The sequence below is a fragment of the Trachypithecus francoisi genome, unplaced genomic scaffold, assembly GCF_009764315.1.
Source record: "Trachypithecus francoisi isolate TF-2019V2 unplaced genomic scaffold, Tfra_2.0 Lachesis_group14, whole genome shotgun sequence".
NCBI lineage: Eukaryota > Metazoa > Chordata > Mammalia > Primates > Cercopithecidae > Trachypithecus > Trachypithecus francoisi.
Window position 1 is genome coordinate 24,223,714 of NW_022681459.1, and position 244,295 is coordinate 24,468,008.

Sequence of the window (244,295 nt, forward strand, 5' to 3'; positions counted from 1 at the left end):
AGTGTGGTGACATGCTCTCACCATAATATAACAGGAACTGAGATGAACTAGGGAACAGGAAAAGCAGATTCATGTTATCTATCTCATGCTTACTGGCTAAGGATATGGTTATTGTCCCCTTCCCAGCTCCTCCTCTGAATCTATTCGCCATTCACTAGTCAGAATGACTTAAAAAACAGAAATCAGGCCATGTCACTCCTTTCCTTCAAGACTCCCAACAGCTTGATCCCAAAGTGCCTCAAACTCATCACACTTACACTTAAATCCACACTTCCTACACTGATCTACAAAGCCCTTCACAATCTGAGCCTGGTCTCTCCAGGCTAACCTGGGACCACATTCTCTTGTTTGGTATGCTCTAAGGACAATGCCAGTCTTCTCTCTGTTCTTAGGACACACCAAGCTCCTTCCCACCTTATGGTCTTTGCCTCACCTGCTTTATACTTAGATCCCAACAGCCTCTCTCTGAGAGGCCTTCCTTGACCACCTAATGTGAACTAGTCATCCCTTTGCATTCTAGAATACATTATCTTAATTCTCTGCATAGCACTCATCAAATTATATTTCCTTGTTTATTTGCTTAGTCACCTCACCCTGCCTCTAAAAATGTAAGCTCTTTGAGAGAGAATCTTACCATTACTTCATCCCCAGTGCCTAGAAAAATACCTGGTACACACTGAGTACTCAACAAATATTTGTGTCTTAGACAAGAATCTGATGGCACAAGTTCTAAATGTACCATCCCCCAAAAATAAGGATTTGAATTCTGGGCCCCTCAGGATAAACAGGAGGAAAGACACCATTGCCCTTTGCAAATTACAATATAAAAGCCTCTCTGGAGGAACTTCTTGATTATACTGACACTGATTTTTTTTTTAAAAATCTGCTATATGGTAATGCAATATTGGATTTATTCTGTTCATTAACAATTAATACTTGAGAACATTTACAATATTCATTGAATATAATCTAAGAGAAGGTCAACTGACATTTTTTACTTCTCTATTAATAAGAGAGATGGTCAAATTAATTTATGGCCAAAATTATAATGGCAAAAACTTATAAATAAATACGTGCTTGGTGTTAGTATGGTTACATACAGTTCAGTTTTTGGTGTAAAGTTCTTTGGCTGCAAGAAAGAACACCTGGTTTACTTCACTAATAGAAATATCTCTTAATGCTGGAATGGCTTCCTCTTGGTATTTCTTCTGCTGTTGATTTTTAGCATAGTTATCTGTAAGAAAAGACCAAAAAGTTCTGTTTACCCAAGCAATTTCTTCTACAGTCTCTGTGTCTGATGGAGACCCACCACATAGTTTACTAGGCCGATGTTTGGATAGTGACAAACATCGTGTTTAACATAATTAAATGATTACTTAAATCTTCTCTTTAGAAGAAATGTCCCTATTAAAATAAAAACATAACTGGTAAAGTATTTTTTTCATCTCTAATTTGGAAAGAAATTAGTATTTTAATCAACCGTACAATGATGATTAAAGTCTCATTTGCACATTTCTCATGGGAACAGAATTATATCCAGGCCTTGAAAATGTATTTAAATAAACACCACAAAACTATTAAATCATTTGGTATAAATATTCGTGCAAACTTAACAATTTTCCCTCTTTGCACAAATTATCTATTTGCTGCCAATTCCAGTCAAGAATGCATGGAATGCAGTATATTAGACAGACATTTAAAAATAATAGAATTGATTTTCGAAATAAATTGTAGAGGCTAATAAAGGTTTTGAAAAGTTGAAAAATCATGCCAGGGAACTTAAAAAATACCTTACTTTCTAGAATTTAACCAAGCTCAGGAGTCTGATTTATTTTCATCTTTAGACTTGAAAGAACTTAAAAAAAAATAAAACCAGACGAATGTGTTGTGGCTCTTTTATCCACTTAATTGGAATAAGGAGTACACAATGATCCTGAAGAGGATATACACCCCCAAAGTCCTTTTTCTGAACAACGTCTGCATGTACTATTTGCTATCTCTTGATCAACAGTGTCTGTTCAGGATAAAAGAAATTTCTCTCAGGCAAAGTTAATGGGAACATATTATAGACACATATAGTATATACTTGTCATTTTATGGGAACATACACCTGCTAACCAGTGTTATAATTCATTATAATTTATTTCCTCCATGAATATAGCTAGTGCATATTCATCAGAACTTAATTCCTCCATGCAAATATTTCCTTTTGTATAAGTTTGTATTTATTTCTCCTAGTAGCTTCTTTTTACCGTCCTAATGTGTGTGTATGTGTGTTTTCTTTTAGGATGACATTTCATTCTTGTCGCCCAAGCTGGAGTGCAGTGGCACGATCTTGGCTCACTGCAACCTCTGCCTCCTGGGTTCAAGTGATTCTCCTGCCTCAGCCTCCCAGGTAGCTGGGATTACAGGCATGCACCACCACCGTGTGTTTTACAGCCTGTTCTTTGTTGCTTTTCTGGGTAAAAGTGCTAATACTGTACTCTTTCATTGCCCCAGCACTTTCCTTTTATATAAAGTTACCTGTGATTGTATGAATGGAGTCGAGTGGAGAGGTACTCATCATGTTAATCCCAAACAAGAGCACGTAGCCAATTACTATAGTAATAAGGAGGTAGACAGGTAATGCAACTGCCCAATATCTGCCAAAAAGAATATTAAAGTACATAATAGACACTTTAAAAAAGTTGTAATTCTCAAGAGTCAGTCACAAAGCCAACACGTTTTTTAAATTTAAATTTTATAAAGTAATACGTGTACATAGAGACAAATAGTTCCACAAGGCTTATAATGAAAAACTGCAGTTCTCTATCCCACCATCCCAACCTTGGGGTCTCACTCTCCAAAAAGAAATGCTTTGAGCACTTGAGCTGTCTTCTGGTACTTACCTCCTCATTGTTACAAAACATGCTCATAGTACTATTTCTTCATTTTTTTCCATTACAGACATTTTCTCTAGACTTGCTAATATGGAGATGATGAATTAACCTCCTCCTATCCTCTTCTATACTTACATCACAATTTCTCATTATAGCAGCAGGTTTTAGAAATAATTGTAACTATATAAACAAGTTTGTAATGAGGATCTTAGTGCACTATTATTATATATTTTCTTGTACAACATTTTGGGTTTTTTCTGGAATAATTACATCTTTTTGTCCGTTCACTTGGTTTTCCACGTGTCCACCAATACCAGAGCCTCAAATTCTCTGACAGGACTCTATTATGCCTCTCAGTATCATTCTGTACATGGAGTGCTATTTATTTATTTTTTTTGAGAGAGCATTTCCCTCTGTCACCCAGGCTGGAGTGCTATGGCACAATCACGGCTCACTAGCCTCAACCTCCTGAGCTCACTTCAGCCCTGCAAGTAGCGGGACTATAGGCACACAACACCACGCCTGGCTAATTTTTAATTTTTTTTGTAGAAATGCGGTCTTAAGATGTTGGCTAGGCTTTTTTTTTTTTTTTTTTATGATTTATTCTCTATTATTTTCTCTTTCTGGAACTTCTAATAGTTAGATTTTTAACCATTATACTTTCTTCTATTTTCAATTTTTTGTTCTAATTTCTAGAGATTACCTTTATTTTCCAATCTTTCAATTAAAATTTTAATTTTGATTATCATGTCTGCAATTTCCAAATACAATAATTTCCTGAACATTCCTTTTCCATAGCATTCTCTTCTTGTTTCATAGTTATAATTGTTTCTTACCTCTTTGAGAATTTTATGTTATTTAAAAATTTTTTTCTGTTTTCTGCATTATCTCTATTTCCTTCAAATTCCCTTTACTTTTCTGCTTTTTCATTTCATGCTAGAGGCTTTATTTTAATGTCTGGTAACTTAGAGTAGTCCATTCATATTTAAAAATGAAGTGCTAACAAGTGAGTTGGAGCACTATGTGTATGTGGGCAGGGATGGTCAACTGGTGAGCCTCACTCTAAGAGACTTGGCCACTTCACTGGGGTCCTCTAAATGTCAGAAATTATAGATCCTTTCTCTTGGGCTGGTCAGCTTCCTCAGGAAATAACTATCTATCTTTTTCTGTAAGGAGTAGGGTCTATAAGCCTGGAAGCCCCAAGAGGAAAACGTAGGAGGAGGTAAACCTTCTCATTAAGCCATGCAGATTTTCACTTACTTCCCTGTTTTCAGTAAGACGCCTCATTCCCACACTCAGACTAAGAAGCCCCAAAGCCAGAGACTCTTACTCAACCTTGCCAGAGAGTAAAACTCCTGTTTTCTGCAGGGGAGGGCAGGGCGGGTCTCTCAGCTTTGAGGGATGAGAGAGGGAGATTTGAAGGCTGAAGCCTTTAAACATGTTTTCAGTCCAACCTAGAATTAAAGAGCTACCTGGTACCCCAATGTCTGAGCTATTCGGGAGTTCTAAGGCACAAATATTCTTGCTGGCTTCCCTACTTCAGCAATGTGAAAATCACAGAAACAAAGGCAGTTACTTCTCACCTATCACAATCCACTTTCCAAAATGTGGTTGATAACTCTTTTCTGCTATCCTATTGTTTCTGTGGTTTATATCTTAAGTCGTTTTTTTTTTTCCTGTAGGGTCATTTTAACAAGATTTTTGGAGGAAATGGATGGAGATAAACATGCATGTTCATGCTACCATCTTTAATTAGAGAGGTATCAATAGCGATCTTTAAAAAGCTTTCAATTTCTATATGGCTATTGATGAATTTTAGGAAAATAAATATTTAAGATTTGGATAGGTTTAAGAAAGGATATGATTCCTTAAAATAGCATTAATTATATCCTCATTTAAGAAATATATTAAACTTACTTTTGAGGCCAATAGGTTAAACCTAAAGAGTTTAGCCAAGATTCAGGAATAAAGGCCCACACGAGGTAAAGTACTGTAGAAAAGAAAAGGAAAAAAAAAGAAAAAAAAGAGGAAGAGAAGTCAGTAAGACATACATCTAATCTATAAATCTATTAAGATTCAGATAAAACTGAAAGCTCTTTTGAAGTGTCCCTGATTCACTTAGAAATGATTTTTTCCTCCTTTCAGTTCTTCTAGCTCCTTGTTTGTACAATTCTTATGATACTTATAATTACTGTATTAGTCATTTTTTTAACATCTTAACTTTCACACTATATTTTAAGCAATTCAAGGACACAAATCACGGCCTAGCAATTGTTGTAATGCTTATTACCTAGCAATTTCCTTTATGTACAGTAAGTGTTCAATACTTCATCCCCACAAGGTTGAAGTATTACAGACATTTAGTTGCTCAAAGGGAAATTTACCTATCCTAGTTCTCATCCACCACATGTTGAGCTTCTGCCTTATCTCCCAGAGTACAAAGTTATTTTCCTCAATCCCAAATCTCTGCAGCACTCTTCACTGTTATTCCACCATAACAACAACAATGGCTAAGTTCTGAGCACTCACTGTGGGTTAAGCACAGTTCCAAGCATTCTGTATCCATTATTTAAGATAATCTTCTACGACAATCCTCTGAGGCAAGTACGCAATTTTAACTGATGAGGAAATGGAAGCTTAGAAAGGATTCATCACCTACCCAAGGTAAGCGGCAGAGACAAATCTTAACTACCTACTACATCAGTGATGATGCATTCTTTTCTTAACAAATATGTATTACAGAATTCTGTATGTCAGGAGTGTGAGACACAATATTGAATCCAAAAGAGATGGCTTCTGCCCTCCCTAAACTTAATATCTAGGGGTGAATAGAGAAAATTGGTATTTCCACTACATTGTGATAAGTGTTCATGAATGACTAATAAAAGATGACGGTGGCTCACGCCTGTAAGCCCAGCACTTTGGGAGGTTGAAGCAGGTGGATCACGAGGTCAGGAGATCGAGACCATCCTGGCTAACATGGTGAAACCCCGTCTCTACTAAAAAAAAATACAAAAAATTAGCCGGGCGTGGTGGCAGGCACCTGTAGTCCCAGTTAGTCGGGAGGCTGAGACAGGAGAATGGTGTGAACCCGCGAGGCGGAGCTTGCAGGGAGCCGAGATCGCGCCACTGCACCTCCAGCCTAGGCCGCAGAGCGAGACTCCGTCTCAAAAAAAAAAAAAATAAATAAATAAATAAATGACATAGAAGCACATTAAAAGGCCCTCCTTCCACTCTGTATCCTCCTTCCCCTTGCTTAATTTCTCCCCATGGTACTTTATCACCTGATACTATATACATTTTTCTTATTTAATTTGTCCATTGACTATCTCCCCCCAGCGTTAGAATAAAAACTCTATGAAAACAGGGCATTTTTGGCTGTTTTGGTCCTTCCTAGCCTGTAACAGTGCCTGGCACATGGTAAGCACCAACAAATACTTGAATTACTTTTTGGTTGTGGGTATCATGGAATTTAATTTTTTTTTTTTTTTTTTTTGAGACAGAGTTTCGCTCTTGTTGCCCAGGCTGGAGTGCAATGGTGCGATCACCGCAACCTCCGCCTCCCGGGTTCAAGCGATTCTCCTGCCTCAGCCTCCCGAGTAGATGGGATTACAGGCATGTGCCACCATGCCCGGCTAATTTTGTATTTTTAGTAGAGACGGGGTTTTTCCATGTTGGTCAGGCTGGTCTCAAACTCCCGACCTCAGATGATATGCCTGCCTCGGCCACCCAAAGTGCTGGGATTACAGGAGTGAGCCACTGCGCTGGCCAGAATTTAAGTCTTAAAGTGATTGCTTTTATTTATTCATATAGCTTCTAATCCTTGATACACTCTTTGAACAAGGATTTACGAACAGGAGTTCATAAATTAGTGCTAACTACGTTAGTTAGTGCTAACAATAACATCAGTAGCGAACACTTATTAAGTCCTTAACCGTTCCTAGGCATTATTTTACGTGCTTTACATAAATTACCCTGGTTAATCCTCACAACAGTCAGAAGAGGCAGCAGAGTGAAGTCAGTCAGTGTATTTGGGTTCAAATTTAGAGGCCTATCATTTAGTAGCTTTGCAATCTTGAGCAAGTTACTGAAACCACAGGATGCTCATCTTTAAAGTAAGGACAATAATAACAGAACCTACCCCATAGAACTGTTTCATGTGTCACAAGCATTTAACAACCATCATTATCACTAACCTTTTACAGATAAGGAACCTGAGGTTCAAAAAATTTGCTGAGGGTCCCAGCTCACATGGCTAATCTGTGGAGGAGTCAGAATTTGAACTCAGTTGTAACTTCTTCACTTCTTTTCAGTTGTAACAGCCTGGCCATTATATTCATCTGCAAGCAGTACTGATGGTGCAGGCTGATATATTTTAGTTAGGGTTCAGAAGTACTACCACTCCTCCACTTTCCTAGTTTCCAAAGAGTTGCAGAACGTTGGATCGGGGGCACTCAATTTTCTCCCTCTTGTGTGCCTCAAAATTCCCAAATCCTTTTGGGGAGAGACTTGGGGCTTGCTGAGTGACTGGGCATACTAGTGTCTCAGTGAGCGTCAGTCTCCGTATCTGTAAAACGGAATGTTATGGGGATTAAGGGAGATCCAGGATGAAAAGGACACACCTTTCAACCTGACTTCCCTGGGCTACTTCTTTTGTTCCCCAGATCCCCGCAGGGCACACTGGTGCCACACCAAGCTCCTCGGTTTTCACGGCCTTTCCATGTCTTCCCTCTCTCCTACTCTTTTCTTATCAGCATCAGTGCCGGGGGAAAGGCCTCTGTAAAAGCCTTGACTTTCCAGTCTGGTTTCAATGTCTCTCCACCGTGCTCCCCTGACACTCGTCACACTGAGCACTAACTGTAGATTTACTCATCTGTCTCCTCCACAAGACCACGACCTCCTTAAGGGCAGGGACCAGGCTCTATTCACTTTGCCATTGCGTCTGGTGCTGTATAAATATTTGTAAAGACTAAAACCTCCTAGGCTAGTGCTGGCACACAGAACACTCAACAAACACGAGTTCCCTTCAGATTTTCTTAAAAAGAGACATAGGGAGAAAGAATCAACAGTTCATGTGTGCACAGTCTAACCAATGGATTCTTCCCTTGTCACTGAACGCCAGAAAAAGCCCCTGGCCATCCATCAGGAAAGTACTTACTGAAGCCAAACTGGGAGCTTAAGAAAAGAACAAAGCCATAAATCGCTCTTTCTGGCAATGGCGACGGTGAATTTTCCACCATTTTTCCTGGGGCTTTAGACAATCTGTGGAAAAGGAACACAATCAGTCGTCAGCGAGGTGCTTTCAGGCACCATTGGTCCATTCCCGCCCCATCCCTCCGCCGCGGGCACGGCCCCCGCCGCGCAGAATTGCCTCCCGCGCCCCGGTCCGCAACCCGCGCCCCCGCCTCGCGCGCACACACAAGCACCCAGGCTGGCGCGCGCCCCGCAACAGAAGGGGTGGCGGGGGATAGGGCAGCGAGAGGGGGTCCGGGGGACAGAGGCGCGCTCCAGCTCTGCGAGCATGGCCTCCCTGTGGAAGGGGGGGCAGGGAACAAGGCTCGCGCGGCGCCCACCAGCACGCGGGCCTACTGGGTCGCGGCGCCGAGGCCCCGGGCCCTGCCCACTCGTGGAGATTTACATTTCTCATTCGAGGCAGGGTATGGGGGGGCGGCCCTCGACCTCGGGTCCTTCATACGCCCACCCGGGCCCCTCTCGACACTTGGACGCCTCAGTGCTGAGTTCTCTGCGCAAGCGCCGACCAGGCAGCCGCAGTGGGGGAGAAAAGAGGAAAACCTGAGGGAAAGGCCTAGGCGCAACGGCAACCCCCACCTTGGCGCAGGCGCACGACGACCCTCCCTGGGTGGGAGCTGGGGAGCCCGAGGCCCGCGTGATCCCGCTAATCGCGACGGCAAAGGAGGGGGCGGTGGGGTGCGACTGCGCAGGCGCGCTGCCCGCCCACGTGATGCACCTCCGTTTAGCTCAGCCGCCCGCTCCCTCCCGCGGTCGGCTGACGTGGAGGGCCGGAGGTGGCGGCGGCGGCTGCTGCTGCCTGCGCCGAGGCTCGCGGGCGGCGGGCCCGGGTGAGTGCACACCCGGCGCGCGGCCGGGCTCCAGGATGTGTCACCTTGTCCCGCTGCAGCCGAGATGCCGGGGGAGCGGGGCATTCCACACCCCCTCCGTGGGTGTGTGGTGAGTGTGGGTGTGTGCGCGTCGCCCCGCGTCCCTCGCTGCGGTGCCTGCTGTGTGTCTGCATGGGTCGGGGCCCCGCGCGATGAGGGGGTGTGGCCGCTATTGCCTGCCCTAGTGGGTTTCTCCGCTTAGTCGGGTGCCCTTTTGCGAGCGAAGCCCTGGGATGCCGGTGCGAGGGTGGGAGTAGTCCCTTTGTGCGCATTCCCCCGCTGCCCGTGCCTCGGCCGGTGCGTGGCTGACACCCCCCCTCTGGGTGGAGGGGCCCGCGCTCGCGTGTCGCCTCGTGGCCCCCTTTGTGTCGGTGTCCGCGCTCCCTGGCGGCTGCGGGGGCGCTTTCGGCCTCGCGGGTGGCCCCCCCTTTGTGTCACTGCCCATGTCTGTGGGCTGCGCGTCCCCCAGCGCGCGTGGCCGCGCCTCCTGTACTCGCGACCCCCGCCTAGAGCCTTGCTCGCGCAAGTGTGCGTCCTCGCGTGTCTCCGAGTGTTCCCAGAGAGTCTGCGCATGGGTCCTGTCGAGTGCGTGATCTCATGTGTGCGGGTTTAATTTTGTCGAGTGGGTATCTCTTGTGTGCGGGTTTCGTTGGTGCGTGTTCGTGAACGTTCGTGCACACCCCTTGCTGTGTGTGCGTGTGTTCACGACTCTTGTCACCTGTTTTCGTGTGAACTGGCAGTCCAGTCCAGGGCCTGTCCCTACGGAACGGACCCAGGAGGGGGGTAACCTCGCCTCTCCCCTCGCCCCCGCGCCTCTTTCTGAGCATCCTCCCCCACAGACTCTAAAGGGAAGGGGGGTGGACAGGATGGAGTCTGGCCAGTTGCTCCGCAGTGTTGACGCTGCCAGTGTGGCCTCTTCAGCCAGCCTGTTCAGGGCACAGAATAGAGGGATCAAAGATAAAAAATGGAGCCGAGACAGGTGAATTTGGGCTGGTACCAGTTCGCAGTGTCTTTTCAAGCAGAGGCGCCCTGGACGTCAAAACCCCCTCGGTTGCAGAGACCTTTCAAAATGTATGCACACGCCTGCTGGGCGATGCCGTCCTTAGCCGTTCGTGATGATATTTAATGGTTTATAGGATATTTTATGGCATTCACCTAAATCTCTTTCCATTTTGCCCAACATCCTGGCGAGGGAAACAAGGTAAAAATCTTACAGATTTTACTCCTCCGGAGGGAGCCTTTTCCTTATAACTACGACTCTAGTTAGGACATTTTTTTGTTGCAAGAAATTTGCGATTTAATCTAAGAAAAATGGGATATATTATAAGGACACCTAGGGTAAGAAACTTCAAACCCATTAGAGAACCAGCTACTGCTCCGTTTGCTGAACGTTTCATGCTCTGCGCGCAAGGGCTGCGTTTTGGTGTCTTTGTTCTGCCTGATTTTCTTATTGTCTAATTTTCGTTTTTTAAAATTTTTTTTTGGAATATTTCAAATATCAGATACAGAGGGGGGAGCTAACCAATCCGTGATTCAGATTTTACAGACGTGATTATTTAATATTTTGCCAAATTTACTTCAGATTTTTTTTTAAAGAAATAAAATTGCTCTCAGTTCCTTCACCTCCTTTTCTAGAGATAGCCACTGCGTTGAGATTTGTGTATATCTTTACTTTGCATATTTTATACTTTGATCATGGTGACTCCACACACAATATATTCTATTGTTTTTAAACTTTAATGGTATTAAAATATACATGCCTTTTTGCAACTTGCTTTTTTTTTTTTTGCTCAGCATCATATTTTGAGGTTGAAATATGAACAAATTGAATAACTGTGATATCTTTGGTTCATTCATTTTACTTGCTGGTATAGAATTGCATTGTATGAATATACCGTATTTATTTATACATTCCCCTGTTGATAGACTTTGAACTTGTTTCGGTTTTTGACTCTTAAAAACAGTCCTGCAATAAATATCTTTGTACTTGTCTGCTTGTGCACACATTTGGAAGTTTTCTGTAGGAAATACAACTAAGTAGTAGATTTGCTGGATTGTAGGCTATGTGCATCTTCAACTTAACCAAATATCACAGAAGCTCTCGAAGTGGTTGTACCAATTTTCACTGTCACTGGTGTTGAGTGAGAACACCATTTCCTCACAACCCTGCTAACACTTTATATATTATTAGACTTTACATTTTTGCTGTCTCTTTACTGACCAGCTTCCTTACGACTTTTGGTTGCTGCTAAATTTGCTTGTAGCCACCTTGGCCTCTCTTGTAGCCCTGTGTCAGCCTATGGATTTATCTCTTGCAGCTAATTGGCTTAGTCTTTTTCTCCTTTGGTTCTCTTAAGAGTAATTCCAATGAACATTTATTGTATCCCTAATGCATGTCAGTTCCTATGGTTGATGTATAGATAGAATTTTCATGATATGTTAAATATGTACCTCTTTAGTGGCAGGTGAGGTGATTTAATTAAAAGTATTTTTTTCATACGATGAATGTTTAAAAAAATTTTTCTTTCCTCTCCATTTTATTGTAGTATTTGATAAATTCAAAATATATGTAAAACATATGCAAGCTGTATAGCAAAACAATAAAATGAACATCTATGAATTCACCACTCAATCCAATAATCAAAATGACCAATATTGAATGTGCTTACTTCCAGAGGTGACTACTATCCTAAATTGTGTATATTATGCCTTGTTTTTAAAAATAATTTTATCAGATATGTATACATCCCTCAAAAAATGTATTGTATGGTTTCTGTTGTTTTTGAGTGGAAAAAAATCATATTGGGTATAGTTTTCTGGGACTTGCTTATTTCACTTGATGTTATGTTTCCGAGTTACTAATATTGGGTATAGATGTAAGTCATTGATTTTCACTGCTGTGTAATATTCCATGTGTGAATATAACACAGTGTGTGCATTCTTCTGTTGATGGGTATTTTGGTTGTTTCTAGGTTTTGCTGTTATGAAGATGCTTGTACATACTTTTTGGTTCACAGTTGTAAGAATTTCTCTAATTTTCACACCGGGGTATATGAGCCCCAGAGTAGTAATGAAGATTTGCTAAGGAGTGTGTGGGTACAAATAATGTTAATGAATCAGTTTCAAGATCATTACATTCCATAGGTACACTTTCCTAAAATTGGTAATACCTGAGGCTTCCTGCTAGTGCTACTTTCTCACCTTATGTTTCTAACGTTGCACTTTACATAAGAAAGGCAAACCACAGGTTCTTGTGGAATCTTACTATGGCACTGCCCTAAGTAGGAAAACTCCCTTGGGGAAAACAATGGGATAATTTTTTTTTTTTTTTGAGTGGAGTTTTGCTCTTTTTGCCCAGGCTAGAGTTTAATGGCACGATCTCAGCTCACTGCAACCTCTGCCACCCAAGTTCAAGTGATTCTCTTGCCTCAGCCTCCCGAGTAGCTGGGATTACAGGCGCACACCACCACACCTAGCTAATTTTGTATTTTTAGTAGAGACGGGATTTCACCGTGTTAGCTAGGCAGGTGTTGAACTCCTGACCTCAGGTGATCTACCCAACTTGGCCTCCCAAAGTGCTGGGATTACAGGCTTAAGCCACCGTGCCCGGCCTACAAAATGATACTTTAGAATATCACTATAGTGTTAGGGAAAGCCTCTTAATCCTGGCACTTCCCCATCCATTTCCTTAAGAGATACATTTCCAATAAAGTTTCATTTTTTATGTTATCAGGGTATATTTTTTGGCCAACTATATGCTGGTAATAATTATACATTTAAAAGAATGAGATACCAGTTTTACTGTAAAATGTTACTGTGATATTCTAGAAATTCAAATTCACCCTTTGCAATTATTTAATCTTATGGTGATATTTTTTAAATGTCATCTTAATGGGTAAAGGGTATGTAATTTTAAAAAGCACTTTTAGTGGTTGGTGAGCAAAAAAAAAGGGGGGGGAGGGGTTGGAATACCACCATGTTAATTTGTTCAGCAGCAAAAGCAAAAGAAAAGAGAAAGAAATACTGCCATACCACTATAGTAAGCTGTTTGCTAGAAATGGGATTGCTAGATCAAGGGGTATGAATGATCAGCTTTACAAAATAATGTCAGATTGCTTTCTGAAGGGGTGGTATCAGTTTGTACTTTGGTCAGCAGTTTTGTCTGTTTATATACTTTGATCAACAGTGTGTAAGAGTTACAGTTGATCTACAACCTCTCCCACACTTGTTATTGTCAGACTTAATATTTGCCAATAGAATGGGTATGAAATGATGCATTGTGGTTTTAATTTGCATTTTTTTGTTATTAATGAGATTGAGCATCTTTTGTATGTTTATGAACTTTGTTTCCTTTTTATGAAATATCTAGTCATATATTTTATCCTTTGTTCTGATGAGTTGTCTTTTAAAATGGATAAACTGGTAACATTGATTATGTGCATTGTAAATATGTTCTGGTTTGTGGCCTGTCCTTCTACTCTTTATGGTATATTTTGGTGAACAGAAGTTCTTAATCTTATCATAATCTACTTGGAACCTTTCTTGCCCTGGGCTTATAAAGACATTCCTCTATTTCTTTTTAGAGGTTTTAAAATGATGTCTTTCGCAATTAAGTTCGTAATTCATCTGGAATTGATTTTTGTGTGTGTTGTGAGATAGTGATCCACATTCATTTTTCCTGTGTGGTTCTAATTATCCCTGTACCATGTATTGAATTGGCCCTCTGTTCAGTGATCTGCTGTGCCATCCTTTTACATGTTTAGTTACTACCTGCATGGGTCTGTTTTTGGCTTGCCTTTCTTGTGTCACTGGTCACCTTGTCTCTCTCTGTGTTCATACCACACTGTTTTAATCATTAATACTATAGTTTTACTTGAAATCTTGGTATCTGGGAAGGACTTGAATCTCACCTATTTTTGGTCATTTGTTCTTAATAATTAACTTGTTACATGACATGAATAACCCTTTGGGTATTAATTGGAATTAATTGAATCAGTTTGGGGGAGAATCAAAGTCTTTAAGATTTTGATCCTTTTTATCTAAGAATATGGTATGTATCTCTATTTATGTAAGGTTTTAGTGTAGTTTTATGATTTTCTCCATAGAGATTTTCTACTTTTTATATGTTGATTCTGATGTTATTGTTTTTGTTGCTATTATAAATGGTGGTATTCTTAAAGATTCTATTTTAACTTATTTATTGTTAGTAAATATTTTAACTTATTTATTGTTAAATAGAAATTTAATGAATTTTTAAAAATATTGACCCTTTAGTCATCCACTTGATAAACTTACTACTAATTTTTTTTCTGAAATTCCTTTGGGTTTTCTGTGTGGATAATTATATCACTTGCAAATAGTGACAGTTTTGGTTCTTTAATTCTAGTTATTTTTGCTTTTAATTTGTTCTTTTTTTTGGTCTTAAATGTGCTGGCATACTTTATACTTATGTTCTATGGAAGTGATTAGGGTTGTTCATTAGAAGCGATTATAGTGGGCATAGAGGTCTTGTTCTCATTTTTAAAGAGAATATTTATCCGCTGAGAATAACATTTGCTGTGAATTTTTGTAGATACCTTTGATTAAGTTAGGGAAGTCTTTGCAGTTGTCACTTGCTTTTCTGCACTTGCTGAGAATATCTTGTGTCTTTTCTCCTTTAATCTGTTAAATGTAATGAATTCCATTTTATAGATTTAAAACTTCATTTTCTTTTATATTCTTTCTTGACATAAACCCAAATTGGTCTTTATAGATTGTATTTTTATGAACTACTACTTTGAGTTTGCTCATATTTTATTTAGATTTTTGTGTCTGTTTGTGACTAGAATCACCTCTCATTTTTCTTTATTGGCTGTCTTATCTGACTTTGGTATTAAAGTTACACTAACTTTATACCATGAGTTAGAGAGTAGTTCCTCTTTTTCTGTTCCCTGGGAGAGATTGGATTGGAGTGATTTGTTTCTTAAAAGCTTGGTGGAACTTAACTATAAGGTCATTTGGATCTAATGTTTTCTTCATAGAGTTTTAGTAGTAATTAGTTGAATAGTCATAGGACTGTTCAGGTATTCTATTTCTTTTAGTCAGTTTTGGTAAGTTTTAGAAGTTTGTCCTTTTATCATAAGTTTTAAGTTCTTCACATGAAGTTTATGGTTTTTTTTTTTTTTTTTTTTTTTTGAGGTGGAGTCTGTCTGTTGCCCAGGCTGGAGTAGTGCAATGGTGCCATCTCATTGCAACCTTCGCCTCCCGGGTTCAAGAGATTCTCCTGCCTCAGCCTCCCGAGTAGCTGGGATTACAGGAGTGCGCCACCATGCCTGGCTGATTTTTTTCTATTTTTAGTGGAGACGGAGTTTCACCATGTTGGCCAGGCTGCTCACAAACTCCTGACCTCAAGTGGTCTGCCCACCTCAGCCTCCCAAAGTGCTAGGATTATAGGCGTGAGCTACTGTTCACGGTATGGCATTAACTCTGTTTTTAATCTCTGTTTTATTTGTGTATGTGTTCCCCTTTTCTCATTTTGAATGTTATTTATGTCTGACTTCTCTTTCTTGATCAGTCTTACTAAAAGTTTGTCCATTTTTAAAATCTTGGCAAAGGATTAACTTTTGGCCTAATTTGTTCTGTTATTTGTTTTTTATTTCATTGATCTTTTTTCTCTTTTATTATTTCATTTTACTTTCAGTTTGTTATTTAACTATTTTTCTCACTTAAATTACACACTTAGCATTAATTTTCAACATTCTTATTTCCTAGTATAAGCATTGCAAGGCTATAAACTTCCTCAAAGTTCATTTTCGCTTTATCTAACAGTTTAATTTATAGTGTTTTCATTAACTTTCAAATCAAGTATTTTTAAAATTTCTATTTTGATTTTTTCTTTGACTTATGAGTTACTTAGACATTTAAAAATTTTCAAATGTGTCTGTATTAAGTTGTTTTCCTTTAATTATTGATTTATTAATTGTGTTGCCAGAGAATGTTTTATCTTTTTAATATCTTTTTTTTTTTTTGCCCTTGCTTTATGGCCTTGTACATAGTGAATTATTAGAACTGTTCTGTGTATACTTGTGAAGAGTATATATTCTATAATTGTTAAGTGTCTATTAGGTAAAACTTGTTATTTGTGTTGTTCTGGTAGTCTTTATCCTTATTAATTTTGGTTTATCGTATCTTAACTGAGGGAAATGTGTTGCAATATCCTACCATTACTAGTTTCTAACAGATTTCCTGTAGTTCTAACAATTTTTGTTCTTCTGTATTTTGAGACTTTTATTAGTTACGTGCAAGCTTAACATTATTTTCCTAGTGGCTCGAACCTTCACTATATTGTGATCTTCTCTAAGTTTGCTTCTTTGTCTTGGAGGCCTTTTGTCTGATCCCATCTTTCTTTTGGTGCTAATTTACCTGGAATGTTCTTTTCTTTCATTTTACTTTGATTTTTTTAAGTGTCCTTACATTTTAAGCGTCTCTTATAAGAGACATAGCACTGGATTTTTCTTTTAATCTCACCAGACAACCTCTGTCTTTTAATTGGTAAGTTCCAAGTGTCTTGGTTGGTGGTTGACTCAGTTTTAGATATTAAAAAAATCTAAAAGTATTTTTATTTTACCTTTGTTCTTGACAGATCATAATGGATGTACAGTTGTAGGTTAGTGTTTCTTTTCTGTCAGTAGGATAGGAATACTAGTCTACTGTTGCTTATACAAAGTGTGCTGCCAGTTTTATTTATGCTTTTTCCTTTTTCTTTTTTTTTGGAGATGGAGTCTTTCTCTGTTGCCAGGCTGGAGTGCAGGGGCACGATCTCGGCTCACTGCATCCTCCGCCTCCCAGGTTCAAGTGATTGTCCTGCCTCAGACTCCTGAGTAAGTGGGACTACCGGCGCCTGCCACTACGCCTGGCCAATTTTTGTATTTTTAGTAGAGATGGAGTTTCACCATGTTGGCCAGGATGGTCTTGATCTCTTGACTTCATGATCTGCCCGCCTCAGCCTCCTGAAGTGCTGGGATTACAGGCGTGAGCCACTGTGCCCAGCCTATTTATGCATCTTTGAAGAAAATATCCTTTTTTTTTTAGTTACGTTGGATTTTCTGTCTTTGGTGTTACATCATTTCACTTCTAAGTCTACATAGAGATTATATTTATCCTATTTTGGATGCATGTGTTTCATGATTCTGCATTTTGTGTTTCATGAGATCTAGAAGTTTCTGAGCCCTGTATTCTTTAAATATTATGTCTCATTAATCTCTTCTCTCCTGCTGGAACTTTAACTGGATATATATACACACTAAACTGTTTCCAGATCACTTATTCTTTATCTTTCATATTTTTTATCTCTTTGTTTCTCTTTACCAGAATTTACAGTGCTAGGTAATTTCATAAGGCATATATTTTAGTTCACCAATTTTCTCTTCAACTGTGCCTCTGTTAGGATATCCTCTGTTAGGAACTTTTTGGGATGGGTTAGAACCCATCCCATCTTTTTTTTTCTTTTAATGATTACATTTTTAATTTCTAAAAGCTCTGCTTGGTTCTTTTTTGGTATGCTCAGTCGTTCTTCACGCTCTCATGTTGTATGCTGATTTCTGTGGCCCTGTAGCTGTTCTGTAGACTATATCAGACATTCCCAATGTCTGATATCCTTGGGGAGGGGATGTCTAAACTTAAGTGCTTTTTTTTTTTTTCTGTTGTCTCTCCCTCAGTGTAGCTGTCACGTCATGTGTTTGGTGATCATTGATTACGAACTTCTGTTTCATCTTTGTGGGAATCTTGAGAGTCTAATTTGGGGATGCTTTCTTTCTGAAAGCATTTCTGTCAGCTTTGTCTGGGAGCTAGGAAGTTTAGGTGGCATCACTTTTAAGTTCCTACGTTTTGCTTCTAGCCCAGGGCTCAGTGTCCTGATCCTACTACTGCTCTTGGTACCACCACTTGTAGCACTAAACTGTAGCCAAGTTTAATTTCTAGCTCAAGGTTTGTTGCTTTTGCATGGAGAGGGTGGCTTCAGATGTTCCCCTATTTCTATGGTCTCAGCAAAATCATCCAAAAAGTGTTGTTTTTTTTTTTAAATCTAGGATCTACCTTTTTCCTCCCAATAGTACGTTCCCCCAGAGTGTCTAGTTCACCATAACTGATGGGGTCAGAAGCTCTTTATTTTAGTATTTAATTTTAGTAGTATATTTTTGTTTGTATTAGAAAAAATTTTATGGTACCAAACAAGCTTTCTTGGTGATATCAGCATTTCTATTGAAACTAGTTTACACCTAAGTTAAGATTTGAGTTATCCTAAAGAAAACCATTAAGTAAATAGCAGTACAGATGACAAGTGGATTGCACAGTATATCCTCTAGATCTATAGTGACCCTACAGAGATAAACCTGTGATAGTCAAACAGTGTGAAAACTGCTGTCAGACATGGATAGGGTGCTCTTGTTTATAGAGAAGAGGTGCAAAAATCAACTTGATGGTAGTGGGAAGATCAGGAAATGCTTCCTGGAATTGGGTATTAAGAACTGATAGCGGCCGGGCGCGGTGGCTCAAGCCTGTAATCCCAGCACTTTGGGAGGCCGAGACGGGCGGATCACGAGGTCAGGAGTTCGAGACCATCCTGGCTAACACGGTGAAACCCCGTCTCTACTAAAAAATACAAAAAAGGCTAGCCGGGCGAGGTGGCTGGTGCCTGTAGTCCCAGCTACTTGGGAGGCTGAGGCAGGAGAATGGTGTAAACCCGGGACGCGGAGCTTGCCGTGAGCTGAGATCTGGCCACTGCACTCCAGCCTGGGCAGCAGAGCGAGACTCCGTCTCAAAAAAAAAAAAAAAAAAAAAAAAAAACTGATAGCATTAGGTGGTTACAGAATAAGTTTTGTTTGGGAAGGACTGGGGTATGACTGGCTTCTAGGTTGTGTGTCGTAGAGTGACTGGGGATAAAAGCAAGATCACAAAAGGCCTTCTATGCTTATATTAGGGAAGTTAGACTTTATTTTCAAGCTGAAGGGAAGCTGTTGCATGGTTTTAAGCAGTATAGTGACATGATCAGAGTTTTAGAGGGTGCCAAGATTGAAGGCAAGCCTGACCAGTTAGGAGACTGCTTGTTAAATTATTTCAGAGGAGAAACAGTGAAGGCAGTGGCACTGGGCATGAAGAAGTATATGTGTGCTAATTTTAGATTTCTTAGGGAAGCAGAAATGACAACAGTTTGCGGTCAGTTGGACAGAAATGTTGAAGGAGACTGAGGAGACTAGGTTGACTCCCAGGGTTTAGGTTTGGGTAGTAAAATGGCATGTAGAACAATTAACTGATAAACAGCATACAGAAAGAGGAAAGAACTTAGTTTCATATGTTTGTTTTTGAGGAAAAGATGTTTGTTTTTGAACTTACTGATTCAGAGGGGCTTGTGGGACATCTTGGTTAAGATCTTGTTGTAGTTCTAGTAGGGTCTAGAAGTCAAGAGATACAAACTCGCCTGGAAGGATTTGGGAGTCTTCAGCATTTGGAAGTTTGGAAGCCATTGTTTATTGTAGTGCATATGAGATAATTTAAACTGGTACATAGATAAACACTTGAAAAAATTTTAATAGATAGGAATTTAATGTGTATGAGAAACGTAACTTGCACATCTAACCTTTGATAATCATGGACATCATCACTTAGGCCAAGCAAGCTCAATAAAAGGGAAATATTAACTAAAAATATATGTGATACATGGAAATGGCAAAAATCATGGTGAAGCTATGCAAATGATGCAAGTTCAGAAAGTGCTGTGTTAAGTCATGGGTGTGGTGGATAAATTCACCCAAGGAGAGAGTAAGAGTGAGAAGAAAAGAGAGTTGACATTGGGTGGCGGGGAATGGAGAAGAAGAGCCCATGAAGGAAACTGAGGAAGAGCAGCCAGACGAATAGGAGGAAAACCAGGAGAAGATGGTCTTTGGACTCCAAATGAAGAGTTCTGAGGAGGAAGTGGTCCACAGTGTCAAGTAAGTTGTAAGCTGAAAAGTGCTCTTTGGATTTAGCAATTAAGGTAGACTATTTAGCTGGAAGCATCCAAACCGTGGATTTTAAAAATACTCATCTAACGTTAATGTTAATGATAGCTGGTATTTAGAGCATTTCCCATATACCTGGTACTCTTCTAAGCACTTGACATGTATTAACTGGTTGATCAGGTAGGTAATATCGTTATCCCCATTTGATATGCGAGGAAACACAGAAGAAGCACAGAGAGGTTAAGTAACTTGCCCAAGATCACACACCCAAGGAAACGAGAGCCAGGATTCAAGCCGAGAGTCTTGGCTACAGAGTCCATGTTCTTAACCACTTTGTCACATTGCCTCTCTAGTTAAAATACAAGGCCGGGTGCGGTGGCTCAACGCCTGTAATCCCAGCACTTTGGGAGGCCGAGGCGGGTGGATCACAAGGTCAGGAGTTCAAGACCAGCCTGGCCAATATGGTGAAATCCCGTCTCTACTAAAAATACAAAAATTAGCCGGGCGTGGTGGTGGGCGCCTGTAATCCCAGCTACTTGGGAGACTGAGGCAGGAAAATCGCTTGAACCTGGGAAGTGGAGGTTGCAGTGAGCCGAGATCGTGCCAGTGCACTCCAGCCTGGGTGACAGAGTGAGACTCCGTCTCAAACAAACAAACAAACAAACAAAAAATAGAAAATAAAATTTACCCCAGTGTCGTAATTACAATACAATTGGTGCTGTGTGTGTGTTATCAGTGAGATTTGCCAGACTTGAATGACCAGTATCAGTCTGCCAGGTATGAGCACATTAATTGTATTGTAATTGACGCCATGATGTGTGGGCTGTGACAGTTCTTGGCTCTTTCTGTATTTTATGCCAAAACAATTTGTAAGACGAGTGAGTTTAGCACATACGTCATATCATGTGCTATAGTTTGGGTGCTCCAGTATCTTATGTTTTCTGGTCATGGTTCACTCTTAGAGTTAAATTTTTTTAAACTCTGGAAATATTCATGCCAAATAGGTCAGGTTCTAGACATTATAGATAAGCAGTCTTTTGTGAAAGGTCATTAGTGATCTTCATGAAAGCAGTTTCCCTTGAACGGTCAAAGTGGAAACCAATTCGTAGGAGACCGAAAGTGAATGAGAAGGAGGATTCAGATGGGTGAAAAACGAAGAGTTCTTGATGAAGTTGAAGAATGGCTCTGGTAGGAAATCAGGAAGACATGAGCCATAATGACTCTTGGCTATGATCAGAGAGGAGTTAATAAAAAGTTTTACAACTGGTTTTGACCCAGGTAGTGTTCTGAGGTGTCACCCTGGGGTGGGAGAGCCTAGTGAGGTAGGCAGTGAAGTTCATGTTAGTTGAGGAGGCTGTTAAACTACAAGGCTAGAGTATTGTGTGCATGGACCTCGATGTGGCTGGGATGATGACAGAATTTGGAGGAAAGAGAAAAACACTGTGAACTAGTTGCCAGTGATCTTGAAACGTGACAGTAACCAAGAGATAAATAGGTGACAATGACAGGAAAAGTAGATGTAGTAAAAGAGAGTGTTTGAGAACAGAAGCTATGGCAACTAAAGACTGGATTTGAATCCTTCCTAGCTTGGTGACATGAGCAAATTACTTGATTTAAGTGAGCATTTTCCCATCTTTACAGTGGAGATGACGATAATTGTGCCTGCTAAGAAGAACTGCTTGAGGATTAGTGAAATAATGCATGTAAAACATTTGGTACAGTATGTGACACATAGTACAAATAATTTGCTAGGAAGATTGTTATTATTCTTCACTTGTGAGATTGTGAAGTTTTCATACAGCAATTTGGACATCATGAGATGGATTGATTAAATAAATAGATTTGTATTTCAAGGACTGGTGGTGGTCTTGCTTTGGAAAGAAGAAACTTGGTTTATCCTAACAATAGTAGGATAATAATGGTGAAGTGAGAGGTACAAGGAATAGTGTTAATGATGTGCTGGTGATGATAGGAAAAGAAAGCCATTATATGGGCAAGAGCTAGAAGTAATAAAATGGTGCATTTTTCAGTGATGTTTAGCCTATGTAGCTATTCTCTGATAACTATAAAAATCCTTATTATTAAAGTTTCTTCAGGAAAAAAAACCCTTAGTCTGAAACTTTAGCACTAACCCCCTTGGTCCCCCATTGAAATAAGTATTTTTAAAACATGGCTTTTGATAATGTGAGGGTTTTTTCCTTTATGCAATTTAGCAGTGCTGATTGTGTATTGCAGTAGTTGTGAGAGCGTTAGAAGCAGCAGTCCATAGGAGGATGGAAGGTCTGGATGCTGCCTTGAGGAGTTAGGAGATTGGCAGACTTCCCCTGCACCACTCTAGCCCTACTCCTTTGCCCAAGATAGAAACACACTGAGAGATGAGTAGGAAAATATGAGCAGTTGATAGGAAAGTTCTCAGCGGAGTCAGGATTTAGGTCAGGCCAGGAGGTTGAGAATATAACAGTTTGTGTATGATGAAATGGCGCATTTCACAGAATGCAGTAAAAGTAGGTAGGGTACAAGTGCAGCAACGGGAAGATGTCTTTTCTTCATTCAGCAAACACTTACTTTGAGAGCTTACCATGTGCTAGGCACATACAAAGATAAATAAGATGCCCTTAGTGATCCTCCATTTAAAGGAGACATGTAAACAGATTAACTTAGAGTAGAGATGGTGAATATGTGAACCTAAGGAAAGGAAGAAATAGATTAAATTATTTGGAGAGTGTCAGGGGAAAAGTCAGCAGAATGGGGACAAGAGTCTTTCGGAGCTCAGTGTTCTGATAGAAGTTATTTCCTTGGGACATAGGTTCCAAGTATTTTTCTAATATACCATAGAAGCCAGGAAAACTTTCTTCTATCATCTCAAATGATTTAATTACTGACTTGAGTTTGTGTTGTCTCCTTAGACTTGTGCATCATGGACAATTTTGCTGAGGGAGATTTCACTGTGACAGATTATGCCTTGTTAGAAGATTGCCCTTACATGGACGATTGTGTCTTTGCTGCTGAATTTATGAGCAATGATTATGTTCGTGTGACTCAGCTTTACTGTGATGGGGTGGTAAGTAGGTTTGCTAATTTTTCATTTTTGACATTGTGTACTGAAGGTTTTCTGGTTTAGGGCTCTCTGAGTAAAGATGTTTTTGTGTTACGTGCATTTTGACAGGGAGGTACACATGCTGTTGAAAAGTTGATTTGAGAAGGGAAAGTAAGCACTGGCTCAAAAATAAGATTGTGGAATGCCAGAAGACAAGTGGTGGCAAAAGGTGGTTTTCTGACAGGGAATTAGAAAAGCTCTTGGGGAGAGCCATAGAAGCAAACTCAGGAAATACTGTAAAAAGGGTCTCAAATTAAGACTCATTGGCTGAAGATGTGTTTGAAGCATATAAATAAATGTCCACTGAAAGTTCTTTGGTTAGTTCTGGTAATCCTTAGATCAAAAATCAAGAACTGTACTTTTCCATTTTATTAGACACAAATCAAAATAATTTTCTTCTTTTTAGGGTATGCAATATAAAGATTATATCCAAAGTGAGAGGAATTTAGGTGAGTACACTGGTATTTTTAATGTTAATATATGGAAATACTATAAAGGGAGGTCCATCCATGCTGTCATAACAATACAACAGATTTATATGCCTTTTAAAAATGTATTCCTACTAGTTTTTCACTAGAAATCAGAACTTTTCTTTGTTAAAATAGAGTTTTAGCCAGCACTTAAATATTCTTAACATTTAACAGGCTAAAATACTTCATTCATTTCTTCCCTCTCCATATCCATTTTTGCCTTTTTACTATTAACAGTGTTGATTTATTAAAAAATGAGGCACAAACATTAATTTTAAACTTTTTTTTAAATTAAGAATTTGACATCTGCAGTATATGGTGTAGTAAACCAATTTCTGTCCTGCAAGATTATTGTGATGCCATTAAAATAAACATCTTCTGGCCACTTCTGTTTCAACATCAAAACAGTTCTGTAATATCACGATTGCATCCCTGTGTGGACGCCAAGTAAGTTACTATATGTTACTCATTTTGTATGGACAGTGATAAGCATGTTACCCAATACCAAGGAATGCAAGTTCACTGGAAGGCTTATGTCTTATTCTTGTGTGCTGCTCAACTTTTGTCTAATAGGGTGGAAAAAACAAAGCTTGAGATTTGGATATGAATAAATAATTGTAACATAATCAGTGAAATTCTGAATAGAATAGTACTAGATGGTAGACTAGAAGCTGAGTCGGGAAGAATTAACATGTTTGTTTATAAATATCAGTGTTATAGTACAGAAGAGAGTATTTTGTTCACTGAATAAATAGCTTAGTTATTGTTACCTAGAGTGAAGAAAAAGAGAACTTATTTTTTTAATGGTTTGAGATACATAGCTAAGCATAAAGTTCAATGAATTTGTATATATGATAATCTAATCTTTTAAAAAATAAATTTGTCTTTAAGCAATTCACGTGCTTCTGAGATAAGTTTGAAGAAATTACAACATCTTGAGTTGATGGAAGATATTGTGGATTTGGCAAAGAAAGTTGCTGTAAGTGGTAGAATGTAGGTTCCCCCTAAGCCCTTGGTTTAAATAATATAAACATTTATATAGTGTTAGGCTCATATGACTAATTTATAGCAATTAACAGGTAATGGTTTTAGTTTTGGTTAACGTGAGATGAATCTGCTATCCATCAGTGCGTGCTCAGTATTTGAGAGATCAGGGAGATGACTGCTGTCATGGTTCTATGCTGGGGACCAGGACTGCATCTTGTCATTAAAGGATAGAAATTGGAACTTGTCGCAGAAAGTGGGGCATGGATTCATAGAAACCTTTGCCACAGGTTCTGAAAGTGATGTGCTCTATCTGTTGATATAAAAACACATCACCATCAACAAATATTTTGTCTTTGGGTAGGTAGACTTTATCAGGGCAGATTTGAGGAGGTGTCCTTCCTTACACTATTGAGATAAGTTGAGAGTTTTTGTGGTTTTAAAATTTTTTTTGAAAGCTGTTGGATAAGCTTTTTAAATTTCAGTTGGTTGTGGAGTCAAGTGTTGTTCTTGGTACTATTAAATTTAGAAAGGACATTCTGATGTTTATATTCTGCAGTAGTTATTTGCAGTAACATACAAATGTTAGCCACCATGCCTGGCCTAGTGTAAGCCACCGCGCCTGGCCTAGTGCAATGAACTTTGAAAATTCATGTTGGCTGGTCATGGTGGCTCATGTCTGTAATCCCAGCACTTTGGGAGGCTGAGGCAGGTGGATCATTTGAGGTCAGGAGTTTGAGACCAGCCTGGCCAACATGTTGAAACCTCGCCTCTACTAAAAATACAGAAATAATGGCACGTGCCTGTAATCCCAGCTACTTGGGAGACTGAGGCAGGAGAATCGCTTGATCCTGGGAGGCGGAGGTTGTGGTGAGCTAAGATTGTGCCACTGCACTCCAGCCTGGGTGATAGAGTGAGACCCTGTCTGAAAAAAAAAAAAAAAAAAAACTCACATGTCTAAAGATTACACTAAGTTATTTTACTACTAGAACCCAATGGGAGACTATTTTGGAATTTCTTGTCTTAGGGTCTTAAGGGGTAACTTGGTCATGTAAATGCTTGTTGGAAGTGTATTATTGTGTACGTATAGTAGTGTTCCTAAAATGTAGGCCATTTTTCCATTAGAAAATTCAAGTAGAATTGACTGAATAAGGAAAAAATATGTCCTTTTTTTATTTTTCAGAATGATTCATTCCTCATTGGAGGCTTATTGAGAATTGGTTGTAAAATAGAAAATGTAAGTGTTAAACACAGAACCTGACACAGCCACTGTGGATGAGTGGCAGTTACCTCACTGCTCATTTCCTCTTGTATTGAGTCCATACGCTCAATGTTCTATATGTGGGGTTTGGTAGTATTGACTTCTATATTTTCTTTAAGCAGACTCCTCATTTTGGGGGTTTGGATCTTTTTTTAACCCATGTACATAGTGTAATTTTGAGCTTATTTTACAAGTTGATTCTTTTTCTTAGATTATTTACCTGGCTTATGTTTCCCCAAATGAAATTATTAGGCCTCTGGTATGAGTATTTTTTGATATGTAATTACTAGGTAATCTCCAGATTCAATGTTAAACCAATTTTGAATTATACTGATGCCATAAACATCTATGTTTACCTTAAGCCCATTGTTAACTTTAATTTTTGAAGTTACTTTAGACACTAGAAGTACAAATAACGTTTCTGTGAATTCTTGATCCTTCATGGAGATCACTGTACTGAGTGCCCATTTGCCCAGACACATCTTCCCCTTGTTCTTTATCTCCTTATTCTTCTATTTGTCACAGACCACATAAAATAATGTAGTTCCTCTGGAGAACTTTAATCTATAAATTTAACCTTGGGATAAGGATGGAGGTCTTTGTGTAGATGAGATCTGAGAACCCTCATCCACCTTGTTATATTGCACTCGCCTGCTACCCCAGGCAGTCTGGCCAGGTTGTAGACCTCAAATTCCAGGTCTGTAATAATTGCAGAAGCATCTTGAGCTCTGAGAGTGGTCTGAGGTCTCCTGAAGAGGTAACATATGTGAGTCCATGGTGTCTGTTAATTTACATGTCAGAGTCTGTCTACTCTAGGTTATGTGCCGGAGTAGCAAAAAATAATTGGTTGTACCAGTTTTGTATTAAAGATCTGACATACTTGCATAAGATGAATTTATAATACCACATGCAAATTTAGAATTAATAACCAAGTCCCCATTCTTCATTTCTCTTTTGAAACAGAAAATCTTGGCAATGGAAGAAGCTCTGAATTGGATAAAATATGCAGGCGATGTAACAATTCTAACTAAATTAGGATCAATTGACAATTGTTGGCCTATGTTAAGTATTTTCTTTACTGAATGTAAGTATAAATGCTTTAAATTGTTACTTGACTCGGTTTTTAAAGTTATTTGGGAAAATGAGATGTATAGTTATGTGATTTCTGATTTATCTTAGAAGTTTAAACTGATAAGAATAGATACTACACTTGATCTTAGCCAGAAGGCCGAGAAGCGATGTCTTCTTAGAATTTTTAAAAAATGTTTTTTATGTATGCCTGAAAAAGAGAATTTCAAACCAGTAGTTAATTTTATTCTGTATTTTTTGTCTTAATGATTTTTGTGACATTGTATTTTAAAAATTTTTGCTGAATGGATATCGTAAGTTATTATATGTAATACTCAAAGAGACCACAACTGGGCCGGGCATGGTGGCTCATGCCTGTAATCCCAGCACTTTGGGAGGCTGAGGTGGGCAGATCACGAGGTCAGGAGATCGAGACCATCTTGGCTAACACGGTGAAATCCCATCTCTACTAAAAATACAAAAGAATTAGCCGGGCATGGTGGCAGGCACCTGTAGTCCCAGCTACTCGGGAGGCTGAAGCAGGAGAATGGTGTGAACCCGGGAGGCGGAGCTTGCAGTGAGCCGAGATGGCGCCACTGCACTCCAACCTGGGCGGCAGAGCGAGACTCCGTCTCAAAAAAAAAAAAAAAATGGAGAGAGACCACAACTGGGTAGTCTCCTTCGTAAGAAAAAGTAACCGAAGCTAAGCTTATGATTTTTATTTTCTTCATGAGTCTGTTATTGTTTTATGTATGAGGTAACTGCCTTACATACTTCTTTTACTGTGTGAAATATTTTTCTTTAAAGCATTTGAATGTTAGCAGTGTTTTTATAGTGTAGTTATAGGAATCTTGAAACAGGAAAGATTTGGGTTTTCAGTAGATGATGACCAATAATTTACCATCTCTGCTGAGATAAAGGCAAATTTTGCACTATTGACTTAAGTGCTAGAAAGGAATTAAATGCCACATCTTTCTCATAGATTTATTAGACACTGGGGTGTATTACACTGATAGAGGTTGTTCTCTTCATTGTTTTGGAGGCCCTTAATTATAAGCTAGATATTATGGTGGAAATGGAGAAGCAGTATCTTTTATTGGGTACACCTCTTTAGGCTGATAGCTGATTTTTTACATTCTATTTTCTTTATAATAACTCTGCAAGGTGGCTGTTATTATGTTTATTTTAGCAGTGAGCACACTGACTTTGAGAGGTTAAGTGTTGTTTCTGCAGTCTAGTAAGTAGTAGGTAGGACTAGATAAGTCAGATCTCTCTGATCTCAAAGCCCAGGTTTTCCTCCATGTAATCTTACTCTGTTCCTTAGAATTTATTTATTTGGTGACTTTCCTAGGTCCTTTATTGAATCTTAAATTTTAGGTACTCTTTTCACTTTAGAAATGAATATGTTTGGCTAGAGGCTTAACTATAGTTTTGTTGCAGTACATTTTTTTTTTGCCACTTTAAAACATCCTTTTTATGTAATAGCTTACAATGTAGAAAATGAGGCCTGATAAACTTTGGTTACTTACTGCATCTTAGTTTATTAAATTGTTGTAATAATAGTGTTCCAACTTCTCATTGTAACATTTTACTCATGAGAGTCAAAATACTGAATAAAAACATTTGAAAGTATTTATTTAAAATAGGTTGAGCATCAAAAATCCAAAATCTGAAATGCTCCAAAATTTGAAACTTTTTGAGCTTCGCTATGACACTCGAAGGAAATGCTCATTGGAGCATTTTGAATTTTTGGATTTGGGATACTCACCCAGTATAATGCAAATATTCCAAAATCCAAAATTATCCCAAATCCAAAACACTTCTGATCCTAAGCATTTTGAATAAGAGATACTCCATCTTTATATTAAATATATTGTAGAAAGTAGTTTTCCAGGTTTTTGTTTTCATACATTTTTATTGAATATCGTGCATAGTACACCATACATGCTTGACAGTGTTTATTGAAGTAAGTGATTATGTGGCCTATTTAGAATATTTTATGACAGTGCATTTATTAGAAATACAATTGCAACTAATATAATAATAAATAAAGGTTTTTTATTGCTAGAAGTAAAAAGTGAGATTAGATTCATAGCAAGCAATAACTGATGTTTTCTGCAACATTTTATCAGTTTATTTTTTACTATGTTATCTAATACACATAAAAGGTTACAAGAAACGTGCTATTTAGAAAGAATAATAATATAGGACCTTTGTGGACTCACCTAACTTAAGATTTAAAGTATTATCAATACCAATTTTTTTTTAACAAATATTCTCTCTTGCTCTCTCCTAAAAATAAAATTTAGACAAGTACCACATAACTAAAATTGTAATGGAAGACTGCAATTCACTTGAAGAACTTAAAACTCAAAGTTGTATGGATTGTATAGAGGTGAGAATGAATATAATAAATATATTTTAAGATTTGCCCGTTAGAACTTTTAACACTCAGAGGAAGTTAATAAAACTGCTGACAATATACAGTTCATAAAATTGAATGACATATTTGAGGGAAGCTATATTTAAAAGTGGGTCTACCAAATACAGCACAAAAATTTTAGTAATTATTCATAATGTGATGGTTTTGTTTACTTTTAATATTCTCTAACCAAGTTAGTGTTGAGTCATTCAAGATAGGTTTATTTAAATATATATACTGAGACTGCGCATGATGGCTCACGCCTGTAGTCCCAGCACTTTGGAAGGTCGAGGTGGGAGGATTGCTTGAGGTCAGAAGTTCAAGACCAGCTTGGGCAACATAGCAAGACCTGGTCTCTACAAAAAATTTTTAAAAATTAGCTTGGCATGGTGGGGTGCACTTGTAGTCCTAGCTACTTGGGAGACTGAGATGGGAGGATCCCTTCGGCCTGGGAGATCGAGGCTGTTGTGAGCTGTGATTGCACCACTGCCCTCCAGCCTGGGTGACAGAGTGAGACCCTGTCTCTAAAAGTATATATGTGTGTGTGTGTGTGTGTGTGTGTAGTGTGTGTCTATATATATATATATATATGTAACAAAATATTGGGTATTGTAATCTCATTTTCTACATAAATAATCCCCTAGTTATTTCTGATATCCAAGATAGAAACCCAGATCCATTTTTCCTAGGTATTGGGTTCTTGATTATCTTTGGAGCTAATTGATGGGTCTTCTTTCACCTTGGTTTCTCAGCAAGGAGAACTAATGAAAATGAAAGGAAATGAAGAGTTTTCCAAAGAAAGATTTGATATAGCTATTATCTATTACACCAGAGCCATTGAATATAGGTAAGAGCAAATAGAACCAAAGAAATCCTGTTTCTGTGTCAGATCAAGTTAGAATGGTAGTCAGAAGAAATAAAAACAAGATGGGGAATTGGAAAGTATCTTCCAACTTGTTACGCAGAATAGATTTTCTCATCCTTGGGCATTCGAAGCACTGAAGATGGCCTGGGTATATGAAGCTAACGTAGTAGCATAACTCAAGCAAGTCAGGCAAAATTGTGAATTTGGTTCTGTCCTCTTCCATTTTCTTTAAAACTTTCCAGTACAGTTATCTCTTTTGCCTTGTTCTCATTTTGCTATCAACCAAGTCCTCCCAAATTATTAACTGGTCAAAAAGGATTAAAGGATTAGTTCTTAATACTGAAGATGCCACCCATTCAGGGTTTTTTGCTTTCTAAGAGGGAACTTTTACAGGATAATTGAGAGAATACATGCATGCTCTCTACCTTGTCTTCTCTTTGCTCAGCTGCTAGAATTTTGTAGCTTTCCTCCAGATGTGCCTCATAACTGTGCCCCTGTTGTCTCAGTTGGGCCACGTAACATTGTAGCAGCCTTTGAAGGGTGCTCTGTAGCCACTGCTCTTTTTCCTCCCTTGCGCATCTCCACAGGGAATGAGGGAATCCAGTTAGTGTGTCACCTCTGAAAGGCTGCTGCCCTATTCTTTTGAGGAAGAAGTGGAGGAAAGGGAGATACGTTTTACCACACATAGTCAAATAAAACTAAAAAACAAAAGTTCAAATGAAGCTATTTTAATTTGCAATTACTGTAGGCTTCCTTTCTCAGTTGTTTGTCAAAACGACGTAGTCGTAGTCCTGACTTACTGTATAAGTAATGCTATCCTCTAGAGTTACTCTGTAGTTTGCTAGCTCTTTAATATGTCTCATTTGATCCTCACAACAGCCCTATGAGTTAGAGCAACTAGAGTTATCTTCATTTTGAATATAGGGAAGTTTAGGTTGGTTCAAACAAAGTTATTTATGTAGGAAGTGAAGGAACTGGGACTTAGCCAGTTAAGACTCCAGGTCCTATATTCTTTTTGCTCTGCCACACAGATGTAAAGTTGAAAAAAAGTTTTCTTGTGCCTTATGTTTTCTGCGTGATTTTTATTTGTTTCATACGTAATGTGCTTTACTGACTAAACATTGTGTCTTTTTAAGACCTGAAAACCACCTTCTTTATGGTAACCGAGCTCTTTGTTTTCTTCGTACTGGACAGTTTAGGTAAGTTGGTTAAAATATCTCAACCACTGACTTATTGTGCTAAATACCCATTTTTGGGAAACTTTTCTGTTTTGCAGGTATACAAGAAAATCCTTGACTAGTTCTTTGGCAGAAATACTTAAGTGGTTAAAATAATACACTTAGGCTTTATATATAACAACAGTGACAGCAGCAGCTATTCTGATTGAGTGCAGACATATGTTAAGCATTATTTTAAGTGCTTTGCGTATGTTATTTAGTTCTCACAGCACCTGTAATAGGTAGGTAATGTTATAGTTCACATTTTACGTGACCAACGTGTACTACTAGTGATACCAAGATTTGAACACAGATTTTATCTGATAATGTCAAAGTCTGTGTTTATGACATCTATATTACCTCTTTATGCTCTGTTAATTAATCCATATAGTATAAAAGAAGCATTTTCATTTTTTCTCTGTTTATCCTGGTATAAAAAATTAAGTAAATATCCTTCGTAAGTGAAAGAAAGCAAATAAATTTAATAGTATAGGAGTGGAATCATAATTCATTCCTAGTTCCTTATATTGAATTTAAGCTGAGTTTTTATTTATTAGCTAAAAAAGACTGAGAAAAATACTGCACTATGATTTTATTGTTCCCCCAGTATAAAATTTTTAGAACATAAATTATAAGCATTAATATTGAGCAGATAGACTATTATATTTAATTTTGTCCTGCTTTACTGTAAGAAGGGTGTAGGGTGGAGTCAAGAATACATCCACACAGTAGAAGAATATTCAAAAGAAAACAAACCAGAAAACGAAGTTGGAATCTGGGATTCTCAGAACCGAGCTTCACAGGCATAAGGTCCTGCATAGGTATTAGTTAGAATTCATATTTGCCTCTGACCTTCAGCTGTCCAAAATGAAATGGGAAAACTTGACAAGTTACTTAATTCTCATTGTCCATAAAGAAACAGGACACCAATTTGTCAGGTGAAACAGTTTTCCTAGTGTTTAGTTTTGAAGGAAGGTGGGCTGTAATATTAATTGAGTGATGGAGTAGAGAATAATCTCAGCAGTATTCTTATGCATAGCAAAAAACTCCCTGAAAGCACAGTTTTGAGTTTCACAAATACGTTTTTTGTGAAGTTTTCTCATGAAAGCTGAGAATCTGCTGTCAGTTGTTTTTCAGTGAAAGCACTTGTATGGGAGGGTGGGAGTGGGGAAGGTAGTATATTCTAAGCATGTAGCTTTAAAAATAACATTTATTGTGTTTTTCTTTTATTGTAAACAGAACACATTCTCATGGTAGAAAATTTGGAAAATACAAGAGTTTAAAAAGAAGAAAATAAAAATCACCAGTAATCCAACCACCTTGGAGAATACCGCTGTATTAACGTTATGCAGCTTTTAGATGGCTTAAGCCGTGGATAAACCGAGGCTATCTAGACTAGAGGAATGGATGGGCTTGACACAGTCTTCCATCAATACCACTGTCCTCAACGGGTTCTGACAAGAAATGAGCTGCAAGTGTCTTTAGGTTATTGCTTCTGGCTAGGTCCAGAATTGCATTTATTTTGTGCTGTTTAAAGGTGAATTTGTATGCTTTCAAGATCAGATGAATAGGTTGGTAACTTGGCTAGCCTCTTGTGAAAATTGAGGTGCCTATCTGAAATATTGCTTGGCAGAAGGTATCCACTTTCCACCTCTGAGAGCTGAGAGGCAAACCAGGGTGTTTCTGCTCTCTTTCATGAGTGTTGAATGCTAGACACACAAGGAAGATCCTTCTAATATCTTGCTGCAACAGGAGGTGAATCAAAGTAGAAGTACAGAAGCTAGGTAGCTTGGTGAGGTAAAGGCCAAGAGCAGCTTGTGGATCTATCCTTGTACCTCCTTGCTGATGGTCTAGCTTGTGGTTTAATACCATCTACATTTCACTAGAGCCAGGTGAGCAGCATTGAGAACCCTTTGTTTCTTACTAGGCAATCACCAATATGTATTGGATGCCTGTTTTATGCATGAAGTGTTTTACCACACTGGTTTTGCTGGTGTTTCCTACCTCCTCACATATTGTCTATATGATTTGCTCAATAATGTAGGGATGTTTTCAGAGTCCATAGTATATGTAACTCATAGTATATATGTAAGTCCATAGTATAGTATATATATATCAGGTGACTAGATGGTGTGACTTAAGGAAAGAACACGTTGCCAGTAATTCGGATGTGCCATTGACACAGGAGGACCCATGCCTGAGAAAGACTTTTATCTGAGTTACTGAGGTTGAGATGTTTTGAAGCTCTCAAGCAGAGGGGTGCTGGATCTGCTGTGGGAATCTGGCTGAGCAGCTGCAGGGACAGCTGGGGGTAAAGCACCCACCCTTCCCCAGTTTGGTGAGGATGCACTCCTTAGCTGTTCTGCAAGGCCAGACTGCTTATCTCCTGTCATTGAAGCAAGAATTGAGATGTCCAAAGAGGACAGAAATGGGACAATTTAATACTAGAAAAGGAATAAAAGGGTTAAAGTCTTGAATGCTAAAACTTCTGAAATACTTAATCCTAAAAGATTAGAAAATATAAGTTGAAACTTCAAATGAAAAAGAGATTCAATTTAAAAAAGAGAACTTTGGTAAGATTAATCTCTCAAAGGGTAAAAATAATAATACTGTATCTTACAACATGGTTATCACTGTTCTGAGCACTTAATGTGTATTAACTCATAAAACCCTCACAACTGTGTGAGGTAAGTGCTACTGCCTCTTTACAGATGATGAAACTGAGGTATAGGGAGGCCAAGCAAAGTGTCTGAGGACACTAGGTGGATGTGATGGAGCCAGAATTTGAACGCAGGCAGCCTGGATATAGAGTCTCTACTATTAATCACTATGGGAAAGTGGTGATAGAATAAAAGGGAATGTGAAAGTTGGAAAAATTAAAAAATAAATGGTCTAAATAGTCAGTACACGTTTATGAGGAAATGATTATCCTTCCAGGACATGTAGATTAAAAACTATGTTTCTTGTTTATACCCATCAAATGGACAAAAGTTTAAAAATCTCATAATACCAAGTGTTTGAGAGGATGTGGAACAAAGGAGACTCTCATATTCAGCTGGAGAAAGTGTAAATTGGTACAATCACTTTGGAGAGCAATTTGACAAGGTGAAGATGTGCATACTCCGCAATCCACTTCTAGGCTCATATCCTCTGAACTCTCAGATGTGTACCCAAGAAGATATGTATACGCCTTCATGATAGCATTGTTTGTAAGAGTAAAGAAATGGAAACGACCTAAATGGCCATCAATAGGGGAATGGATAAATATGGTATATTCATACAATGGAATTCTATATGGCAGTTAAAATGAACGCAATGCTGAGTGAAAAAGCAAGTTGCAGAATGATTTGTACACTGTGATGCCATTTATTAATGTTTAAAAACATGCAAAACAATAAGCATATATTACAGACTGTGTATTAACAATGTTTAAAAATGCATGGGTGTGTTAAACACCCAGGGAGTGGCTGGGGAGAGAAGGAGGGAAAAGGGATTGGAGTTGGGAGGGATGGTACACAGTGGATGTCAACTGTAACAAACTACTACAAAAAGAGCTGAAGTAAATATGGCAAAATGTTAATTTCTTGCTAAGGTGGTATGCCATTGGTACATGGGTGTTCGTTTTGTTAATGATGTTCTCTGTACTTCTATGTATACTTGAAATATTTGATAAAAAGTGAAACAAAATATGATTAAAAATGCACATGAGAAAAGGAACAGAAAACAAGAACAGTGACCACTAAACATCAAGGATAAAATAGTGAACAGTGACCTTGAAAAGAGAAATATAAGTATTGTAAGGCCAGTTGCAGAAGTGTGAAGTGTGTGTGGGGAACCCTGAGGTGAGGTACATATGGGGAAACAGATGCTTCATTCAAACATGGTGGCAGTGGCAGTGATGATTTTAATGCCAAAATAGTCATGCCGTTTGTAAATCCAACCACTTTTGGGTGAATGTAAGTTAGGCCAAGCGCCTTTCAAAACCCTTCTGGTCCTGCGAATGTTGCGCTTGGAAAACACAGGAGATGGGGTTGGCGTGAGGCAGGGGTTGGGGAACTGTGCTGCCTCCTGCGCCCCCACTCCTGCCGCAGCCTCTCCCCTTCAAATCTTCACATTGAGGATTGTGTTTATCCCGACACCTGGCTTAGAAGATGAGATGTCCATTTTATTCTGCTCCTTCTCAAAGTGTACTTTTCAAATACGAGTTGGTAACTATAGTGCATTTGAGAGCGATCATTGTAATTGAAGTAATCAGAACTTTTCAGTTTAGACAAGAATCTAGAGAAAGGAATTAGGCATGTCTGTACCTTCTGCAGTTCCAACAGCTTATGTAATATATGTGATTAGGCTTTGCCCACTTACTATTCAATTCATTCTTGAGGGACTCATGGAAAATTCAGATTCTTTGGTGGGATGTGATGAACTGTGTAAGGGAAAATGTTAATTGGAGAAAGGGAATGCTTAGCTTAAATGGTTTTTGTGTTGCTTTGGAAAATCATGTATTTTTAAACTTGGTGTTTACTTCAACTGTTGGTATTCATTTAAGTACCCATCACATGATACTGCCTTCCATCAGATCTCAACTGTGATTGGTAGCAGACAGATAGATATTAACTGACTCCTCTCTTGTTGCTTCTTTTCCCCCTAAATTTCTCTAAGACTAGAGATATAAAGCACTGTATGTTTCTGTGAGAATTTCACAAATTCTTGTGTGTGTGTGTGGGTTTGGTGAATTATTCCTCACTCTGCCCTCTGGTGTGTTTTCTTTATTTTTACTTAGAAGCCACTGAATTTGCTTTTGAAGAAAACATTTACTTTTTTCAGTCTTATTTGGGGTGTACCCCCTTTAAAAAAAAACAATAACAAATGCACATGGTAAGCAACAGAGTAGGAAAAGGTACACTTGCCCACTCTGACCCATCCTCTGATTCATCTCTTCATATCTTTGTGTATTCCCATAATATTTTATGCCTTTACAAGTGCTTATGTTGAACCAAATGAAGTGGCCATTTTTGTAAGTCAGAATATAGGCAGTTTTATTTGGTTTAATGTAATGTATATGTCTTTTTCTTTAAATGGGTAGGAACATACTACATACGCTGTTGTACGTTGTGGTTTTTTTTTATATTTAAGTCTTGGAGCTTGTTGTGGATCTGTATATAGAGACCTACCTTGTTCTTCATGTCTGCACAGTGTTTTCCTGAATGGACTTCCCATGTAATCCATTAGTTCATATTATATCAGTATATAGTTTATATGTATGCTTAGTTTATATTAGTATGTAGATTATTTTATTTACAGTGTTAAATTATAGATTTATTAGTATGTAGATTATTTCCCTTTTAAAGATTATATATACCTATGCAATGATTATCTTTTTACTTATGTTTTACACTCAGGTTCAAATATATCTGTAGGACACATTTCTGATAAATTTATTTTACTCAGTTGAATGAAAGAACATATCATTTTAATTATAGACACTAACTTTTTATTTAAAATATATGTTTATTCAGTCCATGGTTATTATTCACTGCATGTTTGTCAGTGACTGACCTTTATACCTGAATCTTGCTTTTGTTCCTTAGTTGGAAGATCTGGAAACTTGGGGAATAGTTGTTATTTCTTTATTGATCTGGTCAGGTCCTGAAAATAATTATAATTGAGGAAAAAAGCAATATCCCTTATATGGCTTGCAAAATTCTTGCATACTTTTTATGGTATGGTTTGAGAGAGTCAATAAATAGCATCTCCTTTCCCTTCCAAGTGCAGAATCGGTTAAAAGATGGATGGAAAAGACAGGCAACTGGTGATCAGATATTGCCTTTATTACAGATGCAATTGGAGAACAGGCCTTAAGTCTGATAGTCAAGGGGCTGGTTACTACTAGGTTGGTGCAAAAGTAAATGTGGTTTTTAGAAGTAATGGCAAAACCCCTAATTACTTTTGCACCAACCAATAATTCACCCACAGTCAGAACAGGGCTCTTGGGAACTTTAAGCCTGAAAGAAAAGGGAATCTGGTGTTTCAGTTTCCAAAGAGTAAGGCCAGGTACAGTGGCTCATGCCTGTAATCCCAGCACTTTGAGAGGCTGAGGCGGATGGATCACTTGAGGTCAGGAGTTTGAGACCATCCTGGCCAACATGGTGAAACCCCGTCTCTACTAAAAATACAAAAATTAGCTGGGCATGGTGTTACATGCCTATAATCCCAGCTACTCGGGAGGCTGAGGCAGGAGAATCGCTTGAACCCAGGAGGCAGAGGTTTCAGTGAGCTGAGATTGCACCACTGCTGTCCAGCCTGGGCGATAGAGCGATACCATGTCTAAAAAAAAATAAAAAATAAAAAGGATTCCAAAGAGTGAGAAAAAGAAGAGGCAAAGCCACATATGATTAGTGTCCCTCCCTTGCCAATAGATAATTATTATTCATCATCTGGGGATGTTAGCCAAGGGTGGGGAGAGGAAAGAGTTCAGGAGTAATTAGCAAATCCACATGGAAACTAGGGGAGAGGGAATAAGTGTTCTTTACAAACATCGTCTTTTAGGGCAGAATGTAGCATATTTTATATGGAGTAATGAGGAGGGGCTGGAAAAATAAAAACACTTCCCCATGTAAGAGCAGTAAGTTGGAGCACCTGTACTGGAACTCTGTTTCTTACTCTGTTTAATACTCTTACCGTGTCACACAGTCTTCAGGAGTAAATAACTGTTTGCATCTTGAGTCTTGTCCCATTTTGATACATCTCTTGTGCAGGGAATTGCTGCTACCAAAAGTCAAACCTGATTATTTAGACCCTGGGCTGCAGTGGTCTGGATAAGCAATAGCATCATGTAATTGACTATGCCCACTTTGCCTTAGTTGTAGGATGTGGTCATATGCCAGTAAATATGAAATTTTATTAGCATTAATTGCATTCATATACTAATATTGTGTTATTTATAATATATGCTATTATAACAATGCTGTTTGTAGTGCCATTATTATAATAAGTAACATTCAGCATTGATTCAACAAATATTGGGGTTCTGTTGATGGATAATGTCAGAAATGAGCAAAAACAGCCTCTGTGTTTCAGACAGTGGGCTGGCATTGTGAGGGCCTGTATTGGGAGGAATTTGTTGCATTTGTGGTACTGATAGTTGCTAGATGGCCTGAATACAGAGGAGAGGGTAGTATGGCCATAGGCTAAGCCAAGCAGGGCCTTGTAGGCTGTGTTAAGGCTTTTGGCCTTTAAGAGCAATAAGAAAGTAAAGGATTTTAAACTGAGGAGAGAGCATGATTAGTAAATAAAATTGAGCACAGTGAAAATGGATCTGAAGGGGATGTAGTAGGAGGCTGTTACACTAGCCCAGGCCAGAGATGATGGCTTCCAGCAGAATATTGACAGTGGAAATGGAAAAGTGGAAGGATTCAAGAGTTTAGAGGTGAAGTTGACAGAAGTTGCTTGTGGTTGGTGTTGGAACGTGAGAGTGAAGGCGGTTGGAACTGTTCTGACGTTTCTGCCTTAAGCAGCATTATGGATTATGGGCCTACTCACTCACATTGGGATTGCTGGAAGAGGAATAAATTTGTAGGAGGTAGAACTGCACTTCACTCTCAGACGCTGAATCGAAGTACCTTTGAAGGCCAGGCGTGGTGACTCACAGCTGTAATCCCAGCACTTTGGGAGGCCGAGGTGGGAGGATCACCAAAGTTCAGGAGTTTGAGACCAGCCTGGCCAACATGGCGAAACCCCGTCTCTACTACAGCTACAAAAATTAGCTGGGCGTGGTGAGGGGAGTGCGTCTAATCTCAGTTACTCGGGAGGTTGAGGCAGGAGAACTGCTTGAACCTGAGAGGCGGAGGATGCAGTGAGCCAAAATTGCGCCATTGCACTCCAGCCTGGGCAACAAGAGCAAAACTCTGTCTCAAAAAAAAAAAAAAAAGTGCCTTTGAAGCATCCAAATTGCAATGTTGTATAGATAGTGAGTTATATGGGTCTGGAACTCAAGGGAGAGTTTGGACGGGAGACATGTTTGGGATAGTTAGCCTCCATGATTTGAAGTTGTGGGTGAGACTGCTTACAGAAGTGTTTCTCAACCTGGACTGCACTTTGGAATCACTGAACTTTGACAAATACCACCCACCCTAGAGATTCTGATTCAATTAATCTAGAGTAAAGCTTGGGCATTGGGCTTATAGGACCTCCCCAGATGGTACTAATGTGCAGTCAAGGTTGAGACCCACTGGCCTAGAGAGAACCTAGGCTGAGACTAGGAGAGGAATCAGGATTGAGCCTTGAACACATATGACCAGTTGGAGAAGGATGAGCCTGCCCAGGGGAGTATTAAAAGGTGATCAGAGAGATGGAACAAAGACTAAGTGTGGTGTCAGAAGTAAGTAAAAGAATGGTCAGCAGTGTCTGTTGGCTACTGAGAAGCCAGTTACAGTGGAACTTAGATTTGGCAACATAGGTGTCATTCAGTAACCATAGGGAAAGCTGTCAGTTCTTGGAACAGATGCCAATTAGATGGGGTTGAGAAATGCGAGGAAATGGAGACAGCTAGCATAGGCAGCTTTTAAAGGTATTTGGGGAGAGAGACCCAGTGTGTCTCTTTAAATGGTAAAGAAAACTTACCTTATTCAGGAGTTCCAGAAGAAGGTGGCGCTAGGGTTGTATATTCAGTGGCTCAGCAATGTCATCAGAGACTTAGATTTTTCCAGCCTCAGTGTGTGACTTGGTCCTCAGACTGTCCCCTCAGAATGTAGGATGGCTGCTGTAATTCATACGTCTTCAGCAGAAGAAGGACAACTTTGTCTTATGTCCTTTAAAAAAAAATCTTAATACACATGCTGAAAAGTATACAAGTGTTAAGTGTAGATGGAATTTTCAGAAGTCAAACAACTGTAACCAGCGCACAGATGACAACCCCAGTACCCCAGAAGTTCCTCTTGTTCCTCCTCCTAGTCATGACCCACCTCCTCCCCCAGGATAACTACCAGCCTGGCTTCCGGTGGTTAATTGCCTGTTTTAGTGCAATGTAATGAAATAATATACTATGTATTCTTTTATGTTTGGTTTTCAGCATAGTTTTTGAGATCCATATTGTTGCATGTAGTAAAGTGTTCATCGATTGCATGAATATACCACATTTTATCCATTCTATTGTTGATGGGCATTTGGGTAGCTTCTTGTATTTGGCTTTTACAGATAGTATTGTTGTGAACATACGTATTCATTTCTGTTGAGTGTATAATCAGGGAGTGGAATTGCTGTGGACAGAGGGTATGCTTATATGCATTTAGCTTTCCTGTGTGATTGTATCATTTTGTACTCTTACAGCAGCATATGAGAGTTTCAGTTCTGTGCCCTCACCAACACTTACTATTTTTCATCTTTTATTGTAGACATTCTGGTGGGTGATGGTGGTATACCACTGTGATTATAATTTACATTTTCATAAATTGATTAAGGATGTTTCAGATTTTCATAAGGTTATTGACCATTTGGATATTCTCTTTTGTGAAGTGCCTGTTTAAGTCTTTTGCTATTTTTTTCTCTTGAGTAGAATGCCTTATTCATTTTTAGGAGTTTTTCTCTTGTATTCTGAATACGAGTCATTGGTCAGATATATGTATTGCAAATATCTTCTCACACTCAGTGGCTTGCCTTTTCACTGTCGATGTTTTCTTTTCACAAACAAGTTACTAATTTTAATGTAGTACAGTTTATCGGTTTTTCTCTCTGTGATAAGCTCTTTTTGTGTTCTGTTTATCGTCTTTACCCATTCAAAGGTCACCAGATTCTCTGTGTTTCGTCTAAAGGTTTGATTGTTCAACTTTGATGTACAACTTTGTATTTAGTGTGAGGTAGTGTTCAAGATTCATATGGGCCTGAAGCGGTGGCTAACGCCTGTAATCCCAGCACTTTGGGAGGACAAGGCAGGAACTTTGACAAATACCACCCACTTGACAAATACCATTGCTTGAGCCCAGGAGTTTGAGACCATCCTGGGCAACATAGTGGGACCCTGTCTCTCCAAAAAATTCAGAAATTAGCCAGAAATTAGCTAGGCGTGATGGCACGTGCCTGTAGTACCAGCTACTCAGGAGGCTTAGGTGGGAGGAGTGCTTGAGCCTGTGATGTCAAGGCTGTGGTGAGAGGGACTGGCACTGCACTCCAGCCTGGGTGACAGAGTGAGACCTTGTTTCAAAAAAAAAAAGAAAAAAGAAAAAAAAGATTCATATGGATGTCCAATTGACCCAGCACCATTTATTAAGAGAGTATATTTTCTCCATGTACTGCATTATTACCTTTGTCATGAATCAGGTGATTATGTGTAAGAATCCATTTCTAGTTTCTTTAGTCTATTTTGTTGGTCAGGTTATCTATCCTCATCTAGTTGGGTTTTTTTTTTTTTAATGTAAACTTTTAGTAAGTATTGATATCTGGTAGTATAAGTTATCTAGTTCTTCCTTGAAAGCTCTTTAATAGTGATGAATTAGCATAAATATGAATGTGAAATGATGAACCAGCAAATCTTAATCTATGTTGAAAAAAGTAGGTGAATAAATCAGTGAGCTGGGTACCCCAAGGAGATAGGAACAGTTGAACAAGTTAAATGGGATAACCTAGGTTATAGTGGGAGTTGGATACCTGAATTAGTGATTGAACAGTTTGAAGTTTGAACAGTTTTGAGTGATGCTAAGTTCCAGGGGTGCACTGATGGGTGGCTGAGTTGGGCTAGAGGTGGAAGTCGTTGAAGATAAGGAAGCCAGGAAACTGATAGACTGTGGTCTGGATCTGTTAGTACTTGATAGGTTATGAAAGTACATTTAATAATGTAGTGTCTAATTTAATATCTACCTCAGAACAGGTAGAACAGAATTATTCACATTTTACAGATGAGAAAAATGGGCCCAGAGATGTTAATAACTCCCTAATAGCCCCAAGAAAATTAGTGATTAAATTAGACCTAACCTGGGTCTTATGGTCTAGCTTCCATGCTCTGTTCAGTGTAGCTTAACTGATGTTGTGTGAGAGACCTGTTAGTGATACATCTGGAAAGTCTTACTGACATGCAGAAATAGTATAGAAAAACATACAAATAAGAATGTTATAGGCTGGGCATGGTGGCTCACACCTTTAATTCCAACACTTTTGGAGGCTGAGGCAGGTGGAGGCCGAGGCAGGTGGATCACAAGGTCAGGAGATCAAGACCATCGTGGCTAACATGGTGAAACCCTGTCCCTACTAAATATTCAGAAAATTAGCCGGGTGTGGTGGCATGCACCTGTAATCCCAGCTACTCTGGAGGCTGAGACAGGAGAATCACTTGAACCCGGGAGGTGGAGGTTGCAGTGAGCCAAGATCACGCCGCTGCACTCCACCCTGGGCAACAGAGCGAGACTCCATCTCAGAAAAAAAAAAAAAAAAAAAGAAGAATGCTGTGCGTAGATATGATGTTGATATGTGCAAGAAATACTTCAGAAATATTAAAAGTAGTTATTCCTGGGTAGTTGTGATTGTGACTATGGGTGACTTTTTCCCTTTGTTTTATTTTTCTGTATTTTCCAAATTTCCTATAATGGACGTATATTTTATGGATTTTTTAAAATTAAAATTATCTTTTGACTAGATAATATACTTGGAAAATTCACAAAGTATACATATGCAAGATACAATACTTTTACTAAAAAAGTGAAAAATTTTAAATACTTAATTGTTTTTCTTTTTAGAAATGCACTCGGTGATGGAAAGAGAGCCACTATTCTGAAGAACACTTGGCCAAAGGTAGGTTTCTTCTTTATTTTACTTTGAGCAAATAATGCCAGACAACATTGTGAAAAATCTGTTTACTGGGTGTGTTTGTTCATAAAAATGCTATATGAAATTACGTAGAGCTCCAGAATGTGAAAGGGCAGTCATGAGATCCATAATCAGCATGGGGACCCAGCCACAGCAGTGACAGGCTGTGTGTGAGGACAGGCGGCCTGTGGGCATCTTGAGCCTTCAGGGTGCCTTAGTGATTGAGAGGTCATCTCTGCATATTCTGGGTGGGTGTGCCTGAGTGTGAAAAACCACTTAAAACTGGGAAGGAACTATAGGAGGCTGTCTTTATAGGAGGCAGGAAAAGGTTTCTTAACACACAGTGCACAAATCAGCAGTGAAAAAACCCATCTTGATACATTTGGCTATATCAAACTTAAAAACTTGTGTATGTCAAAAGACGCCGTAGATGAAATAGTAGTTTGAGAGGAGCTAATTTGCCACATATATAACTGGTAGGATTTATAGCCGGAATATGCACATAATTCCTAAAGTAAATAAGAAACCCAGTAGAAAATGGGCCAGTAAAACAAGTAAGCATTTCACAGAAGAGTAATCCTGAATGGCCGATAGAAATAAGAAACTATTTCTATTTCCTAGTAATTAAAATTGTAAGGATTTGGTACACAGAAAAATGAAACCAATAGTGCAGAATAGAGGGCCTCCACACAGAACCCACTATGTGAGTAAATTTTACAGTGTCATAATGTTTGAGTCCTTCAGATTGGCAGAAATTAAAGAGGCTGATTGTCCTGAGTGTTGGTGGGAAGCCCCAGTAAACTGGTGGGAGTGTGATTGCTTACAACCAACTCAGGGAGCAGTATGATAGACAGACTCCACAGTTAGTTGGTTCTGAGTGTGTGTACCCTAGAAAATTTCTAGCAAATATGCACATGGTGAGATATACAAGGTTGGTCATTGCAGCGTTGTTTTAATGGCATACTACTGCAAATACCTGCATGTCTGTTGATGAAGCAGCAGGTAAATGTGGTATTTTCACTTGATCAAAGTTGTTACTCTGACCTGTGTGATCTGTCCCCGTCTTGAACACTTGTTATTTCTCCAACCTCACTCCTCCTGTTCTGTCCCTGGTTCACTTTATGTTGGCGCTTGGCATCCTCACTGTTCCTCAGACATGCCAGGCCCACTTCCACTTTGTACTTGCCCTTCCCTCTGCCTGGAATGCTTTTCCCTGCAGCGTCGGCCAGCCGCCTTATCTCCTTTCAGTCGGTATTGAAAGGACTCTTCTCAGTGAAACATTCCCTGGCCACATTACTAAAATGCCAAACACCTCACTTCCTATGCATTTCTTACCTTCTTTCCCTGCTTTACTTTTTTCCTCTTTGGAGTTACCATTATTGAATACATTATACCTACTGTTTGAGTTATATTGGCTATTGTGTGTGTCTTCCAGTATAATATGAGCTCCCCAAGGAAAGATTTTTTTGGTGTTTGGTTCACTTCACTCTTGAATCCAGACTGTCTGACTAGCTGCCTGACACTTAGCAGGCATGCGTTAGTAAATAATTGTTTTTTTTTTTTTTTTTGAGACGGAGTCTCGCTCTGCCACCCAGGCTGGAGTGCAGTGGCCGGATCTCAGCTCACTGCAAGCTCCGCCTCCCGGGTTTACGCCATTCTCCTGCCTCAGCCTCCCGAGTAGCTGGGACTACAGGCGCCCGCCTCGTCGCCCGGCTAGTTTTTTGTATTTTTAAGTAGAGACGGGGTTTCACCGTATTAGCCAGGATGGTCTCCATCTCCTGACCTCGTGATCCGCCCGTCTCGGCCTCCCAAAGTGCTGGGATTACAGGCTTGAGCCACCGCGCCCGGCCAGTAAATAATTGTTGACTTAGGGATTGAATGAATCAAATAGTAGATTGCCGTTGAATTAACTGGCTTATCAACATTTACGGATTTTTAAAAGTGTTAAATGAAAAAGTCAGTAAAACATAGGCTGGAAAAATATCTATCAAGTTCATGATAGTGTTTGCTTCTGGGCAGTAAGAGAGGGAAAGGAGATTGGAGAGGGTGCAAAGGAGATTTCAGCCACATCTGTATCATCAGAAATAGTTTTATTTCTTTCATTAAAAAATCAGAAGCAAATATAACAAAATGTCAACAGTTAATTCTGGGTATCTGTGTATTAGTCTATTTTCCTAAACTGTAAAAATCTCCATTTTTTTTTTTTAAGTGAAGCTTTAGATGCCAGGCGTGATGGCTCACACCTATAATCCTAGCACTTTAGGAGGCCGAGGCAGGCAGATCACTTGAGGTCAGGAGTTCGAGACCAGCCTGGCTAACATGTGAAACCCTGTCTTTACAAAAAAACACAAAAAAATTAGCTGGATGTGGTGATGCATGCCTGTAGTTCTAGCTACTCAGGAGGCTGAGGCAGGAGAATCATTTGAACTCAGGAGGTTCAGAGGTATCGGAAAACCACAGCACAGGCCGATGGTTTCATCCAGCTCTAAAAACTTCTCCATTTCCAGGTGTAAGAAAGACGATGACTTGGAGACTGTTTTTGCCTTCAAATATTTTAAAAACATGAAGTTATTTATAATGAATGACATTTTTTACTTTATCTGGCAGAAATTATTATATTATCTGTTAGCAAAATATAACAAAAGTTGAACTGTTTTCTGTGAATACAGAAATTTCTTAAGCAAAAATATTGATCCTTAATTATTGTAATTATTTGTCTATTTATAACTTTTCATTTAGCTCATTAGGTAATTTTATTTCCTGAGGTATTAACATTTTAAATTTATTTTTCATTGGTAGGGACCTAATCTAATATTTTAAGTAATGAATCCGTTTTCAAGCAAGATAGTGTTTCTTACCTGTTTTCTTTAACTTAAGCATATTTTTGAGAAAAAATTAAATTTATCTTTTTGGAACAGGGTCATTATCGTTATTGTGATGCTCTTTCTATGCTGGGGGAATATGACTGGGCCCTGCAAGCAAACATAAAAGCTCAAAAACTCTGTAAAAATGACCCTGAGGGAATCAAGGATCTAATTCAGCAACATGTAAAGTTACAAAAACAAATAGAAGACCTACAAGGTATTTCACCTAAGATTCTTTTGGTTACAGTCTAATTCCCTTTCAGACTTTGGAAGGTGGGTTTCTTGGATTGACAGAGGACCACAAATCAATCCTCAGATGATTTATCCTTATTTTAGCATGTTATCTTGGTCATGGCACTTGAGTTTTTCATTTCTGTGTAGAGTTACATGTTATCCATTAGGTAATTATAAATGATTTGTACTTTTTATTTGAAACAGACAGCAGCTAAATTGTTATTATTTGTTCTTCTGTAGAAAAAAAAATCCCTTTCAGAAATTTTGAATACAATAAAAGCTTTTTGAAACAAAATTATTTAAAAATACTTCCTTCATTACTAAAGTTATTTCCTAAAGAAAAGACCCTTCAGTAGAGCTGCTTGATGTTTCTGCACCGTTTGTGCTAATTCTATAGTGTGCTGAACATATGTATATGTAGTGTTTTTTATATATATAGCAGAAATTGGCTGTGCAGGCTAGGAGTTGTAGATTTTCATTCTGCCCTTGTTTTCTCTACTACGTCTTTTTGCTTTCTCCAATGCCTGAAAGTCCCTTAATCTACATTTTTAGTGTATGAGTCTTTCCTGCTTTTTCTTCTTCGGGTCGTACAATGCTGAGCTGAACAGCTCTGTTTGACTGGCAGATGTTGTTATCCATCATAACATGATTATATAATAAGATTGTGAGTTCCTTGAAGACAGGTGCCACCTCTGATTCAGATTTACATGTTGCTGTCAACTTGTCAATGATCACATGTGATGGAATGTCAGACAAAGTTTATGTAACATTTTGTTGACACCATCCTAAAACTAAAGACATCTAGAAATGAAAAATTGCTTAGGTTTACTTTTCAGTTTTCTAAATTTGATGTTCCTTATTATCAGCTTAAAGTAAATTTGAAAATCTTTTAAAGTCTTATGTTGCCAATCCATTGATTACTATGTATATGTGTGTGTGATTGACTTTTATAGGTCGAACAGCAAATAAGGATCCAATTAAAGCCTTTTATGAAAACAGGTAAGTTAATAGCAGGTCAGTAGCTGCTGCTAGGAATGGCTTTGCTCCATGAATTTAAGAATCACTTATGTTTGACACTTTAGGAGCTAATAGCAACCACAGTAAAGTTGGAGATGGAAGGAAGAGAGGTAGTTTTTTAAGTGCCTGTGTTATCAGGTGACCTGTAAGTTGTCAGATTTATTTCGCTGTTTTTCTGAACCATATAGATATAAGTAGCCTAATCCTATGGGAAAAGAGGGGTGAAATGTTAATTGGACCTTACTATGCTTGAATGGGACCAGTTTGGCCATGAAGCTCCTGGCAGCAGAGAGCTGGGACATAGCCTGTGCCCTCTGCCCTTCACCTCTGTCTTGGAAACATCTATGGCAAAAACCACAAGTACTCTTGGACCAACCTAATACTTCCAGCTTCCTGATGTCTTTCAAAGGCTAAGATACTTCCTATTAGAAATAGGCAACAGACAGACTTGAGTATGCTCACAAGAAAACAATAGCAACCAGGGTTCTACCTTTGCGTATTTGGCAGTTAAAACAGATGAAATGTTTTTCTGCATGCTTGTTCAGATGTCTGGGATATTGAAGCTGCTCATTCTGTAGCATGCTGAACATGTAGACATAAAGAAATTGGCTGCGGAGTCTTTAAATTTAATTTTAGTATCCTAATTTAACTTAAATTAGGATATTTAAATTTAACACAAGGACATAGGTTTTTTTGTTCGTTTGTTTTTTAAATTTTTTTGAGACGGAGTTTCACTCTGTCACCCAGGCTGGAGTGCAGTGATGTGATCTTGGCTCACTGCAACCTCTGCCTCTAGGTTCAAGCGATTCTCCTGCCTCAGCCTCTCGAGTAACTGGGACCACAGGCAGCTGCCACCATGCCTGACTAATTTTTGTATTTTTGGTAGAGATGGGGTTTCACCATGTTGGCCAGGCTGGTCTCGAACTCCTGACCTCAAGTGATCTGCTTGCCTTGGCCTCCAAAGTGCTGAGATTACAAGAGTGAGCCACTGTGCCCAGCCTGAGCCACTGCATCTGGTTAGAACCCAGAATGCTTTTTTTTGAAGTTTTTTTTTTTTTTTTTTTTTTTTTTTTGAGACAGTCTCCTGTCTCACCTAGGCTGGAGTGCAGTGGCACAATCTTAGGTCACTGCAACCTCCGTCTACTGGGTTCAAGCAGTTCTTCTGCCTCAGCCTCCCCAGTCGCTGGGATTACAGGCACATGCCACCACACCTGGCTGATTTTTGTATTTTTAGTAGAGACGGGGTCTCACGATGTTGGCCAGGCTGATCTCGAACTCCTGACCTTAGCTGATCCACCTGCCCTGGACTCCCAAAGTGCTGGAATTACAGGTGTGAGCCACCGCACCCGGCCCTTGAACTGTTCTTTATTTTGAGTTTAATACCAAATTTAAAATAATGTTTATTTATAAAGCCCCATCTCACAGGTAGAAAATCTTTTTAAAACAATAATACCTTGCTTTCAAGGAAAAAAGGCTGTGATTGCTGCAACATGTTCATTCAAAGGATAACTTTTTAAAAATGTATAATAATTCATTTCTTTTTTCCCCCCACTTAGGGCCTACACACCTAGGAATTTATCAACACCTGTATTTGCAACTTCACTTAACTTTGTGGAGAAGGAAAGAGATTTCAGAAAAATTAATCACGAAATGGCCAACGGTGGTAATCAGAATCTAAAGGTAAGCTCCATTGAAAACTACAGTTTTTTTCAAGTATAGATAGTCTCATATTTTTACAGTAATATTTTGGTAGTAATAGAAACCAAATTTTTGGCGATTTGAACCCTTTTTGCCTATTGTTACCAAAAGAATGATTCTTTTTATAATAAATAATCTGAGTATCTCATACAACTACATAAATATAATATTTGAAAGTCACAGAATTTTAAAATAACCATTTTGGGCTGGGCGCGGTGGCTCACGCCTGTAATCCCAGCACTCTGGGAGGCCAAGGCGGGCGGATCACAAGGTCAGGAGATCGAGACCATTCTGGCTAACACGGTGAAACCCCCGTCTCTATAAAAATACAAAAAATTAGCCGGGCGTGGTGGCAGGCTCCTGTAGTCCCAGCTACTCGGGAGGTTGAGGCAGGAGAATGGCGTGCACCTGGGAGGCGGAGCTTGCAGTGAGCTGAGATCCGGCCACTGCACTCCAGCCTGGGCGATGAGCAAGACTCCGTCTCAAAAAAAAAATAAAATTAAATTTAAAAATAACCATTTTGTCACTTACTTCTCTTTGTATCTTCTTCCTTCGGTTGTTGGAAAAGTCCTCTTGTTGATAACATTGAAAATTTCTAAGAGACTGTGTTCAGTTAGGGAGAGGAGTTTATACTGAGCATTTCCAGCTGGATCTGGAATTGTTTTGAGCATTTCCAGCTGGATCTGAAGCTAAGGGTCTGTAAACACTCACCCCAGCCTACCTTAGCAGCCCTTTTCCAGCCTTCCACCCTTTTTGAGGTCTTGAAATCAGACAGGTTTACTTGGTGCTTCTAAATGAACTCTACTTTTGGGTTCAGGCCATTCTATCCAGATCGTACTTCTTCCTCAAAACCAAACACAAATGCTATATCCTCACTAACATTTTTCTTAACCACTCCAGCTTAAGTGATTTTTCCCTTTTGTGAGCTGTGAGAGATATTACTATGTAATTAACATGTCAATAACAACACAGTACTTTCTTTTCTTCATAAGGATGATTGTTGTTTAACTACTGAAGTGATGTGTCTTTTCACCCCATCTGATTGTAAGCTGTCTGAGAACAGGAGTTACCTCCTGTATCTCTCTGTATCTATGGTAGACCTAAATCATAATAATGATCACTATTATAATTGATCTTTAATAATTGATTATATTTAATAATTTATTATATATAGAAAAATATCATCAGTAGCTTCTTTTTCGGCTTACCCTTTTGTAGTTATACTCACGAGTACCATATTGCCGCTTCTCTCTCTTTTTTTTTTTTTTTTTTTTTTTGAGTTGAAGTCTTGCTCTGTTGCCCAGGCTTGAGTGCAGTGGTGCGATCTCAGCTCACTGCAAGCTCCACCTCCCGGGTTCACACCATTCTCCTGCCTCAGCCTTCCGAGTAGCTGGGACTGCAGGTGCCCACCACCACGCCTGGTTAATTTTTTTGTAGTTTTAGTAGAGACAGGGTTTCATCATGTTAGCCAGGATGGTCTCAATCTCCTGACCTCATGATCCGCCTGCCTCGGCCTCCCAAAGTGCTGGGATTACAGGCGTGAGCCACCGCACCCGGCTGCTGTTTCTGTTTTCTTCCTGCAATTTATATTTTTAAAATAATTTTACTCTCAGGCTTGTAGATTTTTATGTACAGATGTGATAGTGTTAATTCAGGTATTACTGAACAGTTGTCATGTCAGGCATTGTGCTAGGCAACAGAAATAGAACTGTCATTCAAGAATTTGTCGTTGTGTATCATGATCCTTATCATTAGTCATCATTTTGTTTGCTTGTTTATACATTTAGGCTTAATAACCAGCTGCATATTTTAGTTGCTTGGGTGAATTCTATCCTATTCTATTCTAAATTTTTTTATATGGCTATTGAATTCTTCATGGCTGGGTTTTTGTTTTTGTTTTTAGAGTCTCACTAATTTTCATTGGCAGGTAGTGAATGAGGTGTTGAAGGTAGATGATTGTGACTGTCATCCTGAATTTTCACCACCATCAAGTGAGTATTGTTTTTATATCAATTGTTGCCAAGTTAATATAATGTCTCCTAAACTTGGGATGCCCTACAATTTGCACAAGCCTTGCTTATATCCACTCTTGTTCTCCTTTACTTTATAATGCTTCTATGTTAAGAAATTGTTGAATATTTATTTGAAATCAATGCTCAGTCTTTTCATATTATTTAGTAAATGTAATTTTGGAAATTCAAATGAAAGGAAAAGATGAAGTACATAGCTCTTTTTGACCTGCTTCTTAATTTTTTTTAGGCTGTTGTTTCTCCTTATTGAAAGTTTATTATTGCCTCCCTTCCTCCCACCTGCTGGGAGCCTGTTTAGACCTTTTTAAATCTAATTGTTCTCCCCCATAAAATTTTAATAGCTGTTTATGTACCGTATGTGCATCTGTGCTTTATGTGTAAAAAGAATTGATATTGTCTCCCAATAACTAATTTTCACCCTATTGGGGGTGATATCACCCATGTTGAGAACGGATGCTGCTATAACAAAAATACCATAAACTGGATAGCTTATAAGCAACAAGCATTTATTTCTCACATTTCCAGAAGCTGGGAAATTCATCATCATGATGTCAACAGATTTGATGTCTGCTGAGGGTCCTCTTCCTGGTTCATAGATGGCCATCTTTTTGCCACGTCCTCATGTAGTAGAAGGGAGCAAGACAGCCCTCTGGGGTCTCTTTTCGTTTTCTTTTTTTTGAGACAGAGTCTTGCTCTGTTGCCCAGGCTGGAGTGCAGTGGCATGATCTGGGCTAACTGCAACCTCCGCCTCATGGGTTTAAGCAATTCTCCTGCCTCAGCCTCCCAAGTAGCTGGGATTACAGGCATACACCACCACGCCAGGCTAATTTTTGTATTTTTAGTAGAGACAGGGTTTTGCCATGCTGACCAGGCTGATGTCAAAATCTTGGCTTCAAGCGGTCCTCCCACCTTAGCCTCCCAAAGTGCTGGGATTGCAGGCGTGTGCCACCACGACCAGCCTGGGGTGTCTTCTTATAAGGGCACTAATCCCATGCATGAGGGGACAGCCTCATGACCTTCCTCCCAAAGGTTCCACCTCCTATTACCATTGCCTTGAGGATTTGGATTTCAACATGTGAATCTTGTGAGGGACACACGTGTCCAGACCATAACAGTGCTGTAGGCTAAGTCTCATTTGTTTTAAGTTGTGTGTGCTCAGTGCATGTATTTATTTACATATCTAGTAAACACAGATACCGCAGAACCTCATTACTTGGCATCATTTGGAGATGAAGGTTCTGGAGAAGTGAATATTTTTGTGCTTCATTCATTTCTGAATCTTAACACCACCAGAGTTTGAAGAAAATCTTTCTAAAGTATATTACATGCTTCCCTGCCTTTCAACACGAGATTTAGGAAAATACAGTTTTTCTTGATGGCTTAAGGTTGTGGTCACACACAACAGTGACTGACCTCAAGCCTGGAAGTGTTCCTCCCAGGATTCTTGAGGTGAGATTGTTGGTTTTTTAGTTAACGATCCTCTCTTTTCCCTTCTCTTGTTTGTTGGGTGGTTGGTTTTTCTTTCCATGGTTTTGCTTCTAGCAGCCATTTCTATTTTTTGCGAACTGCAGCTTCATGTTCCCTCAGGCTCAGTTAATTCCATAGATATAGATACTTAGTATCGAGCATTTCCATTTGGTTAGCACATTGGCGTCATGACACGGAGGGAAAACTCAGGCAGTTGTCCTACCTGATGCAATTCCAACAGCATATGAAACATCTTTGAGGATAAAACTTTTTTTGTGGAAGATAGCTTTTAATTTCTTGATATTTCTCAGGCCATTATTATCATTTAATTAAATAAATTCTGTCTACCCTTCAGCATTTACATACAGGTGAAGAAATTGAGGTTCCAGGGTTAAGGTTAAGTAGTTTTGTTCAAGGTCACAGAATGGAAATCAAACTAGAATTCTTCTGCCTTTCCAAAAGCTGCTTTTGTTTTCTGAGGCCACCAAAGCCCAGGCTCTCATTCCGTCTTTGTTACATTGGCTCTGACTTGTCTCTGTGCCCTCCCCTTAAACCTTCATCAGATGCACCCTGCTCCTCCTGCCATACCAGTTCTTCTACACAGCTCTGAGCATGTCTCTCCCTGCCCAAAAATATGCAATGGTTTCCTACTCCTGCCAGCAGAATAAAGCTGGGCTCACAGAGCTGCATGAAAAGCGAAGGGTCTGTAAACACTCACCCCAGCCTGCCTTAGCAGCCCTTTTCCAGTCTTCCACCCTTTTTGAGGTCTTGAAATCACACAGGTTTACTTAGTGCTTCTGAAATGAACTCTGCTCTTGGGTTCAGGCCATTCTATCCAGATCGTACTTCTTCCTCAAAACCAAACACAAATGCTATATCCTCACTAACATTTTTCTTAACCACTCCAGCTTAAGTGATTTTTCCCTTTTGTGAGCTGTGAGAGATATTACTATGTAATTAACATGTCAATAACAACACAGTACTTTCTTTTCTTCATAAGGATGATTGTTGTTTAACTACTGAAGTGATGTGTCTTTTCACCCCATCTGATTGTAAGCTGTCTGAGAACAGGAGTTACCTCCTGTATCTCTCTGTATCTATGGTAGACCTAAATCATAATAATGATCACTATTATAATTGATCTTTAATAATTGATTATATTTAATAATTTATTATATATAGAAAAATATAATCAGTAGCTTCTTTTTCGGCTTACCCTTTTGTAGTTATACTCACGTACCATATTGCCGCTTCTGTTTTCTTACTCCAGTTTATATTTTAAAAATAGTTTTACTCTCAGGCTTGTAGATTTTTATGTACAGATTTCAGGAACAAATACTTTTATGTTCACAGGTCAGCCTCCAAAACATAAAGGAAAACAAAAATCTCGAAACAATGAATCAGAGAAGTTCAGGTATGTTTTTTCTCTTAGGTGTGTTTTTTTTCCCCTAGCGTACTCTTCCCAAGTAAAAGGAAAAAAAAGATTGTTTTTTGAGTATTAGCTACTTTAATGTATGTATTATGATGAGTACCAAAATCCCTTTCAAATATCAAAAGCATATCTTTAGGAAATGATAATTTTTGGCTAAAGGATTATTAATCCTGGATATTAGTATGTTGACTTCTGAAAGTCATATAATATTTAATATGTCCATATTAATTTTTTAAATTCCAGAATATGTACGCTAAAAGGAAAAAGCATTGAGAGAGATATAAGATGCACATGAAACCTCCTTCCTTGCTCACTTCATTTGACCCCTCCTGCAGTCCCTTCTCTAGGGCCTCCAGGAATGCACTGTTAACAGTTTCATGACTATTGGGAAAATTACTCTGCATACACACATAGGTATGCATATTTCAGATACCCTTTTGAGTAATTTTTGTTAGAGGAAAATATTTCCTAATGAATTCTGACTACTTATAAAATGAATTCTATCAAACATCCCCATGAAAATTAACAGTAATTAATTGCCTGCTCTCTTTTTTTTTTTTTTTTTTTTTTTTGAGATAGGGTCTTGCTCTATCACTTACGCTGTGGTGCAGTAGTGTGACCCTAGCTCACTGCAGCCTTGAACTCCTGGGCTCAAGTGATTCTTCTGCCTCAGCTCCCAAGTAGCCGGGACTACTACTGCTACTATGGTGCATGTCACCATGCCTGGGTAATTAAAACTAAATTTTTTTTAGAGACAGGATCTTGCTTTGTTGCCCAGGCTGGTCTTGAACTCCTGGCCTCAAGTGATCCTTCTGCCTTGGCCTCCCAGAGTGCTGGGATTCCAGGCGTGTGCCTGGCCTTGCCTCCTATCTTTATAGTTAATACCCCATTGACAACAAGATATAAATTGATTACAATGTGAAATTGTAAATATTTTAATACAGAAGTTTTTGAAGTGAATGAAAGTGATGTTGGAGAAACAGCAAAGCCATATCTGCCACAATACACTGGTTTTCAATTTCTTCTCCATTTCTTAATCTGAATCCATAATAGATGCTTCAGGGAGAATTATTTGAATATCAGAACACTAAAAAAAATCAGTGAAATCTCATTTCTTTTCAAAAATGACCATTTTTGGATACTGCTACAAAAATTAAATACAAAGCAAGGATATAGCATATTATTATGTTTTTCTATTATTTGATAGAAAAATCATGAGTCTTCTTCCCTGCCCTCCCCTGTACCCCTAAAGAAACCAGAGCTTAATATATGGTCATTTTTTAAATGCAGGATTGTAATTTTAACCTGTTTTATTTTAAAAAATTTTATTTTTGGCCGGGCGCGGTGGCTCAAGTCTGTAATCCCAGCACTTTGGGAGGCCGAGACGGGCGGATCACGAGGTCAGGAGATCGAGACCATCCTGGCTAACACGGTGAAACCCCGTCTCTACTAAAAAATACAAAAAAAAACTGGCCGTGCGAGGTGGCGGGCGCCTGTAGTCCCAGTTGCTCAGGAGGGTGAGGCAGGAGAATGGCGTGAACCCTGGAGGCGGAGCTTGCAGTGAGCAGAGATCGCACCACTGCACTCCAGCCCGGGCGACAGAGCGAGACTCCGTCTCAAAAAAAAAAAAAAAAAAAAAAATTTATTTTTCTGATATTTTGTTTCACTTTTCAAACTGAACACTCCTTATTCAATAATATCTACCATATGGGACTATTTCATCATTAAATGGGATAACCACATAAAACACTTAGAGCCCTGGAACGTCGTAAATCTTCAGTGTACTTCAGCTGTCATCATTGCTATCACCATCATTTTCATTGTTATTAGAATGACTCTGACTCTGACCTACAGCTTGCTTTTTTGTCTTTCACAAAGTATCTTGTGTTTCTTCCCGTGTTCAGAACACAGAGCTCTTCCATTCTTCATTTGCTGCACAGTATTTTGTAATATAGCCATATCCCCCATTTTTGTGCATTAGGCTCTTCCTTCCTCTTTTCCTCCCTCACTTTCTTTCCCTCTCTCCATCTCTCTCTTTTTCTTATTTCTTTCCTTTGAGAGGGATAAATCATACGGTACTTCAAACATCCTTGCACATGCACCTTTGTGCACCTGTTGATGTATATTTACAATAAATACTTTGTAAATAATGTATAGAAGTTGTTTCTATAGTGGAATTGCTGTATGAAAGGGGACGTGTACTTTTGACTTTGACAGATATTGCCAAATTGTTCTCTCAGAAAATGGGCACTGTTCACACTCCTGCTAATGTACAAGAGGGTGCGGTGTAATAAAAAATACGTGTGTTTGGTATTTGTCCCAGTTCCTGGTACCGAGCTCCCAAAACCCATGGAATTTCCTGAATGATATGAGTATATTTTGTTACACATCATGAGCCCCGTTCCATGTATTTGAGTTTATGCTAATGGGGTGACTCAAAGTAGTGCCTCAGATAGTTCAGGAGGAGGTCTAGTTACCGGAAAGACCAAGCACCTGATTAGAGGGCTAAGACTTTCAGCCTCATACCTGACCTCCAAGGAGGGGAGGGGGGCTGGAAATTGAGGTTAGGCACCAGTGGCCAGTGGTTAATTGTACCTACATACCTACATAATGAAACCTTAGTAAAATCCTTAAAAGAGGGCTTGAGGAGCTTCTAGATTGACGAACACATTGATGTGCTGGGAAAGTGGCATGCCCAAGGGGAGCACGAAGCTCCTCGTGCCCCCCAACCTTCCTATGCATCTCTTCCCCTAGGCTGTTTGTGAGTTGTATCCTTTATAATAAATTGGTAATAGCAAGCACTTCCTTGAGTTCCATGTGTTTTTCTAGTGAGCTTGAAGAGGTAATCATGGGAACCCTCTTGTAGTCAGCAGGGCAGGAGTGTGGGTAACCTGTGTACCCCACTTGCAGCTGAAGTGAGGGCAGTCAGGTGGGACTGATTCTTTACCCTGTGAGCTCTGTGCTAACTCTGGGAGTTAGTATCAGAACTGAATTGCATTATTGCACACTCATTTTGTGTTGGACAGTTGAATTGATTTGGAAAAATGACAATATTTGGTGTTGGAAAAAATCTATACATTTGATGTCAGAAGTGCTTTCAGAAAACTCCACATCGAGTGCCTCAGATTTTCTTACTCTCACCAACTTAGGGAGTCAGACTTTCTGAAATGCTTATATCTTATTATTAGATTTTCCCATCACATTGAACATCTTTGCACTGTCTATTGGGCACATTTATTGTTTTAGGACAATGTTGTTACTAGTGACTGCAGATCAAGGCAAATACCCCTTAATTTTTCTCTTTTTTCAAAAGCTGCTTTTCCATATTTTCTTTATAATCAATTCATCTGGTTTCCCTCCACCTCTGATTTTATAGGAATGTTTATTGAGATTGCATTGGATATAGAAATTTCTAATAGAAATACTGCCAAAATGCCAATTCCCCCCGAAAGAATAGCCAACTTGTATGGCTTACCATTTACTCAGTGTTTTACATGGCCTTCAGTACATATATTTTTTTCTTCTGTCTGTCACATTGGAGGGATGAGAGTGAACTAATATTCAGATTCTATATTTTTTTCTTTCTTTCTTTCTTTCTTTTTTTTATATATGATTGAGTCTTGCTCTGTCGCTCAGGCTGGAGTGCAGTGGTGTGATCTCGGCTCACTGCAACCTCCACCTCCTGGGCTCAAGCAGTTCTCCTGCCTCAGCCTCCCAAGTAGCTGGGATTACAGGCGTGTACCACCACACCAGGCTAATTCTTGTATTTTTGGTAGAGACAGGATTTCACCATGTTGGTCAGGCTGGTCTCGAACACCTAACCTCAGGTGATCCACCTGCCTCGGCCTCCCAAAATGCTGGGATTACAGGTGTGAGTCACTGTGCCTGGCTCTATTTTTTCTTTATATGAGTAGAACTGTTTTATTTTTAAATGATTTAAAAAAATTTTTTTTTCTTTTAGTTGTAGTTCACCATTGACTTTACCAGCAGATTTGAAGAACATCTTGGAGAAACAGTTTTCTAAATCTTCCAGAGCTGCACACCAGGTAATGGAGAAGCTTTTCCAATGGAAAAAGCAAAACTTTTTGAATAAAACATTGTTCACGTGAATAAAGTTCTAATCATGTACATCTCTAAGATTTTTAAAATATAATTATTGTATTATATTGTAGTTTTGTAGAGGTGGGGCCTCACTATGTTGTCCAGGTTGGTTTCAAACTCCTGGCCTCAAGCAATCCTTCTAAAGTGTTGGGATTACAGACAGGCATGAGCTATCGCACCCAGCTGTTACAGACATATAATTTAATATATATGACTGCTAAGAATCCAATCTATCACTAATTTAAATATTAACTTGATAATTATATTAGCTAGAGGTTTAACTAATGATTAACACTGGAGTTATTTGCTTCTCAAAGAGTTAACAGTAATATTTATTTTAAAAATATTTAAACACAGTTTCATTATACTTACTCTAAAGTCATTAAAGAGCAAACTTTTATTCTTTAAATGATTTAACTTAATTAGATAATGTTGTATGTAAAATTCTTTTTATGTTACTTCGTGATGGAAAATATACATTAACATGGAATAGAATGCTTGTTTCAAAACATGTGGATCTTTTTTTAAGTATACATAACAGATATTTTATAAAGAACTAAAATAGATTCCTAGTAATTTGAGGCCAGGCGCGGTGGCTCAAGCCTGTAATCCCAGCACTTTGGGAGGCCGAGACGGGCGGATCACGAGGTCAGGAGATTGAGACCATCCTGGCTAACACGGTGAAACCCCGTCTCTACTAAAAATACAAAAACTAGCCGGGCGAGGTGGCGGGCGCCTGTAGTCCCAGCTACTCGGGAGGCTGAGGCAGGAGAATGGCGTAAACCGGGAGGCGGAGCTTGCAGTGAGCTGAGATCTGGCCACTGCACTCCAGTCCAGGCGACAGAGCGAGACTCCGCCTCAAAAAAAAAAAAAAAAAAAAGCATTTTTGAGAATTTCTTACAGTTGGAGATTTTAAATTTTATCTTTTTACATTGATTTTTACTGACTCAAAAAACCATGAAATACTTAAATAGATGATAGCCTGTGAAGATGAAAAGACTATTTAAATAAATATGATTGGTATCTTTGAGCCTCTGTTCATTCAACACAGTTTGATTGTCTCTCTCTCCATATGCTAAAGAGTGAGAGAGACTGGGTGTGCAGTGATGTGATTTCGGCCTGCTCTGCTGGAGCTTTCAGGACAGATCATTTATGCTATATTGAGGGAAGTGACTTCCAATGAAAGCATGAGGCTGTATGGATCTGATTTCTAGACTGATAAAGAAAGCTGGGCATAATGGCACGTGTCTGTAGTCCCAGATCCTCAGGAGGCTGAGGTGAGGATTAGCCACTGCTCTCCAGCCTGGGCAGCATAGTAAGGCCCTGAATTATTTATTTATTTATTTGTTTGTTTATTATTTTCTTCTGTTTTCTTTTTTTAAGCCTCTCACTAGTTTGGGAGCCCTGTCTCTTTCAAAGAAGAAAGGAAAAGAATGAGAACAAGATTAAAATTGAATGAGTTTATAAAAGGCTAATAACTGGTATTTGTAGGGCTAGCACATCATCATTTGCAACTTCAAGTTCATATCTTAAAACAAATATGGCTGTCTTTGAGCTTTTAAGTTTTTGTGAGAGCTGCTCTTTTCCATGCATATTCTGGGGAGCGGTCTGCCAAACTTTGATTCATTGATTCAAAAGCCAGCAGAGGCTAGGTGCAGGGGCTCACGCCTGTAATCCCAGCACTTTGGGAGGCCAAGGCTGGCGGATCACGAGGTCAAGAGATCGAAACCATCCTGGCTAACATGGCAAAACCCCGTCTCTACTAAAAATACAAAAAATTAGCTGGGTGTGGTGGCGCGTGCCTGTAGTCCTAGCTACCCAGGAGGCTGAGGCAGGAGAATTGCCTAAATTCCAGAGGCGGAGGTTGTAGTGAGCCGAGATCGTGCCACTGCACTGCAGCCTGGCGACCGAGCAAGACTCCATCTCAAAAATAAATAAATTAATTAATTAAATAAAATGGCCGGCAGAAGGCTTTTTTTTTTTTTTTTTTTTTTTTTTTTTGAGACGGAGTCTTGCTCTGTCGCCCAGGCTGGAGTGCAGTGGCCGGATCTCAGCTCACTGCAAGCTCCGCCTCCCGGGTTCCCGCCATTCTCCTGCCTCAGCCTCCCGAGTAGCTGGGACTACAGGCGCCTGCCACTGCGCCCGGCTAGTTTTTTGTATTTTTTTAGTGGAGACGGGGTTTCACCGTGTTAGCCAGGATGGTCTCGATCTCCTAACCTCGTGATCCGCCCGTCTCGGCCTCCCAAAGTGCTGGGATTACAGGCTTGAGCCACCACGCCCGGCCAGGCTTTTGTTAATCGGTAACCAAACTGCTTTTTCCGCTGTGATTTGTGCAGTGGGGTCGCCTTTTGGATCTTCCTTTTTAGGAACGGTGAGGAATACAGCATACATATTTGCATTCGCTGCCCTTTTGAATGGCACACACGTGTATAGCAAGGAGCGAGGAGATTTTAGGCTTAATGTCTAGCCTTGCCTCTCCAATCTTTATGGAACTTTGGTGACTTACAGCTATTCCCATGTCACTAAAATATGAATTCAAATTATAATGCGTATTCAAATTACAAAGTTTTTCTTAGTTTAAGGGTACATGATAGCAATTTTGTTTTAACTTTTTATTCCTTATGTTATTCCTTTTGCATTTAACCTATTGTTATCTCTCCCAGTAATTTTATCTAGTTATATTCAAATATATGTTAGGCAGGAGTACAGTTAACAATTGAAATATTTATTTCTTGCTTAGAATTAAGGTTTGGTTCAGAGCAGGATGGCAGTTGTTAAAATCTGGTAGTGATCAGAATATTGATTGTATGTTCTTAAGTGTCTAATTGTTCTACTCCCAAACAATTTATTTTAAATGATGGCTAGTGTTTTTCATATATATTGTTAAAACTTAAAAATGCTATCTGTCTAGTCTGGAGAGCAAGTGAGGCTTAGTGCCATGTAGTGTAAAATGAGCCACCTTTGTCACAGGCAACAGAAGAGGTGTTGCAATTAAGATGGTAAAGCAGTACCTTTTCATTTTTCACTTTAAAAGTGTGCTGCTGAGAAAGGCATATGATGAATAAGGGTAGTTTGGGTATTGATTTAAACATTTGATCATTAGTTATAAAATATTACTATGAACTTGGCATCTTAAGTTTTAAATTAAAAATGTGTAGATTTGGGTTACTGAAATAGAATTTCTTTTTTCCAGGATTTTGCTAATATAATGAAAATGCTGAGAAGCTTAATTCAAGATGGCTATATGGCCTTATTGGAGCAGCGTTGCCGCAGTGCCGCACAGGCCTTTACAGAGTTGCTGAACGGTTTAGATCCTCAAAAAATAAAGGTAAATTTGCCATATCATAACTTGTTTATCAATGCTAATGCACCTCAGATGAATGCAGAAGAGAACCAAGGCCTTAACTCTTTGTAGTCATATACCTAAGACCTTGCTGAGATTGGCTGAATCTACTTCAGGCTATGGGAAGCAGGTAGTGCTCCAATTCAGACTTCACGAGTATGCTCAATAGGTGATCCATGTTTATACTCTCTCCTTGACTGTAGTTAGGGTCATTAGAACTGACTTTTTCTCTAAATCAAGGATTTCAACTCACTTTAGTCACACCTTTTCACCCAGGAAGAAAGTATAGGCATACCTCGTTTCATTATGCTTTGCTTTATTGCACTTTGCAGACAATGCATTTTTTACAAATTGAAGATTTGTGGCAATCCTGTGTCAAGCAAGTCTGTTGGTGCCAGTCTTCCGAAAGCATGTGCTCACCTTGTGTCTCTGTGGCACATTTTGGTAATTCTCACAATATGCCAAACTTTTTCATTATCATTATCACTATATCTGTGATCAGTGATCTTTGATGTTACTATTGTAATTATTTTGGGACACTACAACCTGTGCCTATATAAGAAAGGGAACTTAATAAATTGTGTGTGTGTGTTCTGAGTGCTCTGCCAACCAGCTGTTATCTCCACCCACTTCTTTAAGTCTCCCTGTTCCCTGAGACATGATATTGAAATTAGGCCAATTAATGACCCTACAGTGGCCTCTAAGTATTCAAGGGAAAGGAAGAGTTGCACGTCTCTCACTTTAAATAAAAAACTAGAATGATTACACTTCGTGAGGAAGGCATGTTGAAAGCCAAGACAGGCAGAAAGTTAGTCCTCTTGTGCCAAATAGCCAAACTGTGAATGCAAAGAAAAAGTTTTTGAAGGAAATTAAAAGTGCTACTTTAATGAACACATGAATGACAAGAAAGTGAAACAGCTTTCTTGCCGACGTGGAGAGTCTTAGTGGTCTGGGTGGAAGATCAAACCAGCCATAACATTCTCTTAAGCCAGAGCCTAATCCAGAGCAAGACTGTAACTCTTCTATTCTGTGAAGGCTGAGAGAGGTGAGGAAGTTGCAGAAGAATAGTTTGAAACTAGCAGAAGTTGGTTCATGAGATTTAAGGAAAGAAACCAATTTCATAATGTAAAAGTGCAAGGTGAAGCAGCAAGTGCTGATGGAGAAGCTGCAGCAAGTTATCAAGAAGATCTAGTGAAGATCATTGATGAAGGTGGCTGTGCTAAACAACAGATTGTCAGTGGAGACAAAACAATCTTCTGTTGGAAGAAGATGCCGTCTAGGACTTTCATAGCTAGAGAGAAGTCAATGTCTGGTTTCAAAGCTTCAAAAACGATGGGCTCATTACTCATTAGGGGCTGATGTAGCTGGTGACCTAAGTTGAAGCCAGTGCTCATTTACTTTCCAAAAATCTGCAGGCCCTTGAGAATTATGCTACTTCACTCTGCCTGGAGCCCTAGAAATGGAACAACAAAGCATGAATGACAGCACATCTGTTGACAGCAAGGTTTACTAAGTACTTTAAGCCCACTGTTGAGACCTACTGCTAGAATAAAAGATTCCTTGCCAAATACTACTGCTCATTGACAATGCACCTGCCCAAGAGATCTGGTACGTGCACAAGGAGATGAATGTTGTTTTCATGCCTGGTAGCACATGGATCAAGGAGTCATTTTGACTTTCAAGTCTTATTATTTAAGAAACATACTTTATAAGGCTATAGCTGCCATATTCCTCTATGAGTCCTCTGTTGGATCTGGACAAAGTAAATTGAAAACCTTCTGGAAAGGATCACCACTCTAGATACCATAAAGAACGTTCATGATGCATGTGAGAGATCAAAATATCAACATCAACAGGAGTTTGGAAGAAGTGAATTCCAGCCCTCATGGATGACTTTGGGGGGTTCAGGACATTAGTGGAGGAAGTCACTACAGATGTGGTGGAACAAGCAACAGAATTAGAAGTGGAGCCTGAAGATGTGACTGAATTGCTGCAACCTCAGGATAAAACTTGTAGGGATACGGAGTTGCTTCTTACACATGAACAAAAAAGGTCATTTCTTGAAATAGAACCTACTCCTTGTGAAGATGCAGTGAATATTGTTGAAATGAGAAACTTAGTTGATCAAGCAGTAGCAGGATTTGAGAGGATTCACTCCAATTTTGAAAGAAGTTCTAGTGTGGGTAAAATGCTGTCAAAAAGCATCACATGTTACAGAGAAACCTTTTCTGAAAGTCAGAGTCAATCAGTACGATGGACTTCATTGTTGTCTTATTTTAAGAAATTGCAGTAGCACCTTAATTTTCAGGAACTGCCACCCTGAACAGTTAGCAGTCATCAATATCAAGGCAAAACCATCCACCAACAAAAATATGTAGATGACAGGTTGATGGGTGCAGCAAACCACCACGACACGTGTATACCTATGTAACAAACCTGCATGTTCTGCACATGTATCCCAGAACTTAAATTATAATTTTTTAAAAAGTTCAAAAAAAGATTATGACTCAGTAAAGCCTCAGATGATCATTAGCATTTGTAGCAATAAAATCTTAAATTAAGGTGTATGCATTGTTTAATAGACATAGTGCTAGTACACACTTAATAAACTACAGTATCACTTAAACATAACTTTTATATGCACTGGGTAACCCACAGGTTTGTGAGACTCACTTGATTGTGATATTTGCTTTATTGTAATGCTCCAGAGCCGAACCCACAGTATCTCTGAGGTAGCCTATAATAGCTAAGTAAATACCTTAATCTGTCACTAGTACCCCTTATATGAAAAATAATATGACTTTAATTAGAAATTAATCTATTATGAACCATGCCTTAAGGAACTCTGAGACAGTGATTCTGTGTTTTAAATAGCAGGATAACTGCTTTATTGGGGTAAAAATCTCTTTTCTAATTCGATTTGGCCAGTCATACTGATTAGTGAGATTTTATGACAATCATTGATTAGTAAGATTGATTAGCGAGATTCTGTTACACTTCTTTTTCTGTTGTGACTAGATGCAGATTGGGCAGAATTATGTTCAGATTTTTAACTGAGGCATTTTTATTGACAGCAATTGAACCTGGCCATGATTAACTATGTCTTGGTTGTCTATGGACTTGCCATTTCTCTCCTTGGAATAGGACAGCCTGAGGTAAGATTTGTAACAGTGGTAATAAACAATTAAAATGATAGTGACATACCTTATAATAGTTGTTTTCTCATTTTGACCCATTTTCTTCTCTGTACCTTCTGATAATTTTGTCTGAAATATATCAGTTTAATTTAGTTTGTGTTTTTAAAGAATATTTAGTTTGTTCCTATTAGAAAAAGGCTTTGCCAGGCAATCAGTGGGAATCTACTTTTTATTTGTATAAAAATTAGGATATAATGTATCATGATAGATAGATTTCAGAAACATAATCTTGGGGGAAAAGCAAGTTGGAGGACATAACATTGTGATCCCACTTATATACAATTTGGAAAATATACATAATAGTATTACATACTGTTTAAGAATTCTGTGCATCTTGTAAAAAAGTGGAAAAAATATGGATTATGTTTATATAGAATTGAAGATAATGGCTGCCTTTAGTGATGGCAGGAGGGAATGAACCTGGGGATGTTTCATGTTATGCTGTTTTCCTAGAAAAACACAGGTAACAATGATAATGTTAATATCTTTTATTTCTAGGTAGAAAGTACTTAGGTATTGTATTTCTAGATTGCAGGCTTCCTATAACTGCATGTAGTCAGTGTATAGACATGAGCTTCCAGGATTTCCCTTAGTCATGCTCCTGCCTTGCTCTCCTGGAATGTTTACCTACCTATACTGTTTGACATTATAACTTTGCTTTCTGAGGTTTTGAGTTTGCTATAAATGTTGAAATGCTCTAGAATGACCTCAAATATAATATATAATTTGGACTCTGTTTTTCCCTGTCTAGATGAAGGTTTAACCCTAACTTGCCACCTAGCGAGGATCTAAGTAGTCTTTTACGTTCTGTTCTCTCCCAGAAGTCGACAGTGCCCAAGGTTCATTTTCCTTGATCTCGGTGTCACAGATTAATAATGTCTCCCATGAATGCTGTCTAATTCTATTTTCCAAGAGACAGCTGGAGACAGAACTTCATGATTTTAATTTTATTCCTGACAGAATAATAATAAATACCATATTTTACCTTATTAGAATTGAAGAAAATCATTTATTACATTTGTGATTTAATGTAAAATAGAATGATTTGGGGGGAAAAAAGACATGTTATAGTAGAACTTACATGTTTGGAAGAATTTCATCAGAGGACAGCCCTTGCTTCAAACATTTTTAGAATGCCTCCGTTGGAACTGGCCTCAAAGCTCTATTTTGTAGTGACATTTCTTTTTTTCACTCACAGTAGGGTTACCAGTATTTCTTAGAACTGAGTGTCTTTTGGATGTTTTCCAAAAACAAAATTCATTCAACTTAGTGGTTTTTCACTGTTGAGAATATTAAAAAAAGAATGTACTCTAAGTTATGTTAAGTTTTTCCTAAAGAGCTGTTTTTAAGACAGCTTTCATCCATCTTATGCCACAAAAGACTGTGATAACATCATTGGAATGGCATTCCTTTCAAGGGATTAGCACTTAATAGGATCTATGTTATGGTGTGTTTACACCATAATTAGCCTTTTTTAAAAAAACAAAAACAAAAACACGATTTGACTCTTTTTAGTATTAGCCAGCACCTGCCAGGCCCTTAGTGTGTACTGGTAAATGCTTGTAGGTTGATTGTCTGATGTGTTCAGCTGGATTGGTTTGGTTGTGTCTCTGACTATCTATATGATCAGAAATTTATGTAATTCCTAAGAAAGTGAAACACAGAGGTATAATTTTGCCACAGGAATTTGGGGATATGCAGTTGTTATTTTAATATTATTTTAAAAAATCAACCTTTAGGTAAAATTTATTTCAGTATTTCTGTTTGTATGTAAGTGATCATTGTTTTCACTGCTATTGAAGGAATTATCTGAAGCTGAAAACCAGTTTAAGAGGATTATTGAACACTACCCCAATGAGGGACTTGATTGCTTGGCCTACTGTGGAATTGGAAAAGTATATTTGAAAAAAAACAGGTTAGTAGAAATGACACTACTTTAAGCTCTAGGCTGGTAACTCATTTAAAATCCAATGGGATAATGATCCATTTTCTGGAATTATTTTGATATCTCCTCTGTAGCACAGTATCATAATTGTGATTTACTTTGAGGACCTGAAATTTCACTATCAATATATATATATATTTTTATTATACTTTAAGTTCTAGGGTACATGTGCACAACGTGCAGGTTTGTTACATATATATACATGTGCCATGTTGGTGTGCTGCACCCATTAACTCGTCATTTACATTAGGTATATCTCCTAATGCTATCACTCTCCCTCTCCCTCCCCACAATAGGACCTGGTGTGTGATGTTCCCCTTCCTGTGTCCAAGTGATCTCATTGTTCAGTTCCCACCAATGAGTGAGAACATGTGGTATTTGGTTTTCTGTTCTTGCGATAGTTTGCTGAGAATGATGGTTTCCAGCTGCATCCATGTCCCTACAAAGACATGAACTCATCCTTTTTTATGGCTGCATAGTATTTCATGGTGTATATGTGCCACATTTTCTTAATCCAGTCTGTCACTGATGGACATTTGGGTTGATTCCAAGTCTTTGCTATTGTGAATAGTGCCGCAGTAAACATCCGTGTGCATGTGTCTTTATAGCAGCATGACTTATAATCCTTTGGGTATATCCCCAGTAATGGTATGGCTGGGTCAAATGGTATTTCTAGTTCTAGATCTTGAGGAATCACCACACTGTTTTCTACAATGGTTGAACTAGTTTACAGTCCCACCAACAGTGTAAAAGTGTTCCTATTTCTCCACATCCTCTCCGGGACCTGTTGTTTCCTGATTTTTTAATGATTGCCATTTTAACTGGTGTGAGATGGTATCTCATTGTGGTTTTGATTTGCATTTCTCTGATGGCGAGGAATGATGAGCATTTTTTCATGTGTCTGTTGGCTGAATGAATGTCGTCTTTTGAGAAGTGTCTGTTCATATCCTTTGCCCACTTTTTGATGGGGTTGTTTGTTTTTTTCTTGAAAATTTGATTGAGTTCTTTATAGGTTCTGGATATTAGCCCTTTGTCAGATGAGTAGATTGCAAAAATTTTCTCCCATTCTGTAGGTTGCCTGTTCACTCTGATGGTAGTTTCTTTTGCTGTGCAGAAGCTCTTTAGTTTAATTAGATCCCATTTGTCAATTTTGGCTTTTGTTGCCATTGCTTTTAGTGTTTTAGACATGAAGTCCTTGCCCATGCCTATGTCCTGAATGGTATTGCCTAGGTTTTCTTCTAGGGTTTTTATGGTTTTAGGTCTAACATTTAAGTCTCTAATTCATCTTGAATTAATTTTCGTATAAGGAGTAAGGAAAGGATCCAGTTTCAGCTTTGTACTTATGGCTAGCCAATTTTCCTAGCACCATTTATTAAATACACTATCAATATTAATTGTTAAAGCAAGGCCAGTCATTGCAGTTCTTGGTACTTCCTGATTTTAAATCTAATAAGTCAGCAATATAGTAATTTGACATTAAAGATTGAATAGTCTAGTGTATAATCATCTATAGTGAGTGAATTGATATAAACGAATGTTTTTAAAATCTGATTGTTTAATTTTTTTGATTTAATTATTTTTTAAAAATCTGTATAAAGATGGTTTTAAATAAGAGATATGTATTCAAAGACATAATGAGTTAGGAATAAAAGTCTCTCCTCTGAACTCTATTGTAGTTGTAATCCTTACTCACAGTTTAATATTGAAGCTGTTCTCTAAATGCCTCATGTCTCTTAGTCTTGTCTCCCTGAATGTCAGTATGTCCCCAAGGGGACAGGATTATGTCTTGAGCTTTAAAAAAAGAAAATCTGTTCTGCCACTTGTACCCAGTATAGAGGTAGGTATTTTAGATTACTGTATAAAGAAATAATTGTTGACCGATTGAATATTATTTATAATTTCTAACTATCTTTCAATTTTCATTTAACTTGTTAGGGGAAATTTTGTGAGATTTTGGGGGAACCCCCCACCCCAGGCTTAGAATGTGCCTAGAACCTCCTTTATAGATTTTTTTAAATTAAAGAAAGTTTTTTTTTTGGCCAGGCACAGTGGCCCACACCTGGAATCCCAGCACTTTGGGAGGCCGAGGTGGGTGAATCACCTGAGGTCAGGAGTTCGAGACCAGCCTGACCAATATGGTGAAACCCCGTCTCTACTAAAAATACAAAAATTAGCTGAGTGTGGTGGTGTGCGCCTGTAGTCCCAGCTACCAGGAGACTGAGGCAGGAGAATTGCTTGAACCCAGGAGGCAGAGGTTGCAGTGAGTCGAGATTGTGCCACTGCACTCTAGCCTGGGTGACAGAGTGACACTCCGTCTCAAAAAAACAAAATTTTTTTTTACTTCGTGAAATTACTGTCTTAGCTGAGCTATATTAAGGATCAAGCAGATGCAGGGAAAGTGAGGACTTAGCAAGCACCTTTATAGGATTAGCAAATGAAACTAGTTTAAAAGTTTAGTATAAATTGTTTAGGTTATACCCGTTTGATGCAGCAGTCACATGCAAATTCACAAGGTCTAGAAAAATTACTTAAATGTTTAGAATCATGAAGACTGTGCAAAACTAGAAAGTCTTTTCCATATTGAAAAGCATTTACATTTTAATTTCTGAATATTACAGTGTGGGACTGAATAGCAAATACACTGTTTTTTGGTGTTGCAATGTGCAGTTTCTGCTTTGAAATCCTGTGATGTATGACTGTCTTACAGTGGATGGTGGTCTAGCTTTTCTGCACGTGAATCTTACTGTAGCTGTAGGCAAAAATAAGTTTTTAAATTGGGAAGTCATTTCAGGATTAGAGAAGGCAGGAAAGTCTTCTCTAGTGTGAAGTGATGAATAAAGACTTGGTTAACTTTTTTTTTTTGTTGAGGCAGAGTTTCGCTCTTGTTGCCCAGGGTGGGGTGCAATGGCGCAGTCTCAGCTCACTGCAACCTCTGCCTCCTGGAGGCAATTCTCTTGCCTCAACCTCCCAAGTAGCTGGGATTACAGGCATGTACCACCACACCCAGCTAATTTTGTATTTTTAGTAGAGACGGGGTTTCACTATGTTGATCAGGCTGGTTTCGAACTCCTGACCTCAGGTGATCCACCTGCCATGGCCTCCCAAAGTGTTGAAATTACCGGCATGAGCCACTGCGCCCAGCCTTGGTTAACTTTATAATTAAGTACTTCAGTATTCTTTTGTTGAATGGACTGTGGGAATCTATTGACATTATTTCTTCAAATCATGAATCAAATCAGAACTAAAACATTTCATATTTATAGTTAAAGCAATTTAAATACACATTTAAATATTTGTTAAAATAATTTACTGTTTTATGGTTGAGAGAAAACGTCCAGAATACATGATGCCTTAAAAAAATTTTTTAGCAGAGAAATTTTTACTACCGTTGTCCTAATAGAGTCAAATAAAATAAAAATTCCCCTATTTATGAATTATTAGTTGTAGTGGAAGTTTGCTGTTTCTGTATAAGAATCTACTTTAGTTTAGTTAATGAAACAAAGATTGAACAGATTATTCAATTTTCTGTTTCAATTGTTGGAAACTTTAAAAAGTAAGTACGAACTTTAAAAGAACTAGTGTACATTGGCCGGGCGTGGTGGCTCACGCCTGTACCAGCACTTTGGGAGGCCTAGGCGGGCGAATCATGAGGTCAGGAGTTCGGCACCAGCCTGGCCAATATGGTGAAACCCTTTCTCTACTAAAAAAATACAAAAATTAGCCGGGCGTGGTGGTGCGTGCCTGTAGTTACAGCTACTCGGGAGACTGAGGCAGAAAGAATCGCTGAACCCAGGGGATGGAGGTTGCAGTGAGCTGAGATCTCACCACTGCACTCCAGCCTGGGCAACAGAGTGAGACTCCATCTCAAAAACAGCAACAAAAACAACAACAACAACAAAAAACTAGTGTACACCTAGCACAATAAAGCCAGTGTCCAAGACGAGTTGTGTTTAATGCGTATTACTTTTATAGCAAAACAGCAATAGTGACTTTGTTTTTTTAAAGAAAATTTAGTTACATTGAATATTGCTGTTCAGTGATTCAGCAAATGTATTTGTCCCAGTAAGCTTGAGATCTTTGGTGACTTTTGTTGAGGGGAATGAAAATACCATTTTACATATTTAATACCTTTTTCATAATTTTGACTTTAGATTTCTAGAAGCTCTCAATCACTTTGAGAAAGCAAGAACCTTGATTTATCGTCTTCCTGGAGTGTTAACTTGGCCCACAAGTAATGTGATTATTGAAGAGTCTCAGCCACAAAAAATAAAGGTAACCATTAATTTTTGCAGAGTGTTTCTTACTGTGAATGCTTATCTGCATTGACTGACTCAGGTAGCAGGAGGCAGAGAGGTAGGAGCATTCCATCCCCACTTCCTTTACATGCATTTCCCCTCTACAGTCTATTGAGAATCTCTGACATTTATTGAATGTTTTCTATGTGCCAGTCCTGTACCTTCCATTTATCATTATGCTTAATCCTTACAGCAGGCCTGTGCAGGGGGCACTGTGGTCATTCCCATTTTACAGATGAGGAAGGTTAAGTTTAGAGAGGTGAAATGATGCACTCAAGGTGAAACAGCAAGCAAATCGTAGTCCTGGGACTTGAGTCCAGGCATTCTGACTTCTGAGTGTACGTGATCCTGCAGTATGCTGGACTTGGTTGTACTTAGAGGAAGGTATAATATTGTTGTTTCATCATAAAGTTACCACAGTTACTGAGATGGTACTTAAAGATTCAGAAAAATATTAGTCTCACATCCAGAAGCATAAAGATGCTTTGCTTGTTCTAGAAAGACGTATGTGTGAAATGACTGAGATAGGCTTTTACTTGTAGTGAACTCTCACATGTACTCAGAACTTGATTTTGGCTAAAGTCAACTTTTACAACTCAATAATAAAAAGACAAATAATCTAATTTAAGAAGTAGACAAAGGATCTGAATAGACATTTCTGCAAAGAAGATATACAAATGGCCAATTAGCACATGAAAAGATATTCAGCATCATTAGCTATCAGAGAAATACAAATCAAAACCACAGTGAGATACCACTTCACACTCAGTAGGATGTGGGTAGACAATAAATATTGGCAAGGGTATAGAAAAATGGGAACATTCAGACACTGCTGGTGGTAATGTATAATGATGCAGCTGCTTTGGAAAATAGTCTGGCAGTTGCTCAGACAGTTAAACATAGAGTTACCATGTCTCAGTCCATTTATGTTGCTATAAAGGACTGCCTGAGACTGGGTGATTTATGAAGAAAAGTAGGCTTGTGGTTTTGCAGGCTGTATAAGAAGCATGGTGTCAGCATCTGCTGGTGAGGGCCTTCAGCAGCTCCTACTCATGTGGCGTAGGAGAGCCAGTCTGTAGAGATCATATGGTGAGAGACAGGGAAGTGCCAGACTCTTTTTAACAACCAACTCTTTAGGGAACTAATGGAGTGAGAACTCACTCACCCCAGGGAGGGAATTAGTCTATTCATGAGAGATTCCTCACCATGACTCAAAACACCTCCCACTGTGTCTCACCTCCAACACCAGGGATCAGATTTCAACATGTGGTTTGGAGGGTCAAACATTCAAACTATAGCATACCATATGACCCAGCAGTTTCACTCCTAGGTGTGTACAGAGAAAGGAAAACATGTTCTCACAAAAACTTGTACGTGAATGTTCATAGCAGCGTTAGTCATAATAGCCCAAAATGGGAAATAGCCCAAGTATTCATCAGCTGATAAATGGGTGAATAAGTATTGGAACCTGGGAGGTTGAGGCTGCAGTAAGCCTTGATTGTGCCACTGCAGTGCAGCCTGGGCAACAGAGTGAGAGTCTGCCTCAAAAACAAATGGCCAGGTGTGGTGGCTCACTCCTGTAATCCCACCACTTTCGGAGGCCAAGGCAGGAAGCTTGCTTGAGCTCAGGAGTTCCAGACCAGCCTGGGCAACATGGCGAAACCGGTCAATACAAAAATTAGCCAAACATGGTGGCACACACCTATAGTCCCAGTGACTCAGGAGGCTGAGGTGGGAGGATCAGTTGAACCTAGGAGGCAGAGGTTTCAGTGAGCTGAGATTATGCCACTGCACTCCAGCCTGAGTGACAGAGTGAGACCCTGTCTCAAAAAAAAAAAAACAAAAAAGTACTTGATAACATGCTACAGCATGTATGAACCTTGACAACATTATGCTAAATAAAAGAAGCCAAACACAAAGGGCTTGTGTGAGTCCATTCGTATGAAATCTCCAGAATAGGCAAATCTGTATATAGGACAGAAAGCAGACTAGTGATTGCTGGGCCTGGGAGGTTAGGGGAAAATGAGGAGGGACTGCTAATGCCTATGGAGTTTCTTGTTGAAAATGTTCTAAATTTAGATTGTGGTGATGTCGGTACATCCTTGAATATGCTAAAAACCACTGAACTACACTTTACTTGAGTTGTATAGTGTGTTAATTATATCTCAACAAAGCTGTTATAAAAAATAAAACACAGGGATTCTTGGATTTTCCTCTCTTCATACAAGATTGGGATGGAGGCACAGGAGCTATTGATAACAAAAAGCCAGCACTGGAGGCATGGCATGAGTCTCTTGGGGGCTTCATTAGCCATGGAATAATTCGCCGGGAGTCCACAAACAACAGTGGCAGAGCTGCAAGGAGGAAGATCATGGGAGTGTTAGGATCCTGGATGAGGTGATGTCGGGCAAGAGGAGCCAGTAAAGTCCTCAGGATTCCCCTAAGGGTTATTCTGCCTTGCTTGACTTCCTCTTAATGCTTATGGGAGATTTCTGAGAGTTGTAAATTATGAAATGAGATTTGATGATTGTAACAGGACAAAATTTTGATTCTTTCGAAATTCTGTAAAAAAATTTTGTTCAGTCCTCTTTTTAAATCTCTTATGTCTTTGTATCAGCCTTCCTTTTAAAAGGAAAAACTTTCAAAGTTGTATGTAGTTTGTTGTTGGTGAAAAAAATTTAGTCATTCTTATGCTGAAAATATTTTGATGGCAAGAGGTTATTGAAATCACAGACATTTTTATTGACAGCTTAGTATTGTAATGGTATCATTTTTGTTTATTTTGTTTTAGATGCTGCTAGAGAAATTTGTTGAAGAATGCAAGTTCCCTCCAGTGCCAGATGCCATTTGTTGCTATCAGAAGTGCCATGGATATTCTAAGATCCAGATATACATAACTGATCCAGACTTTAAGGTAAATAATGAGTGTACAGTGGGACATTAATTGCAAAATCATTCCTTAAAATGGGCTCAAAACAATCTCTAATTGGAAGCACCCAAGTTCTCTGGCTAGTTAGCAGTTGTCCACCCCTTTCCCTGGACTTTTTTTTTTGAGACGGAGTCTCACTCTGTCACCCAGGCTGGAGCGCAGTGGCACAATCTTGGCTCACTGCACCCACTGCCTCCTGGGTTCAAGCAGTTTTCCTGCCTCAGCCTCCCGAGTAGCTGGGATTACAGGCATGTCCCAGCACACCCAGCTAATTTTTGTATTTTTAGTAGAGACGGAGTTTCATCCTATTGATCAGGATGGTCTCGATCTCTTGACTTCGTAATCTGCCCCCCTCAGCCTCCCAAAGTGCTGGGATTACAGGTATGAACCACCACGCCCAGCCTTCCTGTACTTAGGTCTACATCATCTCACATGGGAACCAGAGCCACTGATGTATAAACACTGTGGGCTGGGGTAGTGACCTGAGAAGGCAGGCTGGCTCATTCCTTTTCCTCTTCCAGCTACCTTAGGAGGATAGGAAACAAAGTGAGATTGTTACCTCTGATTTGTTGCAATTCTCATGTCTCATAAAATTTGAGTCCCGAATCTAAAGGTCATTGTGATCACTGAATTAGCTGCTAAAGACCAAAATTTGAGATAAGTCTGGCACTTAATTAAGTTATACTGGTTTATTCAAGAAGATAGTAGCTGCCCTTGTCCTACTGTTCCAATGTCCATGGTTAGTAAATCAGATGAAATAATGTTTATAAAATATTTGATATAAAGAATAATGTGACTTTTTGCTGTGGACATAAACATGTTAGTCAAGCTCTCTCTCTTTGTCTTTATGTGTGTTGTAGTGAGTGTGTGTGCAGAGACATCTTTGAAATGTTAATTACAAATTTTTTTGTAACCCTAGGGTTTTATACGCATCAGCTGTTGCCAGTACTGTAAAATAGAATTTCACATGAATTGCTGGAAGAAGTTAAAAAGTACAACCTTTAATGATAAAATTGACAAGGTAAAGCATAACAAGATTGTCTGAATTTTTCAGTATACTTATTGTATGTCAATTTTTTTCCCCCAAGAATTCCTTCCTGAACATTCTGCACATAATTAGAAAGTTTTAAATTATAACTTTAATAATAAAGTGGAAAATCAGGTTTTGTTTTTATTTATACAATTATGAAGGCATTAACCATAGAGGCTTTGTTTTTTTAAAGAGACAGATCTCACTGTGTTGCCCAGGCTAGAGGCAGTGGTGCAGTCGTAGCTCACTGCAGCCTCAGACTCCTTGACCCAAGTGATCCTGCTTCAGCCTCCCAAAGTGCTGGGATTATAGGTATGAGCCACTGTGCCAGACCCCACTTGAAAGTTTTGATGTGGAATTAGAGGTTTCAAAACCAAAATTTGATGCGGTAATTTGTACTAAGAAATCAACTCAAAACAATTTTTTTAATGTTGGGAAGAAGGATCAACTTCAATTTTAAACTGCCATTTCTCACCAGGGATTTTCTTATTATCAAGATAATGACGTTAATTACCATGAAGTAGACATACTTTGAGGGAAGACATAATATTATGATCTTATTTGTATTCATAGAATTTGTTTCTGATCTGTAGAAACTATGGACCTTTTCCTACACTTCTTAGGCTTATGCAGACCGCTGTTCTTATTTGGGAAAGAGTAAGGCAGTTGTACTAGGTATCTGTTAACAATAGCAATTATTAAAGTTTGGTAGAAGTAAATTCTCACATTTTGTACATTTTCACATAATGAATTAACAATATAATGATGTGAGTAAATAACTGTCACCTTTGAGTCACTTCTGCTATGTCTTTGTCTTACCTAAATTGAGTTTCTCTAGTGATATACCATCTTTTAGTGGTCTTAACCATTCCCATGGTTTTAAATATGCTCTTTAGATTAGTTAGCTTTCACTAGGATATGCTGAAGTAATATACAACCCAAATATCTTGTGGCATACATTCAGAGAAGTTTGTTTTTTGCTTACATGACTTGTCCTACAGTTCTGCAGTTGTTGGCTGGGACTGGGCTGTAGCAGCTTTATTCTGTCTGGCTCTATTCCTTGTTTCTCAATCTAAGTTGAAGAATGACCCTTTTCTGGAACATCTTCCTGTGTCAGAGGAAAAAGAACAATGTCCAGTCTATAAAGTGTTTGTTAAACCTTTTGCTTAGACATGTGTACATCATGTCTGGTCACTTTGCATTGATGAAAGCAGGTCACATGGTCAGACCCACACCTGAAAGTATGTTTTTCCTACATGGAAGCCTTAGAATTCACATGGCAGTGAGTAAGGATTTTCACCACTTCCCTGAAGATGGTTTTAGTCCATATTTTGACTGTTCCTACTGGTAAAAGTAGTATACATGTATAGATTTATCCCCCCTAGACGTAACATTTTTCTTGTTTTTCTTTTTTTTTTAAATCAAATAGGATTTTCTACAAGGAATGTGTCTTACCCCTGACTGTGAAGGTGTCATTTCTAAGATTATCATCTTCAGCAGTGGTGGTCAAGTTAAATGTGAAGTAAGTAATAAAGGGGTTAAATAGATAACCAAAATGTTTACACCTTTTGAAACATGATTTGAATTTGTAGATGTCATGTAATTTGGATATTTTCCAGGAAAGAAGCAATTACTTCATTTAAGAAAATATAGGAAATACTTGGATGTGAGAATCCTTCATTGTAATGAAAGCATTTGTATATTCTTTTATTTTTTAATAGGAAAAGGAGGCTTTTTATATCTTAGTTTTACTGTTTTTACTCTTTTTGATAACTTCATTTTCTTAATCCTGGTAAACTTTTGGGCATTAGTGGGTGTGCAGGTTTTTAGGGAAGGGGAAGAGCATCTTGAGGGATTACCTTTAACTTCTTGACATGGGAGTGGCAGGAGTGGGTAGTCGTAATAATATTTACACTTTATTAGATCATCTGCTTACTCTTAATTTTTAAAAATATTTTTCCTCAAGTGTGTCTACCCTCTTGTTCCTCTTCAGTAAATTATTTTGCTAAAGCTTTCTGGGCTTTTGTCTGGGTCAGAACATCATCACTGTTCTCTATCAAACTGAACATTATGTGTGCTTCTGAAATACTTGTCACTTGTGGTTTTGTGTTTTATGTCATGGGAGTATGAGACAAATTTTGGATGTCTTTGTTTTATTTAAAGTTTGAACACAAGGTCATAAAAGAAAAGGTTCCTCCAAGACCTATTCTGAAACAGAAATGTTCTAGGTAAGATTTTTAACAATCAGTGGTTTGATGATGTCTCTTAGAATATAATTCAGTTAAATGCAGATTTCTAAATTATGCCTTTTAAAAAATTGGCTGTGTATACATATATCCAAATAAGTGTTTTTTAGAAATGATTTTTATGGAAATTTAAAACTTAAAGAGAACTAGCCTAGAATGACTAAATACTAAAAACTTGATTCAGAATTATTTATCTAGTGGCTGAATTTACAAGTAAAATTAGAACATTTGATGCTGTGAAGTTACATGTTTGATTAATAGATTTGGCATTTATATAAAAACTATATAGTTTGCTGTCTGTTGTTGAAACTTTAATTCCAAAAGCGTATTTTTCTTTTTATCTCTCTTCAATAAACATTTTGAACCTATGACTATTTTTTACCCTGAAATACTCAATGTACTGTCTAAATTATTACTTCTCTATAGCTTTTTGTTTAGATCAAATAATTCAGATTCTTTTTTCTTTTCTTTTTGGTCCTGCTTCTTGTTTTTCTTTCTAAGAAGTGATTATTTTTTAATATTTGTGACCAAGTAAAAGCAAAAGAAAAGATGAACAGAATTATTTGTTGGAGAGAATTCATTGTAACCAGATCAACCAAATTATAGTGTTGTGGGTTATTATTGGGATGTGAAAACTATATTTTACTATGGGACCTTTCTTAGAAATGAGAGTTTACATGAATTATTTTGCAGAGTAATTTGTACTGTTTCTGTTTACCTTATGAAGTAACTTACATACATGGAAGTGACATCTACACAATCTGTAGACTGCATCCTTAGACATCACCTAATCATTGAGGTTCTTGTTTTCATGAAACAAGTACCCTTATTTTGACAATACTGACAGTTTCTTATATTGAATGGAAGATGTAGGCTGGGCTCTAATTAAAAAGAACTTCTAATGTATTGCTTGGAAGATGGTTTCTACGATAGTCAAAGGAAAGCAGTTCATCGAGTTATCACTAATTGTAATTGTTTATCAGCCTAGAGAAACTAAGACTGAAAGAAGACAAAAAATTGAAGAGAAAGATCCAAAAAAAAGAAGCAAAAAAATTAGCACAAGAAAGAATGGAGGAGGACTTAAGAGAAAGTAATCCACCTAAAAACGAAGAGCAGAAAGGTATGCAGAAGCCAAAGCCATGATATGAATATTATACTTTCATTTAAAAGTATAAATAGAAGCATCTTTTGGGCCTTATGTTCATTGATATTGAAATGAAGATTTCAGTTACTAATTTAATATTATCACTGTCTTCTGTTACTCGAAGACAGAATTGGGTTGGTGTAAAGAGCACTGAAAAACCTTTCAGAGATTGTATTTTAACTTTCCTTGCTTAATGACTAAACATATTTATTGTATGTAAAGTTAAGGTAGTTGATGAAGCTGAGTTAGGATTGTTGAAGGAAGTGGCCATATTTTAGAGGAACTAAGTTTTAAATGCTACATGAATGGTTCAGAATGAAGGGTATAAAATGCTTGCTTTTGATATGTTTATTTTAACGTGCACTTCATGTCTTTTCAAAAGTATTGTTAAATGTTTATATTTCTAATTAAAGTTTCTTGAGTTGTTTAGTAAAACAATATAATCAATCTGAATCATTTTATATTATGTAATTTTACATTATTTCTAAGTTTATATCATTGTGAATTAGTCCTATTTATCACTTTAACCATTGTTATTTATCCTTAGAAACTGTAGACAATGTTCAGCATTGTCAGTTCCTTGATGACAGAATTCTACAGTGTATAAAGCAGTATGCTGACAAAATCAAATCTGGCATACAGAATACAGCCACGCTTCTCAAAGAATTGCTTTCTTGGAAAGTTTTGAGCACAGAAGACTATACAACCTGTTTTTCTAGCAGAAATTTTCTAAATGAAGCAGTGGACTATGTTATTCGTCACTTGATTCAAGAAAAGAACAGAGTAAAAACAAGAATATTTCTGCATGTTTTGAGTGAGCTTAAAGAAGTGGAGCCCAAATTAGCCGCCTGGATCCAAAAACTTAATAGCTTTGGTATGTCCCTTTATATTCCAGAGCAATATACTTTAATAGGAAGGGGAAGTGTAGGTCTCTGAGTCATTTTCATTTTCTTGTCATATAATTTATAACTTTAAATGCAGGACTATACATTTCTATGGTTAAGAATACTTTTCCAGTCCCAGCTACTTGGGAGGCTGAGGCAGGATGATTGCTTAAGCTCAGGAATTTGAGACCAACCTGGCAATGTTGCAAGACCTGTCTCTAAAAGAATTTTTTTAAAAAAGAACTAAATATATGAAGGCCTTTAAAAAATAAAAAAACTATTACATACACACACATACACCACAATTTTTAGGTTATTTTATAGGTAGGTTACAGTATACTTTTTCAAAAGGTGCAATCTAAGGAAAGACCAGTCAGTAAAGAAATCCAGACCTATATTAGACTAAACTATTTGTAAATGTGTAGATGTGTGAATACTAGGCACAACCATGGTAAATAACGCATCCTGGAGTCTGCCCCTGCTCCGGAGCTGTGTTGAGAAGACAAATATATAATTCAGATTCTTTGAAGAAAAATTTAGAGGGAAGAGTGGATGAGACTTAATTGCTCAGGGTCACCGAGGGCAAATCTGTATCTAGAGATTAAGAGAAACATATCCTGGGGTTGGACTAAGCTGTGGTAAATCACAGGATTATAGGACTCTGTACTGTGTTCTGACTTTAGTAACTTGGCTGGGAGAAGGGAAGAGTGAGCAAGCCCCCTGACTTCCCCCAAAGCAGGCGCTTTGCCTAAGGCCATGTAGGACTGAAGAAGGCAGCTGCAGATGCAGTTGTTGTGTGACACGAGGTAGGGATGCTTTGGGCACCTACCAGGGCACTATTTATCTTAGTGACTGGATAGCTCCTGGCCTAGCACAATAGTTTATTCAGTTGGCAGCTATTAGATAAAAGGCTAAAGGAAGCCACAGGAAACAGGCAGGGCCTTTAGCAGCAGACCACAGAGTGGGGCCTGCCAAGCCTCTGCCAGCCGTCCCCAATGTTTAGAAACATGGGGCTATTAGAATTCTAGGGTTTCAGAGAAGATATTGGTCAGTTTCTGCCAGAAGAGACAATGTAAGATGGCAGCAAGCTTGGCATAGTTAGACAGCTGAACATGCCTGCTTTGAGCATAGATCCTCATGGATTTGTGATCCCGGAAAGTTATTTTTAAGTGACAAGATTGTCACTAGTGAATATCAAGTAAGCACATTATAAAGTTATTGCTTGCTTTAACATGCTTTAGGAGATACTTAGGATTGGAGAAGTAGGTTTGCCTGGGTTATGCTACACGGTCAAGACTGCCAGCCATTGTTCATTCAGGTAAATGCAGCACTTGAGCCCTCCAGCTCACTGGCAGGAAAGGGTGAACATGTCTTTTGATATAAACTATGTTTATTCTGAAGATTAAAGGTATCATTTTAATAAGGATATATGTATACTATTTAAAGTAGCAATTTTTATTTGAAGTTGTGAAATGAGTTCAAGCATGTTAATTAGTAAGGCTGTTACTGCAGTCCTGAGGTAAAATGCACACTTACTTAAATAAGAAGTAAAGCAGTTTTCATATCCTGGAATTTTACTTCTCATAAAACGTCTGTTGGGTGGACTTATATCGTGCACATATTTAACATAAGAGAGGTCAGTGTTTATGTTCAGCAAAAGATGAAGAGAGGAAAAGAGAGAGGAAAGGAGGGAGGGAGAGAGAAGTAATAGAACACTAGTGAGATAAATTTAACATTTCAATAGTGAACACTGCCTGCCTGCATTCCCCTCACTGAGCACAAGCTCTTGACGTGGATGGGGAATGGGCGAGTGCTGTTTCTTCACTGGGCTCTCATAAATCTTTTACTGTGTGAGTATTCTACATGGTCCCTGATTCTGGTGTTCAAAGATCCTAATTTTCCTGCAATATGATCTCTGCAAGCTAACTCTTTAATCCGGAAGCAAGCAGTCTAGGGTAATTTTGACTCTGAGCAATCTCTGCTTCATTTATTGACTTCATTTGTTGACTGAGGCCCTTGGAAGAAGTGACCGTTTTGTATTAGAGGCACGATGGAGAAATTGGACAGAGCTCCTTTTTTCTTTTTGGTAGCCGTTCATCAGGAGTGGGGCTTCACTGTCGTTTCAGTAGGAGTGTGTATGAGATTGCAGTCACCCTGTTTTCTACTTTGGAGAGTGGAGAATAAAAGTAGGCAAACTGACCAGCTTGATTTTTTGTAGAGGAGGGTGAGGACCCACATTTTGGGGAATAAGGAGCAGTTATTTTAGGTGTTGGGGAATGGGTTTACCCATTTCCTCTTTTAGACACATTTGGGAAGATTTTGCATATTGTTGATGTTTTGTTACTATGGAATCCATATAAAGAAACATAAAATCTTGCTAGTTTATACTAATTGGAATGAAAGTCATTATGAATTCGTGAAAACATTGTTTGGGTTTTTTTTTTTTTTTAGAGATAGGATCTTGCCCCATCACCCAGGCTGGAGTACAGTGGCGCCATCATAGCTCACTGTAGCCTTGAAGTCCTGGGCTCAAGCAATCCCCCCACCTCAGCCTCCCAAGTAGCTGGGACTACAGGCATTTGCCACCATGCCTGGCTAATTTTTTTTTTTTTTTTTTTTTTAGAGATAGGGGTCTTGCTATGTTGCCAGGGCTGGTATTGAACTCCTGGCCTCAAGTGATCTTTCAGCCTTGGCCTCCCAAAGTGCTGGGGTTACAGGCCTAAACCACCATACCTGGCCTCATTGTTATATTTTTAAAGAAATTTAATGCCATACTTTCATCTCCTAGGTCTAATAAATGTAACTATGATAGTAGAAGGCTTTGGTCCACATTATTCAAATCTAATAGACAAGAATTATTATAATTAGTCTAACAATGTTAAATGGTGTTTCTAAAATGCCTAATAGCTTGAACGAATCTGTTCTCAACTATTTAAATGTTTTTGCTGAGAATTTAAGCAAACTATAGTCAGCTGCTTTCAGAGATGTGCGACTGAATGTGATTTTACAGTAAATAATTTCCCTCCTCTTCTGATTTGGGTTTTGTTTTTATTACAGGCTTAGATGCCACAGGACCTTTCTTTTCTCGTTATGGAGCATCTCTTAAACAGCTTGATTTTAGTATCTTGACTTTCCTCTGGCATGAGAAATATGGTCACAAACTAGCCTCTATAGAAGGAAAGCAACTTGATTATTTCTCTGAGCCAACATCATTGAAGGAAGCCCGTTGTTTAATATGGCTGCTAGAAGAACACAGAGACAAGTTCCCAGCATTGCATAGTGCTTTAGATGAATTCTTTGATATAATGGGTATGTGGACTGAATTTAGATTTATATTACATTTAACCTTAAGGGGAAAAAAATCTGGGAAGGACCTAGCTTGTTTAAATACATAACAAAGAAAATAGTGAAAATTATTATGGTACAACCAGTTTATGTGGGGAAGTTAGTGATTAACAGTAGCAATTTTTTTATATCATAAAGCTTTTTTACTTTATCAGTTAAAGAGATACTCAGATGTGGGTATGTTATGCTAACAATACACAATATTCTGCCCGTCTTAGATATTTTCACAGCATCATGGGAAAGATTGCATGTTATATTGACAGAATCTATTAGCAAGTGGTTTGATTTGTAGCATTTTAGAAAACATCGGCCTGCAGAAGTAGGCGATGTTTGCAAAATCTAGAATGGATGCCCCATGTTTTAATGGGAAGAGCCTAGAACTAGGGGTCAGGAAAAGTAGGTTATGGCACAGCTTCTTCCTTAGTTTAGTTCATTAAAAACCTTGTGGGCCCAGTGATGGGTGTTAAGAAGGAATTCAGAAATGCTTACACTTGTCTCTGCCCTTGAGGACCTTGTGTTCTAGAAAAGAGAATAAGAAACATGCACCAATAACAGTAACATGGTAGTAAGCTCAATACAGGAGAGCCAGAGAAAGTGCCAAGGGCATCAAAGGAAGGACCCAACACTTTCTTTCTCCCTGGGAGAGAGGAAAGCTGTGGTGCAGGGGTAGAGTCTCAGATGGGCTGTGAATGTGAAAGTGGAGTTAGAAAGCTGGGTGTCAGGGCTTATTTGGAATTGGGGGGCCTATTTGGGTAACGGCATGGAGTCCAGCTTGAACTAACTAGCTAGCTAACAGCTAATTCCTTCTCTTCTCTTAGATCTTAATTTCCTCATATTAAAATGAGATGATTTGGAGGCAGTGACTTGTGTGGTCCTGTTGTACTTAAAAATTCTCATATTCCTAGATTCTAAATAATAATTTCTTACCTTTCATGCTACATAAACATGTTATGATAATCCCCAAATCCCTCAGAATCAGAAGTCTCCTCTATGTATTGTTAGGAGTTAGACTTTTAAATGTCATGCTGTTTGTTTTAAAGAGTACATTAAAAGGTCCGGCCTTGTACGATGGTGTCACAGATGATAAAGTTCCAATGCAGTATAAGGAAGTGGAAAGCTTACTTTTGACAACAAAAGTTCTTAGAAAAGAGCACACTCAAATACAGATGGCTTTATCTTTTCAGGATACTGCTTCATGACTGAAGGTGACATGCTACTTGATAGCCTGAATTTATTACCATCAGTTTGCTGCTGCTGGTAATAAAATGCTGTCCCAGGACTGAGCTTACAAAATCTGATGCATGTTTGGATCACAAAACAAGACAACTAAAAAGGACACAGTTCCCTCTCAGCATACAGTCGTCCTTTAACTTGTGTTCTCTACACATAAAACACAGCACTTCCAGCTGCTACTGTTTCTCTGTTTCTAGTCATGAGGTCAGAAGCCACTAACCAAATTATTGGCAATCTCAATGGATTCTCAAGTCCAGTAGCTCTGCCTTCCACCTTCACCCCAAACATTTTCAGTTTTATCTCCTCATTTAAAGGAATGCTTATATTTCTTAAAACTTTTCAAAATCCACTGATTTTGTAGATTAGAGTGTTCGACAGTGTCACTAGTACTGTGATAACTGAGAGCCCCGACTTTTCCCCGACCTCTTCATGCATGATTCCCTAGGGTATTTCTGTGAGACAGCCAAAGAACCCCTTGAAGCAGTATGACTGAACCCACCTGTCACATCTTCAAAGATCTGTTTTTCCTCAATTTATCTCAGTCATTAACATTGTATATCTAGTTTTTAAACGGGAAACTCTGTAATTAGTCTCAATTCTTTGTTTTCGGTATTAAGAGTATAACTTGTTTGTCATCAATCCAAATGAGCTTTGTCCTTGATCTATCCTTTGCTGTCCACCCCACTTCTTCCCAAGGCCAGGACCTTAGTTGTCTTCCATAGTTAGACTACTATAGTAGCCTCCAAACTGGACTCCATGCCTCTAGACTCTCCCACTCTTCCATCTTCCTCTTATATTGCAGGTAGTGACTCTTCTAGAACATCTCTCTGATTCTTTTAACTCTTCAATTTGGGAAACATTTGTTTAGTTTTACTTACAAATTAAGTTCACATCATCTGGGGTCTGGGTTCATCATCATCCTCTGTCTCTGAGCACACACCCCACTTCTGACTGTGCCCAAACCTGCCTTGTGCTTTCCTGACTCCTGTCTTTGTTCATGTAGTTCCCCCAGCTATGCCCCACCCCTTTGCTTGTTCATTTCCAAAGTAACTTAAATGTCCCCTCTTCCTCAGAGTCCTCCTTGCCCCTCCTGTGGGCCTCTCCCATGCAGACTGCAGACTTGAGTCCTTCGTGAGCTTTGTTGCCTTGTGTTTCATGTGGTACTTAGCATGCTGGGTTACAGGTGTTTGTCTGTTTGTCTTTCTGGCAGTGGAGCAGGAGTTCATCAATGGCAGGGACTGTCTTGTGCATCTCTATTCCCAGCACCAGCATAGATGGCACCTAGAAGGCACTCACATTATGCTGAATCCGATTGAAGTTCTATGGTTCTTTGTAGTTGGTTTCCTGTTTAGTCAGCCATTTTGCCCTTGGTTTCTAAACCACACTTGTGTCAAAGCCTATTAAAGAATAGAACATGGCCTGTGCCAGTAGTCTCAGGAGTTGTTTGAAGGCTTTAGTGTATTATATGGAAATGTAAATATTTAGTTTCCTCACAAAACCATCTGTATATTCCTGCAGATAGCCGCTGTACTGTGTTAAGGAAACAAGACAGTGGTGACGCACTGGTAAGTTACTTGATCACTTGAAATCTTATGTTCTAATCTGTGTTAAACCGAGGATGAGAGGGGGACCCAGGCCAGTGTTTATTGGCATCACAGCCAGTATTCAAGAACCACATTAAAAGGACGTCTGGGTAGTACGTACTGTTTCATTAGAAAGTCACTGCCAGTCTTCCCAGAATTGGAGCAATAATCAGCAAACTATGAGGCTTAAATTAGACAATTTCCCTGAAGTTTCAGAGCTGATAAACATTAATATTCTAATTAAGAAAGGAAGAGTTCTTCATCTCCTGGCATAAAAATGAAAAGTTATCTTTAATAACTAAAGTTTTAATTTTTGCTCTAGAAGGAAAACAAAGGGACTTTGTTTTGAGTCGCTCTAAATTGAGTTTAAGTTAAAACAGTTCCAGAGTTGTCTTCCTTAGTAGTTTGCAGTTGCCTTTTATTCATTCTTCAGAAATTCTTCAGTTTAGGAAAGTGAGTAAATAGAGAAAAGCACAGCATTGTGGCAGTTTTCAAAGAGAAAGATGCCCGTTTACTGATTTTCAGGAGCAAATCATCTATCTATATGAAATTTTATCTTAATCTGCTCCATCAAATATTGCCCGACTAAGCAGGGAAACACAGCTGATATACCCCATAAGGAGCTGAAGGCTTCGTTATTCACTGTTTGTGCCCCAGTGTGTGGTCAGGTGCAGAATGTCTAGTGTGGCTTAGTGAAAGAAATACATTAATAATAAAAATACTATTATAGCGTATAACTGGAATTACTTAAAAGTCTGATTAATTACTTGAAACAACATTCCAACCCTGTGGAAAATAAGATAAAAATGTTGGAACAATTTAATTTTAGTTATAACATTAGGTATTATTAAATTTTGCTTGTTTTCTATTATAAATCATAGCACTTTGGCTGATACACTGTAGTGTTATTTTTGTTAAACATTTTATGTACATTTAACTTATGGCTAGTCTGAGAAAACCAATATGGTTTCTTTATGTTGAGATTCATAATGCTGTTGTTTGAGTGTTCACTGATTTTCCCCCCATTTTTTAGTTTAGTTCTACCAAGGTGAAAAACAAAGGCAAGAAAAAGAAGCCAAAGGATTCAAAGGTACGGAGTATTTTCTGTATTAATTCTTGTCTAAACTCTCCAAAATAGTTAGTTGGACATATAAATTAGAATTGAGCAATTCTTCGGATATTTTGATACATTTGTAGAGAAAGACTTTCTAGGAATTAAAGATGTTTTGGCAGTCTTCTACATTTTGAAGAAATTCCAGGTTCATATTGTGTAATAGCAAGTCTTGAGACTCATATTCTTTATTGACCTTTTTATTTTTTTAGATGTTTCTGAGTAAAAAAAAAATTGCCATAATGTCCCTAAAAATAAATAAGTCTCAAAAAATAGATAACATATTTAAACTAAAAATGATGAATACTAATCATTATGACTGTCCCAGGATTGATAGAATCCCTTCCTTCCTCTCACCAAAGGCTCTCCTCCAAGCCCGTGAGATAAGTAGGGCATTTTTATTTTTATTTTTGAGACAGGATCTCCTTCTCTCGCCCAGGCTGGAGAGCAGTGGTGCAGTGACAGCTCACTGCAGCCTCAAACTCCCAGGCTCAAGTGATCCTCCCACCTCAGCCTCCTGAGTAGCTGGAATGACAGGTGCATGCCACCATGCCCAGCTAATTTTTTGTAGAGATGGGGTTTTGCTGTATTACCCAGGCTGGTTTAGAACTCCTGGGTTCAGGCGATCTGCCCACCTTGGCCTTACAGGTGTGAACTACTGTGCCAGAGTAGAGCACAATTTTTAAGTCTTTGGTGGATTCTTCATGGCTCTTGTGTATGTGGGGAGCAGAAAGGGGGATGGAGTGAGAGAGAGCAAGTCTTCAAAAGATGAGAAGAGCTAAGGAGTTCCAATACAACTTTTATTTTTATCTTTGACTATATGTATTTAGTTTAGGTAAAATGGGAGTTTAAACTGAGTAACATTTAAATTTTTTTGGAGCATTGGAAACTATCCTAAATGTTAATTTGAGCTTATTTTTGGCTGTTGAAACTTTTATTACTATGTATTCCTGTTTGTAAGAAAATTTGGATAGATCTTATATATTAGCAATTTGTATGTGTGTTTATATAAGCATTCATCAATTTTAATGATTTTTTTTTTTCTTTAATGGAATTTTAAGGTAGAAAATCATTGTCATTTTTCTGTCTTTTAAACCAGCCTATGTTAGTTGGGTCTGGAACAACTTCAGTAACTCCAAATAATGATGTCATCACTTCAAGTGAAGACCATACGTAAGTATAATTTTTAAATGTTTGCTTCATTTTAACTCAAATGTCTTTACTTAATAAGTTGTGTTAATTTAATGTATATAAACTTGTGTTTTATTTCCCTAACTTTCCTTTCTAAAGCTGTGCATCTGACAGCCTGATGTAATTATATCTTGATTACATTTACATAGCATGGCTAGAAGGCATTAAGAATTCATTCAAACTGTGTCACAATACTGGTAACGTTCATTCACTAAGTACATACTAAGTACATACTAAGTACATACATTCACTAACACAATACTGGTAACGTTCATTCACTAAGTACATACTAAGTACATACTAAGTACATACATTCACTAACACAATACTGGTAACGTTCATTCACTAAGTACATATTGAGAACCTACCAAGTGCAAGGCTCTGTGGGAAAATCATGGAAAAATGTCTAGAAATTACTCTTTAAAATAGTTCATAAAGAGAATGTCCTGTTAATACTTACTAGCATTTTTGCTGTAATAAAGAGGAAGCTGTTTTGGGAGCTGTGTGTGATGTTATGGTTTCACCTTATATATTAGTGATTTTCAATGCCATCTTGTTGTTGAAACTGAGTTTTCAAGAAACAAATATTTAAGAAATAAAACTAGTGAGTAGCAGTAACCCATATTCCTTTATGAACCAAAAATGTACAACATGGTTTTTTTTCACATTTCTTAAAGGAGTTATCAGAACAGTTAAAAATTTACGTGGTCGTTTTCATGGATTCCTTAAGTAGGGTAATTGTTTTAAGTTAAAATAATAGCCTGTCTTAGTCAGTTTGCGCTGCTATAACAATATACCATAAACTGGGAGGCTTACACACGGAAATTTATTCCTCACAGTTCTGGAGGCTGGGAAGTCCAACATCAAGGTACTGGCAGATTCAGTGTGTGGTGAGGGCCTGCTTTCTGGTTCATAGATGGTGCCTTCTCACTGTGTTTTCTCATAGTGGAAGGGACAAGGCAACTCTCTGGGGCCTCTTTTATAAGGGCACTAAGTCCATTCATGGGGGCAGAGCCTAATTACCTCCCAAAGAGTCCACATCCTAACACCATCACATTGGTGATTAGGTTTCAACATACGAATTTTGCAGGAACACAAACATTTAGACCATAGCATAGCCTTTACTGAGATTAATTCTTATGTATCAGACATTGTTTTAGGGGGTTGACATACATAAACTCTTTCAATCCACTTATCCCGCCTAGGAGGTAAGTGCTATTATATTTTGTCCAGTGTACAGATAAGGAAACTCTGAGGCACAGTGCAGAACGACTTGCCCAAGAACACAAAGCTTATAAATAGCAGAGCTGGGATTTAAGTCATGCAGCCTGGTTTTAGAGTCCACACTCAAACTACTACATCTTTTTAGAGTGCTAACATCTTATATTTAAAAAAAACTTTTGTTTAGATGGAGTTTCACTCTTGTTGCCCAGACTGGAGTGCAATGGCGTGATCTCAGCTCACCACAACCTCCACCTCCCGGGTTCAAGCAATTCTCCTGCCTCAGCCTCCTGAGTAGTTGGGATTACAGCCATGCGCCACGATACCTGGCTAATTTTGTGTTTTTATTAGGGACAGGGTTTCTCCATGTTGGTCAGGCTGATCTTGAACTCCTGACCTCAAGTGATCCGCCCACCATGGCCTCCCACAGTGCTGGGATTACAGGCGTGAGCCACCGCACCCGGCCTAAAAAAACCTTTTATTAATACCATTTACCAGTCTCAGTCTCACTTTAACTTACTTAATAGCAGTTGTAATATAGTCTTCATTTGTCTTTCAATCATTTAACAAGTTATAGTTAATGCAACATTTTTTTAAAATATGGAGTTTTAAGAATTTTGCTCTTTGGAGCAAGACTAAATAATTGAAAGTGCTTACTTAGATTGTCAGATATGATATTTCTTGCCTATAACTGTGGAAGGGTAACTTATCTACACTAAGTTCCCTGGTGCTATTTTTTTGCAACATAGAGCTGAGTAATATATTGCCATTATTGTGTTTATTTCAATTAAACATTCTTCTGGTTAAATAATAAACCAAAAGTTTATCTTTCACAAAACTGGGTGTTTTTTGTTGTTACTTACCAGCAATCGAAACTCAGATTCTGCAGGCCCATTTGCAGTGCCTGACCATCTTCGGCAAGATGTAGAGGAATTCGAAGCTCTCTATGACCAACACAGTAACAAATATGTTGTCCGCAATAAGAAGCTATGGGACATGAACCCAAAACAAAAATGTTCAACTCTGTATGAGTAAGTGGGTTGAAATTTTTACAATCATTATTTTATACTGAGGCTGCCAATTAAAGATCAGAAGTTGTTTAATTTGTGCCTGTTTTTAGAGATTTTGCCACATTTTACACAAAGTTAATTTAGGACTTTTTTTTTTTTATTTTGAGACAGAGTCTTGCTGCGTCACACGGGCTGGAGTGCAGTGGTGCAATCTCTGCTCACCACAACCTGTGCCTCTCAGGTTCGGGTGATTCTCATGCCTCAGCCTCCTGAGTGGCTGAGATTACAGGCTTGCACCACCATGCCTGGCTAATTTTTGTATTTTCAGTAGAGAAGGGGTTTCACCGTGTTGGCCGGGCAGGTCTCCAACTCCTGGCCTCAAGTGATCTGTGTGCCTCGGCCTTCCAAAATGGTGAGATTATAGGCATGAACCACCTCGCCCCGCTCTGAGGATTTTTAATTATTAAATTTAGAGTCCTAATGATTATTGATTTTGTCAGTCTGAGCTACTAGATCGATATTGAGTGGGGTGGATAAAACAAGTAAAAAAATCAGGAAAATCTCAGAAATAGCTTACCATTTTGAGCTTTGTGTTATTAAATAGTGCATGAGGCCTTCCTTTTAAGAAAATAAATCAAGGGCTGAGGTCTGTAATAGAGTATTAATTTAAAAGCCAACTCTTCTCCTGGAAGTCCTGTCAGTAGCATATCCACCATATGGCCCTTTCTTCTGTTTTCCTCCATTGCATCATTCCTATTTAGTTCTGTGCTCTTAGATCCTTCTTCATAGTTTTTCTTTGGAGTTGAAATGCTGAGCAAATCATACTTCCAGAGAACTCTTGAGTGACAGTGTGGAAACAACTGTAAAATTATACTATTATTTCTTAAAATATGCTAGAATTTGTCTCAGACATCCAAAAGTAAAGCTAAAGTATGTAGTTTTCAGTATTTACTGTACACAAATTCAAATAGGATTTGTTTTTGGATTTGATTTTCTCTTTTTATTTAAAATTCTTATTATTAGCATTATTATTATCTTTCCTGAATAAATTTTTATTTTTTATTGTTTTTAGAATAAATTGTATAATTACATAGTTGAAAGTTATAAAATAACTTTGATTTCATTTTGCTTTCCCTCACTCCCAGAAAAGTTTTAAATGATCATTTTCTAGGAGGTATACAAAATTTTCTGTATAGTATCATTGATTGCAGTTAACACCTTATGTTTGTTATATTTGTTGTTGGGGAAAGGTTGAGATCAGTGAAAAGTGAAACAGTGTTTTCCTTTGGGAGAATAAAAGTTTTTTATTTATAGACGTATTCAAGTACTTCCTTATAGTAACTCATGTAAATGTAAATTTTTTCCAAGTTACTTCTCTCAGTTTTTGGAGGAGCATGGTCCCTTGGACATGAGTAACAAGATATTCTCTGAAGAATATGAGTTTTTCCCAGAAGAAACTCGACAGATACTAGAAAAAGCAGGAGGTTTAAAACCTTTTCTCTTGGGATGTCCTCGTTTTGTTGTGATTGACAACTGTATTGCATTGAAGAAAGTTGCATCACGGCTTAAGAAAAAAAGGAAGAAGAAAAACATTAAAACAAAAGTAGAAGAAATTTCAAAAGCAGGAGAGTATTTACAAGTTAAACTACCTCTGAATCCAGCTGCTAGGGAATTTAAACCAGATGTAAAGTCTACACCAGTGTCAGATTCATCTTCAGCACCAGCTTCTGAAGATGTAAAACCCAAACCTGTGTCTGCAAATTCTCCTGAGCCAGCTTGTGAAGATGTGAGGGCCAAACCAGTAGCCGACAATTCTTCTAGACAAGTTTCTGAGGATGGGAAACCCAAAGGGGTCTCTTCCAATTCTCCCACACCAGGCTCTGAGGATGCAAATTACAAGCGAGTCTCCTCTAATTCCCCCAGACCGGTTCTTGAGGATGTGAAACCAACTTATTGGGCTCAATCCCATTTGGTCACAGGATACTGTACGTATCTTCCTTTCCAGAGATTTGATATCACCCAGACACCGGCAGCATACATAAACGTGTTACCAGGTTTGCCCCAGTACACCAGCATATATACACCCTTGGCCAGCCTTTCTCCTGAATATCAGCTACCAAGATCAGTACCAGTGGTGCCGTCTTTTGTAGCCAATGACAGAGCAGATAAAAATGCTGCTGCCCATTTTGAGGGTCATCATTTGAATGCTGAGAATGCTGTTGGTCACCAGATTGCCTCTGAAACACAGATCCTTGAAGACTCTTTGGGAATATCTGTAAAGTCACACTGCAGCACAGGTGATGCTCACACAGTCCTGAGTGAGTCTAACAGAAATGATGGGTACTGTGGAAATTCTAACAACAAATGTGAAGTAATTCCAGAAAGCACCAGTGCAGTAACAAACATTCCACACGTGCAGATGGTTGCCATACAGGTAAGAGTTAAATAGAAAAGTCTTCTTAATACTGAAGTTAAATTTTCCTTTTCATTTTTCATTGCTGTTATATTTACAAGAATCCTTAAAGTTGATTGACTTTATAATGATTACTGAAGCTTTTGCCTGAAAATATTTTTAAAATATGAACTATTTTGCAAGGTGTGCCAGGTAATCTCAGAAAGAAGCTTGGGTCCAGTAAATAATACCCATCTTTGCTACCGAAATTCTGCACACATTGAGAAATAAGACAGCAGGTGGAGCCAAAACGTCATCCTAAGAATTAATAAAGGGGCTGGAGGAGAAGGTGGCTGTTTGTAGAAAAGTCAAGTGCTGGCTGGCTGTGTAGCCTGTATCACAGTGCCTTACCTGCCAGTTACAGGAGGGCCCACTTGGAGGCCTTCCAGCATGGGGTGCCTGCCCCATAGGACTTACCGCGTGGAGGAGGAAGGGAAAATGTGCTGGCAGCTACTCAGAAAGAAAGAGAAGGAAAAAGGAAGACCCTGACCTACATGTGCCCAGCTTCTCCTGTCAAACCAGGGGAGGAATGAGAAAAAAAGAGACAGCCAGATAGAAACAAGAGAGATGTGTATGAGTTCCTTCCTAACAAGCAAGAGATGAAATCAAGATTCTCCTATGATTGCCTTTATAGGGTATGAATTCATTAAATCCTTATTGAATTGCCCCACTCCTCATTATGTTTTCTAGGAAGCTTTGAAAAAAATAGGTTAAGAGCAATGGATCATAATCATTTTCAGTTATACTAATTCTAAATAATTTTCCTAATATACATGTTTATAGAAAGTATGGAACATGATCTAAATGGAAAAAAAACCTTGAAAAAATTGTGGGTGTATTTTAAAGTGTTATTACTTGATGGGCTTTACTAGAGCAATTGAGATAAAGTGAATTTTAATTTTTTGTTTTGCCCACAGGTATCTTGGAACATAATACATCAAGAAGTCAATACTGAGCCATATAATCCTTTTGAGGAACAACAAGTGAGTCAAAATTATGTTAAACTGTTTAAAGGTTTAGTTTTCATTAATTTATCCAGATGGAATGATAAACTAGAACTATTTTGGAGTCAGCTTTTTCCACACAAAGTTATCATGGAATAAGCTTGAGAACATAACAAAAAAATGATTTTGTTTTCATTGTTGAAATTTGAGAAGGGAAGGAAAAGGTAAATTTTTTCCAGCATATTTATTTCAAATTATAACAGCGTTATTGTTTTATTATTTTTAAATTTTTATTTTATTTATTTTATTTTAATTAATTTTGGGACAGGGTCTCGCTGTCACCCAGGCTGGCCAGCTTTATTGTTTTAACTGGTATAATGAGCATGTAATAATTTATAAGTAAGCTTATTCACGTGAATAATACAGAAAGATATTATAAAGACCTTCTCTAATAATGATTCAGTTAGAAAACCTACTAATATAATTTACTTCATTAATATGCATCATAAGAGAAAAGTTGTCTTATCAACTCAAAGTTACTGAAAAGGTATTGGATAAAATCCAGGTCACTGTCTTGACCAAAACTAGTAAGAAAATGGGAATTGATGAATATTTCTCAAGATGCTAATATTTTAAGCCAAAAGCCATCATCTTGCTTAATGGTAAAGCCTTACCATTAATATTTATTATTATTCTGGGTATATTAACTGAGAAAGCAGGTATAAGAAAGAAGACAGAAAAGAGAAGTGACTGTCATTATTTACAGAGGCTAAGACTGTGTAGCAGGAAAATCCAAAATGATCAGCTGAAAACCTGTACTAACCTCTGTAAACCTATACTTGTATATAAAAATATATACAAACAGTTACCTGTTAGAAAGTATGTTGAAAGTATTTTCAATACCAAAAAAAGAGATAAAATACTTAAATGTATATAAAGAAAATTTTTAAATGCTATGGAGAGACACATAGAAGCCTTAAATGAAAAGATATTTCCTGTACTTGGATAAGAACACCTAATTTGATAATGAGATTGGTTCTCCCTAAAGCTTTTCAAAATTTAACACAATCCCAGTATATACATGAACAGGTCTAATTAGTTGTGTATATTGCTGTATATATAACAAACAACTTTAAAACTAGTGGCTTAAAACAGTAAATATTTCACAATTGTGAAATCTCACAATTTCGCTCTAAGTCAGGAATTCAGGAGCAGTTTAGGTGGATGGTTCTGGAGATTCTCACATGGCTAGCCAAGATGTTGACCAGGGCTCGGTCATCTGTGGGAGTAACTGGGGCCAGAGGTTCTACTCCCAAGATAGCTCACTCACATGGCTGGCAAGTGGGTGTTGGCAGTTGCCAGGAAGCTTCAGTTCCTTGCCTTGTGGACCTCCACCTACCCCCGCTTGACCTCATGGGGCTGGCTTTTCCCAGAGTGTGTGATCCCAGGCAGAAGCTGCAGTGCTTTAGGAAGTCACAAATCATCACTTCTGCTGTATTCTCTTGGTCACATAGACCAATCCACCAACCCTGATACATGGTAGGAGAGGTCTATACAAGGCTGTGACTACCAAGAGGCTTGGTTACTGCACAGGATTAATTTGAAATTAGACAAATTGATTTTAAACTTCATATGTAAAAACGAATATCAAGAATGGGTATGGAAGAGAAACTGTAAGAAAAGGAGTTGTGCAACGAAATATCAAAACACAATATAAATCTATCTGTATTACCACATACATAGACCATTAATATGAGAGTACCTGGCCAATATGTTGAAACCCTGTCTCTACTAAAAATACAAAAATTAGCCAGGTGTGTTGGCTCACCTGTAATCCCAGCTACTTGGGAGGCTGAGGTAGGATAATCGCTTGAATCCGGGAGGCAGAAGTTGCAGTGAGCCAAGATCACGCCACTGCACTCCAGCTTAGGTGACAGAGTGAGACTCCATCTCAATCAATCAATCAATCAAGATGGTAAATTGGCTGGGCGCGGTGGCTCATGCCTGTAATCCCAGCACTTTGGGAGGCTGAGGTGGGTGGATCGCGAGGTTAGGAGTTTGAGACCAGCCTGGCCAACATGGTAAAACCCCATCTCTACTAAAAATTTAAAAAAATTAGCTGGCGTGGTGGTGGGCACCTGTAATCCCAGCTACTTGGGAGGCTGAGGCAGGAGAATCGCTTGAACCCAGGAAGCAGAGGTTGCAATGAGCCAAGATTCCACCACTGCACTATAGCCTGGGCAACAGTGCGAGACTCTGTCTCAAAAAAAAAAAAAAAAAAAAACCAAAGATGGCAGATTACCAGTGAGCAAAAATTGGATTCTTAAATACATAGGAGAAATGGATTGCCATCTAGAAAAAATCAGTCTTGGTCCGTACCTCATTTCCTTATACCACAATAAGTTCCAGGCAGATTAAAGATTTTAGCATAAAAAATGGACCTATAAAAGTATCCAGGAAAAAAATGAAAATTTTTTTATAAGATCAGTAAACAGCATGGGAAAAAAGTATGTTTATATACCTATACACATGTATGTAATGTGTATATCCTGTATGCATAGCATATGTATAAGAACAAATTATATATACACATACACATGTCAAAGCACAGATGACAAACAAGGAAAATTATGTGCAGTGTGAAACAGATAAAGAACTAATTTCCTTAACATACAGCGTTTCTATAAATCAGTAAGGATAAGATTAACAGCCTATCACAAAGATGAGAATGGATGTGAATAGACAATTCACAATGAAAGAAATACAGATGATTTTTAAACATATAAACAGATGCCCACCCCACTTGAAATAAGAAAAGTAATCATTCACATTTTGAAAGATAGTGAAACTGAAATTTCTGGGAAGGCAGTTAGGAATCGATCTGCACTAATATGTATAGAGAGAGACCAGTGAGCCAAGGGGATTCGTGTGTTTGTTTAGTCTGTATTTGAATCAGCAGAAAATTGAATACAATCTAAACCTCCATCAATAGCAGACTAGTTAAATTATGATATACCTATAAAATGAAATATTATGGGGTCATTTAAAAAACAGTTCTGTAGTTAGATATGGAATGATTGACAAGATCAATGTCTAGTTAAGTAGGAGGAAGGTCAGAACTTGTGTTTCCTGCTGCTATTTGTACAAATAGCATTTAGTTGTTGCTAATGATAAAAATAATATATAGAGTTCTTAAATTTTTTAAATGAATAATACCAAAAATTATGAAAGAAAAATGGAAAATCATCTACCTTCCCATCACTCATGTTAATATTTTGATGTGTAGCCTTCCAGGATGTTTGAACATTTACATATAATTAAACAAAGTTTTTAAAAGATGGGATCACAGCATATATATTGTATTTGAAATTTGCAACCTTTAATTAATATATTATAGACTTGTTTCCATATCAGTAAATATGATTTATAGCATCATTTTAAATGGATACTTGGTTTTCCATTTTATTAATGTGTGATAATTTATTTGACCAATTTCTTGTTGAACATTTAGATTGTGTCAGCTTTTTATGTTTACAAACAGTCCTATAGTGAACGTTTTGGCCTGTTTACTGTTGTTGAAGTCTTATGCTGTGCTTAGCTTTAAACAAGGTAGGCTCTATTGTTTAATGAGTCAGTGCTTTTGACTCTCAAATGAGTGTTTTTATTAGTGCTGGGAACGTTCAGAAATGCTTTCTTAAATTAGTTCTTAGTTTTAGGACCTCTATGCTAGTGTGGTTGATTGTTGGCTTCTCAACCAGTGAGACTTGCATTTGAATCCCAGCATTGCTACTTTCTCCTGGGACTTTGAGAAGTTGCCTCACTTGGTTTTCTGATCTATTAAAGGCAAAAATAATGTATTTCTCACAGAAGTATGGTGAAGTTTAAGTGTAATAACATAGAGGTGGCATTTAGCTTCCTGCCTGTCTCTGTTGGTAATTTGGGGCATGTAAATTCATTCATGATAGCAAGTTACTATTCACCGTGATCCTTTTGCTGAATTAAAAATTAAAATGGAGGTAACTAAAGTCTTAAACCATAAAGTTTTGCTCCTGGGTGATAGTAAGGTTGACTGTTTAATTAATTTAGTTAAGCATGGACTCTATTTATAGTACTAAACTTTCAGTCTGGGCAGACAAAGTGGCATGCTCCAAGGCAAATGGGCATGCATGGTCAATCTGACCGTAATTCACAGTTCTCTAACTGATCATTCACAGAGTTTCAAATACTTGATTCCCTGCTTTTTTATACTCGAAAAATACTAAGGTATTGGGGGAAGGTACAGGAAGTATCAGAGCTGGACCAGGTTTGTGCTTGGGATAGATTTCTAAAGCCTCGCTGCCACAGGGAGGACAGTTACCTCCAGCTGGAGAAGCTGCCAGCATCAAACAGATGCTCTTTTAAAGTTATATGCAGTTTGAAAGGTTTTAAAAAATAATTACATAAATGACATTTATTGTTTGCCAACAGAATGGTTTCTGGGTTTGGGGTTTTTTTGTTGTTGTTAAGCTGGTACAAGAAACATAACTGACAATAATTCATTGATAATATTTTGTCATTTTGAAATAACCCGCAACTATTTATTTGAAACACCTAAAAGTAAAGCCAAAGTTAAAATGTTCCATTTATATCTAAAATATGTATAATATGTGCAACTTTTTAAACCTAATAAATCATTGGTGTTAATTGTGGAGAGTGACATTTAAATCAAACTGTTGATCTAATATTGAACCCTTCTAAAACAAATATTCAGAACTAATTATAGATTGGAGAATTTATGAATTCCAATAATATGAATGATTATATTTATAAAAGAGCTGGTTTTGCTAAACACTGTTTAGAGGTTTTTAATTCTTGAATTATTGTGACATTTCCCTTGTAAATTTTCATCTGCCTTTTACTCTCCTTTGTTTAAGAAACAGTAAAGAACAAGATCGTAAGTAGGCATTTTAAATAATTTTTAATAGATTGTTTTGTAATTCACTTTTAGGGGGAAATTTCACGGATTGAAAAGGAGCACCAGGTATTACAAGAGCAACTTAAAGAAGCATATGAAAATTATGAGCAGATGAAACTTAAGGGCTTAGAAGAGACCAGGGACCTGGAAGAAAAGTTGAAAAGGCACTTAGAAGAAAACAAGGTAATCCTATCTGAAACCTGTCTTTAATTGCACATAGCATAGTTAGGAGAATATGAGTGTAACTGTGCTGGTGCAGCTTCAGCTGAACTTCTGCATTGTTGACTAAACAAAACATTCTTTCTCAGAATTGCCTGCTTCAGATTTCTTCACGACATATTAAAGTGGCTGTTTCTTGCTGTGCTTTAGAACCTCTGCAAACTGCCTTATGAGAAAGGGGCTGTAAATCTGGGTTTTCGTTTAGCTATAGTTCAGTTTCCTTGGTTAACTAAAACTCTATTTTATGGTGACTGAGCTCTGAGATAAATTCTTGTTTATATTGAGAGGCAGCATAGCAATAGAGGTTCAGAATGAGAACCCTGGAGACAGACTGGCTGGGTTCTATGCTAGTTCTAATCTTGGGCAATTTACTTAACTTCTCTGTGCTTTTAGTTCTTTACCTGGAAAATGTGAGTAATAATAACTCACATTATGTATGGTTAGATTAATATTATAAAGTACTTAAAACTGCCTTGTTCGTAAGGACTCAGTACGTATTGGATGCTACTGTTATCATCATCTTCATCTTATTCCTAAGGAAGTATAAGAATAACACATGGAGCCTTAGACATACTAGAACTGTAAAGTCACCCAGAGTATCTTGTTGAGATCTGCTGACCTTGAATTCTGTTAGTGAAGACTGATCATCAGATACATGGCTAGTGGAGGGATAGCAATTAGTAGCAAAGCCAGATTGAATTAGTGAAAAAATGGAATCATTGATGTGAGGAAATCAGGTGCATTTGTTTTTAAAAACTACCATCATCTGTTTAGAAAGGTAACAAAAGCATATTAATTCATTTAATAAAGGAGGAATTTGTTCCAGAAGTCTGGATCAGTAGCTGGGGTAACATATTAAATAGAAGAAAACTAGCTTAGTGGGACCTTAATCAGGAAACCTATTTACTAAGATTTTAGTAGAAAGCCTAGGGTCAGTTTGTAAAGGTAACTGTCATAGCATTCCCCAGGACCTGTTTATACTCAAGATGAGACTGGGGAGATTCTAAGGACAAGAAGAATTAGATAGATCCTGAGACTTTACTCAGTTTCCTGGCTGGGAGAAGTAAAAAAGAACAAAAGCAAAATCCTACATAGCATAGTGACACATGAAACACAAGTTTCTATAAGCTACTTAGGGGTTTAACAAAACAAAATAGTTTTATAAACCTTATTTTGCCTCAGGAAACTTCAGTTTTAATAAATGCATGTGGGAATGCCTATAGCTGCCTGTTTGAGTGATGAGGCAGATTGGAAACACAGTCTTAAAGGTAGCATTCAGCTGGTGAGGTATCTTTCTTTCTGGCAGAGGCTTTCCCGGATTTATAAATTGCTGGTCTGACTGTGTGCTCTGTGTGTACAGTTCATCAAGGTTCTTTCTTTGTACAGTCAGTCCAGAAGAGTCTGGGAAATACAGCACCCATGGGGAGGGCTCCAGCTGTCAGGCTTTTTTTTTAACTTGTTAAGACTTTGAGTCTGCTGTTGGGTGGCCCTACTCAAGAGTGCCTTAAAAGGGCAATTACTAAACCCCCCAAATTATAGGCCTGATAAGTTATTAGACTTACCACGTAAAATGTATACTTATTCCCTGCCAGGATAAGTTGCTAATCTGAGTTCCTTGGGTTGGTGTCCACATAAGATTAGATGAGATTTAGCCATAGTCATTTCTTTATTAATGGTGGTTATGCTCATTGCTCATGGAGAAATTTCTTGTAAACATAGAAAGAAACGAGTGGCTTTTCCTGATATTTCCCTTTGGCCTTTGACTGCAGATTGCTGAGGTTATGAGCAACCAACTTTTCCTTTTACTCCAGTTACTTGATGCCCTGTTTGAATGCAGCAAATGTACACCCAGCCCCTTATAGAGAACAGAAAAACAGGGAAGCTCTAGAAATCTGAGTGCATTAGAGTCCCACTGCCCACACCACACCGCAGCACCTCCACGTAATAGCTTTGTGACGTTAGACAATTTCTTCAGCCTCTTTGACTCTCAGTCTTCTCACTAATAATGTATTGTCTACTTCACAGCTTTGTGAAAAGGGTGGTTTTCACAAAGGGGTGGTTGAAAAAGGACAGGGGATAGCCAGAGATAGTAAGTACAGTACTCAAGGAGGAACTGTCCCACCCAAAATTCTACTTGTGCCTCTGCTAAGAAAATTGTTTTTTTACAAACCACTTTAAGAATGCTTCGCATATGGCCGGGCGCGGTGGCTCATGCCTATAATCCTAGCACTTTGGGAGGCCGAGGCAGGTGGATCACGAGGTCAGGAGGTAGGGACCATCCTGGCTAACACGGTGAAACCCCATCTCTACTAAAAATACAAAAAAAAAAAAAAAATTAGCCAGGTGTGGTGGCAGGCGCCTTGTAGTCCCAGCTACTCACGAGGCTGAGGCAGGAGAATGGCGTGAACCCGGGAGGTGGAGCTTGCAGTGAGCCGAGATCACGCCATGTACTCCAGCCTGGGCAACAGAGCGAGACTCTGTCTCAAAAAAAAAAAAAAAGAATGCTTAGCATATACAGGCCAGGCACAGTGGCTTACACCTGTAACCCCAGCGCTTTGGGAGGCCAAGGCGGGCATATCACCTGAGGTCAGGAGTTCGAGACCAGCCTGGCCAACATGGTGAAACCCCATCTCTACCAAAAGTACAAAAATTAGCCGGGCGTGGTGGTGGGCGCCTGTAATCCTAGCTACTTGGGAGGCTGAGGCGGGAGAATCACTTGAACCCAGGAGGCAGAGGTTGCAGTGAGCCAAGATCGTACCACTGCACTCCAGTCTGGGCGACAAGAGCTAGACTCCATCTCAAAATAAAAGAAAAAAAAAAAAAAGAATGCTTAGCATATTATAAGCATCAGTAAAAGTCTGAGCGAGGTATTATATATAGCTGATGGGGTTCTATTATTATTCATGAGCTAGGAATGGCCTCTATAGGTAGTTAGGCCAGTTATCTATTCTCTGCCAGTGGAAAAGTGGCTTTTTAAATTTTTTTTAGTTTTTAGATGGAGTCTTGCTCTGTCGCCCAGGCTGGAGTGCAGTGGCACGATATCGGCTCACTGCAACCTCTGCCTCCCGGGTTCCAGCGATTCTCCTGCCTCAGACACCTGGGTAGCTGGGACTACAGGTGCACGCCACCAAGCCTGACTAATTTTTGTATTTTTAGTAGAGACGGGGTTTCACCATGTTGGCCAGGCTAGTCTCGAACTTCTGACCTCCGGTGATCCTCCCACCTCGGCCTCCCAAAGTGCTGGGATTACAGGCGTGAGCCACCGTGCCTGGCCAAAAGTAGCTTTTTTAAAGCCAGAATCTCTTGTTGTTTTTATTGTACCTTAACCTATGACTGGCAGGTTATAACTGGTTGCAGTATTGCTGAAGGACATAGGTTCATTTTTTTTTTTGAGAATAAAGTCCACATAACATAAAATTTGCTGTTTTAACCATTACAAAGTGTACAATATAGTGGTTTTTTGAATATTCACATTATTGTGTAACCGTTACCACTATCTAATTCCAGAAAACTTTTATCACCCCCAAAAAGAAACCCCATATTTATTAATCAGTCACTCCCTATCTGCCCAGGACATACGGTCTTAAGGTGCTTTAATGAGATGCTAAAATGAACATTGAGTCAACATCAGCTCTTAAAAACACTGTCAAATTATTTGGCCCAGAATAATTTACAGGGTAGATTTTTGGACCTTTGTCTGTACTAGAACAGAATCTTGGCCCTGCCTGTCAAAACTTCCCTAGCCTACACCGGTGCAGAGGTGGGATTCTTCTCTTCAGTCATGGGTCCTTGTCAAGTTCAGCCTTTTTAAAATCTAACATTTATGAAGCTCCTACTATGTGCCATACTCAATTGTTTTTACATGTATTTAATCTCAAAACAGTCCTTATACAGTAGTGTTATACTCTGGTACATAAATCTCCATGTTACTCGTGAGGAAATGGAGGTGGGAGCAGCTGATGCAGCTTTCCCCAAGCCACACCAGTACGAAGTGGCAGAACAGGTCATGTCAGGCTTCAGAGCCCGTGCATTTGTTCTCCCTTAAGAGAAGGTCAGCTCCACAGCCCCGTTCAACTGTTAGGAATGTTTCTCACCACTTTACAGCAGTGTAGGCGTATCAGTTAATCACTGTCATAATAATGCTGAGTAACTCCCAGCCACAAAACCCCAGTGACACGTGACTGTAATCGCTTAGCATAGGAGTCTCGATCAGCTGGTCCTGCTTGGGCTTGGCTGGATCAGTTCACCTTTGGGCCAGCAAGAGCTCTGCAACATCTTTGCTGTTCTTGCCTACATTATCTGGAGTCAGCTGGCTGTAGATTGATCTAGAATGGCCTCAGCTGGAATGACTGGGACAACTAGCTCTGCTCCACATGTCTTGCATCTTCCACCCTGAAAATTCTATTCTGAAGGCAGTAGGAAGGTGCAAGGGCAAGCAAAGATGGCCACACGGCACCTTTCAAGCCTCTGCTGACTTCAGGTCTGCTTAGACCCCACCACCAAAAGCAGTCACATAGCCAGCCAGAGTCAGGGCTGGGAAAAATAGACTTTGCCTCATTAGTGAAGGGAACTGCAAGTCACATGACAAATGGAGTGGCTGCAGAGTGTGAAGGATGGAGCTATGAATGCCATCCCTCCACTACAGTAGGTCAGCACCAGTAATTTACTAACACTCAATAATTACCAAGAGCCTTCTGTGTGCCTGCTTCATCTTCCGCCTTCTCCCTTGCCAGCTCTCTGCATTGTTCTCTAATTTAATGGATAATGTTGGTCATTCGATTTTTCACTTCCAAACCTTTTCCCAGTACCATCCCTTCTGCCTGGAGTGGTTTTCCTTCTTCCTGAGCCTGACTCCCTCCTGCTTCTCCTTTGGGCATCACTTTCTTGAGGAAACAGTTGTTGATGGCAACCTCAGGCTTACCTACAGGCCTTTGTTAATGCAGTGGTGGTAATAATGACTATGTGATACAGTAATTATCATTTTATAACATCTTTATTGAGATATAATTAACCATAGTGTAACATTTACCCATTAAAAATAGACAGTTTAATGTTTTTGGTATATGCCCAGGGCTGTGTGTAGCACAATCTAAGTTTCAACCATTTTCATCAACCTAAAAAGAAATCTTATACCCACTAGCTGTCACTCCCCATTCTCTCCCGCATCCCAGCCCTTAGCAACCACTGATTTACTCTCTAGATTTGTCTATTCTGGGCATTTTGTTTAAATGGATCATGTTACATGTAGTCTTTTATAAGTGTCTTCTTTCACTTACAGTGTTTTCAAGGTTCATCCATGTACATCCCTGTGTTAATATGTATCAGTATGTCATTCCTTTGTACTGTGGAATAATATTCTGTTGTATGACTATATCACATTTTATTCATTCACTAGTTGACATTTGCATTCTTTTCCACTTTTGCACTATTCTGAATAATGCTGCTGTGAACATTCATGGACAGGTTTTTCTGTGGACATATGTTTTCATTTCTTTTGGATATATGTGTAGGAGTGCAACTGCTGATCATATGGCAATTCCATATTTAAGCGTACGACGAGCTGCGAGCCTGTTCCAAAACCATCCTGCCAGCAGTATATGAGGATTCCAGTTTCTCCATTCTTACTGACAGTTATCATCATTTGTCTTTTTATTTAGGCCTCCTAACGGGTATGGAGTGGTATCTCATTGTGGTTTTGATTTTTATTTCCCTAAAGGCTAATGATATTGAGCATCTTTTATGCTTATTATCCATTTGTATATCTTCTTTGGAGGAAGGTCTACTCAGATCCTTTATTCATTTTTGAATTGAGTTTATCTTTCTATTATTGACTTTTAAGAGTTTTTGGGCCAGGTGCAGTGGCTCACACATATAAAACCAGCACTTTGAGAGACCAAAGCAGGAAGATCACTTGAACCCAGGAGTTTGAAACCAGCCTGGGCAACATGGCAAGATCCCTTCTCTACAAAAAGTTTAAAAATAAACCAGGCATGGTGGTGTGCATCTGTGGTCCCAGCTACTTGGGAGGCTGAGCTGAGAGGGTCACTTGAGCCCAGGGGTTTTGAGGCTACAGTGAGCCAGGATCATGCCATTGCACTCCAGCCTGGGCAACAACAGAGTGAGACCCTGTCTCGAAAGGAAAAAAAAAAAAAAAAGAAACAAAACAGGGCTGGGCATGGTGGCTCACGTCTATAATCCCAGCACTTTGGGAGGCTGAGGCAGGAGAATTGGTTGAGCCCAGGAGTTCAAGACAAGTCAGGGTGATGTGATGAGACCCTCACTCGCTACAAAAAATTAAAAAACTAAATAAATAATTAGGTAGGTACAGTGATACATGCCTGTAGTTCCAGCTACTCAGGAGGCTGAGGTGGGAGGATCACTTGAGACCAAGAAGTCGAGGCTGCAGTGAGCCATGATCTTGCCCCTGCACTGCAGTTTGGGCAACAGAGCAAGACCCTGTCTCCAAAAAACAAAAAAAAAGAGTTTTTCTATATTCTGGATACAAGTTGCTCATCAAATCTGTGATTTACAGATATTTACTTCCATCTTCCATATTTACAAATGTATCTCCCGTCTCCATTTTCTGGGTTGCCTTTTCACTTTCCTAATGGTATCATTTGCAGCACCAAACTTTTTACTTTGAGTACACTAAGTCCAATTTCTCATATTCTTTCATTGCTTGTGCCTTTGGTGTCATAGCTAAGAAACCCCTGTCTACTTCAAGGGCACTGCTTACCCATTTAGGTCTGTGATCCATTTCAAATTAATTTTTCGAACGGTATAGTATAGTAACTATCTTTTATGCATATTTTCTCTACCAAACTGTGATCTTGAAAGTAAGGACTGTTTTTTGTTTTGTTTTGTTTGTTTGTTTTTTGAATGGGGGTCTCATTAGATTGCCAAGGTGGAACTCCCGGGCTCAAGGTATCCTCCTGCCTCAAACTTCTGAGTAGCTGAGACTACAAACACATGCTACCATGCCCAGAAGGGTGGTTTTTAAAGTTATCTTTGATAGCACCTAGCTCAGTATACAAACTAGGAGCTTTGCAAATGTTTATCAAACAATGTGTGCTTGGCCCCTAAAAAGCTGCATTTAATGAGTTGTGTTTCCATATTCTCTATCAGCCTACATCAGAGGACATCAGGCTCACATTCTGTGAAGTTTGCTGCTTTATTTACTGCTAGTATGGACTTGGGGATATTATCCATTCTTTCATGTAACAAATATTTCTTGAATGTTCTTTTAAGTGCCAGGCTCTGTGCTGGTCTTGTGGGGTGTTTCTGCAGCATCCTCTTCGTGAGGCCCTTCTGTCTGCCATCACTTCCACAGCCTCTCTTGTGCAACTGGTTTGTTTTTATGTTTTATATCGAATTGTACAGCTCATTATATTTTCTCTTTGACCTTGTCTGCCAGAAAGTTTTAATGTTGTTTCTAAAGAACGGTTAGGAGCGCATGCCATTCATTTTTGTATTACTCTCCCTCATGGTTTTGTGTTGTCATTCCTCTTTTTATTCTATTTTCTTTACATGCTTGGCATTCTTTTTCTTTTTTCTTTTAAAAATTTATGTATATATTATCAAAGGTACCTCAAATATTTGTTTTAGAACAACACTGAGGTTTAATAAAAAAGATAAGAAAACAAGTTTTTTTCTAATTGAGAAAAAGAAAGTGTTTGTAGTTATGTCAATAAACTGTAATATAGCAGATACAGTTGTATATAGCCTATTTGTTTTATGCTAAGTTTGAAAGAAAAAGGTTCAGGAGATCATTCTGTCTTCCATGCAGTCAGAAACAAGCTTGTGATAGCTAACCTGTTTAGCATTGTGAGGCAGTTATGGCATTCAGCAGTGGTTAGTACAAACAGAAGATGAACTCATGTAGTATTTTCGCTGCCTGAGCTATATTCGTGTGTATGTGCGCGTTTGTTTATAATACTTTGTGCTTCTTGATACTTGAACTCCCTTAGGTACTTGTTGCCAGCTAGGTTCTTATGCCTCAGCATAACCTTGTGGTTGCACATAATCTCCCAGCCAAAGGGATGGATCCCAGGTGAGATCATTGGCTCAGAATAGGAGCACAGGATAGGTGAGAAATAAGACTGGCTTGGCTGCCAGCAGCAAGGCATGCAAATTCACATTGGTCCTGGTAGAACCGAACCAGGTGGAACACAGGATTCTTAAGTAGAATAGGCATGGTGGTCACCTCAGTCACAGCAATGACTCAAGAAATTCAGGATCAATAAGGTTGCAGCTAAGAAGATGTGGGAAGAACTGGTTCCCATGTTAAAGGGAATGTTACTGAGCCGTTGTTCAGTTTTTGCCACCTAAGAACAGTTGTCCTGTGCCAAAATCAACCTTATCCCTGCTGTAGGATTCAGAAATCTTAAAGGACCTTGACTGGTTAGCAAATCTGCCTTTAAAAAACATTGAGAACCTTGGTGTCTAAGGCTGAAGAAGGAGTAGTGGCCTCTTAAATTGATAGAGCTTTTGGCCTGAAGGCCATGATTTCCTATGGAATCCATGTAGGTTGACTTTAGTGTCCTTTTTGACAGAGAAGAACTCAAGTTTCTATAGCTGAACTGTATTCCTCAGTGACCTATGCATGCTCTAAGCCTAAGCAGGAAGTTCAGGCTGTAGGGAATCTGATAGGAAGTAAAAAATTACAAGTTTCCCTAAAGCAAATGTGAAGTTAGGATTTCATTAAGCCATCATTGATAATAGTGAGATTTTAAACTAGAAAATATTTGTTTCTAGTATTGCTTTGATTCACGTTTAAATTAATTATTAGAAATATTAACATAGGGAATGTTTTACTTATAAATGACTGGTATTTATAAGCATGTGCCCCACCCAAACTGCTTGCTACCATTGAATAGATGATACTTCAAAACAAACATCAAACCTTTAGAGAATGTGTAGATTCAGAAGTTTCAAAACCAGCAACTACATAAGAAGTTGACAGAGAGGGTTGGGTGTCAAGTGGTGCTGTACCAAACCCTCCAGGGGAATGGTAACTAGCATTGACTCCAAAGAGGTTTCCATTTCTCTTTGTCACACTGCCTGAAATTCTGGCAGGTATCTCAACCCAAATGCCTTTAATGACCAGCAAGAGGATTACATTTATATTTATAACAGCAAACAAAAACTATTGGCCTTGCCAACTAAAACATGTGTACAGACTCCTTGTAGATTATAGAATCATTTAGGCTGGAGAGTGAAGTGTGAATACTTCTGGGCACATCAGAGTGGTTCTTCAGGGTGCCTTACTGTAATCAGGTGCACATAGTGGGTAGGATGTGGCTGTCTGGTGTGACTTGATGTCCCAGGCTTGGCTGGGGGGCATAGCCTGCCACAGGGCACCACCAGCTTGGGAGTGTCTGTTCCACTGAACTTGAGTCATTGTTTAAGTTATGACGCCGTCACAATTCTAGCCTTTCAGTCTCTTTTGTTAAAAAGTATATTTTGCCATTTATTTAAGTACTTTCTAAATGTTTTTAGATCTCAAAGACGGAATTAGATTGGTTCCTTCAAGATTTGGAAAGAGAAATTAAAAAATGGCAGCAGGAAAAAAAAGAAATCCAAGAAAGACTAAAATCACTGAAGAAGAAAATTAAAAAAGTTTCAAATGCCAGTGAAATGTAAGTAATGATTGAAAGGCAGTAATTTTTATTTTTAAAAAATTGTGACTTTTGGTTATTTTCGCATTTTGATATTTAATTTTAAACTATATCAAGTAAAGTAAAAATGAATAGCTACTGTTTTCAATGTTTGTCTCATTTTAAAAAGTATTCATTGAGTAATTATCTCACCTAATTTTTTTTCTAAACTTAACATTTTTTCAGATAAATTACATAAAAGTGAGAGTAGCATGGAACTGAGAATCCCCAAGGAACTGACTTCCTTGCGGTTTGAACACCATCCCTTTCTCTGGCCCTCTTTTTTCTTATCAGCAAAACATGGGGGCTGGTCTAAAAATCTAAGGTTCCTTTCAAAAGTAAGATTCTGTGATGATTATTTTATTTATAATTACTTTTATCCTGAATCTATAAATTATTAAAATTTGTCTTGTAGTGTGAACGATTTGATAACATGCACGGATCCTAGGAATGATTGTCAGGTGGACCAAGAGTGTGTTTTAAGATTCTCTGTGAACCGTCCCTAACCTCCCTCTGCTCTAAACAGTGATAGGTCAAATTCTTCAGCTTGTTTTCTACCACTGTGTAAGAAAACACCCAAAAGTCAGTGTCTTGGTTAGCAGCCATTGTATTTGCTCACGGTCCTGCAATCTGGGCTGAGTTCAGCTGGGCCATTCTTCTGCTGGTCTTGCCAGGAGTCCTCGTGTGGCTGAATTTAGCTGGGTGGTGACTGGGGCTGGCCTCAGCTGGATGCTGGGGTGGCTTGGTCTCACTTTTCTCTGTGTAGCCTCTCTGTGATTTTGATTTATGTGGTCTTTCCATGTGATCTCTATTATGATAGCCAGACTTCTCACGTGGTGGCCAAGGACTTCAAATGGTGCAGAAGTGGAAGCCACTAGGCCTCCTGACGGTTCAGGCCCAGAATTGTCACAGCATCATCTCTGCTACCTTTTATTGCTTAAAACAAGTCATAGGCTTGGTCCAGATTCAAGGGCATGAATAATGGGAGGCCGGATTCGTTGGGGGGCCACGCTACACATTCATCTTTCAAAGGCTTTTGTATTTTTCCATGCCGCATGCCATATGATCAGATGACTTTCATTACGAGTCTTGCTAGCATTGCATTTAGGCAGTTTTTAGGCAGTCCTCAAACAATGAGGAAGAGTAAAGCACTGCCTCAGAATTGTCACTCCCTGTGTCATGTCATTTTGATGATCAAAGTAGCTTTACTAGTAGAACACACTAATGGAAACGATAATGTCTGTAAAGGTTTTTATCTCTAATATTTGAGCCTGACCAGTCGTGGTCATTTTGTTACTAAAAAATGTGGAAATACTTATATTTAACATACTTTTTATGTTCAATTCAGACATACTGTCAAACTAGACAAGGTAACTAGAGGCTGTTATGATAAGAATTTTTTTTTCTGTACTTGCATAAAAGTTAATTTCTGCTGAAGAATAAACTTTTTATTGTTGACTTTTTTCCATTTTATTAATAGATTTCTTTACCTTTCCTGTCACAATTTAAAGATAAATCATAGGCTTCTCTCTAAGTTTTTTGCTTTTTTTTTTTTTTTTTTGAGACAGAGTTTTGCTTTTGTCAACCAGCCTGGAGTGCAGTGGTGCAGTCTCAGCTCACTGCAACCTCTGCTTCCCGTGTTCAAGCAATTCTCCTGCCTCAGCCTCCCAAGTAGCTGGGATTACAGGTGCCCACCGCCATGCCTAATTTTTTTTTTTTTTTTTAAGTAGAGATGGGGTTTCACCATGTTGACCAGGCTGGTCTCGAACTCCTGACCTCAGATGATTCACCTGTCTTGGCCTCCCAAAGTGCTGGGATTACAGGCATGAGCCACTGCACCTGGCCTGCTTTTTACATTTTCCATATAAATGCTTTAAAGCTCAATTTTTCTATTTAGATTTTTAAGTAACATCTTTAAACTTTTTGGATCTCTTTCTCAGAGATGCACAAAGGGCATGAAAAAATGATTTCCTGGATGTTTCTGTGCTCTTGATCACACTTAGTATTCATTAAGAAATGACTAGAATGTAGAGCTCGTGATTGGTAGTGACACAAACCACAGGCGGCTATGAAAGAAGGCAGGGCTTCCATGAGATTGTTACCCAGTATTTGTCTATTTAGAGGAGGGAGAAAGTGTTTTACAAAAGAAGTAAAATAATAGTTAAACTGGCTTGTATTAGAAACAAGCGGCTTTAGTAAACAGAGATGGCTGCAAAGGTATCTCACGGTAGCATGAAAGAAGAGGCAGAACCCGCCTTGTGCAGGGCATGGCTCAAGAATCGGGGATTCACACACTTGTTTTGAAGGATTATCATTTGAAGGATTACCGCATGTGTGCATGAATGCTTGTTTTGACTTTAAGTTCTGTTTTAAAGAGTAGAAGGCTGTTTTCATTTTGAATGAGAATCCACATCATCTCATTTTCAATAAGAATCACTGGTTACACTGATGATGATGCCACAGTACCTGTGTTCTCTGTCTCCTGTTGAAACCATCTTGGGCTGCACATCTTAGAGTGAGATAGGGTGATTTACCTGTAAGCATATGACTTAGAGTGAAGAAAAAGGTGATCTGGAAGGAAAATTTCCCAAAAGGGAAATGACCTCAAATTATTTTCCTATTTAGAAGATACTAAAAAGGAAACAAGATGTAAAAAAATATATATTACAAAATCAAGAAATGTTTGTAAGGATAAGGGTAGAATTTACTGTGTGGGAGTCCTGTTAAAAAATTTTTTTCAAAATTAATTAAAATTTGGTGATTATGCTTTTATAGGTATACCCAGAAAAATGATGGAAAGGAAAAGGAACATGAATTACATCTGGATCAGTCCCTTGAAATCAGGCAAATTAAGCTTAAATTTATTTTTAATATCTTTTAATACTTATCATGCCAGGGGTACAAGCACAGTAGACTTTGAAATATATTGTTGCTTGTCTATTTCTTTTTTTTTTTTTTTTTTTTTTTGAGGCGGAGTCTTGCTCTGTCGCCCAGGCTGGAGTGCAGTGGCCGGATCTCAGCTCACTGCAAGCTCCGCCTCCCGGGTTCCCGCCATTCTCCTGCCTCAGCCTCCCAAGTAGCTGGGACTACAGGCGCCCGCCACCTCACCCGGCTAGTTTTTTGTATTTTTTTTTTTTTAGTAGAGACGGGGTTTCACTGTGTTCGCCAGGATGGTCTCGATCTCCTGACCTTGTGATCCGCCCGTCTCGGCCTCCCAAAGTGCTGGGATTACAGGCTTGAGCCACCGCGCCCGGCTGTCTATTTCTTTTAAATAATTGTTTCTGTTTTCTTTATTTCTATTTCTGTTGCATTTTAAAAATTAATTTATAAATATTCTTTGAATATTTAAATATTTTTATTTTACAAGATTTCTGCATTTATTTCTCATTGTCAGTATAGAAATACTGAATTTATTGCTGTCAATAACTTTTTTTGGATTAACTTGAAACTAAAAACATGTTTTAAAAACTTTTCTTTTGTGTTACTTGGAATATTCGTCTCCACTGTAGGCTGGTAGTTTGTTGCTCTTATTGCTCTATAATTATAGGTTCATTAAATTTTTATTATGACTCTATGCAAAGTTTCCCTTTAACCCTTGCTTGCTAATGGAAATAATATGTTTTCACATACTGGTAACTGTATGTTCAACGATAAGCAGTTGTATCCTGCTTTTCTCACTGAGTATTGTTTCATATGCACATTTCTATCCTTTTTTGAATAATTTTGTACAGATTTCTTTTTCCCTTTGGGTTCTGTCCTTGTATTATGTGTCAAAACAGAATTTCTGGCTCAAAGGATAGGGAATGTTTTATAAAGCTTATTTTTAAACTGTATTTATTTATTTATTTTTTGAGACGGGGTCTTGCTCTGTCACCCAGGCTGGAGTGCAGTAGCGTGGTCATGGCTCACTGCAGACTCCATCTCTCAGCTCAAGCAGTTCTCTCGCCTCAGCCTCCCAAGTAGCTGGGACTACCGGCACGCACCACCATTGTATTTTTTGTAGATACAGGGTTTTGCCATGCTGCCTAGGCTGGTCTTGAACTCCTGGGCCCAAGTGATCCACCTGCCTCGGCCTCCCAAAGTACTGGAATTACAGGCCTAAGCCACTGTGCCTGGCCTATATAGTTTATTAATGTCACCAGATTGTACTCCACCTACCCTCATAAAATGGTGAACTGGAACAGTGCCCTCACCTGATTCTTAGCATGCCCATCTAATGTGCACTTCCATTTCATATCTGCCTTTGATCACTTGTAAAGCACAAAGAGCACATTTGAGTCTGTGTGTTGTATAGTAAAATATGAGATGAGAAACTGCTCTGGAAGATGTAGCTGAGGCTGTGGTGGTGCGGTTTCAAAGTTCATCCAGCCTGAAGCCTTTGTCATCTCACTGTGAAATTTTGTTCAAGAAGGTTTTTTTTTCCTTCAATATTTGTAGCAACACACTTACAAATGAGAAAATGAAAATAGAAGAGTGTATAAAGAAAGGGAAAGAGGATTATGAAGAGAGTCATCAGAGAGCTGTGGCTGCAGAGGTGAGTCCATGACACTTAGTGACCACTATGGCATTTGTCATTTGTTTTTGTGTTTCTTTAATGACATATGAGGCATAACAGACATTACTGAAAACTGTGGTGCATAAAGGATATCCTGTCACCCATAGTATATCCTCCCTAAAATGACCCCACTTCTTCCTTGCCTATAGCCTTGTAATGTTTTACTGGTATGCTTGTGGTGTTACTTAAATGCACTCATAGTGTACACCAAATTTTGTAACCTGCTGTCCGTATTTACCATTATAATTCGGTCATTTCCTATATTATACACTTCGAATACTTTCATCATATGTAATCAAGTGATGTACCATGAAGTAGCCAACTATATTTGCCAATACTTGGAAAGGAACTTGAAAATAATCCACGTATTAGGAGTACACTCCTCCCGCCCCTAGAAGAATATATATAGCAATGTCAGTACACTGTTTGAGAAAACTACTGAGATGAAAATCAGAATAATGACATCTGACTGTATTTTATTTAGTTCCCGAAACATGATTCTGTTTCTCTAGCTGAGAAACAAATGATATTTATTGGCATATGTGTCTGTGATTATTCTGGTAAAATAAGAAAAGGCTTAGTTTATACAGTCTGCAAACATTAGGCTTTTCAATTAAGAATTGACTCTGCACCTGCTTCTAAGGAGAGGGAAGGAAAAAGAGCCAAAGTATGAATACTCTGTGGGTCCTACACCTGCATCCGTACTCCTGAGCTTGTTTAATTCACACCACCATTTGGTAAGCAGGTTTGCCTGGTGGGCCCTGTCAAGTTTACTGACACCTGGATTAAAAGGCTATTTGATGGATCATTTGGACCACAAGACCATTCTACATTTCCTGCAGTGATTCTCACAAAAATGGCCAGTTGGCTTGTGGGGAAGCCACAGAGAGCCTAAAATCTTAAAAGCATACCCCAAAGGCTTTTGATGCCCTTGCTGAGAACAGCTTCTCTGAGGCTTTCCTATTGCAGAGGATGCAGCCTTTATTAAGGGTCATTCTGCTGCAGGACCATAGGTGATGCACACTGGTGTGCACATGCAGTTAACCTGGCTCTGTGCTTATATATAGCTTAAGCAGAAAACCATGTACAGTTATTCATATCTGCAAAAAGAATCATGGAAGGTATGCATTTGTAATGTCATTTTGTTACTCTGTTTTCAAATCTCAAGTCTAATTCATGTTCCCCTATGATATAATCAAGTTCTGGTGATTCTGTCATCATGCTTCATTTAAGGAGAAATGGGAAAGTGGCTTGGAATGTTTAAGTTTTAACCTTTAAAATAGTTTCAGGCTGTCATTTGTAAAATACTTGTATGTCGTCTAATCTACTGACAGGTATCCGTACTTGAAAACTGGAAGGAGAGTGAAGTGTGTAAGCTACAGATCATGGAGTCACAAGCAGAAGCCTATCTGAAGAAGCTGGAGCTGATTAGCTGGTAATGCAGTTTCGTGGGTGTTCTTAGCACGTCATTTAGAAGATAAAGCTAGGACCATTTGAGAGAAACATTTTGTATTAGGACCATTTTATTTTTAATAGTTATATAATTGATACATGTTCAGTTGTAGAAAAGTTAAGACATACAAACAAAAATAAAAATCATTCATAATTCTAAATGGCGATATAGCATTTCTATTTTGGAATACATGAAGTGTTTGAAGAAATGAAAATCTGTGAATTATTTTTACTAAATAGTATATAGGAAATTTCTTTTCATATTGGTAATTACATTTCTCCAACCTGATTTTGAAAGGTTGGGTAGTATTTGAGCATAGAAACATGTCATGATTTATCAAACACTGCTGTGCTGGGACAGTGAAGTTGTTTGTGAATTTGTGTTAATATAAGCCACCCTGCAGTGAGCATCCTTATAGTTAAATCTTTATGCACATTATTAGTCATTTCCATGCAGTAAAATTTTGGAATGAAGATCACATTTTCAAGTCTTTCAAAATTTTTTGCCAAGTTGCTTTCCTAATAACTATTATTTAACAGTCTGTATGACAGCATGTGAGAATGTTACTACAAAGTATATTCACACATGTTAAATTTTTTTCAACTCTCCACATAATCTCCACCTGTTTTTGTTTGTTTTTTTGAGACGGAGTCTCGCTCCGTCACCCAGGCTGGAGTGCAGTGGCGCGATCTTGGCTCACTGCAAGCTCCGCTTCCTGGGTTTGCGCCATTCTCCTGCCTCAGCCTCCCAAGTAGCTGAGACTACAGGCGCCTGCCACCACTCCTGGCTAATTTTTTGTATTTTTAGTAGAGACAGGGTTTCACCATGTTAGACAGGATGGGTCTCGATACCCTGACCTCGTGATCCGCCCACCTCGGCCTCCCAAAATGCTGGGATTACAGGCATGAGCCACTGCGCTGGGCTGGCCTTGTTTGTTTTTAAGATAAGGCTTGCCTGGGATTTCTAGAGGATCTTCTTCTAATACTTAGCACTTCTCTATGTGGGATTACTTTTCATTGAGTCCTTTTATCGTGTTCTATACACAGGTTTTGCATTTTTAATCCCAGGATTTTGATCCTTCCTGGTGCTTGCCTTTTGATTCAAATTTCAAACCCTCAGCATTGAACCAGAGATTGTGTGAATCACGGACAAACAGTTTTAGTGTATAGTTCTTCTTCTTAATTTTCTTTTTTCCTCTTTCTTTCTTTCTTTTTTTTTTTGTTGGAGTCTTGCTCTGTCATGCAGGCTGGAGTGCAGTGGCGTGATCTCGGCTCACTGCAACCTCTACCTCCTGGGTTCAAGTGATTTTCCTGCCTCCTGAGTAGCTGGGATTATAGGCGCCCACGGCACGCCAGGCTGATTTTTGTATTTTTAGTAGAGACAGGGTTTCACCATGTTGGCCAGGCTGGTCTCTGACTCCTGACCTGGTGATCCGCCTGCTTAGGCCTCCTGAGGTGCTGGGATTACAGGTGTGAGCCACCACGCCTGGCCCCTTCTTCATTTTTAAGATTTAATTTTTTTCATTAGAAAACTTTTCTGATTAAAAGTAAACTAATATGCTGATTTAGAATACAGGACTAGTACAGCTGAGGTTGAGACCAAGTGGTGGTCAACCGCCTGTACTAAGCACCCGCCATAGGCTGCATTGCAGCTCATCTGGGAAACAAAGATAATCTCAGACTCATTTCATCTAATAGTATCAACTCTTCCAATAAACCGTAGAATATACAAAGATTCTTTCTTCAGGATGCTGTGCTAACTCTGCCTCCTCCACCAAAGTATAGAAACATAGAAAAGGGTTGAAAAGAGGCCAGGCACGGTGGCTCATGCCTATAATCCCAGCACTTTGGGAGGCCGAGGCGGGCGGATCACGAGGTCAGGAGATCGAGACCATCCTGGCTAACACAGTAAAACCCCCGTCTGTACTAAAAGTACAAAAAATTTAACTGGGCATGGTGGCTTGTGCCTGTAGTCCCAGCTACTCGGGAGACTGAGGCAGGAGAATGGCGTGAACCCAGGAGGTGGAGCCACTGTACTCCAGCCTGGGCAACAGTGCATGACTCCGTCTCAAAAAGAATGCTCTGGTTTTTCTTCAAGATGTATGATGAGGTTTTACCGTACCCACAAATTGGTAGTGTTTCTGATCTTCTCAATTAGGAGTAGTCAATTTATCTGTCACTTTCAATAGACCAGATTCATGAGGTGCTGAGATGATAAATTTATCTCAGGCCCATCCTTTATTTTCATAATAAGGTAATGATTAGGGTTTGATTGGAATCTTTTGAATGTTTCAGACTACCTTTTTAAAAAATCTTTAAATGCAGACGCTGGTTTTAATATTAAACATAAAGATGTTAAATGAACAGTGGTCAAACTTTTAAATTTGGGAAAAGAATTTAAAATTCAGGAGACTTTCCCTCTGCCCTTCAATTTTAGAGTTTTTGTTATATTAATAATTAAAATTTTCTAAAGTGTCTCTAGTGGCAAATTTACAAGATAAGCAATCTTTAAAAATAGTTGGGTTTTTTTGTGTGTATGTGATCATGTTAAATGTATCTCTCTCATGTTTAGATGTTTATTTGACCATAAGTGCTATTAATTTTTTAGATTTCTAAAGCAGTTTTATATTATACTTTTTCAGTGATCCTGCAGCATATCCTGACATGAGGTCTGATATAGGTTCATGGGAATTGTTTCTTTCTAATGTTACAAAAGAAATTGAGAAAGCAAAGGTAAGTTGTAAAAAACATCTTTTAATCCCATCAAAATCTTGATGATAGTTATAATTCTCAGGAGGCTAGTGTCATATTGAAACTATTTCTTTTTTATCTATTATTGTCAATAATTTTTTTTGTTGAAAGTATTATGAGCTTTTCATGGAAGCAATGGTTTTGTTTTTTATGTTTTATAATTTGTTTTGAGACGGAGTTTCACTCTTGTTGCCCAGGCTGGAGTGCCATGGTGTGATCTTGGCTCACTGCAACCTCCACTTTCCAGGTTCAAGTGATTCTCCTGCCTCAGCCCCTGAAGTAGCTGGGATTACAGGCATGTGCCACCATGCCCGGCTAATTTTGTTTTTTAGTAGAGACAGGGTTTTTCCATGTTGGTCAGGCTGGTCTCCAACTCCTGACCTCAGGTGATCTGCCCGCCTCGGCCTCCCAAAGTACTGGGATTACAGGCGTGAGCCACCGTGCCCAGCCGAAAGTAATTGTATTGTCTTAATTAACCATCTTGACCTCTGCCTTGATTGGTAAGATTAGAGGAGTTATGTTTGAAAAGGCTTTGGAGCATTTGGATTAATGAGGTCTTATTTTGAATTTCCTTACAAGACAGTTATGTTTCATTTATAACGTATAGGAAGAAACAAAGTATTAATTGACAATTGTGGTTTTCCCACACTTTACTTTCTACTCACAGTCTCAGTTTGAAGAACAAATTAAGGCAATTAAAAATGGTTCTCGTCTCAGTGAACTTTCTAAAGTGCAGATTTCCGAGCTTTCATTTCCTGCCTGTAACACGGTAAGTCTAACACATCTTTTTTTTTAAAAAAAAACCATAATTCATTTGTTAACTAGCCAAAGTAGTTATTTGTTGTTGTTCCCTAGGAGTGAGGATGAGATTGGTTAATAATTGCCTTAATGTTTCATTATTGGTGCTACTGATGAACCTTTTAAGCTTTATAACATTCTTATATAAAATAGATCAGTCTTTCTGCATCTGTATGAGGAATGGACTGAGGTGAATACACCATTGCTACCTTTCTATCACTCTTCTGTACCTTGGCCTGTCTTCTGTCTTTTCTGTGTGTGTGTGTGTGTGTGTGTGTGTGTGTGTGTGTGTGTGTTGTATATGTATTCTTTGAATGACTAATCCAGGAGTAGCAGGTGCCTGTGATTCAAGCAGGACCCTATCACCACCTCAGATTATACTCTTATTCCTAGATATTTGGGGCATAAGACCAAAATCTAAAAATTAAGAGGTTTCCTCCTCAAATACAGAATAAAAGCTGCTATGCCTGAGACATACAGGGCTTTGTTGGTCTGGCACATCATATTTTACTACTTGTTTGAGGTATTTGCCAAATCTTGTGAATAACAGTGAATAATCTTGTCTTTTTATTTTAATATGCACAGCACAGAAAAGAAAAGCATTAATTGCATTTTGTGGACTTTACAACATGGCTAAACCCACATTTCTTAGATTTGGACACAGATAGATGCTTAGTAAATACTAAATTGAAATGAATTAGGCCCAGAGGAGATCAGACCATAGGAATTTAAAGTTAGATCTTGTGAGAAAACTTAGGTAAAAAAGAAAAACAAAATTAAAGGAGGACTGTGTGTGAGAGTTGAAAGATGTAAGTTCCAGAATGTTGTGACAGGACAGTGAAATCTTCTGGTTCCTAAAGACAGAGGAGACTCTCTCCCAGCACCTGACTTGCACCCTCCCACTATTGCCAGATCTTTGCCTGGGCTGTTCCTGGCCTGGACCACCGTCCCTGCTCTGCATCCTGCCTTCCCCTGAAACCCCATCAGGGGCTGCCCTCTTTTGGCCTCCCACTGTGGCCCTTCTCTCACGTGCATTAGATCTCAGCCTGGCCTTGAATGTCTCTTTCTCACCAGTACCTTGCACGGTAAACATCCAAACTTACTGTGAATTCATCTGAAAAAAAAAAAAATTAAGTGTGGAAAAAGTGTGACCACCCTAAACTGAGTAAAATATTCTGTTGAGATCCAGTTTTTTCTCTCCATTGAATGTGCAATTTTAGTTAGAATTACACTAAAGGGCACTTATCATTTATCATTTTTCTAAGTTCGTATAACAACAGATATATAGAGAGAAAACATTGGCTCTCAATAGGATGTTTTACTATTAGTTTGTAATCCTAGCTTATGTTATTTTATAAATACTCAAAAAAATTTTCATATCCCAAATTCTGGGAACTCTTATTGTGCCAGGAGCTTTGGTAATCAATGTGCCTAAAAATTATTTACTTTGTATCTCATTTCTCCCTCATTCATTCATTGGGTAATTAGTGGTGATAAAGATTGTGGGCTGTGCCCTCAAAGTGCACATGGACTTGGGGAAAGACAGACTTTAAACCCATCATTACCTGCAGCAGAGTGAGGTTTCTCATGGCAGAATGCTGGAGCAGCGTGAATTAGGGGCCACTAACCTAATCTAGAAGTGTGGCCTCAGCGGAAGATTCCCAGTTGGAAGTCTCTCAGAGACGGAGATCTGCAATAGGAACTTACCAAAGGAGTGGGAGGGGTGTGTTTGGACGGTCAGAGTTCCAGATGGAACACACAGTGCACCTGGAGCCTAGAGAGATACGGAATACACTCCTTTCATGCTGTAATAGAAGCCCAGTATGACGCAGGGGCAGAGCCAGGGGAGCCTTCTTCTGTAAGCCGTGTTAAAGCAGTTTGGACACTTCTAGCTTCATTAGACCAGACAGGATAGGTCTCAAATAAGGGAACAGCAGCAGAACAGGAGTCCCTCCTTCTTCATGGCTTCGCTTTCCATGGTTTCAGTTATCTGCAGTCAACCGCAGTTAGAAAATACTCAATGGAAAATTCCAGAAATACATAATTCGTAAGTTTTAAATTGCGCACTGTTTTGAGTAGCATGATGAAATCTGGAATCTCACATGGTCACACCGGGGACGTGCCTCCTCCCTTTGTCCAGGGTTTTCATGCTGTTGCTACTCCCTGCCTGTGAGCCACTTAGAAGCTGATTTGGTGACCAGATGAACTTCTCACGTTACCCCAGTGCCAGTGTTCAAGTCACCCCTATTTTACTTCATAATAGCCCCAAAGCATGGGAGTAATGATGCTGATCATTCAGATATGCCATAGAGAAGCAATATAGTGCTTCCTTTAAGTGAAAAGCTGAAAGTTCTCAAAATAATAAAGAAAGAAAAGATCGTATCCTGAGGTTGCTAAGATCTACGGTCAGAACAAATCTACCCATGAAATTGTGAAGAAGGAAAAAGAAATGTGTGCATAGGATACATAGGGTTCAGTACTGTTTGCGACCTCAAGCATTCACTGGGGGTCTCAGAATGTATCCCTGAGGATTACAGGGAGCTACTGTGCTTTTTGAAGATGAGCTTGCCACTAATGTGGGGGAGTGTTGGGGAGGGGCTTGAGTGATTTCCAGTTGTTCGATGATCAGCTTATTGCCATCATCCTGTCCTGGATGGGGCGTGGCAGTGGGGGTAGAGGGAAGAGAACAGATGTGAGAGGTGATTTAGGGGTACATTTACAGGCGCCATGCTGCTCAGGAGACCAGGCCCCATGTGTCCACGTGGAAGTCGAGGGTGAGTCTCTGGGGAGGCTGCCTGTGGCTGGTTTCCAACACATTGACTTTGAGTTGCCTTGGAATCACCCAAGTGGATTTGCAGATTTGGATCTCAGGAAAATATTCTAGACTGCAAACTTAATATTCTAGACTGCACACTTTTAAAAAGATTCGGCCTCAGGCAGCCGCATGGGGAGGAGCGTCAGCACTGCAGGTGTGGACGGAGGCCTGAGAGCTGCCAAGAGAGATGGCAGGGAAGAGGAGGCAGCCTGCTGGGGTGGAGACAGCTCTGGGGAGTGTGGTGGCCGTCATGTTGCATCTGTCAGCTACAGGGTTTAGCTCGGAAGGGGAGAAGTGTAACCAGGTAGAGGCTGAAGGAGGGCCAGTAGGCAGGCGAAATTTTCATCTTACAGAGAAAATAGTGACTTACAGAGATAATTATTTAGAAGTCTGAACCCTCCTACTCTTCTTCTAATAACTAACAAGTTATTATCAAGAATTCTTTTAAAACGAAAATACTTAATTCATGGTATCAGGTTTCCTGTGCACGGAGCCTCTGGGCCGTATTATTGTATTTATTCATCGACCTTTGCCCTTGGGCGTTTCGTCCTCTTAATTCAAGGGAAGCCCTAAGTGATCCTGGTGTGGTGTGTTCCTCACAGGTTCGTTCCGAGTTACTCCCTGAGTCTTCAGGCCATGATGACCAAGGGCTTGTGACTTCTGCAAGCGACGTGACTGGAAACCATGCAGCACTTCACAGGGATCCCAGTGTGTTCTCTGCCGGTGATTCCCCAGGGGAGGCTCCTTCTGCACTGTTGCCAGGGCCACCCCCTGGTCAGCCTGAAGCCGCCCAGCTGCCAGGGCCAAAAAGGGCAGCTCTGTCAGAACGAAGCCCTGGGGCTGATCGGAAGCAGCCTGTTCTTCCAGGACGTGCTGCACGTTCAAGTCAGTCTCCAAAAAAGCCGTTCAATAGTATTATTGAGCACCTGTCAGTGGTATTCCCGTGTTACAACAGGTATGACCAGAAAATGTCTGTGACTGTGTTCAGTACTTTATTGAACTGAGGTTTCCTGATCAGATAAAACCAATTAGGTGTTAACATGAAAAGGGTTGCATAATTGTTTTGCTCAGAAAGACAGGTGCTACCTTTCTTTTCTTTTTGTAAATACAGAGATAAGTATTTTCAAATAAATTGGTGGGTTTTTGTTTTTGTTTTTTTTTTGAGACAGAGTCTCTTTCACTCTGTCGCCTAGGCTGGAGTGCTATGGCATGATCTTGGCTCCCTGCAACCTCTCCCTCCCAGGTTCAAGTGATTCTCCTGCCTCAGCCTCCTGAGAAGCTGGGATTATAGGCATGCACCACTAAGTCTGACTAATTTTTATATTTTTAGTACAGGTGGGGTTTTACCATGTTAGCCAGGCTGGTCTCGAACTTCTGACCTCAAGTGATTCACCCACCTTGGCCTCCCAAACTGCTGGGGTTACAGGCATGAGACACCACACCCAGCCTCAAATAAATTTTTTTTTTTTTTTTTTTTTGAGACGGAGTCTCACTCTGTCACCCAGGCTGGAGTGCAGTGGCCAGATCTCGGCTCACTGCAAGCTCCGCCTCCCGAGTTTACGCCATTCTCCTGCCTCAGCCTCCCGAGTAGCTGGGACTACAGGCGCCCACCACCTCGCCTGGCTAGTTTTTTGTATTTTTTAGTAGAGACGGGGTTTCACTGTGTTAGCCAGGATGGTCTCGATCTCCTGACCTCATGATCCGCCTGTCTCGGCCTCCCAAAGTGCTGGGATTACAGGCTTGAGCCACTGCACCCGGCCCTCAAATAAATTTTTTAATGTGCATATGTAAATTGAAAACATTGACCACTGGGTAATTAACACTCATCGGAACCCATGACAATTTGCTAAGATTTTGATGAGACCAATAGCATTGTCTAAAACTAGTGTTATAGAATCAATAAATGAACTGCAAAACAATAATTTTGCATCATTTAGGGGGACAAAATTACATTTAGCAAAGAAGGCAGCAGCAACTTATACCTTGTTAGATAAGACCTCTGATTTGTTAGAGTGTGAGGTTGAAGACTGGATGGAATTCCATAGTGAATGGGGCATGTGGACATGTTAACAAGGGGTCCTTGTGAATGTGGGAAAAAGCTGCCCTTAACTGAGTGAGCAAGAGCTGTAAATAGGGTTGGGATGACGGCAGGCTCTTCAGTAGCATTTCTGCCTCCACCTCTGGTTTCTGCTGTTCAGGTTGGTGCAAGGGGGGCAGAGTTGCCTCTTGTCTCAGCTGGGAGAGATGATGACATAGAGGCAGTGTCTCTGAAGTGTAGCTTGGAACAAAGGACTCTACACTCAGGAGTGACCTTTGGCATCTGCCCGATTATTTCAGTTTCTGAGACAGTGTTAATTAGAAGCTTCAGAACTGAAATTTGTAACAGTGGAGCAGTTAAAATATGATTAGCCAGCAGGCGAGGTGGCTCACGCCAGGCTGAGGCAGATGGATCACCTGAGGATGGGAGTTCGGGACCAGCCTGGCCAACATGGTGAAATCCCATCTCTTCTTAAAAAATAAAAAATACAGGCCGGGCGCGGTGGCTCAAGCCTGTAATCCCAGCACTTTGGGAGGCCGAGACGGGCGGATCACGAGGTCAGGAGATCGAGACCATCCTGGCTAACACTGTGAAACCCCGTCTCTACTAAAAAATACAAAAAACTAGCCGGGCGTGGTGGCGGGCGCCTGTAGTCCCAGCTACTCGGGAGGCTGAGGCGAGAGAATGGCGTAAACCCGGGAGGCGGAGCTTGCAGTGAGCTGAGATCCGGCCACTGCTCTCCAGCCTGGGCGACAGAGCGAGACTCCGTCTCAAAAAAAAAAAAAAAAAAATAAAAAAAATAAAAAAAATAAAAAATACAAAACTCGCTTGAACCCAAGAGATGGAGGTTGCGGTGAGCAGGGATTGTGCCACTGCACTCTAGCCTGGGTAACAGAGTGAGACTATGTCTCAAAAAAAAAAAAAAAAATAGCTCTGCTTTTTAGATACAGTTATGGTTGTTATTAGTAGTCTTCAAATTAATTTTGTGTGCATTTGTCTTTGTGTCTTTGGGTTGGGCTGTTGGATTAATATTGGTGTGTAATATTGCTTAGCAGTAAGGAACTTTCTGTTGTCACTTAACACTCACTCTCCCTTTCAGCACCGAGCTTGCTGGTTTTGTTAAAAAAGTGCGAAGCAAAAACAAGAACTTACTCTCAGGGTTGAGTATTGATGAAATTGTCCAAAGAGTGACAGAACACATTCTAGACGGACAGAAAAAGAAAAAGGTATTTATCCAGATGTTCCATTTCATCCTTATTTATAAAATATGAAAAGTGTTTTTTTAAAAAAAAAAAAGCTTCAAACCAAAACCTAGAGAGCAATGTACTAAAGACAGAAGATGGTCAAGTTGTTGGATAACTGAACTTTGCTTCCCTCTTGTCCCCCCGCCCCGCCCCACACCCCTCTTATCTTCACAGCCAAACCCAGGAAAGGACAAGAGGACTTATGAGCCCAGCTCTGCCGCCCCCGCGGCCAGGTCCTCCCAGGGCCCACCCTCGGCAGTTGTTGCACCATCACCCAAAACCAAGGGGCAGAAAGCAGAAGATGTCTCTGTGAAGGTTGTATGTATAACTGTATAGTTTTGTTTTTTAATGAAAAACAAGAAGCAAACAATTTTTAATCCATGATTTATAGCCCCATTCATTTCTAGACCTAATTTGATCCTAACATTAGAAACTGAATTTCAGTGTACTTGAATGTGTCCAGTTAGAGCAGTCAGTGAATGGCCGAGGTCATGGTCTCTGCTCTGACACCTTGGGTGCCCAGCATGGAGAGAAGCCACTGCACATGCGTGACAAGGGTTCTGACCACTGTGGGGGATCTGGGCCTTCTCTCTCTTGCTCTTGTTTTGCTGCAGATGGTCAAATACATGAACTCTGTACATCCAGTGTGGTATTTTGAACAGTTGGGGAAATAATTTTTGAATAATTTTCTTCTGTGTAACCATGGCTTTGGAATTGCACAGATTGGTTCCATCACTTATTAGCAATGAGCCCACGTCCCGCTGCTTGCCCAGGCTGTGGCCTGGATCAAATGCTGCTGTAGAATGACTGGGTCAGCTGTGTGCTCCAGAGAGCCTACCTGCTGTCCTTGGCCTCTTCCTCTAGTGCCTGAGAAGGGATACTGGAATGGGCTACACTTGCCTGGAATTCTGTGTAGTGATTTAAGTTGTTTATTTGCCTTTTACACAGTAAGAATGTTTACATTTACATAGAACATTTCATAAAATACTACAATATCTATGATCTGAATTGATAAGGCAATATAATTATTTTAATTTATAATAAGGAAACTGAGGCACAGAGCGCTCACATAGCTTGCCAGTGTTCACTTGACTGTTTGAAGACCGGAGGTAGCTCAGAGTGGGCCTTTCGACTTGTGTGTGCCCCGTGTAATTCATCCTCACCACCGGGACTGGCTGACGTTGGAACCATGCAGTAGGGACCTCAGGGGTGGCTGCAAGAGGGCCTCTCACCTGTGTGGCTCGGGGCTGGGGGCTCTGGATGGAATTCTGGTGTCAAGCAGACACCAGAATTTTTCTCTTTGTCCATCTCTGGTGTCAGAGTATAACCAACATCCACAGGAGGACAGTTACAGGCCCCATAATCTTCTCAGCAGGGAGCCAGCAGTAGGAGATTGCACAGAGAGTACTGGTTTGCTAACTTGAGTCGGCATTGAGTCTTTTGTAATAGGTTTTTATTCCTCCCATACGTTTTCACTTTCCACTACCCTTTGGAAACTTTCCACACCTCACACACTCAGCTCCAGAGGGTCTTGGCCCCACCCACACCCAAGTGAGGGAGCTTCTGAGCATGTAGGGCATTCCTGCAAGACCTGGCTAGAGTCCCTCCTCTCCCAGGGGTTTCCCTGATGGGTCACGTGCCCTGTGGTTCTTCACCCAGGCAGAATCCCCAGTCACATGTGGGTGTGCATGCGCACAAGTCAATGTGTTGTGTGGCCACACCCACCCCAAGATAGACCGTGATCTCCTGGAGAAGAGTTCCCTTTTTGCTTCATGATGGATGTTTGTAGTAATGAAGATACAAAAGCTGACTTACTGAAACTTCACCAAATTGTATGAGAAAGAAAAAATATTCAAGCTGGGACCTAATTTGATAACCATAGTTTGTTAAAAGTATTAATTTTTAAATTACAAAGTATTACATACTCACAATAGAAAATACAAATAAAAAGGGCATTTAAAAACCCACCCTGTAATCAGTATTACCACTTTGATATATATTTTTCTAAACTCTTGAATGCATTTATATGTGAATTAGTCAAAACTGAATATGCTGGTCATACTTCGTTCTCTGAGGGGCTGGATTTTTTGGTTGTTTTCCTTTTTTTTTTATTGTGGTTGTCCTTTTTTTCTTTTACTTAGAAATATACTGTGCCCATCTTTTCTAGGAAACAGAAAACTGTCAAGTTAAGTGTATGTTTTTTTCAAACTAAACCTGGCTCCGAGCTTTGCACTGGGCATTGGAGAGGCCTTCACTGGCTCTTACCCGGTCTGGCACTTCCTCTTCTTCCCTGACCCTCGAGTCATGGGCAGCAGTGGAGGGGCATGAACCCCCCCCTTCTGCAGCATCTGTCCCATCTCCTCCTGGGCCAAGTCATGCCTTGGGAGAGAGAGCAAAACCCTGGACAGCAGTTCAAGGTCTTTTCAGTCCTCGGGTGGTGTGCCCAGTACTACTCCCTGAACTTGATCCCACTACCAGGGCTGCCCACATTCGCCCGCTCCCTCAGCAGGGGATTTTAGAGCATGAGTTTGGACTAGGTTTTCCACCACCTGCTAAGGACCCAGATGGGACTCATTTTGTGCCTTCAAGGTGCTCAGAGTTAAGAGGCAGTGAGCTAGAATAGAAGTTAATGATGCAGTATAGGGTAAGTGCTGTGAGAACTGTGCCTGGAGTCCCAGGCGACACTCAGGTCTGCTCTCACATCGAAAGCACTGTCTGTGCTCACCAGACTGTGAGCTGCTGAGGCCGGAGCCCTCCATTCATCTCTGCGTCCAGCACCCCACACCGTCCCTGCCCATGGATGTTTGCCGGATGAGCCATCCGTTTGTTTTGTTTTGATTTGCACAAGTAATCCATGCTCATAGAAACTAGAAAATAGTAAAGAAAAAGATTAAATCTCCCTTACCCTGAGGCAACCACTGTTAACTGTCTAGGCATGTATGTATACACGCAGCCTCTTTATTAAAAAGTGAGTTATATATGATATATGCTGTCTTGCTAGCTGCTTTCATTCAACAGACTTTTGGGGCCAGCTTTCTATGTCAGGGATTACGGGCTTCCGTGATGATTTCCCTTTTGGCTACACAATAGCCCATTGTGTGGATGTGTTGGAATTTACCACCCTCAACTGTTACATGATTAGATGAATGATTAATTCACACCATGCCATGTGATTATCCCATACTGTACTTTAGGTATGATAATCTTCACCTGGGAATCTTTTAGCCACATAAAACAGTTTTTCTCTCAGGCAATTAGAACTTTAAAAGTATACTTTTCTTTTTGTATTTTTATATTTTTTCTTAAGAAACGCTACTAAAAAGTAAGTTGTTTCCTCAGACTGTTTAGCTGGAATTGTGAATAATTTGCCACCCTTTGTGGCAGAGGATGTTTGAAGGAAGAACTCTTGTCATAAAAACAGCTGTCGTTATTCTGTATTATTCAGGTGTGTTTGTTTCCACAGGCACCGGGTGCAAGTTCCTGTGAAATATGCCACGAGGTGTTCAAATCAAAAAATGTGTGTGTGCTCAAATGTGGGCACAAGTATCACAAAGGGGTAAGAGCTCTTTTTGGCCATCCTTACAGCAGGCATTGGGACCATCAAGTATTTTCAAAATAAGAAAGGAATTGTTTTCTAGTCATCAGTATTTATTGTGCTGTCAAACCATTTTCTTTGCAAACCTCCCATGTCATTGTTCAGTGCCTCCCTGTCCACACACTAGCGCTGCCGGAGGGGCAGCTCCGCAGACTGTCCTTTCCATCCCGTGTGGGGAGAGGGGAGCGGCAGCTCCAGCCACTTGTTGCTGAGATTCGAAGCAGTATTGGTTCCTTGAAAGGTGATTTCTTACACACTTGACTAAACGGAGAAACAGTGAAACCATTTTTTTGACTTAGTGTAGTATATGAAGTCAAGTTAACATTTTAGAGGAGAAACACTAAACCTAGCTGAGTCCCTTCTGCCTGACCTGGGGACAGTCCTGCTCGTACCATTCTGGGATCTGTGTGTGAACTGTCATGGTGTTCTAGGTACCGTGAGCATTTGTGCGCACCCCTGCTGCTGGGTTAGAACCGATCAGGTCTCTGCCATGGGGATTTACTAATTCCTCGGAACGGGATCAATACAGCATACTCACTGAAAGGAACGGAGACCACTTGCCGAGTCTCTCTGGTGTGGTGTGCCTCCTTTGGGTACAGGGTCTTCTGTCTGGGCCGGCTGACTGTCCACAGCCTCTGCAGTGGGGCAGCAGCAGCAGGAGTATGGCATGCAGGCTGGAGGGCTGTTCCAGAGCCAAGGGCCAAGGCCAGGCCAAGGGATGGGCTAAGAATGAGTGGTTGGGTCATAGGGCCGAGAATGTCAGGCCCTGGAATTTGGTGCAGCTGAAGTGGAAGAGCCGAGACTAGAACCGGGGCTTAGGGCAAGGCCACCCCCTGAGGCCAGGTAGGAGGCCCCGAGCGTTCAGGGTCTGACCCTGAGGTGGGATGGTGTGCCGCTGGGACTTTGTCCACACTCCGGCCTGAGCGGGCGCTGGTGTCCCTGAGTATTGGGCAGCTCCAGGCCCAAGACACCAAGGGCAAGTGAGCCACGCCTGCCCAGGAGCCCAGCGGCACAGGGGAGCTAGGCTTCCTCGTGGTCCTGAAGGCATCTTCGGATTTTGTTTTCTCCTTTTCAGTGCTTTAAGCAGTGGCTTAAAGGGCAGAGCGCTTGCCCGGCCTGCCAGGGTCGTGATCTCCTGTCAGAAGAGTAGCCTGCACTTCTGGAAGAGGCTGGCCCGGTGAGAATCAGGAGCCGCCTTCTGCTCCTCTAGGTAGTCACACTTCACGAAAGCGTCATCCACCAGTGCTGGTGTTGAATCCGAATGACAATTTCCTGCCGCCACTGGCGTAAAAAACAAACATTTGAAGACCCTTGTGCATTGTGTCACAAAGCTAAATACATGGAAATCGTTAATATCGTTGAGATTAAGTAATTTCCCCACTCTGAGTGAATACTTTGATGATGGACAAGCAGTGGCTAATAAAATGACGGCTACCGCACTCGTGGGTCACTGGGGCTGCGCAGGGCTCTTTGAGGTGGGTGGCTTCTTTTGGAAAGTACTGTGAGCGCCTCGAAGCGCAGTATTCTAGTGATAAGAATTCTTCACATGTCCAAGCACCCCACGTTTGTTCCCCTTTTGTGTTTGAAAAACCTTTTCTAGTAGCTCCGCAAGAGAGATGATAATGACTTTTTAAATTTTTTACAAGAGTCTGTATTCCTGAAAATATGCCTATATTTTTCTTCAAAGATTCTGCATTTTAAGAATGGGCATAAGCAAACTACATTTTAATAATTTATAGTTAATGTTAAAATATTGGCTGATTTAGACCAAAAGATTCAAATCTCCTCTTTGTGAAATCCCATCTGCATTTGATTTTTTTAATTTTATGTTCCCCCGATAGATTGTTTTAAGTGTTTTCTTTTTTTTTTTTTTTTTGAGACGGAGTCTTGCTCTGTCGCCCAGGCTGGAGTGCAGTGGCCGGATCTCAGCTCACTGCAAGCTCCGCCTCCCGGGTTCACGCCATTCTCCTGCCTCAGCCTCCCGAGTAGCTGGGACTACAGGCGCCAGCCACCTCGCCCGGCTAGCTTTTTGTATTTTTTTAGTAGAGACGGGGTTTCACCGTGTTAGCCAGGGTGGTCTCAAACTCCTGACCTCGTGATCCGCCCGTCTCGGCCTCCCAAAGTGCTGGGATTACAGGCTTGAGCCACCGCGCCCGGCCAGTGTTTACTTTTCATCTTTTATAGATGTAATCTGATTTTCAAAAATGATTAACACTTTTTGATTAGTATCAACTAAGACTTTTTCCCCCTGGAATGGAGGCTGTGTGTCCATCATCCCAGCCCCCGTTTGGAGCCTGCTCTTTGAACTCCGCCGCCCTCCTCAGTAGCTTCTGTCCTCTTTCATGAGTCAGCCAGCAAGTGCTTGGGATCCGCATCTAGCCGTGCTGAGCACACAACAGGCTGTGTGTGGAAATGGCCACCACCACCCTTCTCCTTCCCTACCCCACCACAAAAAGAGAAGCTGTGTCTTTAGACAACCCTGAGGTGTCTATGTGTTACAGTTGCTCTGTGTTTGACATTTGTGTAAAGTATGCATGCAGTCTTATACTGTGGTCTAAAACAAAACTGTAACTGCATTAGAAACCATGAAAAAATCAGATACTGTTTTGTGAGTTTTATATAGTGGTAAATATAGAACCATGAATTCTGGACACATTCCATTTCTCTCCAACATGAAGGATCAAAAAATGTTTTTCAATGTGTTCTTTGTTCCACTGGATACTTGGAGTCATGAGTTTATGAGCTGATTTGGTCACCGTCTCTGCCTTTATTCACCATGAGTTCTGATGTCTTAGTCACTTAGTTCGTAGAAGCTCACACCTTAGTTTGAAACATTCTCCACGGTGGTCCCCAAAACATTGTCTGCATATTCATAAGAATTGAGCGCTGTCGGTGTTAACGTGCATAAGGATCAGTTTGCAGCAGCAAGTACAAAAGGAGAGGAGGAACATCGTCAAATGAGTGTTTTGTACATAGCTTCAGATACTTGTGAACATGCCTTACATATGTCCAACTGTCAGAATAAAGAACATTCTAAAACGAGAAGTTCACTGTCATTCTTGTCCATTCTTAATTTTAAAAAATGCATTCTCCTGGAAAACTTAGGACATGTATGTAATGCTAACATTTTAAGAGTGCTTTCATCAGGAAAGAACAGCCACGCCACGCTGTGTCTGAGGAGTCTGACCAGGGATCGCAGGGCGTTTCAGGGCCTGGGCCAGAACTTTCCTTTATGCCTGCATAAGATCGACTACTTCTGTGTGTGAATGGCTCACACAGAGATGACAGAGTTTACTTCTTACGGCCACATTAAGAGAGTTTTCATGTGCATACATACAAAGATGTTGAAGATCAATTGTATTCCTTGGTTTTTTTTTTTTTTTTGAGGCATTTGTGGATTTATGGGCCGCTGAGGCTGTCGATGGGGTTTCCTCTTTAGAGGGGCTTCTGGGTGTGTGGAGCACTCAAGAGTTTGAAGACAGCGCATTTTCACAATCTGTCTTCTGTTTATTCAAGTGTATTCAAAGTATTATCAGTACAGACTTTTAGTCTGATGGCATTTAATTTAAAGCAATGACTATTCCTTAAGAATTTAGATTAGTAGGCCGGGCGCAGTGGCTCAAGCCTGTAATCCCAGCACTTTGGGAGGCCGAGACGGGCGGATCACAAGGTCAGGAGATCGAGACCATCCTGGCTAATACGGTGAAACCCCGTCTCTACTAAAGAGTACAAAAAACTAGCTGGGCGACAAGGCGGGCGCCTGTAGTCCCAGCTACTTGGGAGGCGGAGGCAGGAGAATGGCGTGAACCTGGGAGGCGGAGCTTGCAGTGAGCTGAGATCCGGCCACTGCACTCCAGCCTGGGCGACAGAGCCAGACTCCGTCTCAAAAAAAAAAAAAAAAATTTAGATTAGTTTTCCCTGCTGAACTGCTTAATCTATGTTATGAGTAATGGATAACCCGGTATAAAATTGAAGTGGTAACCTGGTATAAAATTGAAGTGGTGCCCCAGCAATGCAAAATGTCACTACGGTTTTAAGACTACGGAAGTGGCCCCACTTATTAGTGATTTTGATTTCCACAGTTTGTTACCCACAGTCAGCCGTGGTCTGAAAATAGGCGAGTACAGTGCAGTACAATAAGATATTTTAAGGGAGAGAGACCGCACTCACATAATCTTTATTACAGTGTAGTTGTTCTATTTTATTACTAGTTCTAGTTGTTCATCTCTTACTGTGCCTAATTTATAAATTAAACTTCATCATAGGTACGTATGTATAGGAAAAAACACTGCATATGTAGGGTTTGGAATTATCTGTGGTTTCAGGCATCCACTGGAGGTCTTGGAACGTATCTGCCACGGATAAAGGGTGTGTGTGTGTGTGCACGCATGCATACACGCAGTGGTGGCAGGTGGTTAAAGTGATCAACACACTGCAGACTGAAGCAATAAAACTATTTTAGAGTAGTTTCTGTAGATGACTGGAGAAGGGGATTAAAGGAAACAGTGGGAGACACAATAGCAAAGATGGAAGTTCATTCTGTCCGCCTGAAGTACTTAGGAGGCTGAAAAAGCAGAGGCCATAAAGTGATAGGATGGTTGGTCAGAATGAGGACCAAACACCATCTGTAGTATGACCTCATGAAAGAAATGGGAAATATGTTTAGGTATTTGAAACACTTGTGCAACACACTTAATTGAAAGAATAATTGTAAAAATAATTGGTCATCCATCATGTCTAGTTCCTTTTTATTTTCTTCACACGGGTGTGATTGGCTGAGAGGAGAGGTCCGCATTTGGTCACCATATACCTTATGTGCTTTGCTGGGAAGAATGGGCAAGGCCTGCCATAGGCACCACTGAAAACTGGGAACCACTCATTCAGCAAGTGTGCACTGAGTACCTACCACCCATACGCCAGGCTAGATGTTTCCATACAATAGTAAAGGAAACAAGGACCTCACGAAACATGTCTTTCAGTTGAGTAGACACCAACAAATACATAACGTAGCTTCAGGCAATGAGAAGGGCTCAGAAGGAGAAGCCAGGAAGGTATACAGATGAGTAAATTCCTAGTGAAGTGCTCAGCACAGTGCCTGCACACAAACTCGTGATAACCGGAGCTAATAACTAACACTAAGATTAAGGGCCTGGAAATTGCACGGGAAAGAGTTAGGATGGTACAGTAGGAAAGCCTCCGTTAGGTGAGGAACTCCACTTCCTCAGTGTGGCCCTACACTGGAACACGATCCAGTGGTGAAAAGAGCAAGAAGAAATCAAATCACCTCGAAGTCATTTTGGAAAATAACAGCTTTGTTCCTGAGATCTCCCTGAATTGACTTCAGGAATATTGTGATTCTACAGCAATGGATCATTTCACCTTTTGGCTTTCCCAGGTTACCTGACTGAGCAGTTTTGAGTCAACCTTTCCTATCCAGTTTGGGTTCAGGATCAGAGCCCTGTGGTGGGCTCACTGGGGGGTTGCCCTGGAGTATTGGTGTGGCTGGGCAAGGCTCACTGTAGTGGAGGTGTGTAGTCCAGACTCCCTGGCTTAGGGTGAGAACTGTTTCCACTTATTCCATCATCGCCTCCACATTTTTTTTTTTTTTTTTTTTTTGAGACAGAGTCTCGCTCTGTCACCCAGGCTGGAGTGCAGTGGCACGATCTCCACTCACTGCAAGCTCCACCTCCTGGGTTCAAGCAATTCTCCTGCCTCAGCCTCCCGAGTAGCTGGGATTACAAGTGCACGGCACCACAGCTGGCTAATTTTTATATTTTTAGTAGAAACAGAGTTTTATCATGTTGGCCAGGCTCGTCTTGAACTCCTGACCCCAGGTGATCCACCTGCCTCAGCCTCCAAAGTGCAGGGATTTATAGGCATGAGGCACTGCACCCAGCCCATCGCCTCCACTTTATACTGTCTCTTCCTGTTCTCCCTTTAAAGGTGAAAAAAGATAACTATTACTTAGCAAGAATACAGAAATTAAACAATTTAAACTAGAAAATCCTAATGAGTCATCGGTCAATCAAGTCGGATTGATAAACCATCAAGGCAAAAAAAAAGACTTTTAGCTACTTAAGAAGAATAATTTGGGGGCCAGGGCCTGGTGGTTCACGTCTGTAATCCCAGCACTTTGGGATGCTGAGGTGGGCAGATTGCTTGAGCTCAGGAGTTCGAGACAAGCCTGGGCAACATAGTGAAACCCCGTCTGCAAAAAATACAAAAATTAACTAGGCATGGTGGCACATGTCTGTGGTCCCAGCTACTTGGGAGGCTGAAGTGGGAGGATCACTTGAGCCTGAGAGGCGGAAGTTGCAGTGAGCCGAGACTGCACCACTGCACTCCAGCCTGGGTGACAGAGTGACTCTGTCTCAAAAAACCAAGAATAATTTGGGATTTCCATATGAAAATAAATGAAGCTTGACCTCTCACAACATATACAAATGTCCATTTCCAATGGATCACAGTCCTCAATATGGAAAGCAAAATAATGCAGCTTCTACAAGAAAACAGACAATCTTCCTGCCCCTGGAATAGGCAAAGATTTTAAGGAAGCACTAGCTCCAAGAATAAAAAGTTGATAAACTGGATTTCGTTGCACTAAGAACTCTTAAGTTTCCATTGAGAGAGTGAAAAGGCAAGCCATGAAGTGGAAGATGTTGGTAATCCACACCTCCAACAAGACTCCTCCAGAATGTACAAACAACTACAAATTCAACAAGAAAAAGATAACAATATATTAGAAATAGGCAAGAGATGTGAATAGGCACTTCACGAGTATCCAGATGGTTTGTAGGCATTTTGATAGCCACATTTGTTCAAAATCCATCACCAAGGAAATATAAATTAAAACATTGCTGGCAGGGTGATAGGGTTTGGATTCGTGTCCCGACCCAAATCTCATGTCGAATCGGAGGAAGGGCCTGGTGGGAGGTGACTGGATCGTGGGGAGAGATTTCCCCCTTGCTGATCTCATGACAGCGAGTCCTCATGAGAGCTGATAGTTTAGAAGTGTGTGGCCTTCCCCCTTGGCGCTCTCTCCTGCCCCCATGTAAGTCATGCTTGCTTCCCCTTCACCTTCCTCCATGACTGTACATTTCTGGAGTCTCCCAGCCATGCTTCCTGTTAAGTCTGTGGATCTGTGAGTCAATTAAACCTCTGTTCTTCATGAATTACGTGGTCTCAGGTAGTTCTTTATAGTAGCGTGAGAACAGACCAACACACGGTATTTTGTCTTGAAGTGTCCTGGTTCTAGCAGGTAGGACCCTGTACTTAGCAAGGACCTGTTTTGCTGTTCTCCGGGGCATGGGTGAAGGTCTGGGGTGTGAGAGGCTGCAGTGAGCTGTAATCACACCACTGCACTCCAGCCTGGGGGATACAGTGAGACCCTGTCTCAAAATACAACAACAAAAAATTGAATTATATATGCACTTACATCAAAAACCAATGTACTTCTGATTATCTCAGCTTATTATGTTGGGGTTATTGATGTCTATAGTATCTGTATGGTTGAAATATCGTATAATGCAACTCTTCCCAACTCTATGTTTAGTGGGGTCACACTGGTAGCTTGAAATCAACCACTGTGGGAGTACTTACACCACAGTCATTGGCAAATGCTGCTTTGCTTCCCTGAAGAAGCTGGTAAAGCCTGGAGTTCTGCTGGTCTGACGGTGCTGGAGATGTCCTTGATACCGTTCTCATTTCACATTTGAAATGGTGATTCAGGCACTGAGCAAACCCTGCTGGGATGATTTCTGCTGAGGGAGCTCCTTCCCACTGCTCTTTGGCAAGAGTCCTCACTTCCCCCGCCACTGCCTGGCCTTGCCCAGTTCTCTGCTGTCCTGGAAAGGAGACGCTGCTGTCTGCAGCGTCTCTGCCCCACAGACAGGCCGAGTCTGTCATTGCATCAGCCTCTTAGCGGTTCCTTGGGAGCCACTCCCAGCCTTGCCACAACAGGTCCTGTGCTACGAAACACCAAGGAAGGCCCCTTTCTGCTGCTGGCCAGGCCCTGCCTGGGAGGGTGCATGTGAAAGCAAAGCAGGTCTGTTTCAGGAGTGCCCAAGAAGCCACCGGGAGGACACCTCCACGCCAGAGGTCACTCCTCTTACCTCCCAGAGGAAGGACGGGGGCCGGTCCCTTGGCCTTGCCAGGAGAGCCTCCGCCACGAGCAGCTGGTATGTGTTACAGGGCTCCTGTGGCAGGCCCTTCAGAGAGACAAGCTTGCTCTCTGTAACATGTGCCTTTGTGTCAAACAGACCTGTCATTGTTTTCAACAAATACCTTGGGACTCCAGTGCATAAATACCATTCTGGGTTTCTCCCCCACCCTCCGTTTTTCAGAAGTTATGTATAAAGGCATTCTGCCCAATTCCTTCAGTCCTCTATTTCAGTTTCTGTTTATTTGGTGTGATAGAAAGCTCTTAATTTAGATCTCCCCACTGCCAGTTCCAAGAAATCTGCCACCAGCTCCAAGCTTCATGTCCTGAAGTGCCACCTCATTCCCGCGGGGTGAGCCAGCGGCCTCTGAAAAGAGGAAGCCGTTGAACAGATCACACTGTGCCTCCTGCCGCTGGCCGCCGCCCCAGCGCCAGCAGGACTCCGGCTTTGACTGGAGCCTCATTGGAGTCCACATCGCTTTTGCTTCCAGTTTCCAAACTGCCACCACCTTGAAACTGCCAGACCTTTGAAAGCTGAGGCACAGTGCCTTACCCCTTCTTTCAGAGGACTGTCCAGCTCCTCCCTCCTCCCTCCCCAACTGGGGACCTCTCCTAGGGGAGGGGTCTGGTGTCCTCAGCTGGCTCCTCTCCACCTTCGCTTTTACCCGGGGGCTTCAGTACATATGGCTTTATCTCCGGGGTGAGCCATGCAGCCCTGGTCATCTGGACGGGCCACTGAACTCCGCACATTCACCTGTTCACTGGCTCATCCATTCATTCATCCGGTCTCCCATGCACTGCACTGTTCTAGGTGCTTCCATACAAAGGGGGACAGAAGAGACAATGGAAGGCCTCAGCACTGCAGGGGGGGAGACGGATGTCATCTACGGTCGCACAATACATAGGAGGTCACGGGTGATCCCGAGGAAAATGGAGCTGGGAAGGGGATGAGGGAGTCTGTTTGTCTAAACTTGACCCAGGTTTAGACAGAAGCCAAGGACAGCGTCATCTGAGTGCAGCCTGAGGGATGGGGGAGGAGGTAAGGGCAGGGGGCACGGGCAGTCAGGCAGAGAAGCCAGAGGAGCAATGCCTGGCAGAGTGTTTCCAGAGCCCTAAGAGGCCAGAGCTGCTCTTTGATTGGGGGATTGTACAGAGGTGGAGATTCCCAGGGGATGGATGGGGATGGGAGGGGGGTAGTGGCCTGAGCCTGGCAGCTCAGGGATTCATCCGGCAGGCAGTGCAGCTTGTTGGTCAGCCTCATGAAATGCTGGTTCCACATGTGGCCTTAGACTCTGGGGACTTGGTCTGGGGCCAGGTAGGGGGCATTTCTGATGCGATGTCACCTCTGTTACTCTATCCATCAGGGCCTGACGGAGCCCCTGCTTCCTCCCACACTCCCACCCCCTTTCTCCCGTGGCTTAATATTGACCTAGTCAGGCCTGCCAGTGGGTCTACCCTGCAGGGCCATGGGAGCACCCATGGATCCCCAGTCCTGGCCCAAGCACCTGCCCTCACTGCTACCTGCCCCAGGCCATCAGCCTCATTCTCACTTGACCTCCTCACACCTGGTTTCACTGGAGCCTGAGCCAGCCTGGCAACCCCTTCCCAAGCTCCCATCTCCCCCTGCCACAGCCTTGCTTCCTGCAGCAGGGGCCTCAAAAGTTAGTCAGTCTCTTGGAGCGCTGGGATTAAATGAATGTGCCTTGCACATACTAGCTGCTCAGTAAGCACAAAAAAACTCAACCCAAGCTCCAGAATAAGAGTCACACCCCACAAGCTGGCTGTGGTGGCCTCTGAATCTGAATTCCCACCTCCATGTGACCTTCCTTAAGCCCCTCACTCCAGCCCTGCTCTTCACCATCTCCCAACATGATATTTACTAATGGCCATTTCAGGTACTGTGTTACCTGTCCACAAACACTGCAGCATTTAATTTCCCCAAGTATCCTACGAAGCAGAGATTACTCTTGCCTGCATTTTACAGACAAGGAAATAAACCTAAAAGGTTGAGTGATTTCCCCAAGGTCATGTAATTGGAAAATGTCAGGATTTGCACTTGCTAAGCCAATTCTCTCCTCTAGCCATTCTGCTTCTTCCCCTTAATACAAAACCCACGTGTCCCCCAAGGTTCAGCTCAGGTTCCCATGCCAAAACAAAACCTTCTCAGGCATACAGGCAGCAAACGCTTTGGAACCCCCATTTACTACTGCTCGCCCTCACAGCACGGCCGCAGTGGGTGTCCCCTTCACGTTAGCTCATGAGGCTGATGCAGGGCAGGTGAGACACAAAATCGGGACTTAGCCTGGGAAGGTTCTTGGCTTCACCCTGGAAAGAATTCAGGGGCAAGCTGGTGGTATTAGCAACTTTTATTGAAGTGGCCGTGCATAGCAGCAGCAGAGGTGCTGCTCCCTGCAGAGCAGGGCTACCCCATAGGCAGTACGTCCAGAGTAACAGCTCAGAGGCAGTAATGCAGTCCTAGTTATAGCCACTTTTAATTATATGCTAATTAATGGGCAGATTATGCAGAAATTTCTAGGAAAAAGGTGGTAACTTCTGGGTCATTGAGTTCTTGCCACAGGGAAGGGGAAGTAACGTCCAGGTGTTGCCATGGCAATGGTAAACTGACAGGGCACATGAGTGAATATGTTTTATAGACAGTTGCTTTTTATTACTTTATATATTCTAGTACAAATCATTTGTTGGATGTGTTTTGTAATTTTTCTTCAAGTCTGTGGCTTGCATTTTCATTTTCTTAACAGTATGTTTTAACAGTCTTTTGAAATTTTGAGGAAAAGTCTTCAATTTTGATGAAGTCCAATGTATTGTTTTTTCTTATTTTTATAATTTGTTCTTTTTTTATTTTAAAAAAATCAGCAAGGCTGGGCATGGTGGCTCATGCTTGTAAATCCAGTACTTTGGGAGGCCAAGGTGGGTGGATTACTTGAGTATAGGAGTTTGAGACCAGCCTAGGCAACACAGCAAGACCCTCCCATCTCTTTTTTCAGAAGAAGGAGAAGGAGAAGTAGGAGGAGAAGGGGAAGGAGGAAGAGGAGGAGGGGAAGGAGGAGGAGGAGAAGGAGGGGAGGAAGAGGAGGAGGGGAAGGAGGAGGAGGGGAAGGAGGAGGAGGAGAAGGAGGGGAGGAGGAGGAGGGGAGGGGAGAAGAGGAGGAGGGGAGGGGAGGAGAGGAGGAGGAGGGGAGGGGAGGAGAGGAGGAGGAAAAAAGAAAGAAGAAGGAAGAGGAAGAAGAAGAAAAGGAGGAGGAGGAGGAGGAGGAAGGGAGAGGGTGGGGAGGGGGAGGAGGAGAGAAGGAAAGAAGAAGGAAAGAAATCTGCCAAACCACCCAAAGGCAATAAGATTATTCTCCTCAAAATTTTTTAGTTTTAGTTGTTACATCTAGGTCTATAATCATTTTCTAGTTGATTTTTGTATGTGGTATATCATGGGGATTGAGGTTCACTTTCTTTTTGCGTCTAGTTAACCGGTTATTTCAACTTGGAGCCTTGAAATCATGTAGTGTAAGTCCTCCAATTTTGTTCTTTTCCAGTTTTGCTGTTGACTATTCATTTATTTCCATATTAATTTACAATTAACATCAGTTTTTACCAAAAAGTCTGCTTAGATTTTTATCTAAGCATCTATAGATCAATATCGGGAAACTTGACACCTTTACATGATTGAATCTTCCACTCTATGAATATGGAATCCCTCTCCATTTATTCAGGTATTCTTTAATTTCTTTCAGGAATATTTTGTAGTTTCCAGTGTACACATCTTTCAATCTTGCACATCTTTTGTGAAATTCATCCCTAAGTATTTTCTATTTTTGATGCTGTTAATGATATTTATTTTAATTTTAATTTCTGATTGTTCATTGCTGGGATATAGAACAGCAGTTGGTTTTTGTATATATATTTTATATCCTACAACTTTGCTAAAGCCACTTATTGGTTTTAGGGACCAGTGAGGCTGCAACTTTGAGGCCATCTTGGAAGCAGAGAGCAGCCCTCACCAGACAACTGACCCTGCCAGTGCTGTGATCTCGGACTTCCCAGCCTCCAGAACTGTAAGGCAGTATGTTTCTATTCTTTACAAATGACCCCGTCTCAGAGAATCTGTGTGGCAGCACAAATGGACTAAGACAATAGCCTTCATCATTCCTCCCTCTGCTACAGCCTGAGTGGCTTCATCTGGACACGGACTTCCCTGACCAGTGTGGGCAGGGACCAGTGGTCACAGATACAGGTGACAGAGAAGCCTAAGCATGTGAAGGCCATACTCCAGGAACGCTGAGTTAATCTCTTCTTCACAGGTGTCATTCATTTTCTTGCTCTTGGTTTCCTAAGTACTCTGAGTTTTCACTTTTTCTTTTGTTTCAAACAGGTTCTCTAGGATGAACTGTGTAAGCTGATAATCATACATGCCATGAGCAATGTGACAATACTTTACCTTTAAAAAGATGGGAGGCTGAGGCAGGAGAATGGCATGAACCCAGGAGGCGGAGCTTGCAGTAAGCGGAGATCGCGCCACTGTACTCCAACCTGGGCGACAGAGCGAGACTCTGTCTCAAAAAAAAAAAAAGATATGTCTCGGCCGAGCATAGTGGCTCATGCCTGTAATCTCAGCACTTTGGGAGGCCGAGGCAGGTGGATTATCTGAGGTCAGGAATTCGAGACCAGCCTGGCCAATATGATGAAACCCCGTTTCTACTAAAAACACAAAAATTAGCCGGGCGTGGTGGCGGACCCCTGTAATCCCAGCTGCTTGGGAGGTTAAGGCAGGAGAATCACTTGAATCCAGGAGAAGGAAGTTGCAGTGAGCCAAGATCACGCCATTGCACTACAGCCTGGGTGATAAGAGCAAAACTCCGTCTCAAGAAAAAAAAAATTTCTCTGGATCCCTTAATCTATATCATATGTGAAATGCATATGTGTGCATACATATGTCCAGATATATCCCAGTTTATAGTCCCCAACATGAAAATATATTGCATTTTTAAAAATTATTTTTTAAATTTAAAAAATACATGAATAAGGTAAAAATTCAAATAGCACAGAAAGTAAAAACACTAGAAATAAAGACTTAAAATCTGTTTCTCTGTATCCCTCTACTCTGGCTCCTTGCCCCCAAAGAAACCACTTCTAAGAGTTCATTGTGGATACTTCCATATCCCTCTCTGATGCACACGTATACATGACAATGCACGTCCTTTTCAAACCTACACCAATGGAACCATTCTATATGTGTTATTTTTAGGCCTTGCTTTTCTCACTTTATACTATTAATATATATGATCTCTCCATATTAGCACATTCAAATCTACTTTATCCTACTGAACATCTATCTACCACAACATTGTATTGATACTGATGAAAAATGACTGTTTTCATTTTCATCAAGTTTAGAAAAATTTCAGTCATTGCTTCTCCAATAATTTTTCTGCCCCCATCCAACATTTTTCTAGGACTTCGGTTATCTGTATGTTAGGCCACTTGCTATTGCCCCATGGGTCACCGAACCCTCGTTTGTTCCTCCATTCACTGATTTTTAGCCTTTTCCCCCACTGTGCTTCAGTCTGGGTCATGTCAACTGCTCTCTTTTTAAATTCACTGATCTTTCATCCTTTAGAGCCCATGAGTTATTATATTAAACCAATCCAAACAATTTTTTATTTCAGAACTTTCATGTCTAGGAATCTGATTTGTAAAAAATATATCTTCAATTTGTTTTCTCATCACATCCACATTGTGCCACAAATACTTGAGTCCATTTTCAATAGCTGTTTTTAAAATTCCTTGTTTGCCAATTGGACCATCTCTGCCACTTCTGGATTTTTTTTTACCGATTTTTCTCTTGTTTATGGATCACGTTCGCCTGCTTTTTGAAGTGTCTAGTACTTTTGATTGGATGCTAGATAATGTGTGGTATGCTCTTGAGTGTCTGCATTTTGTGGCTTCCTAATTTATAGAATGTTGAGTTTGTTTTGGGTGGCATTTAAACTTGCCGATCAATTTGATCCTTTCAAGGCTTGTTTTTAAAATGTGTTGGGACGGATTTACAATGGCCTTTATTCTAGGATTATTTTAGCCCTACTACTTAGGTGTGACCCGTCTGGAATCCTTACTGAATGCCTCAGGTGTTCAGTGAAGTCTTTTCACTCTGGCTGATTGGAATTCAAATATATCCTGGCACTGTTATCTCTGCGAATGATTCGGCTTTCAGACAACTGGTACTTCTCCCTACCCTTTTGAGTTTTGCCATGCACATGTACCACTAAGTTTTCAGAAGATTCTAGGGCACCCTGGATGATGAATACTGAGTGTCAACTTGATTGGATTGAAGGATACAAAGTATTGATCCTGGGTGTATCTGTGAGGCTGTTGCCAAAGGAGATTAACATTTGAGTCAGTGGACTGGGGAAGGCAGTTCCATCATTAATCTGGGTGGGCACAATCTAACCAGCTGCCAGCATGGCTAGAATATAAACAGGCAGAAAAATGTGAAAAGAGAGACTGGCTCAGCCTCCCAGCCTATATCCTTCTCTCATGCTGGATCCTTCCTGCCCTAAAACATTAGACTCCAAGTTCTTCAGTTTTGGAACTTGGACTGGCTCTCCTTGCTCCTAAGCCTATTAGTTCTGTCCCTCTAGAGAACCTTAATATAAACCGCTTTCAGATTTCAGGAGCTCTTTTTCTATTTCAATTTCTCCTTTCCAGTATTCTGATTCTCAAACTCCAGCCATCTCAGACTCCCCAAACTCCAATCTCTAACTCCTCAACCCATTTGCTCTAAAAACTAATAAGTTATCTCTAATACTTTATTATTGCAGGATCATGTTTCCTATTATTCAAACTTGCTGTGGAAATTTTGGCTGATAAAGTAAGATTTACTAAAAAAGATGGAGCTGGTCACAGTGACTCATACCTGTAATCCCAGAGCTTATAGAGGCCAAGCTTGAGGATCGCTTGAGGCCAGGAGTTTGAGACCAGCCTGGGTAATAAAATGAGACCCTATCTCTACGAAAAAATTTAAAAAATTAGCTTGGGTAACAGAGCAAGACCCTGTCTCTTTAAAAAAGAAAAAAGTTAAACACAGAGCTACCATATGACGCTGAAATTCTACTCCTAGATATAAATATATATGAGAAATAAAACCATATGTTGATACAAAAACTTGTATCTGTGTGTTCATAACAGCATTTTTCTTAATAGTCAAAAGGTGGAAGAATTTCAAATGTCTGTCAACTGATGAATGATTATACACAATATGGTATATCTAAACAATGGAGTGTTATTTGGCAATACAAGATACTGAAGAACTAATATATGCTACAATGTGGATTGCCCTTAAATACTCTATGCTCTGTCAAAGAAGCCAGTAACAAAAGACTACATAGTATGATGCCTTTCATAGGGAATGTCCGGACTTAGCAAACCTATGGAGACAGAAAGTAAATTACTGGCTGCTTAGGGCTGAAGGGACAAGGGGATTAGGACTGGCTGCTAATGGGTTCAGTGTTTCTTTTGGGGGTAAAAGGGAGTCTTAGATTGTAGTGATGGTTGCACAACTCTGAATATAGTAAAAACCACTAAACGGTACACTTTAAAAGGGTGAATTTTATGATTTATGAATTGTATCTGAAAGATATATCTCAATAGAATAGGTGCCTTTTGAGTACAACATAATCTATATGGTTCTCTCTTTTTGTATACATCTGAAATTTCCAAATATAAGTTAAAAGAATATATAATTCATGGTATCCATTAGGAGTATCATGCGTGTCCTCTCCTTCAACCCAGTAAAGTGATAAGTTGTAGTAACAGATTTCCTAGTGGTGAGCTGTCCTTGCATACCTGAAATAAACCTCCCTTTTTGGTCATGATCTTTTAATACACTGAAAAATCAACTTGCTAATATTTTCTTTAGGATTATTGCATACATATTCTAAGTGGTATAGGTTTGTAGTTTGCTCTGCTTCATCAATATGGCAATGCTGCTGGTTTTCAATTTTTGCTTTTCTAAAACCTGATTTTTTTTTTTTTCTTTTTTAGGCAAATGACTACACAGGATAAATACTGTTTCTCTGCAGCTATGTGTGGCCATGGCGGTAAGCTCTTGACTATAAGATGCAGGCTGAAGCTTCACGTAGCAGCATCTGGAAACCTTCCTTCATAGAGAGCCAGCACCTGGTCTTTGCACCCCACTCCCCCCCCTTCATCCCTTTCCCATCCTGCTGCCCAGAATGTAGATGAGATGGCTGGAGTTCGGTGCTACTATCCTAGACCATGAAGAAGAGGGCCACACCCTAGAAAAGGTGGCACAGTGAGCACAGTGAGCTGAAGCAGCCTGTGTCACTAAGGAGCACGGCTCTAAGCTGCCATGCCAGCTCTGGACTGCCTACTTGGGGACTTTTATGTGAGTCTTCTTTAAGCCACCCTTAGTTTGAATCTCAACTCACAGCTAAACATAAACCCAACTGATAGGTCAGGTTTTGACATAAGGGATATGCCAGCTTCATAAAATACACTGGAAGGCTTCTCATCTTTCTCTGTAGGCTGCAACAGTTTAAGAGTAGAGGAACTATCTGATCCTTAAAGGTGTGATAGAAACCTCCTGTAAAACCATCTGGGTCTGGCACCTTTTTAGTGCTATTTCTTCAACAATTTTTTCAGTTTCTTCCACAGGCTAACATTTTATCCAGGTGGTTTACCTTTTCCAGAGTCACTGTGCATTTTAATGAGGTTAGCGAACTTGTTAACAGGGAAGGCCCATGCTGTAGTTCTCTAATGTTCTTCAGGCTCTGCTTTTTTATCTGAAGTTGTTCCTGGGGTTATAGATTTGGTTTTCTCTCTTTTTATTTTGTTCTATTAAAGATCTGCCAACTGAAGTAGTCTTTTCAAAGTACCAACTCACGGACAATGAATTTTCCAGTGTTTTGCTTTCAGTTAATTGTTGCTTTTATCATTATCCGTTCCTCTTGAATTTGTTCTTCTAGACTTCTCATCTGAATGTCTAACTCATTAGTTTTCATTTTCTCTGGTGCAACACAAACAGATTTAAGACTAGAAATTGTTCTCTGGTTGCAACGCTGGCCAAAGTGCAAAGCTTTTGTTATAAGCATACTCATTTCCACTAAAGTTTTGGTTTCCTCCTTGAAGTATGTTATAAAACTTACAAGTGGCTATACTAAGTTTCATTTTTCTTTTGGTATTAATTTCTAATCTTATTGTACTGTGGCATAATAGATTATGTGGCTTGGGCAACTGCTACTTAAAATTGTATTGCGATTTTTTTGTTTGTTTTTTGAGACAGAATCTCGGAGTCTCGCTCTGTCACCCAGGCTGGAGTGCAGTGGCACCATCTCGGCTCACTGCAAGCTCTGCCTCCTGGGTTCACACCATTCTCCTGCCTCAGCCTCCTGAGTAGCTGGGACTACAGGCGCCTGCCACCACGCCTGGCTAATTTTTTGTACTTTTAGTAGAGGCGGGGTTTCACCGTATTAACCAGGATGGTCTCCATCTCCTGACCTCGTGATCCACCCACCTTGGCCTCCCAAAGTGCTGGGATTACAGGCATGAGCCACCACGCCCGGCCAATTGCGATATTCTTTGTTGCTATGCATGTAATTGATTTTTGCAGTTTCCATGGATTAAAAAAGATGTATTTGCTACCAGATATAAAGGAAAACGGTGGTAAAAGTACACTTACTTCTTAAGTTTATCTTTTTTATGTATGGGATTTTGGTTTTTTTGTTTTGAGACAGTCTCACTCTGTCATTCATGCTGGAGTGCTGTGGCACGATCTCAGCTCACTGCAACTCTGCCTCCTGGGTTCAAACAATTCTCATGCCTCAGCCTCCCAAGTACCTGGAATTACAAGTGTGTGCTACCATGGCCGGCTAATTTTTGTATGTTTTTTTAAGTAGAGATGGGCTTTTGCCATGTTGGCCAGGCTGGTCTCAAACTCTTGGACTCAACTGATCCACCTGCCTCAGCCTCCCAAAGTGCTGGGATTACAGGTGTGAGCCACTGCGCCCAGCCATGTAGGGGATTTTGAATTTGACTTTGACTTGTGTTCTCTTAATACATTTTGGTGTCGAAAATTGTTTTAAAACAAACATGAATATTTAAGATTTTAGTTTTTTGCTCCTTTCTCTCACCTTTCTGCAGCTAAGCCTGGGTGCGTCCTTTTTTGGTGTATCATGTGGCAGCACATCTGGGCTCTTGGCCCAGCCTCCCCAGGTGGCCCCATCAGAGGCTATACATCTGTAGACAGAAAAGCTGGTCCTCTTCCTTTCACTTAAGACCCAGAGGTTGTGGTCTAGTTCTTGAAGGTCTAGTCCTTGACCCAGGTGGGAGACAGTGACCCTTGAGAAAGGAAGTGACCAAACCCTACCTCTCAGTAATGCTTTTCTTTTGAGTTGCTTTCTCCTTAAGTCTTCATGCTCAGCCTCCTACCACAGCTGGACATTTGTAAAGGGAACCAAAAACATCTTTTGGGGAAATGACCCTTGATGCAGATGACAGTAAACCATAATCTTTTAGTATTATCCTGACCCTTGGTCCTGATCAAGCACTCCCCAGAATCAGACAAGATCTAACAGACATAGGTACAGATTCTGTCTTCGTGCTTTTCTAAGTACTTAAAACCTCCACAGCATACGTCTTTTGTATGTTATACACAAGACTGTAAGGAGACTGGCTGGGGTTGGACGTGAAAAGCCCTACAAAGTCAATCCTGGCAACCTGGATGGGGGTCTATCCAAGGAATTCCCATCTTACCAGTGACATTCACAGTAAAGCACAGGGGATCCTTGCTGAGTTTTAATTCCCGGTCTGCCTTTCCGCATCTTTTGAGTGATATACTCTAATAATTTGACTGCATTTTGTGTGAGGATGGCTGGATCCGCTTTGATTCTACAAATTAGGTGCCCTTCTGTTTCTGAGTAATGTCACATTCTCTGACCACTGTAGCCACTTAAGATAGTCTCACATATGAATAACTTTCAGTGGCCACGGTGGAGAAGATACTGACCCAGGACGCTTATTCTCACCTTCACCTCTTCGACTCACATATATGATTTTTTTTCCTCCCTACCAAAGTGGTTAGTTTTGACAGCCTTTAGGTTGCAGAACTGTTTATATTCGAAAGAAGATCGTACCTTCACAGAGCATTTTTTCCGGGCAACTGTTCTGCTTTGTAAGTTTTTAATATCTACTCTTATTTGGAGTCCCAAAATGAGTTAGCTTGGGTAGATCTCACAATGAAAACCGATTTCTTTGCATAAAACTTTATTCTACCTTTTTGAAAACCTGCTGGAAATGATGAATGGTGACTTCAATAGCAATGGTTCACGAAGAACTGATCGCGTCCCCATCAATGAGGTCTTACCCATGGCAGAGCAATGGCGATCTACCGTAATTCTTGTTGGTTGTAGTAAGTTGGGGGAGTATCAGGCCAAGAATCAACAGAGCTATGTGGCTTAGGCAGGTCAGTTTCTCTGTGCCTCAGCCCGCTCAGCTGTGAGATGGGAATAATAAACACCCCTCAGAAGGTACTGTGAGGTCACTCACTAAAGGACATTTCAGTGCTTTGAACGGGTCTGGAACATACCCCGGTATTTTTACTCTACATAGAAGAAATCAGTCCTAGAATATAATTAGATCAGACTTTCTGGTCCTTTAATCATTCACCTCCTTCCTAAACTGGATCCAGCTGCAGATGACTGCGTTAGTCTCAGGACTTCATTTTCATTTGACTCAGCTGATCAAAACTGAGACCATTCTGAGGCAGGAGAATAGGGTCTGGAGGCAGTAAACCCAAGGCCGATTCACGCCAACTTCCTAGAACTAAATCAAAAGGAAAACCCCAACTTTCTACATCCAAGTAACAAAAGAACCAGAGGCTACTCCCTTTGCAACCCCCCTTTTTCCACGTGGCAGATAAGAAACTCTCAGTACCTCTGATTGGTCCCCTCCCACAGCCAATGAAGCTGTTCACAGGTCAAGACTTTATTTACATAGGAGTGTAACTTTGTAACTTCAACCTCTGATTGGTTGCTTTCTGCAACTAATCCCAGATGCATAGGGTATAGCTTTATAACTTCGCTTCAGCCTCTGGTTGGTCCTCTCCTGCAACCAATCAGACTGATTATGGTCCACTACTTCATATACATAGGGTGTGCACCAAGTAACCAATGGGAAACCTCTACAGCGTATTTAAATCCCAGAAAACTCTGTAACCCGGCCCTTGAGCCTCATGGGCTGCTCCCACCCTGTGGGATGTACTTTCATTTTCAATAAGTCTCTGCTTTTGTTGCTTCTTTCTTTCCTTGCTTTGTGTGTTTTGTCGAATTCTTTGTTCAAGAACGACAGGGTGACAGTAACAATTCAAACCATGAAAAAGGTAACAGAGCCCTTGGGACGTCTCAACATGAGGTGACACAGCCAACCTGTGATGCATACACGGGAGCAAATGCATAGAAAAGCTTGTCAATGACACAGCAAAGTAAAACCCAAATGAAGCAAGGTGAAAGAATGGGCTGCACAGCAGGGAAAACTGCACCAAGTTACAGACTGCTCTCCTGGGATGGAACGGTGGGGAGGTGCGCAGAGGGATGGACAAGCGCCTGGCAAGATGGATTTCTTTCCCCAAGCTGCTAATGCTACTAACACTTCCCGCCTCACAAGGTCGCTATAACAAGGTAACATACAGCACTCAGAAGACGGCCTGACCCAGAGTAACACTAATGTTCACATGACTGGACTCTCAGACCAAAATCAATAGCTGGTATCTACTGAAACTTCAGCAAGGCGAAACCAGGGGAATGGCGCTCCTTTGAGTAGAGCAACGCGCATCACATCACATCCTCCGTAGGGGGAGGCTCGGGCCTCACTGGAGCAGCACTTCCCGGAAGAGCCTAGGATATTCGGGGACCGCCACCCGACAGCAGTCCAGGCCCCCTGGCGCCCAGCCTGCCGCCCTGTTGCAGCTCTCATGCCAAGACGTGCGCCTAACGGCAGGGATTCCGGCGGTCATGATTTATTCTTGGCGCTAGGCTGCCGCCTCTCTTTTCTATCACCACCGAGTAACGCAGACCCCACCGTTTCCTTCCATTCTCAGTCAACCGCTCCAGCAGCTACAGGGGCGCTAGGTTGTGCGTGAGCTGCACCACCCGGCCCCAGGCTTTTGAAGCCACGCCCGGGCGCGGAGGATGGGCAGGATTTGCCATGTGAACTCTCGCGCACGCAGGCTCCGCGCGAGTCCCGGGCGCCCGAGCGGGAATTCCCTTCCCCGTCACCAGCTCCAGGGTGGGGTCCCCCGGCTGGGGAGCCCAGACCCCGGCAGTCCAGCAGCCTATAGACGACCCATGTCCGCCCTGTAACTCACCGCGCTGGGGATCCGCCTCCTCCCGCCAGAGCACGGGCGTCGTCCTCCCGCGTATGCTGCGCAGGCGCGCCCCGCCTTCCCGGTCACGTGCTACAGTGCTCGGGGACGTGATCACGCCTACAGCCGAAGAGGCTGGGAAAATGCTGCCCTGTCCCTGAACAGGAAGCGGAAGCAGGAAGGAACTGAGAACACTGGCATCTGCTGCCGCCCTGAATCCGCGTTAGCATGTGGAGGCAACCTCAGCCCCCAGTTTTTTAAAAAGGTAATTCGGATTCAGACCCAGGAATTATGGTGAGGAGAGAAATGGACTGGAAGGTTCCTTCCCCTTGCCCACCAAGACTCCAGAGCAGGTGGGTTCCTGATGTCTACTCTGCATGGAGCCCTGGGCTTTCCGGACCTCCTTACTTTTCCTCTGAACTCACAGCACAGCTGAGCCAAAATGTATTCCTAACAAAACGGGCATTTCCCCAAAGAAAATACTGTTTTAGATTCATTGTTCACAGCCTCTTTCCTTCGTCTCCCCTTCCTTTCCTCATCTCTTGCTCTAATTGGAGAATTTGACAACTCTGAACCTCTGACCTTGGACAACCCCAACTCCAGCAAGCCCAGGCAAGAGTGGGCCAGTTGCAGCCCAAGGTAGCCAAACATGTGAGTTTTGCTTAGTAACAGACCATGGAGAGGTCAGACCAAGAAGTGGAAGGAAGTGACTGGCCTGAGGCCTTTGTTTGGGCCACTTAGGGTTGAATGAAATGATAAAGGTATAGCCACATTGGCTGGAAGCGCTTCAGGTAATAATTATTCTCTAAGGAAAGCAGTCTTCATATTTATATCCATAAAATCAGTTTATTAAAGAAGTTACATCGCAATATACATCCCAAACCTTTTCTCAGAATTGTCATTAGCTTTTTAAATTCATTAAATATTTTCATCTCATTAAAAATGGTTTCTTCCTTTAAAATTTCCCAGAAAGTGTGGCCTCTGTTTTCTGCTACTCACTTTAAACACATCATCAGGGATAGATAATTAATAATGTCATGTGAGCATAAAAGGAGATTTATAAACCAGAAATGTATTTTCTGGGAACCAAGTTTCAAGTGACTCAGATGAAGCCCTTGGATAAAGCAGTGCCTAAATCAGGCTTGTTTACCCTTGGTGTCATGTGACCAAACACTGTTTCAGGATAGTGGAAGTACAGCTTGGGAGGCCTTTGGCCTGAGCCTGTTTTGCCCAAGCCCATCCAGAATGAAAAGTACAAAGGCAGGCTAGTGTGTATGCAAAGCAGCATGGCTTATTTTGAGGTCCTATAGTTGTGGGCCAACAGAACAGTGGCAGGATCTGAAGGAAGAAATGTATTGCAGCAGACCATGTCCTTCAAACCACAAAGGGAGACTGAGGAAATGCTGGCTTCGGGCCAAAAAACCCCTGGCTCAAAACACAGCTTCCTCCAGTGGCTCAGAGGCAGACCAAGTTGATCAAGTCAAGGACCTTTTCCTGCTACCACCTTGGGGAGAGGGGCCTTCACCAGCCCGCCCTGCACATGGGTCTCTGCCGTTCAGAACCTACCCAGTAACAACAGCAGCAAACATGTTTTCCCGTTATGTAACTTAGGAAACTGTTGGGCACAGTGGCTCACACCTGTAATCTCAGCACTTTGGGAGGCCAAGACAGGAGGAACACTTGAGTCTAGGAGTTCAAGACCAGCCTGGGCAACGTAGGGAGACCCGTCTACAAAAAAATTTAAAAATTAGCTGAGTGTGGTGGCACTCACCTGTAGTCTCAGCTACTCAGGAGGCTGAGGGGAGGGATTGCTTGAGCCAGGGAGGTTGAGGCTGCAGTGAGCTGTGATCCCGCCAGTGCGCTCAGCCTGGGCGACAGTTCGGAAGACTCTGTCTCTCTCCCTATATATGTATATGTTCAGGGAAATGGCAGCATGAGATTTTATGGCAGTTCTTGAGATTTCAGAAACACTTCAGCATCAGCCAAATCCCCCCATGAGAGCAAGGAACACTTTTCCAGTTGCCTAAACATTTTAAAGTTAAAATGAAAAATGTGAAAAGAACTACAGAGGCTGGGTGTGTTGGCTCACGCCTGTAATCCCAGCACTTTGGGAGGCCAAGGCGGGTGGATCACGAGGTCAGGAGTTCAAGACGAGCCTGGTCAAGATGGTGAAATCCTGTCTCTGCTAAAAATACAAAAATTAGCCGGGCATGGTGGCAGTCACCTGTAATCCCAGCTATGCAGGAAGCTGAGGCAGGAGAGTTGCTTGAACCCAGGAGGCAGAGGTTGCAGTGAGTCCAGATCACGCCACTGCACTCCAGCCTGGGTGAAAGAGTGAGACTCCGTCTCAAAAAACAAAAACCAAAACCAAAACCAAAAAAACCTACAGAATAGAGCAGGGGTGGAAAGAAGTCATGCATTTCCAGGGGCTAGCACTTTGCGCTCTGCCTTGGCGAGTATGTGCAGACTCCCTGGCCATCAAGTGCGCCTGCAGCCATCCTGGATGTCAACTGGCCACAGACCCTTTGCTAGGGGGAGTCCCCGGCTCCATCCATTAGCAAGTTGGAGAGAGGTTTCATTTTGTCCCCATGATCCCACTCTCCGGCAAAGCTTAAACTGCTGTCACAGTTGTTTGTACCTAAAAAGGCACACAGAAGGCAAGAGCCACAGTCAATGTTTTCTGTGAAATGGTCTTACAAATAGCATTAAGAAATCTTGAATTTCAAAGAAAAGGTCTGATTAGAGGTGCCTGTTGGAAGCAGAAGCCTCAAGAAATGAGGAAGGAAAGTTAATTTGAGGGTCTGTTTCATTTCTGATACAGAATAATCACAAAAACAAGTATATGCCGCTGGCTGTAGCTCCCCTTAGGATTTGGATAACCAGCTGGATTTCCAGATGGCCACTCCCGTTTTCTGTTCTTCCCTCCTCCGGGCTATATCCTGCAGAGCTTCAGCGGGAAGTTCTCCGTGATGAGGTGGTCCGGGTGAAGCAGCACCACGATGTTAACCTCAAATTCTGAGATGAGAAAAGAGAGTGGGTTTATGCTCACGGTCACTGAGCAGCAGAACCACACGCCACCACCACTGCAGGTGCAGGAAGCTCTGACGGCGAAGGAACACCCGCTGCGGGTGGGTTTCACTGCTGTCCCCTCAGCACCACCCCGACCTTTCAGCCAAACCAGTGGAGATGACTATGCTGATGTCTGACTACCTCTGTCATCTTTCTCTAAGTGAATTTTTGTCCTCTCATCTTGGAACATGAGTGATCAGGCTTTACCAGCTACACTTTCCCTGTCCCTTTGCTTTCCTAAAAAGGATATTCTAGAACCCTTTCAATTCATTTGTATTCCTTTGCCTTATTTTTACATTTCCCACGGTTCTTAATGAAAAAGCAGACCGTGAACCGGCCCGTAGCTTCTGGGCCCATGTCCCCAATCCCCAGGTGAGAAACAGTCTTCAGATTGGATCCTATTCACCCATCACCTTTCAGCAAACAGGCTTCCTTCTCCACCGACCCTTCAGCTACTATGGGCAAGTGTTGCTGATCATAACAAAAGGGGTGTGTGTGAAGAGGAAGCACGTGAAGACAAATAAGCGCCATGTCCTTCCCCAGTGTGACGAGGGGTGGCAAGGGCGCCATGTGGGCAGAGGGCACCCTGTGCCGAGCCCCACACTGTGGCAGCTCAGCTGCAGAAGGGGCCTTGGAGTCAGTGCCCACCTGTGGCTGGGGTCTGCAGGACAACACCCTCGTGTGGGCATGTCCACCTCTGCCCAAACATCAGCCACGAGAAGAGTTGGCCACCAGCAGTGCCCAGCCTGTCCCTCCTCACTTGATTGTCACTACATTAGAGCCCTCTGGGCCCTTCTTCCCACCACTCCCTTCCATGGGTTCCCCATCTTTCTTGGTGTGCCCCCCGGGAGGGTGGAGGGTGTGGCTGGAGTGGACAGAGAGGGATGCCCAGTAGGCATGAAAGGGAGCTGGCAGGGGCTTTCCTTTTCAGCAGGAAAACAGCTGCATCGGAGCCGTCATGCTTCCCAGGCCGAGTGAGTTCCAGTCTCGGGCCTGACCGTGCATGTGAGGTCACTTGCACAGAGTTGGAGGGGAACACGCAGAGGTGCTGCTCTTGATGCGGACGCAGTGCTCATTCCTGACCTCCAACCTAGAGGTCCCCGAGCCTTTCTGAATCACTGTCCCTTCCTACTGGGTCTCTCTGTTCCACTTCTTCATAGTGTCGGGTGATCTCCCAATTAACATGATTCTCATTAAGATGCATGTACCATTAAAATATTTACAAGAAGAGTTAAAAACATGGAAATGTTCATGATATAATGTTAAGGGAAAAGGCAGAATATAAAAAGGTGTCTGTGACCTGGATCAGATCCCATGGTTACAATACGAACACACAGGTTCACGGAAACTCACGAGAGGCACCCTGGGCTGCAGGGCTCCAGGCCTTCCTGCTGCTGAGTGCTCGCTCTGGGGTTCTCACCGGCCCTGGACCTTCATTCGGAGCCACCCTCAGCAGCCACACCACGTGGTGCCCACTCGTGTGAGTTTTCTTCATGGAGCTCAGCGTCACCTGCCCTTGTCTACACTGATGTGGGTCTGTGTTTCCCCACGTGACGGTGGAAGTTCCACAAGCATCAGGACCGCCTGTGGGTGTGTCCCCTGTCCGACACAGCAGCTCCTTACCGAGGTTTTCTTGAGCGGCCGAAGGGCAGCAGGCTCTGAGCTGTGTGGCCTGCAGCAGGCCCTGGCCCTGAGGGACCGAAGGGCAGCAGGCTCTGAGCTCTGTAACCCACAGCAGGGCCTGACACTGAGGGACTGAAGGGCGGCAGGCTCTCGGCTATGTGCCCACAGCAGGCCCTGGCACTGAGCGGCCCTTCCCATGAGCCCATGAGGGCTGGAGGCGAGTGCCACTTACCCACTTTGAAGTTGGTGGTCTCCAGCGTCGGGCAGGTGAACAGCCTGGGGAAGACCATGTAGATGGGGACAGAGAGGCCCCTGCACACATCCCCGTCGGCGATCTGAATGTTCTGAATCTCCGTGGCGTCGCGGGCATAGCCTTCTGCACACCCTGGGGAAGGGAGGCCACATCACGCCATCAGGGCCAGCAGAGGCTGCGGGTCCATACCTGCACTGGCACCACCCCCTAGTCTGCTCCAAGAATCCTCCAGGGTCCCCTCACTTTCCTCAGACACTCAGTTACTACCATGAACAGCCATGCTCTTACTTTTGCTTCCCCGACATCCCCTGTTTCTAGAGTCAGGGTTGTGATCTGCTCTGTTGCCCAGGCTGGAGTGCAATGGTGCGATCTCAGCTCACTGCAGCCTCAGATGGTCTTCCCACCTCAGCCTCCCGACTAGCTGGGATTACAGGGGTGCACCACTGTGCCGGGCCCCCAGCATCCTCTTAACCACGGAACTCGAGGGTGGCAGTTGAGGGGAACAGGCAAGCACAGGGCCTGGTGGCGCGGCCCTCACCGCATGTCTCCACGCGCACCAGCTGCAGCTCCACGCTTCTGATGGCGGCTTCCGAGCTCTCCACCACCAGCTCTCCCGTCAGCGGCTGCGTGATGACACAGTTTGTTGAGTTGAGATGTCCTCGAAGGAGAAATTTGGGAAGCAAAGCTCTCTGAAACAAAATGAAAACAAATACCTCAGAATGCAGGAAGCGGGGGAAGCTGCTCCATACTTTGGTGTAAATAAAACCTGGAAGCGAAGCTGGGTAGTGGTTATACAGTCCACCAGGACCGTCTCACAAAACGGGAAGAAAGGAGCAAAGTACTGAAGTCTTGGACATGACCAGGCTGGATTATTCAACAACTCTCTACATATGGCACCTGACTGACACTCCCTGTACAGAGAATGACTCAGAACCATCCTAATTGCCTAGACTCAGAGCTAGAAAGCTCCTTCTTACCAAGAAATAAGATATGAAAAAGTCTGAGGGAGTCGCCATGGTGTTCAAGACAACCTGACACACACACGGTTAAAAAAAAAAGTCCCGGCCAGGCACAGTGGCTCAAGCCTGTAATCCCAGTGCTTTGGGAGGCAAAGGCAGGAGGATCACTTAAAGCCAGGAGTTCAAGAACAGCCTGTGTAACACAACAAGACCCCATCTCTAAAAAATGTTTTAAAAATTAGCTGGGCAGGCTGGTGCACACCTGTAGTCTCAGTTATGTGGGAGACTGGCACACTACTGTCCAACAGAAACATAATGCAAGCTGCAAGTGGAAGCCACATGTATAATTTAGAATTTTCTAGTAGCCACATTAAAAAGGTAAAATTAACCAGTATATCAAAAGTGTTATCACTTCCACATATAATCAATATCAAAAATATGAATGATGTTTTACATTCTTCTTTTCATCCTGAGTCTTTGAAATCCGGTATTTACACGTCCATCTCATCTACGTGGTCCAGCCATGTCTACAGGGTCAATGATGATGTGTGGCTGGTGGCTACCTGACCAGGCAGTGCAGCTCTGGACCTGAAAAGCCTGGGGCTCTGGACCTGGCAGTCCCCAAAGGTACAGACCTCTGAAAAAATGTCTGCATTCAAGATGGAGCTTTTATGTGTTTATTTATTTTTATTATAAACATCTTTAGAGACAGGGTCTTGCTCTGTTGCCCAGGCTGTAGTACATGGCTCACTGCAGCCTCACCTCCTGGGCTCAGGCCATCCTCTTGTCTAAGCCTCCCCAGTAGCTGGGACTATGATCACATGCCACCACACCCAGCTAATTTTTACATTTTTCTTCTGTAAAGACAGGTTCTCACTATGTTGCCCATGCTGGTCTTGAACTCCTGACTGTAAGTGAGGCTCCTGCTTTGGCCTCCCAGAGTGCTGGGATTACAGACATGAGCTACTGGGCCTGGCCAAGACAGAATTTTAAAAATAACTAAGAGAAGCTATTTGTGTAGAAAAACAAAAAGCAGTAGCAATTCACATTAAAATGCTTTTAGGCGACTGATGAAAAAGGACGGCTTTCAACATCCAGCTCAAGATACTGACTAAACACTCATTGTCCCTCTCCACCCACTGACATGGTATTAACATAGACAACATAAACCTATACTACTTTGCGTCTGAGCTCCAGCCTTCCTGTAGTTCCTGTAAAGCTATCTTATATCCTTCCAATAAATCTCTTTTCTACTTAAAAAGCAAAACAAAAAGCCACGAGTGGCATTTTGTGAATAAGCAATTTTATTTTATTTGCTTTATGTGTTATTTTCTTATTTTCCAACAATAAACATGAATGGTTCTGTCAAAAGAAAAGTTCTTTACATTTATAAATAAACCTATACCTAGAAAAGCCACAAGGAACGCCCTGTGGGGACCCCCCAGTGAAGCGCTTCTGTGGGACAGAAAGTGGACAGACAGTCTGGCTCCCAGGGGTTCGGGGCACCCGTCTTCCAGGTGGCAGGGGGCCCGGTGAGAGCAGGTACGCTCAGGGGGCGTGTGGTCAGCCTGCCATCAGGCGGGGCCTGCGAAGGGCAGTAGGCGGGTATCACAGGTGAGCTCAGCAGACGGGGAAGCTGCCACAGGCTGGCACCGCAGCTTCCCACAAAGGGGATCTCCCACGTGGAAAAACAGACTCGGGGCAAGGTAGGGCCAGTGTCCCGTGTCATTCACGGCCGCAATGCAGACAGCGAGCCTCTGGACTCAAGAGACAAGCTGCCCACAAACACCCCTGCCACGTGCCACACCCAGGGCAGAGTGTGTGCTGAGGACCAGGAGAACCGGTTGTCACTGGGGCTAAGGATACAGCCTCTTCAGTAACACCACACACACTAGATCCTCTTTCATAAATGTAAACTGACAACCAAGGATCAATACACATTTAAGGAAAACAAAAGCAAGAAAAAGACACACGCACTCGACAAGCAGAACCAACCCCTGAGAAACAGAATCAATACAGGAAATGGAGATGAAAGGCCCCTGCATCCGTCATGGCAGCAGCAGCTATCCTGAAGAAGAAACGGTGTCCAGAAATGAGTCACATTACTGCTGAGGTCAGCGCTTCCACAGACAGGCTACAGAGGGGTGGGAGGCGGGAGTCTGAGTGGCCCACTGGGGTCGCATGTCCTCAGAACCCGGAGAAGCCAGACGTGCAGAACAGACCGAGAGTGCCTTTCCTCCCTCACCTGTCTGAAAGGCTCCCCACGACACACGTCCAGCCTCTGACGGACAAGGCCGATGACCTCCCAGGGCCCAGGCCTCCCAGCTTATAGTTAACTTGATCCTAGTCACTGTGGTCCAGACAGCAGAATAAAGAATTAGAGGAAGGCGGAAAAGTTCCATCCAGGAAGACCTACAGGACTCCACTGTCTAGGGGAAATGCATGGCAGTGGATGAGAGGGCAAGATCAGGGAGGCCAGGGCCAGGCAGAGTTTTGAACGGGCCCAAGTTCTCCGCGCAGCTCGAGTGACCAGCTGAGACTCCACTAGGGGCTGCCACTGAGAGCCAGACAGCCCTGTCCTGACGCAGGACGTGGGAGGACTGGGCCAGCCCTGCCCAGGCGTCTGTGTCCTCACTGTACCTGCCCCGGCCGTGAGGCGTCCACCACGGAGGCACTGCGGAATCTTTCAAAAGCAGGTGCTGCCCGGCCTCTGTCAGGTGGGAGTGCTAGGGGAAGAAACTGCAAACTAAACCTCTGTGGAGGATGACAAGAGGCCAGGGGACCGGCGCCGGCTCTGGCTAACCATGAGGAATAAAGGGACATGGCTGTGTCACGGGCAGCGGGGGATCTTGGGGGCCTGTGATGCAGTACAACTGAGGGAAAACGGCGAGATGACTTGACATGTACCCCTCCCTGAGAAACTCTTCAAAAAGCAGTCTCCTTTGAAGCTGCTTTTCTGAGCTTAAAAAGGGTATCAAATTGAAAATACTGAGTCATTTGGGTACAAATAATCAGGAATCTCTGCTGGCTGTGACGTGATTTCCAAATAAAGACCACCCCGGCAACAGCCAGTCCGTGGGGTCTGGCTGCTGGGAAGATACCCACAGCCTTCGTCTGCGCAGGCTGTCTTACCTCTTTGACGTTCTGTAAGGTTTCAGGTGTAATTGTGAAGTCCACGGGACTGGGAGTAAATTTCCCCTTCTGAGGCTAAAATGAGAGGTGAAACCGAAATCAGTAGGTGAAGGCCAAGAGTTCTGCAGGCCAAACAGCTTGTCCCTTTCCAAAAGGAACCAACGGCAGCCTGGCGATGCAGGAAGCACGGGGGACTAAGAGGAGCATGCCTGGGTCCCGAACACAGTTCTGTCAAATTTCCCCATCTCGCTGAAACTCAGTTTCCCCATCTGTAAAATGAGGGGAGGGATGTCTTCATCTCCAACGTGCCTTTCGGATTTGGAATTTTAAAATCAGATCTAAGGAACAGAGCAGTGTTATTGGCAAGTACTTATTTGAAACCTCTCAGCACAGTGGCCCTCCAAAGGGCTCTTCACACCTCCCAGATGGTCCCACTTCACAGACGAGGAAAGTGGGGCAGAGAGCTCAGTGACCTGCTCAGCTCAGTGGTAGAGCTGGGAGGCTGAGCATCGGGTTGCTATTAGCCTCTGAGCTATAGAGCTGTCTACCTGAAGAATCATACCTATAAAATAATTATAAATGTTACCAAAACAGCAGTTAACAGTGATCACCTCCATGTTACATAATTTCAGAATCTATTGATACAGCCGAGCTTCATGAGAGCCTGCCTGGCATCTTTTATCCAGGGGCTGGGATGTAAAGGGCCACTCTACCACCCAGAGAGCCGGGGGAGGAAGGGTCCTGCCCGATGTGCTGATGTGGAGTCCCTCTGGCCCGCGGCCTCAGCTGGGGGACTCCAGGCCAAGGACAATGGTGCACACGTGATGCTCATGCCACTGACTGCCTCTGACCCAGGAGTCTCTTGTCTTCTGCCAGCACCCATGAAACAGTAAGAGGCTAAATTATTAGCTTGTAAATAGGGTAAAATCTTAGACCCCCCGGGAGATTCCCATCATCAAGCACCAGAGTCCCCGAGTGAAGCTTACAGCGGAATGAACGATGAATTCACAGGTCTTTGTCAAGTCCTTGGCCAACAGAGACCGCCTCATGTCGCAGCGCAGTGTGTACTAAAGGGAGAGTTGGAGGAAAAAGGTCATTTTAGTGGGAGCTGCTTTCATCTCGGAATTATATTCAAAGAGACAAGTCAGTCAACATATTTTAGAGAAACGTTGTACAAACAGTGTCTTATAGAAAATTAACATACATAATACATAATAGGATAATGTTCAAAATAAAGGCATTTCTATTTTTAAAACAAACCACTTTAAGGTTATTGTTCAATCTGTTTGCACAGCCGTCCTGCAGTTGGACCCACTGGCAAACAGGTGCACGGTCCCACCCGTAGCAGGAGCAGGCTGGCGGGACAGAAAGGGCAGGGCACTGAGGAGCAGAGGCTGGACCAGATCCCACTGTCTACCTTATTGTGCAAGCCCAGACAGATACACAACTAGTCTGAGCTTCGGCTTCCCTTCTGTAGAATGGGCTCTCAATACCCACCTGCAGCGAGACTCCAGTGAGATCATGTGTGACAAGCACTTAGCACAGGGCTGGCAGACGGCAACGCCTGGAACATAGCAGCTACTTTGTAAGTGGGATTAGAAAATCCATGCAGTAAGGACTGCAACCCTGGGATAGTACCCAGCATGTCACAACTCTTCCTTGCTGGGCACCCACTCTGAGTGCAGAGCACTGCCCTGGGCACCAGAGCCAAGCTCAAGGTCACACCTGGTCCTCAGGGAGCTTCTAGTTTACTGAATATGCAGTAACCCACACATCCATCAACCAACTTCCACAGGGTCAACTCATGGCTAATCTTATTTACTGAAACATCTCTGAGTTCTCTCTCCACCTGCCAACACTCAGATGTAGCCTGCACCTCAAAGAAAAAGTGGGTTGGAAAAAAATGTAGCATCGCGCTTGCACACTTGCTTTTTTAATGTGGCAGAGCCGCGTTCCATTTCTCTGCTGTCCCTAGGTTAGTTTTCTGAGCTGGTTGCTACCAAGGTGCCTACTGCAAGGTGGGCTCTGTTCCCCCAAGGGAAGCCCCACTGCAGAGCTGGTACTGAGCAGGCTTTGAATGGGGACTGTTGCCTCAAATCCCTGTCCGTGAGCTGAGAAAATGTTTAAAAATGTAATTCTACAGCAAGATCACTGTTGTAATGCCAGTCTTAAAAAAAAATCACATAATCCACGTTTAATAAAGTTAGCTGTGGTTTTAATCATCCAGGAAAAACTTTAGAATTATGCCAAAAATAATTTTCCTAACTGGGACTCTATGCATAACTGAATCTTCCAAGAAGCTATATTTGTATGAAAAACCTGTCCACATGAAATAAGAAGTTACCGTATATTTAAGGTACTACTGGGAGGGTAAAACATTGTTTAAAAGAATCATCCCTTGTCTTCAAGGATCTTTATATAGAATATATATACAACATATATATTATCTTTTTAAGATGGAGTCTCACTCTGTCACCCAGGCTGAAGTGTGGTGGAGTGATCTCGTTTCACTGCAACCTACACCTCCCGAGTCCAAGCAATTCTCCTGTCTCAGTGTCCTGAGTAGCTGGGATTACAGGCACCCATCACCATGCCCAGCTAATTTTTGTATTTTAGTAGAGACAGGGTTTCACCATGTTGGTCAGGCTGGTCTTGAACTCCTGACCTCAGGTGATCCACATGCCTTGGCCTCCCAAAGTGCTGGGATTACAGGTGTGAGCCACCGCGCCTGGCCTAATTTTTGTATTTTTAGTAGAGACGGGGTTTCACCATGTTGGCCAGGCTGATCTTGAACTCCTGACCTTAGGTGATCTGCCCACCTTGGCCTCCCAAACTGCTGGGATTACAAGCGTGAGCCACTGTGCCCAGCCCTGTCCACAGTTTTAAAGTAGACCCCTATAAAAGGAATTTTTAACTTTGACTAGGATCTCTATAAATTAGTGCTGAATATACAATTTCAGCTGACATATTTTATGTTATAGTATAAACTCTTGCTAGCACAGTTGCAAGAGTAGAACAAGCCTAATAAAACTTGCCTACAATTTAAATTATTGTAAAAAAAAGTAGTAGTTGCACAAAGGACAACTCCGGAAGACTGATGATTGTATGAAGTATCCAATAACAAAGACAAAAATGAACGCAACATGACTGAGAAGAATGTCAAGCCCTTGATCTAAAAAATGACAAGCAAACCAAGCCTCTGGAAGTCAGGAATATAATACTTGCGTTTTATACATATACATATATATGTGTGTGTGTGTATATATGTGCATATATATATATTTTTTCAATTGAAAATTTTTTTTCTTAAGAGATGAGGTATTGCTATGTTGCCCAGGCTGGACTTGAACTTCTGGGCTCAAGTGATTTTCCCACCTCAGTCTCCCAAGTGGCTGGGTTTACAGGTGCACGCCACTGCACCAAGCATGTCTATCTTTTAAATCCTTTATTCTGCTTTATGATTTTTACAATTTTACATTGTTACAACACAATTTATTTTATAAATGAAAACTTTCTTGGCATATAATTTAAGAAAGATGATATCAGGGTTTAGCAACAGAAGTTTCCATCCAAAGAAATGTGCCTATGCTAACCTTTAGAGTAAGCGCAGTACGCAGTGGGGGCCGAGGAGTGCTGGTCTAGACCCGCAGGCTGAGGCTGGCCCGTGTGACCACAGAAGCCGCTGCCCTTTCTGGGCGGCACCTGCTCTACTATAAAACTGTAAGAAAAAGACCTGCTAAATAATGGCATGAATGAATGACTGGATGAAGACAGATTTTAAAAAATCATAATCTTAGTTTTTCTTAAGTTTATTTTCTCAAAAGAAGCAAAGACAAATTTCAATATGAATCAAGAATTAATCAATACTTGAGAATTTTTACAAATTCTGATAGGTGTACAAACGTTAACTGTAATTGCAGAGATGAACGTCCTTAGTTTTTGGAGATGCGCAATAAGGTATTTTGAGATGAAGTATCAAGAGTCTGAAACTAACTTTAAAATGATTTAGAAAAAATACAGGTGAACAAAGATGGTAAAATACTATTAAGTGCTGAATGACGATAAGTGTGATAAGCTCATGGAAATCAGAGGTTAAGCTAAGAAATCTCTTCATTGTTAGAAATCTGTGAGATAGTTGGGGAGGTACTGAATTCCAAATTGTAGTACTCTGAGGTTAACCCTCAAATGGTAAAATCTGATGATGAAAAGATGAGGGTAGGGGCAATTATTCCCTTTACTAAGGAACTGACCACCTGTTAACTCTCCTATATATTTTAAGTAGCCTCCAATTTACACACAGCTCTGCAGGAACACAAGCACACAAGTTTTTTGTTTTGTTTTGTTTTGTAGAGACGAGATCTTGCTTTGTTGCCCAGGCTGGTCTTGAACTCCTGAGTTCAAGCAGTCCTCCTGCCGTGGCCTCCCAAAGTGCTGGGATGACAAGCGTGAGCCACTGTGCCTGGCCAGCACATGTTTTCTATGTGTATCTGGACATCTGTCTTGGCAACATGTGGAAAAGGATGGGGTCTCCAATTTGACTTTAAACAAATTCATCTGCTTTCGGTAAGTCTTGCTAAACGCAGGAGTTAACAAATATGGTCACTGAAAACATGATCTTATTCCAGTTTCTAATGAACATATTCTTGTATTTTTAAATAAACCACATTAAAGAACTATCGTGCAGATAAAGCAAGTCGATACTGATTCTGGGTAGATAATAAAAATAATTTTCAAAATGAAATGTTCAAGATATCTTCAGTATTGCCAGAAAGGCATTTTTCATTCAGTTTCTTTCATGGTGGAAAGAGTCCCAACCTAGAAAGCTGATCAGAAGACTCCCACCCACACGCCAGCAACTGGTATTTGTATGGCTACGTCAGCAGCTTCCTCTGAATCCAGGTACTACTCAGTCATCACTGTTGCTTCCTTGGGGTTGTCCAAAGCCTTTGGTGCTAACAATAAAGGACTAGGAACACTTTTTTTCTTCACGGAAAGATGTACATCACACTACATGTGTTTCTTCTGGACAGGTATCTTAGGCAATTCATAAAACCCACATACAGATGAATCTTTAAACATTCACAGGGGTTTGAGGTGCTTTTATTTTTTTAATTATTTATTTTATTTTTATTTTGAGATGGAGTCTTGCTCTGTCGCCCAGGCTGGAGTGCTGTGGCCGGATCTCAGCTCACTGCAAGCTCCACCTCCCGGGTTCACGCCATTCTCCTGCCTCAACCTCCCGAGTAGCTGGGACTACAGGCACCGCCACCTCGCCCGGCTAGTTTTTTGTATTTTTTAGTAGAGATGGGGTTTCACCGGGTTAGCCAGGATGGTCTTGATCTCCTGACCTCGTGATCCGCCCGTCTCGGCCTCCCAAAGTGCTGGGATTATAGGCTTGAGCCACCGCGCCCGGCCTTTATTTTAAAGGTTCTATTATTTTCAGCAGGAGAATGTATCTACTAAGGCCAAATTATTGACCAAAACTTAATAAATCAAAAAAATTCCTGACTTTCATCCCTGTTACATATAAGACTGAAGAGTTTTGTCTCATCCAGCAAGAGAATTGCTGCAAGGCTGCTATCACAAAAGTATCTTTCTTTCTGCCGAATAAAGGAAAGGCTCTCTCACCCCGCGTGGACGCCACACTGCTCCTCAGACAACAATAGCAGACTGTGAAAGACGCCCTTAACCAGCAGAGGTAGACAGGAAGTCATGAACCCACTTCCTCTCATTGACAAGGTTTGTTCAATCAAGAATATCAGCCTATGTCAAAGTAGTAGCCTTTGGGTGTTAAACAAAGAGATACTTATAAGTATAGAATAGACAAGTTAATGCTAGTGTCAGAAAGAAGTTGGGGCATATCTGTTACCAGACAATAAAAGCATCCCTTACAATGTCAATGTGGCCTGAAAGCCCAAAAGAAACAGAGGAAAAAGAAGTTAGAGCACGAGTGCTTTGAGGCTCCCATCAAAAATAACGGCCATACATAAAATGTATTTATCAGAGAAAAATGAGAAATTAACGTAGAATACACATGAGCGGTCTCGGCAATAAACACAGTATTACATTCTTGGGCCCATCTACTAATGTTGAGTGAAAGAAAGGCCACACCGTTTTTCAGAAGAAAACTTGTGAAGTCAGGCGCGTGGGACTAGGAAGCTCTCACCTGAATGTTGACAAACACGCCATGATACGTCTCATACAGAACTTTGTTACCCTTCGCGTGCAGAGGAAATTCAAACGGGATTTCTGTTTTGCCGCTGGGAAACTTCCCTGGCTTCACCATTTCTATGGTGCTGTTGATAATCTGGATAGGCTGTAAACAAAAATCAGTTCAGTCCATCAGCATGCCCTTGGAGATGTCCTTTCCAATTACAGTGTCCACTAATAACCTTCTGAAAGACACAGCACCCTGACCTGCTGGAGGCTACCATCCTGCTGTCTTGGGCAGCTCTGTGCTGGGTCTGGAGATGAACAGTGACTTGGCTCTGTTTTTTAAGACTCTGGCACAATAATGACTGATTTACAACATGAGACACACAGGTGCTTGATACACATGGGAACTGAACTGATACATCCCTCTCTCCTCCCCAAGTATCTCATTTAACTGTTTTAACAACCCCGATCTTCAGGATCAAGAAGCAGACCCAGCACAGTGAGGCTACCTGGCTAACAGGGCTGACCTATGAACCCACGGCTCCCCCTCACCCAGTCCCGGGCTCTTCCGGGCAGCACTGCCTCTGCTCCTGAGAGCCCACCAGCTTCCTCGGAGCCTTCCTGCTGCAGCCGCTTGGGGAGACCTCCTCAGCTGGGCCTCCAAGGAGAAGCAGGAGGGTACTAATATTTGGAACCTGTCTTCAAGGCAGGTATTCATGCTTTTTAAGCATTTATAGTTTAACATCAGTGGCTCTGAGAAGACCCATGACTTAGGAAGTGAATCTCTTAAGTACTAATGGATTAAAATAAAATTGTAGAAAACACAGGAAGCCCCTAAATCTGAACACTGTGAATGCACCTTTCTCTATCTTCACTCTTCTCCCCGCAAAATTTAGAGTTAACATGTCCTTCAGGAAAAGGAAACTATAAGAATAGAGAAAGAGTTTACATTCTGGAACACAAAACTCTACCCTAAATGACAAAAAGAACAGTTACTTACTCTATTTTCATCTTACCTTAGTGTCCAATCAACAGTAGCATAGACACAGCTAATAAAATAACAGTTTTGATTTTGGAAGGCATGTAACGTAAGCCACAGGCACAGCTTCTCAGAAGAGCTGTGATTTTTTTTTTTTTGGAGATGGAGTTTCTCTCCGATTGCCCCAGCTGGAGTGCAATGGTGCCATCTCAGCTCACTGCAACCTCCGCCTCCTGGGTTCAAGCGATTCTCCTGCATCAGCCTCCCAAGTAGCTAGGATTACAGGCACACGCCACCATGCCTGGCAAATTTTTTGTATTTTTAGTAGAAACGGTATTTCACCATGTTAGCCAGGCTGGTCTTGAACTCCTGACCTCAGGTGATCTGTCTGCCTTGGCCTTCCAAAGTGCTGGGATTACAGGCATGAGCCACCATGCCTGGCTGTGATCTTTTTAATGGCTGAAATTAATACATTTATAGTTCTCCTAATCCTATTTATCAAATGGGAATATAAGCAGACTTTCAATAACAGGATATACTCAGAAACAAAGTATCTCCATTTTTGCAGGTTGTTAAGTAAATATCAGAAGTATAACTACCACCATCCCTTGCAAAATAACAACAGATAACAATAAAGGCACACAGCAAGTGAAACCCACCATAAACATGTCTTTTTTAAGAGACATGGTGTGTTGCTCCATTGCCGAGGCTGGAGTAGAGTGCTGTGATCATAGCTCACTGCAGCCTTGAACTCCTGGGCTCAAGGGATCCTCCCGCCTCAGCCTCCTGAGTAGCTGGGACTACAGGCACGCACAACCACACCCAGCTAATTTTTAAAGTTTTTAGAGAGATGGGGTCTTGCTATGTTGCCCAGACTACTCTCAAACTGGGCTCAAGCAATCCTCCCGCCTTGGCCTCCCAAATTACTGGGATTACAGGCCTGAGCCACTGCACCTGGCCCTGAGCCACTGCGCCCAGCCCAACATTTCAATATTAAACTAAAAACTTGCAATCTAAGCATTCTTTCTTACCTTAACAGAATTATAAAAAGCTTCAAACACACCCACACTTTTGGCACTGAGCTGGAGGTTTACAGTTCCTTCCATGGTCAAAGACACTCCCTGATGCTGGACTGAATCCTTACTCGATATGACCACCACGCCGGAGAGCACTTCCTGAGAGAGAAAAGATAGCCACCAATCAAATTAGCACGCTTCCTTCATTCACCTTGTTTATTAGCAAAAGTAAGTCTCCTTCACAATCAATTTGTTTAAAGATCCAGACATTCACTGAGACACCTGGATACGAGGGTGGAGAAGGCCCAGGCCCTGGTAGGGGCCAGGTGCCCACTGATAATGACATGGCAGCCTGGACACACCTGACGGGGAGCACCAGAGTGTGGGGATGAGAAATCTCGTCCCATCACTGCCTTTCAGACATGTCTTCATTTCTGGTTGGGGAATCTCAACAGATGTCTGAGTTCAAGAGTGCAAAGAGAAGGGCCAGGGCAAATGGTAAGTTCCCAGTGATATCACGCATGGGCATGGATGACGTCCCTTCAAAAGGAACACAAGAATATAAAACCCTGTTCATTAGGCTCTTTCTCAGTAGCACTGACTAAAATGACAGCACATCTGCAAATGCATGAGTAACTGAACACAATGGTTAGCCTGGTATCCTTTCTGCCCAGAAATGCCTACTGTGGGCGAGATTGGAGGTTATTTGTGTCATCCACGAGGCAGCAGCATGCCACCTTCCGGAAGGACTGCCCTGTCCTTGTAGTTCCTGCTCACACCGGGAGGCATCAGTGCCTCGATTCCCTTGGTTCACACGTCGTTGAGAGACTTCACAGCAGATCGTCTGTGCGTTTATCTGAAGGTAATTACTGAGTAATAGATTACGTATAGTAACTACATTCGCTATTGGAGAGCAGTTTCTTCCTGTCACCATAGAACTGGACAGTCTCAATTTGTTACAGGGGCTTGAGTGGAAGAGGAAGTTGAGATGATGAAATAGCATCAACCAGAACAGAAAGGCTGAATCCACAATCCACACAGAATAACACATCTCAGGCTGGGCGTGATGGCTCACGCCTGCAGTCCCGGCACTTTCAGAGGCCAAGGTAGACAGGTTGCTTGAGCCCAGGAGTTTGAGACCAGCCTGGGTAATATAGCGAGACTCCATCTCTACAAATAATAAAAAAAATTAGCTGAGTGTGGTGGTACCCGCCTGTGGTCCCAGCTACTGGGGAGGCTGAGGTGGGAGAATTGCTTGAGCCTGGGGGGTTGAGCCTGCAGTGAGCTATGACTACGCTACTGCATTCCAGCCTGGGTGACAGAGCAAGACCCTATCTCAAAAATCAACAGTAAAAATAAAAATTGGCCTGCAGATCAAACCATTAAAAAACATCTGTCCTACTGGTGTTTAAATCTGCTTATCTTTTTTTTTTTTTTTTTTGAGACGGAGTCTTGCTCTGTTGCCCAGGCTGGAGTGCAGTGGCGCGATCTCGGCTCACCGCAAGCTCTGCCTCCCGGGTTTGCGCCATTCTCCTGCCTCAGCCTCCCGAGTAGCTGGGACTACAGGTGCCCGCCACCACGCCCGGCTAATTTTTTGTATTTTTAGTAGAGACGGGGTTTCACTGTGGTCTTGATCTCCTGACCTCATGATCTGCCCGCCTCAGCCTCCCAGAGTGCTGAGATTACAGGCGTGAACGACCGTGCCTGGCCTAAATCTGCTTATCTTTTATTTCTTCTAGTTATCCAGTGAAAAATTTTTACCAAGTTCTTTCTTTAACCTGAATTTTGGAAGCAAGAAATGTTCTATGTCCCTTAAACGTGCTATTTTGTTTTTGGTTCCACTCCCCAACCCAAAGCCTTGAAGTCTAATGAAAACAAACACGATCATCTCCATTTTAAGCAATCTTAAGAATAAAATGAGTTCTCTTTGAATTCTGCTTAAAATGGAGATGACTGTGTTTGTTTCAATGTTAATGTTTAATGTTTAATTTACTGCTCCTAAAAAATTCCTAAGCAGACTTAAACAAAAATTCCTGTGAAGTAACTTAAATTCTAAGTTTAATTAACATTAATTCTATTAATTTTTTGTATAGCCCAGATTCAAATGGAAATTTAATATTAAAAATTTAGGCCAGGTAAGGTGGTTCATGCCTGTAATCCAGCACTTTGGGAGGCTAAGGCAGGAGGATCACTTGAGCCCAGGAGTTCGAGACCAGCCTGCGCGGCATAGTGGGACTCCTTCTCTACAAATAAAAAAATTTTTTAAATGAGCCAGGCCTGGTGGTGTGCTGAGGTGACTGAGAGTGGGACGATCACTTGGGCCTGGGAGGTGAAGGCTACAGTGAGCCATGACTGAGCCACTGCACTCCAGCCTGAGTAACAGAGTGAGACCCTGTCTCAAAAAGAGAAAAAGAAATTTCAGGCCGGGCGCGGTGGCTCAAGCCTGTAATCCCAGCACTTTGGGAGGCCGAGACGGGTGGATCGCGAGGTCAGGAGATCGAGACCATCCTGGCTAACACGGCGAAACCCCGTCTCTACTAAAAAATACAGAAAACTAGCCAGACGAGTTGGTGGGCGCCTGTAGTCCCAGCTACTCGGGAGGCTGAGGCAGGAGAATGGCGTGAACCCGGGAGGCGGAGCTTGCAGTGAGCTGAGATCCGGCCACTGCACACCAGCCTGGGCGACTGCGAGACTCCGTCTCAAAAAAAAAAAAAAAAAAAAAAAATTTACTTGACAAATATGTCCCACAAATAAATGAGACAACATAATTTGTGAGCTTTATCAATTAAACAACACAGTAGCACTCGAGGATGCTTCCGTTCCTATGTAATCATAACACCTTCCGTCAATCTCACGGGAACAGATCTCTGGGTCTCACTGATTGGTATATTCTAACTATGACATCAGTAAAGCCGTTTTCTTCCTTAATCCCTGCAGCACAGGAAGAAAAAAGTAGTGACATACCTCGGAAGTAAGCAGAGTAAATATTTTGACTCAAAGGATTCTTTCATCATTCTTTCAGTGAGACACAATATAGTACAGAAAATACAAAATTAACGTTTGTAGATAAATTAGATATTCTTACAATATACAGGTTTATTCAACTCCTACCAATGAAAGAAGGATAGGGAATTAGCCACCCGAGGCCGAGGAGCCAAGGGATTTAGAAACAGAAAACCGTTTAACAGAGAGGCAAGATCTGTCTACACAATGCCGGATTCATCCTGGCAGAGGAAGACAGGATACACCAAAATAACAGACATTAAGGAAAACCCGAGATCTCACCAAGAACTTCTCCCTCAGATTTTTGTCTAGACTTTCACCAGGAAGATATAAGATTCATGGCTCCAGATAGTACTAATACCTCGTCCAACATCACAAGCAGAGGACTTCAACTGGGAGCATGACTACAAAGAGGGACCATTCACAGACTGGCAATAAACCCAGAAAGTTACACTGAAATCGTGTGCAGGGTGCTACCGTTTTGGGAGAAGAGCCGTAGCTTTTGTCTCATCATCAAGGAGGTGCCTGGCCTGGGAAAGGCCATGTTGTCAAGTGGGAGGAGGAAGAGGGGCAGCCCCGTGTGGTGTCCGTGCTCATCACAGAAGCCAGCACAGACGCTGGGACCCACCCGCATTAGGAAGAGCGGACCCCTCTTCAGGGTGAGAAAAGGAAAGAGCTTTCCTTTGAGGAATGTGAATACTTTTACGTTATCCAGCCCAGAGGCACTGAAATGAGACGGTAGTCCCGTCCTCCCCTTCTCTGGGTTGTACTCATCTCTGGAAACTACCTGCTTTTGCCCCCAGCAGCTAAGCTATAAATTACCTCAATCACACCACATCCGAGACTAGAGCCCGCACCCTAGAGCTTAACAATGGAGAGCCAATCGCCCATCGATGTCATTTCTGTAAGCCAATGAGAATTCCTGACAAACAACTTTTATCACCCCCCTCCCTGTCCCCCTTTCTTTGCCTTAACAACCTACTTGTAACACAGGTGAATGGAGTTCATATCCAAGGTCACTGAGTCCGTATCTTCTGCGCAGCTGTCCTTGCTTTTGCTCACGTCAGCTCTTTATTATACTTTGTGCCTCAGCCTCTTTGTTTTAGGTGGACAGAAGCGATGCAGCCAAGAACCACACCACTCAGAGTCTGCTTCGAGGGGGCCAAGTCCCTGCCCTGGAGGAGCTAAATCTGGAGAGAGGCCTGAAGCTGCCCATCTTCAGCCTCAGCCCAAAGACCACCCTGGGAACAAGCATTCCAAAGGCTCCCGGCCATCGTCTCAGCTCTGCTGGCTCTCACAGCAGAAACCACTGGCAAGTTTGTTTAAAGGGGGGCAAAAGCAACCACAGTTTCTAACTTTGTATTCTCTTTTTCTCCTCATTCACTCTGTCATCCAGGCTGGAGTGCAGTGGCACCATCTGGGCTCACTGCAACCTCTGCCTCCTGGGTTCAAGCAATTCTCCTGCCTCAGCCTCCCGAGTGGCTGGGACTACAGGCGTGCACCACCACGCCCCGCTAATTTTTTGTATTGTTAATAGGGTTTCACCAATGTTGGCCAGGCTGGTCTCAAACTCCTGACCTCAAGTGATCCACCCGTCTCAGCCTCCCAAAGTGCTGGGATTACAGGTGTGAGCCACCGTGCCCAGCCTAACCTTGTATTCTCTTTTTTTTTTTTTTTTTTTTTTTGAGGCGGAGTCTCGCTCTGTCGCCCGGACTGGAGTGCAGTGGCCGGATCTCAGCTCACTGCAAGCTCCGCCTCCCGGGTTCACACCATTCTCCTGCCTCAGCCTCCCGAGTAGCTGGGACTACAGGCGCCCGCCACCTCGCCCGGCTAGATTTTGTATTTTTAGTAGAGAAGGGGTTTCACCGTGTTAGCCAGGATGGTCTCGATCTCCTGACCTCGTGATCCGCCCGTCTCGGCCTCCCAAAGTGCTGGGATTACAGGCTTGAGCCACCGCGCCCGGCCCTTGTATTCTCTAAATGTAAAAGGCCACTACCAAACTATACAACTCTTTTTCTTATTTGTTTTCTGGAATAAAATGCCAAAACCATAATTGGGACTCTGGATTTGAAAATGGTGGCATCAAGTCAGCGATCCCCTCTTGGCTTCCTGGAAATCACCCAAAGAACAAGAACCAAAACCACCAACAGCATTTTCGGCAAAGCAAGGAGACAGCTAAATACCATGAAATAGGTGAAAAGAGCTGTTAAAAGAAGTGAAGACTGAACAGGGGGATATGTGATGAAAAACGGAAACAAGGCCCCTGGCTCTGCAAATGTGCTTCTTCTGGAAAGTGAGGGTACACCTGGGAACAGCTGAGAACACACCCAGAGAGGCATCCTGTCAACCCGCCCCATGCTGGAAGCAGTCGGTCTCTGCAGCCGTGGAGACAACGAGCCCCTCTGCAAGGTGCAAACGCCCTGCAGCTGGTTACTGCATGGGTTCACGCAAAGTCAAGATGAAAGAATCTCACACGTGAATCCTCTGGCTATTAGAACACTCCAACCAGCCTGTTCCAGGAATAAATTCATCTCCTGCAAGGAGAGGTTAAAAGGAACCAGCAGAGGAGCACATGACATCTAATGGATTAAAACATGAGAGTGGGAAGGGAAAGGAAGGAGGGGAAGTGAGGAAGGAGAGAAATACCAGCGGCAGATGAATACGAAAGCCAGATCAGGTCACTATTCTACTTAGATTTTTAAGCAGCTCCCTGTCTCACGCACATAGTAAGAGCCACAGCAGCCTACAAAGTGGGACCCACCCTCTCCTTACCTGACAGCCCTCATGTGGGGCCCTCTGCTCCCTCACTCCTGCCCTCGCCCCCTTGCCACTCCTTTCAGAGGCCTGCACATTCCAGCCTTAGGCACCTGCCCATGCTCCTTGCTCCACCTCCTTGTTCTTCTCAGATACCTGCAGGGCTCGGTTCCATGAGCCCACATTTAAAACTGTACTACTCCCTCCCTAGCACTCATTATCCCTCCTCCCTGACTGCACTCTGTGACACACCTTCCAAAATACGACAAAAGTGCCTCCCTATTTTATTTATTGTCTGTCTCCTGCCCCTGAACATAAACTCCACCAGGGCAGAGTGACTGGCAACAGTATGCATTCAAAGAACACTTACTAAATGAATAAACGATCATTCACCAGAAGAAAAATCCATACCATCAAGCAGATGAAAATGGTGAATGTGCATTTCACCATGAATTTTTAAAGTCCAAAGAGACAGTTGCTTCTATAAAGGATGAACACAAAACAGAGCTGTAAGAGCTCAGGGAGGAAATGGTGAGGCAAAAGAGGGAGATAAAAATAGAGGAAAACTCAGAAGGGGAAGGAAAAAATCAAACCACCATAGAAAATAAAGTTAAAAGGGTCTAAGGATATACGCAGGGCAGAAATGACAAAATCCAAATAAATTAAATGAAAATTTAAGAAAGAATTCAAAAAGAACCACAAAGACAGAGATAAAATTGGAGACGGGTGACAAGCACACATCTGTGCCTAATTAAGTTCCAAATAAGAAAACTGAAACAACGAAGCAGAACAAATATTTACTGTGATAATTAAAAAAACACTCAAGGGCAAAGCAATTAGGAGCACTCAATGAAAATACTCTGTAGCAAAAGTGTTCTTATTAAAAAAATATATCCTTTAGGAGTCAGGAAAAAAGATCAAGTCACTCATAAGAGGAAAAGAAACCGTATTTCTCCATAGCAAAATGGAAATCAAAATGCAAGTAGAATGATACAACAATGCTCAAGGAAATGAAGTGTGACCCTAGAATTTATACTCACCTAATCTGTCATTCCAATGTAACTGAAAGTTTTAAATGTGCAAAAATAAAAAAATCCAACCAAACTAAAAAAACACATATACCAAGCAATACTATATAAAAGTCCTTCTTGAGGAACGTACTAAATAGTAAACTATAGCTATCCACAAGATGGCTAGAAAAACTATGTCAAAAGCAGCAACTGTGAGGATTAACTCCATTTAATTTTAAGAAGAAGACTGAGATATGTGATGATTATAATGAAAGAAGAGAATGCAAAATATAAGTCCTGACAATGTAGAATGTAACTGACACTAGTTGGGAGACTAAGAGAACTAGAATCTAGGAAGTAGTAAAATGTACATGGCTTCCCCATCTTTGACAGTTGGGATTTTAAAATGTATTATTCAAACCATACTTCCATACTTTTTTTTTTTTTTTTTAAAGACAGGGTCTTATTGTCGACCAGGCTGGAGTGCAGTAGTGTGATCATAGCTCACTGCAACCTCCACCTCCCAGGCTCCACTGATTCTCCTGCCTCAGCCTCCTGAATGGCTGGGACTACAGGCACACACCACCACACCCAGCTAATTTTTGTATTTTTTGTAGAGATGGGGTTTTGCCATGTTGCCCAGGCTAGTCTTGAACTCTTGGGCTCAAGCAATCCTGCCATGGCCTTCCAAAGTGCTGGGATTACAGGTGTGAGTCAGTCACACCTGGTCTACACTTTTCAGTATGGTAGCTGTGAGCCATATGTGACTATGGAAACTTAAACTTACATTAATAGTTAAAATTCAGGTCCTTCCATTTCAAGTGTTTAATAGCCACACTTATGGCCAGTGGCCATCATAAGGGACAGAGCAGATAAGTACATTCACATCATCACAGAGAGCTCTACTGGACAGTGCTGATTTAAAATTAATAAACCAAATAATGTCATACAAATAAACTTAACAGAAGTAAACAACAACGAATACTGTAAGTGACTAAGATCAGGTAGTAGAGGGAAGAAAGGGAAAGGAAAGAGGAAATATGCTAATTTACCATTGTTCACAGTAGGAAATTAATAAATAATGTCTAAAATGTGAAGATTCAGGTACAATAAGAAGTTGCAAGGGTAACAGTTAGAACAACAGAAAATCATACAAACATAAAGCAAACAAGACAGACTGTAGAGAGAAAGATGTTTCAAAAGCTACTTAAAAACACATTCCCCCCAACCAAGCAGGAATGACAGAACTAATGCCAAACATATGCCACATTAACAAATGAGCCAAATTAATGCCTATTCAAAAACAGACATTAATATTATATTACAAGGCAAAACTCAATTTTATGTTGTATGACAGAGAAGCACCTAAAATGGCAGGGGTGGAGGGTGGATTTGGAAAGGATAAAAAAGAAAGGATAAGCAAAGGCAAAGAAAGAAGGCATGGATTGTCATCTTAATATCAGACGATGCTGAATTCAGAGAATGAAGGATTAAACAAGACAAAGGGTACTTTACAATTCTAAAGGAGCACTTGCAATGAAGACTTGTGAGGCGGGGTGTGGTGGCTCATGCTTGCAATTCTAGCACTTTGGGAGGCCGAGGCAGGAGGATTGTTTGAGCCCAGGAGTTCAAGACCAACCTGGGCAGCATAGCGAGATCCTGTCTCTAAAACAAGAAAAAGACATGTGGTATTATTATATTATTATTGGATCAAAAAGTGTCAACATTTGTAAAGCAAAAACTATAGGGAATAGATTTAAGGAGAAACTGAGTAAAAGAAATTCGTTGTGGGAGATGTTAATTTACAGATCATGACCAATAGAGTAGACAGAAAGAAACGAGGATACAGAAGACCTATGTTACATATCAACAGGGTATAATGAACTTCCATACACAGATCTCTACACCCTGAAAACAGAGCATATGTTCTCTTCAATGTCCATGATATACTTTTAAAAACTGGCCAAACTGATCCCTTAATAAGTCCAACAGGTCTTTCTTCAGGGCAGGGGGAAGAAATGCAAATTATTAAATAATCTAATCAAAAAGAAAAACACAAATATCCAAAGTAAGAATTAACAAGCAACTACTAGAAAAATGGAGGTAATTAAAAGATAATATTCAACTTATTCAACTATATGTAAGTAAATTTGAAAAGCTAAGTGAATTATTTTTCTGGGAAAATATAATTTATCCAAAATCACTCCAAGGGAGACATGAAATCCAAGCAAATCAATCATCATAGAAAAAATAAAGTTCTAAATAAGGTCCCCAAACCTGACAGCTTCACAGGAGATTATTCCCTGAATTTCCCTGTGTAAAGAACAGAAAATTCCAATATAAAACTATTAGAAAGCAAGGAACTTTAAAAAAAAAAAAAGCAAACATAACAATGACAGCAAAATAAGACAAAAATCTACACACTCAGAGAGACAGTGAGAGAGAAAGACAGGAGATGAGAGAAAACTAGACTATTCTCATTTGTAAATACCAGTGCAAAGGTCCTAAATAAAATATTAGCAAATGCAATCCAGTAGCAACTTAAAGCAACACTATACATAACCAAGTAGAATTTAGTCAAGTAATATAAGCATAGTTTAATAAAGAGAAAACTAGTAGTACAATTCATATTAATAGCTATTAAGAGAAAAATTATATATAGTCATCTCCATAGATGCTGAAAAGGCATTTGATAAAATTTATGCATTCCTCATAAAATTCTTAGTAAAATAATAGAAGGATACTTCCTTAAAACGACCAAATATATCTACCTTACCCAAAAGCCAGCATCAAACTTAATGAGAAAACAAGATATCATCCATTTAAGTCAGGAATAAAAGAAGGATGTTCACTATCCTTCGATTAACGTTCTGCAAGTACTAGTTAATACAATAAAACTAGAGAAAGAAAGAAGTAATTCAAAGGGAGAAGGTAAAATGATCACTATTTGCACATGAGTGTATACCTAAAGAAACCCAAGGGAATCCACTGAAAAACTACTATCAATATGAAGAGAATTTCAGAAAAGATGGCAGCTGGGTACAAAATTAACATAGAGAAACCAATAAGTATCACATATAAACCAAAAACTAGTGAGAAGATACAACAGAAGAAATGGCCTTATTTTCAAAAGGAACAAAAAGTTAAAATATTATAAGTCAATTTAACAGGAAATGTCTAAAACTCCCAGATGACAAAACTTAAAACATGCCTGAAAGCCACAAAAGAAAATCTGAAGAAATGGCAAACCATGCCGGACTTTGAGTAGGAAAGATTTAACACCCTTAAAAAGTCTGCTTTCCCAGAAGTAGGTTTATAAAGGCAACCTCATCTTAAAGAAAATACCACCACAATTGTTTTTCTTTCTGAGGGGAAGATGGTGGGAGTGGGAGGGATACACTAGACAAGCTGATTCTGAAGTTTATATGCAATGATAAATCCGAAAAGAAGAAAATCGGAGAAGCTAGCACTGTGAGGTATTACGATGCTACTATAATTTACCAAGTGTGGTACAGGACACATGTTCAGGCTGAAAGATCAATGGAACAGAAAGTCCAGAAATAGATCCAGATAGTATAGGAAGCTAATATTTGATAAAGGTAGCATTTAAAATCCATAGGGAAGAGAGGGAATATTCAATAAGTGATATCGGAAAACTGGCCAGAGAATTTGACCAAAAAAAATTAAGTTGGGCCAGGCGCAGTGGCTCATGCCTGTAATCCCAACACTCTGGGAGGCCAAGGTGGGCAGATCACCTGAGATCAGGAGTTCGAGACCAACCTGACCAACATGGTGAAACACCGTCTCCACTAAAAATACAAAAATTAGCCAGGCATGGTGGTGCACACCTATAGTCCCAGCTACTCGGAAGGCTGAGGCAGGAGAATCGTTTGAACCCAGGAGATGGAGGTTGCAGCGAGCTGAGATTGCGCGACTGCACTCCAGCCTGGGTGATAGAGTAAGACTTTGTCTTAAAAAAAAAAAAAATTAAGTTGGACCAGACTGAAACTTTTTGTGTATGACAAATGTAGCAAATACTTAACTGTAAAAACTGAAATAATAAAAATTTTGGACAAAACTATAGAGAATAATTTTATCATATCAAAGTGGGAAAGGCCTTTCTATGACTGACTCAAAACTCTGAATAAATATGACTACAAATATGACTATGAACAATATTGCTATATAAATGATATACTAGGTAAAATATCTACAACTTAATATAACAAATTAGCAAAGGGTTGATTTCCCTAATATTTTAAGAACACCTAAAATAAATCAATGAAAGGCCAGGCACGGTGGTTCATGCCTGTAATCCCAGCACTTTGGGAGGCTGAGGTGGTTGGATCAGGAGGTGAGGAGTTCAAGACCAGCCTGGCCAAAATGGCGAAACCTCATCTCTACCAAAAATATAAAAATTAGCCAGGTGTGGTGGTACATGCCTGTAATCTCAGCTACTTGGGAGGCTGAGGCAGAAGAATCGCTTGGACCTGGGAGGCGGATGTTGCAGTGAGCCGAGATCACGCCACTGCACTCCAGCCTGGGCGACAGAGCAAGACTCCATCTCAGAAAAAAAAAAAAAAAAGAAATCAATGACAAAGATAAATCACTCAGAAGATAAATCACTCAGAAGAAAAATCACCGGGCGCGGTGGCTCAAGCCTGTAATCCCAGCACTTTGGGAGGCCGAGACGGGCGGATCACGAGGTCAGGAGATCGAGACCATCCTGGCTAACATGGTGAAACCCCGTCTCTGCTAAAAAATACAAAAAACTAGCCAGGCGACGTGGCAGGCGCCTGTAGTCCCAGCTACTCGGGAGGCTGAGGCAGGAGAATGGCGTAAACCCAGGAGGCGGGGCTTGCAGTGAGCTGAGATCCGGCCATTGCACTCCAGCCTGGGCGGCAGAGCGAGACTCCGTCTCAAAAAAAGAAAAAAAAAAGAAAAATGAAAAATAATGGGCAAATGATCTGAACAAAGAGCTCACAGAAAAGGGAATGCAGATTGTTCCTAAACACAGAAAAATATGCTCAGTCTCAACAAAAATATGATAAATAGCAATTAAAACAAAGATTTAAAAATGTCATTACATTGTGTTGCCAGAGGGGAGGCAACAAGCCTTCTCTGCATTGTTGGGGATAACCTAAAATGTTGCAACCTCATGCTGGCTATTTGGCAAGACCAAAAACATTTTACCAACACATGAGCCCGGCAGATACATGTGCAGATGTGAGATGACTTATGAACACAGTTATTCATTGCAACACTGTTTGTAAATAACAAAAGCTGTCCACAAACTAAATTCCAACAATAGGAAAATCGTGAGTTTTCTTTCCACAATGTCGTGGAGATCATTTACATTAGTACACATGGGGGTGCAGGGCTAGTTTCCTTCTTTTATCTTAAGAACTGACTCCTTATTGCATATGAATCAGCATGTCCAGTCTATGCCCCTCACTCCCATACGTTCTTTTTCTTTTGTTTAATTTAAAAGCTGTATATTGCACCATTTGTGAAAAAGGGGGAGAAAAAGCACATTTGTACATATTTACCTGTAGATGCATACAGTATCTTTGGAAGGAATCACAAGAAAGTGATAGCTGTGGTTGCCCCACAGGAGAAGCGCTTGATGAATAGGGTGGGCGAGGCAGGGGGGTATCTATCTTGAAATTCATGAATGTTGAACCCTATGAATTGATTACCTATTATAATGAATCCATTTTTAAATAAAACAAAATCTCAGAGTTGGTAGCCATTAGACCTTAATGTACAAAGTTCTAAGCCTCTTAACTTTTGATAACCCATGAGCATAATAGTCTCGCCTCAGGAAAAGATCTGAAGATTTTGTGTTAAGAAGTCACATTTCTTTGGGTTCTTTCTTATTTTGGACTTGAACACAACTGCTAGAGAAGTAAAAGCCTCTTAATGCCTCAGTCATTCTCTCTGCAATGCTTTTCATAAATGGTCCTGGCAGTGTGATGCACCGTGACAGCCCATCTTCGTTCCCCACAGTTGTGTGCATATATCTAAACAAGGCCTTCCCTCCTAAACCACCTGAGATTCTTTCATCTCGTTTAATCTAAAGATCCGGTACACCTATAGTGAAATGCCTTTTTCTTCACCAATGAGGACCAAATGTACTTCGCAGTTAACTAACATGAAAACAAAACACCAAGGAAGTTACTGAGCTGGGTGGGAAAACATGAGTGAGACAACTGCTTGTTGAAACACTCTACCCTTTCTTAGCAGCACCGAGAGGCCCATTAGGATTAGAAAGCGGAAATCAGAAACATTTAAGAGATTTCAATTTGTTAGGTATCCCCATCTCCACTATTTAACTGTTTTCCATCTTGTTTGAAAAACAGGATAAACAATCCCCAGATAGTTCTCCACATGGTAAGTAATGGCCAATATTATGTGGTATTTACTTAAGTACATGGCTTACGTACCTGTGCTGCCAATACAGAGTTCCTCGTACAGAAACAAACAAACAAACAAAAAAACGAAGACAGTGCCACTCAGCCACCCCATTCCTAGATTTTAAAACCCAAGTGAAATGAAAGCTATGTTCACACAAAAATCATGCACAAGTGCTTCTGGCAGCTTTATTCATAATCACCCAAACGTCTTCTACAGATGAATGGATGATCGAACTGTGATATACACCCATGCAAGGGCAGATAACTCGGCTACCAAAACGAATGAACTATTAACACACAACTTGGATGAATCCGAACGAAATGCATTAGGCTAATGATAAAGCCACATTCAAAGGCTACAAAACACATAATCATATTTATGCCATTTATGTGACATTCTGGAAAAAGCAAACTATAGGGACGGAAAACAGGGGCTACAAAGGAACATGAGGGAATTTGAGGGGTGTCAGATCTGTTCCGTATCTTGAATTGTGGATGGCTACATTCTCAAGGAACTCTACACTGAAAAGAGTCATCTACTGTTTGCAATTATACCTGTTTCTAAAAAACACAGAAATTATCATGTATAGAAGGAAATACTTATATTACTTTCTGGACAATTGAGTCATATTCTAAAATTGATTAATGTTTAAGTAAAATCTACAAAAGTCAGTTCACTAGCAATGAAACTATAACAAAATAACAAGACGTCAATTTACATGGCTTACGTACATGTGCTGCCAACACAGAGAAATAATACCATCATTTGACAAATTGTTTGGCATGCTTGCTGTGTCAGACACTGTTTTAGGCACTGGGACATGGCAGGGAATACAACAGGTGAAGCCCACGCTCTGGGGGCTTTAGTATCACATTCGGGGGCAGAACCAACATGGTGAGACATAGCTGGTTACTTCTAAGTATGGCATAGTATCCACACAGGCATCAATACCAAGTAAAATGGGCTGACAAAAAGCATGCTGTCCAATAGTGTGATGTGAAACTTCAAGATCTGAAACTTCCAGCTCTGAAACTTTCTTGAGAGCCTGGAAAAGAAACTGAAACCACCGAATAAAGGTTTAGAAGAAAGGGAAAAATACTATTCACAAAATGTAAACATTAATAAATGTAAGTATATGCAGGGTCTTGAGCAGCAGAGTATTAAATTCTAACTGTGGTGTGTTGTGTGGGTTCAGGAGTTAGATAGTACATATTAGTCAAATTATGTTAATACAGACTACCTGATTTCAGATTTCAATATAGATTGAGCATCCCTAGTCTGAAAATCTGAAATCTGCAATGTTCCAAAGTCCAAAGCTTTCTGGGCGCTGACATGACATTCAAAGAAGACCCTCACTGGAGCATTTCGGATTCTGGATTTTTGGATTAGGGATGCTCAACCATTAAGTATCTACAAATACTCCAAATCTGAAAAAATTCCAAAATCCAAAACACCTCTAGTCCCAAGCATTTCAGATAAGGACTGTTCAAGAAATAACATTCAAACTTGTAGGTTTACAAAGTTGACACTGGTTTGGAACTATTGGCATAAGTGCATGTAAAGACTCCAGACTATAAACCAAACATTTAGGAGGGCTCCAATTACAAAGGAGCCTGGAGTTGGCATAATTATAGGCCAAAGTAATGACCCTGGAACACAGGCAGTCCGCCAAAGAAAACGCTCTGTAGAGTCAGCCCACACTTACATAATGAACAACCCAAAGAGCCATCAGACTGAAATCCCAGTCAGAGTGAAATCATGTATGAATGACAATACTGCAGTGTTCAGTCCAAGCCAGGATGCAGGCAAACCTCAGAGTAGAGGACAAGAGATGAGTCTAGCAGCAAATGAGGCTGACAGCCTAAAGGGCCCTAGTTAGAAAGCAAGAGCACAGCTAGGTGGGGTGGCTCGCACCATACTCCCAACCCACGTTGGGAGGCTAGGATGGGAGGATCACCTGAAACCAGGAGTTTAAGGCTGCAATGAGCTATGATTGTGCCACTGTGCTCCAGCCTGCATTAACAGTGCGAGACCCCATCTCTAAAATAAATAAGAAAGAGCTCAGGCTGAGTGAAGTGGCTCACACCTGTAAGCCAGCACTTTGGGAGGCTGAGACAGGCAAATCACCTGAGGTCAGGAGTTCAAGACCAGCCTGGCCAACATGGTGAAACCCCATCTCTACTAAAAATACAAAAATTAGCCAGGCATAGTGGCAGGCACCTGTAATCCCAGCTACTTGGGAGGCTGAGGCAGGAGAATCGCTTGAATCCGGGAGGCAGAGGCTGCAGTGAGCCGAGACATTGCATTCTGCCCGGGTGACAAGAGCGAAACTCCGTCTAGGGGGAAAAAAAAAAGAAAAGAAAAGAAAAAAAGAGCTCAGCAAAAAGAGCACTGTAGGGCAGATCATATGTTAATGAAGCAGTACGGAACAGGGTCTCTGCTTCAGGTTACTCCAGGGTGGACTCTGGGGACAGATCACCTAAGGCTGCCCTATGAGACTACTGTGAGATGCGGAGAATGTCATGTGGTTAATTCTGGGCATTGTTCATGGGGCAGTAGAGGAGAAGGGGCAGAAGACATTCTTTTGTATTAGTTGCATTTTCTTAGCAAGTAAAAACACATATTTTCAATTTACAAAACAGGTTTTTAAAATCTGAAACATACGGTCAAACTATCATGACTGTATTTTTTTTAGATTAGAAAAAGCTTATTTTTTTTCCGATGATTAATGATGAATGGGATTTCTGCCCATCGGCTCCTAATTTTCCATCGACAGGACTGCTGCTCCTTTCCCAAAGATGAAGATTTGGGTTTTAGAGAAATTGTCTTAAGTAATTCTTTCTGATAAAACAAAAGAAGAGCTAATTTGGCCGGGCGCGGTGGCTCAAGCCTGTAATCCCAGCACTTTGGGAGGCCGAGACGGGCGGATCACGAGGTCAGGAGATCGAGACCATCCTGGCTAACACGGTGAAACCCCGTCTCTACTAAAAAATACAAAAAAACTAGCCGGGCGAGGTGGCGGGCGCCTGTAGTCCCAGCTACTCGGGAGGCTGAGGCAGGAGAATGGCGTGAACCCGGGAGGCGGAGCTTGTAGTGAGCTGAGATCTGGCCACTGCACTCCAGCCTGGGCGACAGAGCGAGACTCCGTCTCAAAAAAAAGAAGAGCTAATTTTGGGCTGACACGATGCCTGGCATGTAACAGTAAAACCATAAACGTAAATAAGACACTGTCATGGGGGAATGCTAGTGAGGATGAAGGGAACTCAGCCATCACTGCAGAGCACGTGAGTCAATGCTACCTGCCACCAGAGACCTGCCCAACAGATCAGAGGACACACAGCAGGTATAACCCTCACAGCTACCCAGAGGTCAATTCTGTCAGAGCATCAGTAATCCAGGGTCAGGACAGCTTGCTCCTATCAGAAGCAGAAGAGCCATAATCTCATGTTGTCCTTCCCAGCTCAAGTTCCCAGGACAAGCAGGACAACAGTGAAGGTCTCCAGAGCTCACCAGCTTTTGCTGAGACTGCTAGTCTAAGAGCCCCAGCTGAGTAAATTCTCAAAGAGGAAAATGGCAGAAAGTATCCAAGGATAGTCAGTAAACTGGTGGGTTTTTTTTGGCTTCAATGCTCCAGTAAATAAAGGCAAAATATTTAAAGCCTCATTCTATGCACTGCAATTTTTTTTTTTTTTTTTTTTTTGAGAGAGAGGCTGGGGTGCAATGGCACAATCTCAGCTCACTGTAACCTCTGCCTCCCAGGTTCGAGCGATTCTCCTGACTCAGCCTCCTGAGGAGCTCGGGTTACAGGTGCCTGCCACCACACCAGGCTAATTTTTGTATTTTTAGTAGAGACAGGGTTTCTTCATGTTGGTCAGGATGGTCTTGAACTCCTGACCTCAGCTGATCCGACTGCCTCAGCCTCTCAAAGTGCTGGGATTACAGGCATGAGCCACCATGCCCGGCCCTAGGCACTGCATTATATCTGAAAGCTGACAGAACTTATAAGTTTCAACATAGGACCAAATTAAATAGGTTGGCATGAAAAAACTTCAACCTTGTTGCCTCTCGCTGGTCACGACATCCTATAACTAATACTTTTTTTTTTTTTTTTTTTTTTTTTTTTTTGAGACGGAGTCTTGCTCTGTCGCCCAGGCTGGAGTGCAGTGGCCGGATCTCAGCTCACTGCAAGCTCCGCCTCCCGGGTTTACGCCATTCTCCTGCCTCAGCCTCCCGAGTAGCTGGGACTACAGGCGCCCGCCACCTCGCCCAGCTAGTTTTTGTATTTTTAGTAGAGACGGGGTTTCACCGTGTTAGCCAGGATGGTCTCGATCTCCTGACCTCGTGATCCACCCGTCTCAGCCTCCCAAAGTGCTGGGATTACAGGCTTGAGCCACCGCGCCCGGCCTATAACTAATACTTTACAAGAGAACCACTGGCCCTAGGCTTGTGAAGCCACCTCAGCAGCCACTTTGGGATGTGAGGAGAGTCAGGGAAGGCAGGGAGAAAACAGATCTTCTCACTTAAAGTAGAACAGCTCTGCTTTTATCTGTTTATAAAATACAGTATTTTAATATGTATTATTAAAATTGACATTAGAATTGTATGTAAGACTTCATTTAATAAAAGGGCTTCGTTGCTTTTTTGGAAAATCTTTATCCTAAACAATGTTCATTGTATTGAGCTATGTACATGAGGAAGCAACCATTTTAACTTACCAGATGTAAGGTAAAATATCTTTTCTATCACCTTGGGAAAGGCACTATTTCTCTGAGCCTGGATTTTTTTTTCTGCCAACAAGTGACAGCACAAGCTCTCCATTACAGACAATAAAAAGCCTAGGCAGTTTTTTCATGGCTGCTCGCCATATAAACATGTCCATAAAGTGTTCTTGTAGATAAGTTAGAGGACAATAAGAAGTATTTTACAAAAATTCCATCTTTACATATTTGTGTTTGTATGAAAAATATCCAGGACATACTTTTTTCTTTTATTGGTGGTAACAAATTTAAGTTTTACCATTTTATAATTTAAAAGTGTAAATATGGAGTTGGGGCATGGTGGTTGGGAGGCTGAGACCAGAAGATCACTTGAGCCCACGGGTTTGAGACCAGCCTGGGCAACATGTGGAAATCCCATCTCTACAAATAAAAAAATAGCCAAGCGTGGTAGCACACCTGTACTCCCAGCTACTCGGGAGGCTGAGGCAGGAGAATCGCTTGAGCCGGGGAGGTGGAGGCTGCAGTGAGCAGAGATTGTACCACTGCACTCCAGCCTGGGTGACAGGATGAAGCTCTGTCTCAAAAAAACAAAAAAAAAAAGCAAATATATGTAAAAAGAGGAAGTGCAGTTTCCCAAAATGAGGTCTGTAAATAACTGATCTAGAAAATGCTCTGGAAAAAATAAAAAAGGATCAGGTTCTGAGGTCAACTGACCTTTCCCTGAGCTCTGGACAGCAAACAGGCAAGGTTTTCCTCTGAGTTTCGGCCATAGGGGCTTCTCGTGGACGAGCCCCTGTCCGCAGGTGACGAGTGGACCAGGCACTTCCGAAGCGTCTGGCCTGTGTGCTCTCCGGGACGGGACGCAGGTCAGCCCACCTGGCCGATGGCTAACAAGTCAGTCTGTTTTCCGAACGTAAGCTAAAACCTAGAAAAATAACTGGTTGGGGTGGGGGTGTAGCCACATGCAGTAAAAGCACTGCCTGTCTATATAACAACCACCTGATGGAAAAAGAAACGCGTGCAATGGGGAGCACTACAACGTCACAAACTCCAGTGTGGTTGAAATGAAAGCGGAAAGCAAATGGCAAACTGGCTTCCCCTTCCATCTTTTCACAACCCTGCCTTGCTCACGGTCAGCCCAGAGCAAGGGCGGAAGAGAGGACTGGAAGGGAGGGAAAGGAGTGGGGAGCGAGGGCACCAGAGGTGTGGGAGGCTGGGGACAAACGGGCAGCAAGGGCAATGACAGTCACGACTTCCCAGGACAGGGGACGGCTGGGACCGGCGGGAAGTCCGCGTTAGCTGGATTGGAAACCGAGTCCAGACAGAACAGATGGGCTCTGTTGCCTCCGGGTGGGGCACCAAGCGGGGAGCGGGGCCACGGGGCAGGGGACAGTGAAGCACCGTGCAGCGCCCACCAGCCTGCAGCGCCCACGAGCCTGCGCTACGCTGCACATGGTACCCGCGGCTCCAGCTGGCCAGTGTGTGGAGGAGATGAGACCCTTGCCAAGAGACTAAGCGGCCACAGCAGGGTTGCTCACATACCCCTATATCGTTCACACTAAGAGGTTAACTGCCGTGAGATCTGCCTGCAGTCAGACAAAAACCTGTTACAGCTAAACGTTGCCCAGCGACTTCAGTGAGTGCCACTGACCCGGGCGCCTCCGCCCCGGGGTCCGGCAGCAGCACCGATTGCGCAGGAGGCGCCCTGCAAGCATCCTTTCCTGATCCGTGCTGCGGTTCCCAGGCGGTTGCAGCTGGCTCACAGAGACTGCGCACGCAAAGCGTCTCCATGCCCTGCCATTCACCTTTCGACATACAGAGCCGCATTCCAACTTTTAGTGATAAAACCCGGCGCCAAAACGAACACGCGATGTTACGTGTGTTACCTCTGCGCATGCGCTGGGCATTCCCGGCACTCCCGACCCTGATGAACGCGCGGTGGGGACCCCAGGCTTCCGTGCTTTCGCTTTCCTAGAAGCTATGTGTCCTCAGTCTACATATTGTTACCTGGAAAATAATGTTTTCTCCTTTTTCCTTCCTTTGTTAACAGGCAGAAAGTGTAGGCTGCAGGTTTCGGGCCTAAGAGAGAGCATGGCTGGAGACACAGCATAGACTCCTAGATGACATAACGGAGATGAGCGTCTGCGTCGGGGACTCGGCATTAGGAGGACGCAGAGGAAAAGCCCACCACCGTGGCTGAGGGAGATCTGACAAGCAGCTTGCAGGGGATGAAGGGTGTGCGGAACAGGCTGAGACCTGTCCAGTGCCGAAACACGCCGCTGTGGTCAAGCAGGCTTTACCACTGCTCAGGCCCAGGCTCGTACAAGATTTGCGGCAACAAACACCAAGTGGAGAACTGCATGAACACTTTTTATCGCATCCCAGTTTTCAGACAATCTCGGATAATTCTGAAAATGCTTCTTATGCATTACATAAGAGTTTAGGTTATGATTTAGCAGACAAGCTTTTTCAGGAGGATTAGGTTATTAGCGGAAAAAGAGCGCTACTTAAAGTTTGGATGACTGTATTCCTAAAAGGTTCATACCTCTCCAAATTATCTTAAGATCTCTCCTAGCAAAGATTTAAATTTTTATACCCTGAGTCCTTACAACAAGCATTCACTACAACTGATCATTCATTTACTAAGAATCCAGCAGGTTAAAGTACAATACTTAAGCTTAAAAAAAAACCTAGCATTTTAGCTTTGCAATTTTTCTTCATAATAGTGAACTCTTATATATAGAGTTTCTCCTTTTCTTTTCACAAGAAATTACGGGCATGCCAAATTCAGGTAGTACTGAGGTTCTTAAGGTAACGGTAACAGTACTCAGTCCACAGTGTATAAATTTCTTCTCATTGTAACCTTGGCTATGCTGGGGCATAAATCTCTTATTTACGTTTTTCACAACCATAATATTTAACAATGTCATTTTCATGAGTACATGTGCCAGAATTTAAGAATGTAAAACATTCTGAAATTGTAAAAACAAATGCATTAAATTTACACTACAGAAAGATTTACTGCAGGATTTTTCTAACCAGTAAGCTCCCCTACGGCGTTCCAAGACATAAAGTAATTTACAGTGCATTTGAGTCCAACTTTTTGATCAAGAACACATCTACTGCACTAAACAAAGGAGTTGCAGCAATACCAAAATCACCCTCGGCTCTCAGGGCCAAAAACGCTGTCTGCTCTGTATGTTCTCCTTGGTCACTGACTCTCCTTCCTCCAAGTAGACACAGACAGTGGACACATATTTGACAATCGGTGAAGCATCTGACAAGCACTCATGCCATTTGGAGGGTGTACTAATGTAACTAGCGTTGTGGCACACAAAGGGCAGTTCTAAGGGTGAACAGACCTTGGAGCGTGGAAAAAAACTTGACAGTGCCACCACCTATTACTGCGGTCCCTACGAGGTGTTGGAAGCTAGGATAAGTGTCTTAAAACATGATCTCATTTAATTTTCAAAATACAGCCTTTGAGTAGTATCATCTCTATCCTACAGATGAGAATTAAGACCCGGAGAAGGCACACAGAATCCTAGATTTAGGAATAAAAAGACGCAACTTCAAATATTTGCTCTCATCTGAACCACAAAATGGGGAAAACACCTCTTAACAGTGTATGGAAGGATTAAAGCACTCTGGGAGCTGGAAAAGGCTGTCCTAGTCTACCTAATTATAAAACAGTGTTAGTTAGGTATTTCCATGGGAAATTTAATCTTTCACTGGAAGTATGGAATTAGGGAATTCTTAACACAATTCCTGATTATCTCATACCATACATGGGTCTTTGGAAAGAGAAGTCAAGTTTTTAAGCCAGGCGTGGTGGCTCATGCCTGTAATCCCAACACCAAATTTGTCAGGCCAAGGCAGGAGGATTCCTTGAGGCCAGGAGTTTGAGACTGACCTGGGCAACATAGCATGATTTCATCTCTATTTTAACAAATACTTAAAAAAGAAGTTTTCTATCCAAGGGGAAGGATGCTTAGGGAGAAGGTGCCCCAACAGCAATGCTGCAAGCTTGGAGAAAGGGTCTCTATTTGCGATGAGCCACAGGAACTAGGATGAAGACCATGGAAAATCAAACCTTGGAAAATTTCCTATCATATTCCATTCCCGAATCAGACAGGAAACCATATTTATAGGAATTCTGGAATCTCTACTCCCAATTTATTTGAATCATGATCTTAGGAATGACTATTCTAAAGCAAACACAAGTAATGGAGGGTGCAATGTGTAGCTCTGGGGCTATGTCAAAATAAGAATAAATCTTACCAACATCTGTCTGGAATCGATACTCAGATTATTATTTATAATTACGAAGCAAAACCCGTCGTATGCCTACAATACCATAGTTTCCCCTTTCTGATCAATGCATTTATAAAACTAGCAGTCTTATGCATTTTTAAAAATGTTTTAAGGCTTCCACTCATCATTTAATAAAGTTTTTGAGCACCTATTAAGTGGCGAGTACTGCCAGGCCCAGGAATACAAAGATAAACAAAACCAAATATTTTAATTGACTGCTAATAGAACAAAGTCACTACAACAGAAGGTAATCAGTGCAATGACAGCAGTATACACTCAAAGTATTCGTAAACTATTGCCAGTTACTACTAAATTATAGAAAACATTCCCATGTTATTCTGTTCACTTTGTTTCCTTTGCTGTGTAGAAGTTTTTTAGCTTGATGTGATCCCATCTGTCCATTTTTGCTTGGGTTGCCTGTCCTTTTAAGGTATTGCTCAAGAAATCTTTGCCCAGACCAATGTCCTGGAGTATTTCCCCAATGTTTCTTTTAGTAGCTTCATAGTTTCAGATCTTAGATTTAAGACCTTAGTCCATTTTGTCATTCCCATGTTATTCTGTCTTTTCCTGACAATTAGACTTGATATTCCATTATCCCATCATAATCTCATTTTCGTTAGTTACTCTTTTTGTAATTCTGCTTATAAGAAATTTTCTAAAATTTAAATATTAAAATTAGGATTTTTTATAAGGCTATGGGTGACAAGATTGTTGCTGTAACAGAAACTGAAGCATACATTTCTAAACAGCTCATGTCAAAAAAATAATGGAAATTACAAGATATTTTAAGTTGTACAATAATAGAAAATACTACCAATCAAATGTTGTGGGACACAATTTTCAGACATGGCAGTGGAGCATTATCTCGGGGTCCTCTGACATTCCCACAGTGCATGAGGTTACTAAACCATGAAACCTCATCAGGGTCCTTTGGAGCAGTGTCTTCTCCCAGAATCTAGGTGAAGTGATCCTACTTCCACTCTCCTCTCCAGCAGGACGTGTGGAGGGTTACAAGGGTTTGCTTTACAATAATTCACTCATCTATTAAAAACAAAAAGAAACTTAAGGTACGAAGTACTACTTTAGAGTAGTACTTAGTGCGAAATGTCTGCATTTTTAAAAAGGAGGCTACAATTCAATATGCTAAACAGCCAACTTACAAAGTTTAAAAAAAAAAACAACACAATAAACCCTAAGAAAACAGAAATATTTTGGAAAGACAGTCAACCTAAGTCACATTAAAAAACTGCTCTTGCTGCCAGATTAGATGAGGATGAACAACTATAAACACCTGGTCAATCAAGTAAAACAGTCTACAGGACACAGATTGCATCCCAAACGTCTACAAGTTCTTGTTCACTAGGTTTACATTGCCTATTCCTCATGACTGAGACCAGCAGCGCATGGTGGGCACTTAGTTTAATACTTGATTTTCAAACTAGATTCTAATGCTTACTTTTCAAAACTAGATTCTAATGCTTAGTTTTCAAAACTAGGTTCAATGAAGCTCCAGAAGGCCCCCAGCTTCTCACTTTTCCCCCTAGATGACTATACCCTACTTTATGCTCCTTCATACACCACAGATGCTCTTATTTGAGCACTTGATCATCTTTTTAATCATCTCTCATTTTATATATTTGCCTTTCTCTATTAACTTATAACCCTCATGAGATCAACAGACATTGGTTGAATGAAGTTGATTAAATAATATAAAAAAGAATGGGACTGATCAAAATGTTAATATGAAAAGGTATCCAAGATAAAGGTACATTATTAAGCAAAAGAACAAGTTGCGTGTGTGTGCACACGTGTGTCTGGAACAGTACACAAACCATCAGTGAATACGTCCAAGGGCAGAACAGGGGGTCAGGAAGAGTAGGAGATTTGACTTTTCATTTTACCTTCTTCTGCAACATGTTACTTTTTTTTTTCTTTTTCTGAGACAGAGTCATGCTCTGCTGCCCAGGCTGGAGTGCAGTGGTGTGATCTTGGCTTACTACAACCTCCGCCTCCCAGGTTCAAGTGATTCTCATACCTCAGCCTCCCAAGTAGCTGGGATTACAGGCGTGCACCACACCCAGCTACTTTTTCTGTTTTTAGTTAGAGATAGGGTTTCGCCATGTTGGCCAGGCTGGTCTCGAACTCCTGGGCTCAAGTGATCTGTCTACCTGAGCCTCCCAAAGTACTGCAATTACAGACATGAGCCACCACACCCAGCCAGGCAGGATATTATGTTTTTAACATGTCATGTATTACGTTTATATTTTTTAAATGCTTCAACTGTAATTTTTTAAAAATCATTTTGTCAATATTTTTTCTTAAAAAAAAAGGTCAATTTTAAATCTAAGTATAACTTAGGTTTCTCTGGTGTCCACAGAATCAAGCCATTTTCAGATGCTTCCACAACTGAGATACTGAAAAGCACAATAACAGAATCAGCATATATTCAAAGTAGAAGACGTATCAGTCTCTTTTTATTGAAATATCTCAATGTTATTCACAGCACTACTAGGAAATGAATAACATTTTTATATTACAAATTCCTCCATTTTGCATAAAAATGGCCAATCCTAGGGAGGCAGAATAATAGTGCTCGATGGACATGCTATGAACTGGAACTGATCTGAGTTGGAATCCAGACTCGGTCATTAGTCGGGTGAAGTTCTTCAACTTGTCTAGTTGGGTTAGAAATTCTTTGGGGCCGGGCGCGGTGGCTCAAGCCTGTAATCCCAGCACTTTGGGAGGCCGAGACGGGCGGATCATGAGGTCAGGAGATCCAGACTCTCCTGGCTAATACGGTGAAACCCCGTCTCTACTAAAAAATACAAAAAACTAGCCGGGCGATGAGGCGGGCGCCTGTAGTCCCAGCTACTCGGGAGGCTGAGACAGGAGAATGGCGTGAACCCGGGAGGCGGAGCTTGCAGTGAGCTGAAAGCTGGCCACTGCACTCCAGCCTGGGCGGCAGAGCAAGACTCCGTCTCAAAAAAAAAAAGAAATTCTTCAACTTGTCTAAGCCTCCATTTCCTCATTAGAAAAATGAGAGTGGTACTGCCTGGCTGTCAAAACCTACCCGAGAACCTCTGCTGGAACATAAGCTTGCCTTATGTGCTTACAATGACAAACACGTTTCACTTGAAAGACAATCACTCATGACCTCAAGCCTGGGATAGTACTGCTTAGAATTAGGCTAAAGTAGGTGGCAGCCACCTCAAGCAACCCAGGAGAATTGTAGGTGTAGTGCTCTGGCAGGCCCATAGGTAAGTCAAATCTTTGGTAACTGAATCTTTACTGTCACTGTTGAGATGTACGGAGAAAAGAGAAAACGTGTATGCTATCAGCTCCATTGCAGCCAGCTAAGGGTGAGGAGGGTAGGAGAGAATGGCCGCTTCTCCCACAACCACAGTGCGAACTAGAAGTGACATATGCACTGCCTGCGGTCAATGAGGCCTCCTGGAGGACCAGACAGCAAGGGTCCTGCTACATGGGGCTTGGAAAGCAGCCATGACAGTGCTGGCTGCCTACTCCACCTGCCCTGAGTCACAGATCATGGAGTCTAGCACATGAGTCATGGGCACCCATGTCAGAGATTTTTGTCAATTGATTAATTAGTTTAATAACTTTATCTTTTCTGTCACCTTTTTAAAAAATATAGCAATGTTTTTCTTTTATATTCACCATATAATGTTTCCTTTGAAATGCATGTAAGTGTAAAAAGTGACTGAAGGTTGAGAGAAGCTGCCTTCAGCCATCAATTGCAGATTCTGTTCCTGATACTAGCATCAGAAGATGTAGTCTAAAGGGACAGAGCTGACTCTGTCTTCAACTCTGCGACCCGCAGGAAGTGGTCCTGGCTGTGGATGACTTCTGCTGGGGCAACTTTATCATTCCATTGCTTGCCTCTTTTCTAATGTACTTTTCATTACTTGTATCATATATATTTATTTACTTTTTATTTATTTATCTATTTATTTTGTTTTTTTGAGACGGAGTCTCACTCTGTCGCCCAGGCTGGAGTGCAGTGGCCGGACCTCAGCTCACTGCAAGCTCCGCCTCCCGGGTTTACACCATTCTCCTGCCTCAGCCTCCTGAATAGCTGGGACTACAGGCCCTGCCACCTCGCCCGGCTAGTTTTTTTGTATTTTTTAGTAGAGACGGGGTTTCACCGTGTTAGCCAGGATGGTCTCGATCTCCTGACCTCATGATCTGCCTGTCTCGGCATCCCAAAGTACTGGGATTACAGGCTTGAGCCCCCACGCCCGGCCTTGTATCATATTTAAAACCACAGAAGGCCGGGCGCGGTGGCTCAAGCCTGTAATCCCAGCACTTTGGGAGGCCGAGACGGGCGGATCACGAGGTCAGGAGATCGAGACCATCCTGGCTAACACGGTGAAACCCCGTCTCTACTAAAAATACAAAAAACTAGCCGGGCGAGATGGTGGGCGCCTGTAGTCCCAGCTACTGGGGAGGCTGAGGCAGGAGAATGGCGTAAACCCGGGAGGCGGAGCTTGCAGTGAGCTGAGATCCGGCCACTGCACTCCAGCCTGGGCGACAGAGTGAGACTCCGCCTCAAAAAAAAAAAAAAAAAAAAAACCACAGAAGATATCTCAGCATCCCAGTAGAGTAACATTTCTGAAGAGAATGTGCTAACTTGTTAATGAAATAATGAATACTAAAGTTAAATGCATAGTCTCCTGTCACTGCCCTCCCACTGTTATTTTGAAACATTTCTAAGCTCCAGAAAAGTTATGAAACTATAAAGTAGTGGAAAAATCGGAACCGTCATACAGTGCCGGTACACTGTGAAGTGGTGCAAGACACTTTGGAAAATAATTTGGCAGCTCTTCAAAAAGTTAAAGTAGCTCAGCAAAATCCACTCCTAGGTATATACCCAAGAGAAATAAAAATATCTTCTCACATAAAAACTTGTACTACAATGTTCATAACATTATTAATAGCGAAAAGGTAGAAATAACTCCAATGTCCATCAAGAGATGAGTGGTTAAACAAAATATGATCTATCCATACAATGGAATATTATTCAATCATAAAAAGGAATGAGGAACTGACACATGCTATGACAAGCATGAACACCGAACATTACTCGAAGTAAAAGAAGCCTGTCAGTCAAAAGGGTCACATACGGTACGATTCCATTTATATGAAATGTCAAGAATATGCAACTCCAGAGACAAAGTCGATTTGTCACTGCCAGGGGTCAGGAGGAAGAGGGAATGAGGAGTGACAGCTAATGGGTTCAGGGTTTCTTTTTGGGGTAAAGGGTACATTTTGTATTTTCAATTATCTCTATAAAGCTGTTATTTTTCAAAAAGAATACAAAGGCCCATGTAGCTTTTAACTTCATTCAGCAATTGTTAGTATTTTGCCACATTCACTTTCTCTTTTTCTCCTATACACACATGTGCACAAACATATGTGCACAGTCATGGCTGGACACTTTGACCCTAAATACTTCAGCATGTGAAGTATTCTCCTATATAACCAAAATATTACGCTGGAGAAATTCAACACCAATACACAACAATTATAGTCCATATTCGAATTTATATTTTATCAGAAATTAAGCATTCTATTTGGTTCTCATGTCCCTTTAGTCTTTTAGTCTAGAAAACGTATCTCGCCTTTATTTTCTGACATTGATATTTCTGAAAAAACCACGCTACTTGTTTCACAGAATGTCCCTCAATTTGGATATGCCTGATTGTTTCCTTATGAACTGACATGGATTAAACATTCTTGGCAGGAATACTACACAGGTGAGTTGTGACTTTCTCGGCGCATCATGCCAAGGGGTACCCAATGTCAGTCGTCTCATTAGTTGTGATAGTAAAGTGGTGTTCATTGTTGTGCTTGGCTAGAGTGTGACTACCAGATTTCTCCATTATAAAGGTAGCTTTTTCCCTTTTGATTTTTTGAGACGGGGTCTCACTCTGCGGCCCAGGCTGGAGTGCAGTGGTGCAATCTCGGCTCACTGCAGCCTCTGCCTGCTGGGTTCCAGCGATTTTTCTGCCTCAGTCGCCGGGGTAGCTGGGATTACAGGCGTCCGCCACCACGCCCGGCTAATTTTTGTATTTTTAGTAAAGACGGGGTTTCACCATGTTGGCCAGGCTGGTTTCGAACTCCTGATCTCAGGTGATCTGCCCGCCTCGGCCTCCCAAAGTGCTGGGAATACAGGCGTGAGCCACCGCGCCAGGCCAGCTTTTTCCCTTTGTAATTAACCATCAAAGGGATGACCATTTGAGCTTGTGTAAATACCAGGTTTCCCCAGTTGTCTTTTGCCCAAAAGTTTCAGCATCCATCCAAGACCTTTGTCTGGTACTCTGTCCCTTCTGAGATTACTTTGCATTAATATGACCAACCACTGCTATCAATTTTATTCCAAAGAGTGTTGGGGCTGTGATTTCAACCCTAGCTGCACATATATCACCGGTATCGCCGAGAGTGGAACCCGAGCAACCATATTTTAAAATTCCTCAGGGTGACTCATTCTGATGTAGAGTAAGGGTTGAGATTCCCCGAGTCAGAGGAACCTTACAACACCCTCATTTGCAAATAAGGACACTGAGGCCCAAGGAGATTGAATGACTGGCCAATGTCAAAAAAACCTGTTAATGGCAAAGTCAAGACTTTATTTGTTTATACTTGCATTTTAATAGCCAATCCTTTATCTCAGTCGAAGAATAAAACCAGAAAAAGGAGTAACTTCGTGGTATGTTGTTAAAAGTGACTGCCACTTAATATATGCTGCCGCCAGACACACCCATTACTGCTTCCAAGGTTAGTTTTAGCTTTCGTTCATTAGACCTTTGCGGTCACCTTACGAGAGAGGGAAAGGGGGGTCTGGTCGTCAACTCCTCTGCCCTCAGCGCTCACTGCGGGAGCTCAAGCCTGAGGGCCCAATGCCCACCGCCGGGTGTTCAAGGGGCCAGATGGGAAGAGCTGCAGCCCCGGAGCCGGGTGCCTGCCCTGCACGTCCCGCAGATGCTTCGGCGGCGCCTCCCGCGGGGCCCCTCGCAGGGCAGGCCAGCCTCGCGCCGGAAGCACCTGGCGGGGACGCACCTGGCGGGTACGCACCCACCTGGCGGAGACGCACCTGGTGGGACAGCCCTGCCCCGCCTAGGGACGCGGGACGTGTGCAGGGCGATGGAGACAGCGGAACCTGCAGACCCGCCCAATCCCACCTCCACCCCCAGCCCCCACTTACCCCGGCGTGATAAACTTTATTCGCTCTTTTAATCTTGATGTCCAGGGCCGTTCCCATCTCCAATTCTCCACAGCAGCGGCCACTTCCGGCTGCGCGTAACCCCAGGGAAACAAGGGGCGCCTCGCCCCTCTGTTCTGGGCCCCGCCCCTTTCCCTCTCAGGCGGCGGAAGCTCACGTGACCTCGCACCTACGTCGCACACACTCCCTAGCTCTGAGAGGCGAACGCCCCACGCCTTCCTCCTTCCGGCACAGGAGCCGGCCTTAGTGCGGGGAGAAGAGCTGTCCCTCTTCATCCCACCCCCTCCGGGCGTGAAAGGCGGGACCAAACTAGCCCCACCCGGGATAGTCTTATGCCGGAAATGCTCCTTTTCTTTCTGGGTTAGCTGAGGGAGGGAAGAACTCTCGGCTCTCCCGGCGTGCCCCGCGGCCGGGGGCGGGACCGAGGCCGTCTCTCGGACGCAGCCTGCGCAGGAAGCATGATGCTCCCGTCAGGCCGTGCGGCGCAGAGGGGTAGCACTGTGGATTTGTCTTTCTGGAGGTTATAACTTGGGAATGCCTGTCCTCCTCAAATGTCCTTAATCTCAACTGTAGCCCTCTACCGCTTTCTCCCTGGGGTTCTGAAGAGCCGGCGCCCCCTTGTCTGTCCGTGGCCAAGCGCCGTTCCCTGCCCTTCCCACGGGAACGGTTCCGGTCACCCTCAGGGATGCAGCCCCTGCGCGCTCGTCCTGCAAAGCGCTGATCGGCTGGCGGCTCGGCTGCCCAGCGTCCCAGCGCCAGCCGGGCCTAGGGCCAAGGTCTCGGGAAGCGCCAGGTGACCTCGCTCCGCTCGGAGCCGCGGCATTGGGTCACCCGCCGGCCGGGCTCCTCAGGCCGCGAGGGATTGTGGGTGTTCCCCAGGCGCATGTCCTGGAACCCGGTATTAAATATTCAGGTCCGTGCGCCCCGCGCTAAAGGGTGGAAAGGCACGGCCCGCAGGCTCTGGGGCTTGGAGATAGATTGCAAATGAAGGACCGGAAGCAACAGCTGACCCCAGATATAGTTTGTGGGGGTGGGGGGCGTTACTGCAGGGCAGGGCCATGCACTGTTAACATACTTCGTTGACTGAGTTAAAATCTCTTGTAAATGTTATAAATGAGGATTTTGCCAGTAAGCAGAAGGTCTGATTTCATTTTGGCAAGTGATTTAATTAATGCAGTGAAAAGTGCTTTTTGTTTAAATTCTTTGCTTTTTGTTTATTTGATTCTGATAATTGTTTTTAAAAGTGCATTTCTTTTGGGATGACATCAGAAATTATTTGTAAAACGATTGCAAGAATTAGTATCATGAATGCCTCCCTCTTGAGAATATAAAATGTTTTACAGGCCAGCAGTGATGGTACTGCAGCTACAACTGCTTTTGAAGGTTAAGAAATGGTATTTTCAAATATTCAGGTCTTGGTTTGCCTCTCCTCTCTGCCCTCAGGGCTTTGGTCTCTGCCTTGAATGTTTTCCTGGCAACTCAAACTCAGCGATTTTAGAACAATTCATTAGGGACTTGAAAATCACAGTCTAGTCTATTAGAATTCAAGAAGTGGATCCCTTTCCACTAGACTCACCCATCATTTTCAAATGGTAAAAAATCAAACTCAGTAGACACTGCAGAGAAACAGAAAAAGAAACACATGTATCCACATTGTATACTTGTTTTTTTTGTTTTGTTTTTGAGACGGAGTCTCGCTCTGTCGCCCAGGCTGGAGTGCAGTGGCGCTATCTCAGCTCACTGCAACCTCTGCCTCCCGGGTTCAAGCGATTCTCCTGCCTCAGCCTCCCAAGCAGCTGGGACTACAGGCACGCGCCACCATTCCCAGCTTATTTGTGTATTAGTAGAGGTGGGGTTTCACCATGTTGGCCAGGCTGGTCTCTATCTCCTGACCTCGTGATCCGCCCGTCTCGGCCTCCTGAAGTGCTGGGATTACGGGGGTGAGCCACCGCACCCAGCCTCCAATTGCTATCCTTTTAAATCTTTTCCATCCCTCACACCTTAGATGATACCTTAACTTTCTGGTCCATTTGAGTTACCAAAAATCAGACCTTGTTAAAGTGTCGATTTCATGTCTCAAGCGGGACCCTAAATCCCTTAGTGTGAGTGGGAAGGTGCAAAGCGTGGTTCCTGGCTTCTGTGTTGCGATAAGGAAGAGGAGAGAAAATGAGATAAATATCTCTTAACTGGCCACTGCTGAATTTTCTTAGTTGATTCCTGCTTCTCTTGGTAACTGTCGTTTAAAATTCCTTTCGCAGGGTACACATGGGGAGGTCGGGTGGAGCCTTCTCCCTGCCACACAGTTCATGGGAGATCTGTCCCCAACTTGATCTTTTCCATCACCCCCCTGTCAGCACCCAGTAGTACACTCAGACTCTCAGGCAAGATCGCTCAGGACCATTTATCTTCGGCACAGGAAGGATTTGACCCAGGAGAAATACACATCTTTGCCACAAAAACGGGCTGGACTGAAGACCACCCCATGGCCGCTCCTCTCTCCCGTGCTGTCCCTCTTCAATTTTCTTGTTCCCTCTTGCAATACAGACAGGGATAAATTAGCAAGAGTGCTGGAGGAACAGATCTGCAGGCAACAAATATAGAATACCAGACTCCCCTTCCAGTAGGCCTCCTGATGGAGATTGTGCTATGTCTTTCCCAGCTACATCACTTCGCACCAGAAACTGTCCTCCACAATACTGTCTCCTTTCATTCCTTCCCCTGCCTTCCTGTACAGATAGAGGAGAGGACTGGGGAAGTATTTGGTGGAAGAGGGGGCCAGATCTGCAGCTTTTTCTTAAGCCCTGGGGGAAGTGGCCCTAATTATAGGCATCTTTCATTAGGAGATGGAGTACTATGCCTGTAGTTTTCCATTGTGAGCCTAGTGCCAATGCTAAGACAACAGCAGAGGTCCCACTAAACATCCTTAAGTGGGTGCTAAGATTCTGTGCCCAGACCCTTCCTTCAGGACTGAAGGACAGGTTCCCTGAGCTGCTAGGAGTATTGATCTCAACAGCTCTCAGCTAAGTCACTCTTCAAAGCTTTCCTTTAATGAAGAAAACTGCCTTGCCTAAGGTCATTCCCCCTTCTTGGGGGCAGTCCACACTTGACGATTAATCCATTTAGTATATACAGGCCTCTCCCTTGTCCCAGTTTAGGACAACTCTGAAGGACCATTCCATGTCCAAAACTCCCAGTATTAGTTAAATACTGATGTGTAGCAAATTAGCCCAATCTGTAGTAGTTTTAAATAACAAACATCTCATGTCTGCGAGTTGGAACTCAGGAGAAGCTTCCCTGGGTGTTTCTGGCTCAAGGTGTCAGGTTCCTGCAGTCCTCTGAAGACCTGTTGTGGGCTGGACTATCCACTTCCAAGATGGCTCCCTCACATGACTGAGGTTGGGAGCACTCACTTCCACTCCACAGGTTGCTTGAGAAGCCTCACAATATGGCACCTAGCTTCTCCCAGACCAGTCAATCAAGAGAGAGTGCAATGAGGGAGCTGCAATGCCCTATGTGGCCAAGTATCTGAAGCACATCTACTTTTCTTCTCTTCATTAAAAGACAGTCACTAAATCCAACCTACACTTGGGAAAGGGAATTTAGCTCTACCTTTGGAAGGCAGGGTCAAAGAATTTGAGGACATATTTTAAACAACGACACTCCGCATTGAATCCAGCTTCCTACGCCCAAACCCTGTGCACCTCTTGATCCTGGGAGCACCTCCCCATTAAACTTCCTGCACATTAAATCTCCATCTCATAGTCTGCTTTCTGGCAACCTAACCTCAACAATCCAGTTACACTAGTTTCTTAATAACCCTCAAGACAATCTTATGATACAGGAATAATTACTATTTCCTCACCTTACAGAAGGGAAGACAGGCACAGAAAGATTAATGTACTTGCCCGAGGTCATATAGCAACTAAGTGGCAGCCACCAATTCTGACTCCAGAGTTCACATAGGCAATTGCTGATCAATGTGCCACATACATGCACACAACAAACGCCTGGGTGCATAACAATGGGGGGCTCATGATCTTAATCAAAAGACTGGACAAAAGACTGCCAATCAAATGAGAAAATCCAGCAGAGGTGCAATGTCATAGTTAAAGGCAATCTTAAAGAAAGGAATTGGGGGTCACTGTATCAACTGATAGTGAAGATAGAGTATTAAAACTACTGCAGACTTACAAGGGATGTAAAGGACCTCTTCAAGGAGAACTACAAACCACTGCTCAGTGAAATCAAAGAGGACACAAACAAATGGAAGAACATACCATGCTCATGGATAGGAAGAATCAATATTGTGAAAATGGCCATACTGCCCAAGGTTATTTATAGATTCAATGCCATCCCCATCAAGCTACCAATGAGTTTCTTCACAGAATTGGAAAAAACTGCTTTAAAGTTCATATGGAACCAAAAAAGAGCCCGGATTGCCAAGACAATCCTAAGTCAAAAGGACAAAGCTGGAGGCGTCACGCTATCTGACTTCAAACTATACTACAAGGCTACAGTAACCAAAACAGCATGGTACTGGTACCAAAACAGAGATATACCCCAATGGAACAGAACAGAGCCCTCAGAAATAATACCAGACATCTACAGCCATCTGATCTTTGACAAACCTGAGAGAAACAAGAAATAGGGAAAGGATTCCCTATTTAATAAATGGTGCTGGGAAAATTGGCTAGCCATAAGTAGAAAGCTGAAACTGGATCCTTTCCTTACTCCTTATACGAAAATGAATTCAAGATGGATTAGAGACTTAAATGTTAGACCAAATACCATAAAAACCCTAGAAGAAAACCTAGGTACTACCATTCGGGACTTAGGCATGGGCAAGGACTTCATGTCTAAAACACCAAAAGCAACGGCAGCAAAAGCCAAAATTGACAAATGGGATCTGATTAAAGAGCTTCTGCACAGCAAAAGAAACTACCATTAGAGTGAACAGGCAACCTACAGAATGGGAGAAAATTTTTGCAATCTACTCATCTGACAAAGGGCTGATATCCAGAACCTACAAAGAACTCAAACAAATATACAAGAAAAAAACAAACAACCCCATCAAAAAGTGGGCAAAGGATATGAACAGACATTTCTCAAAAGAAGACATTCATACAGCCAACAGACACATGAAAAGATGCTCATCATCACTTGCCATCAGAGAAATGCAAATCAAAACCACAATGAGATACCATCTCACACCAGTTAGAATGGCAATCATTAAAAAGTCAGGAAACAACAGGTGCTGGAGAGGATGTGGAGAAATAGGAACACTTTTACACTGTTGGTGGGATTGTAAACTAGTTCAACCATTATGGAAAACAGTATGGCAATTCCTCAAGGATCTAGAACTAGATGTACCATATGACCCAGCCATCCCACTACTGGGTACATACCCAAAGGATTATAAATTATTCTACTACAAAGACACATGCACACGTATGTTTATGGCAGCACTATTCACAATAGCAAAGACTTGGAATCAACCCAAATGTCCATCTGTGACAGACTGGATTAAGAAAATGTGGCACATATACACCATGGAATACTATGCAGCCATAAAAAAGGATGAGTTTGCATCCTTTGTAGGGACATGGATGCAGCTGGAAACCATCATTCTTAGCAAACTATCGCAAGAACAGAAAACCAAACACCGCATGTTCTCACTCATAGGTGGGAACTGAACAATGAGATCACTTGGACTCAGGAAGGGGAACATCACACACTGGGGCCTATCATGGGGAGGGGGGAGGGGGAAGGGATTGCATTGGGAGTTATACATGATATAAATGATGAACTGATGGGTGCTGACGAGTTGATGGGTGCAGCACACCAACATGGCACAAGTATACATATGTAACAAACCTGCACGTTATGCACATGTACCCTAGAACTTAAAGTATAATAAATAAATACATAAATACATAAATAAATAAAACTACTGCAGAATAGTATAATGCTTTTTTGCTAGGGCTGCCACAGTGAAGTACCACAAACTGGTGGCTTCAAACAACAGAAATTTATTCTTTTACACTTCTGGAGGCTGCAAGTTCAAAATCAAGATGTCAGCAGGGTGGTTGTTCTGAGGACGGTGAGGAAAGAATCTGTTCCAGTTCTCTCTCCTTGGCTTTTAGGTGATCCTCTTATGTCTCCTCACTCTATCTTTAAAAAATATGTCTTCATGGCTGGGCACAGTGGCTCACACCTATAATCCCAGCACTTTGGGAGGTCAAGGCAGGAGGATGCCTTGAGCCCAGGAGTCCGAGACTAGCCTGGGCAACATGGCAAAACCCCCCGTCTCTACAAAAATATAAAAATTAGCTGGACATGGTGACACATGCCAGTAGTCCCAGCTACTTGGGAAGCTGAGGTGGAAGGATCGCTTGAGCCTGGGAGGCAGAGGTTGCAGTGAGCCAAGATCATGTCACTGCACTCTGGCCTGGGCGACAGAGCGAGACTCTGTCTCAAAAAATGAAATAAAATGTGTCTTCACATTCAGTGATGTTCTTTCCGTATGAGTGTCTGACTCCAAACTTGCCCTTTTTCTAAATACACCAGTCATCTTGTATTAAGGTCCTTTTAACTTGATTACCTCTGTAAAGACCCTACTTCCAAATACAGTCACATTCTGAAATACCAAGGGTGAGGACCTTAATTTGGCAGGGAGGCAATTCAACCCAGAACACATCGCAATAAAATATGTACAACAAAAACATGAGACGCACAGTGATAAATGGACAGAGACAGCGAGTAGGAGATTTAAACACAACGCGGTCTATCAGAGACTGAGTGGAGACAAGATAAGGACGATAATTTTTTTTTTTTTTTTTTTTTGAGATAGAATCTCGCTCTGTCACCCAGGCTGGAGTGCAGCTGCGCAAACTCGGCTCACTTTCAACCTCCACCTCCCAGGTTCAAGTGATTCTCCTGCCTCAGCCTCCCAAGTAGCTGGGACTACAGGCGCCCACCACCACACCAGGCTAATTTTTGTATTTTCAGTAAAGACAGGGTTTCACCATATTGGCCAGGCTTGTCTTGAATTCCTGACCTAGGACGGACAAGGGTTTTTAACAAAATAAGAAGTACAATTTATAAATAAGACAGAATCATGGGGAATTCACGTTTCAAGTGCTTGTGGTGCATTTGTAAGCACTATTGCTTATCAATTATACCCATCCTCATAGATGGGATTAGTGCCTTATAAAAGGAATCAAAGGGAGCTAGCTAGTCCTTTTGCCTTTCTGTCCCTTCTGCCAAGAGAGCACTTGCCATTTGTCCCTTCTGGAGGACTCAGCATTCAAGGCACCATCTTGGAAACAGAGTGGAACCAGACACAGAACATTCTGGTACCTTGTTCTTAAACTTCCCAGCCCTCGGAACTGTGAGAAATGAACTTCTATTGTTTAGAAGTTACCCACTCTGTGGTATTTTGTTATAACAGCATGAATGGACTGAGACAGTTGCATGTATGGCCACTAAGAACATCTCAATTTTGATTATGTACAAGTTTGATTTAAGATGTCCCGGATACCTTAACTACCACAACTTACACCACTTCGCAGTTAAGACACACTTTCTCAAATAACAAAATGTGAAGCACTTTGTAAACAAACAAAAATACAATATTTGTTTTTATAAACAAATAATATATATGAAATTTATGTATAAACATAAAAATAAAATTTTAAAATAAAATAAAATTTAAATTAAAGATAAATTAGCCAGGTGTGGTGGCTCATGCCTGTAATCCCAGAACTTTGGGAGGCCGAGGGTGGATCACCTGAGGTCAGGAGTTCGAGACCAGCCTAGCCAAAATGGTGAAATCTCATCACTATTAAAAATACAAAAATTAGCCAGGTGTAGTAGCGCAGGCCTGTAATCCCAGCTCCTCAGGAGGTTGAGGCTAGAGGTTCAGTTGAACCTGGGAAGCAGAGGTTGTAGTGAGCCGAGATCATATGACTACACTCCAGCCTGGGTGACAGAGTGAGATTCCATCACAAAAAAAGAAATAATTAGTTAAAATAAGATAAAATTGTAAAATAAAATAGAATTTTCAATATAAACATACATAAAAATTTATATAAAATTTTTTATTTATAAATTTTATCTTATAAAATTTATATGTGAATTTTATATTTTATATAAATTTTTATTAAAATATTAAAATATAATATTTGTTTCTTATTTGTCATGAAACAAATAAAAATATAACAGAATAAAAATAACAAAGTATGAATGCTTCACACCAAAACCTATGGGATACAGCTAAAAAAAGAATCCTCTGAAAAATTATTGGAAAAAATTTGGAAATTTGGCCAGAGTGAAATGATATGCTATCTGGGATTTGCTTCTAAATAACTCCAGGAGGAGGAAGAGGGAGAAGGAGGGGAAGGGGGAGGGGAGAAAGAGGAAGATGAGGAGGGGTGGAGAAGGAGGAGTGGGGAGCGGAGAAAGAGTAGGATGGGGAGGGGCGGAGAAGGAGGGGAGGAAATGGAGGAAGAGGGAATGGGTACGGGAGGAGGAGGAGGAAAGGTTTTATTCACTCGTTCACTCTGCCTTTGTATACGCTTGAGTTCCATAACAGAAGAGAAGATAAATTTACACAGTAGGATAATATTTTTGAAATATTAAGCTGAAGTATTTTCAAAATTCCTTGTCATTCCCAGCAGGTGCCTCTCAACTCTCTCTCCATCAAGTTTATACCCTGAAGCAAAAAATGTGTGTTGAAGAGCACTTTGCCAAAGATCTGAAACATGTTTGGTCTAGAGGAAGGGGAATAGAATGAGAAGAGCAGAAGTAGCTCCTGGGGTGGGGTCCAACCGTATGTCATGCTTGGAGTCAGTGTCCCAGTTGGGGTTAGAGATGTGCAGGTTCATAGAAAACATGATAGGAAATTCGGAGTTCAAGAGAGAGAAGAATCAAAGGATTAAAATAACCCAAAATTTAGAGGTATGGGCTGAGTCAGCCAGGGGGGAGTCCCGGCTCTTTCTAGTGGTGCATGCCTCTAGTGTGCTATGGCCTGTGTAGAGATGGGATTTCGAGATACTCCAGCTGGGATATTGGCAGACACCCAAGGGACGTGGCATTTTTGAACCATATGCCTCTCTCCATCCCAAGTAGAATACTTTTGGGGAAAGGTAAGCAGGAGACTGAGGATGTGAAAAGAGAATTCTAAAACACTGGCTATCAGCTGACTTCCAACTGAATAATGAGACTGATTTTCTTCTCCCCTGTCCTCAGCAGAAATGGTTACTGGGGAGCTAAACTGGGTTAATTTATAGAGAAATGAAGACTTTTTTGGTCATCTATGTGTTATGCCTGTAAATTTTGAAACAGCTACATATACAAAAATCAATAGGCATTTCGATTTAACAGCAACAACCAGTTAGAAAATAAAATGAAGATAGAGACTGTATTCTCAACAGCAATCAAAATATAAAATATTTGGAGTAATTTGAATGCGATCTATGTTTGAGTTATATGAGAAAAGCTATAAAGCTGAATTAAGAAATGTGAAATATGGCAAAATAGAGAGACTTACAGTATTTCTGAATAGAAAATCTATTTTAAAATGTCCAGTTGTATACAATTAGTTTTTAAAGCTAATTTATTACTCTCAATATCCTAATATAATTTTTCATGAGGAAATTTAATGAAATGATATTAAAGCTCTTCTGAAAAAATAAAGTATTTTGAAATGACATCTCTTTAAAGAGTTAATTGTAGGAGAAAGGTTTTTACTAGGCATAAAATATAGTAAAACTGTAAGAATTAAAACAGCATCATCCTGACATAAGAGCAATTGGATAGGCCAGATCGTTCAGAACAGATCCCAACATATTATGTAGAGGATTATTTATTTATTTATTTATTTGTTTGTTTGTTTATTTTTGAGATGGAGTCTCACTCTGTCACCCAGGCTGGAGTGCAGTGGCACAGTCTTGGCTCATTGCAAGCTCTACCTCCCGGGTTCACGCCATTCTCCTGCCTCAGCCTCCCGAGTAGCTGGGACTATAGGCGCAGCCACCACGCCCGGCTAATTTTTTGTATTTTTAGTAGAGACAGGGTTTCACCGTGTTAGCCAGGATGGTCTCCATCTCCTGACCTCATGATCCACCCGCTTCGTCCTCCCAAAGTGTTGGGATTACAGGCGTGAGCCACCGTGCCCAGCCTATTTATTTTTTATTGTATATATTCAAATTGTATATAAAATTTCAATATATGATAAAAGAGGCATTGCATATCTATAAAGAACAGAAGATTACTCAGTAAATGATATTACACTAAATGACTAAATTTATTTATATTACACTAAATGATATTACACTCAATGATATTTAGAAGAAAATTTCCTTTAGATTTTACTATCACAGCATATATCCAAAAAAAAAAAAAAGGAAGAGAGAGAGAAGAAAAGACCTAGTTGGATTAAAGAGTTCAGGAAATAAACAAGTTAAGGCATAGACTTAATGAAAAGTGTGAAAAACTTATAGGAAAGAAGTCTTGCCTGAGACATCACAGTAGATTTGAACAGAAGGCAAACATACCATACTCTTGGATAGGAAAGTGTAACATCATAAAAATGTTAAGTCTCTTCTGCTTAATTTATATATTTAAATTAACACTAATAAAAATATTAATTTACTTATGGAGCAAGGCAGGTTGATTATAAAATTTATTTGGAATAATAAATAAGGGGCCGGGAGCGGTGGCTCAAGCCTGTAATCCCAGCGCTTTGGGAGGCCGAGATGGGCGGATCACGAGGTCAGGAGTTCGAGACCATCCTGGCTAACACGGTGAAACCCTGTCTCTACTAAAAAATACAAAAAAAGCTAGCCGGGCGAGGTGGCTGGCGCCTGTAGTCCCAGCTACTTGGGAGGCTGAGGCAGGAGAATGGCGTAAACCCGGGAGGCGGAGCTTGCAGTGAGCTGAGATCCGGCCACTGCACTCCAGCCTGGGCGACAGAGCGAGACTCCGTCTCAAAAATAAAGAAAGAAAGAAAGGAAGGGAGGGAGGGAGGGAGGAGGGAGGGAGGGAGGAAGGAAGGAAGGAAGGAAGGAAGGAAGGAAAGCCAGAACAAGTCTCAAAAGAGATGAACAGGTCGGGGGCAAGGGGAGGAGGAGGAGCCTAGGCTGTGTTGTACAGAGAATGGCACCTGGGACTCATTTTAGCCCGCGGAAGGCAGTGAGAGTTCTGCACCTAAATTTTTTTTTTTTAAACGGAGTTTCACTCTTGTCGCACAGGCTGGAGTGCAAAGGCGCGATCTCAGCTCACCGCAACCTCCGCCTCCCGAGTTCAAGTGATTCTCCTGCCTCAGCCTCCCCAGTAGCTAGGATTATAGGCATGTGCCACCATTCTCTGCTAATTTTGTATTTTTAATAGAGATGGGGTTTCTCCATGTCGGTCAGGCTGGTCTCGAACTCCCGACCTCAGGTTATCCCCCTGCCTCAGCCTCCCAAAGTGTTGGGATTATAGGCATAAGCCACTGCACCCCCCAAGCCTCCGCACCTAAATCTTAAAAAGGCCTGGCAACAGCCTTGGCGCAGTGGCTCATGCCTGTAGTCCCAACACTATGAACCACAGTGGGAGGATAGCTTGAGGTCAGGATTTTGAGACCAGCATGGGCAACCCAGCGAGACCCTATCTCTACAAAAAAAAAATTGTTTTTTTTTTAATTAGCTGGTCACAGTGGCATGCACCTGTAATCCCAGCTACTCAGGAGGCTGAGGTGGGAGGATTGCTTGAGCCCAGGAGTTTGAGGCTGCAGTGACCTATGATTACACCACTACATTCCAACCCGGATGACAGAGCAAGACCCCATTTCGAAAGAAAAAACAAAAGGCCTGGCCTGGCAACTTCTGCTTTCACATGCTGGGAGGGCTGAGTATGATGTAAGGAGCCTAGTGACGTTGATGGAGAGACTGTTGAAGGACCACAAAGAGGAGAGGCCCTGAACAATGTGGCGAAAGAACGGGTGGGAGAGAGAGAGAGAAAACCCCAGCTCCCCCAGCGTAGTGGGGCGTGGTGGTGCATGCCTGTAATCCCAGCTACTCGGTTGGTTGAGGCAAGAGAATTGCTTGAACCCGAGAGGTGGAGGTTGCGGTGAGTTGAGATCGCGCCATTGCATTCAAGGCTGGGTAATGAGAGCGAAACTCTGTCTCCAAAAAAAGAAAAAAAAAAGGAAAGAACATTTTGGGAGATATATACAACAAATATGACAAGAAAAGTTCACATTTTGACCATAGAGCACGTGTTAGTTTTCTATAGCCATGTAATAAATAACTGTAAATGTAGAGAGGTGAAACAACACCCACTGATTAGCTCACAGTTCTGTGGGTTCAACTGGATTCTCTGCTTAGGGTCAAACAGGGTTGAAATCAAGGTGTCTGCCAGGCTGGGCTATTACCTGGAGGCTCTGGGAAGCACTCACTTGAAAGCTCATTGAGGTGACTGGCAGAATTCAGTTCCTTGTGGTTGTAGGACTCCAGTCACGTGCCCTCACTGACTGTCAGCAGGGACCACTCTCAGCTTTTAAAGACCTCTCTCTGATCAGTAGGCAGGGCCCCTCCACCATCAAATCCAGCCATGGTGCATCAAATCCTTCTCGTGCTTTGAATCTCTTTGACTTCCCTTTCTGCCGTTCTTTCTGCTGCCAGGCAGAGAACGTTTTCTGCTTTTAAAAGGCTAATGATGTTAGATTAGGCCCATCTAGAAAATCTCCCTATTTTAAGATTAACCATGCCAGGTAACATAATCTTGGGAGTTATACTTCATCATATCCACAGCTTCCACCCTCACTCAAAGGGAGGGGATTATAGAAAGAAGAAGGCCATTGGAGGGTCATTCTTAGAATTTTGACTACGAGAGGGGATACCATTCACAACTATAATAAGAACTCTAAGACACAGGACATGAATAACAATTTGCAAAAGACAAAATCAAGTAGTTAGCAGACATATGGGAAAATGTTTCACTTCAATTGAAATAAAAGAAATTCTAGTAGGAATCTTCTACTTCACAGATTAAATTAGCAAAAACTACTAAATATTGGCAGCTATGTGGTGAAACAGGCATTTCATTCATTGACGATAGCAATGTGAATAGTACAACACATGTAGAAAGAAATTTGGCAATATATACCAAAGCCTTTAAAATGTTCATATTCTTTGGCCCAGTAATTTGACTGCTGGGAATCTATATAAAGATTAATCCTAAATTTGGAAAAAAAAAATTCCCAGCAATCAAATAATCCTAAATTTGAGAAAAAAAAACATTTTTGAACACTGATATGGTTTGGCTCTGTGTCCCCACCCAAATCTCACCTTGACTGGTAATAATCCCCACATGTCATGGGAGGGACCTGGTGGGAGGTAACTGAATCATGAGGGCAGGTTTTTCCCGTGCTGTTCTCGTGATAGTGAATAAGTCTCACAAGATCTGATGCCTTTATAAAGGGGAGTTCCCCTACACCAGATCTCTTGCCTGCCACCATGTAAGACATGACTTTGTTCTTCATTTGTCTTCTGCCATGATTGTGAGGCCTCCCCAGCCATGCAGAACTGTGAGTCTGCTAAAGCTCTTTCCTTTATTTATTTATTTTTTTGAGTGAAGCACACTGTTTTATTATGGTAAAATATCTCTGAGGTAGACATTTAATTCAAGTAAAATAAACTGTGCTTTTACTACATATAAACATGATGCAAAGCACCCTAGGCCGCAGACTTCACCTGGAACTGTCAGCCCAGGCCCGAGGCTTCAGCCCATCCATACCTGGCTTGAAGGAGGGGCTTCGCCCAGGGCGGCCCCTTACCACCCAGGAATCTGTCTGCCTCCTGCTGCCATCAATCATGTTGTCCATTGGGTCAAGGCCGTTCATGCTGAGGGCCGCCTGCAGGCTAGCACCACGCTGCCGCCCCTAGTCCTCCTCAGCCTCCCTCCTGTGCTTGTTGGTGCCCAAAGTCCAGAGGGGGCTGAGGCATGGGGGCGGGGGCTGGCGTGTCAGCACCACCCCCAAGCACACGCACACCCAGCCAGGTTGCAACAACACCCAAGCTTGGCTTTAACTTTGTTCCAAAATTGGACTGGGCGCCAAAAGCAGGGAGAGGCCAAGCAGTGGAAACAGGCACTTCCGAGCCTGCAGGGGCAGGTGGGCTTCCTGGGCCCCTAAGAGCACGGGGATGCTGAGAGGCTGCAGCTGCAGCTGAGTGGCTGCAGCTGCGCCTGGGAACTCTGGGCTCCTGACTGCTAACTCAGAAGGGGGCGGGACTGTGGCCTGTTCCTGGCTCCCACTTGCTTCACAGAGCATGCAGTCCCAGCTAGGCCTCCCGTGCTGGAGCCGGCATCCTCAGTGGATGCTCCAGATGGGCCGCCGCTGCCTTCACTACCTTCTGCATGCTTTGGCATGAAAAGGTCTTTGAGGTGAGTGTCAACAATTGGCAAACTATGCCCAAATCTGGTCTGCTGCCTACTTTTTGTAAATAAAGTTTTATTGGAACTTAGTCATGGACATTTATTTCTGTATTGTCTATGTCTTCTTTTGTACTAAAATGGCAGAGTTGAGTAGCTGTGATTGAGACCATATGACTCAATAAGGCTGACCTATTTAACATCTGAACCTATACAGAAAAATTTGCTAATGCCTAACTTTGGTTACTGACTTAAGGCTTTTCTTCTTTTCTAATAAATGTTTAATGCTATTATTTTACTCCAATTACTGCTAAACTGCATCCCTCAAATTTTGGTATGGGCATTTATATTGTTATTCAGCTCAATTTTTTTTTAATATTTCTTTTTAAGTCATATTTTATTTGAAGTTTTTTTAAATTTTAAAATATGTGTGCTTTTTTCAAGGTCTATTACCAGTTTCTAGTTTAATTTCATTGTTGTCAGAAAACATAATTTGACAAATCTTTTAAAATTTATTGAGGTTTGTCTTGTGTCTCAAAATATGGTTTATCTTGGCAAATATTCTATCTTTTCCACTTGAAAAGAATTCATGTCTGCTGTTGTTTTGTATAGTGTTCTACAAATATTTAAAAATATCAATAACCTCAAGTTTGTTGATAATGTTATCCAAGTCTACTATATTTTTGTTGATTTTCTGACAACAGAGTCTGTCAATTTTTGAGAAAGATGTATTTGTTAACTGTGAATTTGTCTAAATCTTCTGCAATTCTATCAAATTTTTATGTATTTTTAAGTAATGTTATTAAAGGTATAGGTGTTTAGAATTGTTATGTCCTTTTGATTAGTTGAAACCTTTATTGTTAGGAAATGACCTTCATACCTGGTCATATTAGTTTTACTCTGAATATACTTTGATATTAAAATGTAACTTATTTTATACTTGTACTTTAAAATCTCTATATCATTACATTTAAGGTATATGCATTGCTTTTATTTTTAAATCTAATCTAATAATATATTTTATTTGAAGTTTTAGACCATTTGTATTTTTTTTTATTATTATACTTTAGGTTCTAGGGTACATGTGCATAACGTGCAGGTTTGTTACATATGTATACTTGTGTCATGTTGGTGTGCTGCACCCATCAACTCGTCAGCACCCATCAGTTCATCATTTATATCAGGTATAACTCCCAATGCAATCCCTCCCCCCTCCCCATGATAGGCCCTGGTGTGTGATGTTCCCCTTCCTGAGTCCAAGTGATCTCATTGTTCAGTTCCCACCTATAAGTGAGAACATGTGGTGTTTGGTTTTCTGTTCTTGTGATAGTTTGCTAAGAATGATGGTTTCCAGCTGCATCCATGTCCCTACAAAGGATGCAAACTCATCCTTTTTTATGGCTGCATAGTATTCCATGGTGTATATGTGCCACATTTTCTTAATCCAGTCTGTCACAGATGGACATTTGGGTTGATTCCAAGTCTTTGCTATTGTGAATAGTGCGGCCATAAACATACATGTGCATGTGTCTTTGTAGCAGCATGATTTATAATCCTTTGGGTATATACCCAGTAGTGGGATGGCTGGGTCATATGGTACATCTAGTTCTAGATCCTTGAGGAATTGCCATACTGTTTTCCATAATGGTTGAACTAGTTTACAATCCCACCAACAGTGTAAAAGTGTTCCTATTTCTCCACATCCTCTCCAGCACCTGTTGTTTCCTGACTTTTTAATGATTGCCATTCTAACTGGTGTGAGATGGTATCTCATTGTGGTTTTGATTTGCATTTCTCTGATGGCGAGTGATGATGAGCATTTTTTCATGTGTCTGTTGGCTGTATGAATGTCTTCTTTTGAGAAATGTCTGTTCATATCCTTTGCCCACTTTTTGATGGGGTTGTTTGTTTTTTTCTTGTAAATTTGTTTGAGTTCTTTGTAGGTTCTGGATATCAGCCCTTTGTCAGATGAGTAGATTGCAAAAATTTTCTCCCATTCTGTAGGTTGCCTGTTCACTCTAATGGTAGTTTCTTTTGCTGTGCAGAAGCTCTTTAGTTTAATCAGATCCCATTTGTCAATTTTGGCTTTTGCTGCCGTTGCTTTTGGTGTTTTAGACATGAAGTCCTTGCCCATGCCTATGTCCCGAATGGTAGTACCTAGGTTTTCTTCTAGGGTTTTTATGGTATTAGGTCTAACATTTAAGTCTCTAATCCATCTTGAATTAATTTTCGTATAAGGAGTAAGGAAAGGATCCAGTTTCAGCTTTCTACTTATGGCTAGCCAATTTTCCCAGCACCATTTATTAAATAGGGAATCCTTTCCCTATTTCTTGTTTCTCTCAGGTTTGTCAAAGATCAGATGGCTGTAGATGTCTGGTATTATTTCTGAGGACTCTGTTCTGTTCCATTGGTCTATATCTCTGTTTTGGTACCAGTACCATGCTGTTTTGGTTATTGTAGCCTTGTAGTATAGTTTGAAGTCAGGTAACATGATGCCTCCAGCTTTGTTCTTTTGACTTAGGATTGTCTTGGCAATGCGGGCTCTTTTTTGGTTCCATATGAACTTCAAAGCAGTTTTTTCCAATTCTGTGAAGAAACTTCTTGGTAGCTTGATGGGGATGGTATTGAATCTATAAATAACCTTGGGCAGTATGGCCATTTTCACAATATTGATTCTTCCTATCCATGAGCATGGAATGTTCTTCCATTTGTTTGTGTCCTCTTTGATTTCACTGAGCAGTGGTTTGTAGTTCTCCTTGAAGAGGTCCTTTACATCCCTTGTAAGTTGGATTCCTAGGTATTTTATTCTCTTTGAAGCTATTGTGAATGGAAGTTCATTCATGATTTGGCTCTCTGTTTGTCTGTTACTGGTGTATAAGAATGCTTGTGATTTTTGCACATTAATTTTGTATCCTGAGACTTTGCTGAAGTTGCTTATCAGCTTAAGGAGATTTTGGGCTGAGACAATGGGGTTTTCTAAATATACAATCATGTCGTCTGCAAACAGGGACAATTTGACTTCTTCTTTTCCTAACTGAATACCCTTGATTTCTTTCTCTTGCCTGATTACCCTAGCCAGAACTTCCAACACTATGTTGAATAGGAGTGGTGAGAGAGGGCATCCCTGTCTTGTGCCAGTTTTCAGAGAGAATTTTTCCAGTTTTTGCCCATTCAGTATGATATTGGCTGTGGGTTTGTCATAAATAGCTCTTATTATTTTGAGATACGTTCCATCAATACCGAATTTATTGAGCGTTTTTAGCATGAAGGGCTGTTGAATTTTGTCAAAAGCCTTTTCTGCATCTATTGAGATAATCATGTGGTTCTTGTCTTTGGTTCTGTTTATATGCTGGATTACGTTTATTGATTTGTGAATGTTGAACCAGCCTTGCATCCCAGGGATGAAGCCCACTTGATCATGGTGGATAAGCTTTTTGATGTGCTGCTGAATCCATTTGCCAGTATTGTATTGAGGATTTTTGCATCGATGTTCATCAGGGATATTGTTCTAAAATTCTCTTTTTTTGTTGTGTCTCTGCCAGGCTTTGGTATCAGGATGATGTTGGCCTCATAAAATGAGTTAGGGAGGATTCCCTCTTTTTCTATTGATTGGAATAGTTTCAGAAGGAATGGTACCAGCTCCTCCTTGTACCTCTGGTAGAATTCAGCTGTGAATCCATCTGGTCCTGGACTTTTTTTGGTTGGTAGGCTATTAATTATTGCCTCAATTTCAGAACCTGCTATTGGTCTATTTAGGGATTCAACTTCTTCCTGGTTTAGTCTTGGAAGAGTGTAAGTGTCCAGGAAATTATCCATTTCTTCTAGATTTTCTAGTTTATTTGCGTAGAGGTGTTTATAGTATTCTCTGATGGTTGTTTGTATTTCTGTGGGGTCGGTGATGATATCCCCTTTATCATTTTTTATTGCGTCTATTTGATTCTTCTCTCTTTTCTTCTTTATTAGTCTTGCTAGTGGTCTGTCAATTTTGTTGATCTTTTCAAAAAACCAACTGCTGGATTCATTGATTTTTTGGAGGGTTTTTTGTGTCTCTATCTCCTTCAGTTCTGCTCTGATCTTAGTTATTTCTTGCCTTCTGCTAGCTTTTGAATGTGTTTGCTCTTGCCTCTCTAGTTCTTTTAATTGTGATATTAGGGTGTCAATTTTAGATCTTTCCTGCTTTCTCTTGTGAGCATTTAGTGCTATAAATTTCCCTCTACACACTGCTTTAAATGTGTCCCAGAGATTCTGGTATGTTGTATCTTTGTTCTCATTGGTTTCAAAGAACATCTTTATTTCTGCCTTCATTTCGTTATGTACCCAGTAGTCATTCAGGAGCAGGTTGTTCAGTTTCCATGTAGTTGAGCGGTTTTGATTGAGTTTCTTAGTCCTGAGTTCTAGCTTGATTGCACTGTGGTCTGAGAGACAGTTTGTTATAATTTCTGTTCTTGTACATTTGCTGAGGAGTGCTTTACTTCCAATTATGTGGTCAATTTTGGCATAAGTGTGATGTGGTGCTGAGAAGAATGTATATTCTGTTGATTTGGGGTGGAGAGTTCTATAGATGTCTATTAGGTCTGCTTGGTGCAGAGATGAGTTCAATTCCTAGATATCCTTGTTAACTTTCTGTCTCGTTGATCTGTCTAATGTTGACAGTGGAGTGTTGAAGTCTCCCATTATTATTGTATGGGAGTCTAAGTCTCTTTGTAAGTCTCTAAGGACTTGCTTTATGAATCTGGGTGCTCCTGTATTGGGTGCATATATATTTAGGATAGTTAGCTCTTCCTGTTGAATTGATCCCTTTACCATTATGTAATGGCCTTCTTTGTCTCTTTTGATCTTTGATGGTTTAAAGTCTGTTTTATCAGAGACTAGGATTGCAACCCCTGCTTTTTTTTGTTCTCCATTTGCTTGGTAGATCTTCCTCCATCCCTTTATTTTGAGCCTATGTATGTCTCTGCATGTGAGATGGGTCTCCTGAATACAGCAGACTGATGGTCTTGACTCTTTATCCAGTTTGCCAGTCTGTGTCTTTTAATTGGAGCATTTAGTCCATTTACATTTAAGGTTAATATTGTTATGTGTGAACTTGATCCTGCCATTATGATATTAACTGGTTATTTTGCTCATTATTTGATGCAGTTTCTTCCTAGCCTCGATGGTCTTTACATTTTGGCATGTTTTTGCAATGGCTGGTACCGGTTGTTCCTTTCCATGTTTAGGGCTTCCTTCAGGGTCTCTTGGAAGGCAAGCCTGGTGGTGACAAAATCTCTAAGCATTTGCTTATCTGTAAAGGATTTTCTTTCTCCTTCACTGATGAAACTTAGTTTGGCTGGATATGAAATTCTGGGTTTAAAGTTCTTTTCTTTAAGAATGTTGAATATTGGCCCCCACTCTCTTCTGGCTTGTAGAGTTTCTGCGGAGAGATCTGCTGTTAGTCTGATGGGCTTCCCTTTGTGGGTAACCCGACCTTTCTCTCTGGTTGCCCTTAAGATTTTTTCCTTCGTTTTCAACTTTGGTGAATCTGGCAATTATGTGTCTTGGAGTTGCTCTTCTCGAGGAGTATCTTGTGGTGTTCTCTGTATTTCCTGAATTTGAATGTTGGCCTGCCCTACTAGGTTGGGGAAGTTCTTCTGGATGATATCCTGAAGTGTTTTCCAACTTGGTTCCATTTTCCCCCTCACTTTCAGGCACCCCAATCAGATGTAGATTTGGTCTTTTTACATAATCCCATACTTCTTATAGGCTTTGTTCATTTCTTTTTCTTCTTTTTTCTTTTGGTTTCTCTTCTCGCTTCATTTCATTCATTTGATCCTCAATCGCTGATACTCTTTCTTCCAGTTGATCGAGTCGGTTACTGAAGCTTGTGCATTTGTCACGTATTTCTCGTGTCATGGTTTTCATCTCTGTCATTTCGTTTATGACCTTCTCTGCATTAATTATTCTAGCTGTCAATTCTTCCACTCTTTTTTCAAGATTTTTAGTTTCTTTGCGCTGGGTACATAATTCCTCCTTTAGCTCTGAGAAGTTTGATGGACTGAAGCCTTCTTCTCTCATCTCATCAAAGTCATTCTCTGACCACCTTCGATCTGTTGCTGGCGATGAGCTGCGCTCCTTTGCAGGGGGAGATGCGCTCTTATTTTTTGAATTTCCAGCTTTTTTGCCCTGCTTTTTCCCCATCTTTGTGGTTTTATCTGTCTCTGGTCTTTGATGATGGTGACGTACTGATGGGGTTTTGGTATAGGTGTCCTTCCTGTTTGATAGTTTTCCTTCTGCCAGTCAGGACCCTCAGCTGCAGGTCTGTTGGAGATTGCTTGAGGTCCATTCCAGACCCTGTTTGCCTGGGTATCAGCAGCAGAGGTTGCAGAAGATAGAATATTGCTGAACAGCGAGTGTACCTGTCTGATTCTTACTTTGGAAGCTTCCTCTCAGGGGTGTACTCCACCCTGTGAGGTGTGGGATGTCAGACTGCCCCTAGTGGGGGATGTCTCCCAGTTAGGCTACTCAGGGGTCAGGGATCCACTTGAGCAGGCAGTCTGTCCCTTCTCAGACCTCAGCCTCCGTGTGGGGAGATCCACTGCTCTCTTCAAAGCTGTCAGACAGAGTCGTTTGCGTCTGCAGAGGTTTCTGCTGCTTTTTTTGTTGTTGTTGTTGTTTAGCTGTGCCCTGTCCCCAGAGGTGGAGTCTACAGAGATAGGCAGGTTTCCTTGAGCTGCTGTGAGCTCCACCCAGTTCGAGCTTCCCAGCGGTTTTGTTTACCTACTTAAGCCTCAGCAATGGCAGGCACCCCTCCCCCAGCCTCGCAGCTGCCTTGCGGTTATATCGCAGACTGCTGTGCTAGCAATGAGGGAGGCTCCGTGGCCGTGGGACCTTCCCGGCCAGGTGTGGGATATAATCTCCTGGTGTGCCCGTTTGCTTAAAGTGCAGTACTGGGGTGGGAGTTACCCGATTTTCCAGGTGTTGTGTGTCTCAGTTCCCCTGGCTAGGAAAAGGGATTCCCTTCCCCCTTGTGCTTCCCAGGTGAGGCGATGCCTCGCCCTGCTTCAGCTCTGGCTGGTCGGGCTGCAGCAGCTGACCAGCACTGATTGTCCGGCACTCCCTAGTGAGATGACCCCAGTACCTCAGTTGAAAGTGCAGAAATCACCGGTCTTCTGTGTCGCTTATGCTGGGAGTTGGAGACTGGAGCTGTTCCTATTCGGCCATCTTGCTCCGCCCAGCTCTTTCCTTTATAAATTACCCAGTCTCGGGTATGTCTTTATTATCAGCGTGAGAACAGACTAACACAAACACCATGGTATTCATGGCAAATTATTATTGATGAAAAAGTGGAAATAATCTAATTGGCAAAATGGACATGGTCAGATACATTATGCTTTCAAATCAACGAGATATTAGGCAGTCACTGAAAACGTGGTTATGCTGAAAGAAAATACAAGGTCTAATAAATGGAGAAACATTCTATGTTTATGGAGCACAAGACTCAAGGTGTCATCTCCCCCTCAATGCAATTCCATTCAACAATCCCAGTTTTTAGTTTAAAAATGTAAACACTTGTATGATAATGCAAAGATCCTATAACAGCCAACGCATTTTGAAAAAGTAGAGCACAGCGGGAGGATTTACACTGCCTGACTTTAAGACCTAGTGTAAAACAACAAGGATCAATGCTTAAAGATAGATAAGCAGATCAATGGAACAGATTAGGGAGTCCAGAAATAAAACCATACACATACGGTCAACAAAAATCATATATGACTTTCAACAAAGGTGCCAAGGCAATTCCATGGGGACAAGGAAGTCTTTTCAACAACTGGTACTGGAACAACTGGATATCCATACGGGAAAAAATGAACCTTGCCTGCTACTTGACACCATATACAAACATTAACTAGAAATGGATCATAGACCTAAAAGCTAATACTATAAAGTTTCTTTTTTGTCTTTTTCTTTTTTTGAGATGGAGTCTCACTCTGTTGCCCAGGCTGGAGTGCAGTGGCACTATCTCGGCTTACTGCAACCTCTGCCCCCCAGGTTCAAGCAATTTTCCTGCCTCATTCTCCCAAGTAACTGGGACTACAGGTGCCTGCCACCATGCCCAGCTAATTTTTATATTTTTAGTAGAGACGGGGATTTCACCGTCTTGGCCAGACTGGTGTTGAACTCCTGACCTCGTGATCCACTCGCCTCGGCCTCCCAAAATGCTGGAATTACGGGCATGCCTGGGCCTGGCCTCTTTTTTTTTGAGATGGAATCTCACTCTGTCGTCCAGGCTCTGGAGTGCAGTGGCACGATCTCGGCTCCCTGCAACCTCCGCCTCCCGGGTTCGAGCAATTCTCATTCCTCAACCTCCTGAGGAGCTGGGATTACAGGCATGTGCCACCACTAATTTTTTTATTTTTAGTAGAGACAGGGGTTCATCATGTTGGCCAGGTTGGTCTCGAACTTCTGACCTCAAGTGATCCGCCCACCTCAGCCTCCCAAAGTGCTGGCATTACAGGCGTGAGCCACTGTGCTCAACTTAAAAGTTAATACTATAAAGTTTCTAAAGGAGTACACATTGGGGCCGGGCACAGTGACTCATGCCTATAATCCTAGCATTTTGCCAGACTGAGGTAGGAACTTTGCTTGAGGCCAGGAGTTCGAGACCAGCCTAGAGAACATAGGGAGACCCCCATCTCTATAAAAACAAAAACAAACAAACAAAAAAGTTTGCGAGGTGTAGTGATGCATGTTTGTAGTCCTAGCTACTTGGGAGACTGAGGTAGGAGAATGGCTTGAGCTATGATCATGGTCACGCCCCTGCCCTCCTGCCTGGGTGACAGAGTAAGACCCTGTCTCAAAAAACAAAACAAAACAAAACCAAAACAAAAGACTATATAGACAATCTTTCTAACGTTGGAGTAAACAAAAATTCTTAAACATAGACATAAAAATCATAAATTGGAAGAAAAAAGTAGGTAAATGATATGTCTGTTCCTCAAAATACACCCCAAGATAAGGAAAAGGCAAGCGATGAACTGGGAGGAAATAGAGCAGTGGATAACTCTAACCAAGGGTTTGCACTCAGAATATATCAAAACTCACACAGGTCAATCATAACACAACAATCTAATTTGCAAACGGTTAAAAGATTTGAGTAGACACTTCGCAAAAGAAGAAATAGGAGTGTAACAACATAAACAGAATAGAAATAGAAATAAGCACAGTTAAAGATGACTGGCACCAGGGGCCTTCAGGGAACTGCAAGTTAAAGTCATACTGAGATAAAGTTTGACAATTCCAGGGTAGGTGAGGACACGGAACAACTGGGACTCTCGTATTTTGTTGGTGGGAATGCAAAAGGAAACAACCATTTTGGAAAATAATCTGGCAGTTTCTTATAAAGTTAAACATACACTTACCATAAGGCTCAGCATGCTCACCCCTAAATATTTATCCAAGAAAATAAAAACATATGTCCACACAAAAACTTGGACCTGAATACTCATAAAAGAAACTATTCTATTATTCATAACAGAAACTAGAGAAATCTAAATGTTCATCAAATGATGAGTGGACAGACAAATTGTAATATACCCACACAATAGAACACTGCTGAACAATACCAGTGAAAAAAACCACTTCTATACTTCAAAAGAAACAAAAAACCTACTGATACACACAACATAGCTGAATCCCAAAAACATGCTGTACAAAAAGCCAGCCATGGAAGACTACATACCTAATATTCCATGTATATTCAGTTTCAAGCAGCCAAAACTAAGCAACGGTGACATAAAAACAATCAATGGGCCAGGCACGGTGGTTCATGCCTGTAATCCCAGCACATTAGGAGGCCAAGGCTGGTGGATCACGAGGCTAGGAGTTCGAGATCAGCCTGACCAACATGGTGAAACCCCGTCTCTACTAAAAATACAAAAATTAGCCAGGCGTGGTGGTGCACGCCTGTAATCCCAGCTACTCAGGTGGCTGAGGCAGGAGAATCACTTGAACCTGGGAGGCGGAGGTTGCAGTGAGCCAAGATCGCGCCACTGCACTCCAGCCTAGATGACAGAGCAAGACTCTGCCAAAAAAAAAAAAAAAAAGGGAGAAGAAGAACACAGGGCAGAGTCCAGAAAAGAACCCATTACAGAGCCAGGGAGAGTTGTTGTTATCTCCCTGGGAAGCCACGGTAGTGCCACTTTCCTGGCATTAACATGGAAAACACATGTGGAGTTTGCCTGCCAGGGAAGCCCACCCAAGTCTAGAGTTTTTATTGGGGTTCCATTGTGTAGTAATGATTGATTTCCCATGTGGTTGATCTCAGCCCCCAGCCCCTCTGGATGTTGAACTAATATGACGTGACCCCAACCCCCTCCCTAAATCACACTGTTAGACTTCCTGGTGTGGCCAGCACCCAATCTAAACAAAGATACTCCCATCGAGCGTGATTTTCCAAGGGCTGAGAGATTACCTACCAGAAGCTGAAGGCAAAGGCTGGACCTCTCTTTGGGCAAGGTCAAATTCTTTATTGCACAGACGCACTGTTCTACAATAATGGAACCTCCATTTCTAACTAGCACGAAGCAGCCAGAATCAAGAATCCCAACCTCTGCCAGAATCCCAGCCTTTTGTGCATCTGCTTACATCCCATTGTGACCACGTGACTAAATTCTAGTCAATGGGATGTAAGTGGAGGTTGTATTTGCCCCTTCTAGGAAGTGTCCTTAAATAGAGGGGCCTTGTTTTCCTCTGCTTTCTGTCTTTTTGCTTCCTATATGGGGCTTGAGGAGCCATCTTGGCCCATAGGTGATGCTTGGGGGAGCAACAAGGTGGAAAGAGCCTGGGTTCCTGTTAATTGAGGCACCCTTTATACCTGTACCAGGCTGCCTGGAGAAGCTACTTCGATCATGTTTAAGCTGCTGTCATTTTGGGTTTTCTGCCATTTGCAGCCAGATATAATCTCAACACTTTGCTCAAAACTTACATTTATATTGGTTACATCCAGATTTGCAAAACTCTGCTCATCAAATCGACGATCTCATCTTTAATCCAGCTCACACTCATGCTGCCAAATTTGGCCTGTCACTGGAACACTAGACGGGGTACTGGGCGGTTGCTTCTCTGGAACACTGGCCTTTATTCCCAAGCCTTCATCACATTCAGAAAGGACTGTTTTCTTTTTCTTTTTCTTAAGAAACTCACAGTCTACATTTTCTAAGTAAATAATCATCACACTTTCTGTGGCTCACCAGTTGGAGATTGGACTGAACATCTAAACTTTACTAATGTTATATCTAAACTTTCAAGTCAATTTTTGCTACACCTTTAAAAAACTGACTAAAAGATATTTTTTAAATCAAAACTAACACTTACAGATCTTTCCAAGACCACTTTATCAAAGTGGGCCAGAATTTCCTATGTGCAATGGCTTGGCATCGTGCCTATAGAAAGCAGTATAAACACTGAATCTCTGCCTTTTATTTTTTGTTTTTAGTGTTTTGCCATAGTTTGTTCTTCATAAAGACCTTATGGTAGCTTTTACAAATATCTCTAAAAAATTAATCTTTAAAATATAAAAGATGGACAAAAAACCCTTTGTACGTTGTGAAGACAGGGATTCTATCCTTCATTCATCGAAGAGCAGCAAAATATTGAAACGTGGATATGGTCCAACCTCTGTCATCATCTCTCCTGTTTGTAGTCTTGGGATTGGAATTTGAAAGAGGATGGAAGAAATGGCACTAGAAACCAAAAGTTGCATTTCTTTTTTTTTTTTTTTTTTTACACAGAATCTTGCTCTGTTGCCCAGGCTGGAGTGCAGTGGTGAGATCTCGGCTCACTGCAACCTCCATCTCTCAGGTTCCAGCGATTCTCCTGCCTCAGCCTCCCAAGTAGCTGGGACTACAGGCGTGTGCCACCACACCTGGCTAATTTTTTGTATTTTTAGTGCAGAAGGGGTGTCACCGTGTTAACCAGGATGGTCTTGATCTCCTGACCTCATGATCCTCCCTCCTCGGCCTACCAAAGTGCTGGGATTACAGGCACGAGCCACTGCGCCTGGCCCAAAAGTTCCATTTCTAATTTGTCTATCTTAATGACTTGATTTTCTTATTTTCATAGTAAATAGGAATGTGTCTGCGTGTTGAAAGAAATATGAACATTAATTTTCTCAAAACTGCACAGTCAGAAACAATGTTTACAACTTTAATAAATACCAATGACTTGTTTCTTACTTTTCTCCATTACAAACAAAGGAAAGAAAAGATATACAACATCTGAAGAATAGGAATATCATCAAGCCTCAACAGGGTCACCTAACAGTAATTATGAAGCAAGAGACTCTTGCCAGAGATTTGTGTCCTCAGTGAAAAAGGCCTCATGGAATTTTCTTGCTAAAAGGAACCTGAGATTTATTGACACATGTATCCTCCTTTTCCAGATGAAACACTCAAGGCTTAGGGAAGTCATAGTGTACAGAAGGTCATCCGCTAATTAGCAGCAAAGCCAGACTCAGCACCCAGGTTGTTCTCGCTCCTGGATCAGGGTTCTTTGTGAACATCCCACGTCCTCTTTATGATGGTTGCAGATGTTTCATATCATCAAGGTTAAGATGAAAGATCTCAGAAGCTGTGGAAGTGCTTACACAGAAAATCACCAGATCCAGCTAACTCACTCTTTTGTGATTGGAAAGAAACATAGTCTGGTGAAGCAAAAGATTTCTATCTCCAGAATAATGCAGAAAGCATCTTTACCTACCAAGCCACAACAAACCAGTGAAAGAACATTTAGATTTCCAAAGTCCGTCGTCAGCAATACAAAAGTCACCTAAGGAATAATGCCAGAGGCATATCTTCTCCTGTAGATTGTAAATTCCTTGAAAACAAGAACTGCTCAACTTCCTATCTCCTATGACACCCAGCACACAGTTGATGCTGGAATTTCTTTTTAATGAATGAAACACATAAATCATTGCTTTAAACCCTGGAATTATACCCTTTTCAAAAGAAGCACTTAATAGACATGTGTCTAATTTCCTGTGCTGTCAGAAATATTATTGAATCACACTATTAAAAATAAAGAACTCTGGGGCCCATTGAACTACATTCTCCAGGCCATTAGCTGCTCTTTCCACTTTGGGCCTCTCAGCTGTGCGGCCGGAAATGGATCGTGGGGAGAGGAGCTACCACTCTTCTGCAAATATCCTGGAATCTTGGCTATGTCAGGAAGTGTTTGGAGAATGCCTCGGAAGCTGAGAAAGTATTTCCAAAGCAGCATGCACACAAATATATTTGAAACAGAGAACATCCACTCTGAAATAGATGCATGGAGTACATTCACAGAATATCATGTTTTCCTCAGGTTTAAAAGCTACAGCCCAGTTCTCTGAACCCAAGAATTAAGGTAACTGTAAAAAATGAGTGCCTCAGATAGTTGTTATGTTTGCAACAGGTCACTTGGTTTTACGTCAATCTCATGGTAAAATACATATAAAGTTGTGATGAAGCTCATAGGCATATTATAATAGTTCCCTGGTAAATGACACCAGCATGTTGCATAAACAACTATATCTTTTAGGCTGGGAGTGGTGGCTCATAGCTGCAAACCCAGCACTTTTGGAGGCCGAGGCTGGTGGATAACCTGAGGTGAGGAGTTCAAGACCAGCTTGGCCAACATGGTGAAATCCCGTCTCTACTAAAAATAGATAAATTAGCCGCGTGTGGTGGTGCGTGCCTGTAATCTCAGCTACTCGGGAAGCTGATGCAGAAGAATCGCTTGGACCCAGGAGGCAGAGGTTGCAGTGAGCTAAGATCACACCATTGCACTCCAGGCTGGGCAAGAAGAGAGAAACTGCATCTCAAAAACAAACAAGCAAGCAAACAAAAAACCCCAACAAAACAAACAGAAAAAACTATATCTTTTAAAAAAGATAGCCAACGGTTTTTCACTGAAAAATAGGTATTATTAGTTAAAATCTAAGAATACAAACCAGCCACAGTAAGAAAACTGTCCTCTCCTCTTTGCCGCCAGTCTATACAATTGAGATGCTGTGCAGTTTTCCCCTCAGCTCGTAACACCAAAACAGCAAGAAACTGTCTAAGGTCAGAATTTCTAGTCATAGGAAACTTCCAGCAATGCCAATGTGAAAACATTTTGTTTCATTTCAGAGAGTTAAGAGAGCAAATCAAGACACGAAAATGATCCCCCCGTGGAATATGCCCCTGCTACTGAGAGAATAAACTACTGATCTACGCAACGGCATAGATGAATCTCAGAGACGTTTTGCTGACTGAGAGAAGTCGGACACAGAAGACACAGTCAATGACTCCATGTGTATGAAATTTCTAGAAAAGGCAAAACTATAGAGACAGAATGGTTGATCAATGTTGTGGCTGATCAAATCGAGGCACAGAATGATCCATGGTCGCCTGGAGCTGCAGGTAGGAGCAGGAGTGACCTCAAAGGAGCAAGGGGAACTTTTGGAGGTGGACGGAAGTATTGGGAAACGGGACTGTGATGGTTCCTAAGTGCATCAGTTCATGAAAACCGATCACACGGTACCCTCACAACATTTACGGTATGTAAGTTAGACCTCAATAAAGCTGTTTGTATTTATTTTATGTATTCTATTATTATTATTATTATTTTGAGACAAAGTCTCACTCCATCACCCAGGCTGCAGTGCAACGGTGTGATCTCAGCTCACTGTAACCTCCGCCTCCAGGGTTCAAGCGATTCTCATGCCTCAACCTCCTGAGTAGCTGAGATTTCAGGCATGCACCACCACACTTGGCTAATTTTTTTCTATTTTTCGTAGAGACGGGGTTTCACCATGTTGGTCAGGCTGGTCTTGAACTCCTGACCTCAGGTGATCTGCCCCCCCGCCCCCCGGCCCTTGGCCTTCCAAAGAGCTGGGATTACAGGTGTGAGCCACTGCGCCCAGCCAATAAAGCTGTCTTTTAAAGAAAGCAATTAAAAGAGGCCGGGCGCAGTGGCTCGCACCTGTAATCCCAGCACTTTGGGAGGCCAAGGCAGGCAGATCACCTGAGGTCAGGAGTTCAAGACCAGCCTGGCCAACATGGTGCAATCCCGTCTCTACGAAAAATACAAAAGTTAGCCGGGCGTGGTGGCAGGCACCTGTAATCCCATCTGCTCAGGAGGCTGAGGCTGGAGAATCTCTTGAACCCAGGAGGCAAAGGTTGCAGTGAGTGGAGTTCGCGCCATTGCACTCCAGCCTGGGTGACAACAGCGAAACTCCATCTCAAAAAATAAAACAAACAAACAAACAAACAAAAGGCCATTAAAAGAAAGGATTCTTTCAAGGCCAGTGCAAAACTGCTTTGCAGAAACAGGTGACTTCCTTTGTAATAGTCATTGTAGCCACCACACTTCCCAAGTGTGGGACAGTTTGTCCTGAGCAGGGGTTCTCTGAGGTGCACACCCAGATACTGTTACACCAAACCCGGCTTGGTGGTGTTTCAAACGCTAGAATTTACAATTTCTAAACATAATGATTATGATATTAGTCAACTCACAGTACCAATGTTGAGTCCAAGAACATGAATACATGGAATTGAGCAAAACAAAGCATTTCCCTAATTTCAGGGGATGGCGGTATGACTGGGAGCCAAAGACAGCTTTGTGGACTTTTGCTGAACTACGCAGCTGTTTGGGGCAGCTCCTGGAACGAGGAAAGGTATTTCGGGTGTAGACTGAAATGCCTTCACTAACAACTGCGGAATGCTGGCTATACACATCACCATCACCGCAGAAATGTGGGGAAATTATTTTAGGAAAATCCATCTTGCTCAGAGGCAAAATAATAAATCGAACATTCTGTAGTCCACCTCACCAGCGTTTCTATCCACAACAAGGGGTTCTCAAGCTTGGGTGTGCATCAAAATCTCCCGACCTGCTGAGAAGGCAGATTCCCAGGCAGGGCCCCAAGGCCATAGAACTGAATGGCTGGGACCAGGTGCCGGAGTCTGAATTTTAACCAGCCCTCAAAGTGATGAGGGTCCTCAAAACACGGCGTAAGAAACACTGGCCTCCAGCAATGAAGAAGGTGAAGACACCCAGTTAGTCTGTGCTGTTTGGGCACCTCTGCTGAATTTAGTTCTGCTTCTTTCCACACCTCTCTATCTCATCTGCACATCTCACGTTGTGCCTTGGTCCTTACCTGCCTTAGAGTCTTGGTCTCAGGGACGGGAGTCCCCCCAGCCGTGGTGAACTGGAGACAAACACTTGTTAAAAGCTTTTCTCTTGCCTGCCCCGCTTCCCCTCCATGGGACAAGACTATAACCAGAGGCTGATTAAGCCTGTGCCTGTTGGCTTCTACACTGGTTCTCACTTGATCACTGGAGAGGAAGCTGCAGCAGATTCTTGGTTCTAACACCCTGCTGAGGTTTGAGATTGATGGCTTATGCCTATAATCCTGAAGCTTTGGGAGGCCAAGGTGGGAGGATGGCTTGAGGCAGGAGCTGGAGACAATGTCTCTACAAAAAAGTTAAAAAAAAAAATTTAGCTGGGAGTGGTGGCACACACCTGTAGTCTCAGTTACTCAGGAGGCTGAGGTGGGAGGATGGCTTGAGCCCAGGAGTTAGAGGCTGCAGTGAGCCGTGATCACATCACAGCACTTCAGCCTGGGCAATAGAGAGAGACCTGTCTCTAAAATCAATCCATCAGTCAAACCGTGTTGAGGGGGAGGGAAGCATAGACGTGGCTGAATTGGATAACCCAGCCCGGGACAGAGCCCTAGTGAGGCCACCTGTTCTGCTGTCCCATGGGAGGGGAGGGATGGCCCCTGCATGAGAGCACCTGCACAGGGTGGTCCACTATGCTCTTGATTCCTGGGCTGCAGGGAGTCTTCGACTTTCTACCCTCCTCTGCAGCAGCCCAGCCTGTGAGTGGTGATCCTTGGCTTTCTCTGGAAGATTCTCCCCAGCCACCCAGACCCTTGGGGGAAGCCTTAGGCAGCCAGATCCATAACACATGAACCCAACTCCTAATGCTCTGACCAGGAGTAGACTTAACCAAAACTGGCCAATCAGAGCCCCTTTTCCTGGAAACCTGCACTTCTAAGATAGTCCCATCTTGGTGTGTGCTGGTTTCTCATACAGAGCAGGCAAAACGCTGGGGCTGGAGCATTGCTGAGTGAGCGGCATAGAAAGCTCAGATGAAAGGGAAGCAGGTCATGAGATGGTGAGGGTGTCCTGGGTGACTGCATTCAGCACCCCTTGGGAGTCAGTCCCCTCCTGAGGCCCAGCTGAGCTCCTGAGCTCAGTTCTGTGAGACGCCCCAGCGTTATTGGAATAAAGAGCCTTTTATTGTAGCGCCTCCCTAATGCAGGAACAATCACGTTTCCCTTGTCGTCTCTGTCCTTGTTTTAACCTGTACCCTCTTTCTGTAGACAGGATGGCAAACCATGTTGTCCTCCTTATAGTGCAAAATGGGAATTTTCCCAAAAAACTGATTTGGTTTGAATGAACTATCTTTGGTGATAGTATGAAATTATTATTTATAGGTGCAAAAATAAAGCTGTGAACATGTTTTATCTTAAAAAGAGTTCTTGTCTATCAGAGCAACGTTGAAATATTTACACCTGAAAGGATGTCAGGAATGGCTTCAAAACAATGCCAGGGCCAGGCACGGTGGCTCATGCCTGTAATCCCAGCACTTTGGGAGGCTGAGGCGGGTGGATCACGAGGTCAGGAGTCCAAGACTATCCTGGCCAACATGGTGAAACCCCATCTCTACTAAAAATACAAAAATTAGCTGGGCATGGTGGTGTGCGCCTGTAGTGCCAGCTACTCGGGAGGTTGAGGCAGGAGAATGGCTTGAACCTGGGAGGTGGAGGTTGTGGTAAGCTGAGATCGCACCACTGTACTCCAGCCTGGGTGACAGAGCAAGACTCCGTTTCAAAACAAAACAAAACAAAACAAAAAACAATGCCAGGGAGGCTGGGCATGGTGGCTCATGTCTGTAATCTCAGCACTTTGGGAGGCCGAGGTGGGCAGATCACTTGACTTCAGGAATTCAAGACCAGCCTGACCAACATGGTGAAACCGTTCTCTACTAAAAATACAAAATTAGCCATGCGTGGTGGTGCACGCCTGTAATCCCAGCTACTTGGGAGGCTGAGGCAATAGAATTGTTTGAACCTGGGAGGTGGAGGTTGTGGTGAGCTGAGATCGCACCATTGTACTGTAGCCTGGGCAACACAGTGAGACTCCATCTCGAAAACAAACAAGAACAAACAAACAAACAAAAAAACCAATACCAAAGGACAGGAAGTGGGTGAGGATGTAAATGAAACAAGGTTGACCTTGAGCTAATAATTATTGAATCTGGGTGATGACAGTTCATTGTACCAGTCTGTCTTCTTCTGTGTATGTTTCAAATTGTCCATAGTGAGAAGTTTTAAAAAATGCTGATTTAGGGGTATACCTATGAAATAACACAAAACCACCAGCCTTCCAAAGTGAGAAGAAGCTTTTTAAGTGGGAGATCTAAGTGTGGCTCCAAAGGCAGCTACCCCTAATGGGACTGGGTGTGGTGCTGTGTGTGCTGGTGTGTGAACAAAAACATATGGGGAAATATACCTCTTTCCCTTGGATGAAAATAGCAACTTGGGCTTCGTGTTCAATACATCTCTGATGATGCAATCCAAAAAGAAATATGCTAAGCTCTATGGCATTCTTTTAAATTAATAAAAGGCACATTTAACTATATACTTTGTAGATTGTATTAAAAGTTATTCGGTAGACTTAAGGGTAAGAAGCATTGGCTCCAACTAGAACATTTTCCTAATAGGTTGAAAGCATATGTGTCAAAAGTAAAGCATTTTGGGAGTTCTCCAGCAGCTATAAAAAGCTCAATGTATCTATGCATACCTTCTAATTTAGAGGAGCGAGTGGGAGGTAGGAGGTGGCCGATGCTTGTTGGATATTCAAGAGCATCTGTATTCACTGTTTTATAAATTCATTATGGTTAAGAGTGGTGGTTAATGTAGTGGTGTGGATTTCAAAAGAAATAATACAAGTTTTCCTTTGAAGTTGTGATTGTCCATTGCACCCTTACGCCCACCCTGTTTTCAAGGAGGCCAAGTTCTGTTTTCTGTATGAGGACCCAAGGGGGCCACTGCTACTCGGATGCCCCATCACGGTCTAATTCTGTGGTTAATCTCACAGTGTGGACACACTTGGGGCCCACCTCTGAACCAGGAGTCCCTGACCACTGTGTTCATGTCTGCATGTCCGCCCCTTTTCATTTCCCCCTTCTTTCCATTTCCTCCACGATGTCTGCAGTGGAGGTGCTTGCACACTTCCCTTGTGCTTTGCAATACTGCTCTTTCTTTTTTATTATTGTTATATTTTTTGAGAGGGAATCTTCTCTCTGTTGCACAGGCTGGAGTGCAGTGGTGCGATCTTAGCTCACTGCAACCTTCGCCTTCTGGGTTCAAGTGATTCTCCTGCCTCAGCCTTCTGAGTAGCTGAGATTACAGGCACCCACCATCACACGTGGCTAACTTTTACATTTTAGTATAGAGATGGGGTTTCACCATGTTGGTCAGGCTGGTCCCGAACTCCTGACCTCAAATGATCCACTTGCTTCGATCTCCCAAAGTGCTGGGATTACAGGCGTGAGCCACCGTGCCTGGCCATCTTTTAACTGAGATTTCTACGGTAGCCTTCTGCTTTTATAATATATGTGTATTCAGAGCAACACATCCAACTCTCTAAGTTATGGGCCCTTTGGGTCCAACAATAAAAGACTCATTCTCTACTTCATGGAAACAAGAGTTCATTGTAAGGACATTTTTCATCAAGACACATTGAGACCAAAAATAAAACCGTATTTCTCCACTCAGGAACCAGGTGCCCCTGGTCATCACATCTCCACATATTCATGAGCTGAATGAGATTAAAGATTTAAAATTACAAGGGTGGTCTTTTTAAATGTTTCTGTTGGCCACGCACAGTGGCTCACACCTGTAATCTCAACACTTTGGGAGGCTGAGGTAGGAGGATTGCTTGACCCCAAGAGTTCAAGACCAGCCTGGGCAATATAGTGAAACCCTGTCTCTACAAAAATTATACAGAAGTATCTGGGTGTGGTGGCGCTCAGATACCTGGGAGGCCAATGTGGGAGGATCCCTTGAGCTGGGGAGATCGAGGCTGCAGTGAGCCATGATGGTACCATTTCATTCCAGCCTGAGTGGTAGAGTAAGATCCTCCCTCAAGAAAAAAAGTTTTTGTTAGAATAAAATATTTACACTACACAAAAAATAAAGCAAATAATATTATAGCTAAGTCGTGGACCGATTAATAGTTGACATTATTTTTTCCGAGAGAATAATATTAACAAGAAGTAAAATCTAGAGCAGGCGTCTCGTCGATACGTTCCAAACCCAAGCTAAATTTTAGTTAAATTGTACACTTCAGATTTTGAAATAATGCATCATTTAAAATATTTTAAAGAAAAATGCAAAGGCCTTTCAAATCACAATTTCTGCTATGGATTATATCTCTGTAGCTGTGCCTGACTTTGAAACAAAGTAGTATAATATCAATCATTAGGCCAGGTACTGTGGCTCATGCCTGTAATCAGAACATTATTATTATTTTTTTTTTTGAGACAGAGTCTTGTTCTGTTGCCCAGGTTGGGAGTGCAGTGGCGTGATCTCAGCTTACTGCAACCTCCACCTCCCGGGCTCAAGCGATTCTCACACCTTAGCCTTCTGAGTAGCTGGGATTACAGGTGTGCACCACCATGTCCAGCTAATTTTTTGTATTTTTAGTAGAGATGGGCTTTTGCCATTTTGGCCAGGCTGATCTCAAACTCCTCACCTCAAATGATCTGCCTACCTTGGCTTCCCAGAGTGCTAGGATTATAGGCATGAGCCACCATGGCTGGCCAATGCCAACATTTTGAAAGGCTGAGGCAGGAGCATCATTTGAGGCCAGGAGTTCAAAATTAGACTGGGCAGCAAAGTGAGACCCCATCTCTCAAAAAAAAAAAAAATTAGCTTGGTTTGGTGGTGGGCACCTGCAGTCCTAGCTACTTGGGAGGCTGACGTGGGAGGATCACTTGAGCCCAGGTGTTGGAGACTGCAGTAAGGTAGGACTGTGTCACTGCACTCCAGCCTGGGAGACAGGGCAAGATCCTGTCTCCTGTTTTTTGTTTGTTTGTTTGTTTGTTTTCTTCTCATAGCTTTATTCTGTAGGACCCCAAAGAGGAAAAGGTCAAGTTCAATATCACTGTGTGCTTCCACTTGGAAAGGAACAGCACTTATACCAACTGGAAGCAATTTTGCTTTTTTAAAAAATACTTTAAGTTCTAGGGTACATGTACACAATGTGCAGGTTTGTTACGTATGTATGCATGTGCCATGTTGGTGTGCTGCATCCATTAACTCATCATTTACATTAGGCATATCTCCTAATGCTATCCCTCCCTCCTCCCCCGACCCCATGACAGACCCCGGTGTGTGATGTTCCCCTTCCTGTGTCCAAGTGATCTCATTGTTCAATTCCCACCTATGAGTGAGAACATGTGGTGTTTGGTTTTTTGTCTTTGCGATAGTTTGCTGAAATGATGGTTTCCAGTTTCATCCGTGTCCTTACAAAGGACATGAACTTATCCTTTTTTATGGCTTCATAGTATTCCATGGTGTATATGTGCCACATTTTCTTTTTTCTTTTTTTATTATATTTTAAGTTCTGGGGTACATGTGCACAATGTGCAGGTTTGCTACATATGTATGTATATGTAACATACATATGTAACATGTGCCATGTTGGTGTGCTGCACCCATTAACTCATCATTTACATTAGGTATATCTCCTAATGTTATCCTTCCCCCCTTCCCCCACCCCACAACAGGCCCCAGTGTGTGATGTTCCCCTTCCTGTGTCCAAGTGATCTCATTGTTCGATTCCCACCTATGAATGAGAACATGCGGTGTTTGGTTTTCTGTTCTTGCGATAGTTTGCTGAGAATGATGGTTTCCATCTTCATCCATGTCCCTACAAAGGACATGAACTCATCCTTTTTTATGGCTGCATAGTATTCCATGGTGTATATGTACCACATTTTCTTAATCCAGTCTGTCATTGATGGACATTTGGGTTGGTTCCAAATCTTTGCTATTGTGAATAGTGCCGCAATAAACATACGTGTGCATGTGTCTTGATAGCAGCATGATATATAATCCTTTGGGTATATACACAGTAATGGGATGGCTGGGTCAAATGGTATTTCTAGTTCTAGATCCTTGAGGAATCACCACACTGTCTTCTACAATGGTTGAACTAGTTTACAGTCCCACCAACAGGGTAAAAGCATTCCTATTTCTCCACATCCTCTCCAGCACCTGTTGTTTCCTGACTTTTTAATGATCACCATTCTAACTGGTATGAGATGGTATCTCACTGTGGTTTTGATTTGCATTTCTCTGATGGCCAGTGATGATGATCATTTTTTTTCACATGTCTGTTGGCTGCACAAATGTCTTCTTTTGAGAGGTGTCTGTTCATATCCTTCGCTCACTTTTTGATGGGGTTGTTTTTTTCTTGTAAATTTGAGTTCTTTGTAGATTCTGGATATTAGCCATTTGTCACATGAGTAGATTGCAAAAATTTTCTCCCATTCTGTAGGTTGCCTGTTCACTCTGATGGTAGTTTCTTTTGCTGTGCAGGAGCTCTTTAGTTTCATTAGATCCCGTTTGTCAATTCTGGCTTCTGTTGCCATTGCTTTTGGTGTTTTAGACATGAAGTCCTTGCCCATGCCTATGTCCTGAATGGTATTGCCTAGGTTTTCTTCTAGGGTTTTCACGGTTTTAGGTCTAACGTTTAAGTCTTTAGTCCTTCTTGAATTAATTTTTGTATAAGGTGTAAGGAAGGGATCCAGTTTCAGCTTTCTACTTATGGCTAGTCAGTTTTCCCAGCACCATTTATTAAATAGGGAATCCTTTCCCCATTTCTTGTTTTTGTCAAGTTTGTCAAAGATCAGATGGTTGTAGATGTGTGGTATTATTTCTGAGGGCTCTGTTCTGTTCCATTGGCCTATATCTCTGTTTTGGTACCAGTCCCACGCTGTTTTGGTTACTGTAGCCTTGTAGTATAGTTTGAAGTCAGGTAGCATGATGCCTCCAGCTTTGTTCTTTTGGCTTAGGATTGTCTTGGCAATGCAGGCTCTTTTTTGGTTCCATATGAACTTTAAAGCAGTTTTTTCCAATTCTGTGAAGAATGTCATTGGTAGCTTGATGGGGATGGCATTGAATCTATAAATTACCTTGGGCAGTATGGCCATTTTCACAATATGGATTCTTCCTATGCATGAGCATGGTATGTTCTTCCATTTGTTTGTGTCCTCTTTTATTTCGTTGAGCAGTGGTTTGTAGTTCTCCTTGAAGAGGTCCTTCACATCCCTTGTAAGTTGGATTCCTAGGTATTTTATTCTCTTTGAAGGTAGGACTTCTATTCCCTTTGAGGTAGGACTGTGCCACTGCACTCCAGCCTGCGTGACAGGGCAAGACCTTGCCTCTTAAAAAAACAAAAAGGCCAGGTGCAGTGGCTCATGCCTATAATCCCAGCACTTTGTGGGGCTGAGGCGGATGGATCACGAGGTCAGGAGATCAAGACCATCCTGGCCTACATGGTGAAACCCATCTCTACTAAAAATACAAAAAAAATTAGCTGAGCATGGCGGCGGGTTCCTGTAGTCTCAGCTACTAGGGAGGCTGAGGTGGGAGAATGGCATGAACCCAGGAGGCGGAGCTTGCAGTGAACCGAGATTGCACCACTTTCTCCAGCCTGAGAAAGACTCTGTCTCAAAAAAAAAAAAAAAAAAAAGATTTTGCATACTTTTGCACACAACTCTTAGTAAGAAATATATTTTTGGCCGGGCGCGGTGGCTCAAGCCTGTAATCCCAGCACTTTGGGAGGCCGAGACGGGTGGATCACGAGGTCAGGAGATCGAGACCATCCTGGTCTACACGGTGAAACCCCGTCTCTACTAAAAAATACAAAAAACTAGCCGGGCGAGATGGCGGGCGCCTGTAGTCCCAGCTACTCGGGAGGCTGAGGCAGGAGAATGGCGTAAACCCGGGAGGCGGAGCTTGCAGTGAGCCGAGATCGCGCCACTGCACTCCAGCCTGGGCGACAGAGCGAGACTCCGTCTCAAAAAAAAAAAAAAAAAAGAAATATATTTTTTAGCAATATAATAAATTCTGAAGAAAAGTTTTACACAAGGAAATATTTAACGTTCTACAAAAATATTCTGATACTTTGTATTCTGTTCTCATTTGCTTTTTAAACATTTTATCATGACCTACAAAACTCATCTCACAAACCACCCATGCAAAGTGATCTACAGTTTGAAAAACATTGCTTTATTAACAAATAATGACATTTAATATTTAGTCATAACAAGCACCCTTGTAGCCTACTTAACTTTGAAAAATGCTAAAATTGTGCCATACTTGCCTTATTTTTAATTAATTAATTAATTAATTAATTTACTTAGAGTTTTGCTCTTGTCGCCCAGGCTGGAGTGCAGTGGTGCAATCTCGGCTTGCTACAACCTCCACCTCCTGGGTTCAAGCGATTCTCCTGCCTCAGCCTCCCGGGTAACTGGGATTACAGGTGCACGCCACCACGCCCAGCTAATTTTTTTCATTTTTAATAGAGACAGGGTTTTACCATGTTGGCTAGGCTGGTCTCAAACTCCTGGCCTCAAGTGGTCCGTCTGCCTGTGCCTCCCAAAGTGCTGGGATTACAGGCATGAGCCACCATGCCCAGCCCATACTTAGATCATTTTTTCGAGATCATAGTGGAAGGCACCTGTGTACCCCTCTCATGTCAAATGCATCTTCCTATCTCCCAGAGGCAAGAACTATTCTGAATTTGATGATGATGATCCCCAAGTCTGTTTTTATATAATTGCTATAAGTGTATGAACCCACAGGGGATATATAACATTGGTTTTAATGTTCACAAATTTAAAACATGCTATATTACTCTGCAGATTATTTTTTCCTGTGTATTATGATGTTTTTAAGATATATTCATATCGGGCTGGGCACGGTGGCTCACGCCTGTAATCCCAGCACTTTGGGAGGCAGGCGGATCACGAGGTCAAGAGATCGAGACCATCCTGGCCAACATGGTGAAATCCTGTCTCTACTAAAAATACAAAAAATTAGCCAGGCTTGGTGGTGTGTGCCTGTAGTCCCAGCTATTCAGGAGGCTGAGGCAGGAGAATCACTTGAACCCCAGAGGCAGAGGTTGCAGTGAGCCAAGATCATGCCACTGCACTCCAGCCTGGCAAGATAGATCCATACTGACATGTTGTTCTTTTTATTTTGTGTTGTTTTGTTTGAGATAGGATCTTGCTCTGTAGATTATGTTGTAGTGAAGTGGTGCAATTAGAGCTCACTGCAGCCTCGAACTCCTGGGCTCAATCCATCCTCCCACCTCAGCCTCCTGAATAGCTGGGACTATAGGCATGAACCACTATGCCTGGCTAATTTTTTCTTTTTTCTTTTTTCTTGTAGGGACAGAGTCTCACTATGTTGCCCAGGCTGTTCTCAACCTCCTGGGCACAAACAATCCTTCTGCCTTGGCCTCCCAAAGTGCTGGGATTACAGGTGTGAGCCACCACATCTGGCTGATGTATTGTTCTAGTTCATACTTTTTTTTTTGAGACAGAGTCTCACTCTGTTGCCCAAGCTGGAGTGCAGAGGCATGATCTCAGCTCACTGCAACCTCCGCTTCCCAGGTTCAAGCAATTCTCCTCCCTCAGCCTCCCGAGTAGCTGGGACTACAGGCATGTGCCCCCACACCCAGCTAATTTTTGTATTTTTAGTAGAGATGGAGTTTCACCGTGTTGGCCAGGCTGGTCTCGAACTCCTGACCTCAGGTAATCCACTCGCCTCAGCCTCCCAAAGTGCTGGGATTACAGGCGTGAGCCACTGCACATTTTAACCACTGTAGGGTATTCCACTGTATAAATGTTCTGGGCTCTATGATCCATTCTCCTGTTAATGGGTTTTTAAGTTGTTTATTATATTTTATTATTGCCAACAATGTTGCAGAAACATTCTTGTGCACCTCTCATTCTGTACTAAAGCTAACATTTCTGTTGAATATGTACAGGAGCTGAGAGGGCTGGATAGTGGGCTTTACCACCTTTTGCCACAAATTGTTCTGTAATGGGGCTTCTGCTCCTACTGGCTATGTATGAAATTTGCTGCTTGTCTACACCTTGAACAGTGACACAGAGGCTGTCCTTCCAGTCGTTGTATCAGCTGTGCCTTCGAGAAGCCGTTGCAATTTTCTGTCAAGCTGGCTGCATCTACATGGGGTGGTATGTGGGTTCTATCATTGGACCCCAGCATCACAGGCCCACTCTGTACCTTCTTGGCTCTGAAGTGGGTACCTGGTCACTTCTATGTCATATAGGATTTCTTGTCTGTGGATCAGGCATTCTGTGAATCCCCAGAGAGTGGTGTGTGCAGGAAAGATAAATCCAGAATAGACTCGGTGCATGTGCGGAAGGATCATTTGGCATGGAAGGGGCTCAGTGTAGACAGGTGCTACCACAGGATTGGTTGGGCTGGTTGAGGAACACTGTCTTATCGGGAGCTTGACGTTGGTCTCTGTTGCTGGCAGTTGGACATTTAGAAGTGGCAGTAGCTCGACTGGCCTTGGTAAGTGGGAGTCCATGCTGTTGCTCCTTCTGTAGCCTCCATCTATGCCAAGGGGCAATCCTATTCAGTTCTCCTTGCTATGGACTGAAAGCTTGCGTCCTTAGATTCATGTGTGAAAGCCTAATCTCCAATGTGATGGTATTAGGAGGTGAGGCCTTTGGGCAGTGCTTGGCTTATGGTGGGGGAGCCCTCGTGAATGGGATTGGTGCCTTTGTAAGACACAGGAGACAGCTTCCATCCCCTCTCTCTCCTTCTCCACAGGAGACAGCTTCCATCCCCTCTCTCTCCTTCTCCACAGGAGACAGCTTCCATCCTCTCTCTCTCCTTCTCCACAGGAGACAGCTTCCATCCCCTCTCTCTCCTTCTCCACAGGAGACAGCTTCATCCCCTCTCTCTCCTTCTCCACGTGACGAAACAATAAAACAACTGCATTCTGCAAACCGGGAAGAGAAGCAAATTGGCCAGCATCTTGACCTTGGCTTTCCCAGCTTCCATAACCATGAGAAGTAAATTACTGTTGTTTAAGCCACCTGGTCCATATTAATTTGAAGACACGCATCATGCCAGTTCTCTAGCAGTCAGTGAGGAAGGCTGGCTCATGTGAACTTGGCGGTTGAGTGTCCCTTCTATAGGGGATAGTTTCTCCTTCTGCCCCACTCCCCCAGCCCCCCATAGCTTTCTTGAGACATAATTGATATACAATAAGCTGCAAATACTTAACGTTTAAAAAATGAGTTTTAACGTAAGTATATATCTATGAAGCCATCACCATAATCAAGACAATGAACATATCCATCTCTCCTAAAAATGTCCCTTTGTCCTTTTGTAATCCCTCCCTCCCCAAAAACTTCTTAAGGGACACTTGGAATGTGCTTGTCTCAGTGGAAACTGACTTAGGTAAATAGTTCAGAGAAACCACCTGCTTTTCCATACCCCTGACTTCTATAAATAAGGATCACCATAAGAACACAGAATTACCAGAAGGCATATTTTTCTTTAAAAACATTTTTGTTGGGGCCAGGGTTGGTGGCTTGTGCCTGTAATCTCAGCACTTTGGGAGGTTGAGACAGGAGGATCACTTGAGTCCAGACATTTGAGCCCAGCCTGGGCAACACAGTGAGACCCTATCTCTACAGAATAATTTAAAAATAAGCCGAGTGTGGTGGCACGCACCTATAGTTCCAGCTACTCAGGAGGCTCAAGCGGGAGGACCACTTGAGCCTGGGAGGTAGAGGCTGCAGTGAGCCATGATGGCACCACTGCATTCCAGCCTGTTTCAGAGAAAAAAAAATTCTGTTTGCATTATAACTCATATACCATAAAATTTACCTTTTTAAAGCATAAATTCAGTGTATAGTCACAAAGTTATGCAAGTCTTGCTACTATTTAATTCCAGAAACTTTTTATCATCCCCAGAGAGCAACTTTGTATTCCTTAGCAGTCAGTCCCCAATCCTTTTTCTCCCTAGCCTCTGGCAACCATAGAGCAGCTTTCTGTCTGCTTGGATTTGCCAGTTCTGAGCATTTTATATAAATGGAATCATACATATGTGGCCTTTTTGACTGACAGGCTTCTTTCACTTAGCATAATGTTTTCAAGTTCACCCATGTTGTGGCATGTATCAGTACTTCATTCCTTTTTTGTGGCCAAACAATATTCCATTGCATGGATATAGCCATATTTTGCTTATCCACTCATCGGTTGATGGACATTTGAGTGGTTTCCATCTTTTGGTTGTGATAAATAATACTGCTATAAACACTTGTATACAAGTGTTTGTATGGACATGTTTTCCACTCTCTTGGATATCAACCTCGGAGCAGAATTACTAACTCATATTGTAAAATATATGTTTACCTTTTGAGGAGCTGTCAGACTCAGACTGTTTTTCGAAGCAGCTACATTACTTTATATTCCCATGTTTCAATTTCTCCATGTCCTAGCCAACATTTATTACCTCATTTTTTTTTGGTGGTGGGCAGAAGGACAGGGTCTCACTCTATCGCCCAGGCTGGAGTGCAATGGTACCATCTTGGCTTACTGCAACCTTCACCTCCCGGGTTCAAGCAATCTTCCCATCTCAGCCTCCCAAGTAGTTGGGACTACAGGCACACACCGCCATGCCCAGCTAACTGTTTTGTAATTACCTCATTTTTTAATGATGACCATCCAATGATGTCAAGTGGTATCTAATTGTGTTTTGATTTGCATTTCCCTAATAACTAATGGTGTTGTATATGTTTTCATATGCTTACTGACCTTTTGTGTATTTTCTTTGGAGAAATGTTTATCAAAGTCCTTTGCCTATTAAAAATTGGGTTATTTACCTTTTTATTATTGAGTTGTAAGAATTATTTACACATTGTATATACAGTCCTTCTATCAGATATGTAATTTGCATGTTTTCCTCCTCATTCTGTGGGTTATCTTCTGACTTTCTTGACAATGTGTTTGGAAGCACAAAATATCTTAATTTTGATGAAGTTCAATTTATTTTTATTTTTTCTTTTGTTGCTTTTTCTTTTGCTTTTGGTAGCATACCTAACAATCATTATCAAATCCAAGGTCATAAAGTTTACTTCTATATTTTTTTCTAAAAGTTTTATAATTTAGCTCTTAAATTTAGTTTTTGAACCATTTTTAGTTAATTTTTATATATAGTGTGAGGTAGGACTATAACTTCTTTCTTCTGTATATGGATATCCAGAGTCCCAGCAATGTTTGTTGAAAAGACTATTCTTTGTTCTTTTGTGAGATTTTTTAGTTATTCTGAGTCTCTTGCATTTCAGTATGTATTTTAGGATCAGCTGATCAATTTCAACCAAAAAGAGAGAGGAAGCTAGGATTTGGATAGAGATTGCATTCAATCTTTGCATTCAATCTTTGCATTCAATTTGGGGAGTATTGCATTCAATTTGGGGAGTATTGCATTCAATCTTTGCATTCAATTTGGGGAGTATTGCTATCTTAATAATATTCAGTCTCATGGGTGCCGCACACCAACATGGCACAAGTACACATATGTAACAAACCTGCACGTTTTGCACATGTACCCTAGAACTTAAAGTATAATAATAATAAAAAAAAAAATTCAGTCTCCCAGTCAATGAAGCTGGGAAGTATTTCCATTTGTAGATGACTTCTTTAATTTCTTTCAATGATATTTTCTGGTTTTCAGTGTACAAGTATAATCCTTCTTTGGTTAAATTTTTTTTCTAGTGTTTTATTTCTTTTGATGCTATAGTAAATAAAACTTTTTTCTTAATTTTAATTCAGAAATTTAATTTTTAATTTAGATTGTTCTTTAATCGAGTATATAGAAACTTGATTGCTTTTTTGTATATTGATCTTCTATCCTGTAATTTTGCTGAATTCATTTATTAGTTTTGGTGAATTTCTTAGAATTTTGATATGTAAGAAGTATTTGATATTTTTGCAAATAAAACTATACTTCTTCCTTTCTGATGCCTTTTATTTCCGTTTGTTGCCCAATTGGTCTGACTACAACCTCCAATACAATGTTGAATAGAATGGCAAGAGGAGCAATTCTTGTGTTGTTCCTTATCTAGTGGGAAAGTATTCCATTTTTCACCATTAGGTATGACATTGGCTGTTTTTCGCTGATACCCTTATCAGGTTGAGGAAGTTCCCCATTATTCTTAGTTTGCTGATTGTTTTTTTTTTATCATGAAAACGTGTTGGATTTTGTCAAATGCTTTTTCTGCATCATTGAGATAATCTTGTGTTTTTCCCTCTTTCTACATTAATTTGGTATATTAATTAATTAATTTTCAAGTATTAATTTAACCTTGCATTACTGGGATAAATCTCACCTGGTAATGCTGTATAGTCTTTTTGTACACTGGTAGATTTGGATTTTTAGTATTTTTTTTTTTTGAAGATTTTCATATCAACATTTATAAAGGAGGCTACATGTGGTGGCTCACACCTACAATCCCAACATTTCTGGAGGCCAAGGCTGGAGAATCACTTGAGCCTAGGAGTTCAAGACCAGTCTAGGCAACATAGTGAGATCCTGTCTCTAAAAAATATATATATATATATATATACATATATTTATAAAATAAATCATTTCATAAGAAAATCACTGAAGAGCTAAAAAGTTAGTGGGGAATTTTCTGGCCAAATTCCTGAGAAAAACTTGAACCAGAGAGGTAAGAGGAATATTAGTACACCTAAGATATTTTTTAACTCTGGATATTTATGATGCTACAAATTTGAGCGTTGATTCTCCAGCTTCAAGTGGGAGACAGAAGTCAAGGATCAGGACTCCCTACGATACCCACATTCAGCTGAAACCCTGAAGTACTCCACTTTCAACACTCGAGCACAATACCATCACCACTTCCCCTGGCAAAGCATTTGAGATATGACATGAATTTTAGAAGAAGCAAGCTCAAATCGTTTCTAAATGAAAGCATTATCATGCTCGGTATTATAGAAACTGCTCAAGTGATTTTTGAACAGCAATAATCAGCAAGCAGGAATACAAGAAAACACTAGCTAAATACAACAGAAAAAAAAGACTGTAAAAACAGACCTAAAAAACCTGCAAATATTGGAATTAACCAACAGATTATTCAACCATGAGTACCATGTTGAAAGAAATAAAGGATAAACCTAAACAAATGTTCAGAGAATAAGAACCTATTAAAAACAACACAGTAAAACTAATTACAACATCTAAACTAAAAATAATATAAATATAATTAAAATTAAAAGGTGCTTGGCAAAGTATCAGACAGTGAAGGAAGGAAGAACTGATGAACTGAAAGACAGATGAGAAGAAATTTGCATTGTGTAATACAGACTTTTAAATTTTTATTTATTTATTTATTATTTTTTATTTTTTTGAGATGGAGTTTTGCTCTTGTTGCCTAGTCTGGAGTGCAGTGGCGTGATCTCGGCTCGCTGCAATCTCCGCCTCCTGGTTTCAAGTGGTTCTCCTGCCTCAGCCTCCCAAGTACCTGGGATTACAGGCGCCTGCCACCAAGTCCAAGTAACTTTTTGTATTTTTAGTAGAGACAGGATTTCACTATGTTGGCCAGGCTGGTCTCGAACTCCGAACTCCTGACCTCAGTTGATCTGCCTGCCTCAGCCTCCCAAAGTGCTGGGATTACAGGCATGAGCCACTGCACCTGGCCAAGCATTTTTCCTTTGTATTACAAACAATCCAATTATACTCTTTTAGTTATTTTCAACTTTTAGTCATTTAAAAATGACAATTAAATGGCTGAGTGCGGTGGCTCATGCCTGTAATCCCAGCACTTTGGAAGGTCAAGGCAGGTGGATCACCCGAGGTCAGGAGTTCAAGACCAGCCTGGCCAACATGACGAGACCTTGTCTCTACTAAAAATATAAAAATTAGCTGGGCGTGGTGGCACATGCCTGTAATCCCACCTACTTGGGAGGCTGAGGCAGGAGAATCGCTTGAACCCGGGAGGCAGAGGTTGCGATGAGCTGAGATCACGCCATTGCATTCCAGCCTGGGCAACAAGAGCAAAATTCCATTAAAAAAAAAAAGACAATTAAATTATTTTTTACTATAGTCACCCTGTAGTGCTAACAAATAGTAGGTCTTACTCATTCTTTCTAACATTTTTGGTACCCATTAAACATCTCCACTTCCCCTGCCTCCCATTACATTTCCCAGCCTCTGGTAACTATCCTTTTACCTCCATTTCCATGAGTTCAATTGTTTTAATTTTTAGCTCCCACAAATAAGTGAGAACATGCCATATTTGTCTTTCTGTGCCTGGCTTATTTCACTTGACATAATGATCTCCAGTTCTATCCACGTTGTTGCAAATGACAAGATCTCATTGTTTTTTGTGGCTGAATAGCACTCCATATGTCTATTACATACCACATTTTCTGTATCCATTCAGCTGTTGGTAGATGCTTAGGTTACTTCCAAATCTAGGTTATTGTGACTAGAGCTGCAATAAATGTGGGGGTGCAGATATCTCTTTGATATACAGATTTCCTTTCTTTTGGGTGTATACCCAGCAGTGGGGTTGCTGGATCATATGGTAGACCCATTTTTAGTTTTTTGAGGAACCTCCAAATTGTTCTCTATAGTGGTTGTACTAAGTTACATTCACACCAACAGTATACTAGAGTTCTCTTTTCTCCACATCCTCATCAGCATTTGTTACTGACTGTCTTTTGGATACAAGCCATTTTAGCTGGAGTAAGATGATATTGGGCCAGGCGCGGTGGCTCAGCCTGTAATCCCAGCACTTTGGGAGGCCGAGGCGGGCGGATCACGAGGTCAGGAGATTGAGACCATCCTGGCTAACACGGTGAAACCTCGTCTCTACTAAAAATACAAAAAAATTAGCCGAGCATGGCGGTGCGTGCCTGTAGTCCCAGCTACTCTGGAGGCTGTGGCAGGAGAATCACTTGAACCCGGGAGGCGGAGGTTGCAGTGAGGCAAGATTGCGCCGTTGCACTCCAGCCTGGGCGAAAGAGCAAGACTTCATCCCCAAAAAGAGGATATCTTATTGTAGTTTTGATTTGCATTTATCTGATGATTAATGATGTTGAGCACGTTTTCTATACTTGTTTGGCATTTGTATGTCTTCTTTTGAGAAATGTGTATTTATATCTTTGCCCACCTTTTAATCAGATTAAAATTTTTTCCCATAGAGGTGTTTGAGCTCCTTGTATATTCTGGTTACCAATTCCTTGTCAGATGGGTAGTTTGCAAACATTTTCTCCCATTCTGTGGATTGTCTGTTCACTTTGTTGATTGTTTCCTTTGTTTTACTGAAGCTTTTTAACTTGATGTCATCCCATTTGTCCATTTTTGCTTTGATTGCCTGTGCTTGTAAGGTATTACTTGAGAAATCTTTGCCCAGTTCAATGTCCTGGAAACTTTCCCCAGTGTTTTCTTTTGGTAGTTTCATAGTTTGAAGTCTTAGGTTTAAGTCTTTAATTCATTTTGATTTGATTTTTGTATATGGCAAGAGATAGGGATCTAGTTTCATTCTTCTGCATATGGATATCTAGTTTTCCCAGCACCATTTATTGAAGAGACTGTTCTTTCCCCAATGTAGGTCCTTGGCACTTTTTTCAAAAATGAGTTCACTGTATATGCATAGATTTATTTCTGGGTTCTCTATTCTGTTCCACTGGTTTGTGTGTCTGTTTTTATGCCAGTACCATGCCTTTTTGGTTTCTATAGCTCTGCAGTATAATTTGAAGTCAAGTAATGTGATTCCTCCAGTTTTGTTCTTTTTGGTTAAGACAGTTTTGACTTTTCTGGGTGTTTTGTGATCCCATATAAATTATAGGATTGTTTTTTCTATTTCTGTGAAGAATATCGTTAGTATTTTGATAGAGATTGCATTGAATCTGTAGATTGCTTTGGGTAGATGAACATTTTTAACAATATTGATTTTTCCAATCAATGAACATGGAATATCTTTCCTTTTGGTATGTACATCCTCTTCAATTTCTTACATCAATGTTTTATAGTTTTCATTGTAGAGATCTTTTACTTCTTTAATTAATTCCCAGGTATTTTATTTTATTAATAGTTACTGTAAACATAATTATTTTCTTGATTTTTTTTCAGATTGTTCACTGTTAGCATATTTTTTGTATGTTGATTTTGTATCCTGCAACTTTACTGAATTTGTTTATCAGTTCTAATAGTTTTTTTTGGTGGAGTCTTTAGGTTTTTCCAAACATAAGATTGTATCATCAGTAAACAAGGATGATTTGATTTCTTCCTTTCCCTTGTGGATGCCCTTCATTTCTTTCCTTGTCTGATTGCTCTAGCTAGGACTTCTAGTACTATGTTATATAAA

The 244,295-nt window shown here is 41.4% G+C and overlaps 4 protein-coding genes and 1 pseudogene across 12 annotated transcripts; 2 read left to right on the top strand and 3 right to left on the bottom strand.

Moving 5' to 3' along the window:
- Window positions 1-887: 887 nt before the first annotated feature.
- Window positions 888-8,852, bottom strand: PIGP (phosphatidylinositol glycan anchor biosynthesis class P). 3 transcript variants are annotated; one of them, XM_033232453.1, is made up of 5 exons: window positions 8,709-8,852; window positions 8,038-8,141; window positions 4,797-4,869; window positions 2,524-2,642; window positions 888-1,234 (listed from the first exon to the last, which is right to left on the bottom strand). In XM_033232453.1, the coding sequence occupies exons 2-5, from the start codon at window positions 8,117-8,119 to the stop codon at window positions 1,104-1,106; spliced, it is 405 nt and encodes a 134-aa protein (XP_033088344.1). In that variant the 5' UTR covers window positions 8,120-8,141; window positions 8,709-8,852; the 3' UTR covers window positions 888-1,103. The 3 variants fall into 3 exon arrangements, with proteins under 3 accessions (XP_033088344.1, XP_033088345.1, XP_033088346.1); XM_033232454.1 differs by having other exon boundaries at window positions 8,581-8,713; XM_033232455.1 differs by lacking the exon at window positions 8,709-8,852 and adding an exon at window positions 8,518-8,702.
- On the top strand, window positions 8,801-129,018 carry TTC3 (tetratricopeptide repeat domain 3). 6 transcript variants are annotated; one of them, XM_033232443.1, is made up of 46 exons: window positions 8,880-9,068; window positions 22,878-23,032; window positions 23,475-23,517; window positions 23,835-23,985; window positions 24,430-24,517; window positions 25,706-25,759; window positions 26,747-26,867; window positions 29,161-29,246; window positions 30,026-30,120; window positions 31,275-31,337; window positions 43,076-43,130; window positions 46,064-46,226; window positions 47,197-47,242; window positions 48,817-48,940; window positions 50,886-50,949; window positions 53,809-53,869; window positions 57,849-57,933; window positions 61,182-61,316; window positions 64,406-64,486; window positions 66,331-66,443; window positions 70,625-70,745; window positions 73,560-73,682; window positions 74,617-74,718; window positions 76,157-76,249; window positions 76,891-76,955; window positions 77,957-78,093; window positions 78,665-78,991; window positions 82,059-82,310; window positions 85,098-85,144; window positions 86,196-86,252; window positions 87,373-87,446; window positions 89,552-89,716; window positions 91,064-92,129; window positions 93,065-93,130; window positions 98,079-98,228; window positions 107,763-107,902; window positions 110,696-110,764; window positions 112,358-112,454; window positions 113,810-113,910; window positions 116,570-116,660; window positions 117,346-117,447; window positions 120,894-121,246; window positions 123,429-123,555; window positions 123,748-123,891; window positions 127,037-127,129; window positions 128,244-129,018. In XM_033232443.1, the coding sequence occupies exons 2-46, from the start codon at window positions 22,889-22,891 to the stop codon at window positions 128,316-128,318; spliced, it is 6,009 nt and encodes a 2,002-aa protein (XP_033088334.1). In that variant the 5' UTR covers window positions 8,880-9,068; window positions 22,878-22,888; the 3' UTR covers window positions 128,319-129,018. The 6 variants fall into 6 exon arrangements, with proteins under 6 accessions (XP_033088336.1, XP_033088334.1, XP_033088335.1 ...); XM_033232444.1 differs by having other exon boundaries at window positions 123,748-123,888; XM_033232445.1 differs by lacking the exons at window positions 22,878-23,032; window positions 23,475-23,517; window positions 23,835-23,985; ... (4 more) ...; window positions 30,026-30,120; window positions 31,275-31,337 and having other exon boundaries at window positions 8,801-8,959.
- Window positions 26,908-27,023, bottom strand: LOC117096798 (annotated as a pseudogene).
- An 18,677-nt stretch (window positions 129,019-147,695) lies between the features above and the next one.
- Window positions 147,696-149,202, top strand: LOC117095765 (Down syndrome critical region protein 9-like). The gene is given in 3 exon segments (XM_033232451.1): window positions 147,696-148,692; window positions 148,694-148,799; window positions 148,802-149,202. Coding segments are annotated over 3 exon segments (468 nt in total). The 5' UTR covers window positions 147,696-148,537; the 3' UTR covers window positions 149,009-149,202.
- A 334-nt stretch (window positions 149,203-149,536) lies between these two features.
- On the bottom strand, window positions 149,537-196,210 carry VPS26C (VPS26 endosomal protein sorting factor C). Of its 2 annotated transcripts, XM_033232449.1 has the most exons (8): window positions 195,336-196,210; window positions 165,913-166,056; window positions 163,913-164,062; window positions 158,733-158,813; window positions 157,747-157,821; window positions 154,194-154,344; window positions 153,635-153,787; window positions 149,537-151,725 (listed from the first exon to the last, which is right to left on the bottom strand). In XM_033232449.1, exons 1-8 carry the CDS (start codon window positions 195,390-195,392, stop codon window positions 151,643-151,645), a joined length of 894 nt encoding a protein of 297 aa, XP_033088340.1. In that variant the 5' UTR covers window positions 195,393-196,210; the 3' UTR covers window positions 149,537-151,642. The 2 variants fall into 2 exon arrangements, with proteins under 2 accessions (XP_033088340.1, XP_033088341.1); XM_033232450.1 differs by lacking the exon at window positions 158,733-158,813.
- Between the last annotated feature and the right edge of the window lie 48,085 nt (window positions 196,211-244,295).

What these genes read in the sequence shown, in the direction of transcription:
- PIGP (XM_033232453.1), bottom strand. Translation starts at nt 8,119, where the DNA reads ATGGTGGAAAATTCACCGTCGCCATTGCCAGAAAGAGCGATTTATGGC. An exon ending in AAGCTCCCAGTTTGGCTTCA is followed by an intron (nt 4,870 to 8,037) that starts GTAAGTACTTTC and finishes TCTTTTCTACAG; the next exon opens with TACTTTACCTCGTGTGGGCC. An exon ending in TTAACCTATTGGCCTCAAAA is followed by an intron (nt 2,643 to 4,796) that starts GTAAGTTTAATA and finishes TCTTTTTGGCAG; the next exon opens with ATATTGGGCAGTTGCATTAC.
- VPS26C (XM_033232449.1), bottom strand. Translation starts at nt 195,392, where the DNA reads ATGGGAACGGCCCTGGACATCAAGATTAAAAGAGCGAATAAAGTTTAT. An exon ending in ATAAAGTTTATCACGCCGGG is followed by an intron (nt 166,057 to 195,335) that starts GTAAGTGGGGGC and finishes TTTCTCTCTCAG; the next exon opens with GAAGTGCTCTCCGGCGTGGT. An exon ending in GGTGCGCGTGGAGACATGCG is followed by an intron (nt 153,788 to 154,193) that starts GTGAGGGCCGCG and finishes TCCCTTCCCCAG; the next exon opens with GGTGTGCAGAAGGCTATGCC.
- TTC3 (XM_033232443.1), top strand. Translation starts at nt 22,889, where the DNA reads ATGGACAATTTTGCTGAGGGAGATTTCACTGTGACAGATTATGCCTTG. An exon ending in ACCAGAGCCATTGAATATAG is followed by an intron (nt 30,121 to 31,274) that starts GTAAGAGCAAAT and finishes TGTCTTTTTAAG; the next exon opens with ACCTGAAAACCACCTTCTTT. An exon ending in GTTTCAAATGCCAGTGAAAT is followed by an intron (nt 107,903 to 110,695) that starts GTAAGTAATGAT and finishes ATGCTTTTATAG; the next exon opens with GTATACCCAGAAAAATGATG.